This window comes from Pempheris klunzingeri, chromosome 8, assembly GCF_042242105.1.
Source record: "Pempheris klunzingeri isolate RE-2024b chromosome 8, fPemKlu1.hap1, whole genome shotgun sequence".
Taxonomy (NCBI): domain Eukaryota; kingdom Metazoa; phylum Chordata; class Actinopteri; order Acropomatiformes; family Pempheridae; genus Pempheris; species Pempheris klunzingeri.
In genome coordinates, this window is record NC_092019.1 from 13,253,646 (window position 1) to 13,536,472 (window position 282,827).

The 282,827-nt window shown below is 41.2% G+C and overlaps 24 protein-coding genes across 32 annotated transcripts; 13 read left to right on the forward strand and 11 right to left on the reverse strand.

Annotated features, from left to right (window-relative positions):
- The first annotated feature begins 7,178 nt into the window (after window positions 1–7,178).
- On the forward strand, window positions 7,179–13,822 carry LOC139204705 (maternal B9.15 protein). 3 transcript variants are annotated; one of them, XM_070834666.1, is made up of 5 exons: window positions 7,179–7,340; window positions 10,905–11,082; window positions 11,203–11,340; window positions 11,557–11,893; window positions 12,648–13,822. In XM_070834666.1, the coding sequence occupies exons 2-5, from the start codon at window positions 10,910–10,912 to the stop codon at window positions 12,858–12,860; spliced, it is 861 nt and encodes a 286-aa protein (XP_070690767.1). In that variant the 5' UTR covers window positions 7,179–7,340; window positions 10,905–10,909; the 3' UTR covers window positions 12,861–13,822. The 3 variants fall into 3 exon arrangements, with proteins under 3 accessions (XP_070690767.1, XP_070690769.1, XP_070690768.1); XM_070834668.1 differs by having other exon boundaries at window positions 11,557–11,872; XM_070834667.1 differs by lacking the exon at window positions 7,179–7,340 and adding an exon at window positions 10,210–10,459.
- A 1,177-nt stretch (window positions 13,823–14,999) lies between these two features.
- On the forward strand, window positions 15,000–39,785 carry kcnn4 (potassium intermediate/small conductance calcium-activated channel, subfamily N, member 4). The gene is made up of 9 exons (XM_070834654.1): window positions 15,000–15,502; window positions 21,191–21,286; window positions 22,544–22,980; window positions 29,216–29,351; window positions 33,058–33,168; window positions 35,369–35,490; window positions 36,713–36,782; window positions 38,772–38,938; window positions 39,075–39,785. The coding sequence occupies exons 1-9, from the start codon at window positions 15,119–15,121 to the stop codon at window positions 39,076–39,078; spliced, it is 1,527 nt and encodes a 508-aa protein (XP_070690755.1). The 5' UTR covers window positions 15,000–15,118; the 3' UTR covers window positions 39,079–39,785.
- A 374-nt stretch (window positions 39,786–40,159) lies between these two features.
- On the reverse strand, window positions 40,160–43,968 carry LOC139204689 (zinc finger protein 62 homolog). Its single transcript, XM_070834646.1, has 2 exons — window positions 43,647–43,968; window positions 40,160–42,648 (listed from the first exon to the last, which is right to left on the reverse strand). Exon 2 carries the CDS (start codon window positions 42,615–42,617, stop codon window positions 40,668–40,670), a length of 1,950 nt encoding a protein of 649 aa, XP_070690747.1. The 5' UTR covers window positions 42,618–42,648; window positions 43,647–43,968; the 3' UTR covers window positions 40,160–40,667.
- Window positions 43,969–44,561: 593 nt separating this feature from the next.
- smg9 (SMG9 nonsense mediated mRNA decay factor) lies at window positions 44,562–51,827 on the forward strand. Its single transcript, XM_070834656.1, has 13 exons — window positions 44,562–44,947; window positions 45,051–45,125; window positions 45,722–45,956; window positions 46,089–46,186; window positions 46,300–46,412; window positions 47,668–47,779; window positions 47,876–47,971; window positions 48,163–48,248; window positions 49,896–50,002; window positions 50,101–50,208; window positions 50,337–50,462; window positions 50,548–50,692; window positions 51,189–51,827. Exons 1-13 carry the CDS (start codon window positions 44,810–44,812, stop codon window positions 51,265–51,267), a joined length of 1,518 nt encoding a protein of 505 aa, XP_070690757.1. The 5' UTR covers window positions 44,562–44,809; the 3' UTR covers window positions 51,268–51,827.
- Window positions 51,828–52,604: 777 nt separating this feature from the next.
- Window positions 52,605–55,018, forward strand: LOC139204714 (urokinase plasminogen activator surface receptor-like). Its single transcript, XM_070834678.1, has 5 exons — window positions 52,605–52,651; window positions 52,822–52,935; window positions 53,023–53,178; window positions 54,231–54,341; window positions 54,460–55,018. Exons 1-5 carry the CDS (start codon window positions 52,606–52,608, stop codon window positions 54,654–54,656), a joined length of 624 nt encoding a protein of 207 aa, XP_070690779.1. The 5' UTR covers window position 52,605; the 3' UTR covers window positions 54,657–55,018.
- A 5,086-nt stretch (window positions 55,019–60,104) lies between these two features.
- On the reverse strand, window positions 60,105–64,081 carry LOC139204715 (myelin-associated glycoprotein-like). Its single transcript, XM_070834679.1, has 11 exons — window positions 64,051–64,081; window positions 63,470–63,548; window positions 62,963–63,346; window positions 62,576–62,872; window positions 62,382–62,481; window positions 62,217–62,252; window positions 61,470–61,502; window positions 61,323–61,364; window positions 60,730–60,801; window positions 60,563–60,590; window positions 60,105–60,463 (listed from the first exon to the last, which is right to left on the reverse strand). Exons 2-11 carry the CDS (start codon window positions 63,513–63,515, stop codon window positions 60,407–60,409), a joined length of 1,095 nt encoding a protein of 364 aa, XP_070690780.1. The 5' UTR covers window positions 63,516–63,548; window positions 64,051–64,081; the 3' UTR covers window positions 60,105–60,406.
- An 897-nt stretch (window positions 64,082–64,978) lies between these two features.
- On the forward strand, window positions 64,979–67,878 carry LOC139204704 (myeloid cell surface antigen CD33-like). 2 transcript variants are annotated; one of them, XM_070834663.1, is made up of 9 exons: window positions 64,979–65,023; window positions 65,526–65,604; window positions 65,728–66,111; window positions 66,202–66,498; window positions 66,593–66,692; window positions 66,833–66,868; window positions 66,967–66,999; window positions 67,232–67,280; window positions 67,667–67,878. In XM_070834663.1, exons 2-8 carry the CDS (start codon window positions 65,559–65,561, stop codon window positions 67,242–67,244), a joined length of 909 nt encoding a protein of 302 aa, XP_070690764.1. In that variant the 5' UTR covers window positions 64,979–65,023; window positions 65,526–65,558; the 3' UTR covers window positions 67,245–67,280; window positions 67,667–67,878. The 2 variants fall into 2 exon arrangements, with proteins under 2 accessions (XP_070690764.1, XP_070690766.1); XM_070834665.1 differs by lacking the exon at window positions 67,232–67,280.
- Window positions 67,879–73,077: 5,199 nt separating this feature from the next.
- Window positions 73,078–76,493, forward strand: LOC139204700 (myelin-associated glycoprotein). 2 transcript variants are annotated; one of them, XM_070834660.1, is made up of 7 exons: window positions 73,078–74,173; window positions 74,514–74,765; window positions 74,871–75,131; window positions 75,232–75,322; window positions 75,873–75,962; window positions 76,096–76,168; window positions 76,249–76,493. In XM_070834660.1, exons 1-7 carry the CDS (start codon window positions 73,855–73,857, stop codon window positions 76,282–76,284), a joined length of 1,122 nt encoding a protein of 373 aa, XP_070690761.1. In that variant the 5' UTR covers window positions 73,078–73,854; the 3' UTR covers window positions 76,285–76,493. The 2 variants fall into 2 exon arrangements, with proteins under 2 accessions (XP_070690761.1, XP_070690760.1); XM_070834659.1 differs by having other exon boundaries at window positions 73,080–74,173; window positions 75,870–75,962.
- A 1,224-nt stretch (window positions 76,494–77,717) lies between these two features.
- LOC139204713 (myelin-associated glycoprotein-like) lies at window positions 77,718–79,369 on the reverse strand. Its single transcript, XM_070834676.1, has 4 exons — window positions 79,326–79,369; window positions 79,176–79,217; window positions 78,713–79,090; window positions 77,718–78,601 (listed from the first exon to the last, which is right to left on the reverse strand). The coding sequence occupies exons 2-4, from the start codon at window positions 79,213–79,215 to the stop codon at window positions 78,324–78,326; spliced, it is 696 nt and encodes a 231-aa protein (XP_070690777.1). The 5' UTR covers window positions 79,216–79,217; window positions 79,326–79,369; the 3' UTR covers window positions 77,718–78,323.
- Window positions 79,370–81,473: 2,104 nt separating this feature from the next.
- On the reverse strand, window positions 81,474–85,071 carry LOC139204706 (myelin-associated glycoprotein-like). Its single transcript, XM_070834670.1, has 9 exons — window positions 85,004–85,071; window positions 84,797–84,851; window positions 84,124–84,492; window positions 83,986–84,018; window positions 83,792–83,833; window positions 83,578–83,686; window positions 83,186–83,260; window positions 82,951–83,032; window positions 81,474–82,645 (listed from the first exon to the last, which is right to left on the reverse strand). The coding sequence occupies exons 2-9, from the start codon at window positions 84,849–84,851 to the stop codon at window positions 82,580–82,582; spliced, it is 831 nt and encodes a 276-aa protein (XP_070690771.1). The 5' UTR covers window positions 85,004–85,071; the 3' UTR covers window positions 81,474–82,579.
- Window positions 85,072–86,600: 1,529 nt separating this feature from the next.
- Window positions 86,601–92,880, forward strand: LOC139204698 (TBC1 domain family member 15). The gene is made up of 10 exons (XM_070834657.1): window positions 86,601–87,090; window positions 88,426–88,611; window positions 88,749–88,867; window positions 89,355–89,458; window positions 90,706–90,773; window positions 90,879–91,025; window positions 91,387–91,477; window positions 91,569–91,717; window positions 91,832–91,973; window positions 92,072–92,880. Exons 1-10 carry the CDS (start codon window positions 86,889–86,891, stop codon window positions 92,238–92,240), a joined length of 1,377 nt encoding a protein of 458 aa, XP_070690758.1. The 5' UTR covers window positions 86,601–86,888; the 3' UTR covers window positions 92,241–92,880.
- A 967-nt stretch (window positions 92,881–93,847) lies between these two features.
- On the forward strand, window positions 93,848–98,569 carry hsc70 (heat shock cognate 70). The gene is made up of 9 exons (XM_070834647.1): window positions 93,848–93,962; window positions 95,365–95,569; window positions 95,724–95,929; window positions 96,217–96,369; window positions 96,444–96,999; window positions 97,153–97,355; window positions 97,461–97,659; window positions 97,808–98,040; window positions 98,211–98,569. Exons 2-9 carry the CDS (start codon window positions 95,365–95,367, stop codon window positions 98,391–98,393), a joined length of 1,938 nt encoding a protein of 645 aa, XP_070690748.1. The 5' UTR covers window positions 93,848–93,962; the 3' UTR covers window positions 98,394–98,569.
- A 571-nt stretch (window positions 98,570–99,140) lies between these two features.
- On the forward strand, window positions 99,141–101,360 carry LOC139204707 (chymotrypsin-like protease CTRL-1). Its single transcript, XM_070834671.1, has 7 exons — window positions 99,141–99,230; window positions 99,453–99,556; window positions 99,670–99,749; window positions 99,843–99,924; window positions 100,040–100,220; window positions 100,401–100,531; window positions 101,191–101,360. Exons 1-7 carry the CDS (start codon window positions 99,179–99,181, stop codon window positions 101,350–101,352), a joined length of 792 nt encoding a protein of 263 aa, XP_070690772.1. The 5' UTR covers window positions 99,141–99,178; the 3' UTR covers window positions 101,353–101,360.
- Window positions 101,361–101,840: 480 nt separating this feature from the next.
- Window positions 101,841–103,932, forward strand: LOC139204703 (chemerin-like receptor 1). The gene is made up of 2 exons (XM_070834662.1): window positions 101,841–101,875; window positions 102,301–103,932. Exons 1-2 carry the CDS (start codon window positions 101,866–101,868, stop codon window positions 103,386–103,388), a joined length of 1,098 nt encoding a protein of 365 aa, XP_070690763.1. The 5' UTR covers window positions 101,841–101,865; the 3' UTR covers window positions 103,389–103,932.
- A 1,140-nt stretch (window positions 103,933–105,072) lies between these two features.
- Window positions 105,073–108,210, reverse strand: lin37 (lin-37 DREAM MuvB core complex component). The gene is made up of 9 exons (XM_070834675.1): window positions 107,888–108,210; window positions 107,595–107,670; window positions 107,455–107,505; window positions 107,268–107,297; window positions 106,960–107,045; window positions 106,679–106,839; window positions 106,026–106,160; window positions 105,805–105,878; window positions 105,073–105,357 (listed from the first exon to the last, which is right to left on the reverse strand). Exons 1-9 carry the CDS (start codon window positions 107,919–107,921, stop codon window positions 105,270–105,272), a joined length of 735 nt encoding a protein of 244 aa, XP_070690776.1. The 5' UTR covers window positions 107,922–108,210; the 3' UTR covers window positions 105,073–105,269.
- A 1-nt stretch (window position 108,211) lies between these two features.
- Window positions 108,212–113,866, forward strand: proser3 (proline and serine rich 3). Of its 2 annotated transcripts, none has more exons than XM_070834644.1 (13): window positions 108,212–108,860; window positions 108,935–109,043; window positions 109,138–109,412; window positions 109,650–109,774; window positions 109,909–110,024; window positions 110,564–110,661; window positions 110,739–110,872; window positions 111,065–111,303; window positions 111,410–111,951; window positions 112,083–112,275; window positions 113,041–113,212; window positions 113,493–113,574; window positions 113,706–113,866. In XM_070834644.1, exons 1-13 carry the CDS (start codon window positions 108,850–108,852, stop codon window positions 113,743–113,745), a joined length of 2,136 nt encoding a protein of 711 aa, XP_070690745.1. In that variant the 5' UTR covers window positions 108,212–108,849; the 3' UTR covers window positions 113,746–113,866. The 2 variants fall into 2 exon arrangements, with proteins under 2 accessions (XP_070690745.1, XP_070690746.1); XM_070834645.1 differs by having other exon boundaries at window positions 109,909–110,012.
- hspb6 (heat shock protein, alpha-crystallin-related, b6) lies at window positions 113,810–115,421 on the reverse strand. 3 transcript variants are annotated; one of them, XM_070834684.1, is made up of 4 exons: window positions 115,276–115,421; window positions 115,013–115,170; window positions 114,469–114,591; window positions 113,810–114,377 (listed from the first exon to the last, which is right to left on the reverse strand). In XM_070834684.1, the coding sequence occupies exons 2-4, from the start codon at window positions 115,166–115,168 to the stop codon at window positions 114,222–114,224; spliced, it is 435 nt and encodes a 144-aa protein (XP_070690785.1). In that variant the 5' UTR covers window positions 115,169–115,170; window positions 115,276–115,421; the 3' UTR covers window positions 113,810–114,221. The 3 variants fall into 3 exon arrangements, with proteins under 3 accessions (XP_070690785.1, XP_070690784.1, XP_070690783.1); XM_070834682.1 differs by having other exon boundaries at window positions 113,813–114,380; XM_070834683.1 differs by lacking the exon at window positions 115,276–115,421 and having other exon boundaries at window positions 113,812–114,380; window positions 115,013–115,249.
- A 1,446-nt stretch (window positions 115,422–116,867) lies between these two features.
- psenen (presenilin enhancer, gamma-secretase subunit) lies at window positions 116,868–119,258 on the reverse strand. The gene is made up of 4 exons (XM_070834685.1): window positions 119,159–119,258; window positions 118,674–118,755; window positions 118,318–118,422; window positions 116,868–117,477 (listed from the first exon to the last, which is right to left on the reverse strand). The coding sequence occupies exons 2-4, from the start codon at window positions 118,732–118,734 to the stop codon at window positions 117,338–117,340; spliced, it is 306 nt and encodes a 101-aa protein (XP_070690786.1). The 5' UTR covers window positions 118,735–118,755; window positions 119,159–119,258; the 3' UTR covers window positions 116,868–117,337.
- Window positions 119,259–120,168: 910 nt separating this feature from the next.
- Window positions 120,169–144,901, forward strand: kmt2bb (lysine (K)-specific methyltransferase 2Bb). Of its 2 annotated transcripts, none has more exons than XM_070834637.1 (36): window positions 120,169–120,586; window positions 122,131–122,206; window positions 122,374–125,919; window positions 126,029–126,210; window positions 126,378–126,497; window positions 126,713–126,899; window positions 127,533–127,764; window positions 127,863–127,930; window positions 128,020–128,277; window positions 128,490–128,596; window positions 129,904–130,014; window positions 130,499–130,612; window positions 130,802–130,951; window positions 131,050–131,142; window positions 131,255–131,372; window positions 131,485–131,598; window positions 131,976–132,160; window positions 132,329–132,430; window positions 132,963–133,073; window positions 133,233–133,309; window positions 133,660–133,883; window positions 133,980–134,083; window positions 134,185–134,322; window positions 134,489–134,647; window positions 134,754–134,871; window positions 134,966–135,044; window positions 135,140–135,300; window positions 135,404–135,571; window positions 135,685–138,868; window positions 139,224–139,324; window positions 139,526–139,663; window positions 139,803–140,055; window positions 140,414–140,521; window positions 140,645–140,728; window positions 142,309–142,438; window positions 142,566–144,901. In XM_070834637.1, the coding sequence occupies exons 1-36, from the start codon at window positions 120,257–120,259 to the stop codon at window positions 142,839–142,841; spliced, it is 11,706 nt and encodes a 3,901-aa protein (XP_070690738.1). In that variant the 5' UTR covers window positions 120,169–120,256; the 3' UTR covers window positions 142,842–144,901. The 2 variants fall into 2 exon arrangements, with proteins under 2 accessions (XP_070690738.1, XP_070690739.1); XM_070834638.1 differs by having other exon boundaries at window positions 120,169–120,562.
- Window positions 144,902–145,459: 558 nt separating this feature from the next.
- On the reverse strand, window positions 145,460–148,441 carry igflr1 (IGF-like family receptor 1). The gene is made up of 7 exons (XM_070834840.1): window positions 148,357–148,441; window positions 148,078–148,270; window positions 147,822–147,898; window positions 147,364–147,420; window positions 147,187–147,267; window positions 146,850–146,954; window positions 145,460–146,538 (listed from the first exon to the last, which is right to left on the reverse strand). The coding sequence occupies exons 1-7, from the start codon at window positions 148,439–148,441 to the stop codon at window positions 146,213–146,215; spliced, it is 924 nt and encodes a 307-aa protein (XP_070690941.1). The 3' UTR covers window positions 145,460–146,212.
- A 4,965-nt stretch (window positions 148,442–153,406) lies between these two features.
- zbtb32 (zinc finger and BTB domain containing 32) lies at window positions 153,407–162,297 on the reverse strand. Its single transcript, XM_070834655.1, has 5 exons — window positions 162,243–162,297; window positions 158,624–159,670; window positions 157,581–157,690; window positions 155,777–155,944; window positions 153,407–154,777 (listed from the first exon to the last, which is right to left on the reverse strand). Exons 2-5 carry the CDS (start codon window positions 159,637–159,639, stop codon window positions 154,548–154,550), a joined length of 1,524 nt encoding a protein of 507 aa, XP_070690756.1. The 5' UTR covers window positions 159,640–159,670; window positions 162,243–162,297; the 3' UTR covers window positions 153,407–154,547.
- A 6,541-nt stretch (window positions 162,298–168,838) lies between these two features.
- aplp1 (amyloid beta (A4) precursor-like protein 1) lies at window positions 168,839–201,302 on the reverse strand. Its single transcript, XM_070834643.1, has 17 exons — window positions 201,051–201,302; window positions 181,617–181,796; window positions 180,425–180,554; window positions 178,824–178,936; window positions 178,184–178,377; window positions 177,792–178,096; window positions 176,618–176,745; window positions 175,385–175,459; window positions 175,104–175,262; window positions 174,822–174,950; window positions 174,315–174,414; window positions 174,025–174,192; window positions 173,863–173,883; window positions 173,676–173,743; window positions 173,490–173,555; window positions 172,586–172,729; window positions 168,839–171,865 (listed from the first exon to the last, which is right to left on the reverse strand). Exons 1-17 carry the CDS (start codon window positions 201,180–201,182, stop codon window positions 171,764–171,766), a joined length of 2,214 nt encoding a protein of 737 aa, XP_070690744.1. The 5' UTR covers window positions 201,183–201,302; the 3' UTR covers window positions 168,839–171,763.
- A 2,020-nt stretch (window positions 201,303–203,322) lies between these two features.
- st14 (ST14 transmembrane serine protease matriptase) lies at window positions 203,323–223,549 on the forward strand. The gene is made up of 19 exons (XM_070834642.1): window positions 203,323–203,566; window positions 209,385–209,532; window positions 210,126–210,286; window positions 211,458–211,528; window positions 211,650–211,822; window positions 212,523–212,558; window positions 213,092–213,320; window positions 214,663–214,802; window positions 215,196–215,299; window positions 215,703–215,812; window positions 216,547–216,677; window positions 217,148–217,252; window positions 217,788–217,895; window positions 218,247–218,360; window positions 218,901–219,020; window positions 219,519–219,699; window positions 220,591–220,859; window positions 221,406–221,542; window positions 221,669–223,549. Exons 1-19 carry the CDS (start codon window positions 203,540–203,542, stop codon window positions 221,828–221,830), a joined length of 2,526 nt encoding a protein of 841 aa, XP_070690743.1. The 5' UTR covers window positions 203,323–203,539; the 3' UTR covers window positions 221,831–223,549.
- Window positions 223,550–224,128: 579 nt separating this feature from the next.
- Window positions 224,129–261,974, reverse strand: kirrel3l (kirre like nephrin family adhesion molecule 3, like). The gene is made up of 15 exons (XM_070835024.1): window positions 261,524–261,974; window positions 235,969–236,124; window positions 235,181–235,330; window positions 233,061–233,218; window positions 231,460–231,610; window positions 231,119–231,224; window positions 230,638–230,786; window positions 230,376–230,503; window positions 229,056–229,182; window positions 228,805–228,905; window positions 227,900–228,098; window positions 226,993–227,112; window positions 226,685–226,794; window positions 226,443–226,532; window positions 224,129–226,327 (listed from the first exon to the last, which is right to left on the reverse strand). Exons 1-15 carry the CDS (start codon window positions 261,561–261,563, stop codon window positions 225,836–225,838), a joined length of 2,277 nt encoding a protein of 758 aa, XP_070691125.1. The 5' UTR covers window positions 261,564–261,974; the 3' UTR covers window positions 224,129–225,835.
- Between the last annotated feature and the right edge of the window lie 20,853 nt (window positions 261,975–282,827).

A 282,827-nucleotide genomic window follows, 5' to 3' on the forward strand; every position in this document is an offset into this window, starting at 1 on the left:
ATGAAAACGTACAATGGAGAAAGTGCAAGGTTAAGGTCAGCACATTAAGCAGAGCCTCACATATCTGCACAAAATCTCCATGGCAACTGCTGACATACAGGTGAAATGTTTCATAATAAGACAAGTCGTTTGTGTTGTGGGTCATGAAGTGGACTGTTAAACAAGCTTATGCTTTTATCTGTTTGTCTATTTTTCATTTTAAAAAAAGAAAGAAGGAGAGTGGGCCGTTCATTCACCTTGACTGATTTAATTGTTGAGACAGCAGAGGGGGAGCAGAGGGGAGTCAGGAGCTCTGGCAGGATTCGATCGCAGGCCAGCGGGGGCACACGGTAAACTTAACCACCCGACGCCTCTCACAGCACAGACCTGCATATGGTAAATTGTTCTATGTTATACAAGTAGTCCCTGAGCATTTACTTATGAAGTGCTAGAGTTTGCACAGTGGACTTTAGGTTCATAAACACGTCTTATATGAAAGACATTTTATTACTTTTAAGCAGAAGAAAAAAAATAAAACAATAGAAACATAGAGGTTAAGGAAGGCATTCGAAAGCATCCTAATAAATCTACAGAAGGAAAAGAATAAACTCAAAAGGTCTTCAAGCATTCTTAGCTGTGCCTTCATAAAGCTACAAGGGTTCATAATTGTAGAATAATTTCCAAAAAATCTATTGCAACAAACTATACAAGTTGTTATCAATCACAGCAAAAATAGGCAGAGGCAGCGCTCAATTTAATTTATTATATGTGAAATTTGTCTACAGGCAAACACACAATATACACAAATGGTAGTGGGCATTGACTGGGACCATAACAATATTTCATTAGTTTTAGTAAATTCTTATCTTCTCTACATGTATTACCAAATCACATTGTTCTTTCCAGGTAGCGTCTTAGAAAATTCTTAAAAGTAAGGCATTGTGAGGTTATAGAGAGATAATATAAACAAGATAGTGCTGGCAAATCCCAGAGTTTTCCAGCTCACGCCTCATATTTTGAAATGCAACCATGGGCTGGGAGGTTCACATTCATATTTGAGTCTCACAACATGAGCAGTGAGCTGAGAGGAAATTCAAGGGATTCGAGCAAGTGAAAGTATTTTGAAAAACCAGGAAAGGGTATTTGCTTTTTGAATACAAAGCAGTCGTTTGGTACAAGCAGGAAATCACTTGAAATGTAGTGCACTTGGAGTATGTTGAATTAATATTTATTCAACATTTCCAGATTTATTGCTTACATAATGATTTATATTCATTACTTACACTATTCTTTGTTCTTTTCCGTATCGCATTGGTTATTCTTATTGCATGTAGAAGATGATCAGAGCTGTAATGCATGCTGTGTTTAGACTGCAGCCATGTGAACCATGGACAGGCACTGAAATATAGGCAATTAAGAAGTCACCAACCAAATTAAATCTCTTGAGAAATGACTTTCTTGTTGACTTAATCCTTTCTAAGCCTTAGATCATGAAGATATAAGGGTGGATGTAAGGCTGCCTCTCTATCTACAGAGAAAACATGAGTGGAGGGAAAATGTCAACATGACATGCACATACAGCATTTGAACCCTTACAGAGGAGGGCTGTTTGCAAAACTGAAGTAAGGCTGGGGGATCTTTTTCTATACCATTTTTGAAGAGAAAATTTTTGTTTGGTTAACGATCCTTTATTATCCTTGTCACAGGTTGCATATGTCTGTGTGTGAACTCTGGATGATTCAACTGAGGATTGATGGTCCCTTGCCAGATTGTTTTGTTAGTTAGTTTACACTGAAAAGTCTCCAGATTCCCAAGATAAAAGAACAATCTCATCACATTTCTTTACAATTGTCATAGAATGGTGGATGTTCAAATTTACACTTCTTCTGAGCACTATAATAAATATTATTTTCAGTATTATCAAAGGGTCAAATGATTACTTGTAAATGAACGGTGTCTGCAGTTTCCCCCTCAGCTGGGCCCTTTCAAGTATCTTCCTGCCTTCTGTTTCGGCTATTTGAGCAGCAAATCTACTCTTTCAACTCTGCTCTGATCTGCAGTATTCACAGCAGGCATCTGTTGTCAGATATTAAGGTCTAAAAACCCTCTGCACTTCACTGCCTGCTCAGTACAGACAGCAAACAGACAAGATTTACTAACTGTTGAACATAGTGCAGCATTTAGCTGCTCAAGAGACAGGTGGCCCCCTCAGGAGTTGGTGGAGACCAAAAGCAAAGCTAAAAGAGAGTGACTAATCAACTTGCAATTATCACAAGTCCAGAAACACGACTCCAAATAAATGATAACGTTGCTACGTAACTGCTGGATGTATAAATGAGCAGAGACAGGGTCAGATGTTATTTGGATCGCCACATACATTTCCAAAATTTCTTCCAATTTCTTTAAGATTTATTTCTGAAGTGCTCTTCTGGGCCATATAAGAGAGTTTGTTGGTATTTCTACTAACGTCTGCATATGAGTGCCTGTTATCCCTGCCTAAATAGATGAATTTGGTCTCATTTATAAAGTCTTTAACATGTGTTTATGTTTCCAATAACACATGCATAAAACCAAGTTGCGATTTATCAAATGTATATCTCTTTGAAATGGCCTATTCAAGATAATATACGGTGGCACGGAAATGGCAGTAAAAACGGTAAGGAATGTTCATTTATGCACAAATTTGCTCTTCTCGTGATTTATAGATTAGGCCCATTGTGAATAGGGTCACGATGCTTTGTCATTTTTAAAAAGTGGGTCCCCAGAAGAATGTTAAGTGAACTTGAGTGTAACTTTTTTTTCTCCTTCTTCCTCGTCTTATTACTCATCTCATTAGCCCTCCAATTTTTCTTGTGACCTCTCAGAGGGTTCAGACCCCCAGGTTAAAAACCGCTCCGAAGCTCATGCAGCAGGTGAAGGGCTGTTGCTATGGTTCTACAATAAACATGGAGACCATTTCAGTTGGCTTGGATTGGGGGGGTCTCAGATAATTTCTCTACATCTTTAATTGAGTATCATAATAATAATAATGTCTGCTTTGTTTTTAAGAGCTAGACGTGATTATGCGCCCCTCAAAATGCCTAAAAAATATAAGAAAAAGGTAGAAAATGGTTATAACAAGCTTCTACCTGGTGTGATTTGCCTGCAAGGCGCAAAACTGAGAAAAGCGAACTTTTTCAATCTAAAAAGAGGGCACTGGTCTAATGCATTGCAAATACAAATAGGTATCGACCCACTGAGAGGTGGAGAGGAGGAGGAGAAGGAGAGGGGGGAATGGGCAGATGATAAAGGTCAAAGGAGGTGTGTGCTGCATTCGCTCATACCTTTTGTCAAAGAGGCAAATACTTAACCACATTACTGGGGACCAGAGAGGACGGAGAGGAACTGGATGCCACGAGAAACACTTCTCTCTCTTAATGCAGACAAACTGTTCTCCCAGCCCAAGGACAGTCATTACCTGAGGGGAAAGAGGCCGCATGTGTGTTAGGGGAAGAGATGCTTATACTGGCGCTGATCTTGAAAGGGCCTGGCCGATCGATCGCATTAAGCTCCCCGTGAAAGAAAGAAATCAATATGTTTTTAAAGGCGAAGCAGGCTGCATGTGGTGTATGCGTGTGGGCTTCATTGATACCGCCAGACGTGTTCAGAGAGAAGCTGTTCCTGAAAAAGAACGATCACATTTCGAGGTCAAGTGGTTTCATTTCCAATACCCATCTACAAACTCATGACACTTGTGAGAAATATGCACATTAAACGCATGTGTGTGTTTGTATGAAGCGTCCCAGCTTGGGTTCCCGTTATCACAGCAGAATACCGGCCAGTGTTTGAGCAGCACAAATGACACACTGACAGAAAAATCAATTGTTTTCAGATAGAGAAAGTTGTGCAGAGGCTGTCTGAGAGGTCTGAGAAGCTATATCGGGATTGAAGAAAGAAGCTGGACGACCTGTGACTCTGTGAGAAAATTAATTGCTTGTTTAAAGGCATTGTAATGCAATCAGTCTTATAGTTAACAGCAGGGATTGCCTACAGAGGTTCACCACAAGGAGATGGAGTGGGAAGGAGGTCAACAACAGCAAAAGAGTGAGAAAGAGAGACGGGAGGGAAGCAAAGACAGAGAAGGCAATTTAATTTCCATCAGTCGTCAAAACAATGCCAATCAATAGCAAACACGCCCACTCTTCAACTCTTTCTATCTCTCTTATCCCTCTTATGTCTCTCTTTCTGTCTCTCCACCTATTCCTATCTCTCTCGCAAACGCTCACAGCAATAATTCACTCTTGAGTTGGCATCTGGGACGAGGAGTGTGATCCGGTAGAGGCAGGAGGGAAGATAAATCCACAGAGATCTGACACACTGTCCTCAGCGTACCTGCACGGACACTAACACACACCAGTGTAACCGAGAGGAGAAAGAAAGACAGAGAGAGAGAAATCTCAATGGACAAACAAAGAAACCAAATGATTGATGAATAAATGAGCACAACACAGAAAAGGAAAGAAGCATACAAGACGTACAAAAGTCCTGCAAGGAGAGTTGATGTTTGACTATGTAGAAATGAAGATAGGGAAGGAAAATTCTGCTTTGTTTTAGTGCAACGTGCCTCAGAAACATGCAGCACTTTTAACTGGATGAAATTTGTGAAAAGAAACCAGCATGCCCCCTAGTGGTCACCAGGAGAGATCAACACCGTATGATCAGGAGTGAAACGTGACACACCGATCAATAAAAAAGCAGTGGTGGAAATGAATAAAGTATTTACTTAAGCACTGCACGTAAGTAGAGTTTTGAGGCTCTTGTATTTTATTAGAATATTTCCATTTTATGACACTTGATGATATTTCTTTTCATGCTATCGTTACTCTGCAGATTCAGATACAAAAGACATGATTAGCTTATAAAATATGATATTAATATCAGTATGGTACTGTACTGATCTAATTACCCAGCAATTATCAATTCTAATAATTGCACATGAGAAGATTAGTAAGCATAGAAAATATATATTTCTATACATATATTATGTAACGCTGAAAGATGTAATGCTGCACAATGAATATTTTTACTTTTGATGCTCTAAGTACATTTAGCTTATAATACTCTATAATAATATACTTTTACTTAAGTAAAATTGAAAACCTGTATTTTAGTAGGCTACATATTAAATTGTTGTATTTCTACATAATTTAAGAAAAGGGTCAAAATACTCAAATACCACACCTCCTAAAAAGTGAATGGCTCCATCACAGCAGAAACATTTTTAGAGACTGTACAGCACTATCTTGTTAATATTATATGAGCCTGCACTGTGTGATACAGAGCTGCAGCCTCTCAGTCTGTGTTGCTGTGAACTGCTGGTATTTATGGGTGCTGTATTGATCTTAAACATACAGACTTACAGCTCGTTATGGCTGGAGCTCTGTGGTCAAAAGAGCACTGGGTGCGTAAGAGAGAACTACAGTAAATGGGATGTTTCGTAGAAAACAAGCCCAGATTAAGTAAAAGTGAAGTAGATTATCTCCAGTTGAACATTAAAGTGGATCAAACTATAATATATAAAATTCTGTATAATGAGTACTTATACCAGTATGTATTTGTGAAAAGACTTTCACCTGAAATTACATTTTGAAATCAGGACTTTTGCTTGTAGTGGAGTACTTTGACATTGTGGTATTCAAACTGATGAACTCATTTGACCACTGAGGAAAACCACTCAAAATCATGACAAGATAGTAAAATACAAAATCAGGATACCACCTTCTATTAAGACACCCATGAAAACATTTTAGAGTATTATTGGTGGTTCATAAATAATTCAGTAGTGCTTTATCAGTAACATGCCATTAAGAAAAACAGCCTTTGGGTTGCCAGGTTGTGAAAAACATGTTTTCTTTTTAGTTAGCTCTTTAGGTCATCTGGAAAACCCGCCAGTGGACAAGATTCAAGATGTCATACAAGTACGCTGGTGGAAAATTCTTGGCTGGGATCTCCGTTACAGAAAAATGTGTATAAAGAAAAAAATAATACACACACACACACATATATGTAAGAAAACAGAATATGAGGTATGACAACATAAATGCAATATAGATATACCAACATTTATAACTGCAGTATTGCTAAATTGTAGTAATGAAAAGTAACTAATTAATATTAGGGGGACATTGCACTTATTACTGCATTTATTTGGACTTTTAATTGTAACTGAGAGGATTTATAAAATCTTTTAGTGTATTTAATGTGTCATGACTCAGTTTATGCATAATTCCTTGTATTATTTCAGATTTTCTTGGTCTACATGTCCAATGTTAGATTTACTTTGTGTCTTTAGTTGTTTTCTGTTCCACATCCAACACCAGCCACAGAAATGTTCCCACTGATGTGAGGAGTATTTTTTTTTTCTCTTTCTGCTACCTTGTAGTTCTCTTCCATCACATTTCATGGTACTTTTTACTCCACTCATTTTATCTGACAGCTGTATTACTGTATACTTTACAGCCTCAGATTAAAGAGAAAACTAGGGATATTTTTAAAAATGTCTTATTACGACACATTGCTGTAGATTTAAAAATGTCACTTAACTGTTATTCAGCAATAGTGACCACGTATAATAAACAGCATGATATCACAGATAATGGCCGATCTGCTGCATAATGAGTATTTAGATACTTCAAACACTTTTAGCTGATAACACTAACATACTCTGGTTTATGTAAGGGGTTTAATGCAGAATGTTCATTGCAACAGAGTAGTTTCACATTATGGTATTGCTACTTGTACATAAATAAAGGATCTGAGTATTATTCCACCACCCCTGTTTTCCACAACCTGGCAACCAAAAATGTCTTTTTGATCATCCTACAACTGATGAACATTATAAGGCATACATGAATAATCTAAAAAGCATCATCAAGGAAGTAACTACACATAACTTTCTCACAATAGGCGCATTGTTAGAAAGTGAAACTAATTTAGAACATTGTGGCCATCTATAACCTATAAAAACCCCCATAGTATTACACTGAATGTCATCATAGGGATTGTAAACTTACTGTAAGGAGGGACAGCACACTCACACACACTCACACACTCAGCTGATTACCTTGCTGCCCATATTTGGTCCGGGCTGGGCGGGGTGTCGCAGGGAGCCAGTCAGCTCTTGCTCACGCCGCTGGGTGAAGGAAGTGAGTCACGCTGACGGTAACGTTACGTCTCTGTTGCAGCAGCTGCACCGAGAGCGGAGAACAAGGAAGCAACATGTGCTGCTGACCATAATAACTCCAACACATCAGCACACACGGGACGAGAGAGACGGGGAGCCGAGCACACTTACCGACTGGACAGGCACTTTTTTTTTTATCGTGAGTAACTCTCTGCTTTTGTTGTTTTTAACTTTCTTGCGTCGTCTTAATTTGTTAAAACGTGTTTTGTTACATGTAGCTATTGGTTAGTGTGTCGCTGTTGTGGTTGTTACATTGTCTTAATTTTGTTATCTGTGGCGTTTATGCTTCGTTGGGTTTATTTCTAGTTTCTTTAAAAAAAAAAAAGTTATTTTAATGTTGTTTCTATTCAGAAGGATAACGTGTTTGAGCCTCAGCGAAAACTTTTTCTAACTACTCCACATCTATCATTCACAAGCTAGGGCTATTTTAACTTAGACGCCATTTAGGTTGCACTAAATATTTAGTTTGTTAAATGAAGGGAACTCGATAATGTGTTTCTTCTCAGTCGAAACCACAACCTGTTTCAGCTCATTTCCACCGGGGGGTTTCCGCACTGTCAGAAAACCCAAATGCGTTATTTCCAGTTTGTAGCCTGAGCAGAAAGGCTTTGTCACAGCAGAAAGAAGCAGGCTGACTTTTTTCTTTTCTATTCTAATGCCCCCCCCCCCCAACACCCTGTTAGATGAGCTCTAGCACCCGTTCATAGACGCCACCCGTCATGATACAAATGCGACCCTTTAAACTGGAGGGTATTTCAGCCATTTATCCATTACTTTTAGCTGACTGGTTTGATTTATCAAGTAGTTTTCAGAGTCTGTCAGTAACAACATCTGTCAGACTGAGTATGTAGACATATATGTTTCTCTTCTTCTTTTTTTTTTTTTTAATGAACTGTCGTTTCTTTTAGTGATAGATATTCCTGAGCAGCCACTCAAACACGTGTCCCCTCCTTGGATTACACACACACACACACACACACACACACACACACACACACACACACACACTGGTGTCTTACTGCTTTTGTTGAGTTCTCCTTTGTTTCACGCAGACGCAAAAACAACTTTCTTGTCACACAAAGTGAATCTCGACGAAACCAGATAAACGTCCTCACCTGCAGGCTACCTGTCGGTCAGTCACATCTGCCAATCAAACCCCAGTTCAGTCCTGTCCACACTGACTGTAAAGTGAAGCACACACACACTGTATGAAGCTGTGGCATTCACACACACACACACACACACACACACCAGAAATGATCCAGCCTCTCCTCCCTCAAAGCACCAACAAGTGTCTGCAAATGGGTCAAGCTGCTGTCTTGGCATGCACAATCAAAACAGTATCAGCAGAGTCCACATAATGGCAGTAGGTCAGTGGTCAGTAAACACGCTGTGCAGATGGAGTGCTGGTCATTTGTGGGAGCTTTTTTTTTTTTTTTTTAAGGCCGCCACTGAATCTCTGATTAGATCAAAGAAAAGACGGGAGGAGGGGAAGTAATCAGAGAAAATAAACACCTCCAGTGATGTGATTGCCTTTCACAAGACTCAACAAACCCTCATCGTTAATTTGGTGTGTCAAAAGCCGGTTGATGACATGACTCATCTCGGCTGCCTGTCGTAGGGTACGTTATACTGGTTCAGTGCTGCTACGTGGGATGTTGCATGTAGTCTGGGCCAGAAATTATGTCATGAGAATCAGAAGAAATTCAATTCAATTCTAATGCCCCCCCAACACCCTGTTAGATGAGCTCTAGCACCCGTTCATAGACACCACCCGTCATGATACAAATGCGACCCTTTAAACTGGAGGGTATTTCAGCCATTTATCCATTACTTTTAGCTGACTGGTTTGATTTATCAAGTAGTTTTCAGAGTCTGTCAGTCACAACATCGGTCAGACTGAGTATGTAGACATATATGTTTCTCTGCATTTAATCAGAACCAGGAAAAAAATCTTGGGTTTAAGGAATTGTCATTTTTGTTTAATCCCTAACTTTCTTTAGACCAAACAATTAAGCAATTAATCAAGAACATAACGGTCAGGTTAATCAACGATCAATGCAAATGCGCATTTATTGCAGTCCAGGTGAAGTTTATCTGAGAAAATCCGAATCACCAAATCTGAAGATGCATGGCTAAATAACTCAAACATGAATATTATGTGATGTTGTCACAGTGACATATATTGCAGGATACTATAACATAAAATGACGCTCTCAGAGTATTTCTTAACACCGTATTTTCTGAAAAATTTTAAGTAGAATTTGTCTTTTATCCCTGACTTGGATCATCTCGGTGTGAATCCTGTTAACCCTTTTTTGCCCATCACAAAATGATTCTGTTTAAACACATAAACATTGAATATTACAGATCAAGAGGAAGGAAAATGCAGTAGACTTGAATTCAGTGCTACCTTATCGAGCTTTAGTGTCCTCTAAACTCAAAACGCTTTGAGACCTCTACTAAAACCTCTCAGCTAAAACGGCTGGTCTGTATTGAATTCCTGTGGCCTCTTTTTTTTAAAAATGGTATTTGGAAGAATTCAAGCACATGGCCACATTCTTCAGAGTCATGGCAGGAATTTGAAACTGGAAAACCAACCAGAAAGACCTGTGTTTGTATGTTTGTGTCAGAAAAAGAGACACCCTGCAGGTCAGCATGTCACATTTATAACATTTTGCTGGTGGAGACTGTCGTGAGTGATGGAAAGCTAAACAGAGTTATATAAGTGAGGAAGCAGCAACAACAACAACCTGAGGAATACATGCAATTTGACCCAGTTTACCTCACAGACTAATAACTGACTGGAATATCAAAGCTGCTGATTGGACATCTAATCATAAGGCTGATAACACACAGATGCTCTCATAGTCCAGGTAATGGCAAAACATATTTGTCAGGGATTTAAAGTTAGTACTACTCTTGCTTGTTGTGTCACAGGCTCATCACCTCTCTGGAGTGGAGGCTGTGGGCATGTCTACCAAGGCAAATAGTAATTTTCTCTCACAACACATTACCCAGGCTAAAGCAACAGTGGTGTGCTTTTAGCCACAATAACAAATTACTGTCTGCACCTCAAAGTTCAAGGAACGACTTTCTCGTCAAGGACATCAGCAGGATGTTGGGATGCTGTGCGCACGTCAGGACGGCTATGAAGTTTGAATTGCCTTGGCCTTCATTGAACGCGCTCTTCTCTCTGGTCAGGCTGACATTGGCACCCAACCCAAACAGACCCACTATCAGAGGATAAACAACACAGTGAGCTCATTGGATTTGCATGTCGTAATACTTGTGTCAACACGGCAGTGCTGGTTTGCATCTTGTTTGCCTCCAAGCCTTTTGTCAATGCAGAGCTGTGTCCGTAGCTGTAAAATGCCTTGCACTCTTTAAACAAGCTTGACACAGAGCTCCCCTGGAGCTAATAAAAATAAAAGGCTCAGGGGGCGACTGCTCGGGGAAGTGCTGTTATCGCTACAACTGAAGTTCCTGCTCCCTCACATGTCATTGAAGGGAAGTCATCGTCTGATACAAGAACTCAAATCACGTTACTTCTTTGCACTTTGGTTTGTCAAAAACAAAAAATGTGTGTTTGGCATGTGACTACAGAGCCTCATACTCGCATGCACTGACGCATGCAGATGTATTTGTAGGTGACAAATTTTAACTGTAACAGTAATTTTAGATATATTTTCTGTCTCTACAGACACCATGAAAAGAGAGGTGAAGGCTGGAGTCAACTTCCTCAAACGTTTGGTTTTGGCACGTGGCAAGCTTGATGAAGCCAAAGCAGAACTGTTTGCTGAGAAGCTGCAGAAACTTTTATTCGACAAATATGATGACCACTGGTACCCTGAGTGCCCCAGCAAAGGCCAGGCTTACAGGTAATTTCCAATGTGAAAAATTACACAATCGTCACAAGGATCATAGAACTATATCCCTATTGTTGGCAGAGACCCCTGTATAATAGAGGAAGAAAACAGTTATTGTTTTATCCTTCACAGATGTATTCGGATAAATAACGGAGTAACCTGCGATGAAGTGGTCCTGAAGGCATGTGAGGAGAGCAAGCTCACACCCAGTGAGCTGGGCCTTCCGCGTGAGATCACACTGTGGATCGACCCGCTGGAGGTGTGTGCAAGGTGAGTCACTGGCTGGCCTGCTGAGGCAGAGGCGAAGAATGACACATACATTCACTCCTCAACAACAAAGAGGCATTTGTCAGTCTAGCCAGGGATTATGACTGTGTTCAAGTCATGATGCATTCGGTGAAACGATGAATAAAAATGTGGGTAGTAAAAAGTGGGAATGTGGGTGACTGTTAAATTAAAGATGACTTGTGTGTGTGGTTTAAACAGATCTGGAGAGAACAGCAGGCCCTTCACAATAGCCTCTTTCGAAAAGGAGGACGAGAAGGTTGCGCAGGAACAGCAGGGTGACTCCTCGGTGGACTCGATAAACCTGGACACGTCGGATTACCACTCTGCCACCTCTTCAGATTGTGGTTCTGCTGCGTCGAGTGACACGGAGGAGGAGGCAAAAGATGGCGAGACGGAGGGAGAGCTTGAAAAAGCAGAGAAGGAGGCTGAAAAGAAGGAGGCAGCAGAAAGCGACGCCTACACCGTAGTAATGGTGCCCAGGATTCGGAAGCGCCATGGAGATGGAGCAAATAAGGTCAAATACGTCAGAAATATGGTAATTATTTTCTGTCTCTTTTAGGACCATCTGTTGGTACCTCAAAATGATTTTCTATGTTACTTTTTACTGTCAAGAAACCCCAAGAAAAGAGAGAAAGCATGCATTGTGCCTACTAACACATATTCTCTGTGTAGCTAAAGCTTATTGTAGCTACCTAGCGCTTTATTGTTCACTAAAAGCTATTACATCAATAAGCCACACCTGTTTAGTGGATGACATGGTCCTTCATTACCATGAACACAGGCACTATTGCGTCAGTCCCACATGCACCATCCTGCTGCTCTAAATACACACTAGAGCGCCCAGTGTGTCGTAATAAAAAGAACCAAAGCTGAAAATAGTCCCCAAGAAATGCATTAATTACTCCTGTTTGAGTAATGTTTGTTAAAACTACAGTTCCCAGCTTTAGGATATCACTGAGCCTTTTTTTTAAAAAGAACAAACAATAAAATGTAATATTTGTGACCAGCTTTTAAAGGTTGATGTCTTCTTTAGGCACAGATGGGCTGGTGCCACACACCGGGTAGGGTAGTCTGAAAGCAGTGAGAGACAGACTAAGGGATTGTTGGCTTTTGGTCTTTTTATGGGGGTTGTTGACATTGTGATAAAGTTTCAGTAGTGCACGTTCTAGAAAGGAAAGTACCATTGATTCCTCCCATAGGGACAAAGTGTGTTTAACACCCATGCTGGAAACTCTCCAACGCTCCCCTTCTAATCTCTTGTCCTCCCTCCAATCTTTCTCTTTGTTCAGATCCCTGCCAGCCTCCAGTACTTCTACCACCCTACACCAGTTTGGCCTCAGTACAAGAAGGGCACTCCAGTGTTTCTGAACACAGTGTGCGTGCCTCCAACACCTCCACCCCCACACCAGCAGGTATTTGGCTACTACATCTTGCCGCAGCCGTCTCCGCAGTTCATTCTGCCTCAGGCCACTCTGCAGCCGTGGGGAGCTGTGAAGGGTTAGACCGTCCAGGAAGTGTGGGGTGAAGGTGGATAGAGCGTCACAAGCTCCTTCAACTGAGCCACGTTGTGTCAGGTCTGAGGTCAGCAACATTTTTAACTGTATAGCTGAAAGTTATTCCTTGCACAACCTGTAATAAGTCCTCTTTTCTTTTCATTTCCGGTGACATGTAATTTATGGCTTGTTCTCAGCACAGAAATACTGAATTTAAGTCGGAACAGTTTTTAATCTGTAAGGTCTGCACTGCAAAAAAATTTTTTACACACTGTACACTTTAAGAATGACTTCAGTCAATGGGTGCTTGGATTAACTCAGGACGTCTCAGCAATAATTCTTAATGCCAAATAATTGTCTTTTCAGGAGTCTTATTTGTTATAATGTCAATCTCTTTGTCAGTGTATACAACACTGTTAATCAATGTAAAATGTGATTCAGGGGTTTAACCTATTGTAGCTGGAGTAGAATATCTGTATATTAAGAATATTTTTACGAAACTGCTTGTAAATAATACAGAACTTGGATACCACATGGCTGATGCACACTTTCTAACCTCACTGTCAATTGTTGTAATTTATTTGGCCACCACTGGATGGCGCTCAAGTCACAGCTAGTACATGAAACTGTATATTTTTTATTAACAGTGGCTGTTGTATTTTGCAAATCTGACTTCGCTGAACATGATCTCCCTGCTGCTGGTAAACTGCATAATTCTCCTTATTCAGGTTTATCTGGTTTATGGTCTGCTTAAAGCTGTGTTTTTGTTGTAAATAATTTTCCTTGTAAACAAAAATGTGCTGCAGCTATATTTAATCCTGAATATGTTTCTTATGTATTGTGATTATTTAATCACACTCATGCATATTTAATTAATATCCATGCAGCTCTGAGGCTTATCTGTGTGCTTAAGGATTGTTTTGCTTGCACCTTTTGCATCAACTCTCCACTTTTTTATTAAAATGGATTAAATCAAGTCATACCTGAAATTGTAAGTTGTTCTGCGACTTATTCCTATAATTAATATTTTTAATCCAGAGTTTGGAGATGTGGGCTGTGTTTTCTATTATGAAAATGTTTTGACATGACCTAGAAAACACCTGTTAATCTGAACCCTCCACTTAAAGTCATCCTGTCACCCAGAGCCTTGAGGGTCACTACAGGTCAGTATGGGCTTCAGCACAAGTAGCAGGATGCTGCAGCGGAAGGACTCCTGTGTGCTGGGTGCGTCATTTAGCCCAAGGCCATGACGCTGTTCCTCTTTAAACAGGCCCAGTAAAGAGTTTGAAGGCAGAGTGTGTGCATCACTTCTTGTTTGGCCTGTGGAGGGCTTGCAGGAAATGAAAGGGCATCTTTGGGAACTCAGAATATTAAAATATGTTAGCGGATGAGGCGTAAGTTAGTCCAAGAGAAAAAAGTGTCACAGTTAATCAGCTGGGACGAATGGGAAGGCGCGCCAATGAATAATAAAATTACATATTTACATAAATAGTCTACCAGAGGCTAAAGAGAGAGAGAGAGAGAGAGAGAGAGAAAGCCGTAGAAGAAAATGCCTCAAAAATCTTAAAATCTTAAAATGGGTGCTTGTGGAGTGAAGGCCAGTACAGCCACTGTTTAATAACCTTGTCTGATGTTTTAAATAAGCAGCAACAAATCAGAGGATGAACGTCCTCAACCACGAGATGTCACCCTGTAGCTGTAGTGGAAGTCACGTTCCCTGCCGTCGCAGTGCATCGCCAATAAATAAATAAAAACACGCGTTTCCTTGCACTTTACTTTTATAGCTTTTATAGTCTTAGTCATTTTCATTTTGTCCAGAAAATGAAACCAGATCTTCACGTCTCGTTCCCTAATTAGCATATAGAGCCTTTTTTTGTAACATCTTGTCCAAACGAGTTTTTCCACCAAATTTGCATATGGAAATCTAATAAAGAAAAATCCAAATCAAACAAACATTTTATTACACATTTCTTAACCATCCACGACCGAGATGACCCCCCCTCCCACACACACACACACACACACACACACAGAATCCATTTGTGGCAGACTGACGCACACTCTTTAAATAATAGGCCTACCCATGTAAACAGGAGTACATAGCCAACTGCAGCGTGCGAATGGCACCAGTGCGCGTAACCACGCCGCGCCGGCTGGTAGGAGTGTTGATGTGAGGGTGTGTTGGAGGCCACGGGTTTTGGTAAGCTCACCACTTCGATGAGCGTCAAACGAGAGAAGGGTCTGGCTCACAGTGCGCCCATCGGACTATGCCTTCCCCAGCTCGGGGGGGAAGCCAGAGGGAGACCGGACAGGCAGACGACGCAGCAGAGCGCGGCAGCAGGGAGAGAGGGACGGGCGGCCGTCTCCTGTGCGCTTTGGAGATGGAGATGACGAACTCCAAAGTGGACTGTGTAAATTGCGATGGCTTGATCAATCGAAACGGCGGGGACTCGGCTGAAGTGTCCGTGCCGCTGTCACTTTCCGGGAAGCGGATTTCTCCCATGGAGGGAGACGAACTCTACAGACTGCGAGACAGAAAGTTTTTATTAGAGGATAAAAAGCGGCTTTGCGCGTTGGCTTTGGGCACTGCTCTGCTTGGGATAGTGCTGATGATAATCCACGCCGAGATATGTCCCCGCTATTATCAACCGGTAGGTTTAAGAAATTGACTACATTCATGTCTAAGGCAATGCAATTTTGACCAAAGCTGACCTCAAAGTGTAAGAGTTGACATTGGCATAACCAAATCAAATAGCGAGACTGGAAATGTTTGAAATGTGACGCTTTTTGGTTTTTGTTGACATTTGACCGCAAAGCTGTACATCTCAACAAATTCCCCATCTCTGTCAGCACTGCACTTCTCGTCATACCTCCTGCAAATACATTTCAGTCTTACAAGTCTAATCAAAACTGGAGCTAACGTGAACTATTGCGCTTCTGCACGAACTGCAAAGGGTTCAGTTTATAGCGAACATCCACAGCGTTGGAGTAAGAGCATGTGCGCCGCAGTGCGTGCTCTGTGCAGCAGCCAAACCACTAACGTCAACATTCCCTACACTGACTTCGTGTTGTACCTGTATATTTTAGTGATGGCACTTGAACTCATCATCGGATGATGAAATAATTGACAAAAACATCATACTTTTGCTTTCAGCATCATTCACTGGCACTAAAGCTTATAGCTGATTGCTCTGCTGGTGTGACAGCATCTTTACTCTTCTTTAACTCCTTATTTAGCTGCTACAAGTGCTCAAAATAGCTTTGTCATTCAGATTACAACAGAACTGATACAAACAAGTTAATAGCTTCACATTGAACCATGCTATTTTTTATTCATTATACCATAATTGGTACAGAAAAAAACAAAACACCTAACACAACTGGCTCTGTTTGTGGTCATAACAACTTCTTAGCAGACAGATTAGCAGACAGTCTAAGCCCCATGCAGCTCCACAGCAGAACCTGCACCTGGGCTTTGAACCTCCCTGACCTACTGATTAGTTAGTCCATTTCCAGACACACTATTTGGTAGCACAGCCTCATGACATTAACATGCAGATCTCAGTGGATAACAATGCCAGGCCACACAATCAACAAATTATTAACTCCCCCTGACTTCCTACAGCACATGCCAGATCCACATGTGGAAAAAAGTTCTCATGCAATGCCGCTAAACATCAGACCACCTCCATGCTGTGAAGTCAGTGATTGATTACAGTGTCAAAGAGTCCCACATTTCTAACTCACATCAGCTACAATCTTTTGAGAAACCTATGGAAATACGGCCTGACCTGCAAAAATATGCCTGATGCGCTCAGAAAGTTGGACCAGGAGTAACGTGGTCGTGAAATTAACGGCGCTGGCACAAAGATGACATTACTATTCCAGTTTACTAATACGAACCAAGAACAGGTGTTGTCTATCCATTCCTAACAACAGGCATCAGCTTCGGCACCATGGAAATGCTGATGCACTGGAAAAGAGTTCTCTGCCGCAGTTAAAGCATATTATTTTGGAGAGGCTGCATTGCTGATTTAACCATAGCTTATATAACCATTTTCAGCACTCATCTTTAGTGTGACACCCCCCCCCGACTGACGTGACTTATGGTCACATAGAGGCCACCTTATCAAAATATAACATCTTTTGCATTGACGCCATTGGTTTTTATCTTTGAAGTCATTTTTAGGTATACTACAGGATATTGCACTTTAGGCCTATTGAAGTTAATGCCAGTCTGCAAAGTTATATTTTAAGCTCACCTTTTCATGTTTATGCACGAAAAAACAGGGCTATTTATGGAACGTTTTTCCACATTTCACCTCTTCCCCTGCAGCGAGATTGCTCACAGTACCTCAGGCTATCTTTCCACATCATTTAGTGTATAATTAGAGCGTTTGCATGGCCAGTCTACAAGTCTCTATGCCTTGAATGTGGCTGTGCGGGGGCCAGGAGTGTGCACTTTGACGTGGATGCAACCTCACGCCCTCTTTACTGCAACTGTTTTACAACTTTCCTGGAATGACTTTACTATCCAAAATAATATCCTCATATTGACACATGCATGACCAGTGTTCAGAAGAATATTCCTTTATGTTTAAACAGTGGGTGAATAAGATTTATTTTTGTAGGCATGCCTATACATACATAACATAACGGACTGTCTAGAACCTACAGTCTACAACAATTACAATGAATACATTGGGTATCATTGTAATATTCTTCCTAGATATGTTTTTTTGGAAAAATCTTATTAAACATTAAATTTTTTTTAAATGTATTAACACTACCAGCACATTCATAATTCAGAGAAATATTGAGGAACATCTTTTGGTCAGACAGTGATTACAGCTCTATCCCATGAATATATGATACAGCTTATTCCTTGCTTATTCCTCTGCATATAATCTTAAAACTTAGCATCCAACCAACTAAACCTGTTATCATACCCAGTCACTGCATGCTTACCTTGGCTGCCGTTTTCTGTCTGTGTTTGTCTGACATGTGCCATGTCTTTTTCATCCTGCTGTCTTGATGGGTCTAACTGCGTCCTCTTTAGCTTAATCAGAAATGAGATTATACACTGTGTTGTCACTCTTTAACTGTTTTATCTGACAGGCAGTTTAACATGTTTTGGTTTTGCATTAATTGTGTGCATCGTACATTTTCGACTCATTTGCCTTTCCTTTTCCAGATTTCTCCTGTTTTAAAAAGTTTTCAGCCTGCACCTGAACTGCTGCAACTATCTAAAACAAATTTGCAACAAAAACATATTTTCATTTACATTTCTTTTTACATTTTTAAGTTTCAAAAATATTATGATGGAAATTTAACACTGGATCACAATAAAGTAATAGCTATAAGCCCACAATACTCTGTACTCTGCACCTGTCAATGCAGTAATACAGTCTTATTGTTTGTCAAAATAAAATGTTCCAAACATCAATATGAAGCTACATGCAAATGAGCAAAACTGTACCTGTCGTGTATGCAACACATAGCTGCTCACCTCAAAATCAGCATTCATTCCTTTAACTAAACTACACATCCAAAAACTGCCTTGTTACATATAGGCCAGCTGTGGGTCGTATATTTCCCCATGTTAGAGCAACAGATCCTCATGAGTTCATTTCTGCAGTTGACCAATGTGTGAGAAAGGCTAGTGAGAAAGAAAATCAGCAGTTCTAAAAGTCCCAACAACCAGGATGGAGAGCCCGGTCAACAGGGTGCAATGAAGTGAAGTATCCAGCTCACTTGTAATGTTTGAGGCCGAGTAATCTGCAGGTTTTTATTCATCTCTGACAGCTAATCAGCCACTCCTGACTTGTATAGTGTGTGCCTAACTCTGGTAACTCTCTCCACCAACACTGTTTGATGTTTCCCGCAAACCCTCTAGGGTTACAGTGTTACAGATAATGGGTGATAATGTCTGATGTTTGCTGGTGAATGACCGATATGGAGGATCACTCTTAGCATAATATTCTTACAGCATATCCATGTGTATGCTGTAGATGTCCGTTACACCCAGCAGTGATCGTGTAGTACCTCTAATCATAGAATGTGTCACCAGGTAACTTTCCCTGCTGTAATGTCTCCTATGATTGTCCCACTACATCTATATAATATTTTGTAAACGTACCCTTATGTTTATTACAGGATACCTCTAGTTCCATGTGTGACCTAGGTAGGTCACTACATGAAAGCTAATGAAACAACGCTGACTAACGAACCAAATTGGAAAGCTAAAGTCAGATGCATGTGTTATGTATTTTTAAGCATTTATTTACTTCAGTACATATAAACCAGGCCACATTCACCTTTTTCATTGGATTCAGTGTTGCTATACCTTGGGTGGCCTGTCCTGGTGACGTTGGCTGGTTGTCCTTCCAAGGCTATGAGAAACAATCCGTGTTAAGGTTAACCCAAATTAGGTTCACCGGGCTTGAAATGGCTGTTTCCAACAGGGAAACGTTACAAAGACAAATTTAGAAGCTCGGCAAGAAACATGTTGTTGAACTCTCTGTTATAGACTGTGGTGAAATGTTGAGCTTTTGTGGGGTCTTCTAATTAGCCCTGGATGGAACACAGACATGATGTGGATGCTACGGGAGAAACTGGAAAATGGCGTACCTTGCCAACAGACGTCACACAATACCACCTACACGCTCAAGTTTCCTCAAGTTTGAAAGTTTGTAATTATCTTTGTAACTGTAAACCACATTAAACTGCACCTCCCGTTAAAAACTTCCAACGGTGTTGCATCGGTAGCGCTGAGATGGCTGAATTAGGGGTATAGGTGCTCTTAAACCTGCTGAGACCAGGATGGTATGCCAGAGGTCTGCGCTTACTTCTTTCAGTTCGGTTTGTGAGAACATTTCAGACAATGATTGGCAAACCACGATACTGTGTGTATCTTAGTGTCTAGCTGTCAGTTCTGTGGAATGGAAAGTATTTAATTACAAGCACTCCCGTTACTGCAATTGAGTGGCTTGAGTACATTATAGACTCAGTAATTTCACTTTCATTAGGCCTAAGTACTGTAAATTTCTAATGAAGCTCCTTTTGGAAAGTCAAGAATTACACAGTAGCCTACAGTTATCCTGTTATAACACATATTCCACTTAAATTAGCTCTAAATGATCTTTTATGTAAAGGAAATCTATGACACAACTGTTTTTATAGAGAAAAGATGGTTAACACACTTCATCACAGATTGGAGAGGGAATGATTGGTGTTTTCAGTGGTATAAAACTGTGAAAAGTAGCTGATGCTCAAAATAGTGAATGCTGGCAATTTTGTTAACAAATCATAAACAATCAATTGATTGTTGAGTTGGAGTCATTTTTTCAACTTATCAAGTTGTTTCAATTCTATAAAGTAGTTTTAATTACCAAACCAAGTTTTATCTGTTTTATCTTGTAATTTGAAATAAGGGGACATTACTTAAGTCAGCTGAGGCTGCACATTGACTATGGAGTCTGCATAGTGCAGATGAAAAAATGACCTCTGTTTATTTGGAAGAGCTGGCAGCATAATTGTTAGGTGGGAAGTTGTTGAAGGGCCAAGTCCTTCTTGCAGTAGTTTGTTGTTCAGTCCACATTGTCCCATTGCCCATTCCAAACTGTGAGAAAACAAAACAAAACCCAAAAGTTAATACAGATTTTTTTTGTATTCTGGTCAATGGTCAATATAATTTTAAACATTGAAAATACACAAAGACTTGACCAAGACTCAATGAATTATGACTTGTGAAATATTTAAGCGATCTACTTCCTGTTGTTGTGTAGCATTTCTTTTTTTCTCCTACAATTCAGTGGCCAGTGTGTTTGAAATTCTGCACATAAACACATGAAACACATGGAAGGCCCTTTGATTTTGTCTGCCTATGTATTATTTGAAGATGCCTTACATCCTTTTTTAATGTCAAGTGACTAAATTCACAACACAAAAAACTGACTAACTAGCTAACTAACTATGTAATATGTAAGTACACAGAGTACTTGAATAGAAAACTGCCCCAGGGACAACTCTTTGTACTGCAGTTAGGAGGCCACATTGGCCTGTAGTGACCATATGTTGCCAAACTGTCTGTTTTGAACTTTTATTTCAGTAATTTTCTTTCAAAGTAATCTTACCTCTCTATAAGCACTTAAGTTGGATATTTTGGTTCTCTTTCCGACCCTGTCATTACCACAGTGGGCACAAGAACCTGTTCAGTTTAGGAGCTATTTTGTAAAACCCTGATAATGCAGCATTTTAATGGAAAGATACACATTTTCAGCAGTTGAAGAGAGTCTTTCTTTTATGCCTTATCTCCCTTGTCTTAATTTCCTCCCCAGGACATGGAGATTCCCTTAATCATCAACTGTTCCATCAGCCTCTCCACTGGGTGTCTCCTGGTCCTCATTATAACTTTCCATTATAAGGACATCAGGGTGAGTTTGCCTTTTCCCCTTTTTTTCCAACAGTCTGGATGCCCTCATTGTGATGTGGTGCGTGCCCGAGTGAGAGCCTGCGTATGTGCATGCATAGGTACACTGCTGATCGTCAGGGGTCCACTTGCCTTATTTTGTGCATTGGGTTTTACATCAGGGATGTTTGTTCCAAATTAGCTTGGTCAGAATGACACTTTGTTAAACGTACTTGGGGGCAAATGTTTCAGAGGGAGCTTTCGGTCTGTGTTATATTTGCTGTATGCCTAAAAAAACACCCACATGCCCACACATGCATGCACAACACTGCAGCTGCAATATTTTTACATTTTTGTTGTTGTGTGTGAATTCAACATGCATGAAAGGATTTGGCTGAAATTAATTTGCCCTCATACAGTCACAGCATTCATATTCAAGAGCCGTACGAACAACAAGTGCAGAAAGCGCTGTGTATATGCACAGTAGTAATGAATACACTCAACTACTTTTCAGGACTCAAGATGTCTTTTACTGTTTGTGGTCAGGCTGCTGGGATTATACTCTCACCTACAGTATTTTCAGTTTGGTTGCTAGTCCTGTGTGTCTGATATAAGTGGGGTCCATGCAAGTGCAAAAGGGAGATAAGGGAGGCCAGGTTTAGGGTGGAGGCTAACACACAGGCAGTGCTCAGTGATACGTAATGTGACTTTAATTCCTGTGACAAACTAAATCAAGCCAAGAACATCAAGATGCTTTGAGTCTCAATTAGCAGAGCAACTAGAAAGACAGTTCTGAGGAATCATATCCTTTTATTTTCTTCAACAAACTGAGGCTCACTAAAGCTTTATATTAAGGGGATATGAGAACCAAGCATTCAAACTAGAAAACTAGAGAAAACAAACTAGAGAACTGTGTATTTTTTGCTTGTGATGCAAAATACACAAATATGCATATCCCCGTAAGGCACATATTGGGATTAGTTTTTGTGTGACTCAGATGAAACGCTGGATTTGATTTTCAACATTCAGGAGTGGTTGATTTTTCAACAAATAAATTGAAAGGCATCCTTGTTTTTGGTTCTACAGAACTATTATATTTGTTTATTTCAAGGTTTAAGCAGTCATCTCACGAAGATTGCATATCAACTGGTGCAACAAAACAGGCAGCCCCTTGCTTTAATGTCATCAACTAGTGATGTAGGATAATGAGAAGTGAAATTACAGCCATATCAAATGTTTCCTATGTGAGTTTCAAGTTTCAACTATACTGTCCATCTTTCAGCTGTTCGTCATCGACCACAACCAGGTGGACTGGCGTATTGCCATGACCAGCCACAGGGTTCTTGTGATCACTCTTGAGCTGTTAGTCTGTGTCATCCATCCTGTTGAGACATACTGGGGTGCTGGCCCCCCAGGCAACTCCTCATCCTCAGCTCCACTCTGTGTTTCCAACCTTCACGGCGAGGCCCTGATGGACATTGAGCTGCTGCTATCAGTTCTGATGTTCCTCCGCCTGTACTTGGTGCACAGAGCCATCTTGCTCCACAGCAAAGTGCTGCTGAGCGCCTCCTACAGGAGCATCGGCTCCCTCAACAACATCAACTTCACCTTCCGCTTTGTTCTCAAAGTACTGATGAACAAATACCCGGCGCGTACGCTGCTGGTCTTCATCCTCTCCTTCTGGCTCACTGCGTCGTGGATGCTTACTCAGTGTGAAAGGTATGTGTGTAATCAATACAAATGGACTGATCATAAAGTTGTGGCGTTACAAGTTACAAGTCTAACGACCAGAGAATGCATGGCGTCACTTTCACCAACTTTGGAGACTGACTGTTTATATTGTTACAGCCCCGTTCTAAGACTGGGGAAAAAACAAGAGACATACAAATAAACCAAACAGAACCAAACTAATGAACAAAATAATTTATTTACAACAAAACAAGTCAAAATCAGCAAACAAAATAGATAGGACGAATCTGTTAAGTCAGTACTGGAAGAAGTGGATGAATGAAAATGTTGAAAGTGCTGTCAGGATGATCAAAGCCCAAAAGCTACATGGAAAGATGTGTAGTGAGAGAAGATCTGCCCAAGAGCAGAGTGATCCAAGCAGAAAGGCAGTCACAAGGAGGGACCTCCATCACAAATTGTTTCAAATGGGAAAGCTTTCGATTAATAATCTACCCTTAAATACTGTAATGCATAAATGGTACTGATATGATTTGCAGTAGCAAATAAAAGTAGTAAGTAAAAATAGAAGAAATGAAGAAACGAGAGGTGGGTGAGAAGATTAATATGTTTACCAATGTTACTAATATGTTACTCTTGGCAACAAATCAATTATGTTCCAAATTCACTCAATATATTCAAATTCAGTATAAGGAATATATTCTGTGCTTGGTTGTTTCTCGTTTTCTGAAAGAACCGATCCTGCTTAACAAATATTGACTAGACTTAACGCATAGAAACAATAAAAATATGCCCCTTGTTTGCTTTCCACAATAATTAAGAACGTGAATATTCACTACACTCAGATATCACAGATTGAGCAAATAAATGGTTGCCCAAGGAACATTTCCAAATGAATCCAAGTAGAATCCAATGAGGTCAACAAACTTTAAGTTTTTTATGTATCTTTCAATGGCAGATTTTGTGAAGATTACAGTTATCTGAGGCTTTTATGCAAAATACTGAATAGAGCTTTTAAAACCTTTAATCAAACATGCTTCTGAGTGGTAATGCCCTGCCCACACACACAGCTTTGCACAACTGTGCTTATCAGGACATTACATTGACTTCCTTTCATTGTGGACAGACGATCCCTAACCCTAACCTTAACCTAACCTCAGTTCACACCTTACCCCTAACTTTAACCAGGACCTCAGAAATTACGTTTTGCCTCATGAGGACCAAACTTTGGTCCCCTGGTCCAAACAAGGTTGTTGCTTATATCAGAATCAGCCCCATTAAGGGTAGACAACACATACACTCTTGTCTTGTCACAGTTGTGAGGACACTGATTGATGCAATGCATTCCCTAGCCCTTCACCCCAACCTTAACCTAATCCTAATTCTAGCCTGAACCTTAAAACCAAGTCTTAACCCTGAAATGGCCCTTTGAAGTTGTGAGGACCAGGCTAAATGTCCTCACAATGCAGGAATGTCCTCAAAACAATGGTTTAAAACCAAACATTGCACTTACAACTCTACAAAGACATGAGCACACACACACACACACACACACACACACACACACACACACACACACACACTCTGTCTGTTACTATCGACTGCCAAACTTCTGCACTCCGTCACACACATGCACATTAAAATAACAAAATGCTTGGTAGTTTAACATTCCTTCTCAAACCTTGATGGTCAATTTGACTTCCCCATTCAGAATGGATTTCTAATAAGTGATTTGATAATCATGATATTCTGTTTAGTTACTCCAACAAATTGCTCCTTAACGTGAGCCAACTAAACGTCAACCTTATCCTCTGCAGTCTGTTTGGGCTGTTTGAACAATGTGAGGTCATTTGTTCATTTGAACCCTAATGGGAGGTTTTGCCTTCAGTTTCACGTGTCTCAGTCTTGTATGTTTAGATTTGTCCAAAGTAATAAAAGAGCTTGTGATTGATAGCTGATAAGACCGCCAATCCTTTTAACACTGCTACAGCAGCCATTTTTTTATTAGTTGATTACCACATGCAGGAGGCAAATGAACACTCACCCACTGTATGGCCTCTTTGTGTGGCTTTGTGTACATTGGACTCGTGCTTTATGATGTTTTACAAGTTAACACTGGTACCCATTTCCTTTCTTCCCAACTACTATAGAGCATCAGCACTGATAAAACAGTTTGCTTAACAGAGCACACCTTTATCAACCTCAAATGACTCATTGTACACAGGAAAATGGGTGTTTAATTTATTTCTGGTTTAGGTGTAAAAAGCCAGTGTGGCTATTTTCACCCAGATCTATGTTGGAAAGAGTATATTTTGTGTTTTGTGTGTACCCTGTCTTTTATATTTATATTTGACTCATTATTTTGACCCAAACCATGATCTTTTCCTAAACCTAACCAAGTGGTTCAGGTGCTTAAGCCTAACCAAACTATGACTGAAAACTGACTGAAAGTTGTTGTGGAAATTTCTAGGAGATGATATCTGCTGCATGGAGTTCTTGTGCACATTTATTTTTGCAAAAAGGAACAGCTGTTACAGAGACAGTCACGCAGTATAACAGTTCTGAGCAGTGCCCACCTCTTGGTGGTCTGGTTGGGACACACCCTGGTGGATCAAACTGTGAATTTACATTTCTTTGTCTTCTGACATGCAAATTCCCATCATAATTCCTCCCTTTTGATTATACATTAATCACAATATTGACATCAAGAATATTACATCAAACAAAAACTATCTCAGGTAGATTTAAGGTTTGTCATCATAAAGTATTCATGAGAAAATAATGCTGACTTTCTGGGGTATGGGCACATTTTGCAAAGAGTTGGGGGTGTGATGAAGTTCATGCAGCCTAGGCTGTTCACACAAATTCCATCGGAGTCCACGTCCGCGCTCCACCGTTGTCCAACGTGGGCAGATCAAATCTACTCGTGTATGTGTATTCTCTGGATTGTGTATGTGCATTATGTGTTTCACCGGTGCAATGCTAAGCGGCGCTTGGCTCGCACTTAGTGTTGGGAAGAATCAACGCAGCCTCGTCTCGTGCAAGAGCGAGTGTTCACTCCTGTGCGTTCTCTTGTGGAGGAGAGATGTCCTCAGGTGGAGTTGGGACCTTTCTGCAGTGGCTAGTGTGGATCCAGGTGACTCTTTTGGCGATCTTTATGGCCATGTGTGTGGTTAGGAGAATCTGGAACAGACCTTGCCAACGTTAGTGGCGTTGTTGGAAGTTCTTGATGACCACCCAGTCTCCAGGCTTGAAATGATGCAGCGTGTGACCAGCAGGTTGGGGCAGGGCTGTCTTCACCTGCTGTGAGATCTCAGACCATATTTCTTTCCCTCTGCTGGTGTGCGTTCAATGTGGTCCATCATGATGTGTTCAAAAGGGCCATCAGGTGGAGGATGTGCAGCCTGTGGAATTGGTTTTGTACGGCCTGTGTTGTGAGTGGCACAGGTCATACATTTTTCACAAAATTTCTGAGCTGCAACTGAAAATCCTTTAGTAAACCAAGACTGTAATTTGATCCAACATCCCCCCTTTTTGACATGGTCAGAACCATGTGTCAAACGGGCATAATGTGGAAAGAAATATTTAGCTAGGTATGCCTTGCTGTCAGGGCCGATTCATACACCTGTGGGGGAAACATAAGCATTGCATTTGCGCCACAATGCCTTTTCATCCCCAGTGGCAAACTGCTGTATGGAGAGAAGTGGATCATCAGTCAAGAGGGAGAGAAACAAAAAATGTCGGAAGGTGAGATGGAGGGGAAACTTCCACTGTTCTTTGCAGCAACTTTAGCAGCTGCATCTGCACGAGCGTTGCCTGTGGAAATAGGGTCAGAGTTGCTGGTGTGAGCAGCACACTTGCAGACAGCAATAGAGGAAGGCAAAAGAATGGCTTTGAGAAGGTCAGACACTTGTTGAGCATTGGAAATAGGTGTGCCTGAGGAGGTAATGAAGTCCCTTTGTTTCCAGAGGGCACCAAAATCATGAACAACTCCAAAGGCATACCTGGAATCTGTATGTATAGTAACAGATTTCCCTTTTGCAATTTTACAGGTTTCAGTGAGCGCTACAAGTTCAGTTTTTGGGGGGTTTTTTTGAGCAGAGAAATGAGAGGGGAAAGAACCTGAAGCAAGAGATTCAGTTTGAGAGCACACAGCAAAATCCACACGCTTTTGTCCTGTAGTGGGGTCCCGGGAAGCTGAGCCATCTACAAAAAGAATCAAGTCAGGATTAGTTAGAGGTTCATAGGACAGATCTGTACGAGGGGTACAGAGTTGTTGGACTGCAGCAACGCAGTCATGTGGCTCGCCATCATCTGGAAGAGGGAGGAGAGTAGCTGGATTGAGAGAGACATATCGTTTGATGGTGATGTTTGGTAATCTCAAGGAGCAGAGCCATCGAGCAGCAGAGAGGTGAGATGTTTTCTGCTCGAGGAGGAGTTTACATACAGTGTGAGGAACAGACAGGGTGAGAGCATAAAACACGATATCCTGTGATGCCAGCGCAGCTGCTGCAACAGCACAAAGACAATGAGGGAGTGCTGCAGCCACAGGGTCAAGTTTCGCAGAGAAATACGCCACAGGGCGCAGTTTCCCTCCATGGTCCTGCAAAAGCACAGAAGTCATGCAATCTTGTCGTTCGTCTACAGTCTGTATGAAGGGTAGAGTCGAGTCAAGCAAGACTAGAGTAGTCGGCTGTCGGCTTTGTCAGTCCAGGTCAGGGGCGCATGCGCATGGGGAAGGCCTATTGTGAGCTCACGGAGTGGTTTATCCATAATGGCAAAGTTTGGAATGAATGTGCGACAGTAACAACACATTCCCAGTAAGGACATCATTTGCTTTTTTAGTCTGTGGTTTGGGAAGCCTGCGAATGGCTTCAGTTCTTTTTTGAGAGAGAGATTTGCCCTGTGGAGAGATAACGTGTCCTAGAAATGTTACTTCACAAATTGAAGTTTTGATTGGCTAGCTTTGTGGTCTCTTTCAGCTAGGTGTTTCAACAGTGTAGCAGTGTCACATTCACATTGTTCAGCAGAGGGTCCACCTATCATTAGCTTAGCAGAGCATCAGCTTTCAAAACACTATATGCGGCACCCGAGTCGACTAAAAAGGAGAGAATCATGTCCAGAAATGGTTAATGTTTACATCGGCTTTCTGTAACATGTCTCCTTATTGTACTTTGTATATGTGTCTATAGGAGGTGTTGTCTAAGATGTTACATAGCAGAAGCAGGTTTTCCATTGCAACGCAGTGTGTGTGTGTGTGTGTGTGTGTGTGATCTATGTGTGTGTGTGTGACCTGTGTGTGTGTGTCCTGTGTGTGTGTGACCTGTGTGTGTGACCTGTGTGTGCGTGTGACCTGTGTGTGTGTGACCTGTGTGTGTGTGTCCTGTGTGTGTGTGACCTGTGAACAAAGTCTGACACCTAAACCAGCATTTATACTGTGTGACTGGACCGGGTGTAAATCGCCAAATTGCAGCTGTATGGCTATTTTCGTTACTCCGTTACTTTAATCCACTTACTTGCAAGTGTTACTGAATGAATCCTTAAGCCAGTGCAGAGTAGGTCAGTTGAACATGCAAAAATGTGAAACTTTGTCTACAGGCACTCAACACATGGAAAGGGATGGAGCAATATCACAATGAAAAGTTCTTGTCATATAGTTTTTGGTTGCTTTATATTGCTTGTTATATTAGGTCATTGTGGGCATTGTTGTTTTGCAGCGAGCAGGACTATTTCATGGCAAATTTGGATTCTTACAGGATATTTGCATCCGTGTAATGAGATACTTTGAGTTGTTAGGTATTTCACTGTATGGATTAACAATTCTCATCTGGTTATTTAGTCCATAAACAGTTCATGAATGTTAATCAATCAATTGATTTTCCAGAAAAATTACAATACATTACATATAAAATTACATACACCACCATGGCATATTGTATCTGCAACACCCACTTGTATATGTATGGAGAATATAGTTACATATAAATCTAATGAATTAATAATGAATTAATATTTAATTTGGTTTAAGAGGTTCTTTCATGTTGATGCCTCTGGAAATCGACAATTGCTTATGCAGGAAAATGTGACCGGCATCTGATTAAAAATGGTAAAGCTAATGTTTAAGTAAAACATTATATATACAGAAGTTGAAAATGGTCATGAATGCTTACATTCAAGATAGTTGGAGTTAAATAATATTTCATCCATAAGAATGCATTTAAGAATTTTCTTTATGACACAGTCTCAGTCGTCTTTCTCTCCCTTGCAGGAAGACCCAACAATCGACAGGCAATATGGACATGGCTCTGTGGCTCATAGCCATCACCTTCCTCACAGTGGGCTACGGGGATGTGGCGCCCAACACCAGCTGTGGCAAAGCAGTGTGTCTCTTCACTGGAGTCATGGTAAATAGGTTGGGTGGAAATTAGTTATAAAAAATAATTCAATGTCACCGTTTATCTCATCTCTCTCTCACACACTCACTCACACACACACACACACACACACACACACACACACACACACACACACACATATATGAAAATGGTTATACCATCATAATGCACATGATATGCATGATACTCGGTTAGGTCACATGTCTCCCAGTTTGAAATACTACTCCAGTGGTGTCCAAACTTTTTTCACTGAGCGCCACATACAGAAAAACATACAAAGGATCTGGGCCACTCACTAGAAGTGAGCTATATTGCTAACTTTAATTCACTAGAGGTGATGCATATCACCTCACCTCTAGTGGATTAAAGTTGGCAAAATCAATCAAATGTAGGTAAATTCTACTTGATAACTGAATATGATTCAAGAAAAAAACAGCCTTTCCATTAGTGGGCTTTCAGTTATTAATTGTACAGTGTGTTAAGATGATCCACTAAAAATGCCAACCAGAGAGGGTCACTGAGCTCATGAAGAGGTCGGTCCTTCTCTCTTCAAAACTGGTCGATTTCTGATCTCAGGGAATAAAACCGCTGCAGCACAGAGCCACGACTTAGCCAGCGCACATGAGAATGGTAGAGCACCCCCCCCAGCACCAGCATCAGCATCAGAGAGGGAAGCTTGAAATAGTCTGTGCTAGAGCCCTGGTGCTTGAATTAACAGCCTTACCTCCATTTTCTTGCCCCTCGGCGGACACCGTAGATTCCTTTGCACTCACCTGTCCCAGCTGGAGCCCCATCCGTCATACCTCCACACAGCTCGTCCCATTTAAATCCCATCATGCCAACTGCACCTGGCACAGCTTCAAAAACATCCTCACCCGTCGTGGTGCTCTTTAGACTGCTAACATCAAGCAGCTCCTCCGTAATGCAAAAGTGATCGTCATTAGTTATTAGCTGTGCTCTCATCTCACACCGCGTCTGAAACGTTCTGCACTCACTTGCTCTCTTTCGTTTCCTTAATTCCGCCATTTTGGGTCACCTGTAGCAAATTTCTTCTTCAATTACTCAGTTTATAGAGAAGCTGCCTCATTCAAGACAGTTACTCCCCCTAGCGGTGAGAATAAGAACTACGATACAGTCCAGCGCAGGTTCCATGTGTGGGCTGTATTACAATATATTTTTAGAATTTCCTGCGGGCCAATGAAAATTGGACCACGGGCCACAGTTGGCCCGCGGGCTGTAGTTTGGACACCCCTGCACTATTCTGTCACTAATCTGGCATTGTATTGTGTTTTATTTTAAGTAGTTATGTTTGGTTTCTCCGGCTCCTTATCAGAAAATTACTTTGCCAGCATAGCAGTTGTGGTTTGAACACAAAAGACTTTTAAAGTTCAGTTCAATAAGCACAAAGAATGGAGACGTCTTATCTTTGTTTGACTATATTTGTTCTTAACCAAACCACCTGACATTTTTCTGCATGGACTACCAGCTTGATAAGGCACAAAAACAAGATGTTCTGTAGCTTTTAATTTTCATTTCATTTTTGTTTTGCCTCTGCACAGGTTAGTTTCCCTTTACCTTCATTTTTATTAAATTTTAGTCTCTCCGTCTAGTTTCTCTTAGTAATTTGCTCCATTTCATTATATTCTCTTCTGATTTCTTTTATTTTATTGCCCTCTCTTCTGTTCCATATCATCCCCTCCTGGTTTGTTTCATTCCCTTCCGTTTCTCTTCTGTTCCATTGCAGCAACTCTTTCCCCATTTTCCCCATTTAGTTTTCCCAATGCATATCAGGTCAGTTCAGTTGGGTTCACTTCCCTCCTGCACCTTCTGCATTCTCTCCTTGCCTATTCTGCACTATCCCACTAGTTATCTTGGACACATTAGACCCTTTTTGCCCGGCCGCACACCCTAGCGGTGCTGACAGACCTGAATGCCTTCATTCCCTTGTGTGTGTGATTTAGAACACAGCTGTAAATTCATGGACGGTGCCTCTGCAGGACCTTGGCGGTACCAGGCACTCACACGAAAAGACTGAGGGAGGGAAACTGTCAGCATACAGTGAGAGCAAAACATCTGTATAAAGCGTGGTGTTTCTGCTGAGTGATGACATTGTTTTGCTGCGCTTGCTAACTTTCCTCCTTGTCATACCTCGTGGAGATATTTTAAAATACGTTATTTTGCTTAATTGTTTATCTCACTATGGAATAAAATAAATAAAGTAGTCTAGAGAGAAAGTAAAGAAAGCATTGCAGTCAGCTTAGATTATTTGATTACAGGTCTGTCTGTTTTCTATTACAGCAATTAGATATTACATTTTTATGGAAATGCAAATGAGTGGCAAGGTTAAGACTAAAATTTAAATTTAAATTTAAAAAAAAGGTGGAAGGGAGGGTCAGGGATAGAGATGTAGGGTTAAAGGGACGTGGAAATGATATTTGAGATAAAACACAAAGAGTTACAGATAGGTAAAATAAACAGTAAGCCACCAAGAATGAGGAGTGGCTGTGTGCTGGAATAGGCAAGACTTTGGTTGCCTGCCTGACATCTGCTGCCTTGAATTCTGGTACAAGCAGATAAGAGTCACCACTGTGGTTCTGGATGTGGGCACGAGTCCGGTTCAGACACCTCTGTGACAGAGTGGAAAACAATCTTTTCCCTCCCTCTTTCTCCATCTGCCTTGTTTTTATAAGCTTCCCCCCTTATAAGGGGAAACTTTCCACCATATCCATTTTTAGGTGGTTTATTGCCTTTGGCACCACTACAACAGGAGGGCGTGCCAACCTGTGCCCGTGATTTGGAAAAAAATTAATTTCCTACTCCCATCAGGGTAGTTCTGGGAGCCAGTCACTGGGGCTCTCACACCTGTAATATGGCTGAAAGCCTCCATGGTCAGCATGTCTGCTTGACTCCAGCCATAACTCAATTTGCAGCTGTGTTCGGGGGTTGACAACACTGTTTGCATCCCATCACTGTGTGTGGATGGATCCAAGGAAACAGTTTGTACCTCCCAGGCTTCACAGACGGTGCAATGATAGATACTTTATGGCTGTAGGAGTCAAGTATAAATACATCTTTTAAAACTCTGGGTTGTGCTTTTTTATGCTCAAGTTTGATCTGTCCTTCTTTCTCTCTTTCTCCAATGCAATCGAAAAAGAGGAACAGGTAAAGACTGGTTATCTTTTATCATTACCCATGGTGGACATGAAATCAGTGCAATATTTTGTCTGTGTTTCCTATGATGTGTCTATTTGTGTGACTATATGGATGTGATTTCGATCTGCACCCCATCTGAATCTTTGCCATCATTCTGTAGTTCCCTGTCCAGCAATAGCACAAAGCTATTCTCAGAGGAAACCAGCACTATAGCTGTGCCACAGAGGCCAGTGTGTAACCATTGAACCCTCTGTGTAAATATAACTTTGATTTATTGGATAAAACCATATGAGGTATGAAGATCAACATTCGGTTTTCTGAAGAAGTGCTTTCCCTTGAGGAGAATGGTGGAGCAAAACACACAAGAGCCACAGCTGAGGATTTAGAGGACAAATTTAGGCTTAAAATCAGGCTGTGCAATCAGTTTTCTGCCTTGCTGATGCCACTACAGTATCAGGATCGATCTGCAATGATTACATGATTATCTAGAAACTGTTGAGAAGAGAAGCTGATGGTAAATATATCAGTAACCATGCCAACATGTGTGTGTGTTGGGTTTTAGGGTGTAGCCTGCACTGCCATGCTGGTGGCAGTCGTTACCAAGATGCTGGCGTTGAACAAAGGAGAGAAACATGTGCACTTCTTCATGCTGGACATCCAGATCTCTAAAAGGGTAAGAGCAAAATCAGTTATTCATCAAACATAATTGCAATATAATAATATTAAAGTTTACGTTACGAAAAAACTGTGATACAATATAAGGAAACATACCAACACACCGGTTTGTGATGTATTCTTTGCAACAGTTTGACAGTTTTCTTCATCAGAAATATGGCATTTGGATGTACATGTGTTGATGTTTCTTATCCTTTGCACCAATCTGAAATGCTTGGGTTACTGTTGTGAGTGTTACCTCAAAGATGATACCAGTAATTTTTGATGTTTTGGCCAATTTACTACAAATCATGCATATTTACTTAATGTGCTGCAATGTTTTAGATTTTTGAATGTACCTTCTCTTTAATTTCTGTATGAAATCCTGCTCTTGAAACTTGTTTAAGTTAGGTAATCCATCACAGTGAACACCATGTCTGTGTTTGTTGTTGTCAGAGTCACTGGAACATTGCCTGGTAATGCAGCTGTAATTGCAGAATGATTTGAAGTCAATAACATAACTCAATAAAAAAACCCACATTGGCATCTTTTGGAAAATGCTTGGCAGTTATGTAAAATGTGTTATTTGTATTAAGTGGGCCAAAACATGTACAACTCTAGTTGTTTAAAATTGGGTTTGTATATATAATTATTGACACGTTAACAGCTGAATGTAGATATAGCCAGATAATTGACTCTTAACCCAGAAGATCATCTCAGCTATGACAATCTTAACTAATGACGTACAGATCTAAATCAAAATGTCCAGAATAATCAGGTGTAACAAATGGGGGTTGTTGAGTGTGATTTTTACATTTGAACCTAAAAACAGTGGCTCCTAATTTGCTGATAATATTCCATGACAATATTTATCTCATAATCAAATAATCTTGCCAATATAAACATTTAGTAAACAGTCAACCGCCCTCTCTTACATCAGAGGTAAATGCAGGGTAGAAATTCAAACGAAATGAAAAATGTTAAAGCGGACGGAACCATCAGGGTGGCAGCGTTACAACTTTCCATGTCGCATGCATGTTTTGGTTTTTGAGTCTTATTATAATAATCTTTTCCCCCGAGGACAAGATAGTGTGGGAAAAGAGGAGGGAGATGAGGCCTGCCAAACACTTTATAGCATTTTCAAGGCGTCAAACAGAGGAAATCATCTTATCTCTGTCAGGAAAGAAACTTGTGTCAGTTCAGGACGGTGCAGTGACGGGCAGGAAACTGGCCCAGCTTACGTGTGTGTTTGTGAGCGTGTGTGGAAGTGGCTTGCAGAGGAGTTATGCTGTTTGCAGACTGGGACAGGATTCAAGTGTTTGCTTATTGATCAGAAGAAAGAGGTGTCTGATTAATAAAAGCTTACAAGGAAGCATTGTCAAAGCCTGAAATGTGTCTCAGGAGTATGCACAAAGATGCAATGATTGATAGAGTTCCTACTGCTGTTTCAGCTGGTGCTTTGTGTGCGGTGCTACAGCTCTCACCAAACTGTGAGAAACTGTAGTGTCTGACTGCAATGCAACCATTTCCTTTCTCCCGGTGGCTGCATCCTGTCACTAGGTGCATCTTTATGCCTTACGTTTGGTTGTTCTGGTTTGTGTGTGTGTGGGTTTGTGTGGGTTTGTGTGTGTGTGCATGTGTGTGTGTGTGCGTGCATTCTTCTGAGCTATCTGGCGCAGTCCAGATTTACACTGATGGGAACAAGGGAAGACATCTGGATGCAGACACTGACAGCCTCTATTAATAACCCTCACAACAGGGCCAGAGTGACATCATCACGGGGCAGTTACAGTGATTTGTGCAGGAAGACAAACAGACATGAATAGAATCAAAGAGAAAAGTGCAAAAAGGTGATCGTGGAGAAATCCTGCAATGTTTAAACCTCAGCTATAGACTGTTTGGTCCATTCTTTTATGTAAGTATCTTTGTGCAAATAAGACCTTCATAGTTCTGTTTTATCTGAAATCAGCTTCATAGAGCAAAAAAAAAACTATCTGGATTTAATCAGCTGGTGTGATGACTCATGTTTTTACCTCCTGTACTAAAATGATTGATCTGAACCAGATTCTGTCTACAAAGTCAGATAAGCGCAGTGTGTTTTTGTGAGTCAAGCTTGTAAGCTTGATTGACTTTATCTTGATGGTCTTAGGACCCCGTTTCTGCTCCTGGAACTTCAATGTTTGATCAGTCAATCCGTATGTTTCTGTCTTTTTGACCAGATCCGCCACGCTGCTGCTAATGTGCTAAGGGAATGCTGGCTTCTGCACCGCGCAAACCTGACAAAGGGCAACCGCGGTGAGCACCGAAGACACCAGAGATGCCTTCTGGAAGCCATCAGAGTGTGAGTGGTTATTGTATCGCAAAATAATACCTTCAGGCAAGATGTCTGTATGTTTGTGTCTGGGAGAGGGATGTAAGTGGGTGGTGGTTTGTGTGCCTTACATGTGTATTTTACGGGTCATTAACTTTGTGTCAACATGCTTAACCACGGGGTCACAGTTTTTAATGGCTAATTTAGATTACTAATTAGACTTGTTTGCCTCTTTTATGTGGGCAGGGCATGTGTGAGCAAGGGTCCATGCTTTTATTATACAGAACTCAAAGCAAAGCCCTTAGACATGCTGGCAAATAACTAATTAAATGACCTTTTTTTCTTACTATTTACAGTATAATTTGACAGTAATACACAACATATTGTACATCTTCTTCTGAGATACTCTGCAAGAAAAAGAACATGGAAACCATTACGTTTTCCATTTGAGCTGTGTCTTCTTGTTACTGAGCCCTAACTCCTTTTCTAAGAACAAGTGGTTTGCAGAAGTCAGGAAGTCCTGAAGTGTGATTGTGTGCTTCATTATCCCGACAACAGGATTATGTGTCTGAGTGTGTGTATGCCTGCTGGAAGGGTTGTGCTTCCTGCTCTACATCAGGCAGAACCACTATAAATAAATATACTGTGGAAAGTATGGGTGGGAATCACCTCCACACCTTTGGATTTACAGTAGAACAATATACTGTCATGAGACCATCACTCAATCACGCTAATATCGTCAGAGACTGTCTGCTTGATTGCAATATTATTTTCCATGTTTCTTTTATGGTGGTGATTCTGGTTTCATCCACCTAAGGTACTAAATTTAGCCCTTTTCCACCTTTATACGTCAAAAAACTTCTAGCAAAGTTTTATAGCTATTTAACAAACACAGCATGACTCCTACATGTTGAGTAGTGGAAGACTGTCAGCATACCCCTCCACAAATCAAGGGATCTATATTGTGCCAGGACTATCGTATCTATCCAAAACTGGGACCTTAGGACCTTCAGAGCTCCTATTGGAGCATTTAAACCCTGAATTCTACACATAATAACATCACATGGCCTTTCAAAAAATTGTCTTGCATAAGATTGCTTTAAACTGATTCCCTTTTTCTCTCATTGCAACATTTATATATAATAATGTAACTGAATAATGTAATGAAAATGCAGTTATGTTTGAAATATGGTTGCAAGACGAATACTAATTCCACATGACTGAGATCTATCAAATCTTTTTTTCTGCACAGATTTCGACATTTACGCCTCAAACAAAGAAAATTAAGAGATTACGTCAGTGAGATGGTGGACCTCCCTAAGGTAAATGATGGCTGTCACTGCAATATTTAGTGCATGTTTCATTGGAGAGGCTAATGCCAAATTAGATGATAAAGATCCTCCTAAAAACACTCACTACTTACATAGACTATTACGCAGTGTTTTACAGGCTGCTATTTATCGCTAGGTGTTCACACACATTAAATGCTAGTTAAAAGATCTCTATAAAATGTCTAAGGATTCATTTGTTCAGGAATTCATAGGCCCAGATAAGTTTTCCATGTGGAATTACCCCAAGATTGAAAGACATAACCCAGTGAGAGCCACTAATGTATAATTTGCGCATTTTAAAATGCCTTTTCTGAGTTGATTTACATGGAAAACAAGCTTAACCTCCAGATTGCAAGTGTAGCCCCTTAGTAAGATGCTAAAAGTCAACCATACCATGGTCACCTGGCAATAAGTTAGTTACAGTCTGCCGTGCTTGCAGCAAACTGAACATGCTGTTCTCTCTTACTGACTGAATGCATCCAAACTGAGCATAGAAGACTAAAAATGTAAACGGATTTGTTGCCGTTGGCTTTTTTTCCCCTTTTTTTCTTAAAAAAAAAAAAAAAAGACACTGAGGTGATTTTGAGTCTGCCCCTGTGAATTGGCTTGAAACTGTCACACATGTACAACGAAACAGTTTGTCCATCAGGCAGACAGAGACATCGACTCTCCAAACATTACTGTGAATCTGCAACTTACAGTACCGGGCAGGAGCTTTAGGCAGGCGTGAGCAAATGCTGTGAAGTAAGAATGCTCTCAAAATGTTTTTATTGTTTATCTTTAGCAATTTACAGAATGCAAAGTGAGCAAACAGAATAAAAATCTAAATCAAATCCATATTTGGTGTGACCACCTTTTGCCTTCAAAACTGCATAAATTCTTTTTGGTACACTTGCACACAATTTTTGAAAGAACTCAGCAGGTAGGTTGTTCCAAACATCTTGGAGAACTAACCACAGATGTTCTGTGGATGTCAGTTGCCTTAAATCCTTCTGTCCCTTCATGTGATCCCAGACAGACTCGATGATGTTGAGCTCAGGGCTCTGTGGGGGCCAAACCATAACTTCCAGGACGCCTTGTTCCTCTTTATGCTGAAGATAGTTCCTGATGACATTGGCTGTATGTTTGGGGTCGTTGTCCTGCTGCAGAATAAATTTGGGGCCAATCAGACGCCTCCCTGTGAATGATGTATATCTGCATTTCTCAGCAGTGAGGACACCATTAATCCTGACTCCATTTGCAGAGATGCACTCACTATTGTACTGCTCTGCAGCCCTTCAGTGAACAAACTGCCTTCTGCTACAGCCAAATATTTCAAATTTTGACTCATCAGTCCAGAGCAACTGCTGCCATTTTTCTGCACCACAGTTCATATGTTTTCAAAACATATGCGCTTGGCCATGTTTCCATGTCCGAGGTTTGGCTTTTTGGCCATAAATCTTCCATGAGGACCACTTTTGGCCAGGTTTCTCCAGACAGTGGATGGGTGTGCAGTATGACCTGTGACATGAAACTGTCTTTCACAACCTCACTTTGGTAGCAGAGTTTGGCTGTTCCTCACCCAGTTTTAATCCTCCTACACAGATGTTTCTGTTTGAGTTAATGATGATGATCATTAGCACCTGTTTTGTATAATTGGCTGATCACACACCTGACTATCATCCTTCAAAATCTCTGACTTTGTGCAAGTGTACCTAGAAGAATTGATACGGTTTTGAAGGCAAATGGTCGTCACACCAAATATTGATTTGCATTTTGCAAATCTATAATAAACAATAACATTTTATTTTTTTGAAAGCATTCTTTACAGCATTTCCTCACACCTGCCTGAGACTTTTGCAAAGTACTGTACATTTAAAATATGTCTGCCCTGTATTCAGTAATATTAGACAGGTTTATGGTCGTAGGTTGACCCCCCAGCGGTTTCCCCTTGTAAATACACCAGTCTTTGCATTCACATTGTGTGGCTGACTTCAACAGATGCAGATGATCATGTGCGACCTCAGTGCCAACTGGAATAACTCTTATCGGGAAATGGAGCAGCGTATTCTCTCTATGGAGCAGAAGCTGGACGAGCTGAGTCGCTGCTTCCAACAAACCTCTGAGCTGCTGGCTCAGGTCCTGCGTCACCGCAAATCAGAAATCAGGTACACTAACTGTACAGCTGCCAGCAACATTGCACAGATCTGATAACACAGTGCAGGATGTGGTGTCTAAGCTGAACTGGAACATGCTTGCTAAGCAAAATAAATCATTTTTTGTTGTTGTTTTTTTTTTTTGCAGGTGACATGGCTACATACACTTATGGAGAAAGTCTTCAGTGTTTTCATCTACAGTGTTCATGAAAGTGAGATGGTAAATCTCTCCACAGAGAGCAGCTCCAGACCCTTAACATGCTGAACCACTTGGAGGACTGGCATACCTACTAAAGATCTCATCTTCTGGCCCTGTGCTGAGTGCACTGCACAATGACTCATAACTGTAAAATTATACAGCTAAAATAAGACTGCCATTCTCTGTGGGAGAATCAGAGTACATTTTGAGAAATTTGTGGTGTTTTCAGAAGTCGTATTTCTGACAGTGCACCAAGAACTGAATTAATCTCAAACAAGGACTGCAGGGAACCTTGCAATTCACACCGTCAAAGACTCTAGGGCTTTCTCTCTCAACTGCTTTGTAAGGTTTGACTGATGGACTCCGTCGCTGCCTTATTCCTGTGGAATAAGATATATATTTTTACATGTTAAGTTTATTCCAAATTTCTTGCAGTATTTTACATTGTTAGCCTAATCAGTTTTATAAAAATTTTTTTTAAAAAAAACCCTTGCAAATCCTTTTTTTCCCCCCATTAGCACAGTTTAACGGTTACCAACTGATTGTTGATTGCAAACAAGCTTATTGATAATAATAATACAATTTCTAACAATTCCTCATTGTTCTGCTGTCCTAACCCGTGCAACGAATTGTGAATGAAACTATGTTACAATGCTGAACCAAAAAAAGAAACTTAACTTCAATTCAAATATTGTGAGGACAAACCTTTATTTGAAATTGTAAGTCCTTGGGATTTTAAGGGATGCCAACAAAAACTCATAGGGTAATGTCTTCGTTTAAGGTTGTAATCATCTGATGCAGGAAAAGCACCGAATAGTTTACACCTGTTCGAAGAACAATGAAACGTGACTTGTCAACTTGTCTTTTTTGCAACCCATCAGCTCCATCTAGTGGACATGAATTAAGTAAACTACATAACACTGCGGAGAATAAAAAATCATAAAGATTATATAACAGCCATAAAAAAAGTCATATGCTATTTTCAACCTGAATATCAAGATCTCTACAATGTCTCACAGGAGTGTACTGTAGTGAAAACAAATCTAAAAAACAGATGGGAAGAAGACTAGGAAACTCCCCTACAAACCTTACTGTTAAGAATGCACTTTGTGTGGAAAAAAAAAAAGGAAAAACTGGATTAACTCTTTCTCTGGAGGATAAACTGGAGTTTTTATGTGTTTTAACTTAATCCAATAGTGAAAAAAAGTTCCTTGTGGGTTAATTTCTCCTCTGGTATGTTGTCCAAAATAACTTATGAGGAACTTGTTTTAACCCTGATTGCGATGTATCGTTTGCACATGATGAAAACATGTAAACCATCCAGGACATGCTTATAATTAAAAGCCATTAAGAATGAATGTGTATGCGTTTTTGCTTTGATTTTGTCACCTGATACTACAAAAATAAACAAAATAGTGACAATCCAATGACACGTGTGTAAGATCCCTTTTGGTTTAACACCTCGTCTTTAAAAGTGTTGCACAAAGCTGGAGAAGAGTACCTGCAAACCTATGAATAAACCAGAGATGTGTTGGTGCTTTGTCATTTCAGGGACTTCAATTGTTTTGTTTTCGTCCGGTTTTTAAGTTGGTGCCATATGTAAGCCGAGGGCCTAAAAAAGAGTTGTCCACAGTCACAGGCAAAGGGCATTCTGCAATTTCTCTTTACTGTATGTTTCCACGTACGTCCAGAGCGGGTTTTTTTCCGTGACTTGCCCTTCATGTGCTCAGCTAAGAGTTTTGCTCCTGTGAAAGTGTCCCCACAGCTGACACAGATGTAGCTCACGGTCTCTGCATGCTGAACACAATGTCGCAGGAGGTGCAGCTGGTGCTTAAAAGCCCGGCCGCACTGGCACTGGTGTGATCGGTGGCCTCGGTGGAGGTAGCGGTGGCTGATGATGAGGGAGGGCTGCCGCAGTATGGCACCACACTGCCTGCAGGGGAAAGGGGCCTTGGAGCGCCAGCCGGTGTTCATACGTTTCATCAAAGCCACATTGTGGCTGCCATTCTCAAACAAGGCCAAAATAGTCGGTGCGGAGGCAGGGTCAGGGGTGGCAGTGTCTGGACCTGTGTCACCTGCGTTGGGTCGGACAAATAAAGGTGGAGAAAGATGGTTTAAAGGCTGGTTGTTTGACTGGTCTGGGGCACCGTCTTTCCCTAATCTAACGGGTGCAGCAGAAGATGGCATGCAATTGACAGCAGGAGGTCTGCCTGGGTGGGAGGAGGACATCGAGAGAGAGGAAGGACTGGATTTCACAACAGTGGACAGTGACCCTGCATAGTTTTGGCCAACATGGAGCTTCCCATTTATGACCTGGTTGACATTTGACTGGGCTGCTGTTCCACGGAGCCCTGGTGACACCTTTTTGTCAGTCAGCGCTGATGGATTGGTAATGATGCACACCTTGGTGCTGACCACTGACGTGTGAACTCTGGTGACGTGGTTCAGCAAAGTTTTCTCAGAGGTGAAAAACGATTTGCATATGTTACATGCATGCGGCATTGATTCAGAACAAAAGAGGACCAAAGGTGATCTGCTTCCTTTGGGACACTGGTGGTGATGATAGGCGTTCTCATGAGAGAAAACTTGGCCACAGATGTCACAGGAGTACAAAGGCATGTAGTGTTCATTTAGAGACGTCTCACTAACAAAGAGCTCCTTGCACAGTGAACACTGATATTTCACCCTTATACCACTACAGTGCAGCAAATGGAGCTTTATTGACCTAAATGGTCCCCTACCACATGAAGCACATATTGAACTATTAGTACTAGGAAGGATTGCAGGGGTTTTCTTGGAGTTTGGACTGTTAGACGAGTCACTGGAACAATCAGTTGAACTGGAGTTCGAGCCGCCATCCGATTCTGGATCATCAGGCTTAGAGCGTGTTTTATCCTCATCATCGGATTCAGAGCTTGTTGAATCATCTGCCTTCTCGCAATCACTTTCCACGTCGATATCGTTATCATCTTCACCCACTATATACTCCACACTGTTTTCAGACGTCTCAGGTCTCTCAGGCTTCATCTCAGTTCTTTGTGGAGCTCTCAGCTCTGACAGCGGGTCACACAGGACTGAATTTGTGCTTTGCTGTGCAGTCACTTCATTAGAAACGGCTTGACTGTTCGGACTCTGACGCATGACAGCGGAAATCAAAGAGGGAGCTTCTTGAAAGGAAGCCGAGCCCAAGCAATGCGTCTCCACATGCGTGTTCAGCTCCCACACGTTACTGAAAGACTGCTGGCACTTCTTGCAGAGCGGTGGCGAGTGTACGTTATCCAGGTGCGTGGAAAGCGACGTCAGGCGTCGGAAAGTAACTTTGCAGATGTGGCAAGTAGCTTTGATATTGTGGCTTTTGTAATGCGACATCAAGGTTGTGATTTTGCTGAATTTTTTCCCACATTCCCAGCATTTCGCATCTAGGTGGGCATTATCCAAATGCCTTATTGTGGATAGACTCCATTCTTCATCGCTGCTCGAGTCTTCAGACATAAGGAGCAGGTCAGGGCAACCTCTGGGTGGTCTGAAATTTAAAGCAGAATCACTTAAAATATGTTTGTGAATAAATCCATGTTGCAGGTTTCATACTAAGCATCACAGCAGCCAGTTTCGACAGTAATTGTATGTGTGGTTCAGAGCTGAGACAGTTACACTAAAACGGATTAACTGACTGACCAGACCAGACATTTTCTAGAATACGTCACCAACTTTTAGACAGATTGCTCGCCATTTTGCACAGACATTCGTGGTCCCCTGAGGATAACGCTGACTGACTTCAGCGATCCCGTGACTTTTCCTCCAGCGCCACCATGAGGTTCACATGTGTAGCTTTGTGCAAAAGCCCCTCAGCTATTTCTCAGATTGCTATCAAAGTTGGCACACACATTCATGTCCCACTCAGGATGGACTGACAAAACTTTGGGTGAGGCCTTAACTTTATATCCAGAGCCACCATCAGGTCAAGATTTCAATGTATCCAGAACTTTGGTTTATTACTTAAATACCTGCAAACTCACATTACCATCAGCCTCAGCTGTACTTTGTGTGTGGTGCTAATTAGCAAACGTTAGCAAGCGAGCACGCTAAGTTAAGGTGGTGATCATGGTATAGATGCTGAACAGCATGTTAGCATTGTAATTATGAGCATATTAGCATTTAGCTTCAAGAATCCATGTGCCTAAACAAAGCCTCACATAGCTCCCAGTCTCATCCTCTTACGTAATTTTAAAGTAACATTTTGTCCTATTCTATTGATATATTCAAATGTATATCTATGAGCTTTAGACAAAATAAGCAATTTGAAGAAGCCACCATAAGCTCTGTGATCTGTGATCAGATTTATAGACTAACCGGTTAATCTATTAACTTTTGTGTCTTCACAATACTTCACTCTTGGCGCTGCTTTAAAACAGATTTGTACTCGTAGCTGGCGGTTTTGTGTAAGAGGGCAGCATGGGAAGACGTACCACTGGAGACCTCAATGTAACACATTTACATCTGCACAGCGAAACTGTTACTTACCTCTGCACACAAGCACTGGACCAATACACTGCTGCTAAAGACCTCAGGTGAAACAATGCGATGTCTCTAGACTAGACGGTGATGGTTCATCTAAGTCACTTACTGAGCGTTACTTAAAAAATACAAATAGCTAACGTTAGCGTTAACTTGTCTGTGCCGATCTGAGCAAACTAACAGCCTCCATTCAGGATTTGTGTCTGTAGCTCACCCATGTGTGCGGGTGGCGACAACACAGATACAAACCAGCCCATCACAAAGACAAAAACTCATCAAATTTAACATTTGAAGACACCGTCATGTTGTTGATGGCGTCCACACATAGCTCTCCTCCATATCCGTTCTAGACCGGAAGACGGGCGCCTACATCTCCCAGAATGCATCGGAATGTTTCATTCAACTTCCATGGCTAAAGGAAGTTTCATATTTCTCTAAACTTCGTTGAAAACTCGTGTTTGATATACTTGCAAATTAATTCAATTTTGATAGCAGTTCATTTCATGAGGGTTTAAATTACAAGGATAGCTATAACATATCAGGAAGATCACATTTTCTCTTCACTAGAACCACATATTGTATAAAAGAATCATATGCTGCACTGTGTATTTTTTATGATTAATTAATTTTGAATTTTTCAAAAATGAGTGCTAACAATCTGAACTTTATGATGAAGGCAAAAAAAATCGGCGTAAGACTTCACGCCGAAATGTGGCGCCTTTAACTGGCGGAACTACTCAAATCAATACGATGTTTCAGAACGACTTCATTTAGCAGACGAACGAGATGCGTTTGATTGAGAACCAAGCGAATTTCAGGCGGGCGGAGTTTCATCTAACGCGTTGATAATCGTCAACCGCCTCAATGTCGTGTGAAAAACGGTTAACGCCTAACAATAAAACAAATGCACAAGCGGAAATCTTTAGCGTTATTTACGTCTACAGACATACGTTTTGGGTTGAAACTAAACCGATATCGCTATTTAATACCCCTAAATGTTAACGATAGTAATGGCCACGGGGCTGTTAACTAAGAGCAGACTTCTAATTTCAAAGATATCCCTGTGAGATCAACATTATCTTTATCTCACCGCTGCTCGGAAGCGGGTCGCGTCGTTAGCTAGCTTTCTATTGACAGCGGTTGTTGAAGTGAATTAGGTGAGTATCGACATGTCAGAGTCCGGACACAGCCAGCCGGGGATGTACGGGCAGGGCCGCAGGAGGAGGAGACGCCGGGGAGACAGAGATGCTGGACAAAATCTGTCCGGTCCCAGTCGGGATCGTGAATACCAACCGAGGGAACGCAGGGTAATACAAACACCCAGTCACATTGGTAGAGTCTGGGTTGTTTTCAGTGTTGGTGTATCTTTTATACTTCAGAGTAATGACTCCGTTTCATTTGTCTGTTAAGGATGGGAGCGAGGATCCACCAGGCCCTCTCATTCAGAAGACCCCCATCATTCTTGCAAAACCTCCAGGGGAAAGGGTATATCAGCTTGTGTCAGACATTAAGCTCCTCTTTATCGACCACAAACAATACAGGAGAGCATTTTGATTTGTTTACGTAGTACTTTGCTTGCAGGATATAGTCAGGTTGACCTCAAAAACTACACATTAGTGCAGTGTGTGAAATCAAGCATCATGTCAAGAAAGTTTGGCAGCAATTACATTTAAATGAATTCATTTGGCAGATACTTTTGTCCAGGGCACTTGTACATTCACATAATTCTTTCCAGAATTCACAACGACCTCACATGCCAAAACAAATGAGTCACAGTTTTTGAACGATCCTTACAGACCAGATTAAAAATCAACTGTAGCCCAGATTAGGGCAAATTCTGGTTTATTCGATTCATTCATGGTTGTTGTGCGGCATTGCTATGGCTTGCTTGTGGCGTAGATCTGTGCAAACCGGAGCGGACCACCCACGTGCCACAATGCCATGTGGTATGTAGGCCAGATGAACGTGTAGGGTGTGAGCTGGTTTTGGGCCACAGCAGCTTTTCTATCTGGGGAAAGTTCTGTTCATATCTATTAAGATCTCCCCCCTCTCAGTTTATGTGATCTCTTGTGTTTTACCAGGCCAAGACATCACAGAATGCACCTGTCAGTGGAGCTCCAGTCCTGGAGAAGCCCATCATGCTAATGAAAGCCAGGGACGATGGAGGGAAGCCAGGGACCCCTCCAGAAGCTGCAGCGCAACCCTCTGGTCCAGGGCCCTCCAAGATGGAGAAGGAAGGGCAGCGACCCACCCAGCCCGTATACCAGATTCAGAACAGAGGAATGGGTGCTTCTGCATCGAGCAGCGCTGTGGACCGTGAGTTACTGTAGATTTCACAAAAAGAACTGTTACGGTGATGTTAAGAAATACTTTGATGCACTCCTTAAGGCCAAATTACACTTACAGAGAAGAGAAAAAATCAATGTTGAATCCTGTCATGACTTCCAGCTATGCTCGGCCAGTCTAAACTCCTCCCTCCAGAGAAGATGAAGCACAGCATTAAGCTAGTGGATGATCAGATGAACTGGTGTGACAGTGCCATGGAGGTGAGTTAAGGTTTAGTTGATTGTGGAGCCATTGTATTCAGTGATTTAACATGTTTTAAACGTACTGCGCTGTATCTAGTCTAGACGTTGTGTTTTGTTGTGATGTGTCGCAGTATCTGAGGGACCAGACAGACATGTTGGTGGTGGGAGTCATCGGCCTGCAGGGAACTGGGAAATCTACGATCATGTCGCTGTTATCTGCCAACACACCTGAGGAAGATCAAAGGTAAGTTTGGTCGAAACACCAACTGTAACCTCACGCTTGTAAACAATTACGTTATGTGTAAGCTATGTATACATTTTATTGATTAATAGCACACTATTGAAATACATTGTTGCACTTTACAAAAGTGTTAAAAAGAGGAAAATAGGAGAGCATCTAAAATCCTATTTGAACCATGAAGAAAACTGCAGTAAAAAGTGTAGATGGGGGCTTTTCTATGATGACAGAAAATGTCTAGAGGAATTTAAAACAACAAAATAATGTTCCTGTTACCAGTTAAGTGTATGAGGAGGTCAGTTGAAACTAAACGCAGAAGGACTGAAATTTTAAGTAAGTATTGTGAAAATCAGTCAGTGAAAGTTCCTGTTAGACTTACAGTGGTGTAAGTACACTATTAGACCATGTGGTACTACTGATTGGCCTAAGCATTGTTACACTAGTGATAGTACCAGTAAAACAAATCAAAAGAAAAAGTATTATAATGCTGTGATCAGGGGTAGAGTAGTCCTCTAAAAAGCAGAATATAACAATATAAGAGAAGAGTGCGATTAATATTGAATACTGTCAAACATCTCCTGTTACTATAGGTAATTATAGAGAGGATGTATCTTTTGGGTTTAATATAAATGTAATAGTATAAGTTAAGAGTGTACTGTCAGCTCTAATTTGTTTTTCTGTCAATTTTGTATCCATATTGCTCAGGTGGAATAAAAGTAGGGTTGCAAAAGCAGCTCACGCTCACTCTTACAACAACACAGATAACACAAAACAATACAAAGTTTCTATATACGTTTATTCCTCCCATCAACACTTTGTATTTTCAAGCTGCACTTAAAAAGTGACAGTCCTCTTTCTGAACACAGAGGGGCGATATAAACCCATCTAATGGAGTTAATCATACATTAGTCTAACAGTTCACACTCCGTTTAAAATCAGTTTAATTGTGTGACACATCGGAAAGCCTTATAATCAATGCTATTTCTTTAGAGAAAATTAGAACCACTAAGTAAAATGCTGATGTAGACCTTCACACTCAAACTATGCACTTCTTAAATGCAGTTGAAATACATCATTTTCTTTTAGCTCAGCCAGTGCAGTCACTTTAGCTGATGCAACATATCTTTTGGAAAACCAAGAAAAATTCTCATTCCCAGGTTTTAGCTTCTGAGTTGCAGGAAGAGACGGGCTAATTGGAAGAACACGAGATGGAAGTGTTGTGTCCCTTGTTTGGAATAAACCTGCGTGTTTGTTTGCACAGGGGTTATGTATTCAGAACCCAGACACAAGAAATCAAAGAAAGAGGAGGAAACCAGAGCACAGGCATTGATTTCTTCATCACTCAAGAGAGAGTCATCTTCTTGGATACACAGGTAAGAATGAAGTTTGGCAGATACAGCGACCGTTGCACTCTTGCTCTTTCTGTAGTATTTTCAGTTTGTGATCAATTCCCTTATTTGTTTCTTCAGCCAATGCTGAGCCCATCAGTGCTCGATCACCTCATCAACAACGATCGGAAGTTGCCTCCAGAGTACAACCTCCCCCACACATATGTTGAGATGCAGGTGAGTGGCTGGCCTTCAGATGGCTGTGGGTGAAAACACAACTTTATTTACGTTTATGTGAACGCTGGTGCATTATCCCTAGCGACCAGTACATACCCGTAGTCTTCTGATTCACCGTTCAATGACAATTTATACAGGTCATTTTCATTCTTCTGTACACACTGTAAACACTTTGTATAATCTGTCATCAGTCTCTTCAGATCGCAGCCTTCCTGTTTACAGTTTGCCATGTGGTCATTGTGGTTCAAGATTGGTTCACTGACTTAAACCTGTACAGGTAGGTACTTATTCATATGCAATGGATCTGTGTTGCACTTACCCAGGTTCACAGGGTAAAACGAGAGAAAGCTCTCAGGAAGGCACTGGCAACAATTTGAAAGTCCCCTCCTCCTACAGGAATGTTGAGCATTTCATTTTATATCTTGAGAGGATATTTGTTTTCTGCTGTTTCATAAGCTCAATAATGTTTTTCTTCAAATTTGTCTTGTAGTCAACAGATATGGGCAAAGCTACACCTGTGTCAAATATATACTGGCACAATTAAACACAATTATCTGATACCCACATGAACAGAAAACTGCAGGGAGTCATTTGAATAACCTAGCCTTATGATGAGACACTTCCCTTGTGTATATTTATCTTAGCTGAAGCTGACAACATTGTCATCCAAAGTGAGTTTTTACTCACTTGACTTTCACACAGCTGTAAAATATGATTCTGGTTGAAAGCCATCAGTCTGGTGGTAGGTAAAAGGTAGATTACTCTGGCCAGGAAGGGACAGAGCTGCATGGACACCAAATGTAACAATGTACATGTTGTGGAAAGTTTAGGAACAAAATGATGTTTATTCATGTTTCACATGTTTGCTGCCTGCGATTGTTCCATCTGTCCACAATGACGGCGAAGAGATCTCTTCTTGGAGCAATTTAAATGACGGGACAAAATTCAGCATGAGAAAAAACACTGTAGCTTCGGAGGATCCCTTTTCCATCCATCCATTATCTTCCACTTAATCCGAAGTCGGGTCGCGGTGGCAACAGATTGAGCAGGGCACTCCAGGCGCCCTTCTCCCGAGCAACGCTTTCCTGCTCCCCCTGGGGGATCCCAAGGAGTTCCCAGGCCAGCCGGGAGATGCAATCCCTCCAGCAGGTTCTGGGTCAGCCCCGGGGTCTCCTCCCAGAGGGACATGCCCGGAGAACCTCTAAGGGGAGGCGCCCAGGAGGCATCCTGACAGTGGTGCTAAACTCGGTTCATTTTATGGACTCGGGTTTATCTGAGTCACTCACTAAAGTGATCCGGTTCACTTGAGTCAGTGTTGTGCCCCCCTCCAAAAAAACAAAAACAAACAAAAAAACACTGTCGCTGTGAATTCACCCATTGATCCACATACATATTATTATAATATGCTGCCAGTACTACTGATAATAGTAATACTAATAATCATCATCATAGCATGTGCATAAAACATATCAGCCATATAACGAACACCAGTGTGTTTAACCACTTGTTTATTGCAATATTTAACTTATTACTTAGATTCACTGACTGGAGTGAAGTCAGTGAACAGAATCACCTGAGTCCGGACACGCCTGTGTACTTAGAGGCAGTAGCCAGAGGACTCTTAGGATCCGGGTCAATGGAGACCACGGACTCGTGTTTTATCAATGCTCTATTATGACTTGCTGCTTGCACCTTATTTCCATTATTGTTTTATTTGTTGTTTCACTTTTAGTCTGTTAAAACATCTAGCCAGGGACTACAGATGAACACTAGCCCTTTGGCTAATTCTGCCATATTTACAGCAATGTTCATTGAGATGCACTGTCTCTGTCAAAAAATTAATAGATAAAATAAAGATAGATATTGCTTCATGGACACGGACGTTGGTAGCACACAGAAAGTTTAATGCCTTGCTTCTGGATAGGTTTCTTCAGACTGCTGAGATGCTGAAACCGTCCACTCCATCTGCAAGCCATGACAGCACTGGCTCTTCAGGCAGTGACGATGGAGCAGAATACTATCCTCATATAGGTGACTCTCTGATCCAGAAAGACACAATGTCGCACAACAACCAGGTTTAATTATATCAAAGTTCAAGTGTCTCCTCTTCACATTCATCCCTCATTCAGTGTTCCTCCAGAATAAGGCCAGACGGGATGATTTCTGCCCAAGGAATCTGAAGAACATGCATATGGTGGTGGACAAATTAATGGCCCACTCTCATCTCAAATACAAAGGTTCAAAACTACAAGAATATTCTCTTTTAGATGATGATAATTCCATGAATATGGTTAGTATTTTGTCTAGAGAGAAGCTTCATCATCCCACACTTTCACTTATTCTATAATATCTGGTTTGTTTAAAGGTACATTGTCCATGGTGGACTGCAGTATCTTCCCTGGCTTGGGGCAGGACTATCTGGCTACTGAAGTCAACATGTTCCTCCTTCCTGTGCAGGAAAATGACGGGGAGGATAATCTAACTAAAGCAGGTTAATTTATCTCCAGGTTAGGCAAAACTAAACTGGCCTTCTGTATATTGTGTAAGATGTGAGTTAATCTTTGTACCATGTTTAGGGTCTGGAACATATCCACTCTTCTCTCTGCTCCCGGGCTACAGAGGACACCCTGCCTTCTCCACCATGGTTTCAAAACTCCGGAGCCAAGTATTGGCCATGCCCCGCTGTCAGCTGTCACATACCATCCTCACAGAGAAGAACTGGTAAACATCACATTCTTCTTCATTCACTTTCATTTATAATAATAAGCACTTCATTCATACACCGTTAATCAAAAACAGAGCACTTTACCGGACAAGAACAATGTAAGACAGCAAAACTTGACAATAGAAATGTTATAACAGTAAGGATGTCATTCCCACATAAAAAACTTTGAATTAACTCCCCACTTTACAAAATCCTTTCACTGTCACTCTCACTTTTGTAGTCTCATTGATTTTCTCCCCAAATATAAGAGAAGATCTGAATTCATAACAACATTGATACTCATTCAAGTTGCCTCTGTGCTGTCCTTCTCCCACCCGCCTAATTAACCTTGTAATGTAAAGAATCCGGTTTCGAATTCCTGTAAATGTGATCATTTGAGATAACAAAGAAGTTCGAAAGTGGGTGTGGTCCGAGCAGGTGTAGTAGGGTGGTAGGAAATAGGATACCCACTGAATGCCGCTGGTTTCCTGTAAATGTGAATGTGTTTTACAGGTTTCACTACGCAGCTCGTATTTGGGATGGGGTGAAAAAGTCCTCGGCCCTCTCTGAATACAGCCGCCTGCTCTGCTAACACCTTGGCTGAACTGCTTTTATGTACAATAACAGCGGAAGCTTTGATGTCCGATAATCGAGTCACATAAAGTGAAAGGAGGCCCTGAAAATGGGGACTGTCGTAGGAACCCTACAGAAGGGACAAGTGAAACGGGAAGGGCGCTCATTGTGAAGAGTTGGATATAAAACGGGATGACACCAGCTTCAACGTAAAGACTTTGGTGGGAATGAAAACCTACTGGAGCGCGATGCTTCATATCATAACATTGCCTGTGCCTGACCTCAGGAAAATTAATGTTCCGCAAACATTGTCCTACCCTGTACATGTTTAAGCAGGATGTTATAATGTATGTGTGTTTTGTAACTGCAGCTTTGGTGTACACATGTTTGCTTCGAATAATTAATTTTTCTTTTTAAATTTCCTTTAAAACGTCAATTAAAAGATTGTCAGTTACTCAGAAACAAAACTGCATGCTGCTCTTCATTGCACAGTGTCTTGTGCAGGGCGTGTAACCTTGTTGCATTCTTTCACAAGAAATGATACCTACATCAGGACTGTAAGGGCTAACAGAAACTGAAACATCCCCCATGCAAGTAACTTTCATTTTCCCTAAATGAATTATTATGCTCACTGGTTGTGAACTTCCTTTTTCTTGGCCTTGGCACATCAATCTTGTTGTCCCAAAGTACTGCAATCTTAACTCAATGAAAACCTTCAAAGGCTGTAAAATTTTTCCATGCTGCTACTGAATGATACTGTGTTATATTCAAATGCTTTTGCAAACTGAGCAGCACTTCGTTATTCATTATTGTCAATATACGTGTTTTGTTACTTTGAGTTGCTCAATAGGCTAAATAATTTAGTGTGCAGCGCGTAATAAAAAAGCTTAATAAGCAACCAAAAGCTTGCAAACAAAGATATGATGATGCTCTGGAAAAATACGCCTTGAAAACAAGTTTGCAGGGAATTGTGTACTGTAGTGGAAAGGGCATCACACTTGACTGCTCAGCACAAGATGTCTTATCCTCAGTTTGTAAATTTACTTAATGTAAAACCCAAGTGAAACTGTTGATTTTGCTTTTCATTGATCCTGCAGTAAGTCAGTCTTTTTATGTATGAACCTATGTATGTATATTTTGATCTTTCTGTCTATCTCTGTGTTGTGTCTCTAATAGCTGTGACACACCTCAATTTAATATTGCGGAAATCTACAAGGCACTTTTAGGTTTCACTTTATTTTTTTGTCAAAAGAGGAATGAAGGTGTGGTCTGAGGATGAAGACAACCCCTTTTCAGGATACCTATTTATATCTGCTACAGATGACGCTAAAACTCACTTGTACCCTACGGTCACAAAATGCATCTCCTGATGCTGATCTTGGGGATTGTGCTTCTCCCAAAAGGCAAGTTTTGTTCTGTTATCTTATTTCTTATGTCATTTTGTGCTGTAATTATCAACTACTACATTTGCCGTTACAAATTACTTGAGTAATTTAAGGTTACATGCCAAATAACAGTATACGTGCCGTTGGTTACTTTTACTCATCACTGCTATTCCTTTTTGTTTTATTAGTGCACACGTTGTCATGCTTTTCGTGTAATATAAACAACACAACCTGCGTGAACACACCAGTAAACTGCACGGCGGGCAGTCAGTGTAGTGCAATGAGGCTGACTCAGTATGCAGGTATGGTATTCTGTGTTACATTGTTTATTTTTTTCCTAAACCAGGTTTGCTCTGGCCCAGTTTTCAATGGCTCCCCTTTTGTTGCAGGTGATTCAAAAACAGTTGATATTAGCAGCAAAGGTTGTCATCTGCCTGAAGATGTACTCTCTTGTGGTGAGAACTCCTTGAACTTTGGAATCTACAGAAATGTAATTACCAAGGAGTGTTGCGCCTCCAACCTCTGCAATGACCAGCCTGCCCCAGGTAACTTGTAATAACTAATATTGTCTCTTGGTATTTTGATACTTCTTTGCACTGAGATTTGTTTTTGTTGAAAGTAAGTATTTAGTTGCATGAGCAAAAAGTAAAGAATCTGAATACTACTCCCATCCAATTACTGCCTTAAAGTTAGTGTTATTTACATTTCTCATGGTTTAAATGTTAAGATAATGTGCCATATCGTCATTGTCAGTGTACATATTATGGATTGATGATCTGTGTCTGTGTAGGAGTAGGTTTGGACATTGCATTTTGTTGTAGAAACAAGACTCAAATTCCAAGAGAAGCCAGTATGAGGAAAATTACTTTTCCTTCAGTCACCATCTGTTATGCAGGAGCCCAAGGGTATCATACCCCCAACTGCCACAGTAGAGCTGGACATAACACATAGCTGTGTGTGTGTGTGTGTGTGTGTGTGTGTGTGTGTGTGTGTGTGTGTGTGTGTGTGTGTGTGTGTGTGTGTGTGTGTGTGTGTGTGTGTGTGTCTGTGTGTGTGTGTCTGTGTGTGTGTGTGTGTGTGTGTGTGTGTGTGTGTGTCTGTGTGTCTGTGTCACAACTGTGCGAAATGAAGTCACGGAATTTTACAGGTGTGCATTTGAGATCACAAAGAAATTCAAAAGTGGGTGTGGTCCAAGCAGGTGTAGTAGGGCGGTAAGAAATAGGGTGCCCACTTAATGCTGCTGGTCCACATTCGTGTTAAGTCACTGTAACATAGTTTTGATTAATCATACCTGTCTACTGATCCAGTGCAATCTAGATAACATTCAATTTTCAGTACAACTCAGAACAGCAATTATCAAAAAAGTGATACATTTTACAACACACATGGGTTGAAATTGCCGCAAAGTTTCCCAAAGCACTGCCCACCTCCTTTTTGGTGCCATAGGTAACTAATAGGATTGTTCACACAAGCACTGCGGCGTGGAGCACTGCGGCCGGCTCATCAATCTGTCCATGCTAAATAGACATTAAAAAGTGAATTTTGCAAAATATGGGACCTTTTAATTTGTCACCTGTCTGTATGTTCTGTGTTACAGAGCCCAGCGGATTCAGTCCCAATGGTAAAAGGTGCTTTTTTTGCAACGGACAAACATGTGGCGCAACTCTAAACTGCCTTGGGAATGAAGACCGCTGCGTCTCAGCTTCAGGTAGGAGGCCTACAGCCTTCAACATCTAACTCTCTTCCACATGTTTCCTCTGCTTAGAGGTATGTTTAGTGATTGTGGCAGATGTAAACTCACACACGACATTCTTTCATTCTCTCAGTGGGCAATGGGCTGACGACCATGAAGGGCTGTGCCTCAAGTCTGTTGTGCTCAGAAGTACTTGAGATTCCAAATGGCTTTGGAGTCAATGTTAAGTGCTGTCAGGGTGACTTCTGCAATGGCGCAAGTGCTGCACGCGCTGGCCTCCTGCTCCTGGTGGCCCCACTGGTCTCTTTGGTCATGTGCGCTGCGTCATAGTGCTGTGATACTTATCCTTTCAACAGATGAGTGAGAAATTTGAAAAGTTTAGCAAGCAAAGATAAGATATTACTTTATTGGTCCCTCGATGGGGAAATGTACAGTGCTGGATGAGCATACAATTTAATAAAGATTTCCCTGCCTCATATTTTCTAACCTGCTTATTTAGTTTTTGCATGTTGCCCATAATGATAGTAGTGAATGTCTTGCATAGAACAATTGTTTGTTTTTTTTAAAGTTAAACAAAGAGAATGTAAAAAAACAGAACTGTTGTTAACCTGAGACCTATCTTTATTTGGCGTTATCAGAAATGTTTCGATGTTACTTGTGACAAGCGAAATGGATAAATTTGTTAAAATTCTGCTAGAGCCTGTTTCTTTGAGTATTTTTTCTACACTTTTCTCAGTTTCATTTAAATATTAAACATGGACCTGTGTCTGGGGATTCTTTCAATACAACTGAGTACAAGGGAGCATTTTAAAGACAGAATGTCATGATAATAAACGTATTTGTAAGGATGGCCAGATTACATTTTAAAAGTTGAAGGGAAATTCTCCATTGCTAGATCCCTCCGGTAACACTCCCACATGATTATTTCATGTTTTATTTGAATATATGTATATTTTGTCAGTAGTGGACCTATGTGGTATGCGTAGCACTAGGAGCCATGCAGGTGGAAGTAGCCATTCAGGTGAAAGCCACAAGCTTTAAGCAGGCTCATATGGAGCAAGTGTGGGGACTGACTCACACTCAGAGTATGCTGCTCTGAGTGTAAGACTGTTCTGGACACTTGACGCGTAAATGCATCTTGTGATTTTTAACGGTATTAAATTAATTTTAGTATTTTTACTGTCTGTGTCACAACTTTGCAAGGTGTAGTAATGGAATTTTACAGGTGTGCATTTGAGATCACAAAGAAGTTCGAAAGTGGGTGTGGTCCGAGCAGGTGTCACTGTAACATAGTTTTAATTAATCATACCTGTCTACTGACTCCACGGAATTTTACAGGTGTGCATTAGTATTTTTATTGTTAAGGATGCTTGCACTCCCTTTTACCTGTTGACCTGGTGCTTCTAGATACTCCACCGCCTGAGTGAGTGAGAACTACAAAAAGACCCACTGTGACAAGAAGAACACCAGCTGTGGTTGTAACATTACTCTGTTCATGAAGTAAAACTTGTTTTATACAAATAAGGTGAATATTCTTTAAAAATGTGGTGGGATTATTAGTTGAGTGTCACTGGCAAAAGTCTTTTCATTCTTTTGTGTCTTTTTAAAACAGATTTGGGAATTATCACTCACAGCACTACTAATCTCTGAGTGAGGTCATCTACAATTACTGGCAGAGAATTAATGTTCAACTAAATGAAACACAATCGTATGCCATTTAAAAGAGTAAGGACAGCTCATCCCTTTGGGGATGTAAAGTGTTTGGAGATTTGAATTTAATACTTTACAGTGGTGTTGTTTCTATAGGCGGAGGAGAGAATCACATAATATCAGTTTTTTTGCTAAACTGTTGGGGCCATGTGATGTAATAGAGGAATCCTCTTCTGTATTTGTGCAAGACATTTTTCCAGCCTTAGAGACCTCTCCCTACTGTCAGGGTGTCTCCTGGATATTTCACAAAGCTTACCTTAATAATCAGTTCCACTGTGTTGTTGTGCACTGGATGGAGCGAGTTTAGTTATTGGCAGTATTATCAATAAGATTTAGCGCTTATCAGTGTACTTATCAATATCAGTAAAAATTTGTTATTAATTAATAACTAATTAATAATATCGGGGCACCACCGTCTCAAAATGGATATTCACTTCAAAATGTTGATATTTAAATCACTATCTTACATTTATAAGAGTGAATAAAAAGGGGACTCACTTAAAAATGTCGATATTTAAATTACTATCTTACATTTATAAAGTGAGTGGAAAGGCATGAATCCGAGCACTGACTATCTCAACCAGCTGTTACCACAACATATATATGCACAGTAATCACAAACAACTACTCTTTAAATGCATAACAGAGTTTATTCAACAAAGCACAATGATTTGTAATCAATCATACTAGTTCAAATAAACATCTGCTATTCAACTATCTAAAAGCAGCTATTGGTACAAATTGTTAACACTCAAAACAAGATATATATATACAAGCATCCAGCATGTGTGTATGTGTATCTGTGCGTGAGGGAGAGTGTGTGTGTGTGTGTGTGTGTGTGAAGGGAAAAGGCGGGGGGGCAAGGAGTAGGCCGCAGAGTGGTGACGCAGTCACGTGCGTGAATACGTCACCCCAATATGGCGGACGAGCTCGCGATATGTGACTAGAGGGAACGAGAGTACAGTGGAGACTGAAATCCCTTCCCTGAGCACTAGAGGCAGGGCACTACTAAGTGTGTAATAGCTACTGTAATTACCGGCCTTAACACTAGGGGCAGGCTGCTAAAAGTGTAATGGCGGCTGTAATTACAAGTCTGAACTCTAGAGTTAGACTGTAATGGCGCCGACCGTGCCTGTAAGGGACGGTATGAACGCGTGTATGTATGTGGATGGAATGTGGGTTAGTAGGAAGAAAGAGGAAAGGAAAGCATTCAACACAAAACACTGCAAATATGGTTTTTAACCGTCACAGGAGCGCACAATAACCGTATGTCTATCACTCAGCGGCTCGATCAGCAAACTCTGTTTACCGATGGTGGCGCTGGTCCTTTAACTGATAGACTCACGTTTACTGACTCTCCACGTGTTGGTTATAAACACAACAAAGTCCCTGCGTGGGCTTACGCACAAAACAACGCAGGAGACAAAACAACAGCAGCAAACACACAGTTGTAACACGGGACACGGCGGTCCGGCACTTTAGCTTATAAGCAAAGGTAGCACACTTAAATCCTATCTGTCTCTTCCCAGACACAATGCCTCTTACTTGAAATCGCTTCGCGAGCGATTAGTGTGTGCAAATCCTGCACGCCTGGCGGGTTTCGGTCCGGCTCGGGTGGCGGCGAGGAAAGGGTCCGTTGAGTCGCTGTGTTAGCGGGGAACGGCGCGCTGGTCCGCGTGTGGCAGCGGGAGTCGACTTAGAGGGAGAAGAAGGTTCGTGATCTTTCCCTGGAGAGGACAGCGTACTGTCTCTCCCTTCTGCAGGTAAAAATTGAGGGAAAAGCCGCGGGTTGCTCGGCGTTTCTCCTCAGGATCCTAACGAGTCCGGTGAAGGACACAAAAACGAAACTGAAACCAAAAAACAAAACGGGGCGAAAACAGCCGGTTGCTCGTCCAGCGAGTGTGGGGAAGGCTCGTTACCTAGGTTAAAAGGGGAAAGACGTCCAAACAGAAAACACCCCCTGTAGTAACTTTACGTTACAGTGGAAAGGCGGTGTGTCTTAGGTGTTCACTGCTTATAAACGTTTAGTGATGTCATGGCCGTACCGGGAGTTCCTTGTGGATTTGGGGAGTTTTCCCCCAATGAGAACTCCTGGTGTTGGATCCTGGCCACGCCCCCTACCTGGGTTTATTGGAGGCAACGCCGACAAGTTTTGGCGCCCGTTTATTTTATGGCCCTTTGTTCCTTTGTTAGGCTTTTCCAGGTACATGTAGGCCGCTCTTGTCTGGCCATGCGGCAAGGGCCAACAGTGTGAATGTTTACATTGCCGATATTCACATTGCATATTCGATGGAAACGGAAGGGTGAAAATGAACCTAGGATACAAATTGTAAATCTTGCACATTTTAGGCTGGCATAAAAGAAAAACTGTATATACAATCTGCATTTAAAGTTTTAGGGGCTCTTGCAGTGAGGCTGTCAGTGTCCGATTGAGCACTCCACAGTTTGGTGGTCTCTTATTCTAATGTGGTCCTCAAGGTAGTTTTGGATGTGACATGGAGCTATGAGTAACACTTTGGCTTTGCAGTGCGATGTTGAGACTTAAGAGTGGCAGGCTTCGTAATAAACAGTGCATTGCACTGTCACAGACACTACATGTTTCTAGAGACCATAATATCCAGTTTATCTGCCTTTATAAAGTGAATGTAAAGAATTATTGATGAAAATGAATATGCATCCATCTAAAAATGTATTTCACAAAGCTCACACTGATAGCTTTTCAATAGTAATTCAATTGTTACAGTTGTATCAAAGAATCAATGGGTGCTTTTTCCATGCCCTGGACCTACCCAGGAGTAAATCTTTGCTCTGTGGTGAGACGACTCCACTGGGTACATTTTAAGACTGCTTTTCTTGCCATATGTAGAAGTAAATAAGATTGTTCTTCCTTTGAGTGTGTCGATGACATAATTTGGGTACCAGTTGTCATAAATCTGTGGCTGACATACTGGTGACCAGTGTTGGTCAAGTTACTTGGAAATAGTAATATAGTTACTGATTACTGATTACTTCTCCAAGAAAGTAATCCAGTTACTTTACTGATTACTTACTTTTAAAAGTAATTAGGTACTTTAATTACTTTACTTAGTTACTTTTCAAAAACATGATGCACAACCTGAATACACTATAAAGCAATAGACCTTTCAGCCTAATTCTATTCTTTCTGCATATTCCATTATAGAAAATTGAATTAAATGAAACTGTCTTTTTTAAAACTTGTTTTATCAGTTTCAGTCTTTTAACTTTATGCACATAAACTTATGCACATTGCATCACTAAGTCCTGTCGCTCTCAAGTCTATTTTCACCTGTTTAGCAGGAGAGGGGCCCTCGAAGTTTCGCCCGGTGGAACTGGATGTGGTAGCCGCAGCGGGCATGTCGGTGGGGGGAACCGGGGGTTTGACATTCCCGTGCCGGCTAGCTAGGTGCTAGGTTAAATTTGAGGTGGAATTTTTTGATGTGGATAAAGGTTTTCTTCCCACGCACAGTGTACAGCGGACGCTAATATTTTTGTCACCTTTTACCGAGTCAAACTCAAAGTAATGCCGGTACTTCCAACCATTAAACGCGGTATGTTCCTGCTCTCTCCCGCGCTCCATGTTGTCTCTTGTTCTTCACTTCACCTGTCTGTTGTTTACCACTGACGTCGCGCCGCTAATACGTCATTGTCACGAGACAGTCTCACAAAACAAAATCACGATTTAGTAACGCAGTAGCGCAGCCTGAAAGTAACAGTAATCTAATTACTGTTTTTGCAATTGTAATCCCTTACTTTACTCGTTACTTGAAAAAAGTAATTAGATTACAGTAACACGTTACTTCTAACGCGTTACTGCCCATCAGTGCTGGTGACAAATCACACTGTCTGGCCTGTGAGGTGACTGTGTGATTTGTCACCAGTATGTCAGCTATTGATAATAGTCAAAACTTCATTTTCAATAAAAATTATAAATGTAAAAAAATGGCAATATTCGGTCGTCTAAAAAATATGTGAAATGAGCATCTTAGTATTAGGCAAAAAAATCATAGGCAATTTATTATATCCGGAGTTCCTTCTTATTTACTGGTATCAACTTATTTAATTCAAGCTCATTATGGAATATTGGTTATATTTCAGGGCCTACAATGGTGACACAAATATATTGATTGAGCAAAGTTGCACACTTAGTATTACACAGAAGTCATTATAGTGGCAGACATTTAAAATGCATTTTACTTGCCCTAAAATATATCAACAGAATTAAACATATATTTTGCTTTATAGTAGAGATCAGCACAGTAGTCATATGTAATGAAACTGCAATCATCAGGCACACAAATGATCATTATGAGCGATTTTGATCATAAACTCTTTTGTAAGGTAATTTTTTTTCACAGGTTTCCATAGATCTCCGCAGTGTTCATGTAATCGTCACTGTCATCAAGGCCCTGTGGGAGATTAAAAGGTCATTATTATCGCAGGTGATGATTGTGCCACTGTACATGTATGTAATTCTTGGTAGTAAATTATTGCTGATTTAATAATACCTCTTTGTAATTGCAGGATTTGGGCTGGCTGAGTCCATTAACAACAACATCAACAACAAGAAGACAGAGAAAAAGAATGACATAAGACAATGCTATGCAATAGTTTATAATATTAACAATAATATTTGTTATTAACTGGTCAGGTTCAAGAGGAGTGAGACAAGTACCTTTTCGGAGATGGGAAACGAGGTTTGGAGATTTTCTGATCTGCACATGATTTTGAATTCACATTATTGGGCCTGAGGATTAAAATTCATGTCACTATAGCCAGGAAAACAACAATTAGCTTCTTGATTTCTTACAGTTAACACACTTATGTATGACCCCAATCCAACATGTCCTCTTTAGGCCTTCTGTTATAGAAAGAAATATATAATATAATATAAATCAAAATCGAAATATGCTAATTGGGACTATTAAATGAATATCTTAGTTTATCTTAGTTTCATTATAACAAAAATGGATTCTCAAGGATTATATTTAGTTTAACTTTGAAAATAATCAAGTAATGAAAAACTATAGTGAAACTAATCAGTAGAGGCTAGAATCATCATTGATATTACTCATGTCTTGCCGAGAAAATCTGCTCCAAATAGACCATCTGCACAAAAAAGAGGAACTTAAACTATACAAATGTTGTGAGGCATATAGATAAACACATATTTGTACACATGCAAATATAAGTGGGGCCACGCAAGTCACCAAAATTATTTTCAGCATTTGAAGACAAAGACAAAAGACCAAAAGAAATGGCTCTTGCCTTAGGTCAGAACGAGATGGTCGTGGTCCATCAGAAAAAATCCTGAAAAAACATCAATACAATTAAGAGTAAGATAACAGTTTTCACACCAACTTTCCAGGAAGAGAAAGGAAAAATAATCAGAAACAACTTTTTTTTCATCCTCACCTGCGAGACAGCCTGGAAAGCCGGTTCCACATTCTTAACGGTACAGAAAAATAAAATCATGACAATAAAGGAAAATGTTTGAAGGCAAGATAATACAGGTGAAGAAGGTAAACATTTTACCTAATAGAGATCACCATGAAACTTCCCCGATTGACTACTTACATTAAGACAATACCTTTTTGCATTACAAGTTTGACTAAATGTTATACGTAAATATGCAAATTAGCCATACTTGTATTTAATATGAGCTAATTAGCATACACTTCCAGAAAATAAATTTAACCACTGGATAAAACCAGGTTCAAAATTTTTGTTTTTTTGATATATCAAAACCAAAAGTTTTTACGGTGGACATATTGGATGTCTTTTTTTAATCACTCCATCAGCCAGAAAATATAGTCAACAGCCATAAAAAAGCAATTTACATTATGTTTTTAGTAATAAAATGTTATTGGCTATAAATCAGGCTATGAATGATGAACAAACCGCTCTGCAAGAACCTTCAAAATATAGACAGAAACTAATTTTATTAAAGCGGCCTTTACAGACATGAATTTCGGAGACATCAGATACTCATGTAGTGTAATAAACACCAAACACCAAATTTTGTATTTTGAAGTTTTCTTTCCATTAGTCTGATAGATGACATGGAAGCAAAGTCCCCCAAAATGTCAATTTTGACCAGTGCATGAAAAAAATGATATCATTGTTGCACTATGACCTAAATCTGCTCTACAGCGTTTTTACCTGCCATCCTGATTTTGGAGCTCTGCAATGCGTGTCCTTGAGCAAGCAGAGAACATTGTTATTTTACTGAAGAGCACATACTACACACAGACGTGGGAAAAATGTGTAACATGCAAAAAAACGATTTTTTTGCAGTTAATGTCAGTGCATTGCTGCATTACTCACTTGTATTTTTTCACCATGATAATGCAGAAGACTCCAAAGATCACAGCAGTACCAATCCCCACCACTGTGGGAATGATGATGTGGTTATAGTCTTCTTTACCTGCAAACAGACAGAATTTATATATGAGCCAGTCTTTGTTTAAATGGCACAAATGTCAGTAAGAGAAATCAAAGGACATCCTAAAAGATCTCACGTTTTACATAGAGTGTCAGTGTTGCAGAGGACGTCTTCGACCCATGAAAGTGTGATGTGCAGGTGACCTCGCTGTGGTCATCCTTTTCTTCAGGAATGAACGTTAGGGTGGACTGTACCTCCCAGTAGCCAAGATGACGTTCTCTGTGGACCTCAATGATCCCATCTGCGCTGCCCCTACTCCATGTGAGTTTGGGCATATGGGTGGAACAGGTATGGGTGACTGAACAGGTGACGGTGTAGGGATGATCTTGAATTGCTGTCTTTGGGTGAATCAGCTCAGGTACCACAGGATCATCTACGAATGAAAACGGGCAGAGACAACGTTAAAGGCAAATTGTTGGAACAAAACAAAATTGTATGAAATTTTGGAAAGTTGGTGACATACGTAGCATCCTCAGCTCGACACAATCTTCAACAAAGGAGAACTTGTTACTGCTGGATGTGGCCAATAATTCAATCCGGAAACAGAAAGGGCCGTTGTCCCAATCGTTGATGCTAGTAATTTCTAAGGTGCAGTTGCTACGACCAAGATCTCCCAAAAACCTTGTGCGGCCCTTGAAGCTGTCCAAGACCTGTGTGTCGTCGTTGTGATAGATGCACTGATCTCGATCATTTAAAAGATGCCAGATCCCTCTGAGCCTGGACATGGGCACGTTCCCCTCAGGATGGGTGAATGAACAAGGTATCACAACACAGGAAGAAACCAGGGCGTCAAGGCTTTTCACAACAGTGGCCGACCATATTTGGGTAAACACAGGGCAGCTCATAGCTGAAACAGATATGGAGGTGACAAAGAAATAAATAACTTCTAGGAGGTCTCTTTGATTGATTTGTTTAAGTGGGGTGATTTTTAGAATGAGATTGGAAACAAAGAGGTGACTAATTATGTTACCTGCCAAGAGCAGACAGAATATCACCATTTTTCCCTCTTTGTCCATACTTCTCTGAGGTTTTGTTGGTGTTATGCAATACTGTGGGATGTTTACAGGAAACAAATAAAAGGCAGAGGGAGACAAATCACATGCAAGACCATATGCAAATAACAATTCAATTGTAATAAAGAGGAAAAGTGGAACTTTGGCACTAATCTTCACATTCATAGCCTTTTGGTTATACAGCAAATACATAAATGTAGTAAATAAATGACATTGTTAATGTCCTCATACAGGATATCTGAACATCTGAAACAACATATAATACATCATTTACATTTACAGAATTGCCTGCACTCTCTTTTCTGTTCATTCTTATTACTTTTCAACAAGGAAATAACTTATCATTCAGACAAACCATGATGATAAATGTATGAACCAGAATATTCAGAACAGCTAAACTGCAGTATTCCTGGGCCCGGCAATACATTTACAACAAACTTTCAAAATGAAATATTCAAAGGAAGTGAAGAGAACTAACACTCATTAGGTAGTCTGTTCTGTTCATTCATTCATCGTAAGCAAGTTAACAGACTCTTACCTGCTGAAGCTGCTGTCTGGCTGATCGGAGCTGTCTGCTTCTACCAAAAACACCTAACTGAGAATGTGCTGTGCTATTCTTCAATTAACAAAGATATGAACTCTACAGGCAGCAGAAAGAATTGCAGGCCAAATCAGGAAACAGCGTCTTTTCCTGTCTTTGTGTGGAGAATGTAAAAGCAGTAGTAGCAAGTAGTAGGCAGTAGCAATAGCATTAATAGTGTTGAAAGTAAGAAATCTTAAAACCTATCTATGTGCTGAAGCAACAGATAAAACGTCACGTAAAATATGATGAGGATGCAGTGAAACAGTTTAAAGTAGCAGCGCAGAACGGTGACATATTTTGTTGCATTGGCTCCCCACTGCAGCACACTGGATTTTAAGTGAAACAGTGACTATGACTATTAAGTGATGACTCTAATCTTAAAGGAAAACTCTGGTATTTTAAAACTTGTGCCCTATTTTGTATATTTTTTGGGGTTTGAAATGAGTAGTCGGTGCAAACATTTCAGCTGAGAAGGGTGATGAATGAGCTATAGCTGTAATGTAATCCTTTGGGGCAATCGCACCAAGTACTGCTAATAGTGCCAGTGCCAGTGCCAGTGTGCTGCAGTGGGGAGCCAATGCAACAAAATATGTCACCGTTCTGCGCTGCTACTTTAAACTGTTTCACTGCATCCTCATCATATTTTACGTGACGTTTTATCTGTTGCTTCAGCACATAGATAGGTTTTAAGATTTCTTACTTTCTACACTATTAATGCTATTGCTACTGCCTACTACTTGCTACTACTGCTTTTACATTCTCCACACAAAGACAGGAAAAGACGCTGTTTTCTGATTTGGCCTGCAATTCTTTCTGCTGCCTGTAGAGTTCATATCTTTGTTAATTGAAGAATAGCACAGCACATTCTCAGTTAGGTGTTTTTGGTAGAAGCAGACAGCTCCGATCAGCCAGACAGCAGCTTCAGCAGGTAAGAGTCTGTTAACTTGCTTACGATGAATGAATGAACAGAACAGACTACCTAATGAGTGTTAGTTCACTTCACTTCCTTTGAATATTTCATTTTGAAAGTTTGTTGTAAATGTATTGCCGGGCCCAGGAATACTGCAGTTTAGCTGTTCTGAATATTCTGGTTCATACATTTATCATCATGGTTTGTCTGAATGATAAGTTATTTCCTTGTTGAAAAGTAATAAGAATGAACAGAAAAGAGAGTGCAGGCAATTCTGTAAATGTAAATGATGTATTATGTGTTGTTTCAGATGTTCAGATATCCTGTATGAGGACATTAACAATGTCATTTATTTACTACATTTATGTATTTGCTGTATAACCAAAAGGCTATGAATGTGAAGATTAGTGCCAAAGTTCCACTTTTCCTCTTTATTACAATTGAATTGTTATTTGCATATGGTCTTGCATGTGATTTGTCTCCCTCTGCCTTTTATTTGTTTCCTGTAAACATCCCACAGTATTGCATAACACCAACAAAACCTCAGAGAAGTATGGACAAAGAGGGAAAAATGGTGATATTCTGTCTGCTCTTGGCAGGTAACATAATTAGTCACCTCTTTGTTTCCAATCTCATTCTAAAAATCACCCCACTTAAACAAATCAATCAAAGAGACCTCCTAGAAGTTATTTCTTTCTTTGTCACCTCCATATCTGTTTCAGCTATGAGCTGCCCTGTGTTTACCCAAATATGGTCGGCCACTGTTGTGAAAAGCCTTGACGCCCTGGTTTCTTCCTGTGTTGTGATACCTTGTTCATTCACCCATCCTGAGGGGAACGTGCCCATGTCCAGGCTCAGAGGGATCTGGCATCTTTTAAATGATCGAGATCAGCGCATCTATCACAACGACGACACACAGGTCTTGGACAGCTTCAAGGGCCGCACAAGGTTTTTGGGAGATCTTGGTCGGAGCAACTGCACCTTAGAAATTACTAGCATCAACGATCGGGACAACGGCCCTTTCTGTTTCCGGATTGAATTATTGGCCACATCCAACAGTGACAAGTTCTCCTTTGTTGAAGATTGTGTCGAGCTGAGGATGCTACGTATGTCACCAACTTTCCAAAATTTCATACAATTTTGTTTTGTTCCAACAATTTGCCTTTAACGTTGTCTCTGCCCGTTTTCATTCGTAGATGATCCTGTGGTACCTGAGCTGATTCACCCAAAGACAGCAATTCAAGATCATCCCTACACCGTCACCTGTTCAGTCACCCATACCTGTTCCACCCATATGCCTAAACTCACATGGAGTAGGGGCAGCGCAGATGGGATCATTGAGGTCCACAGAGAACGTCATCTTGGCTACTGGGAGGTACAGTCCACCCTAACGTTCATTCCTGAAGAAAAGGATGACCACAGCGAGGTCACCTGCACATCACACTTTCATGGGTCGAAGACGTCCTCTGCAACACTGACACTCTATGTAAAACGTGAGATCTTTTAGGATGTCCTTTGATTTCTCTTACTGACATTTGTGCCATTTAAACAAAGACGGGCTCATATATAAATTCTGTCTGTTTGCAGGTAAAGAAGACTATAACCACATCATCATTCCCACAGTGGTGGGGATTGGTACTGCTGTGATCTTTGGAGTCTTCTGCATCATCATGGTGAAAAAATACAAGTGAGTTCATTGCAGACTTACATTACAAAGAACAAAATGATCAGTTATTTACAAAGACAGACTGTGTTTCCTCTCACCATGTCTAACTCTGCTTGAGTGTTTTGCTGCTCAATAAAATGACTTTTATCTGTCTCCTTAAGGACACGTATTACAGAGCTCCAAAACCGCGAAGGAAGGTGAGTAGAAAAATATTAGTGTATATTAATATATCAGAATCAGTTTGTAGTGCTACACTAACACTATTATTATTTTTTTCAAATTTTGTCAAATTTAGTGTGCTGAACCGGCTCTCCAGACTGTCTCGCAGGTGAGAGAATAGTGATTTTCTTTGAGATGGTTAATAAGACTTAACACACAGATGCACAAAATGTGCGAAGAGTAGAGGTGTATAGGTAGTCAAACATCAAACTTTCCATCACTGGTCTCACAGTCATTTATTTCACTTATCTCTGCACCAGTGACTTTATTTTGATTGTCTGATAAGATCTATGCTTCTATTTATAGTGATCTCTGTTCTCCTTCCTCTATGGTCTAATCAGGGGCAGAATTTGAATATGAGAAGTGAAACGGAGAACTTCATTCAAATATGTGAGACCATACAGTTTTTGTCCTTGGGTCCTCGCAGTTACATGAAAATTAAAAAATTTTGCATGGTTTTTAAGAATGTGTAAAGCTGAATTAATACACTTGTTGCCACAAGAGGGCTGAGCGCAAGCTTGTCCATTATTCAGTTTCTTTGGATGCTATTCACACTTATAATTAACATGTGAGCTGTATATGTTATTAACAACTCAAAGGAAAGGTCAAAGGAAATAATGCTGTAGTTTGAAGTTTAATATTTCAAATTACTGAGGTATTTTCACACTTTCACTTCCTCATCTCAAAGGCAATCGCTTTTTTTGTTTGGGTGGGTGTTTTGTGAGATGCTTAACACAACATCTGTGGTTAACACAAACTTTTTCTTGGTCTTTCAGATAATCAAGTAAGAAGGAAAGGAAGAAGTCCACTGTCTATCCCTCTTTTCTAATGCTAACACTGTAGGGACATCAGAAATTTTCAAATCCCAGGTGTCTTTAAAGTTTGATAGTGCCTGAAAGTTTTATTTTCAGGAGGCATGTTTTCATGTTATTCACATACTAGCTTCAGATAAATTGCTTTACTGTAATACATGCAAAAGCTTGAAAAAATAAAGCACACACCAAATGCTGCATTTACTTTGGTTTCTTTCATCAACCAAGTTTAGTTCATGAGTATAACATAAAAGTTTTACTTGATACATTTTTACCAGGTACCCTTTATTCACCATCTACTGGCATGAGATACTACAGACTATTTGCTTTTCTCAGTTGATAACTATAGCCAGCGATGACAAAGTGTGCTGTCTTGTGTCATTTCTGCTAATAATATCAACTTTTATACTTGCTTTTGTAAACCTTAGCATCAAACCTAAAATTGATTTAATCTACAGTAGATTTGAAAAGAAATGTGTTATAACTGTTTCTCTATCTCATCTCATTTTCTATACCGCTTATCCGTCAGGGTCGCGGGGGAGCTGGAGCCTATCCCAGCTGCCCTTGTTACTGTTACTATCACTATTACTATTACTGTTACTATGTTATCTAAAAACCATAAAACAAATATATCAGTAATATTAAATTTTTTTCTTTGGTTTGTGCTGAGTATGTTGTGATTGCTTGATTGGTAATGCCATTGTCCTCCACAGTGGGGAGTCTTCATTTGGACAAGTGTTTTTTCTGTCTGCCGTGGATGTGTTTCTTATGAACTGGAGGCCAGATGGTGGCACTTCAAGACAACTTAACTTCAATGAAGTCATTGAAGGGTGGAAGTGAAACAGAGAGTGAAAACAAACTGGATTAAGTGAAGAGTGTGATGAGAAGTGTTGATTATGCATCTTTTAGTGGTTTTAGAGTAAGAGAGCTTATGATTAAATTTCCACGGCTGATACAGCCAAATCAGTAACAATGATGCAAAGTTCAACTAACAAAAGTTAATCTTGTGATGTAACTGTGCCACATAAGTGATTTCTCCACAACAATGACTTTACATCTTAATTTGGAGAAGTTCACAAGTAACAAAATGAGTGAACAGTAAGTTTTAAATTGGGAGTTTCAGGAGATGAGGCCTAAAATAGTTTATTAGCACTGTTTTAACATGATCGATTAGAACACTTAAGGATGCAGTACAAACATTATGGGGGGCATTATGGGGTAGGATAGTGGCAGAGAAGGAGGGGGCAATATGTATTTTTTTCTTTTTGCTGAAGTGAGGGTACTTTTGAGTTTATGGTCCCCTACAAAACAACTAGGCTAACAGGATCAGTAAATCAGTTCTGATCAATAGGACAGATTAGGAGGCTCTGTTGTTGATGATTGAACATTATGTCTCCAGATAGCACCGTTTTTCCACTTTTAGCTCCTACATCCGGTTAATCTCGACAGGAAGAAGAACTACAATGGCATAGTAGTTCAGTGTGTCCAGAAAATGTTAATTCTAAGTGTCATATAAAGCGACAGCGACAACTCTTGGTTCAAGAATTAAACAGATGCTCCATTTTATCACGTGTTCCATAATCTTGGAGATCGGTAATTTTGCTTAAATTCTGTTGTTTGATTTGGGTGCAATTAGGAAAATAGTATTCCATCAAGGTTTTAATTTCCATCTTAAATTCTTTGACCAACAATTTCCACACTGTCTCAAATTACAAAGCAATCCAGCCAGTTCAAAAAAGTATTTAAATGCTGCATAGAGGCACTAAAGTGACAGAGGAATCTACTGTTAACAAATGCAACAACGACAAGTGAGAAGTGACTAAAAAATTATTTCAACTAAACTAATCATAGTTTAAAATACCTTTAGAAGAATGACAGTGTAACTGTGAAACAGAATTATGTTTAATTATTTATGTCTTGCTCTTATTTTAGTTTCATTATGTACTCTTTCTTGCAGGCTTCCCTTTAGTGGACACAAAATTTATACTTAATTTTATGCTCTTTTATATTCTACTTAATACACCAACAGCACAGAACATGAAACCTGAAACCAACAAAATTAAATTGACCTTCCTCTAAGGTTACAACAAATACATACCACTACAAATTCTAACAAGACAAATTGTATAAACTCTTTTGCTTGTGAGTGGAGGAATTTCACAGTGATTGATTAACTAAAGACCAAACGATGCATTGATCAGCAGTGATGAACTTGTATTGATACTGCTCTGTTTAATCTAATCCAAAGATATACAATTAATTGTTCCTTTGATGACAGATGAGGCCAGGCCTCTAATCTGCCCTGCAGGACTGTCTTTAAAATAGACGAGCCTGACCACGTCTCATTTAATGTTGGAACTTAAGCAGATAAACTGGCGGTGAGGTGGGATCTGCTCTTTTAACCAGGTAAAAAATATTTGTGTGGATTCTGCAGTTTATGTGCACACTTGCAGTGTAATTGATAACACACATTCATTTTGGAACATCTTCAGTTTCTTGGATTCACAGATTTGCAGACTTCCAATTTAAGCACCTTTCCTGTTATGGGTAACTCAGCATCCACCGGCTTCATGACTCCTAGGAGACTTTCCTGGGGGCGCCAGAAAGAGGACACAGTCAAGCTGGAGGACTTCTTGACACAATGCGAAGACGATCTCTGGAGAGTAAAAGGAAAGAAACTTTCATCTGTGAAAAAGGTCCACTGCACTCGCAGCATCTGTTATGTTGACCTAGCTGTCCAAGAGAACCACGGTTTTTACCCAAACATGGGCGAATTTCTGAACCCTGCTTTTGTTGGAGATCAGTCTCCATGAATGATTCATTTCACTGTGGACAGTTAAATCTACACAGCAACTCAGCAGGAAGATCCTCTGAGTTGTGATGTTTGAATGGGTGACAAATAGCCCCTGTGATACTACTGCAACATGACAGGTTGTTAGATAGAGAGTCTCTGCTAAGACTCAACACAACAGGACCACAAGTGTAAACAGGAAGTGTAAAATTAAAATGAGCCACATCCCTTTTTCTTTGAAATGGAAGAAAAAGTGTTGCTTGAAGTTTTGCAGTCAGTGTGTCACCAACAATTTCCATAATAGTGTTCAGATATGTTATGAAGGAATCAGACAAGACGTCTCATCATGTGACTTTGTTAGCTGCAAGTGTCAACTGAACAAAGAAAATCCTGTCTTCACATCTCTGCACCTGTGATGCACACAGTGTAAGGTACAGTCAGTATGATTTTCCAGTTACAAGGTAACTTAATATCTTGCTGAACTTCTCAAATAAGAGTTGGTTGAGATAAATGTATTTGCATTAAAAGTTGACCATTGCTTTCATACGGCTTGTGTGCTGTTCAGGAAACTGTTGCATCTTTGTATAACATAAATCTTATATCCCTGTAATAAATCTTTGTCAAGTCTTAACAGGCAAGCCAGCTCGTTGCACAGATCCATTTACTGTCTCCTGCTGATTCTGTTTTGCTCTGCTGATTTGATTTTAATGCAAAAGATGAGTCATTGTGCTGCACGTTTTTGGTCTTCTTCGAGGTGAGGTCACTGCTTTTTATTCTTGTCTTTGCTCAGCTGAAAGAGCAAACAAACTCACACAAAGCCTGTGTGAATAATAAACTAGAACATTTAAGCAAATGACACCAACATTTTTTTATCATTAAGAAATAATTTGAAAAGGTGATATTCCCACAGATGCAAATCACTGTAGTGTGTAAGCCAGTGCTTCTTTGTGAGGTTATTAGTTGTCCAAATCAAAGAGTGTGCTGAAGGATTTGGCTGGTGGTGGTGCTTTGGGAGTCTACGTTTCATGAAATGATTAATATGCCTTACAAAAATAAAATTGGAGAAGTCACTATTACTGAAATAAATTCCTGAATATCCGAAGAAGGAACTGAGACATTGTGTTAATGTCGAGGGATGCTAACAGAGATAAAAGACCTTAGACCTTTTTCCCCTTTTTTGTATTAGTTTATGACAGCAAACCTGAAACATATTCAATTTAGGTGAGAACAGATGAGAACATGAAACATGGTTAAAAAGAATTCTTAAAAAATTAGTGATGATTAATACAATAGACTTCCCCAATGTAACCACTATACATCTGATGAGACAAAAATCAGACTTTGTGTCGAACATAGTGGCTGTGTGTTGCATTAAAAGTGGAATGGAAACTAGATCAGCCATTACTCACCATGGGGAAATGACAGCTACATGGCAGAAGCCTGAAAATATCACTTCATGTGCAGGTCTGATCCAGAGAGGATGAGATGGATCCCTTAAAATGGCCACTGTTTCTTTTGTGTCTTTGCTCTAAAGGTATGTTACGTTCTCTACACTGTATATCCAGCAATACTCATTTAATGCTCACAAGAAATACAATTAAACAGTCGCATTTTTTTGTTCAGACTTTAGAATTTAATTTTCCAAATTTATATTTTATTTTGTGTAAGCAGACTCTACTTCTCACTGCAGGCTTTTTGATGCTCCTCTGATTCATTTAATCACATTTCCTCTGCATTTTAAAACAGTAATTCACACTGAAGCCTCACCTTGGACAATTAAGGTGCCATCTTCAGTTGAAGGTCTCCCGGGATCCTGTGTGGTGATTCCCTGCTCATTTAGCTACCCACATCCAGAAACGACGGTCACTGAATTCACTGGCATGTGGATGGATGCGACAAGTCAGCTCATCTACCACCCAGTTGGGTCTAAAGTCATGCAGAAGTATCGTAATCGGACGGAGCTGCTGGGAGACGTCAGCAAGAAGAACTGTTCACTGGAGATTGATCCCCTTCAACAAAGCGACCAAGGGCCTTTTTATTTCAGGATTGAAATGGCAGATTATGAAAAGTTTTCTTACAAACAGAACACAGTCTCCATCACAATGAGTAAGTAATATCAACAACTTTCAAAAAACATCTTTAAAAGTCAAGGTAATGCCTGCATTTTGATAATTTCATTCCAGTGTTAATCCTGTCATGTTTTCCTTTTAATATTCTGCATTCTGATCACTAGTCAGAAATACAGAACCTTAATAAATCAGTCCTGACAACAGTCATTTGAAAAGATCAGTAAACACAGAGTCAGGCAAATTAGCATTTAGGTGAATTTCCTCATGTTATTGACTTATTTTCTACTTTAGATGAGATATTACATTTGCACAAACAGCCAAGAGTCCAACAAAATCATAATGACTGTTTTACCCATATAGCAGTGTTTACCTCTATGGTTTATTTCAACTGTCTTATCTTTAGAAGTTGAGTTTGTAACTATAACCATGAACAAAGTTTTCTCACAATGCAACTGAGCGATAATTTAGGGTCTAACCAACTAACCAATTCACAGTTCCTTATTTGTGTTGTTGTGTTCCTCTCACTTTAAATAGATTTGGCCATAAGTTTCATTTCTCAAGAGACAGATGTTGACAGATATCTGCTTTTCTGTATGAAGTTTCCATGCTCTCCCTGTGCTTGTGTGGGTTCGCTGCAGGTACTCTGGCTCCCTCCCACAGTCCAAAGACATGCAGGTTAGGTTAATTGGTCACTCTAAATAGTCCATATGACCATGTGAGCGTGAACGCTTGTCTGCCTCACAGTATCAGCCCTGTGATTGACTGGTGACCAGTCCAGGGTGTCCCCCACTTCTCGTCCAAAGTCCCCCCCTGCGACCCTTAAGGATAAGTTGTATCAATAATGAAACAAAAGTTTAGGCAACATTTCTATCTGTCCTAAAGCTTGAAATCAGACTACAGACCTTTGAATTTGTGCTATGACTATGATGTGAAGCTGAGTTTAATTCGGAGGAATTACCTTTGTGGAGACAAAGTAAGTGAATAAAGTTTCCATTATTTGTTGTATTTTTTTGTATTTTCACAGAATGGGACCAATAAGTGAGATAGATGGAGTAAAAAATAACATTAAAAGATAACACACAAAGCACATGACATAAACACCACCTGAATAAAACAGGAAATATTGTTCTTTCTATACCTTTACCCTGCATTCCTCTGTTCACCCAATTCTTTTTTTATTTCTTTGGTATGAACAAAATCCTTTAATATCAAAACAAACGAGGCCAGAACACAAAGGTGCCTTAGTTTTGCTTTAAACAGCCCAGTAGAGTAAGTTCTCTCCCTTACTTGCAATGGCCATGACCTTTCTTATTGGTACAGGTGAACCAAGTCCCATCAGTTTCTCTATGAAAGAGGAGGCAATGGAGGGTGAGGCCGTGTCTGCGTCCTGCTCTGTGTCTCACTCCTGTCCCACCTCTCCTCCTGTCTTCACCTGGAGTCACTCTGGAGGGGAACATTTCCAACAACAGCGACTCGACAATGGCCAGTGGAAAGCAACATCTGCTCTGACTTTTCACCCTACCGGTGCTGCTCACCACAAGGTTTTACAATGCACTGTAACATACAAGGGAGGGCAGCACCATCATACATCCCAGGTCCTCAAAATTAAATGTAAGTGTATATGGCAAGGGTGGTAATTAATGCTGATGCTTTAAACACTCTATAGTAAGTATATTTAATTGGACTTTTCCAAATGAAACATGATGGATTCCAAAGATGGAAACATAAACATGGTAAACATTATACCTGCTTAGGATCAGCATGCAGGCATCGTCATTGAGAGCATATTGCAATGTAAGAATTGGGATCGACTGGCTCAAATCACTGCTGTTCTTTTGAGTCTCACAGAGCTGTAGCATGGCTGTAGTAAAAGAGAAATATGTGAATATAAACATAAGTCTGTGAGGATCACCATGGTATCATTAACAGTTAATTGTATTTTTCCATGCAGATGCCCCAGTGAATGTGATGGTTGGCCACAGGTCAGATATAAAGGAGGGAGACGCAGTGAAGCTGAATTGCTCCAGTGACGCTAACCCCCCTGCCAGCAGCTATGAGTGGCATAGTGAATCTGGTGCTCGGCTGCATCAGGGAAATGTCTACATGTTGCCAAATGTCTCCAGACACACAGGAGCTCTGTACTGTACTGCCATTAATACGATAGGACGGGGCAAGTCGAGCCCTGCGCAGCTCAATGTGTTATGTAAGAAAACCATAAAAGAAATGTAATGAAAATGGGTAGAATTTTTATCTAAATATGCATAATAAAAATACAGCAAACTCATTACTACATTCCTTGTCCTAACAGATGCCCCTGAGATCAAGACCGTCTCCTCCTGCTCCTTAGAGACAGATATGGTAATGTGTATGTGCATTGCGGAGTCCAAGCCACCCAGCATGGTCTATTTTGTGCTTTCTGACAGCGTCCTGCCAAGCACTAAGGTGGAGAAACATGGCTTTGTTACCATCGGGACTCTGCAGGCAGATTTGGGATCTTCTAAGCTGGTCTACTGTCTGGCAAACAACACACAGGGAAATTCCACCCTCAGATTCATTTTACCTGTTAACAGTAAGGAAGTTTGTACAATTTCCAGAATGCATGACATATGCTTATAGACTGTGAGCTTCTTGAGTAAGAGAAAAATGACACATGGTTTCTGTTTGAACAGATAAAATGCAGAATCTTTACATTGTCATTGCCATTGGAGCAGTCTTGATCTTGATGATAGTTTTATTCGTGGTGGGAGTTGTTAAAAAACGGTAAGTTGGTGTAGAAAATATTTTTTCCATTGGAAACAAAAACAAAAATTTGTCTGTTTCTTTTTTTATTTACTTTACTTTACTTCTCTTTTAATTTACTTTATTTTTTTAACAATTGCATTCAAATTAGAGCGCTATAAGACAAGGTTTTTATAAATATAGAGTGAAAATGTGTCTTATAATAGACCAAATCAGGGTTCGCTTGCATTTTCATCATAGATTAAGTTCAAATTCAAAAAAACTTTATTTGTCCCCAGGGGGCAATTACAAGGCACATAGAGCAGGCAGTGCAACAATGACAAAAAATTATAGCAGCAGACAAGACAACAGGCAGTACAGCTGTAGCACAAAAAGTATATAAGTGGAAAATAAAGGTAATGAATAAAAAAAAAGGTAAAGTAAATAAATAGAAAATAAATAAAATAGAAATAAGGCAAACTCAAAACTTAAATAAAGTAATGTTTGCACTGTTAGATCTTTGAGGTTGTGAGAACTGTCAAAAGTTTATTTTTTCAGTGTCCTATATTAAAAGCTATTATTTTGTCAGTAGGGGGAGATCTCGGGATTCAGCAACATCTCAAATGAGCACCATGACGGCAAACAAAGATGTGGTGCTACCTCAGTATGCTGCAACAAAAAGGTTAGATATTCATTTCAGCTTAAACCAAAGTAACTTCATGATGTAAAATGTCATGAGAAAGCTAATCTTGCACAGTTTTGTATGCATTTATGTCATAAATTGGTTAGAAACCATGTTTGCATTCTGTCCTCAGAAACGAAAAGACCTATGATGATGCACATTGCCCTAGCATTTATGGCAATGATCACATATATGGCAACATGGAGGTATGTAAGGTTTTTCTTCATTCATTCATTATTTCCATGCATGAAAAAAACTGAATGAGTTAATCTTGTTTCCTATACAGACTGACTGGGATGATGCAATATATGCCAATATGTAACATAGTTGGATTCCCTGGAATAACAGCTGGTGTCCCTCCACATGTTGTCTAACTGATGTGGGTCAAGAGATCCGCAAAACATTTTAATATGCTATTTTTCTGTATTACATAAGTATTATTTTTCTGTCTTTCTGTAATTCAAATATATGAAAGAAATGTTCATATCTAAAAAGAACTTTACAGTGAATACACTTGTGTTTGCAATTATAGTTTCTCTCATTCATAACTTTGTATCAACACTTTTCTGGTCATAAGTAAGTGTGTTGTGAAAACCACCGTTAAACTATTATTTTATTCACAAATATGTTTCATAAATTGTCCTTTTTATACAGTTTCAGTCATCCAACAACAACACATACTGATTAAATTACACTAAAGTGTGGCTTTTGAATTTCCTCTTTAGCAGGAACCATTGCTTTATCAGAGTGACAGAGTTTTGAAATGCTTATTTCCTGCTGAATAGCAAATGAAGTGCAGCTAGTTTAGACCTTTTTGTGCACTACTGTAAAAGAAACATGGTCACAACATGTTATGTGCACTTGCCTCACAAGATGGTTGTAGTATCGTAAAGTAAAAACATTCGAAGGTATTTGTATGTATGAACACATGACAGAAGTCTGTACAGTTTATGCACCTTCACAGACTGTATTCATACATTAGTCAATGTAATGTAAAAGTAATGTGAAAGTAATATGAACATTTGTGTGTGCTCAGGTCAGTGCGGAAAAACCCTTGTGTGGTTTGAACTAGTGTTAATGGTAAATTTACAGGAAGACAAAGGGGAAGCTCATCACCACCTTTGCTGATAGATAAGAGTAAAATGTGTGAAACTGTCACACATTTTAAACACAACCACACCAAACATCAACCAATTCTCACCTCGGTCGATCTGATCTGTACACCACATTTATATGTGTTCAACACCCCTCAGTATAACGGGTTGCAATTCAACAGCACATTAAAGTGCCTCCTTCAAAGACCTAACATTATTATAATTATTGCAAGACTGTTTTATTAGTAGTTTTGGTTGGATGTGCCTAGTAAACTAAGCGTGAAAAGGAACATTTAATCACAGAATGTAAATACTTTAGAAAAAAGGAAGAAAAATATCAAAATCTAAGGAATTCCTGAAAATTCAAGAAAATACAATAACCATGATATAATGAGCAGCATATCACTTTCACTAGAGCGATCGTAGAGCAGGTGTCCCTAACCTGGTCTACATCACTGCCATTGAGAATCAAAGAATCAAAACATGATTTTAAAATTGAAAATTGAAATTGAGATTCCTTGAAAGTTTAACCTCAATTGCCATGACATTCAAATTTTGAAAATATCTTTATTTTATTATAAATTCTGAACAATTAAAAACTAAATTCACTTATGCTAACCATGAAAATCATACAATCAGCAAGCTTATTTTTTGGATTACTACATGCATTCAAAATTACTACAGATTCTGAACTTTGCTGGTTTATACACAATCATAATGAAATCATTTCAAACACCACACACTTTCTCAGAAAAAAACACAGCTCTGTGAAAAGGAGGGGGGGTCATCTCACCCATAAAGTTACATAATATCTAATGTTAATAAGACACAACCATGTTGGCTGTGAAGCTCAAAAGAAGCCTTAAACACAAAGTATTTCTGAAGTAAATCTATTCTGATCATCAGTAGCTCAGCAGATATGAGGTGTTCTGATCATGATCAACTGATCATGAAAGTGATTAAAGAGACATTTCTGGTCTTTCATATGACATGTTCTGTATTTCTTAACTGATTATGTTTCTTAATTCACAATTTATAATGGCACGTACTTAATGCTCTGTCAATTCAGCTTTGGTCCAACAGTATTTCTCTGTCATCATACCACAGCAAGGTGATGGTTCTTATTCAGCTATCAACATCTGTGTGGTGAATACATTTGCACCAGTAGCAGCTGTAAGACACCAAACTATAGATTTCTTGACACACAGGACATGAATTAATTTACCCTGAGGTATTGGATTTTATAGGATATTTACTGTGGGCCACATCACATCCTGAGAATGGTGGAGCTCTTCACCTGCTTCCCTCCTCTGTACTGCACTGTGCAGTTTAAAGGCTTGTTGCAGTCACTGGCTAGAGGGTTAAAGGTCAGGGTTGAGACTGTTTCCCACTTCCATTCATTCAGCCTCTTTGATCGGCGTGTGGTGACTCCAGAGCGGCTCCAGGAGATTTGAGGGGGAAAAGAAGGGCAGGAGTGAGACACGGAGCAGGAGGCAGTCACTTTACCATTCACCTTCACAGACAGAGATGGAGGCTGTGGATTGCCTGCAGGGTTTGAATATCATATCAATATGGCTCATCATACAGTGAATACAGTATTATTAATAAAAACTGTTCCAACGTTGCTTTAAAAAAGATAATCTATATGGTACTCACGTATAACATCAATGGACACTGCGTTGTTTGTGTAGGAGAAGCTTTTGTACTGTGGCATTTCAATCCTGAAGTAGAAAGGGCCAACATCAGCCTTCCTGACCCCATCCAGCAGAAAAGTGCAGTTGCGCCTTTGCAGGTCTCCCAAAAACAGGGTTCGTTTTTTGTACTCCTTAGATACTTTCAATTTGCGGAGATTAGTTGAGATGATCTGTTTTCCTTTCTTCCAGAATCCTCTCCACCTGTTCAGGGTCCCTTTGGAGACGGGCTTGGGGTAAGTGTGCATGCAGGGAATAACCACACAGGAGCCGTGCACGGCAGGAATACTCTTTGGTACATTTGCTGTCCATTGGGCGTTAGAGGACTGGACATCATGGATCACTAAAAACAAGAAAAAAGGTTGATTTGTCATCTTACATGTTTAAGCTGAAGATCTTAAGTCTTTTATGCGACAGTCAAGACTCACCGTGCAACAACAAAAAGGAAAGCCACAACTTCAGGTCCATCACTGATGAGGAGGAGAAAATACAAATTACAAAAAAAGCACAAGGGTAATGAAAAACATATACACCTATGTGTTATTGTATATTTGCACACTTCCTAGTAATTCACTCACCTCTGAGTCTTTTTAACAGCTCAGTGAATATGCTTTCACTCAGACTGCTTGTGATGTCATATTTTATAGTCAAGGTTTGCCCTTCAAAACTGCAAGTGTTATCAAAGGTTTTGAAAAGCATTCAAAAGTCTTGTGAGTTAATGCTGTTGCTTGCTGTTTGACCTCTGTGTAACATTTGACTTTTGTTACTTTTTACATAGACAAACAGATACAGAAAGAAAGTCCACAGAACACCGAGTCCCAGTAATGAGCAGAAGAAACAGTTTGCCTCACTGCAGATGAAACAAACATGAGATTAATGAAAAAGATGAGTCAACAAAGGAGCGTTGTGTGGCAAAAACCATCACATGATGCTAAGACAAGCATTTCTTATTCTAAACTAAAGGCTATCATTGAGGGCAAATGCAGTATGCAATGGACTGCATTTGCATTACCACATTAAAATGTTGTTTTTTTCAGGCTATTTTTTAAGGGTAATACCACAGTTAACCAAATTTCCTGTGGAGGAAAGCAACATTGGGGAAATTTGATGTTTTGCAATGTGCTTGTTCAGGCATATTGCAAGTCACATCGGGCCCATTCAATTAGATCAGATCAGATTCAGTATTTTTAATGCACTACTCACAAAAAGTTAGGGATATTCGGCTTTCGGGTGAAATTTCAGGATGAACCTAAAATGCATTCTAACCTTTCCAGGTGAACTTAATGTGACCTTCTCTAAACCTTTGAATGCACATGTCCAACTGTTCAGTGTTTCAGTACTTTTTGCACAAGTTGCTGTTCTCTAACAAGAAGCTTAACAGCAAAATTCACAACAGGTTTGATCCATGAATCAACCAATACATTTCCTGCTTCAGTTAGAATTGGTATTTAAACAGTCCTCCTCATCAAGCTGTTCACATTCTGACATCATGAGACCGAGACGACACCTAACAGTTGATCAGCAGCACCTCAACACTGGAGGCTTCAAACAGGAAGTCCTCAGATGGAAGTTTTCACTGAGTTTAGAGGGTCACAGAGTGTCACAGAGGTTGTAACAGTGATACAGAGACTGGAAGAGTCACAGAAAGGAGAGGAGTGGACGATCTTTGGCCACATCCCAATTTATTGAGACACTAAAATTTTTTTGTTGTGGTATACCCACCACTGTTGTTAGCTTTTCTTCAAATACATTGTTTAAGATGAAGAAACTACCATTGCATGCTACTACTTAAATGCCCTACTTTCATGATATAATATCACTGTAGCATTAACTTTTTACATTTTCCATATATTTCACCTGAAAGCCGAATATCACTAACTTTTTGTAAGTAGTGTAGCTGCTGAATCCATTGCTGGTATTTTAGTTACAAATCTAACAAGTATGATGTTTGTGAACTGACAAAATGACCGAAATTTACTTCTATGGGTAAAGTTCACCTATGTCAGTTTTCTGGTAACATTCAGATAGGCTAAACAGAAGTTCTAGGAGACATGGATGCAATTATTACAACAATGGCCTCAATGGAGCAGTAGACGGTAGTGTAATATATTGTTTTGAAGTACAGACTAAGCATTTCTTTGGTTGAGTTTGTCAAATAGAAAGAATTACAGAGTATGAAAAAGTAACTCCACACTTGTAAATAAACCCAGAGAAGACAGCGGTCTCTCAGCTACAACGATAAGCTGATTCCAAGTAAGCTGGACATAGATACAACCAAGGTTGAGAAAGTCTTATTTCTCAGCACAATCTTGTCCGCTGTCTTTGTTTGGTGTAAATGAGCTTCTAAAGCCTGCTTGAAATATCAGTGTTTGGATTTAGTTTCTTTCAATACAGATGAAATATTTACATTTCTTACCATAAGATTATGAGGAGAAACTAAAAATGCAGAACTGCCTCTTGTTAAAATTGTACAGCATGAGTCTGAAAGTGCCCTAGGAAGCACATTGAATAGACCTTTGTGACCATTGCTCACCAAAATGAAAACAGAAAACAGTGGCAACATTAACAGCTTTATGAACTTGCCCTTTATTTATCACAGGGATTTACAGAGCTGGCCACTATTGTTTCAATTACTGTACATCACTGGGGACAAGCAATGACTTTTAACTCTAAACCTTAAATTACATATCACAGTACAAGTAATAACTTAACCACTACATAGGAGACTGAATCAGAAAAGAAAACAGAAGTTTAAGCTTCAGCAACGGTGCTGGACACACAGGAAGTGCTTTGGCAGAAATATTGAGAAAGACCAGAAAAAAACATAGTGAGTATTTCACTAGACCCAAAATGTGTCAACCTTTTGACTAGATAAGAAGATTACACATTCAGTTCCACAGAAAACAGAACTCCAGTCATCAAATGTTACAAACAGCTTGCAAAACTAATATGCACATGCTTGATATACTTTCCTGTATTCCTGCATCAATGTAAACATATAAACAGCAAAAACCAACCATATTTCATGTTAGGCAATAGGCTTTAATGGAAATTCTTTTTTTTTTTACATGCTGTGTTATATTTGAATAGGTTTGCTAGCATCCCTATTGGTTATGACACTGCGATGCTCACATGAGGAGAGACTGATTTTTATGTGGGCCATGAAGCAGGTAAATTGCACTGGCGGCTGTTAGCCCAACGCAATAATTTTTGTCTTTATGTTCAGTGTCAGTGTGTAGAAATTCTTGCTTTCCACAATATATAAAACATTTAGCAGTCATGGAAAGAGTAAGGAAAGATCAGGGTTATATTGTATTGTATTGTATATAGCTATTGTTAGATAACTAAAATACTTGGTTATGGTTAGGGAAAGATAAAAGTGATTGAAAGTGAAAGTGAATGAAAAGGTGGATATTGATTGCAGGTCAGTGAGGGCACATAGACTCTGGTCTCCTGCATGAATGTGAGACATGAGACATGCTACATGCCCAGCCACCATCCCAGCTGACCCGACACCTTGGCACTGAACAATGACATTGGATGTATCATGAGGTGCTGATTCATCCATGGGAGCAAGACTGAAGACTGACTTGACTGTGCCGTTCTTTGTTTGGCAATGACATTTAATCATGCAGACGTAGTATTTGATAAAAGTCACAAAAAAGTGTGCATCATTTTTTCTCAAGAAAAGATAATCCTGTTGTGATGTATCCTACAAATATTCGCACATCGACATCAACATTTGCACAAAACAATGCAGAACACAGACATAGCTTTAAGATGAAGCTTAAGTCCAAATAGATTTTGAGATTTGTGAGATGCACCTTTTTCCTTATTTTGAATGATCCACATTTGCATATATACCCTCCATACTTTCATCCATCTGTCCTGGAGGAGCCTGCAAATATAGAAATATAGAAATTGAATTGTATGAAAGGTTCCCTGTGGAGTTTTCCCTGGGTTTTATTTTGAGTAACTTTCAAATGTAACTGGACGTTGGATATCTATTATTGGTGACTGTGGAATGAGAACGAGTAGTTTTGACTCTAATGTGAGGGAAGTGCTTTTGCCAGGTTTGTTAAACCTTGAAATGTGTTTTGGTGAGAATCACTGGATGTAACCTTAACTTTTGCTTGTTTCCAAGAAAACTCCACAGGGTGCCTTCAAGGTTAGCATCAGTTGTTAAAATGCTGAGAGTTGTACCTCCATGTTGATGTAGACAGGTTCATCAATGGCCTTCAGTGCAGGAAGCTTATTGTTGTCTTGTTTTATGCAAGATGCTTCTCTGAAAAGACAAAAGTTTGGGTTCTGATTTGAGGAACAGGAATTCATGTCTGAAATTCACATGCACACACATACAGTGCTTATACATATACATAATGATGAAAAATAATATCTCTGCTCTAAATTTATGTAATTATTGTATCATGAAACAAACCTTTCAGCTTGGTTTGATGATGGTCTGCTAAAATTTGCGTAATATCCAGATTCTTCCCTGATAAATGACTGTGACCTGTAAAAATAGGTTATTGCCATGAGGCATGTTACTGGAAGTGATTATGAGTCACAGTTCATTAAAAATTATTTAAATCACATTGATTCCTTCTTTTCAGCATAACATATATGGCTCCTAAACAAGCTGAGATGTCACACACTTGTTATCATATGTACATGTCTTGAACTGAAATTAAAGGTGAGCACAGAGAAATTTATGTGAAAGCGTGCCAAACTCTGCACCTTCATCATTCTGCATTCTTCCATGTGTGCACATGGTTAATATAAGGAAAACACAAGTATCAGCATGAAACAAATACTTTTTCTGCTCATTACCGTTTGTATTTTTTGCAAAATACAATTCCAGCAACAAGGAGAATGATCAGAAGGGCAGCAATTGGTACAAAGATATACGTTGATGTTAAAATCCTCTCAGGCATAACCGCTGTAAAGAAAATTATGATAATAATGACTTTTTTTTTTGATAAAGGAAATTGAATTACAGATTTTAACATATTAAATGTTAGAGAAACAAACTGTGCAAACTTACTTGTTATTGTTTCAGAGTTGTTAAATTGGGTGCCCGCAAAGTCTAAAAAAGAGATTTGTTTGTGTCAAAGTTTAAGCTGAGGTACGTCTTGTTTTAATTATTTGGGAAATATTGTACCACCTAATAGCAAATTGATGAGTACAGAAACAAATGATATAAACGTGGAGAGTATCATAAAAAATGAAAGGCCGTACCATTATAAGGGGTTGGAGATACTGGGATACCACCTGGCCATGTGGGAGTGAAGAGTGAAGTATTAATTTAATCTCCCTTTACTCAACCACATCAATATGAATAAAATCATGATTAAAATGTTTTACTGAAATTCTCACCAGACACACTAATGGAGACAGAGTGATTTTTGAAACTGTAGTTGTCACAGTCTAGCTTAACTCTCACATAGATATTTGGTTCATTCTCCGTGATGTTTTGGATCTTGAGGGTGCAATTAGTTTTATTTCCAATGAGCTTGGTCTTTCCTCTGTACTTCTCAAGCACAAAGTTTGGATTATTGTGATAAACAAATGGATTTCTGTCATTGTCTTCGATTTTTAAGTCATTTTTCCCTGCCTTTTTCCAGTAAACTTCTTTTACTGTAGTGCACTGTTTGTGCTCTGGATAGCTAAACATGCATGGTATGATCACATCTGAGCCATATGGTGTATGAATGCTTCTCATGACCTGAATATCCCAGTTGTGACCTGTGTTGAAAACAAAAGCAGATTTATAGAGATAAGATAATATTGTTACAGCAACAGAGGAGACAGAAAAGGTGCAGAAGTGTTAGTAACAACAAACAGAAATAAATACAAATACAAAAATATTATATATATATATACACAGACACACACACACATACATTTACATATACATATATACATAAGTGTGTGTGTGTGTGTGTGTGTGTGTGTGTGTGTGTGTGTGATACATGTGGTATATACATTAAAGTGCACACTTCATAAAATAAAATTCAAAACAAACACATCAGCTCAATATCGCACCCACCTACAGAGACCAGAGTCAATATGAGGCTAAGATCAATCAGGCCTGGCAGCTTCATCTGATTTAAGGAAAACATTCTGGGGTTAACAAACATAATCCTAAAATGTTCATTCATTTGGTGTTAGGTCACATCTGGTAGCCTACATACAACAAAGGTGTGGAATTAAACAGCTAGTATCCTTACATTTACAGCTTAAACTAAATACTCACTGTGAGAGGGATCCAGAAGAGGTTGTGGGGCTTTGTAGTGCTTTGTCTGCAAGTATTCGATCTTAACATTGATGTGAAGTTTTTGGGTGTGTTTCCTGTTATTTGACAGTGTTGAATTGGCAAAAAGGGAAGTTGAGACAGTGAACACAGACCACAGTAACTTACTCATTGAGCTTGAGGGCAAATGTCATATACGAATCTTGAGGGAAAACTTATGGTCTGTGCCGGTCATGTCAGTTTAAAAATACAAGACTGAAACATACACTGAAAGTGTGCAAGATAGAAAGGATGATATTCACTTGAATGTTTGGTGGCATTGGTAGCATTATTGGTGACATTATTGGTGACTAAAATCCACAATCCCCGTGTGCAAAAATAGTTTTAATAGTCTAAAAAGTTTACTTGAAACTACAGTCCCTGACAAAAGTCAAGTCGCTTACCGAAGTTGTTGGAACAACATATAATAACTTGACTTGTAGTTGATCAATTGGAATCTGAAATGGTTTATATGAAAGGCAAAGGCCTCTGGATTATGTGTATTGTACCAAAATAAGGTTTTGTATCATTCATTGAGTTTTATCATTTAATTAGAACAGAAAGGTCAGATTTGGCTTGGACAAAAGTCTTGTCGCATACAAAAAAAATGTACGGTAGAAATTATATTTTATTTTGCAGCACTCAAGCTTCATATTAGCATCAGCCAAACTTTAGAACATACTTTTGCTCAGATCAGTGACTGTGTCTTATGTCCCCATCACTTCCATTTACGTCGCCTTAGGAAGGGAACATTTTAATGCCAGTGCCAACACAAGAAGCAATCACAGTGATCACCAACCCTTATAAAATAGAAGAAATGTGAGCCTGTCTTTTAAAACCTTCCACACAGTATTTTTAATGCACGCTGTGTCCTGCTGCTGAGAATGACACTGATCTTCCATACAGAAGAATTTCTTTGCAGACAACTGCTCCACGGCATTAGCTGCACCCATGACATTTAAAAATGAAAAACTTCAACTTGAACTAGTAGAGATTATGGATCGTGGTAGTTAGAAATGGTCGATATCAAAAGGTCAACAACTTAGTCAACTCAAGCATATTTAAAATCACAAATTTGCCTGAAAAGTTTTCAGTCTGTATGACACCTTCTATCATTAGGGAGGCCATGAACTGTTTGGTCACAGATTAATTATCTACCCTTTTCAGTTGCTTATATAGGTACAGTATATCCATATTTTAGTCCCTGTTGTACTCCTCAAAAGTCATGTCTTTGAGGAAACCAGTGCTGCTGGGTTTTTCTTGTTTTGTTCATTCTTGTTTACACAACCAAAAGCAAGCAAGTGAACTTTAGGCTAATTGTTCCCACATTTACCTCCAAGGGAAACACAAGCAACAAACATGTCCACAAACAAGGGTTTAGGGATTAGCAGCTGGGGAAAGCAACAGGTAAGTCTGATATTAACATATTTATTCAAGCATAATCTAAAGTAATTACTCCATAACGCCATAAAATAAATAAATAAAACCACTAGGTGGCGTGAGACACGCTCGCCCTGAGGTCCGGACTCCACCTGGAATGTGGGCCAAACACGGATCCCAAGGTGCAGTCATATGACTCCCAGATGGCTGGATGAGAGGCAACAGGGCAGGGAAATGGTTTAAATGGATTTGTGAAACTCATTCACTCTGTTTTTGTGATCTTGAACGACGAGGGGGAGAAAAAAAAGAAGGAAATCAGTCCTGGAAGGTTTCGGCTCCCAGATGGGAAGCAAAGGAGCAAAGTCTGTGGGAGGATGACAGAGTGTTGTTGTCCGCTCGGGCTCCGTGGATGCGGCGCGTCAGACGAGCTCTTCCTCACCTGCTGTGACCGCAAACACTTCGGGCACAGATGGAAGATCTGAATAATGTTGGGTCAGGACGGACAGCAGGAGAGGAGGCGACCGGTCACCGGCCATATGTCCGCCACCAGAGGAGGGTGGCAGCGGTCAGCTCTCCTGCTCTGTCCGCCGCGCGTCTCACCTTACCTGGAGTCATGGACGCCGAGGGGAGGGTCGACGAGTCAAGACTGAGGATGCATATTTTCAAAAACGGTAGATCTATCTATCTATCTATCTATCTATCTATCTATCTGGAAGATAAGGTGTTTGACTTTATCTTTATCCATATGCACTAACTGCAGTGTGCAACATAAGTATTTGTCATTGAGTATTAAGTTAATGCAATTGGAACTAATGATTCTGAAGTCATAATAGGTCAAGCAGAAATAATAGATAATCCCACAATGTCCATTTGGAAGTATAACGTCTTTACTAATCCAGTGAAATCCATGTTTTAAAGATTATTCGTACATTTCTGTGGCAGCACGGTATTACATGGAAGTGCTTGGCGTGATGCTGCATAAACTACTAACCAGTTCATTTATCACAGTGTAAGATGGTTTTTCACAGAGAACGCTGTCTTTGTGAGGTTTCTGAACAAAACAGAAAAGGCTGAAAGGATTGCAGATGGTGATTTCTGTTTGTCTGAAAATATGTTACTTTACAAATTTGTCTAATTCAATAAAGGCAGTTAATATTTCCATACAATTTGATAATAAACTTGACTTCAGTGTCCAGAAACATACAATTAAGGCCATACATGCAGCATTTTGCTGCAGTAAAATATTCCAGTAGGAATATTTATGATCAAGTGTATCCAGATGAACTAGATCTGCACTGTTACCATTAATACAGACCAAGAGGCAGTCAAGTGATGTTTTGCTGCAGGAGCTCTCAAAAATCATTTCATTGTGCATGAGACTCCCTTGAGCAAAGAACTCCAGCGTGACTGTTGTGATAAAACAACAGATGCCATTTAGTGAGTTGGTAAGATTCATAAGAGGCAGAATAAAGTCACATGAGATTCAACAGTTAGACGAAAACATCCAGCGAAGTGTGTGGAGCTATGAGAAATGGGGATATCTCTGGAGTAGTGCCTCCAGTTCAAATTTTTGAGGTTTCAGCAGCACAGAACAATGGACATCAACACAAAGGAGTTCTCATGGGGTAAAAACATCACACTAAATCAGTCATCTGTGAGCAGGAATGTGAAAGCTCACCCTGTTTTTTCTGTGGCCTTTAGACCTTTATGCACATTCCATCCCTCCAAACACGGAAACCAAAGATTAAAGAACTAAACATTACATAAGACATCTGAAATCCTCGTCTCAAAGCAGGGTAAAGTTCACCAAATTTTAGATCAGTGATTGTTTCCTAAAGATTGCTTCTTTTCTCAGCTGCAACACAATGTGATCCAGTCAGAGTTTGTTTTGGCCTGGTGGTGACTGGCTTGACTGAATGATAATAGCTGAAATGTCCATGAGAACACTGCTGAGTCACTTATATTGACCACCATAAATGACTGAAAGGTTTTCAATCCCTGTCCAGGTGGCGTGTATCCCTCTGAGCGTGGCCTGGTGTGGCGTTTCTTGTTTGGGATGTACCCGTGTAGCTCCACAGCTTTAGAGCGCTCTCTGCTGCAGGAGCAGCTGGCCGTACGCTATCAGGTCATGAAGAGAAAGTGGCAGCAGTTCCTTCCTTCAGCTGTGCAGATGCATCTCAACGGCACTGATGGTAAAAGCCCAAACATGCATGATGCACCACAATGAAAGGATTGCATCGTCATTCTTGTTTTTCTCTTTTTCTTCTGTCACTGCCGAACCCTCTCTTTTTAAAATTGCTGAGGCCATGTGATTCTATCTCCATTTCAGCTGAGTTGGTAGCAGCAGTCAGGTACTTTGACCAGAGGCAGGCACAGGCCCAGCAACAGACCCAGGACCAGTCTGAGGAGGTCAGGGACAGACTGGCTTTCTTGGAGCTTCAGGCACAGGTTAGCTTATAAATATATGTTTATCTTTTCTATTTCATATGCACTTCAGTGTTTCTATTCATGTATTTCTGCTTTGGTTGTGTTTTTTTTTTGTTTGGTAGAAAAGAAAAGATGAACTGCTTTAAGTGGGAGAAGTGACAAGTATGTTTAGGGAAATTATACAACAGGATCTAATTATGTTGAACAAACTGTGTACCATGTACCTCCTTGCTCTAGCTGTGTTTAGTAATTCTGTCCAGAGAGTGTGTGCACAGGAAGAGCTGATAGCTGGTTTGTGCATTCAGATAGTGACACTTTAACAGAATGACACTCTCAGGAAGCTACTGACTCTAGTTTACTACCCACATATTGTTATTTCCACTTCTCGTGCAAGAAGAAGAAGAATGAAGTGTAGTAAAATGTGTGGTCTCCACTATAGCGATCAACACTGAGATGACAATCAATAGTGGTCAAACGTTTGTTTGTCTCTACATTTCCTTCCCACCAGATATTGTTTGAGCGGGTCACATTTGATCAACATGAGCTGCGAGAAGCCACGCGAATCATTGACAAGGATGTGCCCAGAACTAACAGAGACCTGAGCTACTTCCAGTGAGTGATTTAGAGCCATTGTTGTATTTTTTTAGCTATAGATCTGAGTCAACAGATAGACAGGTGAAGTTTGTGGGAGTGAACATCCAGGCACTTAGTTTTAAGCAGCCAAAAGGGAACGTTCGGTCTCCGCTCACCTCAGTTGACCAAGAAAGGAAAACAAAAAGCAACAGACTGTGGTAAGTCTGGTTTAATTCATCATCATGACAGTGTGTTAAGGCCAAAACACCTTTTTCATGGCACAATGCAGCTGTATTTATACAGCACATTTCATACACAAAGACAATTGAAAGTGCTTTAAATAGGCAAAGAAAAACATTAGAATGACATTCAGAACAATATGAAATGCAAAGAAATAAAAAACTAATAAGATAAAGATAAATAAATAAATGAAAATGTAATAGAATACATTTCAATAAATAAATACATACATAAATAAAATAAAAACAAGCACACAAAGGCACAGGAGAACAGCTATATCTTTAATGTAGAGCTGAAAGCAGCTTGGGTAGAGGCACATTTGAGATCACATGGAAGTTGGTTCTGTGTGCGTGCAGCATAGTGGCTAAAAGCAGCTTCCTGTGTTTTGTTCAGACTTGAGGTTCTACCAGTTGACTGCCTCCAAAGGTCTTTTTGGTAAGATCAGATAAGAGAGGCGTAGAACAGCCCACCCTGCTGGAAATGAAGGCATGAATGTATTTCTCTAAGTGTTGCGTGGACATGAGATTCTTGGTATTTGTTTGAGATGTTAAAATGCTGAAGCTCAAATTTGAGTTTGTTAAAACACTGAGATTGTGGTTGTATCTTGGTTTTTCATCTTCTAATCTAAACAGGTTGCTCATATTTTGCTGTTGGATTAGACTGAAAAGATTGAAATTATGCAAATCCTCAACTGAAGTTTATTTCTGTTTTTAAATAATTTACAACCAGCTAGCAAGATATCATAATTTTCTGCTGGTTAATAGACAGACTTTCTGTATTTTATTCAAAGGTTAATTCTTGTGAATATCCAGAATGTCTTGGAACTACCAAGATATTTTGTCTCCTGCTCCTCTGGCCTCCAGAACCAGTCTGACTGCATCTTCTAATCAAACGCATGTTGGCACAATGTGAAAAAATAAATAAATAAAAATACTTCATGGAGAGCTTAATTCAAAATGTTGTATCTGCAAATGTGTATGGTTGTCTGTATATGTATGTATATATTACACATCAATGTGTTTCAGTTATTCTGCTTGTGTCTACAGGGGGGAAGGCTCCGGTAATCTGTTAGTGTTGAGAGACATCCTGATCACTTATGCTGCTTTTCATCCAGGTAAACAACAAGAAAGAGTCCATCTAAGGTTCAGTGATACTCACTAAATGATTAAGTTAAAGGCACTAACTGTTTCTGCACCACTTATCTTGATTGTTGATCCAGAGGTCAGTTATGCCCAAGGAATGAATGACCTGTGCAGCCGGTTCCTGGAGGTTCTTGACTCTGAGGTCGACACGTTCTGGAGTTTCTGCTGCTACATGGAGAAATTCTCCAAGGACTTCAGGGCTGATGGTCTGCACAGAAAAATAGGTCGGATTACCAAAAAGAAATGCAGCTTTATGTATAATAAATGTCATGTTTGTGTGTGTGTGTATGTGTGCTGAAACCTATACTGAAAATCTTCAGAAAAATAATTCCACTACGTCATCACCTGTGATATTATATATTAAAATGTTAGAGTATTTGTATTTTATTTAATTAGTAGTTCAGTATTAGAGATATACAAATTTCTGAATCTGTCAAATCTTTATTTTTCTAGTCAGGTGAAGTTTGATGCCAGTTCAGGCATTCAGACAAAAAACATGAATATGATCACTAACATATAACACTGGACCAAAAATAAATAAATGAATAAATAAATAAAATTAACAGTGCGTTTAATGTCTTCCAGAGTTGGAGGCAGCCCTGTTGAAGGAACTTGATCCTCTGCTTTATACTCATTTGGTCACGGACAGCATGGAGAGCTTTACTTTCTGCCACAGGTAGATCTGTGGTACCATGCTGTGATTTAATCCTCTATATCTGAAAATGTGTTTGTATTTAAGTGCGTGCATGTGTTGTCCCTTCTTCAAGGTGGCTGCTGCTGGGTTTCCAGAGGGAGTTTGAACACAGTGAGGCATTACGTTTGTTCGAGATCCTGAGTTGTGACCACCTGGAGCTTATCTCCCAACAAGTTGACAGAGCCCGTTATCAGGAAAGGCTGACACGAAAATACATCACAGGTGAAATGCAGAATCTAAGTTGGCAGAATAAATAATACAGAACATGGGGGTATAGTTACCTCTGTGAAATGTCTGACCTTAATATAGTGATATTTGCTTTTTTAATGTTTGCAGAGGACAATTCAGAGTCAAAGCTGCAGGCCATTAACACTGACTTTACCTTTGAGCTCTTCATCTGCGCAGCCATCCTGTTAGAGAACAGAGAGTCTCTGCTGCGGTGCCGCGATGATGTGCAACTCATCCAGTTTACTAACAGGTTAGTATGCATGCTAAGACATGAAAATGTCATCACAAAAAAAGGGATTCTGTATTTGTTCATGAATATGTCAGGCAAACCTTTGCCTTTTTTTGCAGCCTTCAGGGAACGCTGGAACTGAACAGCACGCTGAAGAAGGCAGAGCACCATTTGTACAACTACTGCAAGCGCTGTGCTTGGGACTATATGAATGGACGCTGCAGAACACACAAGAGCAGAGAGGAGGACTTTCTTTATCAACTCCGTAGTTTACTTGTTTTAAAATGACAGCTCCTATTTAAATACATGAGGTTCGAGACTGTTGTGAAACTGTAATTTGTAACAAGGGACATGGAATCCCTAATCTGAGAGTTTTGTTGGCACATATTCTTTATCTTAGTTTTTATTTCTGAGGGAAACAGTGATGTACAGATGGCTGCTTACCTTAAGTCTGATCACTTACTGCTGTTTAATATAGATGCACAGTATTTATTGTATGAAATTTGACCAACACTAACTGTGAGTCATTTTTGCTCCCCCTCTGAGCTTCCATGAATATAAAAAGTTTAAGATTATTATCTTAGTACCTCAAAATCAAAGCTCAAAAGAATTGTTTTTGCAGGTTATGCAATATTCAACTGCTAGAAGAAACCAACTGCTTGTCAGAATGTGTGTGAATACTAAGATGTGGTGTGTCGCAACAGGTGGTGTCAGTAACGGACTGCAGTTATATTTAATGCCAGATGGCCTATGTGTCAGAGAGGCCTATGTAACAAGAATAGATGTCTAGTTTTTGCGCTCTGGGAGAAGGACTATGCAGTAAAGGGAAGGAAAACTTACTGCACAATTGTGTCTTAAATAGAGAAGAAAAGACATATAGATAATATAAATAATTACAATTATACCTCAATAAAACTACTGCAGATTGTTTACTGTGTGATGTTGGCAACGTTTATGTCGAGTTTTGTATATGATAGAGGAGATAAGCATTGACTTTGTTATATATTAATTATTAAGTATTGTCCATACTTTGAATTAAAAACCACTTGTCTTACCACCCATTGCCTGCAGGTAGTAAATAAAGTGGAACAGAAAAGTAAGACACTGAATTTGAAGTGTAGGAATGCAAAAGAATAAAGTTCCCTCGAGAGACTCTACCTCAAAAACGTACAAAAGTATCATCAGTGTAAATTGACTGCATTTATACTGTATCTTTAACAGACAAAGTGCTTTACAATGTTTACCTTCCATTCATCCATTCACACACACACACACACACACACACACACACACACACACACACACACACACAAACACACACACCGATGACAGCAGAGTCTGCCCTTCAGGTTAACTTGCTCATGGACATCACAAAACACATCACTGCTAACAATTTGTATCTCTAAAGTGAGCCGGTGATGTCAGCTGTCTATTACAGCTGTTTTACTGCAAATTATATGAACATGTGATTGAGACTTGAGGCTTTTTATGATGACTCGTGCTTAAGATTAAGTGCATGCTGACCGACTGTCTGTGTGATTTCATAATGGTTTAGTATTTTGAAAAATGTAACACTGTGTACTGTCCCAGCAATGTGGGTAACATCAACATGTGAACAACATTATCCATGTTCCAGAAATACTTTTTCAGAACTGAGCAATGCTCACTTAATAATGAAAACATGTTTGGTTTAGATGCCAAATCAAAGCCCTGTCATTTGACATTCTTCTAGCAGAAGGCTACAGAGGTTACAACAGCAAGCTGTCTTTCAAGGAAGTCCAGTGAGCAGAAACATGGGCCTAGAACTTTCCTTGGTGGAGTCACCTGACACCCTAATGAGCTCTCCCTGCACCGTCCTCTATATACACTGTGGAGCACTGACACTCGTCCTTTTAGTCCGCCTGCCAGGAGAGGGAAGGGAGTGCTGGAGAGGAGTGTTGTGTGCCAGGCAAAAAAAAACACCGCTTTAATTCAGTAAACTCTCAAGTCTTGAACATCTGACAGCACAAGGTAACCCCTTCGATATGAAGCATTGCACTCAGCCTGGCTTCATAGTCTATCTTGCTTGCTGTTTTGAAAGCTTAACAGCCAAACATGAGCTGTATTAGCAAATAAGCGAGGCTTGCATGGTTTCTGTTAGACAATGGCATGACATTCAAAAACCACACAGTTCACACAGTTTGTTTCATTTCCATTTCCAGTTCATTTATTCAGCAGCATCAGTCGGATGTGATATTGACTCTTCCCCAGGGGAGACTAGGGAATCGCACTAACTATACAGCAGGGCTAAGACAGAATCAAATACAAACCTCCTTTATATATGTAGTGTTTAGTCACAGGTCACAGTGTTGTTATTATCATGTTCACATGTATGTTCTTATGAACTGCACATGGCAAGTTTCAGATATGGGCGTAGGACAGGCAGTGAAGCAACAGCACTATGTCAGCATTTTCCACTCTGTGTTACACAACTGGATAACAAGCGATAATTCAATAGTCTGTAGTTGAAGCAGTTCTGGGACATTTAAGGAACAAAGTACCTATTTTCACCCATTAGGCCATACAGAGGAAAAATGTTCATCTAAACTTCTTCACACTCAAATCAAGGCAGTTTTGTACTCTGTGATTTGGTGGAGTATTTTACTGAGTTTGCAATTTTCTCTACCTCTAAAGAAGTTTTATCTCCTTTCACACCCCCTTGTAACACTAGGCCTCTGTTAAATTCTTCAGTAATTAAATATGCTTGTTTCTACACCTCAGCGCTATAGTTTTCTGTGTCTATTTTTGTTTTTAAGCCCTCTATTTTTATGCCAACTAGTCAATGATTAATAAACACCTTCCATTCATTGCCATGTGGATACACTGATACTTATTATAGTAACTGTGAGCTATTTAGAGTCAGCTGTCGGAAAATAGACACACTGATCGCTGTTCCAAGATCAGTACATCACATTTCACAGCCTGACTGATGCACTATAGTGTTATGTTGCTGTGGGAGGAGTGGAGAGAGAAGCGGTGCAGAGGGCATATTAAAGAGCAGGGTGACATGGGCCATAGACATTTCATCTCAAGTGTCAGGAGGTGGTTTAAGCCACTATGCCATGGACGCCACTCCACCATTAGGCAAGCCTCACATGGACATGCATCTGAATTTATGTATATTACAGGGACAGATGCACCTCCTTAGATACACCCATAATAGGTATATGTGGATGGACAAAGTTAGCAGGCACATATTCATGTTGGAATTATACTACAAGACAGCACATCTTTAAATTACAATCATAAACATCAGAATGAATATAAATCCTTTATTCAGTGATGATGAATACATGCAGTAATCTGGGCTTACTGTTAAAGATAAAAAGCTACAATTACTCACGTTTCTTATATTTTTTTGCTTTTATCTAAGATGTCTAAAGGACCAGCAGTAGGCATTGATCTGGGCACCACATACTCCTGTGTGGGCATCTTCCAACATGGCAAAGTAGAGATCATTGCCAATGACCAAGGAAACAGGACCACGCCCAGCTATGTGGCCTTCACAGACACTGAGAGACTCATTGGAGACGCTGCCAAGAACCAGGTGGCCATGAACCCAACTAACACCGTATTTGGTAAGAACTGCATGATCGAAAATAAACAGGCTCCAAAACAGTGATCCAAAATCAACATTATCATTCTCCTCACTGTGTTGACAACCAATCATTTGAAATACACTGTGAATGTAAGATATCACTTACAGTGTTTTGTTTTTTCACTAAAATCTAGATGCTAAACGACTGATTGGTCGTAAGTTTGACGATGCTGTGGTGCAGTCAGACATGAAGCACTGGCCTTTCAAGGTTGTGAATGACTCATCCAAACCCAAAGTGGAGGTTGAATACAAGGGTGAGATCAAGACCTTCTACGCTGAAGAGATTTCCTCAATGGTTCTCACCAAGATGAAAGAGATCTCTGAAGCTTACCTGGGCAAGGTAGACGACAATAATGCTGTGCTCAAAATGATAGCAGGATAGTTTGGTTTTTATGCAGACAAAGAGGTCACAATGACAAGCTGCAAATGTCAGGAGATAGTACCAAGTGTGACACCTGCTACACTTAACAGAAAACCTCATTTAAAATGAAAGACATAGTGAGAAAGAATCTCACAAGTGCCTTGTGGTCTCTAACCACAGTTATCAATGTTTGCAATGTGACAGAAGAGGAATAGTGTGAATACACAAATGCAATTTACTGATTTACGGTCTTACTGTGTTTACAGCCTGTGACCAATGCAGTTATCACAGTTCCTGCTTACTTCAATGACTCCCAGCGTCAAGCCACCAAGGATGCTGGAACCATCTCTGGGCTTAATGTGCTGCGTATCATCAATGAGCCCACTGCTGCAGCCATTGCTTATGGACTTGACAAAAAGGTTACTAACTTATAAAATGCAAACCTTGACCAAATATATGTTCTACTATTAGTAATTATTGACATTTATTTTAGGTTGGCTGTGAACGGAATGTCCTTATCTTTGACCTTGGAGGGGGTACTTTTGATGTGTCAATCCTGACTATTGAGGATGGCATCTTTGAGGTGAAGTCCACAGCCGGTGACACTCACTTGGGTGGTGAGGACTTCGACAACCGCATGGTCAACCATTTCATTGGTGAATTCAAGCGCAAGTTCAAAAAGGAAATCACAAGCAACAAGCGAGCGGTGCGTCGTCTGCGCACAGCCTGTGAGCGTGCCAAGCGAACCCTCTCCAGCAGCACCCAGGCCAGCATTGAGATCGATTCACTCTACGAAGGAACAGATTTCTACACCTCCATCACCAGGGCCCGTTTTGAAGAGCTCAATGCAGACCTGTTCCGTGGAACCCTGGAGCCTGTGGAGAAGGCCCTGAGGGACGCCAAGATGGATAAGTCCCAGATCCATGACATTGTCCTTGTGGGTGGATCCACACGTATCCCCAAGATTCAAAAGCTGCTGCAAGACCTCTTTAATGGCCGTGACCTCAATAAGAGCATCAACCCTGATGAGGCTGTGGCCTATGGTGCAGGTGGGTATCTCTGCAGCGTTTAGGTTTATACTTGTTGTCTAGTGATACTACTATTTTAGTATTCAAGCTGTTGTTCAAAAACAATTAAGTGGTTTATATAAAAGCTGTTTTGTCATAATGGCATTAGTTTTAACATTTGGAAACTCTTCACAGCTGTGCAGGCAGCAATCTTAGCTGGTGATAAGTCTGAGAATGTACAGGACCTGCTTCTGCTGGATGTTACGCCGCTGTCCCTGGGAATTGAGACTGCTGGAGGAGTAATGACTGTCCTTATCAAAAGGAACACCACCATCCCCACCAAGCAAACCCAGACCTTTACCACATATTCAGACAACCAACCTGGTGTGCTCATTCAGGTAAAGAAACCTTGAAGTAAAGTTGAACACAAAAAGCACTTCACACTCCCTTGCCCCAGTGTATTACAATATTCACTGGTTATTCAGTTTGAATAATTGTTTCAGGTTTATGAGGGTGAGAGAGCCATGACCAAAGACAATAATATCCTGGGCAAGTTTGAGCTGACCGGTATTCCACCTGCACCCAGAGGTGTCCCTCAGATTGAGGTGACCTTTGACATTGATGCCAATGGCATTCTCAATGTGTCTGCGGTGGACAAAAGCACTGGAAAGGAGAACAAGATCACCATCACCAATGACAAAGGTACATGATCATGTTAAATTCTTCTTCAATTAGGAGCATTCAAACACTGACTTAGCTCAAAAGCTGAAAGCATGCTGAACATGTACAGAAAATAAAAGGATAAATATTGCACATGAGGTACAGTGCTTTGTATTTGATCTTCTCATAGGGCGGCTGAGCAAGGAGGACATTGAGAACATGGTGCGGGAAGCAGAGCAGTTCAGGACTGAGGATGAGGCCCAGCGAGACAAGGTCACAGCCAAGAACTCCCTTGAGTCTCTGGCCTTCAACATGAAGAGCACCGTGGAGGACGACAACCTCAAAGACAAGATCAGCCCAGAGGACAAAAAGACTATAGTAGACAAGTGCAACGAAGTCATTGCCTGGCTGGACAGGAACCAGGTAAAACTCCACTGACTGAACCATTAGTCTTGACAACAGACAGGCAGTCCTCTTTGGCTCACATTGTGAAAGCAGAAATGCAGCCTACTGTGTGTTCATATCATATCGCGTAAACAATGTGAGGCAATTCCCTTACTTCCCTGTCTAAATGAATTCTTTGTGTTTACCAGATGGCAGAGAAGGATGAGTATGATCACCAGCAAAAGGAACTAGAGAAAGTGTGCAACCCCATCATCTCCAAGCTGTACCAGGGGGGTATGCCAGGAGGAATGCCAGGAGGTATGCCAGGAGGAATGCCTGGTGGAGCTGGAGGTGGATCCTCCTCTGGCCCAACTATTGAAGAGGTCGACTGAGCACTCTGCTGGCAGTATCTTTATCTCAGATCTCAACATACACTAAAGATATAGATTTAGAATACACACCCATTAAACATCAGATCATGGGCTTCTTTTAACTTCAATTCTTGTCATCTCTTTTTATCTGTGATTTGTAAACATAAAATCAATAAAGATCAACAATGGGAATCTGATTTGCAAAATACATCGTCTGTTTCTTTTTGCAGCTGTTGAATTTTTGCTGAAAACAGACCACAGATGTCTTGACTGGTGTGCAAGCAAGTGTTGCACACAGGAAACTTTGTTAGGTTGAAAAAATACATGATAAGGATCAACTGTTGAAATGAGTTGGGGAGTTGCTCTACATTATTTGCTGCATCTTGTTTCTGCTGATGTGTAAGTGATGAAACACGGATGTAAGCAAGGGTGCATATAGCTAAACACATTAAATGTGGTTATTTTTTTCTTATATCAAGGGGCGGTGTTGTTGCTTATTACCACTGGAATGATTACACAACAATTTGTTTGCAAAAAGCCATGACCTCCATGCACAAGAACAGGACAAACACCAGCGTAAGACTAAGTGGATGAATGTTTCACTTAGAAGTCATCTCGTGAGCTTATCACCATATGTTCTCTTCCCAGACCTATCACAGCCACTGGTGTGTGTGTGTGTGTGTGTGTGTGGGTACCTGCAGTATGGAGTACTACACATGGAACACAGGGTCAAGTGTGTGTAATACACATATAAAAGCCAGTGTCCTACACAGCAGAGACTCAGGGAAGTGAATCACGATCGAGACATGGCCATGTTCTTGCTTGTCAGTTGTTTAGCTCTTGTGGCCTCCACACTGGGTGAGTGACGTGCAGTTTACAACTAGATGAGCCATTTATTTGAACAAAATGTTTCTGTGACATTCTGATCACAAAATAGTAGGTCATCACTGGTAATGTGTCTGCTTTCACATTGATAAGATTGTAGATATAAGAATACAAACAACAATTTTGGTATATATGACATATGACATATGTACTGTGAGAAGCAGATCATTTTTCAGTTGTGTGATTTGGCCTCAGGGTGTGGAGTACCTTCTATCAAGCCTGAAGTGAGTGGATACAACAAGATTGTAAATGGGCAGACTGCTGTGTCTGGGTCCTGGCCCTGGCAGGTTTCGCTTCAGGTAGTAATGCACCCTAAACACACATTGCAGTTTTGCTACAGTTTCAACCCCTTGTGCTATTTGGGTGAAAAACTTAAGCGATGAAAAACATAATTACATCCTCTCATTCCTAGGATGGTAGAGGATTCCATTTCTGTGGAGGATCACTGATCAACCAGTACTGGGTTGTCACTGCTGCTCACTGCCGTGTGTCGTAAGTAATTTTGACACGTCCTTCATCCACATGAGAAAAATGACAACCTTGCCATCTTTAAAGTCACTCCTGTCTGTTTCTAAATATCTCCAGACCCAGAAACCACCGTGTTATCCTGGGAGAACATGATCGTCAGTACAACAGCGAGCAAATCCAGGTCAAGTCAATTTCCAGGGTAAGCTACACCATAACAGATGAATGGAAATCTCCTTGGCTGATTTGCCATTGAACTGCAGCAATGCAAAATGGCATTATATTTGCTAATGATTTACATTCCCGTCTCCATCCAGGCCATCACTCACCCCTACTACAATACCCAGAACTTCAATAATGACATCACTCTTCTGAGGCTGTCGTCCCCGGTACAGATGACATCCCGTGTGTCTCCTGTGTGCCTGGCCTCCTCCAGCACCAGCATCCCCTCTGGAACCAAATGTGTCACCACTGGGTGGGGCAAGACCGGCCAAACCTGTGAGTGAGCTATTGCTTTTTGTCTATTGCGCATGCAAATCAACTCTAGATATGAACAGTTCCATTTCCACAAAGGAAAAATGCAAAGGCACTGCTAAATATCCACCAGACGTCCCAAAGAACAATGTAAACGATTTATTTGTGCGGCTGGCCTCATCTCTATTTCTTGTCTGCGGGCAGCGAGCCCCCGCTACCTCCAGCAGACTGCCCTGCCTCTGCTCTCCCCTGCTCAGTGCAAGCAGTACTGGGGCCAAAACAGAATCACTGATGCCATGATCTGTGCTGGTGCATCTGGAGTGTCCTCCTGTCAGGTAACAACCGTTTCAAAGCCTGAAATACAGATTCATAAAAAAAGTAAATTATTTTTCAGCTTAGCTGGTGATAACAACTAATTGTTCACAATGAACTAATGTTTACATTTTATATTTGTACAAATGTAGGTAATATTTACGCACTAGTTAAAACTGCATAAAAAAATTACTGAAATTTGTAAATTATAATTTGTTAATAATTAATAATAATAATAATAAACTGGTAGAGGTGAATATCAACAAATAATTTGTAAATTAATAATGACTTTGTATTATTAGTAGTAGTAGTATTGTTAGCTATAGTGAGTGTTATTACATAATACCCACACTGATAGTTGAGAGTTCAACATTCAAAGAATACATAAACACAGTCTATACAAACAACCAGTACCATTTGATAAATTCATCATTAGCTCATGGGTAGTAAATGACGTGATTATGACAGTGTTACTTAAAAAGGTTCAATCTTCTTCCTCAGCAATGATGTTTTTGCTGCATATCTGTTTTCCTGTTTTTGGCTTTAAATTAGGGAATCCCACGTTCCCTGTTAAGCTGCATACAACATTACGCCACCATCGAGCAATATGAACAGCTTGAGCCATGGTTTTATTGTAATATATGACCCCATGCATTAGGTAAACATATTTGTCTCATTTCAGGGTGACTCTGGTGGCCCTCTGGTCTGTGAAAATAGTGGAGTGTGGTCCCTTGTGGGTATTGTGTCCTGGGGCACCTCTAACTGCAACGTACGCGCCCCTGCCGTGTACGCCCGTGTGTCCTACCTGCGCAGATGGATTGACCAGACAGTTGCTTCCAACTAACATGCAAACACACACACGCAAAAAAAATCTGCAATACACGTGTTTACATGTTTCCCCATGCGCTATCATCCTCACTGTGATCAGTGAGTGAGTTCTAGACAGCATCAATGGTTGGTGCACTTGTGAGAAATCATGCACTAAAAACAAAAATAAAATACATAACTCTTACAAACACTAGTGTTGGATTTCATGTTTTACATTCATGCAAGCCTGGCTAGAGTGGGACAATAACAGTCTGTTTGTAGCGTGTGCACGTGTGTGTGTTTGCGCGTGTTCAGCACAAATCAAGCGTGTTGATTGAAGATGAAAATACAAATGAAAAGAAGTTTGGCAGCAAATGATGCAAATGAAAAGCAGCTGGGTTGCAGCAGAATTATTGTCTTATTGGTGGCTGCTTGAAGGAGGGGAAATTAGAGAGAGAGAGAGAGAGAGAGAGAAAGAGAGAGAGAGAAAGAGAGAATCAGGCAGGCAGAAACAGATGAGATCAACCTAGATTCAGACCGCACCAGAAAAATGAGCACTGGTAAGATACTTTCAACGAATAATTGCATTGCTTTTAAATTGCATTAACTGAAAGATGGTCTACAATAATTTCTTGCTAAACTGACCTGATAGGTATGCATAAAAGCTTTTTTTTAGTTAATAGGTGGTATTCTCTGATAATAGCAGAAACTGAGTGAAATAAGTGGAAAAGTTGCTATTAAGTACAAAGCAGTCTGTGACTACTTTATCCAGTCTTGTACTATATCAGGGAGCCAGTGTTATAGAGAACTTGTGCCAGGACAGGAGCATTTAAAAAATACAACAATACAATAGGAAGTAAAACTCAGTTCATTAAAAAAAATCATTGATGTTATAAAAGTAATCAAATTCTCTGTTTCCTCTGTGCATATTGCAGAATGTGTTAAAATCACTCATGTTTGTAATAACACAGCTTTTTGTTAATAGCTAACCAAACCATCAATTCCACTGGAGGTCAAACGGCTGGGATGAGCGGGGCCCACAGAAAGCTGCATGTAGCCTGCCTGGTCATCTACTGTTTGATATTAATTGTTGGGACTCTGGGAAACAGTCTGGTCATCTACGTGACAGGCTTCAAGATGAAGAAAACAGTTAACTCGGTTTTGTTTCTCAACTTGGCACTGGCTGACTTCCTCTTCACGGCCTTCCTGATTTTCTCAATAATTTCACTCTATCAGGGGCAGCAGTGGCATTTTGGACGTTTGATGTGCAAGCTCAACAATTTAGTGAATCTGGTCAACATGTTTGCCAGTGTCTTTCTTCTGACAGCCATAGCTCTGGATCGTTGCCTGACAATCTGGGTGGTGGTGTGGGCACATAACAAGCGCACAGTCCGCAAAGCTCAAATCGCAAGTGCTGTTATCTGGTTGGCCGCTCTGGTCTGCAGCATCCCTTATGCCAATTTTCGTGAGATTATGGTGAGACCGGGGAAGATATTCTGCAGTTATTCTGCATCCAGGGAACAACTGTGGATCCTGGGTATTTTTCGCTTTGCTTTGGGCTTCCTCATCCCATTCCTGATAATATGCGTCTCTTATGCGGCCATAAGTGTTCGTGCAGGGCGCCTGAGGAAAACCAGGAAACATAGACCTCGCAAAGTCATTCTCTCTGTCATTCTTGCATTCTTCATCTGCTGGATGCCCTTCCATGTTTTGCATTTCATAGAATTGGCCAATAGGAACCCAGATATCAGGAATATTATTAGGATTGTAGGTCCTCTGGCTTTGAATCTGGCTTTCATGAACAGCTGCCTGAACCCCATCCTCTACGTCTTCATGTGTGAGGAGTTCCAGAAGAAGCTCAAGCGGTCCGTATGCTTCGTCTTAGAGAGTGCCCTTGCAGAGGACCATTTGTCATTTGTGTCCTCTCGGTCCTTGTCCTCACACTTATCCCGAATTTCCCGGAAATCCGACCCCGCTACTCCTTTGGACAAGAAAGGCACAGACACTATCTTTAACTTCAAAGACAGCAAAGTGGTCATTGCTGAGGAGAGAGTGACACTGAGTACTGAATAAGATGAATGCAAATATGGTCATGTAAATATGCTGGATTTTTAAAAAAAAAAAAAAGCTTGTAATGAATAATTAGAAAAGAGGGGCACAAACTGAAGATGTCACGGTAGATTGATTTGCACTGCCTCTGTGCACAGAAAGAAATTAGTAAGATTCTTATGATTTTAATGTTTTTTTATGTTAAAGCACCTACTCACAAACATGTGTTTTCAATAATGGCTGATAGGAACCCTAGCCCCTGGATAGTTATGTTGCACCTGTTAAAAGATGGTGCTTTCTTCACAAATAAACTAATGTATGGCAGCAATCTTGCAGTCTGCAATACTCCAAAATATATGAAAACACTTGTGTGGGTGTGTGCTGCTGGTTTAAGTTGTAAATAATGTTTTGTGCAACAATGAATGTAAATACACATCTGATACAGATTTGCTATTGATTTTATATTGGGACCAGTTTTATGATTTTTAATCAATTATTAATTAATTAATTGTCCATATCAGCATCCTTGATACTGTAATCAAGACTTTAATAATTGAGCTTTTCAGTACTGAATAAAAACATATTGTTGATGAGCTGTTCTCTTCCTTCTACATGACAACCACAAGTACACACTGTTCACCGGATGGTGTTTAATCTTACAGGATATCAGAAAGGTATATGAATGTGTGACTGATTTATTGCATTTGCAAAAGGAAACATAGTGACTTAAAAGCAGACCTTAAGTCAAAAATATTAGCTTAAAATAAAGAAATGAAAGAGAAAATCCCTCTATGTGAAACACACACACACACACACACACACACACACACACACACACACACACACACACACACACACACACACACACACACACACACACACACACACACACACACACACACACACACACACACACACACACACACACACACACACACACCCAAAATAAAGGGGCATTTCCTGTTATTTACTATCTTGTTGCACGCTGATTAATTTGTATGGTTTACGTGGCATTTTAAAGGTTCTGGTATCACAACTGAACTGACTTCCTCTCTTGCGCACTCTAAATTAAAAACAGTAGGTCCTAATAAAAGTAGTCTTTGCAACTTTCCAGTTTCACATTTCTGATATCAAAATTCTATCATCTGAAATGCGCAATACAAAAAGTCTAAATGTGGCCAAACGAACATTCAGCTGAAGCAACATCAGCAGCAACAGTAGTTGCTGCTCCAGAGTCGGCACTATCAGACTGGTATTCCACTAGTGCTGCAGTACAAAGGATGAATGTGTCTCTGTTCTGACATTTGCTGACTGCAACTGGTTCCTGTGACTGCTTTCAGCAACATTACGACAGGGGAGGAACGTGTTTAAGATTGTGTTCATGACCTGACATCTGTTATGTTTTCAGTTACAGGTGCTTCACCTCTGGCTTGGGTAGTTGATAAAGCTACCAGTATGCATGTCAAAAGAATGAGTCATGGTGATTATCAAATGTCATCTACAGGCTACTCTTACAGACTATTCAAATACTCTAAAACAAACCTGTTTTAGTTTCTTAGTTGCTGTGTTCTCGACTACTTGTGCTGAAGTTAAGAAAGCAAATCTAAAAGTGGAAAAAACCACAATGGACATTAATCAATCTGGTTAATACTGAAGATGTACAAAACAAATATTACTTATGAACAAATGAATTTTTTCAGACTCCTACCAAGAATTTATATGAATAAAAACAGTCCCATATCTCCCACAAAAATTGCAACGAACTTAAACGGTCTTCAAAATATTTTTCTTTAATGCTTAGGACATGTGTTCTATTTAAGGCTCTAGGTTTTGTTCATGCTGTCCTATGAGTCTGAGTAGATTGCCACTGTATTCAAACACTGACTGCTGCTCCATGGCTCCCAGTTAGCGATCATAGAACTCCTTCATCTCTTTAAGGATCTTGATACTCTCGCTGTATCTTAACTGGTTCTTGTTAGAGCATTCCTTCCATCTGGAGAAAAAAAAAAAACACACAATATGGGTCAGCTCAACTCATTCCAAACTTTTCCAAACTAAGGAATTAGTAAAATAATTAAATTTCAGCATGGGCCCGCTTATAGCATGCATCCCATGTATGTATCATAGAACAGCAATTTAGTATTTATACTTAAGTATAAGTATTTTGTTATACACAAGGAAATTAAATTTGACAACCACTAAAGAGGACAAATACAGAAAGGTGTTGAAATGTAAGAAGAATGACTTCAAAATTCAGTTTTTGTTGCTCAACAGAACAATTAGAAAGTCATTTTGTTTTCACGTCTTTGGTAAATTGTTACAAATTTTTTTACACAGCATACATGTATGACCCTTAAGCACCACGTGACACACACAAAAAAAACATAGGTGTAACCCTGAGAGGTCAATGAAAATGTGAATAACTGTATGAAGAACATACTTGTGCCTTATCTTTTTCCAACGTTCCATGTGATCACATACGAAAGAACCTGGCACAGGAACTGAATCTGTTAGCTGTGCAAAGAGAAAATGTTCAGACTTTGTTATAGTTCATCACAAATTTTTAACTAATGAATTCAACGTAATAACAGATGAGTGACATTTAATAGCACTGTGAAGGTACAAAAAAAAAAAAGAATAATTTTAATGCAAATATCATACAGCCTTTGTAACAGTGGGTTTTTCGATCTGTGGGATCCTGAGATTGATGGGTTCACCAGAGGTGCTGACTGGACAGGAGGTTGGCGGAGGGAGTCTGTACACATCCTGACCTTTACCATTGATCATGTCTGTAATCTGACAAAAGAAAGAAACAAAGGGAGTGCAGTTGAACAATCATTCCTTGTATTATGTTTACTTAGGACCATGGCCTAATGCCATCTTTAGAGCTAAGAAATGTCTAATACTTGATACTCTTAATACTCTGTGGTCCAAACAGACGACAGTCCCTGACTTCTGCAGTAGGGCTTTCTCAGTATACCAAACTTACTATACTGTGGAGAGACATGCTGATAGTGACAACAGAGCTAAAGTTTTCAGAGGGCACTATGAACACAGCACAATGCCCTCCTTCATTAACAGTTGTACATTGCTTAGCCACAAGGGAGCGCCCTTATGCTGGTCAGACAGACGAGGAGTGGTGCTCATAGTTTGCCAGGGCAAACTTTTAAAAGCCACCACTCTCGTCTACACACTGAAGCAGATTCTCAGTGAGGAGTAACTTTAACGCCATGCAGGACGTATTTTTGTACTTTTTGGTGAGGTTTGCATATTTTGAAAACAATTATTATCCAACATAACCATAGGGGCCTCACCTCTTCCTCTACCATGCTGTAGGGGGGGCTTGGGGAAGCAGCTGGCTCTCGAACAGAAGGATTGTTTCTCATCCATGCACGGCAGATAGGATAAAGTGGGGTGCTGGTGTTGAACTGAGCCAGATCAACACTGCGATCAAACAGCTTAATAATGTAAGAATCTAGCAAACAGAGAAAGAGAAAATGTCGAGATAATTAAATGTAAGAAATTGTACAATTAAGTAAAAAGCAAATTGAGGAATTTCTTGCTGAATTATTTTCAATGTTTGCAATAAAATTACTTTGTTTATGCTGATTGCTTTCTGGCATTCCCTCATCCATCTCTTTTCGCTTCTTCCTCCGGTGCTGTGGAAATCGAGCAGAGGGCCTGGAAAAATCAAAACAAGGATGGGAACTTTAGAGCACTGTGGTCGTACCCAGTCAATGATGATGATGATTACACATTGGCCAATTGTATTCTGCCAACCATAACAGATTTGAAAAACGACCACAATGAGATGCGTTCTCCGGCCACTATGGTAGACAAAAAAATTGGTTATGTGTATGTTTTTGAGTTACTGTCAGCTCTTGTTGAAAAATATGCACTTACCTTTTTCCAGCAGATGATGGGGACAAATCCCTAGAGATAACATGTGGAACATGAAAACAAGATTTTACACAGTATATTTAATGATAAAATAATCTAACAGATGCTCACTAACTTCACCAGCTAGTGTATATAATGCATTCTACGACATTGAATAAATGAATTTGAAATCAAAATCATTGATCCATACTTGTTTAAAGAGTCCACTGATATTTTCCCGGTATCCCCTTCATTTTGCTCCCTGTTCAAAACACAACAGTACTTTAGATTGACTGGAAAGTGATCACCATATTTAGACACCTTTGTTATATTAATAATGATTTTACTGACCTTTCATTTTCGCTCCTCTCTACCAGTCCCTTTAACACAGCATCCAATCTGCTGCGGGCACCAGTCCCTTCTAAATCTGCAGAAGTAGTAAGAACAGTTGTATACAGTGGTAGCTTTATTGAAACAATAAATACTACCTTTACATATACAATCGGGAATTAATATTGAATGTATGTGACATTATATACTTTTATTACAATGTGCTGGGTCAGGAGGTCTTTTAAGTCATATTAACTTCAGTGTGAAACATTTAACGTTAGTAATAATGGGTGCTTTGGGTAGCCACTTCTCACCTGGTCTTTCAGTCTTGATCTTGACGTGATGCATTATCTCCTCCTTCCTCTTGCTATGTTCCGTACGGTAATTGGGGGGGGAGACCCGGAGTTTTACAACCACACGTTCACTGTCGGTATCCGAAATGCAGCGTATTTAACTAGTGCGACTTTAACACTATCGTAGGACTGCTAACAGGTTAGCGAAAGCTAAGCTAGCAAGCAGCGGTTGGGTTTAGAGCGTTTACATTCAGCTAGCTAGCTAGTAACCACTGAATAACGCTTAAGCTAGCTCGCAAACCCAACTTTAAATGCGTTTACTTATTGTAACGATCAGCTGGCTAGCTGGTACCACTCACGGCTTCCCTACAGTTACTAGAACCCGTTTTGTTACTGAATCGGGACCGTGGAGCTGACTATGACATATCACCGTTGCTAACTTAACCTAGCTTGTTTTTCACTAACGTTTAGCCTTTGCAGACTTTCCTCTTCCGCGCGCTGCCGGTTTCCTATTAACTGATTGGCTGTTGCGTATAAAGGACCTTCTACCTGATTGGTTAAATCTTATGTCCATCATATTAAACTCGCTCCTTATTGGCTGTACGGCGAGAGTAAATAACGACGAGCAGAAGCAGTGACGCTTTCTTCTGGTTTCATCGATAATTTTTGTCAAAAAGAGAAAAGTAATTATGGTTTGTTGTTTAAAAGTTAGACAAGTTGGATGAACAGGCCCTGTAGTAGCTTAATTTGCTGTTTTATGCACAGTTCGTATCGTGCTAGCGTGTGATTCCATGGTAACTTTCTTTTGTGGACATGTTAAGTCAACTCGGAAGGCCTGCGGATACAGTGGTATTGGTTGTAGCTGTAATTTCTAGTTTATAGAAGCTATGTTAGGATCAGGCATAAATCAAAAACCCGCCTATACTGCGCATCCTGTCCTGTTTGCTGCCATGACTCATCACCTGTGATATACTAAAGCTGTAATGAAATCCAGGTAAGATCCAGCGATAACATTTTTATAGTATCCTAAATAGTTGTTACAGTTGGTCATAAGTGTTGTTTTTACAGTGGGCCTGTGTTCACAAGGCAGAATCCCTTCCAGTCAACATCCAGAGTGGGGAAATCGCACTACCACCCATCCTGCACTAAGTCCCTGTCAAACAAAAAGAAAAACACTGTAAGTTTGAAAGTAAACTTTACATACACATCTGCCTGTCATTTCACTTTTCTAAGCCATCACAAATGCCTTTCACTTTTTTGTTCTTTTGCAGACTTTGAGTCCTGTACGTTCAAACCAGCGACCCAGTCCACAGTTGCACACGCTGAGCCCAGAGAGCCAACAGCTGTTTGAGAAACACGACCACCTATTTGCCGCCCCGGATGGACAACCTGTTTTTGCTGAGTCCTGGCCCTCCACTGACTGTGGATCTTCTCCAGCCAGCGCTACAACCTCATCAGACATGGAGGCACCCAAACCATCTGCAAGAGGAGGAAAAGCCACAGTTTCATCAGAGCTAGAAGATCAGCAGGATTCAGTGCTTGCAAAGTATGCTTCAGTTTGATAAAGTCGAGATCATACCCTCAGACATAACAGTGCCTGTGCCCTAAGTTTAAACAACACAACTTTTTTTGCAATGAAAAGTGGCAATATGTAAGGAATGACATGCTACTAAAACTGGTCATGGTGATATGAGGACTTGAAGATGTAGAAACTGGTCAGTTGTTCTTTTATGTTACTATTTGAATCACAATTTATAACTGGCACTGACCTTTACCCTCCCAGGTACGTAGAACGCTTTCGCCATGGGCGACCCCAGAGTCGAGAGGACCGTCAGCAGCTGCCTTTCTGGTGGATGTCACCATCATCTTTACCCCCAAGTTCAACACCAACTAAAGCAACAGACAAAGGTACATTCTCACTTTATGCAACTTCACTGTTTTGTTTTTTAATGTGTGAGTTAACTGTTACCAGTTCCTGAATTTCAAAGAAGAAAGTAACATTTCTGGTAAAATCCTTCTGTGGAATCCCTTCCTCTAAACAGATGTTATCCAACCTCTGAAAGATGACCATGGACCTGCTGTTTTCAGTCCAGCTGGACAGCGTCAGCGTGACAGATCCCTTTCCCCCTGTAGAGGATCCCTTAGTGTGAGCGCATCTGTGAGTTAACTGGGAATGGGCTACAACTTCCTCTAATAAATAGAAATTGTTTGTAGGAAATTTCTAAACTTACCACCAAAAACACTAGATACTATTCCATCTTCTTTATTGTTCTTTGTGTATACTATTCTTTCGTATTGGGTGTGCACCCCACCTGGTTTATGCCAGGTTCGTCTTAGTGCTCAGGAGGCAAAGTGTCTGCAGGAGAGACAACTTCCAACTAAGTGTGCATATAAATATTTGCATTTCAACGCCACATGTCCATTTGGAGACCTCTGTTTACTAAACCCTTGGGAGGCCATTGTTTTTATAGCCATGTTTCATACATTTATGGCTGGTTCAGTCTGCTTGTGTCAAACTCACACTCACAAAATTATAGAAGAACCTCGCCATATTTGTCAGCAATATAAAGTAAAACCAGGTAATTCGGCTGATTGATAGAATTTATTTACTATTCATTTATAGAATATTGTCAGTTTTTCATATTAAAATATCAAGAACAGAATTGTGGCTTATTGAGTGTTCTGCTTCTTTCTCAGTTTTTCTCAGACACCTCACAGGGGGAGTTCGATGACACAGAGATACTGCACCTTCAGGAAAGGGCCAACAGACTTCTGCTGAGAGAGCGTGACAACTAGTGAGTAACACTGAAGGTACTTTTGTTTTTTAAATTGCATTAATTCCTTGAATTCTAAGTGACTGTCTTTCTAACAGTGAATATACTGCGAGCGATGGATCTTTCCCTGTCAGCTCAGACGGCGTGGGGTGCTCAGATTTCTCCTCTCCAGTCAGTGTAGATGAGCCAATGCGAAGACCTTTGATTCCCAGTGTAATAAAATCTGCTACTGGTAAGGCAAACCGTGTGGAGTAACTTTTGAGACAGATTCATTTTTTTTTTTTCAAATAATACAATATAAAGTCCTCTCTGCTGTTCCTTTTATATGCAACTTATTTTAGATTCCTTTGTTTTTAATGCTTGATATTTTAAACTGTACTTCTGTGTGAGTGTTATTGTGCAATGTGTTTATTAACATTTACAGTGAAGGCCAGTTCAGACTCAGTTCAGGCTGCGTCCTGCCAAAACTCATCTGTCATTCCTGCTTTGGCCCCCCCCACATACCCGGAAGAGGACATCTTATTCCAGTGGCGTTTAAGTAGAAAGATGGAGCAGGCAAGGAAGGGGCCCCACACCCTGCAACACTCCGGTCTTTATGGTGCTACATTTAGCTGGCAGGCCCGCAGTTTAAACCATCCCTCAGCCAGTGGCCAGGTTTACAAGGTTGGAGTCAGTGTCTGATATTTACTCCATGTTTTTGGGGTTTTTTTCATAATCATTCCAGATTTACAGAATCATTTTTAATTTCCTCTGTCTTCATCATCTATAGCAACAGCAGAGCGCTCAACCTCCTGAACTGTCACAAAAAGGTACACATCCACACATCACAGCTCCCCAGCCAGAAACCAAAGAAGCCCACGGATCGAGTTTTACAGTTTCTGGCCCACCTCCCTTCCCTGCCTTTGTCGTCTCTGGCTCCTCAGTCTCTCAACCGCAAACTATTGCCCATGTTCCTGCCCACATGCATTTACTCTGTGATGTCTTGCCCTGTCCCATCCAGTCATCTCATGCTAGCACGCAACCAAATATTTCACAAAGTGTAGGTGAGTCTTACACCAAAGTTGTCTGTAAAACAATCCAAGTCCCTGGAGACTCGATGAATACATTCACCGATGAGCCTAATCGTGCACATATGCCATCCCCACCACTGGCTTCATCTGGAGCTTTTGAAGGCGAGGGGCCTCGTCACCACAAGAGATCTGACAGGAAAGAAAGAAAGAAAGGAGAGAAAGAGAAAGCCCAGACAAAAGAGTTGGAGAAGACTGAGAAGAAGATGGCAACATCCGTCAGAAAGCAGAAGAAATCAGCAAGGTCAAGTATTGAAACATGCACATGCACAGTCTACAAATTTCAAGCCTGAATGCTTAATATGTTTATATATTAACATATTAAGCATTCAGGCTTAATATATATATATATTTTTTCATTTATATATCTTGCAGATATGCTGTAGATAGGGAACATGCTGGTGGCCCGGGCTCTACAAACAGGAGTCCTTCACATCAAAGACTTCCCAAAAAGGTCATGTCATGGGCAGAGCAGCAGCAACAGGGGGGAAGCCAGGAGTTTTCCAGTGAGAGCTGTACGGCCGATCATGTACCCCCACCTTCTCCAATCCACAGTGCCTTAGGACAGGTCAGCACATGCACAAACTGCACCACTCCATCAGTTCTAAACTTAGTTTCTTTAATGCTCTCTGTTGTTTTAATTAACACAAGCACCCTATGAAGCCTGGGAGGCCGTCTGCACATTTTGTCCAAATGTTTTTCCTGCTGTCTTATGAGCCTGCTAACTTTCCAGCAGTATATGTAATGAACTGAATGATGGCAGTGTGTTGCTGCTCAAAGTACAGTGAGCTATTGTGGAAAATGGTCCTTCCAAGTTGTCTTCAGGAGATGGACATTATATCATTTTAGATGAAAGATCATTTAGGGTGTTCATTTCTAACTATGTTAGAATAGCATGAAAAAAACAGCTATTTTCTTTAAATATACTCCATTAACCACAGATCTTGAATGGTGCTGCTATCACACCTTTTTTATTTTTTAAATGTCATACGCCATCATCTGATGTTAAGGTACAATGACATTATGGTAACGCCAAGTGTATCATATTTGATACATACACCTCTCCATCATCAGTGTGATATTTTTTGTATTTTATCTGTGTTTTATATGTTTTGTTTGTTTAAGATAAACAAACTGTGAGCAATATATTGCACAAAAATGCCAAAGGTAGCAAAAATCATACAATGATGTACATACTTTTAGAACTTTTTTTTTTGTTGTAATTTGTCAGAAGGTTCAATAAACACTCCAGTTTCAAAAAATTCGAATTTTCTGGTAATTATTTCATGGTTCAGGCATTAACCAAGAGGGTGTTCTCATTGGGCCATGACAGGTTGTTTCAGAGGTATTGTTCCCTGCGGTGGATTCATCTCCTGCGCAAAAGACACCTGCCTCGTCACTTTCTCCTCCTTGCACCACCTCTGCACCTCCACAGTCCTCAGGTCCTCCGTGCAACGAACAGAACTCTGTGGAGGTCATTTCCCAGCTGCTACAAGACGCTGAGGGTGAGTTGAACCATGACCCTGTAGTTAAGTGTGTAGAATATATTCTGACTCATGAATAGCTTCAACAATACAAACCCATTAGGTCAAAATCTTTTTTTGTGCATGCTGTTTGAAAGTGGAGCTGTTAACATTTGTCATCAACGTTGACTTTTAGTCATAACTACATACTGCCTTTGGGGGATTAGATAATGAGACAGTAACTTACATTCTTGGTGATATTCTATTATTAACCATAGCTGCTTATTACCTTCAATGGTACTGTTTTGTTTTTGTTTTTCAGATTCAGATGAGAAAGAGTTTGAAGATGATCCTTTATTACAAGTCCTTCGCAAACAGAGGAAATGGATAAAGGAGCAGATCAGGTAAAATAATAACCTATAAGTAAAATTTCTCAACTAGTTAAACTGATTATTGCTCTTATAATGTTATTAGAACCATCTAAACATAGCACCCCAAAATAAAGAAAAATAACCTACTGTATTTTTCCTTTCAGTGAAATGGACTCTATCCTGGAAGAACAACGAGTTACTTGAACATTTACAAGAGGCACCTGCTGTAGTTGCTTATTTTTATTTTTTTTTTATTTTTATAAAGAAATAAAGTTTATTTGTGCTTTTTAGAAGAAATCTTTCCACATTAAAGAGTTTGGAGATATGTCTGTGTGCATCATTGATCACAATCGCAATACAGAACAATACAGTGCATTTTACAAAAGTTGCCCAAAAAAAAACTGAACACAGAATATTTACAAAGACTCGTTCCTTGAAACATTATGTAAGGTTGGCGAGTAATAGCAGAGCAGTATATACAAACCTCAGAGAGCAGGGAATATTAGAGTAGTGCCAGGAACAGAACAAATGAGTGTTTTGGCACACGCTTAGTGTTGCTATGACCAGAGAAGCCTGAAGTTATTTTTCTGTTTACGCCTGTGTGTTCAAAAAGGTTGCTGTTGCATTTGTTTTCATACACGGTGAAGAAAGCAGAAATGTGAGCGTTTGTATTCGCGTGATTAGTTCAGGATCCTGGAGTTCTCGGTTTGCAACATCGGCGCAGATATGACAAGGATGCCGTCTGGAGAGACTGCTGACTCCAAAGCCATGGTGTGCACTCCCTTTGGGATTCGGTAGCGGCGGTTGAACTGCCGTGTTGTAAACCCTGGACCATCCTTCTAACAAAATACAGAAATAAATTTGAGGATAACACAAATCAGTAAATAAACCAAAAAGATACAGCCATGTTCCTCCCAGAATACCAACCTTTTTTTCTTCATGCTTTCCTTGTACTTCAACAAAGTCTCCTATCACTTTCACCATTAGATCCTCTGGTTTGAAGTCCCTCACATCAACTTGAATAGTAAAACTGTTGTCATCACAGCTCACCTGCCAACATGAGTGGAAATACTGTGTATTGTATAGAAATAAAATACCTCACGTAACATGTAGCCCATAAGCCTTACTTGCCATATTGCACTTAATAGATACCCTTAACAAAAGCATGAAAGTTCATTATTTACATTGAATAGAATAGTTTGACAAAAATATACTTCTTACTAGCTTTTGGGGGCTTTCGACTGCATCTCAGGGTTTTCATTTGCTGAAGAAGACTGTAAGATGCAGTTGAAAGCTCTGGAAAAAAGTTTCTAAGTGGGCCTTAAGTAAGTATCTTTTTAATATCATTCTTTTTACCATTCTAAATGGCTGTTTGATATCGCTGAATATTTTGTGTTTCTGCTGAGCCAAAATAAATGCAATCAATCTTTTTACATATTTGCAATACCTTACCATACTTGACATGACCTACCTCTGCAGAGCTGGTGTTGTCAGTCTCTGGAATGAGTAATTTCGGGGACCATTTATATAGTCCATAAGTCCCATTCAGCCGAGGAATAAGAGGTGGCAAAACCTTCTCCCATGGGATACCACCAGCTGGCAGGGTGGGTGGCAAGATGAAGTCCATTTCTAAATGGTAGAACAATTTTTTTTTAAAAAGGAGAAAAGACTTGACGAGAGTTGATGATACAACATGAGAAGACTACAGAGCATAAAACGCTGGCCACCACTCACCTCTTCCTAAATTCCTTGACCAAATGAGTGCGCAAACGGGAGAGGACAGCCCCTGTTTAACCGCTTGTGTTCAGTCCTAAATGAGCTACAGAGGGTACCAATGATGATCCAGTGCGGAGTCTGTCTGCCTCAGAGCCCCTCAGCTTTTGGCGTGACTGTGTGTTATGATGTGTGTGTGTGTGTGTTTTATACTGGTGTTGCATAATGAGCTGGGAATGCATAGTGGGGCACCTTGCTTCTGTTATGCTCTGGACTAATGTGTACCCTTGGGTGTTCAGGCATGGCCATATAGGATAAGAGTGCATTGTTTTGGGAGTGGTGCAGCTGTTGCGGGCTTATTGGCAATTAATGTGTTTATTGGCTTTACAGTCTATGGCTGTTACTGCAGCACACAGTTTATTCCTAATGTTCATCAGACTGTTGGGTTATAAGACCTGTTACAAGCTGTATGCTTAAGAGCGGTTGTCAAGGAGGGTCCAGCCAAAAATAAGTTCAAAAGACGGTGTTGTTGACCCTCGTGAGCTGATGCCGGACAGACAGTGACAGCAGGGACGTCAGACACATGCCAGAGCACGTGTGCTGCCAATAAGCCTCTTCCCCCATCACAGTGGAAACACTACTCAGATCATTTACTCCAGTAAAAGTAGCATTACCTCAGCATTTAAGTACTCTGTTACAGGAAAAAGTCCTGCTGTCAATATCTAGGTATAGATGGCTTAGCAGCTAAATGTATTCCTATAGTATGAAAAATGACTCATAATGCAGAAAAGTTGATCCTGTTGGATATCCTATCAGGGTTTTCATCATTGCTGGCACTTTAATGAGTAATTAAGATTTTAACGTGGTAACTGGCCTAGGTGGAGATGTTTTTAACAACTTCATATTTTGTGGTTAGTCAGTAACAACACATCTAAATTTCTAGGCTGGTTAAATGTTTTAAAGATAAAATCTTTAGCAGTAAAGGAGCTTGCTGTCAAATAAATATGGTGACGTTAGTGAAATATAAAGTAACATGAACTGGAAGTGCCTTAAAAATCACACTTAGGTACCTGAGTAAATGTGTTTACTTTCCACCACTTCACTCAGTACATATGTATTAAATACAATAATACAATAAGAAACAATGTCCATAAAAGGGTTCTTTTTAATTTACTCCTCATAAATCTGTTTTATTAAGTGACTCCCTGTGTCATAGAAAGTACTGATCGTGCTGATACTTCTGACTTGTTCTTGGCACGCTCTTGTGCAATGAGCAGTGGGCACATGTTCTCCCTGTTAGTAATGTCACTCCAGCTTTGACTGGAGTGACTAAAAATGGCACTGATTATGTTATGACTCATATAGGATGATAGGGAAGTGGGGACATTTGGAGGGATTAAGTTATTGGGTTTCACAACAGGCGCCAGTCACTGTCCGGACTTCAGGAGACCTCTGTAACAATGCAAAACATTAGGAGTATAGATGGAGACCATAGTTTGCAGATGAGTCATCACACAAAAAGTCCATACTGGATCGCAGAGGGTTATTCTAACATAACAAGTATGAAATTCTGACTCCCCATGGGAAATACAGTACACAGAATAAAGACGAAGCATTATGGATTTTTTTTTTTATTCGTCATTCATACGCAAGTAAAAATTGTTTTGGGTGCACAATCACACAAATATTAAATTTAAAAGAAAAAAAAACAAACAATTTGTTGAATCTATTGATCAATGTCCCGGACAAACCTGAACACACAACCAGCATGATCATGACATACTGTTAGATACTGTTATTACAGTTAACATTGTCTGCTATACAAGATTATTTAGCCAATTCAAAAAAAAAAACTTTATCAAAGGCCATGGCAAGCACATAAAACATGAATTTTCAAATCCTACAGCATTTATCTTTCAAAGACATGAGGGATTACTCTGTTAACATTATTCAGCCATTGAATTTAGCTCCAGAGACAACACAGATCACCCAGGTCTTTCACTGTATTTAAAGAAAGAAAATTCTTTGGTCCATTATAGTGGATCCTTAGTTATTTTCAAAAAACCTGTCATCAAAAAGTGTCTCAAGGAATGCCCAGTGGAATTGTAAAGGAGAGGTAGTCTCCCACCTCGCCCCATTCTGCTCTGAAGTGCTGGAAAATAATTATCCATGTGGTGAGTACTGCCACCCAGAGCAGTAACCCCAGTGCTGACCGCTTCACATCTAGATGAAAAACACACAACAGACAATTGCTTAGCATTAAAACAATAGACATGCTCACTGGTATATATTTCAAGCTCTATCTTTACTTAAAACTACTTTTTAAAAAAAGTTTCAGTAATGGAAGAAATATATATGGGAGACAACGGCATTCACTCTCTTAATTGCTGATTTGAGCAAAGCTCAGGTGAAATATCTGTTGATGTCAGCTAGGCTGAAATATTTGATACATATTTAATCATACTTCAGGCATAAGAGTAGGAAATATTGACCAAAATAATTTTATGACATTACATTTTTATTTAGCAATAAGTCAACACTATATGTTAATGTATTCAAAATCACTTATTGAGTCAAATAGTTTTTATTGTTTTCCTAGAGAAAAAAATGTGTTATTAGGTATTTTAGATCTCATTTATATAGATATAAGAATTCTATCTAAAAATACCACTATATTAAAGATCTATAATTAACAACATTTAATCATCATCCACCACAACTGAAGGACCAGTCAATCAACTTTCTTTAACTTAAAAGGACATCATATGTCGTCCAGGATATAAGAAAAGTGAAGAGATATTCTAACTTCATCCCAGAAGTTTGACTACAGTTGAGCAAAAATACACACATATTCTCCACAGTGTGTGTGTGCAGCACTGCTGCATCTAAATTGTACAGCCCTGCTAAACCTTAGGGTAAGATTTTGACCAAATTAAAAACGTATCCACAGCATGCTGTAACTACTGAAGGAGATTAGATATGTACAAATATTTATTTAAGTTAAACAGGTGCAGTAATGGTTTGTAGAATCTTTGGTATTAAAGTTGCAGTTATGACACTTACAAGTTTTTATCTGGAGCTGTTCAGTGTAAGCTGGTTTTACAAAGGCCTCTCGAAAAAACCAAACAACATTGACCAGCCACAGGAATGGCAGAAAAGCGAAGCCACCTGAGAGAAAAAGATGGGGGAAAAAAACATCATTAATGACAATACCACAGGATTTATGCTCATATACTCAAGATTGTTCATCTTTTCCTTTACAAAATGCTTAAAGGTCCCTTAAAAGGACTACATCAGATCATTTTCATATAAATACAGAAATTACTTGGATGTACACAACCTTTACAAACCAAATGAGAAAAAGGTAAGATTGAATGTTTGTACGGGTACTTGCCATGACTCATTTTAAGTACTCTTACCTAGATAATATTTCCTGCAGAGGCTGAGTTTCTCCTCATTTGGCAGTCGTTCCAGATTCATCCCTGCTTTGTTTGTATCCTGCTACATAAAGAAAAGTGGGTTACAGCACAGCAGCAACTCGACAGCCACCTAAAGACATGAAACTTTTGTGACATGTGTGATGCTGATTATTTCTATGTTTAAGACTCGATCGTCTGTTGGGCCTGAATATTACTTAAACAAGGTAATCTTCTGAAAACTGTGTAAAATCCAAGCAATAAAGCTCCCTGCTGGTGCTTGCTGACCTGGTTTGCATTGTCAGATGACTCGAAATTCACCTCAGGCTAACGTTAGCATTTCGTTAGCTTAGCAATATAAGATTGGGTTGTTCGGACTGCTACAAACAGCTATAGCGTTAGCTTACACGGGTATCCACATACTGGGCGAAGTGGTTTTATAATGTTTCTCAGGGGCTAGTATACTATACATTTATGTGATAATTTACCTGATATTTTCACGCCCAGAAAGTCTCAATCGTCACAAATGAACAAAACAGAAAAAAAACAGATACTTCCTCCTCCTTCTTCTTCTGAACCGAGTTCTTCTTCGTCTTTCCTTTGTGTTTGTACGGCAGCCAAACGCTAACCTGCACCGCATACCGCCACCTACCGCACCGACTGTGAGCGACATGAGTCAATGCTTTTATAATCCCTTTATAAGAGACTTAATACTTTAAGGATGGTCCTGTATCGTCCCTCTTCCCCTTATCTGCCGCCATCTTTATCTTTAAAAATCCTTTAATACTCAACTCCCTTCCAATCCAAGCCTTGTCACTTCTCACATGTTTTACATCCAGAGGGACAAAATAATCTCTATTACATCAACTTCAGAGTTTTAATTATACTGTTTCTGCTCACTTGTTCTCTTGCAGTACACTTGAGTCTTGTATACTTGACAAACAAATTAGGAAATGAATGATATAGGCCTACGCTAAGCTTCGTGATAAATCTTACCTTCATGAAAGTTGTATCAGTTTTGTTGAAACTGTTTTACAGTGGTGCTGATAAAACGTTATGATCAATTTGGTTTGGTCAGTTTAGTTTTATATGGTGTTACTGAGAGGTGATGCATTATGACAATACTTTACATTACATTACATTATAATGCATGCCTCGAAAGTCTTGCAATATTTAACTTACCAACATTTACGTTTTTAAGAACATTTTTAAACAGCACTATGGGCAGCCTTGGAACTTTAAGTAGGATACACCAAAACAGAATCACAAATAATCAACAGAATTAAGATTCATGCAATCAATAATACATAATAAATAGCTGGACACATCTATGTAGCTAAATAGCATAACCTGGTGTGCACTGTGTTATTTATCAATTTAATGTAATGTTATTTTATTTTTTCTAATGTGTAGTATGCATACATTTCTGGATGGAGATGTGACGCACAGTCTCCACCAGCGACCGGCCACCAAAAAAAAAAAACTCACTTTCCCTTGCAGCATTGCGGCTCCCCCCTCCCATCTCGCGCCTTCCCTCTTGTCTCTCCTCGAGCTGCTAGCCGTCGGTGTGTGTTGTTGTTGAAGCAATGATGGCGGCAGCGGGATGCGGATCAGCAACCGCGGCTGCCGTAGGAGGCCAAGGTGGAACCGCTACGGCCAGAGGTCGTTTCCCCGGTCGGCCTTGGTCGTCACGCAGTCGTTTGCGCTCTGAGAAGAGATGGCAACTCGGACGATCAGGCTTAGAGGCTGATGATGTGACTAACGGAGGGCCAAGGCCCGCAAACCTGGTCCTATCGTTAAACGAAGACCAGTCTCACTTGCGCTTACTTGGGATAGAGGCGAGCCACAAGATCCTTGGCCAGGCTGGATACAGCTCTAGTGGGAGTGAAGAGGTGAGGTCCCAAACCGACCCAGGAGTTAGTATCTTTATTTCATCTTCTCACATTTTGTGTGATCGTTAAATGTGTAAGAATGAGTGCTGTCCACAGCAGTGTGACTGGTTAGTGCCATGGAGAAATGTCAACATCCCTTCGCTAGGCTAACGTTAACTTTAGCTTCAACCTCGGTGGGCTAGCATCTAATGCTAACTACGGTTAGCACGGGGCAGCTTTCCATGACATTTAATGGACAGTCGCAACACAAAACACCGCTCTAACAGAGCAGCGTAGCACTTTAAGTTAACGTTAGCACTGTTTCCGCTATTTCTCTCATTTAGGTTAAAATATAAGCGTGTGAAAACACGAGTAGAAGACGTTTTTAAAAAGCCAAAGAGTGAGTACGTCAATTTGTAAACAGGGATCGCAATTATTTCATGTATGGCCCGCTCGTAATAGGGCCACAGTAGCAGCTAGCTAATAGTAGCGAACACAAAGAACGGGAAGGCTAGCGCCTCTGTGTCCTGCACAGCGGCTAGCTGCTCTGTTTTCAATCGCTGTCCAGATGCGGGCAGAGAGTTGTCTGCTTAACTACTTGAAATAGGACAGCACACGCACATCTCTTAGAGCTATACTTATTAGCTTAAGCTAGCATTAGCACTGTGATAACTGAAGTTTTAATTTTAGCTAGGTTAGCTAGCTTTTCTGCAGGCAGAAGTGAGCTTCAATGCTCACGGCTAACGGCAGGCTAATGTTACCATGCACGGCAGGTTTAAATGGTGGTGCAGAAGTGTGCCGAAGCCAGTTGCACCCTTGTTGCTTGAAGTGAAAGCTCCCTACGAGTGCACATATTAGCCAGTCGTTAATGTCTGATCCTGATTCATAACAGTGGAGCTGTTTGTGGGTTCTCGGGTCACAGCTGCAAGCATGAGGAGGATGTACAGTGCTTGGAGGGAATCGTAATTACTGACCCACCTTTCCCTGCAGTTTTTTTTTTTTTTTTTTTTTTATCGCTTGTGTAGGTGTTCCTTCTTACTGTTCAAGTGTGATTCATTCAAAAGTTGTAGGATCCGGAGCTTGATGAGGTAGTAAATAAAACTAGATTACATGTAACTGTATCATGAAAAGTTCAGAAAGAGTGCCCATAAAAAAAACTAAATGCGTTTTTGCTTCTTCAAATGCAGTCTCTATCCATGGTTAATGTATTATAACACAGATGAGTTGAATGAAGGTTTGGTTTGAATGTGGAAAACTGAAATCAACTGTCCATTGTCTGTCATTGATATTTTTGCCTTGAAGAACCATTTTTTATTATTTGACATTGTTGTTGCTACGATAAATATACATTGTTTTGTTAAGAGTACGGATAAAATCATCATTATCATCATCATGCTGGACATGAAACCAGACTTCACAATGAACATTCAGACAAATGTTCTGTGCTCCTCCATCTACTTTTCCTGAATTCAAAACAAATGTGATAATTTAAACATTGTACTCATTGTTTTTGTTGATGGTTTGGCAGCTGCCAGCAGGGTGGTGTTACAGTGCTTCAAATGTTAATTACTTTTAAAATCTTTTTCAAGGGAGATGACTTCAGAGGATTTGAAGCAGAGAAAAAAGGTTCCAAAGGACCGTGGTCGCGACAAAACACTTCCAAAGGTAAAGAACAATATATTACTGCACAACAAGACCTATTTGGATTACGAACAACGCTCAAGTTAAAGTTTGAGTTAAGCATGCAATACAATAAAAAAAAGATTTAGAAGTTTTACATTCAGTGGAGCAGCCATGGATTTTGTAATATTTCATATCTTCTTGTTTTGTAGGTGATGCTGTCAACACAAAATCTAAACGACAAAGTGAGAAGCTCCCGCCTAAAATGCCAACAGCGGAGGCAGCTAATACCCCACCTGATCCCGTAAAAGATGTAAAATCTTTGGAGGAAATACACAGCTTATCTCCCGCAGCAGAGACTGCAAAGGATTGCAGGAAGGGTACAAAAGGAAAAAACACTATGGATCGACAGTCCACTAAAAGCGGAGCCTCATCAGCAGCACCAAGGATTACGATAAAGTTGGTGGCCAAAAAGAAAATGAAAACCGTAAAGGAGCCTCATAAAAAATCTGCGAAGAAGTTGAAGATAAAAGGAATTCAGGATCAGCCTAAGGCCAAGGACATTCAGGGCGACCAGATATCAAGTGCGCACGTCAAATTAAAAACTGAACCACGTGAGGATAAACAAGGCACAGAAGATAAGGGAGGAGGGACTGTACCTGCGAGAAGGCGTGGGAGATCTGCTTCAAAGACAACAGAGCCTGTCTGCCAGACCAGCGCCAAAGTTATGGTTGATGACCAAAAATCAAAACTGAAAAAATCTACCGATCAATCTGACACTGTAAAGGAGCTGGGGACTGTTGAGCCAAAAACGGATGCAAAGAAAGTAAAGCATAAGGAAATTGTGGCAGAGGAAGGTTCTGCAGTTAATCAGCTTGTGACTCGTAGGAGCAATCGAGTCACAAACCCACTCTCTAAAAGAGTCTCGGACCGAACAGCTGAACCAGAAAGTCTGAGTACAAGTGATGCAGCTCTGGCGGAGTCAAAGCCTGAAGTTTCTAGAACAGTGGAGGCCAAACCATCATCGAGAAGTGACAGACGAAGGCAAAGCAAGAGGCTGAATAAGGATGTTACGGTGCCAGAAAACCATGGTCCATCATCCACAGAGACTGATAATTTAGCTGCACAATCCAGTGACAGTTTGCCTTTGAAAAATGACGAAAGTAGGGTCCCAAGTTTAAAGTTGATAAAGATCAAAAACCCAAAATATGATGCGCAGGTCAGTGGGAAGAACTCAACCAGGAAGAAAAAAAAGAAAAAATATATGTGGACATTAACAATAGTGAAGGGAGAAAGTCAGACAAAGGGTGCTGAAAACACTGTCAAAGTAACAGAGAAGACTGTGAGTGAAGTGGATCAGTCCACTTTTTGCGACACAGATGTCAAAAAGAGTTTAGAGGGGACAGATAAAAAATCAAAACTGGATAACTCAGCCCCACAAGAGAGTGAAAGCGTTGAAAATAATGAGAATGGTTTCCAAAACAAGGCTGACGTGCCATTTGAAGAAAAGTCTGCCTCACAGGTGGAAGTTGTGGAACACGAGGAACATGTAAATGAAACGCCGCCACAAGAAATTACTAAAATGGAATTTGGGAAAGTTGTGCCACCTCTCCAGATCAAAAAAGTCTCCTCTCCTGGTAAACATAAAAGCTCAAAGCCATCCTTCCTGATCCAGCAAGTTAGTCCTGTGCCTGAAAAGAAAGAGGATGCCCTGAAAGATCTAAGCGAGGTCAACGAGGATGCATCATCATGTGTGGATGCTGAAGCCACACCAGCGAGGAGACTAAGGAGGAGGACATCAAGCGTTGATTCACCACAGACAAAGTCAGCCGGTCAAAAGCCAGTGACCCCTCAGAAACGGAGGCCCAGAACGAGTCCACGGGATGAAGATACTCCACAGGTGAATGTTGAAGATTCTTCTCAGGCTTCAGCTGAAGATTCCAGCGCACATGGGCTTCCTAAAAACTTGGATGAGGATCCCTCACTCGTGATAAATGCAACCCCCTCTGAAGTTCCTGATATGGATTCCTCAAAGGTCGCTGATGAGCTCTCACAGGTGCCAGGTGAAGTTCCTCCACCGACAGTGGAGAATGAGGTAGAACCACAGATCACAGAGGCCAAACCAATGCCTGTGCCTTCTAAACCTAAAAGATGTAGAAATAATAAATTGGGGAAAAAGAGGTCTGTTCAAAGGAAGAAGGCTGTTGTCTCTCCGGTAACTGCTGTCAACACAGAGTTGGCTACAGTTGAAGCCACTATCACTGAGCCTCTGCTAAAGGAAGATACTCAGCCTTTAGTAACAGAGGTAAGTCAGTTGGAAACAAAAGACTGCACCCAGCCTGAGGCAAAGCAGGACACTGTGTCAGTGGCAGAGAAGCAGATACAGCCACCGGTAAAAGAGGAAACAGACATTCAGTTGATAGATAGTCAGCAATCTGTGGTGTCCGAAAGTCAAGTGAATGATCCCAAAACATTGTGCCTACAAAAGAAATCTCTCAAAAAAGTGAAAAAGAAGCGTAAAAGTTTAATTGGGCAGCGTCAGAAACACAGGCACAGGGGCAGAGATGGGAAATTTGCTCCACTCCGATTACCTGAAAATAGTCCGAAAATTGTCGAGGGGGACGGTGACATCTCCACCCCTTTGGCAACTACCACACTGATCCCAAGCTCCAAACTTATTGGTATACATAAAAAGTACAAGAAGAGACAGTCAGGCCTTCAATTTATTGGGTCTAAAAGGCCAAAACCACAAGCTAAAATGATTTCTAAACTGATAGAAATGGAGCTTGACAAAGAGACTTTGAAGCAGGAAGAAACTGACACATTAGTCGATGGGGGACAAGCAGATGTTGCAGATGCCCAGCCTGGTAAATCAAAGTTTGTTAAGAACATCAAGCACTTCATCATGCCTGTTGTAAGTGCCAGATCCTCACGAGTGATCAAGACCCCGCAGAGATTTATGGATGATGCTGGAATGTCTGTATTGCCTCGAAGAAACTCCCCAAAGAAGGGCTTACAACTGGGCTTGCAAATGCGTCCAGTAAAGAGGCGAGACGAAGGGACAGGCAGAGCAATATCCCCTATTCTGCCAGTTGACGAGGAGGATATATTGAGTGAAGCCCAGTTGGATGTCGATCTGTTTACAGCTCAGGACCTAGATGACAACATTGATCTTGCTGACAGCCTGTTTTCTGAGAGAAAAAGTGGCAAAATTGAAAAGAAGAGGTCTCTTCTAAAGAACTCTAGTTTCAAGTGGCATGTGCCTGAAGAGTCTAGGGAAGAAGTGTATACACTGGACAAAACTCCAGAGGACAAATGTGAGGATCTGTTTTTATCTACACCAGTTGATATACCCACAGAACTATCTACTGATCTCTTGGATGCACAGAAAAAGAAAAGTTCCCCTAAGTTTAATAAGCAAATGGCTCACCTCAAGATTTATCAAAGGCTAAAGAAGGCGCACATGGGACTTCCGAAAAGCAAAAACACAACAGAGATAGATACTGTTAGTAAACCTTCGCAGCCTCCAGTTGATTTAGCAGAAGGACTCGATGATGAGGCCATGAGCATCAGCCTCAGGCAACGGAATACAAACACAGAGAAGGACAAACCCAAGCTCAAGATAGAAGACCTTGATTCCCCTGGAGTGGTGAGAAAAGTTTCGGTGTGCGTTAAAAGTACAAACTCCAAGTCCCTGGCATTTCATCCCGGGAAAGAGGAGGATTTGGGAGGGAAAGACACTGTCCAACCTCACTCAGGTAAGCAAAATGATTAAAAATTATCAGACTATTTAATGCTAAACAAACAACATTTGCCTTTTTACTTATAATGGAACAGAAATTGGCACATATTCCTTCATATCCGCAGGAGAGCTGCAGTCACAAAACAACTCAGGCGCAAGTGAAGGCGACTATGTGGGATCTGTGGAGAAGGGAGCTTCACAAAGAGCGCGCCTCACTGGTGCGAATAAAAGAATGTTCAATCTCCTCAGGAAAGCCAAGGTCCAGCTCATTAAGATTGACCAGCAGAAACAGCTTAAGTCCTCTGGGGTAAGTCATGATCACAAGCATGTTCTGCCACTTGGGACTTTAACTGTTCAATATATAATGTAATAGTGTCATAGATGAGGAAAACACAAATAATTTGAATAGTACAGGGTGATTTATTTTTCATGCTTGTACTGATCTCTTGTTTTTGATTGATATTAACCCCGTAGCTGTTATCTGGCCCAACTGGTGCAAGGTCTCGAGATGTGACCTCTAAGAGACAAAGGAGGAAACAGAGGGCTCAGCTTGATGCTGATGTCCCTGTCAAGACAGAGCCCCCTCAAGGACAAGTAAGTGTACACATCAATAGGCCCAAGGTGCAAACCGATCCAACTAAAAATCTTGTATCTGTCTTTGCTTTTAGAAACACTTATTTACCATGCCTTTATCATGCCTCGTTCGGTGTACCGCACTGAAATGTTTGACCAATGAGTCAGATTGAATTTTTTCTTATTCATATTTATATTTTCCATATTTTTATTTGTATTTATTCATATTTTTCCAGCCACAGCTCATCTCCCCGCTGTGCCAGGAGTTCCGTAGAGCAGGAGGTCCACGTATCAAGCATGTGTGTCGTGCTGCATCTGTGGTGCTGGGGCAGCCTCGAGCCTTGGTACCTGATGACATTCCCAGACTTAGCGCCTTGCCTCTGCATGAAAGGTCTGGTATTTCTCCCTCAGACGTCTCTAAAGGTAGGTGTAAACTGATTGGCGGATGTATCAGGATTGGCTTTCTGTACACGTGTTCATAAAATTTCTCCTAATCTGAATGCGATGACTTGATGGCTGCAGCAGCAGTACAAATGGTGATCTTACTAGTTTCAGCTTCTCAATCCTGGCAGAGGATGAAGTAGTAGAGAAATCTGAGTCACATTAGTTTATGATTAATGCAGCAGTGTAATATCTCAATTGTTCCTACTCTGTAGGTATTTGTGTCCAACAGCTTATCATTTTGACATTTCTGAATTGACATTTTTATCTATCTGTAGAATGCAAACAAATGAACTGCACAAATAAAAATTGAGCCGAATGTCAGAAGTATTTACATTAATCTTTTGTCATCATGACTAAATGCTCTAATTTACGGTAGGCTTATTGATAAAACTCTCCTCCTCTAAATCCTACTGTTACAGAGATTTGATGTATCATTAGCCATTGTGATTCTATTTGATCGTGTATTCATTAATTTTTTACTAGACAAGATATTACTGAGTGCAAGTCAATGTCCAAACCAAATTTAGTGCCACCAGATTTTTTTTTTTTCTTCTGCATCCTGAAAGGTGAATGATGAACCACTTAACTGATAAATGTCTGTTGTTGTTGCAGACATTGGGTCTCCCTCAGAATCAGACAGTCCCGGGCTGTCGGATCCAAAGGTCACCAAGGTCAAGAAGCCGCCGAATTTTGTGAAACGGAAAGGACTTGGGCCATTTGGGTATCGCTCTCGGAGGTGTGGAGTATGCAAAGGCTGCAACCACGAGGATGATTGTGGCAAGTGCATGAACTGCCTTGACAAGCCCAAGTTTGGAGGTCCCAATACTAAACGGCAGTGTTGTGTGTAAGTTGACCTATACTTTCTTTTTAGTTGTAGTGGAGGGCATCACTGTTTTTAGGAATGATAAAGAATTATGTTTTGTTTTTTTTTTCTACCACAAGGTACAAGAGATGTGATCAAATCGAGGAGAGAAAAGCACGCAGGCTAAGTGGAAGAACAGCACCTAAAGGTAATTTTTCACCTGAGCATGTTGTGTAAGCTTCATGATGCTGTGTTACTTCCATAAAATTCAGCTTTTCATCTGCATTTTTTTCGTAGGTTCCTCGAAACGACGACGGTCCTCTTTCAGCGGAGGTCATTCAAGTAATGACGAAGGTATCGAGGGTGCTGCGGACTCGCCATCTGGTCTACAGGGTGACAGCCACAGTCCGTCAGTAAGGAAGCAGCCGAAGCGCGTTGTGAAACCCCGTGTCTACTTTGATCTGGTGGACTACGACTCTGATCTAGATGACAAAGCTCTCCATAGCTCTGCCTCACCAGCCCGGAGGAGGGGCACCGGATCCCGTTTCAGTCAAGGTAAACTAACATTCAGAGGCCAGCTGAGGGAGATGCTTCACTCATGATCTAGTTGAGGATTTATATTCTCAACACCAAAGGTAATAAATACCTGTTTACTTGTAGCGTGGAGCTGTAATCCCTTTCCTAATTCATATGATTTTTTTGGGAGTATCAATCCTTGTGATGTGCATCTTAAAAATAAATGTCCTTTTTTTCCCTGTCATCTAAAGACTTTGTGTCACTGGATGGATTCCTTGGCGACATTTCAGATGATGAAGTCAGGCATCGAAAGTCCAGCTCACACCGAGTACCAACTGGTCGACGTAAGCCTGAGAAGGTAAGATAGTGTTTATAAGTGCTTACACCATTGATGGCCTCCACCACAAAGTTTTGTGTTTTGTTTGATATGCTTCATCACACAAGTGTCACGGCTGTGAACAGATTTCAAAAGGGTCTGTTGGCCTTCATTGACACAATACGTTGATCGATTCAAATTAAAAGCATATTGTCACAATCCAGCTCGACTCAAACCTGCCAATTCTGCCCTTCATTCACATCTCTTCATTTTTGCAAAACCAGGACGTGATTCTTCCAAAATAAATGTCCACTGCTGGTAGCAGGTAGTTCCAGTTCTTTTTCAAACACTTCTCAACTAAGGTGGTAACATACTGTGGTACCTTCCATATAATTTCAGTCTAAAGTGCAACACACGTGTGATACATCCATCTAGTGTTGCATTAGTGCCATCAACAGGTAAACTGTAAATCAAAAAAATATTCCTGAAGTATTTGCAGTGTTCCGTTAACCCCTCGCAAATGGACACAAAATCGTGTAAGGTGACACGAGTGATGCAAAAAAGTTGAAAATATTCAACTTGAGTGAAGAATTTGCCTGTCGGATAGCTTCGGTTTCACACAGAAACAACTTCAGCCAGTTGGCTGTCAGGACATCCTATCAGCATTTCAATGCTGATAGGATGTCCTGGCGTTCTGACGTTGTGACATTCAATCAAACATGGAGATACTGTAGCTAAGCTCTATGATACCACGCTACACACATCCAGAGACTGGACAAAAGAGGAAAGAGCTTGGAGAAAAGTCAGCAAGGAAGTTGGACTGTTATGTCTGTTACTTGATTCTAGCTTTAGGTTGTGCTTGACTATGAAGCAAGTTAGCACAAGCATTAGCTCCACTAAGCACACCAGCTGGCTCTACCGTCATTATGTTTACTTGCACGAGTAATGCAACTGAACACAAAAAAATCAAGCTTTAATTTGAAGGAAACACACCTTAAGACTTTGAGGATTACAAAGTATATCCAATAGGCAGCAGATGAGTGCAAAATAATCCCTGCATCGGAACATACCGTCCTTGAGAACTACCAGTATTTGCACAATGTAAACTTAACTGCACATGGTGACATGTGAGGGGCTTACTTTTGTTAATGAGCAAGTGGCAGACACAGCATGAGCTTTGACAAAAGTCACCTGCTAAGCTTACCTCACGTCCTGAATCACTGGCCCCATCGTTCATGTTCTAAATTGCTTCTTGTGGATATGCCACTTCTCACAGGGTATGTCCATGAGAATGTGTAGTTAAAAGCAAGTATATAAGCAGTTTAAGTAATGTTATGGTTGTTTCTCAGGGTCCTTTGGAGCAGACTCCTCCCAGTGTCCTGGCTGCCCTGGCCCATGGATTTGAGCAGAGAGACGTGGAGTGTTCTAAACCCACTCACAAAATCAGGGTGGACTTCAAGGTAGGTCACATGTTACAGTACATCATGTACTGTATGTTGCAATATAAACACTTCTTGCAAGTTGAGAAGCCTTTTCCAAATGTTACTCATTCTATAGGAAATATATCTCAAAGTGCTACATTGCAGAGTCACATGTCTGGTACATAAAAGCTATTGTAATTTTCTGGTTCAGGTAACATTTTAATTTTTGTCCACTAGAGGTCATGTTTCTCTTCTTAATTCTGAAATGATTATACTGCATGACTCTTGAAGTGCTTCATGAGAAGTATGATTCAGCTGACACATTGTAACCTTAGTACATAATGCTTACATGTATTAAAAAAATGTACTGATGACAGTACTTCTTCTCGGGAAAACTTATGTGAACACACTCATCACATAGTCACCCCACTGTTCTAGCACAACTGAAACAACAACATGATGTAAAAATTTCATATATTCTCAGCTATTAATTATGGTGTCTGCGCGGCCTCTTTGTTTTCAGGAGGACTGTACTTTGGAGAATGTCTGGAATATGGGTGGTTTAAGTATATTGACTTCTGCGCCACTCATGCCACCCTATGTCTGCTTCCTATGTGCCAGCAAAGGGCAACATGAGGTAACTACTTCATACATTTTGCTCCATTTCAATGAGAATAGTAGATCTGTTTCTTTGCCCCTCTTGTCATCTTACATTTGTGTTAAAACTAGTGGCTGGTTGTAGAAAAAATGAACACCAAATGACGTTGATGTTGAGGGCAATTTTTAAATTCAAAGTGTCCTTTTTATTTTTGTGAATTTCTTTTAGCAAATGCTATATTGCCAAGTATGCTGTGAGCCCTTCCACCAGTTTTGCCTTGAACCAGCGGATCGGCCCTCTGAGGAGAACAAGGAAAACTGGTGCTGTCGTCGCTGTAAATTTTGCCATGTGTGCGGCAGGAAAAACAAGCACTCAAAAGTACAGTCTGCTAATTTGACTTGTTCTACTTATATTTTACTTCTTAGTATCAATGTAGTTCAGTCAGTAACAATTACACTTTTCATGTCCTCCCTCAGCCATTGTTGGAGTGTGAACGATGCCAGAACTGTTATCATGCTTCCTGTCTGGGGCCCAACTATCCAAAACAAAACAAGAAGAGGAAAGCTTGGGTAGGTTCATGTTTCTTGAAGATGCACAACGTCAAGTACTGTTTGTCTACTACAAACCTGCTGAGGTCAGAATGCACTGATTGCTGGTCCTAATATGATGGTTTCTGTGCAGGTTTGTATGACATGCATCAGGTGTAAAAGTTGTGGCGTCACACCAGGGAAGAGTTGGGACACTGACTGGAACCACGACAAAGGACTCTGTCCAGACTGTTCAAAACTCTATGAACTGGGTGAGGGGAGAATGAAACCTTCAGACCATTCGGTGATCAGTCAGCTTCTTTATTATCCACCTACATTGTCGATCTATGTTAAAGTTAATCTTTTCTGAATTTCTCTCACAAGGTAACTACTGTCCAATCTGCTTCAAGTGCTATGAGGACAATGACTATGACAGTCAGATGATGCAGTGTGGCACCTGTAACCACTGGGTCCATGCCAAGTGCGAGGATCTAACAGGTAATTTTTATTCTTTATGTTTCTGAGGATGAAAGTCAGCGATGGCGTGAAACATCTGTTTAGTTGTCAGGAGGTTTGAGATTTGTTTGCATACGTTAACACAAAGTTCATCAGAATAACAGAATGTAGTGAGCGGTGAGAAGAAAACAGGGATATCTAATACTTGTTATTACCCGTTATTTGCTGAGTGTACATCCAAAGCCCTACTTCACACACATGTATTGGGTGCATGTGATCTTGAGTAGAAATATTCTCTATTGTGAGTTCCTCTTCAAAATGCAGAAAACTGCTGTAGGCAAGTGAGCAGATTTTGGTTAGAAATGCATCTCACTAAACCTCCACTGCTGTATTCCTGTCCCCTGTGAAAATGATTTCAGACGAGCTGTATGAGATCCTGTCCAGCTTGCCAGAGAGTGTTGTGTATTCATGTCGGCCATGCAGTGTGACGCAGCCCAGCGCCTGGAGAGAGCTGCTCTACATTGAGCTCAGGGCTGGGGTGGAAAAGGTGCTGGCTTGCTTGCTGTCGTCCACTCTCACCCAGCACCTTGTTACATGCTCGCAGGTAGGAGACTCTGCTTTTTTTTCTGCGAATCAAATTTACCATTTAACAAATACGTTTTGAATTGAATTGATTGTAGTTACTAGAATGCCTTACTATTGATTGGAATGTATGTCTCTTTTGTTTTAGCACTGATGTAACATGTCAAATATGTTTTTGTCTTTGCCGCAGTGTGAGAAGTTGGTTGATCCTGACAGTGGAATAGAAGGAGTGCCAGCCTGTGACCTCCGAGCTGTAGGCAAGAAGTTTGACAAAGGCCTTTATACAACACTCGTGAGTACACAACCTCTTATTCAGTGTCTGGACATTCTTAATGTCACTAAGAACAGAGAGATAGACGAGAAAGCTCTCCATAGACGCAAGACACCAGAAAATACCCAGAATATTACACGGACATTGTTCCTCAGCAAACACAGTGAGTAGGCCCACTTGTTGTTAAAGGGTCTTTGTGTAAACTACTGTAAAATACTGTCTGTACACATTAGGAAACATGTTTTAACACAGAAACCCCAGCAAACTATTGTTTGCTTCTACTCACTTCAATGACAATGTTTTGCTTATCATATTTTAAAAAAAGTGTATTTATTTATATATTATTATATTATTTATTTATTTTTAAATCACAGCAGGAGTCACACATAGAGACTAGAAAGCTCAGACAGTAAAAGCCAGTGACAATCAAAGTTCAAAAATAAAATGCACAGCTTAAAACTTTCGCCACTCCTCCCAGTGTACAGTGGTAGGGGAAACTGAGATATGCAACTTTATGGATTCTAAGAAATGTTTTTATTTCTCTAATATGTAGAAAATGTTCCATGAAGATGTGGTTCAGGTGGTACGAAAGAGGCTCGAGCAAGAGGAGGATCTTCCAGAGGAGCAGAGACCAACCGCCCTGGCACGCAGTTACTACTTAAAGGTGCTGTATGACCCAAAAGTAGTGCAGAGATCTCTGAGAATTGTATATAAACAAATTATTTTACTATCTTGCTAAGGGGGAGTATGAGAAACTGAGAGGCCATGTAATAGTCTCAATAGTCTCTTTCATCTTGCTAACTTGACTGTTTGTTCTCTTTAGCTCCTTGAGGAGGTATTTAATTGGTTCAACAGCCAAGACCCAAAGGTGTGGAACCCTTGTACCAAAGACTTGCCAATGTGAGTAATGGTTTGTGTACAATCAATCAATACATCAAGCATTCAGTTTTTATTTATATGTGCCAATTTGTAAGGTTATCTCAGGACACTTTTCATATAGATCAGGCAAAGACCATGCTCTTGAATTTTCAGTGATCTATACTACTATAATACTACTCTCACTACTCACTACTCTTTGCATACATGGCTCATGCCAAAAATGATAAAGTACATACATTTTTGACACTAGATGTTTGAAAAGTTCTATGTGGAGACAATCCGTCACAAGTATGTTTAGTCTATTGCATACTGCATATTAATGCATACTGCATTAAGCAGCTATTGAACACTTGAACTGCTTTCTGAAATAGGGGGATGCTGCCCCATGCTGTTCATCCTCCTACAACGGAGCATGTTTACGCCCAGTGGAAGGAGAGGGGGGAGCTCTCGTCTGTGACGCCAACAGGGCTCCTGCAGGAGGACAGTGAACAAAGCTTAGAAGTAAAGGAAGAAGAGGCCGTTTCTCCACTGTCTGGGGAGCCAACAAGCAGGAACCACTTCAAAACCAGCAGGGCTGTCAGGCTGAAATTCAAAGGTAATGCCGTCAATTCAGGAGAGATGATAATAAAAGTGGCAATTTGTAATTTTGCGCAGTGTTTGGTGATCTAAGTACTTTTGTACATTTATATAGGGAAAAGAGGACGGCTTTCAAAAGCTGATTTAGACACCGGATGGTCTAAGGATGATGAGAGACAGTGCTCTTTGTGCCAAAAATATGGAGATCTCAAACCCAATGTAAGAAAATACCCAACATAGAGAGTAAACTGTTTATGACTTCTTATATTTACTGGTCACTCAAGTGGATTCACGGATTTGTTTGTGTTGTTGTTATATAGGAAGCAGGCAGGTTGCTGTATTTGGGCCAGAATGAGTGGGCACATGTCAACTGCTGTCTGTGGTCAGCGGAGGTGTTTGAAGAGGAGAATGGATCTCTACTACATGTGCACAGTGCGGTCACGAGGGGCCGCTTGATGGTTGGTTGTTAACCTACCATATTAATTGATTTACCTATATTGATATTTGAGAGTGAAAAAATCTTATTACAATAGATCAGTTAGGCTCCATTCTCAAAAATTGCAGTTCCCTAATTGCTCTTTTCATTTCATCCTTTACCACCACCAACTTCCAAACCTCTCTTAGCGATGTGAACGCTGTAACCAGACTGGTGCCACGGTTGGCTGCTGCCTGACATCTTGTCAAAGCAACTATCACTTCATGTGTGCCCGTTCCCGTCACTGTGTGTTCCAGGATGATAAGAAGGTCTACTGCTACAAACACCGACATCTCATCAGTGGCGGGGTAAATTCTGCTGTTCTTGTCTCTTACCGTATAAACTTAAAGGTTTGAAATTTGATTCTGGGTTGTATAAACCTCAACATTATGCATATTTTCTTTTGTTGTATAGATGATAACTGGTCAAGAATTTGAAGTAAACCGCAGGGTGTATGTAGATTTTGAGGGCATCAGCCTCCGCAGAAAGTACTTGACTGGACTGGAACCAGAATTAATCAACGTGATGATTGGTAAGGGCCTTTGTTTCACCTATTCACTCATTGGCATTTACTTAATATGATCTTATGTTTAACTAAGAATTCTATCCGCATTGTCACTGCACAGGTTCCTTACAGATAGACAGACTGGGTGTGCTGACAGAACTTTCTGCTAGCAAAGGAAAACTGTGTCCTGTGGGGTTTCAGTAAGTTGCAGCTTTTCAAACTTTATTATACCAATAAATTATGACTGCAACATGGGATGAGAAGCACTTTTAAAACTTTGTTTGTCCTTCCTAAGGTGTTCTCGTTGGTACTGGAGTACAATTAATCCATTGCGCCGGTGCAGATATACATGTACAGTGCGGGAGGTCCGGCCCATTGTGCCTGAGAAGCCTGTTGAGGAGATGCCTGACCAAGGAGACAATCACACCATTGCTCACAGCCCCTGTCCACTACCTGGTGTGTGTTTTACCACTGAAAAACTGAACTACATTATGAAGTGATTTACAGTAAACTGATAAAGATGCTAATAGTTCCTCCAACTGTTTTTGTGAATCTTCAGAATCCAAAGCCCAAGAGACTGCTCTAACAGAATCCCAAACCCCAACAGAGGAAACCTTTGTCCTAGGACATCCCCTCAAGTCAGATCACGGTGCAAGGCCAAAGATTCCCAGCTATCCGCAAACCAGGAGACCAGCTGGAGGAATGTCCCGACCTCTGCCATCCCCAGGTAAAATATGTTTTTTGTTAGTGAATTTAAGTAATTCCTATCAAAGAAAAATGTATGTTGATTCAATCAAGAGGACACAAGTCTCAAGCTGATTCATTCTGATTTCTTCGTAGGATTAGCCCAGCTGAAACCCCACCACATATTAACCATAAGTGATCTGGAGGAGACCCGAAGGGTTCGTCGCCACAGCCCACACTCACAGACAACAGGCTCCCGCGGTCACATGTCGCCCCCACCTCTGGGCCTTCTGCCTGGACCGATCACCCTCCGTACTGGAAAATCTTCCCTTCCCACTTCACCAGTGTTCCCACTCGGTGCCCCAGATAACCTGATAAATTCTCCATCATCCCGCCCAGTCGGAGGTAGAAGTGCTTCCTCAGTGCGGTGCCCTGGGAATACAATGACCCACTGTACCTCATCCTTCTTTCCTCAGTCTCCTTGGCAGGACAGTGCGGGAAGCTTTCCCTCTCCAAGTCTGTCTCTCTCTTCATCCATACAACATCTTCCCAGAACTCGATTGTCATTTGATCTGAGCCAGTCAGACTCAGTTGAGGTACCACACAACTTTTTAGCGTCACCAGAACCTGAAGATGTCTCTCCAGCAAATGGTACATCACCCCAGGGGGACTTAGACACACAGAAGAGTGAAGAGGAATTTCCCTACAGTTCATTCCACAAGGATCCCAGCATGAGCCTGGGCCAAGAGATGAGGACAGAACTGGAGATTGAGGAGACACTCCTGAATGAAGGTGTGGCAATGAACTGTGGGGGGCAAATAGTGGTGGAGGGTGATGATCAAGAGGAATTCTGGGGACGAGCCCAAGAGGTACATAAGAGGAAAACTCTTGTTGCCAACCTGCCACGCTCTGCAGCGTCAGCCAGGGATGACTTAGGCAACACCTCCTCCGATGATGATATGGAGCGCTATTTTGACTTCTCTCGGACAATAGTCAGCTGTCCTGGATCAAAAGATCATTCCAAGTCACCCTCTTCCCCTTCCTCCCGGCCTATGGCTCAGCTGGATGGAGTAGATGACGGTACAGAGAGTGATGCAAGTATAGCACCCAACGATGATGCTCAGAAAGTTGCCGGTTCGAGTCGAGCTCAGATACAAGCTAGAAACCAAAATAATAAAAATGGCCCTGAATCAGAAACTTCCAACGGCAAACAAGCTGCTCAGAGTCTGTTCCCCGAATCATCATCCAATGATAAGCACACAGATTCAGTCACTATCTCAATTGTCAGCAAAAGACCTACAGGTAGTTCACCTCAAGATCCGTCTAAATCCCATGATGCCAGTCGGTCAAAGGAGGACAACGTGGGATTTGTGTCTCCAAAAATATCCAGAAACTCTCCACTCAGAGAACAAACCTCTGACACTCCTTTAGTAAATCAGGAGACTGTGCTTCCTACTCCAGTTAATGATGCTCCGCCTAACTTATTCACAAAGGTGCCTGAGACCTCCTATTCAGAGGAGTTATTCCAGGGATCCAGTATAGGGTTTGCCTCAGGAACTCCTCTTGTTCTTGAGAGATGTGACACTAGTCCACATCTAACTGAGATGGTTCCTTTGCTAGAAGGCACACCGCATGAAAAATCTGAAACATGTAAACCTCTGCATTCAGAGCCTGGCAGCAGCCACTTTGTATCATCAACTGAGGGGCCTGCTGTGTTAATGAACCACTTAGCGACTAATGCAGTGGAACCCTTATTAACTGATTCTGCTGACAACAGCCAGGGTGCCCTGCTGGATCTTCTTCAGCCCTCCCCTTTAATGTCTGCAGATGTACAAAACCCCTCTCAAGGCCTTGTAGACTCTCTGCAGATGTATTCCTGCTTACCAGGTTTCAGTCAGCCTCCTCTAACAAGCATTACACTTCAGCCAGTAGTATCCTCTCAAGACTCAACAACCTTCCCATCCATGGAGACGTCTGCTAAACTAACCACCCTCAGTCCCGTCGGAGACGTGACACAAACACTGCTAAATGTTGCCCCTCAAAATCACCCAGTGTTATCAGCTACGTCAGGCACGTGTCCCATACCAGGAACTTGTGGAACTGTCTCTCTTCCTGTCTACTCCACACAAGCACAGGCATTGGGTTCTACAGCTGTAACCATCATTTCTTCTTCTGCATCAATATCGACTCTGTCTGGATTGACAACACAGTGTCCTGCTGCTCCGCCAACGGTCCAAACCACCTCAGCCCCTGTGATCTTAAATGGTTACAGCTCTCCATCTGTGCAGAAAGAAGCTACATCTGGTCACACAATCTCCATCAACTTTTCTACACCCAGGCCAGCTTTAGAACCTCAACAGCCCGTAGTTCCACAGGCTTTACCTGGACATGCTATTCTTACTGTGAAGGAGGTGGGAGGTCCAAATGTGGATCCCACACCACATGTCCTACTGGTGAACCGCCTTGGGCAGATCTTCGTGAAGAACCCTGAGAGCAACACTTTCCAGCTGCCCACTCCCAACTCCCCTTCCTACAACTGTGTCACTCAGATTGCCAGCCTTTTGCAAAGCAATGCACTGTCAGCCACACTAGCAGCAGCTGGTAATATGACTGTGCCACCACCCAGCGTCAACGTGGCAACAGCAGCAGTTCCTCTGTCGGTTACACCTACGGTTCAGAATCCAACCACAATTACACAGCTGCTTACTCACAATAACAACGGTGCTGTGTCGTCAGTTAATGTGAAGAAGTCAAGAAAGAATACAAAAACATCAAAAGGTGAAACTGTTCCAGAACTGAAAAAAACAAAGAAAAAGAAGGAGTCTAGTGCATCCAGAAAATCCAAGTCCTCCAAGACCTCAGGGCAGCCTGCTCAATCAGCTGAGAATCCTCCTATGACCCCTGCTGAAAGTGCTCAAGCAATTATTAATCAAGCAATGGCGAGTAATTACACCCCCAAGTGGAGTGGGCTTCGAACACTAAGCCCTTCCTCACTGGTTTTGCCACCTGGCCTGTTGGTTGAACCAGAGCATCCAGCATCGGTTCTCTCTCCAACACCAACACCAAAGCAAGCACCGACACCAGCTCCTGCGCCCCGCCCTCGCACCCACGTCCGCATGAAGAGAGTGTCTTCGCTTTCAGATCGTATTGTCACAAAGAAGTCCAAAGTGGACTTCCTACAACCAGAGCCCATTAGTGAGGACGAAGAGTGCCGCAGACCTACCTTTCCAAGCATCTCCAGCAGAGCTTCAGGAGTCCGCATCAAGACCCCAACAGTGAAAGGAGTTCTGAACCTTGACGAGTTGAAAGAGGAGCATATAAGTGATTCTGATAGCTCAGGGTAAGATTTTACATACCTTAAATAGGTCTGCATGTAATATGATTAGATGTAACCTGTTTGTTTGAAATTGAACGAGTACAAGATCATTTGCATCATTTGTTATTTTTTGGCACCATTGACAAATCATTCTTATAATCATTTTTTTCAGTCATTTCAATTAAACTGCCGTAAAGTTAATTTGCTCTGTTAATAGCATGTTTAGGATTTGCTAATCCAGTATTCCATCAGTGTTCCCAACGTGGGTTTTGGAAACAGTAGCAGGACTGTTTTCTGTTGAGTGCATTTGGTTATCAATATATGAATATAATGTATAAAGGTTTGTGTTTGAAAATGTCTGTACTCTTATCCCTCTCAGATCAGAGCCTTGGGATCATGTGTCTCGAGGTGAACAAGGCAAACCACACGCTTGGGAACCAGTGGGACACAGCACCCTGACTGACTGGAAGAAATACTCTGGTACTCTTGAGTGTTAACTGCATAATCTCATGATTTCTGTGAACTGGAAAAAATATTCTTGAGTTTAGCAATAACTACATATGATATGACACTAACCAATGGATGAGACTTCAAGCACTTCTGTGCTCTTAAACCTTGCTAAAATTGTGGCCACAACATTTATGAATAGCATGAAAAACTGTATAACTTGTGTTTTGTCAGGTGCTGCTTCCTCCTCAGATGATGAACCACCACTATCTGACGATGATGAGCAATGTCCAACTAACAGGGACCAGCCACACTTAAGATTTGAGATAACCAGCGATGACGGTTTCAGTGTGGAGGCAGACAGTATTGAGGGTAAGGCTCATGCATAAGAAATATTTCCTTTCAAAATCCTTGAAAACATCTGACATGCTCTCAGAAGAGTACAAATAATTACCTGATATGTTACCTGTTATATTCACTTTATGGCCCTAATTCTCAACTCTCCTTTCAGTGGCTTGGAAAGCAGTGATAGATGGGGTGCAGGAGGCACGAGCTCTTACGAGGTTGAGACCTCTGACCTTTCAGAGGATCACTGGTGCCCATATGCTGGGTCTGGTCCATGATGCAGTGGTGTTCCTGTTGGAACAACTTCAAGGAGCCCACCGCTGTCAACGCCATACCTTCCGTTTCTTCAAACAATTCAGCCAGGAAGACGACCTCCCTGTCAATCCCAGTGGCTGTGCCCGCTCCGAGCTGCACCTCAGGTATGTCGACCAGTGACTTAGTGTGCACAAGCAAACAACAGCACAGTAATGAACCGTAAGCTTATTTTGTTCTAGCCAACCTCTTCAGTGTTGTTGGTGATTAATAGTAGTGCAATAAACATCATGATTCCTAATAACTACACAAATGACACCAGTTGGGATGGGCACCAAAATCATTGTTAGCAATTTCTCTCATCAGTTCTGCTTATTGATCTTATGAAACTATTCTCTAATTCTTTTTTCTAAAGTTTGGTGGAAAAAGAGTACAGGTGATAGAGTAGTACAAATGATTAATAGTGTGATGTTTTACCAAGTATTTTACTTTTTGATTTCACTCTCTCTCTTTTCTCTTTAACAGGAAGTCCACGTTTGACATATTTAACTTCCTAGCTTCTCAGCATAGACAGCTTCCTGACATTGGGCCTTATGATGATGAAGAAGATGAGGTTCTTTTGAAGTCCACAAGGTAAGGATTTCTCTCTCTTTTTTTTTTTTTTTTTTTTTGCTAAGATTAAAACTTACTTTTGATTTATTTTCATAAATATAAAATATGGATGTTTTTGTAATTACTGTCTGCTGTACCTCTTAGACGGGCGACTAGTTTGGAATTGCCCATGGCCATGCGCTTCAGACATCTGGAAAGGACATCCAAGGAGGCTGTAGGCGTGTACAGGTCAGCACAGAAGTACATTTACAAAATAATCAGAGTTCTGTATAATGCTTACAAAATATTTTGTATTATCATCTTTGAGACCACCTGGGAACAACAATGTTGGATTTTAAGATTTTAGGTGGGAATAATTGTCAAGCAAATTGAGAAATTTTTAAACAAACTCCATGTGAACGTAGTGGCCAGAGTGTCTCAAATAAATTGCTATCATTGTTGTTGTGTCAATACTTACACAATCTGTGGTAACAAGAAGTTTTGTCAAAGAAAGGAGAAAATGGGGGTTTAGCACATTTTGCTTTCTTCAGGAGTAAAGCGAGCTATTATCTGACTGACGTATAGTGTATAAGATGTGTTTCAAATCACTGAGTTCACAGAGCAATCAAAATAAACGTGGAAAAAGAAATCACGGTAAGGCAATTCAGATCCAAAACAGACATCCGACTTCAACATGTCTACATTCCACTAACGGGCAGATACAAACTAAAATGCAGAGCAGAAGATCATCAGTAATTCTCACGAGAATATAAATATAGATTTGAATTACAAATACAACGTTTAGGGTCAAGTAACACAGCAATGTCACCATAAGTAAACATATTTAAAACACGGCAAAATAACAGTCAGCATCCCTGCCACCATAAATGTAATATACCAGAAATTCACATGCAAACAATTTTGAAAGCAAGCAACAAAAGGACAGGAATGTTTGTCACCTTTATAATCGGAGTAAATGGACAGAACAAACTGCACTGAAACCTGTCGATTGTGAGTGAGAACAGAGAACCAAAAAGGCTATAAATGTCTGAGGAAATGATACATAACACATGGCAGGAGTCATGCCGGTCATGATTTACATTTTCCCCAGTGACTTGTGGAACATTTTAAGTGAGACAGACTAATTACCAATGCCCTGTGTGCATTGAAATTTAGGAAGTAGCTATAGTACCATCTACAGGTGAATTTCTATAGAATTCAGCAAAATCTGTCACAGCCGTGGCATCTAACTGTAAATGCAATCTTAGTGCGCTCAAGGCGGTTTATGTCAAATGTGGTATTCCTGCAAGAAAAATCTTTCAAGGGGTTTATTCAAATGTGGATACAAAAACTATTGGGGGAATATTGGATACAATTTGTAGTTGGAGTGGCTATTAAAATGTATTGCAAAAAATGTAAGATCATACAATATATGCTGGTTGTGTGGCGATCTGGATAGTCAAACCAAGGAATCCTACTGAAGCAATACTCAAACAAGGGAGAACTGACTCCCTCGTCTGAATCATTCATCCTTGTTTGTAACCAGTCAAAGTAATGGGTACAGCAAGGCAACGCTGTTAGGAAATACAGACTTTGATGGCCTCCGACATACAAGAGCGGTTACTCAGATGTGCCATCAGTTGCAGTTTTATGAAAGTCAGATGAAGACAAAGCTACAGTTTGAACAACTAAAACAACCACATCTCGTCCTGACCTTCAGAGGAGTTAGACTGTGACTCACTGACTCTGACTCACAGCAGACTCCTTGACACCGTTCACTCTTGCTTGTCTGTCCTACCCAGTTGTGACCTTTTTTGCATCTGTTGCAGGTCTGCTATCCATGGCCGTGGTCTTTTCTGCAAGAGGAACATCGAAGCAGGAGAGATGGTTATTGAATATGCAGGCATCGTCATTCGCTCAGTGCTCACTGACAAAAGGGAAAAGTACTACGACGGCAAGGTTTGTCGGGTTTCTGTTCCTTTCATCCGTTTCATTCTAATGTAGGTCAGTCAGCTACAATAGATTGAGGCTTAAAGTTGAGAAAGGTCAGAGTACGTATCAATTGGTTTCATTTTTGCCTCCGCAGGGCATCGGCTGCTACATGTTCCGCATTGATGACTTTGATGTGGTGGATGCAACCATGCATGGCAACGCAGCGAGATTCATCAACCATTCCTGTGAGCCCAACTGCTACTCGCGAGTCATCAATGTGGAGGGCCGTAAGCATATCGTCATCTTTGCTCTAAGGAAGATCTACAGAGGGGAGGAGCTCACCTATGACTACAAGTTTCCCATTGAAGACGCCAGCAACAAACTCGGCTGTAACTGTGGGGCCCGGCGATGTCGGCGTTTCCTCAACTGAGACATCCCCTCGTATGACAAGGAGAGGATCCTGTTTATTAGTAAGCCTTAAATTAAGGTGGCACTGGATTGGGCTTGGGTGGCGGTGGGCAGTCCGCACAGCAGGGGAATTAGCCACTATGAGACTGGTCTGGAATAATTGGCGGCTCAAGAGGTGAAATGTGGACATTTTATGGATTTGGGTAGAAGAAGAGGTGGAGAACCTGCACAGAAAATGCATAAACTTTTTAAAAGTCTTTTGCTTTATGTGTTCACAAGGTACTTCTGCCTGTGAGGAGTTCAGATGTACAGCTGGTGCAGCGGTTAATGTTGTGGAAAAAAGTGGTTTTGTTCTTTATGACAACAGGACGTTTAAACCGGATATTTAAAATGTAGGGGGTTCCTGGCTCATAATGAATAACTCAAAGAGAATTTCTTTGATACACACGTCAAGCCTTATCTGTTTGAATCATTGCTGAAAACCTATAGCTAGACTTTGAGAGATTCCTCATATGTTTTATTCATTTCTCGGGGGATGGTTAGTATTTCTGTCCATAGTACACTTGTAATCATGATTGCTCCATCCTCCAGTGATGGGAACATTATAGCCCCATCTGTGCAGTGGTGAAGTCAGTTCTTGAGCCATACATTCACCCAAACCTTTATTTTGTGTGTTTTATCTTCATTTAAAACTTCTCGCGTTGTTGATATGTTTTCGTTTTAGACTGTTTTTTTTTCTTTTTTTCTTTTTGCGAATAACAGAACAACCATGGTGCTAAGCTTTGAAAAGTCTTTAGTCGGACTAACATGTCCTGCAAATCAGGAATTATTTAACTGTTTATTCACCCTGCTGAGACCATTTATGTTAAATTTATGCACTCAAGCAGTACTCTCATCACCATTGGAATATAAAGTGTCTGCTAAGTTTCACACTTTAGATTATAGTTCTTCTATTTTCCACCTACTCTCTTCCTGTGTTGAGTTTAAAATAGATTGTTGCCACGTAACAGTTTCAGTTAATACCATAGTGTCATATTTATAAAGACAGAAGCGTGTCTTTAAGACACTTCTTTTTCTTGATATACAGTGTATGTAGCAAACACTACCCAAGCCAAAAGTTGAAGAGTTGTGGTGAATATCAGTTTTTTAAATATATATTTTATTACTCTCATGGCAGATGCTCAATACCTATTGCAATAAGACTTTGCTGCCCTACAGTTGCACATAAATAAACATCAAACATACAAAATTATCTTCATCTGTGTGAAACCTGCTACAGTTTATCTCTTAATCAGGGAGAGCACTGGTATAAAGCGTCGCCACTGAGTGTGTTGTGTGTTCAGCCTCTGCACCAGGCTTGTTGAGAGCACAGACTTTCTAGATGTTGCTGTTGCAGAAAACATTCAGCCTAAAATGGAGCTGAGGGGATGCACTCAGCACCTTAAAATAATGTTAAATGTTGTTCTTAGTCGATGTTCAGTGCCGTCATTGATGAGGCTAATCTAATTCACACACTGTTCAAATTGAAAGTTATATTTATTCATGTTTTGATTTATATTTTTAATGGTAAAAGTTTGTGCTTTGTATAAACGGTGGTGGTCTGGTGTATTAGATCTCCCCCTTTTTCTATCTTTTTTTTTTTTTCTGTTTACAGATGATGTCCTTTGTTTCGCTAATTTACTTGAATTTTCTTTTGGGGCAGTTGTGTCATGCATTTAAGCCTTTATGACAGAAATTGTTCTGAAGCAGGTATTTTTAAAGAATAATTTTTGTTTCCTTTTTTTGTTATGGTAGATTTCTGACGTTCTTAGAATCAGCCACAGGAGTTCAGTGAGCACTGTTTGCCACCCCAAGCCCATGATCATCTTTTTTTCCCCCCACCCTAATCTTGTCAAACTTACTAGAGCAAATTTCCATGACGATTTTTGTCTTGATCTTAATCCCCTTCCTTTCTTGCATGTCCAATCACTGGGATGGAGCCCAGGTTAACTTGTCAATCACCTAGCTGACAACAAGAGCAGAGTCACTCCCAACTCCTTGCAAGGATTCTACCTCAGCTGTTTACACAGATGTTTGGGAATACTGATGCAAAAAGAGAGGATGATAATTTAAGAGTAGCTTGGTTTTAATGTCCTGCAGAGCGTGTGAGTGTGTGTGTGTGTGTGTGTGTGAGTGAGTCAGTGCACGGGTGCAAGTGTGTATGTGAGTGTCTGTCATTTTGTGTGTTTGCGATGAAGGATGCAAAGCACTAGTCAAAAACTTAAGTTATCATGACCATCTCTCCCAGAATCTGTTAAGAAAGCTGTATGTTATATATACACACATATATAAATATATATATATATAAATATATATATATATATAGTAGGGTTATTTTAAAGTAAGTGTAAAAGACATAAAAATGAGAAAATATGTGATCTTTAAATTTACGTCTTTGTTACCATGTACAAATAAACCTTGAGTTTGTAAATATTTGTATACATATTTCTAAACCTGTTTAATTTTTCTATGCACTTTTTTATTTATAATGTTATTTGCTTAATAAAGATGTTAAGATGTTTGAACAATTCCATTTTTTATTATAAAACCGTGAGAAAAGATAATCCACTTCTAATAGGAAGCAATAATTGTTAACTGGAATATTATTGGAGGCTTTTGTAAAATTAACATTTATTGATTAATCATCCATCAGATAGATAGATAGATAGATAGATAGAAATACTTTATTGATTATTGCAACATTATTGTTGCATTCTAACAGTTTCATTAATAATATCAACGGAGAGGGTAAATAAATGTAACAAAGATTGAAATATAGAAGCTGGCTGGAATCTTCAGTTGCAGGACAAGAAATAAAATAACGAGTAGCAGTTCAACAGACAAGTCCAAAATTTTCATCAGCTCAATTTGTGCACAAATGCAGGCACAAAAAAGGCTGTGCTGGCAGCTACTCGTGTCAGAGACATGTTGCAATGCAAAGTAGGTGCCAGTTATATCCTCCTTTGTTACTCCTGTGAGTTAGTATTGCACATTTCTAAACTGTTGGGGAGTCTCCAAAGAGACAAATGAAAAAAATAATGGTCAGAGGCTGAGATATCCTGATTCAAAGTTCAAGGGTCAAGCTCCAAAAACACTCGATCCTACACTTCCCATAATACAACTTTATAGCATCTTTCATCTCTGTACAATACATGCCTATGGCTGTGTCTGATATCACTCCCTATTTATTATAATGCCATTTGGTTCACTAAATTTCCCGAGTGCCATTTTATAGGAGTGTCCGAATTCTCTGTGTTTTTGTCTCAAACGTTGGAGCACAGACATCCTACAGCTGTTATCACAAGTTGAACATTTGAAGTTAAAGGCTTTTGGCAGATACAGGTAGAGGGAATTCTACACAGGCATCTCATTCTGCCCGAGCTTGGTGAGAATAACCACAGCATCATTGCGCTCCATTTGTCTGAGCAGCTTAGCCAGGTGCCCCACGGTCCAGTCAGGGTGCCTGCTGGTGACCCCCTCCAACACGGCTTTCAGAGGACTCTTACTGTCCTTCATAGAGTAGGTGTAAGTAATCCAGGTGGAAGGGAAGGAGCAGTGAGATGCCAGATGTTTGGTATTCTTTACTCCGTGGCTTTCTGGATCCAACAAAACCACCAACTCCTCCAAAACATCAAGGTTGTCCAGCACAGACTGCAAAGGCGCTGACAGGATGTTGGGACCTGCAGAAAAAAATGTGGCTTCCATCCATGTAACTGGACCAAACATACAATCATTTGTGCAGTGAATACACTGAACAGCTGCCAGTATATACTGGCTGTCTCCACTGGTGACGTTGTGGTCTGTCAAAGATAACATTACAGACTAAAAGCAGAACCAGAAAATCAACTGGTCCTTAAAAGGTCTACAGACGTTACGAGCATTAACAAGAAGGTATAAAACTGTGCCTACCCATTACTGATATCTCTGGATTTTAACAATGTCACAGGACATAACGTATAAGCTGAACATACAAAGAGTGATTTCTACTTACTCAGAGTGTCACCCAGATCACTGGTACTAGGTGGAGCAGGGAGAGGAGAGAACCCTGCATTTGTGTATATTGATCTTCTGTTATAACCCATCGCTGTAAGCTGACCTGCATTTAACAGGAACATAAGCGACACACACACACACACACACACACACACACGTATTTGTAATCAGAGCCACCACATAAACACTGCTGTAAAATTACATTCCAGGATGGTAACACTTTACTCTATAAAAAAAAAGAGGCAGCAGCCCAGCTTTTGTGCAGTTCCCCACCCAAAGAACATGTCCTTGACTGTGATCTTATCTGTTTAAAGCTTTACTCTCAACATGCAAACCTCTTTTCCGCCTCCTGTACATTACACAAGCAGGTAACAGAAGAATTATGATGGAAATTAGGAGGACCAATGGGACAGCCCCTGCAGAAATAAAAGGAAAAAAGTCAAGGATAAATTTTTGACTGTAAATAAATGTGTTTGTTCCATAATCAAGTGTCTGCTTAACTAACATAGTACCGCAGGAGGATCTGTGGTGGCACTTGGTGTAATTGTTCCTTGGTATTCTTTGCTTGTCTGTGTCACCAAAAAAGAAAGAAAGGACAAAACCACAGTTAACCATTGATTTTAGAAAGTGCTTAAAATGATTTCGATCATGTTTTTAACTTTTATATGCTTGCAGGTAATTGCGCAGCTACACATGATATCATATCATATATCATATCATATAAGCTATGATGTGCTATGATAAATTCAATGACTGTGAAACTGGGACATTTTACTCGTGGGTTGATTTCCCCCTCTGTAATAAACCATGACGTACAAACGCCTGTGTGCATCAGTACAGGCAGAAGTAGAGGTGATTGACCTATTCTCTTGAAACGATCACAGATGGGAGAACCGTGGATGCCCTGCTGTAGAAAGCTGAAACATTCCGACACGTAAAGAGGAAGAGCCTGTAAGCGACCCTACGCTACAATGCATGGGAACAGCGGGTGGAGACTGAAAAGAGAGAGTGAGTACCACTGGGACAGGAACTGTGGTCGTGTTGCTTCTGCAGAAAAACCAGGAGAGAGAGAGAGAGAGAGAGAGAGAGAGAGAGAGAGAGAAAAAAGAGAGGTTACTGCAGGCTACGGGCTTTTTCTTCTGCACTCAAAGCTCCACTGTTTCTGCACTGGTGCATGTCAGGGCACAATTTGGTGTTTGTGGCACCTCTACTGGAGGCTTTCCTACCTCGGTCCTTGGCACTTGGTGTCAGCAGTCGAGGTGCAGCTGCTCACAGTGGAGTACCCGGGCGGGCACAGGGTGCAGGGCTGACAGTATACCCCGCTGCCATCATTAAAAGTACCGGCTTTGCACTTTTTGGTGGGGGGCTCGTGTTTCCCTCCGTGATCATCTCGGCCACAATTTGGAGTAATTCCATATCCTATATATTGTTGAAAACAAGAGCACAAGTCAACACAACACACCATAGCATAACGGAACATGACGTTAATGGTTAAAATGACCGACCTGGCTTTACAGCGCACGGCAAACATTTTGAAGCATTTCTGTCCCAGTAGGTTTTCGGATCGTGACATCTCTCCGAGTACGACATCCTCAATAGACGATACTGGAGGGTAAAATGTTCAATAGACCACTGTAGCACCTCCCATGTGCCACATCCCTCAGTTTGAGCAAGCACAACCCAAGTAAAAGCTCTGAGCTCGTCGGGTATCTTCTAATAATCTTTTCTTTTCTATTATTCAGCAGACAATACTATTATGTAGACATTGTTTTATATAAGGGACAATGTTTATCATTATTGCAAAAGAACCAAGACAGGATGAAGCAGGACCCCATTATCCCGGGGCTTCGTACCAAAGAAGTCATTAATTTGAGTCTAAATGTTGATCTAAAAAATTATTTTATTGATTTCAAAACGATTTTATTAGTTTTAAAGAATGATTTAATTACTGCGTCCATGGCAACGGTCGGCTACACAATAATGACGTAACGCAGAATGACGTATGTCGACCAATCAGAATCGAGTAATCAATAGTCATCTTAAGGGTCTGTTTAGGCAACCTAATGGTGAAATTAAAACCACAACTTCAGAGGATGGGAACAATCCCTCCAACATTTGAACTGAGGAGTATAGGGAAAACACTGGATCCCGTGTTTCCCATAATGCAACGCTAAAAGCCTTCTAAATGTCCACTTCTGTCTCAGTCTGCTCCACAGTCCCTCTCTTCAGCCACACTCTTTCACCCCCAGCCCTCAGCTCAGTCCTCAGCTCTCTCTTCCTCTCTGCAGCCCCTGCTCGCTCCTCCCGGGCCGTAGACTGTCCTCCAACTCCCCAGACACAACATCCTCAAGCTGTCTCCAGCTGGTTTGTTAACATATCTTATACCAGCTGTGTCGGCTCTGTTTTGCAGAACACTGGAATTACTGCACTCAGGATAATGAAGCTGTAAAAGGAACTATTTAGTGTCTTGTGAGTAATGATGGGATGCATCTGCACTACCCCCTGGCTTTTGTTCTAAAAGTGACTCATTATTTGCAATCAACATTTTTTTTTTTACTAGATGAAACTTTTAGAACATTTTTCTTTTGCTGATCATTTGTATGGTATGACAATGTTGTCTTTGCCAAGATGTCTTCTCAGTGCGCCAAGCAACTGAAGCCGTAAAACTGAAAATGAACTGTTCCTGACGAATCAAAAACAACAAATTTTCCCACATGGTCAGTGTAAAGTGGTATTTCCTGAGCATAGTGATTACTTCTTATCCAAGTTGACTTGTAAATAAATGAAGGTTCATTGAGGTCTCCCTTCGTTCTTCCAGGCTGACGCCCCTCTTCTGGACCTCATACCATATCCTGTGATAGCGACAGCCAAGGCTGCTGCCAATGTCCACACGCACACAGAGACAGCATGCCTTCTTGCGCTGTTGCTCACTGAGAGACCAACACTGTTTCACACTACTCTCACCATACCCTCAGTGTGCCTAACATGGGCAGCACTAGTCTGGTCATTTCAGATTTGATCTATAAGCCTATAGTTCTAAATTTGACCTCTCTTACATGACCGGGCAAAGCCGTCTACTTTCTACAATATCTTTTTCACTCTGAGAACTGTTACACGTTAACCAAACAGCCAACCAACCAAACAGTCAGTGTGTGTGTGCATTTAATAGGGTTTGATAGAGAAAAAAAAGGGAGTCTTTACATCCAATATGTGGCCCACTAACAAACAAATTGTGTAACACATGGCAACAGCCATTTTTTTACTGGATCCCTTTGATTTTACATGAATTACCTAATGGTTGATTATGATTGAAATGACAGGTCCAACATGTTAGATAGAGCAGGCTTAAACATTATCATTAATGTTCTATCTAAGCCCGTAGTCTTGGCATGGATGAGGAGGACAAATAGTCCCCCCCCATCCCACCCCCACCCCCCCTCTGTTCTGGCAACAGACTTTGGTTATGAGGCTGCGTCAGTCTTACTGATGTCTCAAGTCATTCGGCACAATATTGACGCAAAACAGGGCAATATGGGAAGTGGGTGCTGACAACCTTGGCCTAGTTGTGGTAGTCATTGTCATGGAGGAACTTGTGAGTAATCAACAGTGGTAGTAATCTAAAAGAAATTTAGAGGCAGATGTAAAGCAACATACTTTCTAACTTTACCCCAGCGGTATATAGCTGCACAAATACAAAGTCATCTATCTATCTAAAAAAAGGCATCTACACTTATATCAGCCTTGTTTGCACTTACACAGAAACTGATTGCTTTGTTCCGATGAAATTTCATGTGTAAATTTCTGTGGGAAATTACAAGGGAAATTTCCAAAAGGTTATAAATGCTTTAAGGCTGAAATCAGAAACCCCCCCAAAACTGCTGTTCAGCCAGTTGGCAGGATTTCCTTTATCCTGTTTTGTTACCAACGCTTCTGAGCAGACCATGGGTTAGAGAGGCCCTGTGAAGCAAAGCTGAATATTGGACAGGAGCCTTTTCAGAGTCACCATCTCACATTACATGGATAATTTGTTATGGGTCCTAAAAAAGTCAAGGAAAGCTTTTGAAACACGTGTGGGAACCTATAGATGACAAGATTGTTGTCACTCTCATGCCTGCATTGTATGAAACTGCAGCCAGCAGTCCATTAGTTCTGATCTAACAAACAAAATCTGTTTAGACGCACCTCTGAAACTCTAATAACACATTGTATCATTGGACGTAGTTTTGTTTTCGGAAGTGGGGGACACAATGAAATAAGATAAACGTTTACATATACAGCAAATTGCTGCATTTACTTATGACCCTTCTTCCCGAAGAAGGAGGGTCATAAAGGGCAGGTGATGCCTCGGACAGATCCACCGGACTGATCCTTTGGCCTCATCGACTGCTGGACTCTTTATTAGGTTGTTTGTTCGCTTACACTTGTTTATTTCAGTGAACTTTGTAAAGCACTGTGAGACACTCTGTTGTGATATTGGGCTATACAAATAAAATCGAATTGAATTGAAATTGAATTGAACTTACATTTGAATGGATCTATCAATAGCAGATTAAGAAAAGCAGTCTGATGGTGAACTGTGACATATTTGGGCTGCACTTTGCGCGACTATCTTGCAACTTAAGACAACTTTGACTCTGCAACATGTGCGCAGGCTGGCAGGTATATAGGTAGACAGGCAAGTCGGCTGGCAAGTCTGTCACAGACCTGTAATAAACTCATCCAATCATTTTGTTCTGACCGGATGAAATGATTGGACAGGGTTATTATAGGTCTCTGACAATTATAAACACCAGATTTGTTTTGTCAAACTATTTCATTTATTGATTGAGAGTTTTAACAAATATAACCAAAATGCTTGTAACATGACTTTAGCTAAAGGTTAATATAGGGTAGCCCTTTCTCATAGCTTCTATTCTATTACTGTTTGGCCAGTTAAAAAAGGAAACATAATTGCTCCCTGGTATTGCAAGAGGAAATGAAACGTATATCATACAATGTGCAATTTGGTACATTTCCTCATTTCCATACCTAATACACCACATCTCTTCTGAAACCAAGTATGCAGATGGAATTTGTGGGAGACAGGGTTGTATAGAGACAATACAGGCATTTTTCATAGTTTACCAGCAGAGTACGAAGGAGGAAACTAAACTTTTCAAAAGTATAACAGCACTACAGTACAGTGCTTAAATTTTACGTGTTCACAGTGAATCATTTTACGTATCCCTTTTTGCACAGAAGACATGTAATTGCAGCAAAAACACAGATGTAAATAATAAAATTAATGGCTTGATTCTAATTAGCTGCTTCAGTTTCAGTGTCCTGGTATTGTGCATGCTATCACACTGTCTTAGCTTACTAAGACAGTTATATAGATGCTAATATTATTATTATGCTGTGAATAGTATGAATAGTTGTCTGTTGTGAATAGGCCTATTATGTTCACCCCCTTGAGCAGTGCTCAACTATTTAAAATCTGAAGATTCAAACACGATGAATGCATGTTGATGCATTTCAAATATTTGACAGAATCAATAGTGACAGCCATCAGTCATTGTATATGCAGGCTTGATGTATCAAGCCAAAGCATCCAGCGGAGATTGAGTTGGGCCAGTGGTTAAGGGAAGATTCACTATTCATGGAGGAGAGAGTGTTCAAAGGCAGTGAAAGTGAATTGAACACGGAAAAAAAGCTTGCCATAACAGAAACTGATACAAGAAGTCTATACAAGGATTAAATGTGGTCTATTTGGACATGTACTCATGTACAGCGGATGATGTATCAATATGAAACTTGTCGATAGGGCTTTTTCACAGAAGACATATTGACATGTCACTGTAGACACAGAGGTGTAAATAGGAGGGCTTAAGATGATGATGAGTATGGGACTGCTGCATACAATGCAGCTTCATTTTCTGGGTCTTGGTATCTGTGCAGTGTGGCTCAATTGGACGCAAGAACATAGAACAGATCATTGATGTTATTAGTGACACCCATGCTTTTCCCACTATGACAAGTCAAAATGTCTGTTATGAAAAATGCTCCTTAAATCATCAGCTGTGCTACATTAATGCCTAAAGTCTGTCAAAGTGGATTATCAGCGTCTGTGAGATGTCATGTACTATAACTGTGTAGACACAGGGACTTGGGAAAAACCTTGATCACAATATTTGCTGCTGGGCCAATGCAATGAAAAGGACTCTTGAGGGATATCACTACCTCAGTCTGTAAGAAAAGGTTTTTAAAATATTAAACGCAAAATGCATTTGCACTTTATCTTCTTCACACTGTCCACTTCAAGCTGTATAGTTCTTTTTGTTGACGGTGAGAGTACTCAGAGTGTAAAGGAAGTTAGAATTTGTTTAAAGAAAATTATATTGTAATATATTGCAATAAAATAAAAAGGTCATGGTCAGCTGGGCCCTGTTTCCCCTTTGCTTCCTTTAACATCTACATGTCTTTTATTATCTTTACAAACTGCAAAGAATTGGCAACATAGGAGTTGTGTAAGCTTGTTTATTTGATGCATTCCTAGTCTAAAACATACATGCCTATACATGAAAAATGAGTTACACATTTATTTACTTATTTTCCTTCCCATACACATAATAACACAAATAATGCTTAACAAATCAACAAGTAACAGGTGTGGAAACAGGCCAAATAGCTCCATCTAGGAAGAAATGTGCATTATTACGCTCTACATGCATGCACATAAGGACTTCAGGGATAACTTTACAGTCATTGCGTGGTGTTTCCAGGGAGGTATGGAGGCAGTTGTTAAACACCACTTGTTAAACACTACTACTAGCCAGTAGTACCAGTGAGTTAGACAGTGACTAAAAATGCAAAAAATCCACTAATGAAAAAATAAAAACCAAGAAAATACCACAACTATTGTTTGTCACCAGCTAGACAGACATTAAGTGCCTGCAAAAGCCCTCTTATTTTCATCTCAATGAACCAGAGCAGATTTATAAGCTGTTTTCAGTCACCCATTACATTCCTTTTTGTGTTACGTCATTTTAATGTCACCATATATGGGCTTTGGCTGCCTTTTATGCCACAAGCAGTGCCACAGTTCAACATCATGTTGACTGACACTGGAAAAACTCTTCCACCCTTCTCTTTCCACTTTACTCAGAGAGTAAAATAACACAAGACCAGAACAAAGTCACTATTGTGAAGGATGAAATACATACAGTCAGACCGATTCTGGCTCCATCTGGATCAATGGATGTTACAGCACTTAATAAAATTCCATCTTTTGTCCAGCTCAGCCACTGGTCCCATTTTAACACAGTGATGCATTTGTGAACACCACTACAGAATTAAAAAACTTTACAGTGGTTGCCCTCACGAGGGCGCTATAAACCTTGTTCAAACCTACAACATGTATTAAATAAGTGATAGGGAAGACGTTTGCGTCAGGATGACCTGTTGATGTGGCTTTAATGCACCTTCATGACTTTATGTGAAAGTATCTTTTCAGACATGTCATTGGAAATTAATGCGGTTCTATAGATGTGAATGTGAATACTGAACAGGTTATGTAGAAGTTATTGAAACATTTAGCCCCAGTTTGTTTTTTCATCTGGCATTTCTCTTTCAGAAAAACAGCTCTGTGACTCAAATGTAATGATTAAACACTTGCTAGCTTTGTGTAGAAAGAGGTGTCTGGGTCGTGAGGAGTGACTCAGATGTGTGAGGTGTATAGGTAGGTGCTGTTGATGCTCCAGTCAGGGGGGAAGTCCTGCACTGGATGGCCCTTGACATGTCTCTGCATGGCAACTAGGCTGCTGCAGAACTCCATGCACACGGTGCACTGGTAAGGCCTGGCCCCGCCGTGAGTCCGCAGGTGCTTGATCATGGCTGAGTAGTCCCGTGAACGCTGACCGCAGCGAAGACACTCGAAGGGTTTCTCTCCTTAAAGCAGAGAGAAGCAGGGGAAAGAGAGGTGTGTTTACTTGAGAGAGGGTCTTGTACTTTTAGGCATTGAAAAGTGTTCTCTTTGCTACCTTTTGTCAGTTTTATATATATATATTGCTATTACTTGACTGCATTTATACAGTCTATTTTTTTCCTCAATAAGGGGGCCACCATCAAGCCATCATCTTGATCTTCATCGAAACAGTTATGCAGAACTTACATGAATGTCCTGTTAAGCCTATTTTGTCTGTGTTTTAGCGTGTTTACAACAAACTATCCTCTATGCTTTATATTGCTTTATATTTACATATGTTTTGGCCACTTGTGTCCATTACTTTACTCCAGCATCCAATTTGCAGAGAAGATTGCTTGACAAATCGATAATCCATTGCCTGATGGTACTGTTTTCAAAGCCATTATTGCATACATTGAATTGCACACTTTGAATCGCATTACCGCACAGAAATAATGAAGCTTTAAAAGCTGTTAAAGCAGACATGTTCACCGTTCATGGATGGATTTTCTATCTCACAGAAGTTTCAAGTCTGCAACTCTGCAAGTTTCTGCAAGGTAAGTTTCATAGTATTAAGAGTAGAAACTGTCAACTGCCTGGAACATGCTCAGAAATCACACAACACAACAGTCTGCTTTATAGCAAACAGTCTGAAACATGGAAAAGTGCTGGCAGAGTCGTGTAAACAATTAGTCTAGACAAGCACACAACTTTACTTTGTAATGGGATTTTGGACAAAAAGAAATATACTGAATATTGAAATGGATATTATTTGTAGTTTTCACTCTAATGCCCCACAAAGTAAAAGATCCTAACATGTGTAATGTGAGTACTCAGCAGCATCATTAGTCCCAGAATTGAAGTTTATAAATAAATACGTGTAAATGCTACGTACAGTTATTTCTGACAAACTATGAATAATCTGAGAGACGAGACTCACAAAGGACTTTTGTCTTGCACTGCAGATTAAACAATGTGCTTACCAGTGTGAACTCGGTGGTGTGTGTCCAGCTGATGTTTCAAACTAAACTTCTTGGGACAGTGTTGGCACTGGTGGGGTTTTTCTCCTCTTTGCTCTTGTCGATGGGACTGTGGTCCACGTTGCATCACACCTCCTCTTCCACAGAACTGACACCCTGCAAAGGCTTCACCTGTGCAAACATCAAGATGGGAAAGACGGTAGGTTTGCAATGGCCTGTGGCTTGACTTTTCACACAATTTCAATTTCAATACAATTTAATAGTTATGTGGTTCTATTCCAGGAACAGTCGAAAGTCTGGAAAAAGCGCTATAGGCTGATATATGGAACCCCCACCATGTTTTCTACTATTGAACACAGTAATAAATGTGCATTTATGAAATATTTTCTGGCTATATGCCTTTTTCTAAGAACAAAGGGCAAGAGCAAAAATCTACTGGCCATCAAAATGAGGAATTACTTGCAATAAAGTGAACTAAATTCATTTTAGAGCTGCAATAATTAATCAAATGATAAACTAGTTGTTGAAAATAAATTCAAAGCTAATACATTCAATCAATAATTTAAGATAGATAGATAGATGAATAATGATAGTATGAATAAAAAAAATATATAAAAATAAAAAATGAAATATATATATATATACATATATATATATAGGTGTGTGTGTGTATTCAAATGTACATAATTTTAATCACCTTTCACCAATACACAAGCCTATTTTATGTCAGCATCCTGTTAGTACAGGGTTGGTACAAACATACTTTTCTCTCATTCTGGCACTCATGTCTCGTCTGCACCTACACATGTTCGTGAGTCTTTTAAAATGACAAAGGTGTGATTGTGAGGTTTCAGTGCCTTATGTTTTTTAGAGTTTCTAAAGTGAGACCTTGGGCCTCATAGTACAGACAGGATGCTGAAATAAGGGGGACGGGGCTGTAGTAGGGGAAATTGAGAGAATGAGAATAAACCACAACAATTGAACACTCGCCACCCTAAACACAACCTACTGAGACCTTTTATCATAAGTTTCCTGTCCAACATTTTTTCAGTTTTTACTTTAAATTATATTTTCATTGCCCCTCAAGCAAAAGCAAAGGATAATAATGAAATGTGATAAAGCGCTAGAGAAGGCAGGTGCTTAAGTACCATTATTATGTACTTGTACTTATACTAATAGTTGCTCTAAGTTATAACACTTTTAACTGCACTGAAGTCTCTTGCAAAGCAGAGTTTTAGCGTAGCCTGATCTCTTGAAGCATGGACATAATGTTCCATTGAGCAGAGATATTAAACATCAGATAAACCATGTTTATCAGCTTGATTGTACAAGGCGAACTATCATACTCGCATATGATGTACACACATACATGCACATGCACACACACGTACACGCAGACTGTTGTTTTAGCTGTGTTTTTTTGTATTATTGCAATGGTTTACATTTATATCGGTAATTCAACAAATTAATATGTATGATTTTCTTTGGCATAGGACAAACCACTGTTTCCATGCAGTACATACTGTACTGCATGTATCTAGCTGTATCTAGTAACCACACGACTGCTCCTGCTGCACCATGCTCTGAAAACCACAACTCTCTTGATCACTTTCCATTGCGTAGCTACGTAGTTGGAGTCTGTTGAAGTTAGAGGTCATGATGAGAACTGTCTATCATGTTAAACTGATTCTACACAGGATAACTACAGCTACTGCTTTCAGCTTATTGTACAGTAATAACTGTAGATTCACTGTGTTGTGATCATTAAAAAAGGCAAGCGTTCCGTTTGTTGTAATCAGATCATTACCTGATGGTGTGGGGGCTGACTCCTGCAGCACTGGATCACCAAGGAGGCTTGCACTGCAGTGTTGGCAGTGTTTAACTCTCTCTGTGCTGGTCTTGGATATGCCATGGTAACTGTAGAAAATACATTTTTTAAAGCAACAGTTGCAAAAAAATTACACTAATTGCACCTTAAACAATAATAAAGAAAAACTGCTTTTATTTGTGCTACAAAGAGATACTTTAGTAGAGAAATATGCAAGAGTCTCACATGAAAGATTTCTCAGTCTTCACTATATTATGTGCTATCACAGATTACATCCTTAAACACCCTTTCCTTCCTCTCTATCCCCGACCACAACATATTTATAGCACGCGTTCAGAGCAAAAGCTTGTTTAACCTTCATATTAAGTACTGAGAGTGGAAGAAACAGGATAACGAGGTGACACGAACATGACACTATCTATAGCTATTTTTTCCAAAAAATGTTTTGAACAATTTCTTGTGGTGCAGATGAGGCCAGTCTAAATAGTGAAACTGTGTTTCAGTGGGTGGAAAATGTTGAATTCTGCAAAGGAGGGGAGAAATTTAGGGGGCTCCCCTTTACACACTGTTCCCCTTTACACACTGTTTACACACAAAATCAAGTGGGTTTCACACTATCAACTATCACCTAAGGACAGTGGCAATTAGAATTAGAACAAAATACTGTTTGTTTTAACATAACACAAATGTCATATTTAGATTAATTGTAAAATCAACTTATATGTATTTTGCTCTTTTGTGCTGTGCTAATGGGTGAAAACTAGGATTACATTCTATCAGAGAAACGCTTGACTGTCTAGGACTGGCAGGGAAGGGTTAACAGGTGAAACCTCTGTAGCTGGAAAGTGCAGGAGGCCCGATCGCACACATCTAACCGAACAGTGAGTCAAGTACTGTAGCTGTCGTAAGGGAACAACTGAGCAAATTAAGAGAATCTAAATGACTCTGTGAGAGGAAAAATAGGGAGACAATGACTGAAAATAAAAAAACGCACTTTTCAAAATGTCCGAGTGCTGACTTACCTCGGCGCACTGGTTTGAACGGTCCCATTAAATGCTCTCTGGCTGGGTTTTTTTCCTTTTAACAGATTACGCTTGATTATGCTTTCCATCCTGGCCGATCCCTCGTAAATGTTTTGTGTGTAATGTGGATGAAAGCCTGAGTAGCTCATTACTGAGTTTTGAAAATGGGGGCCAAGTAGTGGGAACATATGGGGTGTAGATAGGGAGAACGGATATGCTACATAGGACCGGTTTGGGGGCTGAAGGGGGTGAGCTGCAACCAAGTTTGAATAGTTCTCTGCTATCTGCCTCAGGGTGCTCACAGAGTTCAATACGTTTGGAAAAGTCCAGGAAGAGGAGAAAGAAGAGCTGCTGCTGGCAGGCCTGGTAATAACACTGTCTCTGTTATAGGGTGTTGTAGGGGCAGAGGTCAATCTGTGCCTCTTTCTAGGGGATGGCGGATGGTTATAGTTCTTAGTAGGATCAGAGGTTGGAAGGTTTTCCATGACAATGCTGTTGCTTGGCTTCTCCACTGGGAGAGAAGCCTCTCTGAGTTTCCCCTCTCGGACTGGACCTCCGTTTTGCTTTTTATCCATCTCCTCTGCACTTTCTATTTCTTCTTTGACATTGGTAATTTCTCTTCCTTTGCTCTCCTCTCTGGCTCTGTAGCTGTGGAGACTGTCCAGCTGCTTCCGGCACTGGTCCTCCAGGGGCTGCATCTCCAACAGCTGAGCAGCTCTCAGCAGCAGGTGCAGGTCATCCACAGACACGTCAAGAGTCTGTGTATAGGTGAAGTCCAGAACCTGCTCGAAGGTGTGGGGCGAGAAATAATCCAGGGTGCAATGGACAGGACTGTCTGTGTCCCCTTGGGCTAGATGCTGTGCTAGTCTCCTGCTAGCACAAGCCAGTACTAGCCGATGAGCCTTGAAAGTTTGACTCTTTACTGAGATTATAGCATCACAGAGCGACCCTGAGCGTCGTAAGGCATCTGCCTTCTGCAGGAAGTGGAAGTATTGCGTGTTGTTGATTCGGATCATTTCTGATGCTTGTAGAAATATAATCAAAAGTCTGAGAAGAGAAAGTCAAAAGGACAAAAACGTCAGAGAGGGATCACATCAGATTATGCCCACATTCTTTTGAAATAAATTCAATCTATTTGTGTTACCAGGTATGTGACATTTCAAGAAATGCTAAATTGCAAGTAGGAAAATCACTTTGCAAATCAACTGCAGGGATTGGCTACTGATTAACAGACAATGTATTTCTCTGTGGTTTGTACTGGGTTTTTTTTTCATCCTTTCCAGACAGCAAACCTATAGTGAGAGTTGAGGGGGCAGAATGTACCCAAGCTGTTGTCATTTAATTTCACTTAATTTTAACTTATATATCTACAATTAATTTGTGTAACAGGTTATAACACTTTGTTATAGTTCACACAATTTCTTTTTAATAGACCCTCAAATATGCAGAAAAACTTCAATCACAACCGTGTATGATATTGTGCCTGATTGTTATGCAGACCCATGGAAATGTACTCAGTTTTGTAAAAGCTTTGATATTCGGTGTTCACAGACACTCTAAAGCCACAAAGCCCTAACAGTATATGAAACCATGACTAATGACTGTACACACGAGTAAACATGAGTAAAGTTTGAACATCAACAACAATAACACTGTATTTAGACAAGATAAACATCAAATGCAAGAGTATGGGGGGGGGGGGGGGGGGTATGTAAATATGTAAGTATATTACAGAAATACTTGGAATTGTATAACTAAGATTGAGAATACATGGATGAAAACGCTGTGTCGACACTACCGGATGCCTGAGACGTTGTCATCTTCACACAGAACATTGAACATTTATGATTATACAGTGTGTGGTTGGTTTCTGCAGCCGAGGTCACAAGTACTGTGAGTTATTACAGAATTGTTTTTTCTTTTTTTCCTTTTTTGCGCAATCGCAACCCCATTCGGCCCTCTGATGGTGACTGTAAATGGAAAGTAGATGTGAAACGAAATGACATTTAGTTGTCTCATTACTGGAATTCTTTTTAAAAAGTGCATGCATATTTGCTTGCTCGCTAAATCTCTCTTTCCCTCTGTAATTAATCAACTTAAGTCATTGAGTCATTTATTTATCATTTAAACTAAACCACTAGCAGCATTGAGAATGAAAGTAACAGTGGAGCAGGACCAGTATCAGAAGTATTAGGTCACTTTTCAGACATCAAGCTTAAGATTTTAGTTTAGTATTTATCTGTTTTTAAAAGTCATCATCACGGTTAGAAAATGTGTAATGTTGAATCCACAATGTTGACAACACTTAAATTGAAATTACCATGCAAATCAAGCATGCATCAGTTGAGTGAGGCCTATTGTCTGCGTATATGAATATGAAGCAGTTGACCGATTTTGTCATTCCTGTCAAAAGCTGCCTGATCAAACTTGTTATATTATGCCTATAAATTACATCATTTAACTTATGTCAGTCTTGCAGATTTTTCATGTGATGTATTTTTTTTTACATCCAATAAAAATGACGTCTGTACAATACACGTTTGCGTATTTTGTACAGTAGTTATTTCACATGACAATAATAATAATAATAATAATAATAACAGTAATAACAACAATAATAATAATAACAGTAATAACAACAACAATAACAATAATAATAATAATAGTGCTATTCATATATTGTGGTGTTAGTGTGTTAGTAGTCATAGGAGCGGTACAATGACAATAGTAATACAACACGCGGATTCATGTATTTTAGGATAAATACTTTAAACAAAATACTTTAATCAAATACTGTAGTATTTTTGGTTAACAGTGGCTTCATTTATGTGCAAGGAGATTCTGCAGAAGTTTAAAAGTAGCGCTAGCGCCCTCATCGTGATGTTCTCTTTTCATTTGAGGACACAGATCAGAAATGTTGCCGTCTGTCAGTTGCAAGTGTAGCGCCAATCCATGAATTTTTGTTTCAATGGTTTATTAGGCTGCATATCCAAATACTGCAGCTGTATCCTACTCACATTGATGTAAAGCACCTGGCAGATGCTGTATAATTTTCAGTTATATATTGGAGTAAGGCATATCGTGGTGCCCTCCTGAGGATGTTGGCCTTTTATAAATAATTTTGCTCTTGTATTGTATTGTGTTTTATAATCGTTTAAAAGTCCGTACAAGTCTTTCATATCTTTAGAATACATTTGATTTTGTAATAAACAGACAACAATCAAGTCCCCTGATGCTGCTCAAATCTACAATGCACTCTTGCAAGTTGTGACATAGTAAACAGGTCTTCGCTCCTTGCAGTCACAGTGCTATCTCAATAGTTACACAGGGGAAAACCGTGCATGCATATGTCAGATTTACACATCCTTTGACAGGACATGAACTTACAGTCTGCTTCCCCACAGCTCACACATAAAGGACTGGAGTCACAAGAGAGAAACCTGAACTTTAAGTCATCTTGGACAACAGAAGATCAATAGTGGCATGTTATGTTGTGTTACAGTGGATCAAAGAAAATTACTAACTAAAAAGACCAAAGATGAGCAATGTTAAAGTGGTATGAGCTTGTGGTTTTAAGCTACGGAAATCTAAAAAGTAGAAAGTTGTGCGAGACACTTACCCAGTGTTTAGTAAATATTCTTCCTTGCAAATGAAGAGTTACCTCGCATCATGACTGTGAAGTGGCTTCTGAAGTGACATGTCTGTCTGGGTAAAGGTTTTGGTGTGGGGCAGCGTGGTTTCCTCATTTGTCTTTACAGTCCCTCCTCTTCAACTTATCTCTCCCTTATTGGTTCATTGATTATGGTGCTGAATGGTTTATTCTTTTGTGATAAAACGTGGTGACGTTCTACTAAGTAAACTAGTTCTTTTCATTTTTTGTTTTATTTATTAACTCAAAGCATGGATGCCATTTTACAATTTAATGTTCTCCAATTGTTGTACAATATAGACAACTAATATTGATATGTATGAAAATCCCAAACTAAACAGAATTCCAATATAAGTAGTGGATTTTCTGAAATTAAAAAAGTGTGTGTGTGTGTGTGTGTGTGTGTGTGTGTGTGTGTGTGTGTGTGTGTGTGTGTTTAGGTGTAGGTGTGTGTGAGTCTGACTGAGAAAGAGGGAGAGAAATGGGGACAGTGGTGAGAGGGATATATGCGTGCGCTACAGATGCTGTATACCTGTACATGCTGTACATGATTTCCTCCCCTCCAGCATCACTTGATGGTCACTACATTTATAGGACGTTCTGTGTCAAGACAAAACCACTTCAAAGAAACTGATCTGTGACAGGAAGCGTAAAGACAAAAGGCCCAGTGGTACCAATATGTAGGGCTAGGCTTCACTGAAACCTGCACCCTTGAAATAGAAATATCTGCTTCACCCGGTCGATATGTCAGACCTCAGTGTGAAAACCTGTAAAAATAGGCCAAGTGTAGAGAGCCGCTCAGTTCAGCAGACCTCGATAATTTAATCTATTATGACTCCTTTTTTTAGTTTTTTTTTAGTAATGATCAAGCTGAGAACTGCATATTTTTAAACATGCTTTGATTAGAAGCCCATTTATTGTTGTACTCTACAGTCTTACAGAACTTTTAATCATGTTCAAAGCACTTTTTTGTTGATTTTGTTATCTTATTTTTTCCATTTTTTTGTTCAAATTGAAAATGCCCAATTCTCTGTGCACTGCAAAAACTGCTGCTGGACTTTGGATCACTACCAACAGACGTGTGCTATGTCAGTTTTACATGAATTCATCAGTTAACAGAAGAGCCATCATAGGTTTCCAGGTTAAGTCTAAAGCACCACTGTCAAGAAATGATCTGTTTCTCAGAGACAGTGGGCAGTTGGTTGTTGGTAGAATGGTAAAATGTTTAAATATGAAAAAGTGTTGTTATTGTATACTTTGTTTGACATTCTCAAAAATGGTATTAATATGATAGAATTTGATACAATATGTGGATATTTATACAAAACTTGCCAGCTATATTTGTGTAATCCAGCTGGTGGAGACCAAAACAGAGCTAAAAGGAGGGTGAACATTGATCTTACATTCATCAGGCCTCCAGAAACACAACTCCAAATGTGTGCTGGATTTGCAAGTGTTGGCTAGAGTCTGTGTTATGCAGTTTGCTGTAGAGAATATGTAAAAAGTCCAAAGGATACCCAAATAGAAAGAAGACACAAACATGACAAGAACTCACGAAGAATAACAAACTGAAACAAAAACTAAGTAGCAAACACAGTTAGCAAACACAAAGTGCTCTCTGCACTTTCCTTTTTGAGTAACTGGGATAGATTGTTGCTGGTAAATTGCTGTTGGAGAGCAGATGGCAGTATTTCTGACGCAATGCAATCTAATTAATAGGAGACTGTATAAGCCCATGTAATATCACATGACAAAAGCCCTTTGAAGTCACATCTGGTATAAATCGGAGAGCAGCAGAAGGAAGATAGAATGGTGTTATGAGGTAAAATGTTATTGTCATAGTCAAGACTCCGAGAGCAGCTTTTCTTTATATAAAATTTTATTAATGTTACCTTCAGACAATAAAAACGTTTCAGAGTTTGCTGTTGATTACCCTGTTTACTTTCACTGACATGGTGAATATAATCAAATACATTTTTGATTATGTCTTTGGTATTTAAGCAGCATCTCTGTCTTTAGATTGAGCAACAATAATGTTTTTGACTATTGTTTAATTTCAGGTATGTGATCATTTAAATAATATATTTATAGAGCTGAATGTCATCAGCATAGCTGTTAAAATGAATACAAAATTTACAGATGTTATCTCAGAAATGCAAAGTAGATTTCAAATATGCAGTGAGAGCAAAACAAAGCAGTATGATGCACCAAAGCTAACTATATAATACTTTGAGTCTGTGTCGTTTTGGAGAATACAATTACAGATAGGACTAAAAAAAACTCCCACCCATGACTACAAATGTTGTCATGGGTGGGAGTTTATCAGGGTCGATCTCGTCTCTGCCAAGGCTGACTGAAATAAAAGTGGTCCTCAAGTCAGCCAGACTGATTAGTGAGGAAGGTAAGTGTACTTTAAGAGAAATTAAATGCGGTTAAAACACGTTACCAGACAGTTAACACTCTTTCAAGTATGCTGGTATGAATGGGAGTGATACTTGACGCATACTATTAATTTTACTCCCATGGAAACAATGGCCTTTTTATACATGTTATATAGTTTCCAGGTGTTTTTGGTTTTGAGGGAAAGGTTTTTAATGCCCTTGTAGAACTAATGGGAGTACAATTACAAATGGACCCTGCTGTACATCTTCTAAGTGATGATTTCAACGTTTCCCTTATGGAAAAAAGGCACAGCCTGTAACAACTGGGAAACCACAAGCGGGAGCGGTCAAAAACACAACTCGAGACAACAGGTAGTTAAAGTAAAAGTCTTTACTTGCAGTTTGGTACAAACAAACAAATCCAGGAAGGGCAGGGCAGAGGCAGAGGCAGAGTCAGAGTCGAAGGCAAAAACAGGAATCAAAAACCAGGAACATAACACACGAGGAAACTACTGGAACACTTGGCAGACGGACTGGCACAGAGGACAGGGGAGACACAGACTAATAAATACACTGGGTCAGGCAGGTAACGAGACCCAGGTGGAAGGGGTTGAGACACAATCAGTGGTGGTGGGAAAACACCCAATGGGAGGCAGTGAATCTACCTGAAACGAGGGGAAAGGGTAAGAAACCAAAAATAAAACAGGAAATAATGAAATATGAAGGACAAACAGCTAAAACCAAGAATGGGTCATGACAGAGTCTGACAGCCATTGGAAACGTGTTCATTGGAAAAAGTGTTCATTGGCTTTAGAGCATTTTTGACATTTCTTGAATGGAACTATCATCAGCAAGGGTGAGTGATGCACAAACAAACACATTTTTAATGTGAACAAGTTCAATATATAACTTCTATCTAAATAAAGATGCTCTGTCTAAACAGATTATTATTATCCTGGTAGCCATTGGACAGAATCCTAAATGGGACGATATAAGGATGGTACTGATATTTTACGTTTTACAACTAACACCAACTATACACGCAATCAGGCCACTAATTAGTATTGTGCCAAAAAATTATCTAAAATTGACATGGCTTGTCTTCAGAGGTTGCTTACATTTTGAATTACATCTGCAACATCATGTGTCGGTCTCATTGCAGTTACTATAGGTTTATGTGATTCATTTTTGGCAGTGATAAGTGTACTAGGTAAGACATGACCTTGACTTGCATGTTTTTATATAAAATCTATATGTTCTATATACACTACTCACAAAAAGTTAGGGATATTTCGGGTGAAATTTCAGGATGAACCTAAAATGCATTCTAACCTTTCCAGGTGAACTTAATGTGACCTTCTCTAAACCTTTGAATGCACATGTCCAACTGTTCAGTGTTTCAGTACTTTTTGCACAAGGTGATTAACAGCAAAATTCACAACAGGTTTGATCCATGAATCGACCAATACATTTCCTGGTTCAGTTAGAATTGGTATTTAAACAGTCCTCCTCATCATGCTGTTCACATTCTGACATCATGAGACCAAGACGACACCTAACAATTGATCAGCAGCACCTCGCCATTGCGAGGCTTCAAACAGGAAGTCCTCAGATGGAAGTTTTCACTGAGTTTAGAGGGTCACAGAGTGTCACAGAGGTTGTAACAGTGATACAGAGTGACTGGAAGAGTCACAGAAAGGAGAGGAGTGGACGTCCTTTGGTCACATCCCAATTTATTGAGACACTGAAAATTTTTTGTTGTGGTATACCTACCACTGTTGTTAGCTTTTCTTTCAATAAATTGTTTAAAATGAAGAAACTACCATTGCATGCTTCTACTTAAATGCCCTACTTTCATGATATAATATCACTGTAGCATTAACTTTTTACATTTTCCATAAATTTCACCTGAAAGTCAAATACCCCTAACTTTTTGTGAGTAGTGTATGAATATGAATATGTATATATAGTCAAACATATTGGAAAAAATCTTTAAAAAATCCTCTAACCAAGAACTATTTTCCAAATAAATAGTATTCAAACCCTCGTTGTGTTCTTTACACTTTCACATACATGGTAATGGAACATGCATGTAGTTAAACACATTTTGGTTTCCTTGCAATTCATGTGATCAAAGGATGATGTATTAGGAGAACAACAACCGTAACCTTTCCAAGTTATTATTCCATTTTCAGTTTAAGTGCTTTTTTCCCCTGCTATGCATTACTTCTTGCAATGCTGACCATCTATGCGAACTTAATCTGTGTGTTTGTGAGTGTATGCATGTGTATGTGCATAGGTATATGCTGAACTTTGAGGCTACTGTGCATCAGAACAGTTATAATCAAGTATTGTTCAAACCACTGGACAGTCTGATCTCATCTATTCCTCTCATAGAAATTAGCATTACACCAACACGTAAATGTCAACTTGTGCTATAAGGGAAGGAGACAGCCAGAGCTGATGCAGAGGGCTTTACCTACCAGTAATATCAAGACTGTCAGTCCCCCACATGACACTCCTAAGCACCTGCTATCCCCTCATTGTCAGTTTAACATCTGACACTCTAACCAGCATCAATGCTGACTCACTATGGTGTTGAACTGTGTGGGGTATTTGAAGTAAATGCTCATCTGTGCACATTCTGCATTAGTGTGACCTTACACACCCACACATCTCGTATGATGTTAATGATAATTTATCAAGCGCGCATCACATGTGATAACATCTTTGATGTACCTGCCAAGGTTTTTAATCTCTGCATACTAATGGGTTTCATATTGCTGTTTTGTTGAATGAATCAAAGTGTCACTGAACTAAACAAAACGCACACTAAGACTGCGATGTGATAAAAGTCTGGGTTAATATGAGTCGTCTTATGTTACCACAGTGGCGGTATTTGAGCAGTTGACTTCAGAGGAACCACTAACAAGATGACTGATGTGCGCTGGAGGCATCAATGACGAACTGTCACTGTACAGCCACAGAGCCTTTTCACAGTAATCTGGGTAAGCAGGACTACCCGTCAGTATTGTGGTTTGGAAGAAGTGAACCTTGCAGGGCTAGGGGCTGGGGCTTCTCACTTCTTTGTAACTTGTGGGTGAAGGCAGTGTGGGGCCTACCCACGCTAGTGTCAGGCCTGGCAGTCCCAGGTGAATTAGTGCTTGGGAACTGTGTCATGGCAGCTTATTTGTTGGTTTTACAGAGGGTCTGGTGTTAATTAATGCTTATCATGACATGTAGTACAGGACTGTAATTTGATTAAAGCAGTCATTTGCTTAGAGATAAAAAAGAAATGAACAAACACACACACACCACAGCTCAAGTATATCATGACTCATTGCACTACAGAAAGTTCAAAGAAAAATTCTCATCAGTTACCAACAATGTTACACTAACTTGGAGATTATCATGGCTAATTAGAAGTATACTGTCCTGTACTGTCTCTTGTGTTGGATTTCTCTGTACCATTTTTTTTTAGAGTTTCAATGTGCGTAAATATGTGTTTTATCTCTGGTAGCTATATTACACAACTCAATATGGGCATTGAAACTGAACGAATTTGCTTAATTGATTTCACTGAGGTTAAGGAGGTGATATGTGTCAACATGTAGCTTTTCCTGACATAGGAAACGAACTGCAATTTTGGTCGCACAGAAACGACACTGTGGCTTAAGGAGACTGAAACTCCATACTGAGAACTGAGAGAAACCCTTATCTGCCACCATACCTTCACCTTGGTAGACTTTTATCTCGTAGAGACTGTACTATCAAATGCATTATATTACATCAACTTCTGATACGTGAATGTGCAGGATTTTTGACTTGAATTTCAGGCCTTAACATCGTTATTGCTGTCAAATCACATCTTGCGCACCCAGGTAAACTTTTTTAGGCATTCAGTGATTAAACTAATTGTAATTTATATTGTAATTAAAGGAAAGCAAATGTCCTTTAAGTGTACCTTAGGTTTCTTTTTCCAAAGAAATTCAACTGACAAGATGCAAGTGGAGGTAAACCTAATTTTCCAGTATGAATGAGTCTTAGAGTTTCCCTGTCTTGTCTGTGGCTTTTACATCATACGGTTCATTACATCATGTGACCATAGTGTCAGTCTAAACCAAGAGAGAAAATCTGAAAATGTAGAAGTGAATCAATGCACACAGACGCAGTATTTTATGGGTCATTCATTTTTATTACACTATTAATTAGCTTGACCAGTTTTAATTTCTCAGATTGCTTGCAAATACAGTTACACAACAGAGAACATTTTGCCAAATTCAGGAATATCTGTCTGCTAATTTGTGGAGCGTGTCTTTGGTTAAAAGTCTGAATGAAAATGAAGAACAGCTCTCTCAATGAATGCTATCAACATCCCTAGAATCAATGCAGTATATTTGAAACAGACAGACAGAATCAATGTCTAACATTTAGCAACCTGTACACAAATTGAGTCATTTGGGTCTACTTGTGCTTAGTGCCACTCCTTGTCAATCAGGCAGAGGCCATATGTCTGTCTCTATTTCACATTTCTGAATGTTATAAACTTGTCAGTGTTTTCTCAAACACGCCTCTAAAATTACATTACAAGTGAAAAGCATGACCCTTGATCCAACCGATTATTACATAGAAATAAAAAATACAGAATAATTACATCCAAAACACAGCATTGTAAAAGGCAATAATGCAGCAATTAAAATCTCAATAACATTGTTTATATTTTGTTGGGAAGTAGGGGGACAGACCAACAAAGAAGTCTAGAGTTTGACAGAGGACGTACGTACAAATGTGATTTGAGTAACTACAGTATACACCATTCTACGTCTGCTAAATGCTGGTAGGAAACCTTCAGTGGTTTGGGAAACACAGGCAAGCTTATTCTCATCTATGGTTTCAGTAGTATCATTACAAGATCAACTGACTTAAACTGTGAACATACAACGTTTTCATTCACTAACGTAGCTGTACAAATTATACAAGGGCTATGACTTCTCTTCACCTGTCATAACGCAACCGCAACCTGCAATTAACCTGCCTAACGAGAAAAACAGAAGAATAATGCCAAATCATAATTTTGATAGTCAAACTCTTTTGCTTATTTTAAAGCAAACTTTACAAAAAAAAAAAGAAAAAAGTTATGAGTAAATGACTTCCTCTGAATGGACAAATGCAGGTTTTTAAAGAAAACGTATGTAAATAATTAAAATACGCACTGATTTTGGTATGGATTATCTATACTATAGCATATAGATGAAGACTGTTGAACAAAAAGCAACATCCCACAATGTGACCTTCCTTAATCAAGATGGTCTGATGATAGAATTAAGTTGCTAATGGAAATCAACCTGACACACTAAGCAGATAACAATCAGCCAGAAAAAAGGGGCAATCCCTTTTTTACTTACCTATACAGGGTACTATGTTGATCATAAATATGACAAACTACAATGAGTCATTCAGTGAAAAGCTATTTATGAAGAAAGGAACTTAAATAGAGCATCTATAGAGTACTAACATTCAATGTTGAGTCCAAATTTGTCAAACTGGCAGCTTCAAAGACATACAGCATGTTTTACAACTATCATGCCTGAGTGTGGTCTGGTTTTAGGGCTTACTACACACACTGACACCTCACATTACTATAGCTGTAGCCTCTGTACACTTCAGCCGCTCTGTAAAGTATAGCACACCAAGTGCACACCAAGTCCTTCTGTTCTAACACACACCTGCCAAATGTGAGAATGAACAGGCTGCTACAGGAAGTGTCGAGAAGAGTATCAGGCATGTAGTCTGTCTGTTGGATGTGTTGAGCTTTACTACTTGTTCTACTAGGGGGATGATGCATTACTGAAAAGAAGATGGAATCTCAACGTCTACCTTAAATACATTCAGAAAGAAGTTACTGTGTCGTTGTCTTGTGCTGGTTTTTACAACAGTCCGTTTTCAATCAGCCATGTTAGGAAAATGTTTCTCCTTCTCGCAACAGCACAATGTATTTTTATGTAGTATTCCATTACACCAATGCAAATTAATCATAGAAATGTCTACATCTAGTAGTATGTATTTCTTACGTTATTTACAGTGTCCATTTTGAACGGTGACATTTCCGACTTTTCAAAAGCAATGACGAGAACAACACAAATAAATACAGCAGCATCACACACCAAGTTGTCATGCTTTCATTAAAATAATGGACTTCTAATTATTCCGTTTTAGAGTTCTTTAGGTAGCAGTACAAATAAAATAAACTAATTTACAGAGTAAATTAGCTAAATGGAATATTTGGTATATTTTGCCAAATAAATAATAATATCTAGGGCGGATCCTTAAAGTCAAAAACATGATGTTTTGTGTACCACAAGCACATACCCCTGTATCGACTAGTGTGGTCTTTTTGGCCTTCTATGTTTAAGCTAAAGCCTAAATGTCTCACACATTCAAAGTAAACACCTCCACATTCCTCACTCAATGTTTATGTCTTAATATTAGAGGTACTGTCCAATGTTACAGTAGCTCATGGAGGTAAGTTTAGTTTGACAATTAGCTTGGTACTGTAATTGCCCTTTTATCACTGAATGGGTTTTAAATTTAGAATTACAGCATAATTTAACTAGCCTGTCACTCACACTCATCTACACAGATACATTATATCTAACTGTGGTACAATTTGAACAAAGAGAGTACTACTGAAAAATAAATACTATAAAGCATTATGCACCGTTCAACTTCAGTTTCTAGTGAGGGGCAGTGGGTCAAGTCATGCCACTGGGATGGTTTTCCTGCCTATAAGGTGAATGTTTTCAGGATTATGAAATGCTGTGGCACCACTAATGGAAAGAACAACCCTCAGACTCTAACCCAGAGGAGTATGGGATTACAATCGGTGATGTGAGTTTGTATCATATCTCATTATTCACTTTCTGGTAATGATGATGGGTTGCTGTTGGTCATTTACAATGGGTTTGGGACGTACCCCGTACTTATTCAGTTACTTTATGTTTGCAACACATCTTAAATCCATCAAAGGGAGTGTAGCTGGGACACCACTGTAAGGAAGAGTGGGGAGACAAAACAAGTGGTCAGGCATGACTTGTCGGCAGCCCCGATACCTCAGTTCATCTGTTCAAAGAATTTGTAGGTAGGGTTTTCATAGCCGTGGTTTTGCATTTTGTTGAGCTGTCGTTCTTCTGGTGTCAGCATGGGGTCAACCTGCTGCAAGACACACAAAAGCTCCAATTATTACACACTAAAGACAAAATCAAGGACCACGCCATGAACTGAGATGTGAATATGGAATCAATGAGTAGTGACTGTTAGCTTGGGATGGCTGGAAGGCCATAATTTTGATTAAGTGATCTGGGTCTCTTTGGCAGGTCCTACAGATGACAGTCAGTGTAAGGAGGCGAGCTAAAGTTTTCTGGTGGTATTTTAAGTTTGTTGCAGAAACACTACTGCGGGTGAATTGGATACTATGATACTAGAAGGACAGAAAATGAGAAGAAACAAGCATGCAGGGTAGGCTTAACTTAGCTTAGCTTAGCATTAATACTGGAAACATGGAGAAAGAGCTAACAAAGCCAACAAAATCTGCCCACCAGCACCTCTAAAGCTCACTAATTAACATGCTATATCAGGTTTGTTTAGTCCATGGAAAAATAGAAGTATAAAAACATCAAATTAAATCTTTATTCACAAATCTTTAGACTGACTTCATCCATCTAAGCAGCCACTGGTTTATTAATTACACCACAATATGAAATAAATGGAAGCCAATGGATACTTTGAAGGGAGGAAATGTATCTAAAAACTGTGGGTGATAATGTAATATGTACACATAACTTCTTAGTTAAACTAGAAAGTGTAAGGCGACAGACCTTTAAGAGGCCTTTAAGGCTGATATTGGCTTAAATGAAAGGCTATCAGGGGCCGTACCTCTACGATGCCATGACTGATGGTGCCGTATGGCTTTCTGCGCACCAGGAGCAGGCTGATTACCATCACCATGGCAATTGCCACGGTCACCACCAGCAACCCCACCATGGCGCCACGGTTAAACGTCTCCAAGGCATCAGGTTGCTATGAAAAGAAAGAAATGTCAAGTGAGACATTAAGCAAGGGAGCCGTGCAGGGACAAAATGAATTTGTGCTTATATCTTCACTTGTTTCTTAAAGGTACTGTATGTAGGATTTAGTGGGATCTTTAGGCAGAAATGGAAAATCCATCCATCCATCCATCCATCGTCTATGCTGCTTATCCTTAAGGGTCGCGGGGGGACTGGAGCCAATCCCAGCTGACTTTGGGCGAGAGGTGGTTTACACCCTGGACTGGTTGCCAGTCAATCACAGGGCCAACACATACAGAAAATTCACATTCACGTTAACACCAAGGGGCAATTTAGAGTCACAAATGAACTTAACCTGCATGTCTTTGGACTGTGGGAAGAAGCTGGAGTACCCGGAGAAAACCCACACAAACACAGAGACGTCCCACATTCAAACCGCAAACTTGCCGTTCGGTGGATTCAAACCTTTTTGCATTTTTACGTTTTAGTGGAGGCTTAATTTGGTGGCAAGAATACACTGATTGGTATGGAGGACAACGTCGAGGAAGGAGGTGAATATGTGGTAGCTGAGCTGGTGTTGGCAAAGCATTTTGTGTTGTCAGAAGTTTGAAAACTCAAATTTTGACAAATGGAGGATTGTGCTTATTATTTACAAAGGCCAAAGTAGGTTGCCAGATGCCATTAAATCCTTTACACTCTCTGCGGCCAGGTATTGCTTCAGAACGTTCAATGCAAGATCACGGACTGTTATGATGCTTATACTCGGCCCTTACCAGTTCATCTCTCTCGATCTCAGGAGACTTGTTGACTACCTGCTTGAGCTCTACAGAAGTGTTGATCTGAGAGGAGAGGAAATGTGTAAGAATAAGGAATGGGAAATATTGGGACGCAGAAACAATGAAAAGATAAAACACACTCCACAAAGCACATTTTCCTGTGTTTCAGCATCATTAACCCACCTTTTCCTCATATTCATAAGTAGGGCCTCTCTCAGATGTGGTATAATCATATTCGTCGACTGCAGATACTATGGATGGACACAAAAATGGAATACAATATTTCACTGTGAGCAAACAAAAGCAAAAACACTACAGTCATTGTTAACAGTGAAATTCCATGATTTAATGACACTGAATATCAGCTTACCTTTCTTATTAGACTGCAGTTCTTTAGAGAAAAAAGAGAAAATAGCATCATTAACAAACAGCAGCCGAAAAGTAGTTAATCATTTTATATGACATTTAGCACAGACTAAAGAATGTTGGATTTGTGTGTGTGTGTATTTCTGAGTAATACGTGCTTATGTACCAATGCGGGGAGGATAAGGCCTGTTCTGGAAGGCTCTCTCCTCTTCCTCTTCATCGTCTTTCTCCTCCTCGCTCTCAGCCGGCAGAAGCTCCTCAGTGGTGCGGGTCTCAGAGAAGGAGGTGGTCATGAGCTCACTGATGTCTCCTCTTTCTGCCTTGACCAGCTCCTCTACAGGTGAAATAAACAGGGGTCATCAAGATGGATATCTGACAACATTAATTAGTATAAAAAATACAAAAACTGTAAGGGTAAAAAAAGGTCACAGGCAGGGGGCTGCAAATCTAGCTTACGGATATCATTTGCCAGCTCCTCAGCCAAGGTAGGATCCTTGTACAGCAGTGCAAGACTCTGGTTCATCCTCTCCTCAATTACATGGAGATGTGTGTACACCTGCAAAATATAAAAATCAATTTTTTTTACAACAGAGCAGCCAACTAAGCTCTAATAACGAGTCTCTGTGTTAAACTGGTCTTAGTAGTGAAAAAAAGGAGTGAATTAGTTCCTTAAACCCAGATAGTCCAGATAGATTTTTTTATGGAGCCAAGTGTCTAAAGTTGCGTTTGAAGTCAGCAACGACTGGCTTTGATCTAAGTTTAATGGAAATAAGACTGCGAGCCGGTTCACCTCTGTGAGTTCAGTGTTTTTTTTATCTTATCTGTGGCACGTACTAACTCTTCAGCACCCAATGTTCTGCATGTGTCACAGTCAGCAGAAACGAGCCTCGCATTTCAAAAGCACAGGTGTGTGCGAAAAAAGCATCTCAGAGGCAAATCCCAAACACACTCTCAGACACACACCTGGAACTTCATCTGCTCAGCCTTCTGGGGGTCGACAGCGACGATATGCTGGTAATGCCTGAGTGTGTGTCTGCGGTCCTTCTGCTCTGCGGCCATGTATCGCTTCAGAGCCTGCAGCACGCGCTCTGGCTGGAAGACAAAGTCGAGGACGGAGTCAGTAAATGTCAGACAGTGAGATGACCTCAGCTCATACTCTGCCTATCACAGAGAAATGATCTAAACCAGATCTGTGATTGTTGTCATTTTTAGCTGTTTTCCTCGCATCCTCCATGATGGACTTACCTGAGGGGGATCAGACTGTACGGCAGTCAGGTAGTTCTCCAGGGCCAGGCGACGGTTGTTGTTGAGTATGGCCTCCACTCTGGCAAGATGAGTCTCCACCAGCCTCTGCCTCTCTCCGGCGACCTGTTCCTCCAGCGTTTGCAGCACAGACTGGAAGTGCTGGTAGAGGAAAAACGACGGAGTAGATAGGAGAAAAGACGAGTGAAGCTTGTTCTACATTGCCACATGAGAATTTAAACTATAATAAAGCCAATAAAGCTGGGTGACAAATGTCTGCTCACCTCATTCAGTGCTTGTCGCTCTGACTTTGGTAGATTCTTTGACTGGTTATCTGCCTCTGCCCATTCCTTCATGATCTAAGGAAGGAAAGAAACATGGTATCATATTTTTGGTATCACGATATTGATGTGGCTGCACTGTTTGTATCACTATAGGATGTGTGTATGTGAATAGCTCTGCTCTGCTTACTGGTGCACCTGTTATCACAGTGTCACTGACCTTCATTCATGGTTTGATTTTTAAAACTTAGATGTTTGACTTAAAGAATGGTTCAACATTTTGTAAATTACATTTATTTCACCTCTAACATGTTACATCTTGTATGTTCAATCCATAAAAAATGCATGTAAAATGTAAAAATGACAAGTCATGTGTTTTACGAGGATTATGTGCTGAGACTATTCTTCACTGGGTGAAATGACTTCCTAGAAAATAAAAATGATGACATCCCAACGAAATCAGCAAGAAAGCACATGGGGGTATTTCCCAAAATGTTGAATCATGCCTATTTTTAGGCAATAGTTGTCCCAACAAAATCTTTTATTACCTCAAAACAAAATATGTTGACAGTTATGAGGAATGTTTGGTGTAGAAAGAAAAACCATGCTGCTGAAACCACTTTCTAACTTCCTGAGCTTTTTTAGAAGGCTGACAGAGCACTAAACACAGAAAAACTGTGCATCTTTAAAGACATGTGCCCAACAAAAACTGTTAAGCAATATGGCCTGTTGCCAATGCCCCATTTGTTGTTTGTGATACCACAGCAAAACCTACAGCAAAAAGACAGCCTTGAAGATGTACAGCAGCTATCTTGAGATTGTGAGAACAGATACAGAAACATGTGAACATAATCAGATGTGCCGTGTGATGCACTCTTCACTTCCATAATGTATGAAACTCCACAACTATATATACTAATAGTTTATTGATAATAACTTTAGTCGTGGAAATAATTGGTTATTATTCCAGTCTTGAGCTACATTATAATCACATTCTATTAAAATAGTTCAGGCATTAATTTACACAAAGGAATAAATACCATCCACTGTCGATGATATCAACTTTAGGTCATACCACCCTACTCACATATATGCATATATGAAATTTCCATTATGTTGTTTCTTTATCTGCTTCTCTGAATGGTAAAACATTAGGGAATCTCATTCCAGAAGTATCCAAAGTCCGACCCGCCGGCCAAAAAACCATTAGCTTGTCCGTAGCCCTGTGAAAGTCACCTTATTGATGCGCTTCATTCTGCGCTCCTCCAGGTCTGTTTTGGCTCGCAGGAAGTTGGCATGCTCAGTGCCATCTACTGGCTTCTCAAAATAAACATCAACGCCATCTGTGGGCCGAGGTGTAGTCACTAGATAGGATTGACAGAAAACAGAGGTTATTACTGTCGCGCAGACTACAAGAGCCAGAGAGCAATTACCCTGTAATTAAAAGAACAACACAGGTCAAAATGTGACAGCGTGTGCACTGAGAAAGTAAGAGAGAGGGAAGGTTATTTCAGAGAGAATTTGGATGACAAATGAAAATAATTCTTTATAATCCCTGAAGAATACTAGAAATATACATCAATAAGTAACACACAGCATTAATCATCACTATAGGTTCTCTAGCTTTCAATTAATCCCAAATATTGCAAAGAAATTAAGATAATTTTTGAAAAAAATGTTAAAATTACTGATCCCATTCTGCTTTGACATATTGTATCTGAGTTAGAGACGGCATACTCTTCACAGTTTTGAAAATAAACACATTCCAATGGTTGAAGATTAGTTAAAGGTAATTCATCATATTTTTGTGATGAAGAAATTCTCATTTACTTGGAGACTTGGTCTAGTCAGTCTGAAAGCTGCTGGGAGGCCTGAACTGAGTATGTGAAACCATTTGAGTTAGACTTTCAGTAAATGCAGTGGAATGCATGTATACATGTAATGATTGTGCAAATATATTAAAAACTAAAATAAAATAAAATAAAATAAACCCCTTACTAGTAGTGCAAGGACTTGACTAGTACTTTGAATTTATCAATAACTGATTCACAACCTACTGAAACATTATTAACAGGCTCTGGGTTTTCTTTGAACTGCTTTCCAACACAGAGTGAACACTGGGACCCATGGTTTCCCATCCTCATTCTGTGGTCAACTGTCCTATTTACAGAGCACACTAGCATGAACCCTGCTGAGGCCTGGAGGTTGCTGTGCATGTAGATGTTTAATATGCACCAGATCTTCCTGACAGTATAGACTGATGGGAGGCAACTGAATTATGCACCAAAAACAGCTCCCATATACTGTATATTTAGATAGAGACACTTGTATGCATGCCAGTGGCACGGCTACTAAACAAGTAATTTTAGAAACACTGGAAGGATTAACAGAGAATATTAGGGACACTCACAGCTGTCTCCCTTCATCAGAGGTGCAGAGGTGGTGGGTTTGTGGCTTTTCTCGTAGTAAAAGGAGTCCAGATAGTCTGATGTCTGGTAGGGACCTGAGTCAATGGGATATTCATACTCCTCTGGATCTTTCACAGCAATTGCCTCCTCTTCCTCATCTTCATCTACCTCCTCCTCATCAACTTCCTCCTCCTCCTCCTCCTCTTCCTCCTCTTCCTCCACCACTTCATCATCCTCCTCTTCCATGTCGGCCTCGTCCACATCCGTGTCAGGAGAGGGGCTCGGAGTGGGGGCTGTCACTTTAGTGCTGTGGGAAAGTGGAACAGTCATTACTCTGATGACCACAAACACAAATCCTCCTACATCTGTAGGTGGTCAAGCTGAATCATCTTACACAGAATTGAGTTTTCCACTGCTCTGGGATGTGAGAGTCTGAAGACCAGCAGGGACGTCTCTTTCCTCTGCCTCTCCTTTGCCGCTGGAACTCCCTCTGCCTGGGCAGCACACATACTCAACCCCCCGGAAATGGTCGCCACATGGCAACAGCATCCCGTAGCTGTGGAGCTCCAGATTGTCTGCAGCGCATTCCTAAGAGGAAGGAGATCCACAAAGTTAAAAACACAATGTATGATGAGGTTGAAATCAGTATTTTCAAAATAAAAATCACATAAGATTCTGTAAACTGAAAAGATAAGAAGGAGTGTTGCAGCTTGAACTTTGCAACTTTCTGCTTTGTAACAAACACTTATGGTAGGTGTACTGATGAAGTATGACGTGATAAAGAAAGCACCACGGTGCAGACTTGTCTAGTGTGCTCTGCCACAGCTGTTATGGCTGGCTAAAAAATAGGCTTCAAATTTGCACTGGAAAGTTCATTGTGTACATGAAAAGTTAAACATTTACAAAATGCACTAATGGAAAGTAAACATCACCCATCTGCTTAAACATGGCTGAAAACCTCTTTTTTCCTTATTCATAGCCCTTCTTTCAGCAATTTCAAACATCTAAAACTGCCATTTATATGCCTTTCTCACCTCCTTTGCAATGTTGTGCCAGTAAACGTAGCTCTCACAAGCATCCATCTGCTCCTGGTGGAGGAAACGGCATCGGTCGGGCACCAGCAGGGCCTCGCTCACATACTCACCCTCTGCAGCAGGATTGAAGAAAATGATCAATGTAAGTTGAGTTCAAGTGGTGGAAGAATTTTAACAGTCAAGCTTTGGATTTAAGTAGATCTTAGTTCCGTGTTTGAACATGGAACATCAAACATGAACGTGCTTTAATAAAGACAGAAGGAGTGTATATGAATGAACACAAGCTATGCAATATGTAGAATACATAAAACAAAAGTACGGTAGCGAACTAGATTCGTTAGATGGGGATGGGGTGCATAAATTAGGACTGACAGAAAGCATAATGTGCAAGAAGTCTGAACAGACAGACAAACTGCAGCTACAGCAGCGAGACAAGGTCATACAGTAAAAATGTGCTTTGCTTAATATGAAACATTTTTACAGAGATCATAAAGGCAGCCGACAACTTTGCTTTATGCAATACACCATGCAGAAATGAAGAAGTAGTTTTATATTCTATATTTTAGTATCACTCAACCTGTTCTTCATACCGCTCTACTAATGCACGCTGCTCTTTAGGGATCATGCATAAAGGAAAGTGTTCACCCAGACAACTGGCAGTATAGTAGTTATTAAACAAGCTAGAGCCAGTTCTACAGTGCTGTGCATAACAATCAAAGTGCTTCATGAATCCAGGGTGACTTAGTGTTCATTACTCATTCATTCATTTGATCATCCATCATTATGGCACTTACAAAATGTTGAACCATTCTTTAAGTCAAACATCTAAGTTTTTAAAAGCAAAGGAGTAGTTCAACATCTTAGGAAATATGATTATTGGCTTTCTTGCTGAGAGCTAGATAAGAAGATCAATACCACAAAAAAAAACAGATGTCAGTAAGTGTTATTATTTGTTACGAATGCTGTAATGTAAAAATGGCAAGTTTCAATCAGTGCGCCTTAGAGGTGCTGTTAGGTGGATTATGTTATCTTTAGACAGAGCCAAACTAGCTGTTTCCCCTTTTTTCCATCTTTGTGCTGAGCTAAGCTGCTGCCTGTAGCTTCATACTTAGCAGACAGACATGAGAGTGGTATAGATCTTTTCATCTAATACTCTGAAAACCAACGAATAAGCTGTTTCCCCAGATGTTCGCATAGGAGTGTTATGTTCCCCTAGTGGTCAACGATGCAAAACTGCAATGTCCCTTGACTCTTGCCCCACATTTCCTTTCACTTTCCACTGTCCACTATCATGAATCTTAATGTTATGACATATGTGTCATGACCTCGAGCACACAGTCAATCTAAAAATATTAAAAAATGCTTCTTTATGTTTTTCTAACCAACCAAACTGAGAAGGTATGTTCTCTGCAAGGCCACACAGGACATGTAAACCTATTGTAGGTACTATCCACAACTTTTGCAAATGGAAAAAAAAAAAAGGGGTTCCAGGCGAGTAGACTTTAGTCAAGTCAGACTGAGCCATAATATTAAGTGGAACAGAGGCATAAGTATTCTTGACAGTGTAATTATCTAATGACAGTGAGGTGTGTTGTTCTTACCTAGACAGCGGTAGGGCAGGACTATGAAGGGGTGTGTCTGGCAGTGGCCCCAGCCTTTCTTACACCAGGAAGGGATGGTGACAGGTCTTTTTGACTCCTCTATATGGGAAATCGGAAGTTCTGGGTACATCTGGACGCACAGGTACATGCAGAGACGGCCGAGACACAGAAACAGGTAGATGGATGGATAGAACAGAGGAAAAGGAGACAAAAGGAGCAGTGGACAGGGAAAAATTGGTTAGAGTAGATGTTCAGGGATTGGTTGGGAATGATGTAATAAAAGTAGCAGGATCAGGGAAGAAGGGGGGAGGGGGGGACACAATCAGTGGGGAAAGGACTAACAAGGGAAAGAGTCATGCAACATATTCTCAAACTACTTACACAGAGCTGTGTAAGGCCTTTGTCTGAAGCCACGTTCAACATGGCATACTGAAGTTATCATTTCAATGAACATTCTTGTCTTTCACTATTTCCAATTTCACATCTGACTACTTTCATTTAAAATCTAGGCCACTAATTTAAGCCACGAACTCATAATGAGGTTTAATAGTAGCAGAAATGTAGCTAGCCCAGAATCTGAATGCACACTAAAATGATTTCCTCAAAAATACCAAGGAAAAAAAAGGGAGGCATTTGTGTAAAAGCCATCACAGATGCATAATGTCTTAGCTAATCGCATTACAGTCCATTCAGGCTCATGGCTGCTGCTCTCAGTAGCAGCTATAACTACTTTGACCTCCAGATGGCGCCTGGTTGCCTTTACTGCAAATAAATATTTCTGAAGAGTGTGTGGAGAATATGTGTACCATTGATTACCTCACAGTAGATGTTTAAGAGTACACATATCAGGTAACAAGAGGAGGAAAAGTGGATGGTGGCACAGGGGAAATATCAAAAATATTCCAACACGCCACCATCACTTCACTATATATGGATAAATATATAGTTTTATAAGACAGATGTTGGACAAACCAAAAAAAGAATATATAATTTTACTTTTCGATTTTCCTACTTCGTCTATTGTGTCTTGTTGATTTCATGCTAAATTCTTTCAAAACCAGCTCCGGACCACTTTGCCATTAAGGGTGATTCTAATTTTAACAATGCTGCTGTTAGAGGTATTGATCCAGACTGCTGTTCATTACAGCTGTTTATGTTTAATTTATTTCCTTTACAAGGTTCAGGATCGTACCTCTTGACAGTAGGACAGGATTTCGCTGGGCTCTTTGAAGCAGCCTTGGCGGCCCTGAGGATCCGGCTCCCACTGGCCAGTCTGTAGATTCATGTGCAGGAGCTGGCGGCCACAGAACATGGCAATCTGTGGCTCTGTCACCTGGGGGCCTGGCCCGTTCACCTCGGTCATGGCCAGAGCCTAGAGAGCACAGGAAAAGTGGGGAGAGAGACACATGCAAGGTGAGGAGGAGTCGATACAAGCTCAGTGGCACATAATACTGTGTTTGAATCCAATCCAGGCCGGGTAGACCACAGATAATTCCTAAATGCACTCCAGCACTATCCAACATTAAACCAAGAGTGTAAGGGTGCAAGACTGAGAGCGAGAGACTGATCGAAAGAGAGGAAGGAAAAGGGATGTAATGCACAGGAGAATTGAGTGTATCCTGCAAGCTTGGACAGAATATTGGGAAACCTAAAATTCAGGCAAGATCCAAAGAAGTGTGTTGAAATAACCATGAAGTGAATAACAGAGAAAAAGAGCCAATAAAAAGACTGATTTATCAGCTGGCGGCCGATGTTTCCTGTTTGCTGACAGCTGACAAAAGAAGGAATGGGTGATGGATGAAAAAGAAGGTGTATAGCAAATATACAAGAGAATGTAAAACACTGCCCCCCCTTTCATTTCCCTCCTCCAGTGGCCTTCTAGGATGTTGTTATTGATCACGGGATATGGTGCCTCTGCCTGGGGGAGGGCCCAGGGGACCCCACATAGAGGAACAAACAGCAGCTAGGGCTTGGAGTCAGGTGTTAATACAAGCTCATTGACCGATGGGCCACTTCACTACATTAACACACAGCACAGAGACGGAGAGAGCCCAGGGAGGAATAAAGGAGGGGAGGGGTTAGATAGGGAGGAAAACGCTCTATAAACAGCACAGACAAGGTCTTCATCTACCTCAACAAACAAATCAGATAGAAGAAAACAAGACAGCAGTGAGCCCTCAAGAATCATAAGAAAGTACAAAAGTTTCATGTTCCACTGAATGTCTGAGTCATCTCTGGTGCAAAAACTGAGTTGTTTACAAAAGACATGCACACAGACTCCTGCAGGTCAGTAAAAGATGCTGGTTTCTCAGTGCACCATTTGACAGTAACATTCATGGCAGAGAGCATGCGATAATGTTTACTGTCCAACCCTGAAACTCATCAAAAAGGCATCCCGCACCCTGGAGCCTATGTACAGCTCATATCCTTTCATCTGCACTGACAGACAGAGAGATAGAGCTTCTGACGACAGACAAGACGAGCGACGCTGAGCCAATTAGAAGGAAGTTGCCCAAAGGGAAGAAATGGAGGAGAATAAATATGGAGAGTGACGCCTGATCAAAGGGAAGCCCTGCTTTGACCGACCAGAGCTTGAGTGTTTGAAGTCCTAATTAAAATTCATACAGAATAAAATAAATATGTAAAACCCTTTGAGTAAATGTACAATAAATATAATAAGCCCTGAGCAGTCTTTGCATTATAATTATGCTAAGAGGAGTTTGTGTTTCTGCATGTCCTAGCAGATTTTGTTACAAATTACGGATCTACTTTTCATTATTGCTGACCACTTCCCAAAGCACAGTTTTTTTAAGATTTATGAATGTTGTTCTCCTTACCAATAGGCCACGGTTTTAATTTATTATTTATTTATTTCCAAGACACTTTCACTGTAAATATAATTCTTAGTTTTACATGTTTTCTACAGTTATTATCATAATATGATAGCCGTAGTTTAAATTCTGTGTAGATAAAAGAAATTCCTCTCTCTGCTTTGAACATAACTTATTCCTTATTCTAATTGCCACAAAATTGTAGTCTAACACTGAACCTCTTAGTTCATTTTCGACAGGCCAAAATGCTTCCGGATGCAATTCGACGGACCTACAACCAAAATGTGTGATGTTATCAAATCCTCTTGGAAGTATGGCACACTTCTTTTAGAGACTGACCAGTTCAGATAGTGGATTCAACAGAACGTTTCGAACCTAGATGACTGCTCCTCTGTCAGTCATTGTATCAAACCCACCCCACAGTAGATAAATGGTTGTGATCTAGGCCAGGTTTGCTGGATAACTGGCCAGACATATCTGCCAGAACAAATAAAACAGCTGGCAGATTAAGATGGTTCTCGGGCTAACAAAATTGATTTTCTTGTCGTACAAATTTCCCACTGTTTGTGTTCTGATTTTTTTTTTCTAAAACAATGCTGTTTTGCAGCCAGTTCTGAAACTTTGGCTGTCAGCACTTGCTGACATCTTCACTGAGATGAGTCCCCAAGGGAATTATCTCAGGGAAGTTTCAAGTCCCTGCAAGTTAATGATCTCCCCACAGGTAAAAAACAATGGAAACAATGGCTGCTCAGAAGGTATGATAAATACATATTTTTTTACACCTAAAATAACTACAGTATGCTCTCAAAAAATATTGAGATGATTTGTACTAACAGTCAGACAAAAATGTTTAACTTCATTTTTTTGTTTCTAGTTTCACAGTAATAATTATAGTTATATTCTTTTAAATGAATATTGAATGACTGATGAGCTGAGCTTTTCATTGGTTAAATGTATTGTTGGATAAGCACAAGAAAACACTGCTGAAACAGCCTTTCTAGAGCAGCTGCTGAGCTAATGTCTAAATAGAAATATCTCTTTTGACTCAGGGAAGGTCAGTGGCACAAAGAAAAAAAAAAAAACTTCCGGATATTTGAGAAGATAACCTGGCAGATCCCCTTGGTCCGGCTCTCTCATTCTGCCTGCTCTCCACTACTGCACTTGCAGAAAATCAATGCTGAGCGACTGCAACTGTATCGCCACGTTCCACCCAATCAATAGTAGTCCATCAGGAGCCTAAGGCCCTGACCTCCAGCACGGCAAGGCTGCACACCCAATCTCCAGCCTGATCTGGGACCAGATTAGATCTCCCTCTTGTGATAACCTCAATAAGAAATACTGTTTTATGATGTACGCTTCCTCCACGGAAGCACGGCATCTGCTTGTTTTTGACCCACTTTGGAGTATGATCTCCTTCCCCACACACTGGTCGCCACTACAGACAGACAGAGTGACAGCATCAGATAAACATCACTCAAGAACTGACGTCACACGGACTCTGTTCCGCTGTGTGAATGCCACACAGTGCCTTTGTAGGTGTTTCATTGTACTGTGTCATTGTATTCTCACAGCAATAACAGAGACCGTCATCGGTATGAATCAGTCCTTTTTATTTCTACCCAAAATAGTGAGAACAATGGCATCAGATGCTGGATAGAAATGTATTTTGTGGTGTATTTGACATCTTTACTTATGAAGTGCTTCATGTAAACTGGAGGTGGACCTCTTTTTCATAAAAACACACGCTGATGTGGGAGATCAGTTAATGCAACACTAAGGAGTCTGGGAAACATCCGGCAAGACGATAGAGGCCCGATTTCATTCCAGTGAATGTTATTGTTGACTGTACTTATTTAAAGTACCATACTGTTTTCATTTCCTTTGTTTATTTGATCTTGTTTACTCAAAAGGAACCTTGATTACTGTATTACACTAAATTATATATCTTTTACAATATAATGTACATTTTGCTCACTTCAAATAAAGGCAATGTGTCCATCATTCGTAAGGCCAAGATCACATATCTTTAGTAATACTGTAAAATCAACTCCAATATCCAACCTGCCCAGCCAGGACAGAACTGCACAAGATCTGCCAAGTTGCTAATCTTGTTTAAATGGCAAATTGGTCAGTCAACCAAGAGTAGAGTCTACCTGATAAAGACGGTCAAGTGGAAAAGAGGTTGCAGAAGACAGAGGGAGAGAAACAGAGCAGAGAAGTTAATGTGTAGCTTGCTGGCTATGGTATATCTATCCAAATGTCTGCACACTTACTTCTGTTGCACACACCTACTTTATTTCCTAAGCTTTGGGTCACACAGACCAAACACAGGCACAACAAATTCTCTCCTATATCTATTACCAATAAGTGCAACCTCACTGAAAAGGTAATATTAAATAATACATTTAACCATACAACAGTGTCCATCTATTGGTCCACCACTTTGGTTAAGCCTAAAATATCTAAATCACTATATATTGTGGCATTCATGGATCCCAAAGAGTGCATTGTAATTTTCCTAATACTTTAATTTTTTGAATTCCTAATTTGTCCTATACTTTGGTTTATGACCAAATATCTGCAAAAAGTACGACATTATCAGCCTCAGCTGAACTTGTTCTTTAGTGCTAATTAGTGAATGTTAGCATGCTAACACTCCAAACTAAAATGTTGAAAACAGTAAACATTATACCTGTTTAACACGCTAACTGCATGCTAACGTCGTCACTGTGAGCATGGTGTTGTTCTAGTGGGGCGACCCGATAGCCAAGCGCTTAGGAAACCACATTGGTGCAAATACCCTGAGCAGCTACAAAGGTAGGCAATGTACAAAAATTCAAAAAATAAAATATGGACAATACAATGCTTTTAGTCTTTAGTAGACACTTTTCTGTTCATTTGATACAGATTAAATAGACACAGACAACAGTCCTCTGTGCGAAGGATTAGGCTTTCATTTACTGCTAAAAATAGCTTTTGCTACAGTGAATGAATTGCATTCTTGTGCCATGATTAAGCTGTTTTGTCCATGTTTAATACTCAAAAATTTATAGCTATAATTCCCTTTGGACTGCCTGAAAGATTCTCAGTGTCTTGGTGGTACACAATTTCCATTTTGATGCCAATTAGACTCAGTTAAAACTCTTGGTGTGAGCACGGAAGTGGAAGATTCTGAACATTTCCAATCTCCATCAGGAGCTGAGGCTCGCTGATCCAGTTGGCTTCACAATAATGCTTTACAATCTGTCAACAATTATGCTTCTTTTACAGTAAAAGGCTGCAAAACTGCTCTCTGTGTCTTAGAAAATACGGTAGTGTACTGAAGCATCTTAATACAGTACGGTCTGCAAGCATGGAGGGGGCGAGGGATTCAAGGTTGGTTAAGTGGTGCTGTTCAACCATCCTGAGTCCCACATATCATGTCCTGGTGCTGATGAGGCTGAACAGGCAGACGGCCCAGAAGCCTGACAGCTCCTCACTGCAGAGAACGCTGTATCATTAATAACGACCCAGTGATATTAAGCGATTGGCTTTCTGCCGTTTCACCAGGTTCTTTGCGTCTGTTAGCTCCCCTGATATTCTGTATTTCTCAGCTCTTCTTCTCCATTATCTGCTGCATACGGACTGTGCTGCTTCACTTTGTAATCACAGGTGCACCTCCACAGTTGCCCACTGCAGGGAAAACTGAGTAGGAAACTAAGTGATCCCACAGAGATGAGAAAACTGTGCACTGGACCAGAAGTTGTGGAACATCTGATGCAGATGTAATAATGGGTTATCATATTTTCACAGGTATCTGTATAGCAGAGGAAATTATGCTGCAGCAACCAAAAATGAGAGCAGATATGATCTCGCAACAAATACTTCTGTCAGTCAGAGCTGAGTTAGGGCCTGGGCAGTACATTAGCATGTTCCCCTAGCATCTTCCACCCTGTTCTAATTAAATTTTTAGCACCTGTTCCGCCCTTATGTTGCCGGATGACTTCATCCTCTGTAATGATGCAATCTTCTGGCCCTGGCAGGCAAGCCAGAGCAGTAGAGGTGGAGAGGAGGAGCCCACCCATCATTTGTCACATTTTACAAGTTCTGCAGGCTGTACATTGGAGAGCCATGACATAAATGCATCAAAGGCTTCGAGGAGATGCAGAGTCTTTTAGTGCTGCTGTGCAGGAAGCAACATTTCATGTTATGTGTTTAACCACAGTCACCTCGCCTTTATATCACTCACACATTTTCACTCCCTTGCATACATTGCGTCTCTTATTCTACTGTATCCTTTAATGTTTCTTTGAGCTTCATTTTTCTATAATTCATTTGTTCTATATGTCCTGTTATCTTACATACTCTAAATTATCTATCTATAAGTTCATGTCCTGTGCACATGTATTTGTGTTAATGCAACATGTGCAGATGTGTGAAGTGCTTTAGTGCACACTTATTTTGTTTTTAGCTTGTCAAGCTTGCTTGACACCTGCTGATTAACTACAGACATCAGACCCCTGAGGAGCTAATCCCTGTTTAGCAACAGGGTTCTGGGATATCCCATCTACCCAAATACACCATGCATTGACAATGTAATCAAACTACCATACATCAAGTCAAAACAGGTTGTAAAATTCCAGGATGAGTTTGTTTATCAGGGTTTTGCTTTGACAACTGTCTTTGTATTATGACAATCTAACTGCGTTAAACACATAAAATAGGTCTTAGCTAACAGGCATGAAAGAGTTACGAAATTACAGCAGGAGTTCTGGCACACCTTCACCTACTTGAAAAGTGCATGGAAAAGGGAAGCAGTCATGAAGTATCAAACCTCCAGGCAGCAGCACTCTATACTGCAAGTGTTGAATTTACATACTTCAAGTCATACATTATATTATGTTGGTGATACATGCAAGTGAAAAACAATTAGTTTCTATTAAACCTCCAGAGATCTCTATACTGTGCAAATTGGTTAGTGTAACATTGTGGACGGGCCTCTTGTGTAGGGAACACACCCACATACAAATAGGCCTCCTCAATGCATTACCCATGCACGTGTGGAACACACAGACACACACACACAGACACACACAGGCCTTCCTGAACATGTCTTTGTGCTTCTCTGAGTCTGCAGCACAGATGGCTGAATAGTGGGTGTCTTCCTGTTCTCGGGGCCCCTCCCTCTCTCTCTCTCTTTATATTCCGCTCTTTCCGCTCCCTCCACCTCCTCTCAAGGCTGAGCTTGATCCACCCCAGCCGCCCTATCCTTGATATCCCTCTTGTCTCCGTCTCCCTCCCTTTCACACAATGCTTGACACTCTGCTGTTTGGCCTCCCTCCCTAGGCCAGTGCTAAATGGCCAGATAGATTTGGGAGCATTCATCATTGCAATCATGTCGGTTAATTATTCATGGGCTCCATCAGGCCTCTTCCTGGTGTGGCGTGTACTTATTAGAGTGTAGCAACATTAGTCTGCCAGGCTCTCATGGTGCAAAGGAGGGGACAAAGGAGGATAGAGCAGGTTAGCTCTGCACACTGACACTCATTATTATACATCTCTGACTAATGGCTAATTGAAGCCATTAATTTTCTATTCAGAAGAGACTGACGAGCAGAGTGGAAAATATTGCATTGTGTTTTATATTTTCTTCCTACTGCAAACCACATATAGCTGTAAAGGTACTTATTGAATACTAAACAGAATACCTAATTTCAGTACTTATTATGACAGAGGCTTTTGGTTGCAAAGATGTGCAAACATCATAGCCTACTCTAAGTCAGGCTACATCAGTCCAGATTACAGCGGTCCAGCCTCCAGCTGAGCACACTGGGAGCAGATGGCCCCATAATCACCAGGGTTCATCTAGGTCTGAAAGAGCAGACACAGCCAGTTCCCAATATTTGATTTGATTTCAAGTATAGCTTAAAATACAGGACATGTCAGATGGCATCACTGCAAGAGACTCCATAGATCTGGATGCAGTGCCACCCATTTTATGATTGTGGCTATTTAGGGATATGTTTGCTCAGAGCTTTGCCCACTGAGGTCTGTATACATAGCCCTGTGTGCCCTGCTCTTCCTTTAGTTTTTAGCCTATGTCTTTCCAACTAGCAGTCCACAAGCTGCTGCAGCTGGGGAATAGGAAAGACACTGATTTCTCTCCTCTGTAAAGGTCGCCAACTCCTCCTGAAAATCACATGACCTTAGTTAGATACAGATTTCCCTGATGTATGATAGCACCATGGGACTCGACAGAAGCCCCATACCGACCAGAACAGAGATTTCTCCTGTGTTGGATGGGACTCACATGACCCATAATAATTATCATGCTCACACACATCCAGCCTCTCTCTTTCTCATACACTAATGCACCTGAATTTTACTTCCATCGTGCAGGCAATGTTGTTATAGCAATGTTTCCTGTGAGATTTTTTTTTTTAAAGCATCCTGCCTTTCAGCTGCATCCGTGTTAACTTGTCAGAAAAGTCCAATGTAATCAAAAGAAGAAAACAGGAAACTCCCACAGACACAAAATTGATTGCATGCGTGGTGTTCCCAGTTCTATGGAAAGGGTGTATTAGGCAATATTCCGAATAAGACAAGTGATTGTGAAACTTGTGTTGCATAGAGTAGGCTGAACTCTTCCTCTCTATTCCACCCACATTTCAACAAATGCTACTTCTGAGTCACGCACTATAATGACGCCACACTGCGCATGTTTTCTCTCCAGAAAAGACAAAAACATAAAGCATCGTTTGTCATTTTCACATTCCCCTACATGCCACCGCCTCCTGCAGATCTGTGGGAGACAACAACAACTGCGTCAGAGTGTCCGAAAACATGAGACGCCTGTGAGAACCAGATTTTTCCACATAGACCGACTAAAAAGATTTTGTAGTCTGGTAGCATTGTTTATGCATTTCTGCTGTTACGTAACACTGCTGAACCTCCTTCACAGTTAAGCAACACAGCATGGGAATGCCAACATGTTAATGCCAAACACTGTGTGCCTGCAGATATGATTTCAAGCTGAAGAGCTACCTCGGGGGATTGAAGGAATCAAAGGCTTAGTGGATATTTGAGCACTGCAGGTCCATCTGAAATATCCTAATGTCAACACAATTGCCACTGAATGAGGGATTTTCTGCAGTTAGATTGAGACTGACACAATGCAAACAAGCTCTCCAAATCTGTATTTATATGGTAAAACCATTCAAAAGACTTGAGTCACATCTGCGACTGAAAGGTTCAAATTTCTATTAGCAAGTGCATTTCCTGTATTGTCACAGCTGAAATATATTAAACACTAAGACAATTATTTTCTGTAAACTATCATGTCCTTTTCTCCCACATAATTCAGAACCTCTTGGTTCTGATAACGGAAACAGCATATTTCAATGATACAAAATGCATAAATACATAAAATCATCACATTATCATATTTATTTTTTTTTTTGTTGCTTGTTTTGAGTGAATAAGCACCCAACATTTAAATGGCTTTGAGCTGGATCTCTAAAATTTTTAATCCACCCTGGAACCAAATCCTGAATTTAGCAGGTTAATGGAGATTATGCAGTAACATGATTTTCAATACTTTCATACTGAGGACATATATAAAGATAGCAACTTTATTTTACAGCGGAGTGAGGTTAAGTGTGTATTTTGTTCAGGGGGAGATGAGACTGGAGGTCTTAAAGCAACAACATAATGCCCTTGAGCAAGTTTTAAATAGATTACGGCAATCTCAGAGCCTAAATGAGGGCATGTTTAGGTTAAAAGACTGGAATAATTGATCCACTTAAGGACAGAATGTCTTTCTATGGTCTCCCTGACAAACAGCAGGCAGCCAGCATCAATAAGATCTGACGCTTCTCCTTGCTTCCTTCTTATCTCACACTCTGAGCCATTCCTGCCTCTCAAGCCCTCACTCTGCGTTTGACTCTGTTGTCTTTGCAGCCGATATGTACTGAAGCCTTTCTTCCTGGGTATTCTCCTTTGGATCCGCATGTCATATCTTCCCGCAGTTCTCCTTTTACTTTGCTGTCACTTCATGCACTTTTTGAGTATTTCACATTGTCGGTATGTGTATCCTCTACAGATCTGTCTACACTGCATCGTGTTTTTCTTGAAACTAACAGCATCTTGAAGCACACGGATTTGCATTGGAACTGAAAAACTCAGTTCTTTTTTTCTGTCAAGTTCATATTCTTTTCAGGCGTCCTTTAGGACACATAACATATGACCTCTATTTACAATTATGTAAATGTTAATCTCTTTCTCTTCGGCTGTATTCTATATCTTGCTTTTTACTATTGTAATTAATTGAGTCTTTTAAATTGACAAATGAATAAAACTTTGCTAGACTGAATGTACATGTGTAGCGACAGAGCGATAAAACAAGACTTTAAGCTGAAGATAGAGTAACATCCTGTATAAGCAGAGTGGGGGTGACAGAGGAGGGGGAGTATGGAGCAGGAATAGGGGTTAAAACATTCATATATCTCTTTCTTTCCGTCTGTTGCTTATGCATATATACAATCCTGATCACATCGTGCCAGCTCTCCTGGGAGCCTGTCTAGCAGAAGCATCTTATGGAAATGAGGTTTTGAGGTTACACAGTATGTATGCTGTTTTAGCCTCATGAAGAGAACGTAAGGTAGGGGCAGAGTGGTGTGTGGCTGCGTGCATTTATTAATATTATTATTATTCCTACATGTATTTGTTGAGGTGGGCGTGTGACCAGAAAATTAAAAGCAATAACTTGTTTTTTAATTTGTGGCGGATACCTTACCACATACCGTTCATTATGCACCGCATTAAGCATAATGGCATGTATATAATACATAACTCAACTTTACAACATGTCGGTTTATTGCTTTAATTCAGACGCATGTGGCATCACCACAGTGGGAACAAACTGGTCTTTAACTCCCAGTGAGGGGTCAAAATGTACACCACTGGTGATAAAAGAGCCCAGCATGGTCAGTTTTAGTCCAACAAACTGCAAAGACATATTGAAGGGATAACCTTTTCCCAGAGAGAGAGTGTCAGAGAGTATGCTGCTCTGCACAGCCTACTGTTCATGGTAATGAGGTGCTCTGTTAATGAACAGCAGAATAAACAGCTAATGCTTGGTCTGCTGGGACGGGCTTGCCACTTGTACAAAGCAAAGACAAAACAACCAAGATTCTGCGAAAGACAAACGTGATGAAACAGTGCGCGGCACGGCTGGTGTCGCCCTCCTGCATTTAGCATCAGCTTCCGCTCGCTTGCCGTCCTCTTCATCTGTCTCACTTGTTCCCATCGAACCCGTAAACACACATTTTTTTAAGCTCCTCTACGTTCTCCCTCTCAGCATCACTTGGCCACTGAGGGTGGTTGCCGTGGTAACGCCACCCACAGGAGCCGGCTACCTTCCCTGTTACCGTAGCAACTAGTTCCCTACAGAATTTCAAGCATCTCTCTCTCTCTCTCTCTCTCTCTCTCTGATTGCTGACTTAATGGTTAGGGTTAGCTTTCCACATTGCTGTCTGTTGGTTGTTTACACACCACTTAAATTACTTATGCATTGCCGGGCTTGTTGTATCTCTTCAGAACAAGCAAAAACTTCTCATAAAATGTTTGAAATATTTCTACTATGCCAGTAATGTCTAATTATAAAGAAGTAGAAACAACAGTTAATTCAATGAATAATTATTTCATCTGGATATAAATAACGATGGCAACAACGATGACCTGGTGGCATTTGACCTTCAACCTTAATTAAGAGACAGTATAGGTGAGTTTACATGAGAGAGAAGCAAAGAGGGAGACTAGGTCACCCCAGCAAGGTGTTCAAATCCAACACAGTCAGTGCAAAGATGAACCAAAAGCGGCCCCAAGTGTGGCTACGCTTATCAAAACTTGAAGCGGACAATGCTCGCTGCATTTTGTGTGGCATGTAAAAAATGTTCTAAACAAAGAACAATGTTGAAATAGAAAAGTTTAGATTTATATTTTACAACTGAAAGAAAGATGAAAGTACAGAGAAAGCAAAGTGCTGAAAAAAGGTTCTGCTGGGTTCTAGTATGGGTACCAGTATCAGTTCAAATGTGAACGGTGCCAAACTCTATTATCTGCTAAGCAAAATGGAAAAAAAACTTCTCAAATGTGATGATTTGCTACTTTTGTGAATAATGAATACAAATTAACTCTTTGGGTTGGTTGGTCGGGCAAATCAAAATATTTTAAATGGATAACTTGGGATCTGGGACATTTTTCCCTTATAGATTCCTTCATAGATTTTTCAAACAATGTGAAGATTCATCAATGAATATATTAATAAAGTATAATATAATCAATGGCACTAACAATATGTATACAGTTGATACAATATACCACATTAAAAAATGTAGTATTGACTTCTATTAGACTAATACTATTAACAGCATTGTATCCTTATTCTTTCTGATGATCTCATTCTTGCTCGTTCGCTGCCCTCGGTAAACCTCAGTATGGTGAATCAGTAGCTGACTTAATGATTCGTCACGTCCCTCTGATTCCTCTGGTACAGGGCCACAGCCTACATGTTACAACACAGCTGATTATCTTTCAATTTTGCTTGTCTGTACTTCCTTGACTTCAAGTACGCTCATACTAACTGCTAACTTTGATTCATTTGTTGATTCAAGACGTACATGATAAATCACTTAACTTCAGTAGCAGGGTGTTGCTGTTCTAGCCAGTGTTTTAACAAATACTCATCTTGAAGGAACTGTAGTACTTATCATAAAACAATAAATAATTATTCATCACCGTCCTTTGTGTCTGTATACGTCACATTTAACAGAAGCACTTGACATTTCCAGAAGCACTAGAAAGCACAGTTTGACAAATCCACCGACAAAAAATAATAATGGTAACTGAGATTGTGTCAGGCTGACATGTCCTGTCTTGCTTTAGCCGTCTCAGTGTTATTTTAGACCAGGCCACTCTGGTGAGATAATGTGTGCTGGCTGTGCAGTCTGCCAGTCTGTGCTGCAAAATCACTCAGTAGATTAAATATTAGTGTTATCTCATTTCCTCAGGCCATGAAGTCTCCACAGACTGTCCAACTGAAAGGAAAATGGTTTAATCATTGAGACAATCTCTACAAAAGACCCCTCACCGGGGCCTGGAACCTCCATTTGTGCTTTGTACTTTTATTACATTCTTTCTCCAAACCACCGCTAGACTCAAGTGCAGTATCCAATTTGTCAGCCAAGCTTGGGTGAGTATTGGCCGTTAACTGGCACAGCTTGGCCTTGGCGAGCACAATGGCCCTAAGATGGGGACAGAATGAAATACTATTTGTCTCTCCCCATCACTGGCTGAATCGTATTGTTGATGATTAACAGCAGCCACAGCAGCACCTGAGTCTATCTATCATCTATACCTGTTTGTTTGTTGTGGGCACAACATCTGTGTGTACTGTATAAAATAGAGGCAGAGTCAATTGCAGGCAGCCTTTGGAGAATCTGTGCCGGGGTTGCTGTACACTGAGCAGCGAGTCAATTGCTGTGGGAACATTTTGTCTCAGGGGAAGGGTGGGTATGTTTGAAGCTCCTTTGCTGGAAGTGTACAATCCTCTACACATTAACACTGGTAAATAAACAACTGCTGGCTGTGGTTTTGGTTGCCATACTTGGGAAAATCAAATCTCATTTTCAAAAATAGAACAAAGAAAATGTCTCGCAATACGTTGTTGTGCTTAAACTTAGAGACCTTACAGTATTAACAAGCTAACTTTACTGCTTAAGCATACACCTCACTGTTGAATGCAACATCTTCGCACCAGCTGTCTGGGCATTGTCTAAAGGCATTCTGGGAAATGCAATTAATCGGCTACAATCAACAGGCGAATTAGAACACAAAATTCACAAAATATCTGATGGTAAAACATTTGCAGAAGTTCATTAGTAAAGTGCAGTAAAGATAGAGAACCAGCAGATGCAAATAAAGACTAATACTCTGAAAATACCAAGAATGCAGAAAAAAATAACAAAACGAAGGTTTGGAGCATGAATTATTCAAGAACAATCATAAGGAAAGTGAAAAGATGTCACTGGCCACTGAAAGCTGCTGAGGCAGATGGAGGAGCAGTGTCTGGGGGAGTGGGTAGGGGAGGGGTAATGAGTGCCTCTGGGATGTGGCAGGGGAGAACAGAAGAGACTGGGGCTGAGACAGAGAGGAGGGATGAGGGGGGCCGAGGCAAGGAGGAGACGTGGGGCGTGGGGATTTTCTTTTGTGTTTGTGTCTCTGTGGAGTGGGGCTAGGGAGTGGACCTGGAGGGTAGGGAAGTGGGGAGGGGGTACGCAAAAACCAGGTAGCATGAAGAGAAAAAAAAACAGCATTGGAGCGTTGAGAGAGTGCGTGACAAGTGCCAAAGCCCCGTCGACAAGCGAGAGCCCAGACCTTTCCACGGCCTTCAATAATTGATGCAGACTCTGCAGCATGCCATCTTTATAAAGCAGCAAGTGTGTGGTGAATGTGTGCGTCTGTGTGTGTACTTCTGAGTTATCTGTGTATGTGTGTGACCTAATTGTGCGTCTGTGAATGATTTCTACCCACCGATACCAGTGTACCTTTGTTACCTCTGGATTCATCTGTTGGTGAAAAAAAAAGAATAGAGCTGTGTGTTTTCTAGCCAATGTTGTGCAAATAATGGCGAACCGAAAGTCACCTGCAAAAAAATTACTTCAGTTTCTTTGCATAACAGCTTCCAATGTTCTTCTGTAGAATATTAATATTGGCCTGATCAGTCTCAGTGGACGCAACAAGCTCAAATTCACTCAAACCCTGCAGCCAAGGCCGTTAACGAAATTAGATTTTGCAGTCCTGCTTTCATACAACTCAGTGCTCCACTCTGGCCACAGGGTTTTTCTTGCCTCTGTCCCCCTCTTGTCTAATTTCAAGGCCACCTGTGAATACATGTACATGACAGAGATGGATCTCTATGCTCTCGCAGCCGCCCAAGCTGAGTAGCAATAGGGCTGGGTTCCTCCATTAGCATGCACTCCATCCTGCAACCCACATAACATTCTACATGCTCTACATCACTAACACTCTCTCTCTCTCTCTCCTCCTTCACCCTCACGCTCTCCATTTCTCAAATCATCCGCTGTGCCAGGGCAATCCCCTCTCTCTCCACCAGCCCTCAATCTCTTTCACCGCACTCTCCCTTTTTCCTCCTGAACATGGAGGACAAGTGTTATCGCCACACTGCAGATGTTTTCGAGGGGGGCTCCTCTGAAGCCTCCCACTGGCTGCGGCAGGACTAAACATCTCGCTTCGCCCTGGCATTAAATTTTTCAGCAGCAATCCAACCCATTAGGCTTACTCATATCTCGACCCCACAAGACTCTTGAGGGGAGCCACAGCTGGATGTGATCAGGATGGCTATTCTAGTATCTCTATCCCTCTAGGTGACCCTGGACAAACTTAGGACATCTGAAAAACACACAGAGAAGACACTTGCACACATCTGAATCACAGTTCCATCCAAAGCTTGAAATCGCCCCATGAATTTACATATATCTACATGTGTCAGTAACTTGATGAAAGGGAAAGTAATCTTTGAGAAACCTAAAGCAGCTTTAATCTAAATTCTTTTTTATGGTGTTCCTTGATTATATGTAACCTAGAAATGGTCCTGCAGTCTGAGAAGCCAAAGAAATTAACTCATCAAATGCAGCACATCAGGTTATGCATGATAGATTACAGTGATGACATAAAGTGATGAGCCTTGCAAGCAAACATTATTAAACTCTGGAGTGGGAATTACTCCCTTTCCAACTGAGATGCATAATTTCAAACATTTCAGAAAGGCCGGAAGACAAGATTGAATCATTGAGATCAGGATTTGGCAGAGCCTCCCTGAACCTATCGGGAGCATGCTGTGCAAATGTGCAATTAATGTCAATTTATTTTCAACAGAAAATCTGGATGATCTTCATGCCTGGAGACACAAACACAATGTATACTTTCTTCAGACTGAGAATAGAACTGAAAACCCCCTGAATAACCCTCTGAACCACAGCACACATGCACTGTTTCAATGCCGTGGAGTGCAGGAAAGGCCGAAGGGGTGAGCTTATGTCACTCATTAGTTTGCCACCTCTGGTAACAGCTCGATTGCAAAGGCACGTTTACAGCACTCCTGTCCTCCGGTATAGCTCTCATTTCACAATGACTCTGCAGGATTTAATCCAGGTCCTGTGCATGTGCTGCACTCAAAACCATGGAAAGGAAGCAAGATTAAGGAGAACAGGGGGGAAAACATGTCATACAATAAAATGGTACGTTTTATGCCCACTGGCACACGGATATAGTAGAGAACAGCAAGCACACGGGAATCCATTAGTGGAACCCGATTATCTCTTGGCTCTAAAATTAATTAAGTGAGTGTAGGGCAGTGTGTGTGTGTGTGTTTGTGTTTGAGAGAGATCTGGTTGTCCTTATCTTTTTTTTTTTTTTCAAACAAATCCTCTTGTGTTACTGCATTGAAGGGCAGATGGGGTGGGAGGTGCATGGATCTGTATGGCTGTATTCCAGCACAAGGCCTGAAATTGCTGTTTGTAGGGATGCAGTGCTGGTGAGAGGGGAAGGGGGTCGGAAGGGTGGACATTGTGACTCACCATTTTCATTTAATCTTCAGCCATACTAAAATGTGCTTCCTATCCTTCCACCCTTTCCCTCCCATTCCTTCCTTCGCACATTCCCTGACTGCTTGTATTTCCTGAAACATGTATGTACAGCAGGTTTGTTTCGGGGTCTGCCACTACTGTTCTTCTGCAGCCTCTCTGAACCGGAGTGCCCAGGCTCTGGTTCACACTGCATCATTTATCTTGATAAATACAGAACCGGTTGACTAAAGTCAAACATACCTGTAGTCCCTAGCTGCCCTTTTATCAAATATGGCTACATACAAGCACAATGATTACTTTCTTAAATCAGATTTTCCTGTGTGGAGCTTTTGCTATATCTCAGTAGCTCACTATCTGCAGTCTGTCTTTATTCTTTGTTGATAAGTGAGTATTTACAATTTCATTGTGACTGAAAGAGCAGGCCTGAGTGGTATGACAAATTATACCACGGGATGACGTAAATTTGTCAACTGTTTTTGGATTTGTTACATTATCTAATTTCCTGGATCAGCCAAGATAAGACATGGCTGTCTGGTCATTGTATCCATTACCAGTTTCTCCAATGAGACACCATAATAGTGTGCAGTAGGGATAGAATCCTCTATAATGGCATATATGCAATTTCATATCATAATGAGAGCTGAAAAAAATTGGTCCATTATCAAGTTGTTAATCAACAAAGAAATAATTGGCAACCACTTTGATCAAACAGTCACTTAAGTAACTTTTTTAGGCAAAACACTAAAAAAAGAGTGGTTCCACCTTACAGAATGCGAATATTTGCTGGTTTTCCTATGATTTTCAAAACAAGCTGCCTGAATATGTCAGCTTGGGCTTTAGGAGATTGTGATGGCCATTTTTCACTATTTCCTGGCATTTTTTAGACCAGCCGATTGATTAAATAATTAACAAAATAATAGTCAAATATCAATATTAATTGATGCTGAACTGATCGACTATCATACCTGACAAATCAAAGTGCTTCATCACATTCATGTAAAAATCATTTTTAAAAAAATCTAATGCTGCCATAAAGCAGTCCTACTCTGTGATTTACAAGAATGACCTGTTAGGCCCCAAAATGCTAAAGGAAGAGCTAAAATGGTATAAATGGTACAGCAAAATCTCTGACTGCATGATATAAACATACAGGCTGCCCATGATGGTGGTCTATCATGTCTTCACACATGACCTTTGCATCAGGATGTGGACTGCTCAGTGTCGATTAGCCAATTAGCTAAATGCTTGAGGTGCAGCCAGTGCTATAACAGCCAATATACCTGGGAAGCCATTACTGGACTTGGCACATGAGACAACCTGTTATCAGTGTGTCAGTCCATTCATAACAACAGCGCAGGATGATGCTGAATTTGAATTTCAGCTTAAAATGATTGAGGCTCTACTAATCCAGAACACTGTCTGGAAATTAAATTTGAGTGTAAAAGTGTGATTATACTCTGAATTTGTTGCATTGCATTGGGATAACGTCTAATCAAATATTACACTATGAAAGAGAGATCAAAACAAATTTGTCCAATTCACACATTTCGGCTGAATGAATGTTGAGTAAATTAAGGGAAGCTGACAGTTTTATTAGGACTAATACCACAGTGTAATCCAGCCAGCCAACCCTCTCACAGTGTAATCTTCAGCGTAAACCTTCATGGGCAGGTCTCCTTATATGAGGCTAAAGCCTGTTCCTCAGCTAGCAGTAATCCCACTAAGGCTCTTAGAGAAGTGAAATTATTTCAGAATGAAAGGAGAGGCTTCATGACTGTTACACTCTCACTGTGGAAGATGGCTAATAAATAAACATCTCTGAAATCCTCTTAGGAACTCAGGGAGACCCTGAACCAGCAGCTGAGATGCTCCGCAGCCGAACTCAGCTGCTGCATCGCTCGCTCTTCGCTTCCTGGTGGAAAAGTACATTTGACCTGAAGCACATCTCCAACTGGGACATTATGACTCATCCTCCCCTCCTCCCCCTCCACGTTCACACGCACCTCCAACACCACCCTGCTGCTACACACTAGTGCCAATGCTCCAACCTGAATTCACGCCTCGGTTATATCACCGGCGGGGGATGATGAATGAGTGAAAAGTTATTGAGAAGAAAAGGTCGAGTCCATCAAACTGTGGGTCTGCTGCTGTAAGTCGTGATGAAATAGGAGGGGAGGTGGGAGCAGCTGGTGGCTCATTGATCTGTCGCCTCTGTACAAGAGACTTTCACTATCTACTCTCTACCTATTGATGGAGACAGATGCCAATAGGCGGACCCCACAGCTCTCATCAGTATCCTCTAGATCACACTCACATAGTGCACGTCTAATGATTTCTCAAAGTCATCCCCTTTTGGATGAACAGAATATTAGAAACACATCATGTTAAGATAGAGAGGCATGTGAAGGGGAAAATGATCCTCTGGAAATCTCGCAATGACTCATCCGCCACACAGGCTCAAATCCGTGATTCTCACTGTGAGATTAAATGGAGACTTTTCTAATCTATTCAGCGTTCCTTCATGAGGACCCAATGTAACACAGAACAGCTATTGAATATGCATGACTCCATCCTGCTCAAGAGCTGCACCACTCCTCTAAAAAGGACGGATGCGAGCTGAATTCTTCATCTGACGAGGCCAGATGAGACGAGATGTGATCTCCATCCTTCCACGGAGCAAAAAGGCCTCTGTCACATTTTTCACGTCCGATTACAGGCCCGGACTTGACGCAGCGAGCCAAATATACTGCACACCACATCTCCACGAAGCCTCCTATATACGCGTGGGCTTCCATTTATACCTTACAGCAGTGTACGCGTTTCAAAATATCCTTTCACTATGGCTGCGTTTTTTTTGTTTTTTTTTGCGGACGTTGTGTGTCATCACTCTTGTTGACACAGGACGGTGCTGGAGGATGCATTTACAAATTAGACCTGCCCCAGATAAGGATGCGTGTCAGCAATATGAAGATAGAAGCAGTTTGAATGCGTGGCTGGCACAATGTCGACATGAAGTAAAAAAAAAAAGAAACAACAACAAAAAAAAAAAACAGCATTATCTACCAAGAGTCACATCGACAACCGGCTTAACAGAGAGCAAAATGACAGTGCGCCATCGTTACATTATGATCCAGATTGCGCTGCTCTTACCTCGATGTTTTCCCACACGCAGCAGGACAATACAGCCATCAATATAGGTATTGCGGTATGTCCCATTTTCTCGCCTTCTTTTGCGTCTTTTTCTCGAGAAGTTGCTGTTGTAAATGAACTGACTCCAAACATACGCTGTCTGGTTACATCAGCTGAAGTGCCGGACACTGCGATCGTCGGCGCCTTCCTGCGATATCTCCTGCGTCTGCGTCCCGTCCGCTCTTGCCAGCGGGCTCTCCAATGGCAGCCTGGGATTTTCTGTGGATGAAGTCTGACAGAACCAAGCCCTGTTTCTGCGGGTGTTTATCGCACACTTTACTCGTGGCGTCCTCGCTGTGGCTTAGGGAGGAGAGACATCTGGTGGCCGTGGACTGAGAATGCACGGCTGGGTGACTCTGCGTCTGTTTTAAAGGGAGAATCCACCCGGAAAAAAAAAAAAAAAAAAGTAAAAAAAAAGTACAACTGACGCCACTTAACAGCTTGTGAATTTTAAATAGATTTGCCAAAAGGTCAGTTCTTTATTCGTTATTCCTGGTTTATTTGAATCCCAATTCTCCCTGGGGTCCACACAAAGAAAAAGCATGCAAAAGAAGACAAATGACACGTGCAGATAGACACATAGATAGATAGATAGAATACAACAACTATATATAATAATATAATAATAACTAATATAAATAATCTCAATCAAAACAAGTACCAGTCCAGTAGAAAAGAAAAACAAACAAAACAACACATCACAATATGTCAAACTGCATTCAGTCATAGTTGTGCTGATTGAATAATTATCCCTGAGATTACTGTTTGTTGTGTTTTTTAGTTGCTGTTTTAAACTTGCCTCTCTGGGTGCCACTTCCACTTTGTAATGGCTCTGTACATTACAGATCTGCACAGTGCATCTGTTGATGGGTGTTTGCTTTAGTAGATAACCCCTAGTCGCCTGCCTGGTGGTGTGACAATGTTGATCGCTCACATAATTTGTTTGCAAGAACATACAATTTGGTTGTTTGACAGATAGTCCTACAGAAACCATACCAACTTGTCCTCCACTCGAAGCCATGAAAGAGTGACGTGTATTTTCTCAGTGCAAGTGCACTGGTAGCTTCAGGTTTTCACATCACACTATTTTAACCAAGATTAGCAACCAGAATAGATGTCAGGTCTCAAAAATATAAATTTCATTAAGGTGGGAGGTATTGCAGGGCTGTTGTGTTAACTACACTAGTTTTAGATGTGTGTACCTAATAAACTGGCAAATGACTGTATATTTATTCATCTTGCCTTTTGTCTCATTTCTGTTTTTTTTTCTTCTCATGAAACATTGAATACTTCAAATCTTGAATGAATGAATCCTTCAATCGGAGGATCGGGAAGAAGAATTGGGTTTTTGGTTGAACTGCTGACAATTAACTTCTTCGTGGTATCTCACATAGTGACCAAAAACAGAGACACCTGTTCTTCTGCGATCAGAAGCTGAGGCTGTAGTTTAGGCTGTTGTAGTGTGTGACCATTTATGTGAGTGGAATTGTTGTAAAACAAATCAGACTTGCACACAGATACAACAGATATCCATTATTGTGGACTAAATGAATCCACAACTGTGCACCCTAATCTGATCATTAGAGCACCGAGTAACAAATAAGCACAACTCAGTCAATAGATAAATACGAATATGGCATACAAAAATACTGAGGAGCGGCACTGTAAACGAAGCGTAAAGCATCAGGAAATTTACTTCATTACTTTATGTCAAAACCTCGCTGTAATATGTTGCAGATGCAGTACAACTAATCTTACTGTGTTGTCCATATTTTGGAATATTTGCAATTCAAGCTTATAATTCGGCACAAATAAAGGTAATATTTTAATTTAGTGAGGGGCTATCTCACAATTTTTTTTCCCCATTTACCTAAATGCTACCCTTTAAAGCTATAACAGGCCCATGTGGTAGGAAAAACATTTTCATTGAGGAGTTCTTGGCAGCAACATCCGCAAATGATCAGCAGGGGGAACACACGCTATGAAAATAAAGAAAGTTCCTCTTAACTCCTACCTCCAGATGAACAGATGAGCAGCAAGTGGTTGAATAAAGGGTTTACCCTTCACCTTTTACATGTCAGTGGGGTCATTTGTCTTTGTCCTACAGTTCAGTGCAGGGCAGCCTGATGGGAAGCATGGTGTCACCCAGTGCTACTACTCTGCAGGTGCAGCAGGTAGTTTGGGCGGGGTTTGAGGCATAGGTGTGTGAGGTCACTTTCAGGTGTTACGGCATTCTCGGCCCTCGACGACACCGGAAGAGCTGCACACATTTGGATTTATCTTAAACGACTGCAAATATCCTATTTCACTGTTTTTAAACGGTGCACGTTCAGGATTAATAACCGCAACGCTCTTTTTTTTTTTTTTTTTTTTTAATTCTTGGAGAGGGGGACTAAGCACCAAGGCACCAACAGGGAGTTCTCTGGGATCCTGTTGGGCGTTTTTAGGAGATGCATTCCGTAAGATACGAGTACGACGTAAGTTTGGGCAACTTTCACGTTTCTTAACATCATCCTTGATATCAACGACAGTGCGTGTTGTTTGAACCTCCAATGAGACAAAGTCCTACACTTTTGCTACGTACCTGAAGTGTGTTTGCTCAGGACCGAGATCTGCTACTGACAACCTGCGTCTGTGTCTGTCTTTGGGCCTACAGTCGCAGACATTGCAAAGCCGCTCCCATGTATGATCGTTGATATGTTTGTGGGTTTTATCTCTATTTTGGGTGTTTGAATGAAATATTAGACTAGGACCACTTTAAAATGAGTCCTCTGGGGTTCATTTATATCTACACTGCCACATAAAGGACTCCCAATATCCCAATAAAAGAATACACTTATTTAGATATTAAATCTAGTGTCGCAACAATCACATGTCAGTAAATCACATGAAGTCAAATAAAATGGAGGATAAGATCATGGGACTATTTGCTCACTAGCTTCTAAATTATAATTGTTAGTTTGAAGTTGGGTTTCTTCATTTCTAGAGAGGTTTTGTTTTTATTACCTACCACACATCATGTCTTTAGCTGTGATTTGAATCAGCCTTAAGAGGGAGAGAGGCCTAGAAAACATACTCTTTCAGTACTAATTGTGCATCTACAGGTATATTTCTTTGGTGAAACGCATTGAATTATCATTGCTTGAAAAATAATTGTAATGAGCATAATGGTATCTAATTGTTTTAGGCTATAAAGGCCATGAACAATTTGCTACGATTGTTTTATATCAACCAAGACAGCCTCTAAACTGTTTTAAATTCACCATAAACCACAACTTTTTGTATTGTAGCATTTAAGCAGGCAAGTGTTTTAAGCAGTAATAGGATGTGAAAACTGCCAACAGCTTATTTTGCCTAACCTATAGGTCAAATTCCCCTGCAGCATGCATGCATTATGTAAATATCCATCAAACAGTTCTTGTTAGTACATAATTCAGTCTTTTTCGAGATGACTGATATACCAGTAGAGGATGTGGGCAGAAAATGGTGTGAGATGGCCAAAGGTGAACTTCACTCTGCAAAGGAATTCATTAATGGTTACAAGGCTTTGGTCAGTGCTGCTGAAATGTACCATCTCTCTACCACCTTTATTTGACAGCTTCATGAAAACAGTCTTAATCCTTGGGGAAATACCCACTGCGGTGTACCAGTATGTGAGCAAACACTAACAGGATTCAGGCAAAAATAAACTTATTTTTCTTAATATGGTGTGACATTAACAAGGATTCAAAAACAGCAGCTTGTTATCAAAATATCTGTATCTATAAATGCCGGGTTGCAGCATTGAGATGAGGGGAGGATGTCTACATTGAAAGGTACATGAGACACAAGAGAATTGCAAGCATGTTGTTACTTGACCCCCCCCCCCCCCCCCGTGCTTCAGTGAAAACATAGCAAATAAAAAAAAAAAAAACATGTACAACTTTTTCCTTTTTTCAAAATTATGAAGGTTATTCTAAAAAATTGTGGGATTTCCCCAGAAAAGGATGAGCTGCATATTGGCACAAATTAAAATCCAGCAAAAGGGTTGTCTTTTGTATAAAAATAGGTGGCGCAATTATCAACTTTGTGAGGTAGGCCTCAGTGCTGTGTGATATAGTATATGTGGACAAAACAATAACTCAGCATGTATTGTGATTGTTTCAGCAAACCGCCTTTTGCAAAGTGAATTACAGCATGTATTAATCAGGGTTAAGATATAATTTCTTACACACGTCATATCTGTGAGATGGATTGAGAGCTACACAACTGCCATAAGTCAGTTCTGTCTCATCACATAGAGCACTAGTTTATTAACAACTCATGCTTCTATTTATATATTCATGTACCACAAAAGTTGAATTGCTTTTACATTTTTTCTTTGGTAGATATTAATAAAGTACTTGACATAAGTAACTCGTGAAGAAAAATGACAGATGTGTATACTCTAGGACAGAACTGTGATATGATATGGATAGATATGTTATACACTGCAAAAATACACAAAGGTTACATTTGAATGTAACTAAAGAACCCTCAGACCACTTTTTGATAATTAAGCCTGCAGCGATCCTTGTTTTGAATTGTGTTTATTTGCTTGTTAGTTTGTTTGACAGGGACAGTGCAGAGCTGTACCAACTGTAACATCTGTAGTCTCTGGGCAGGAAACAGAGAACATCTGTTAAGAAAATTAGGACTTATAAAGAATATCGGAAACACAATTACAAGACAGTACAACAGCACAACATCAACAACAAGATTTCACCATGTAAAGACACAGTGTTTGTGGCATGACATGAGCGAAACTGGACATTTATTCCTTTTCTTCATATTTGCTCACTCGCATAGAGTGAGACAGTCATAGATACTAACTGGATCAAATGGGAATACTATAAGTAATGTTGTCAGTCTGTTCCCTGTTTGTGACTCAGCTGAATAAACAAAGAATGAATTCAGTCATGTTGAAAATGAGCAAACAAAGTGGAATGTGGTCTTAATATTATGTGTCTCATCAATGACTCCACTTGGTGATGCATTCAAATGTACTCTTGACAAAACTGGGGACAAGTTTAATCTTTAACAGTGTCTCACAATGTTCAGTCATACTGAGTTTCAGCTTTCCAGCTTTGGCTAGACGATCTATGTGCACTGTCTGATGGAGGCTGCTTCCAGTTATTGGCAGTGGATTTGTTCTTCATACAGTCTTCATCAATTCTGTAGGAAAGAAGACACTGTGAGGGAGGATCGTGTCCATTTGCTTACAAACTAGCTCCAATTTGAGCAGCATGGTGGTGGGATGCCACAAGGCTGCAGCACCAAACTTCCTCACTCAGCCGCCTGGCTGATGCTGCAGTATAAGAGACTAACTGCTGAATGTTTGCTTGGAGCTGCTGTCAGGTTAGAGATGGTTCTAGTGTTCACTTGAAGTAAATATGTGCCCACTGAAGCTGAAACTGCATTGATTTGATTGACCGTGTTGGCTGCAGTGTCTGCATTGTTTGTTTGGATGGGACAATGCTGGTGAGGGTTAAGAAGGCATATGAGGGCTTTTTAAAGGGAAGCTCCACAAATTTACATATCAAAGTCTTCTGCATATGTGGAAAAAAGTTATATAGAGGCTTCTGTGGCTCCACAGGAAGCTGAGCAAAATCTGATAAAGTGCCTTAAGTGATGTCGCTTGAGGCAACGTATGATGGGGCTGAAGGCTACAAGTCTGAAAATGAAGAAAAAAAAAAAAACTTGGGTGTGCGGAGTCAGAGAGAAGTGAGCTTACCAGACGTCTGTAGATCCACTCCTCATCTAAGCTCGAGGCCAGTGACTATGTTAGTTGCTTCTAGCATAACACACCCACATCTCCGAACTGTCAGCGGTCAAGTTGCATTGTGGGTAATATTTGCGGCAGGTTTTGACATGAAAAAAAGAAGTATGTGGAATAAAAGAGATGATTTATCCGGTTCTGTTGTATCAATTTTGATATTTTCTTTCAAATCAAGTCTATTGTGAGTCTGATAATGTTATGGGGTGCTCTGACTGATCTCACTCTTTGCCCCCTGATAGAGTGTCACTGTGACCCTTCAAAATGTTCAAAGTTTGCTAACACACTTGAGTGAGTGCAGCACCAGGAAATACGCAGTGAAACCACAAATGCACATTAAACATTAACTATAGTGGCACAGAAATGTTTGCCTCCATAAACATTTATAAATGTTTGGGCCGCAGTTGTCACTGTATCTTGGCCTTGAATGACTTAAAAGTATCACTGTCACATGTTTATATCAAATCTTTTTATACTGATACAAAATAGGTGTTGTCAACTTGTCAGAGTAAGAATATTGGGCTGCACCTGTGTGAACAGATGAGGTTTGGAAAAATGTTTGCACATTGCTTTTGTGATGTTCACAAGACTAGGGATTAGAGAGTCAAGTGTGATGTTGCTGCTGCCCTTAAATTAATTAATTATGCAAAATATAAAAATATATACAGAAATAATCACGTTTAGTGCCAGTCCCTCAAAGGTGTAGCTAACTACCGTCATTACTATACATGCCATCTCTGCTTTATATGCTGACACCAGGTCTGGATTGGTAAATTGAGGAACACTGTCCTTAATAACGAAGATTTATTTATACAATTGAAACTCTGCTTTATATCCTGACACCAGGTCTGGATTGGTAAATTTAGGAACACTGTCCTTAATAACGAAGATTTATTTATACAATTGAAACTCTGCTTTGGGGCAAGCTTGTTTTTTTCTTAAACCACACCTCACAGCAGTATTAACTTGTTTCCCTTTACACAAACCGGTTTGACCACTTAGAAATGCTCTGCAGCAACTGACATCCCTCACTCTTCGTGTCTACTAGCACTCCTGACTATACCAGCCTGTGTGTTTCATTTCATTTTTTTTTTTGCATCAGCGTCTTGTGGTTTTTCTTCATAATTCAGTGTTGAGAGACAGACAGCACTGCTTCCTGTTTAATAATGGCACATCACACTGAGCTGGTATTTAAGAAAATGCTACATATAGTTAAAAAATGGGATAGTATTTCTTTGTTGGAGTGAAGAATGGGCTATGATGAAGAGCATGTAATGGTTTTATTAGGCTGTGATCAGGGTGACTGAGACCCTGGAGCACTTGCTGACCCCATCTCTAATGATTCGCTTCATTCTGGCCCATGATTGCTGTTAGAGATTCCAATTAGAAAGCATGTGTGGAAGCCCGAGCCGGGTAAGAATAGGCCTTAATTGCCGTGGGTTATCATCTAGACTCATGTAATTGAGCCCCCATCTTAAGGGGCAGCACATCTGACAAATTGATTTAATACTAAAGTGATTCTCCATCCCTAATGGCACTCGGGCTTCTTCACTCATAGGCTACAGGCACTGAATTCATTGTGTGTTGATTACTAAGCGACCTGAAACCTTTTTCTTAGTCCACCCACTTGAGAGAGTTCAACGACAGACATGCATACAGTATTGACAGACATGCACACACAGTTTAAAGTACCATGCCCTTAATCTTTACTGGGTATCTCTTAGTTATCATGTAATTTCTAAATGTATATATGAGTGTGGGAGCTCTGTCACAATTACTAGACTGGTTTTGCCAGTTTTTCACACATTCAGTATGCAAACTGCCTGTTTGAACCTGTCAAGTTGTTAAAGACGTTTCACATCGTTATTTTTCCAATATTGTGTAATAGTTCAACTGTTAATCTATTGCTTCAATGTTGAAATAAAACTATTGTAATGTGATTTGTATGTTTATTTTTTTGCAAATCTTTCCTCAGGTGCCAATTTTCTCAGCCCGTCTCCCTCGTTTAGAATGAGTTGTTTTCTTTGTTAGTCTGTTAAAGGCAACCGGTCAAGACTGTTTTCCTACTCAAATTTTAACAAGTGTAGAAAGTGGTCACATTTTCAGTAAGAGTTATGTATTTTATCATTTTAATTAGTGTGTTTAGTGTGTTGTTTCTCTAACTGCCGTTATAGAAAATCCAAAATTCTGTATAAATGCTCAGTGAGGACCTCGTCTGGTTAAAAAGAAGACAATGACGTGTAGCTGAAATCATTATTCAGTCATTTGAAGCAAATTAATTAATTTGATATTTGTAGAGTTTTGAGTTTCCCAACTACCATTGTTTATCTGCAAGGAAGGAGGAGACAGTTTGATTTGTTCAGTCAAAAACACTCATTTGGGGATCTATTTTAAGGTTTGGGCGAAGGCAGAGGTTAATGTTCACAGTGTACTCAAAGTATATTTTTATGTCGATGTATGCTTGGTATGCTTGACAATGTTTTGCTCTCTTTCTGCATCAGGGCCATAATGGCCGTCACGAGCGGATTGACTTCTTAACCAGCAAAGAGAAGTCATCATCAAAGCGGAGCACAGGCATCGTGATCGGGGTTGTTGTGGCGCTTCTCATCCTTGCGGCTGTTGCAGCGTTCCTCATTTGGCTGTTTGTTTGTGAGTACAGTTGGAAGCTTTCCTCCTACACCCAGGGTAGAGACTTCAAGTATGCTGCTGTATTATATATTTTTTGGCAAATTTAAGATGAAGAAAATCATGAGATGTTGGGCATTGTCTGGATGTGTGTGTAAGGTTATTCCTGATAGTAGTTACATTCCTGACATCAGTTACGGCCCATATAGGCACATGAAAGTGTAAAGTGGATCATTTCAACTAGCTGTCAAGGCTAAGCTCTCTGATACAAGAGTGCTTGTTTGGACTTTATAATTTCCTATTAGCGTTAGCCTGTTGACAGTTCTGACTTTCTCCTTTAATAATGCAGAGGAGAAAAATGAGAGTCCCTGACATAGCTTCCTTGTCATTTACACATACATCTGATAAAAAGCCTCTGAAGTCTTGATAAACAGCCTCTTGATTCAACTGGCTGGTTTTAATTGCTTTGAGAGCCAAACTGTCTTCTTGATATGTACTCCACAGCTTTAAAGGCCTGTTTAAAACCCCCAAGTCTCCTCTTTCATCAAAGGCAGATATCTTAAAGCATTTTGTTGATCAAACACTGAACTCCCATCTCTCTCTCTCTCATCTCCAAGTTAAAGATGCTGATTCAGAAGCCACCCTTAGTAAGCAGCACAGTCCATCAGCACAGGTCTTCAGTGGGCATATGACGTTGGATAATGTACCATATGACCAGAAGCTGGAGAATACCAAAAGCAAGGAATTCAAAGATTTGGGGGTCAAGCTGGAGGCAATTGTGAGTGTGACACAAGATTACTTTCCTATTTTTATTCCTTTTCTGTCGCCTACATTGTTTATTGTGAACTATTCTGAGCAGAGTGTTACACTCACTTCCCTCCTCTCACTAAGGATTAGTTGTGGATGTTGTTTGGCATTGTGAAAATGCTTTTTTAAAAATGCCCCTCCCATCGCACAAAAACTGCTGAAGGCACAATTGCGTGGGTGGAATAAAACGCTGTACATTCCCTTAGTGATTCCCTCAACAGCATCTCCTATTATTGGAAGCAGTGGAGATGTTTGTAGCACCACTTAAGAGTATGCTGATAGCAAAAAAAAAAGAAAAAAACCCACCTCGCTTAAACCCCATCACGAGCATACTTTCTCAGTAAAAGCTAGAGAAGTGATTGTGTTAGGATTAGAGTGGAAGTCGCTGACTGGAATATTAGATGATTGGGGAAGGTAAGCTTTATGATGTACAAGGTTTGCACAACAGAAAGACTTTTGAGGAATAGTTTCATATCTATGGTTTACACAGACATGTACAACTTGTGCTGTGTGGCTTAAAGTGAACAGTGCTGGACTGAAGCACCTCGCAGATGGAGGCGACACTAGCACCTCCTGTCTGTGGCGTCACCATAATTGTCTAATTGTATTTTATCTCCTCTATGTCTCCTAGATGGGTTTAGAAAAATGGCACTGGGTTCATATTTGATTTAAACTTTTGAAATTGTCACTTTGAAACTGCTTCTGATGTTTTATTTTATGATATTTGACCGCTTTGTCCCATGAACATTCCTTTTCCTCTCCATCAATGTCATTTTCTGCTTTCATCACTAACCATACAAATGAAATATGCTCATCCTCTGCAGCCAGTTCTTTTGCCTTTTTGATTTTACCTTTTCTCAACAAGCACTTGCTCTGAGGACAGATAGCACTGTACATGCATAAAATATGTCAGTGACCTGCCTTTAAGAGCACAAAGTAGACTGCAGCCTTGTCTGATACAGTTCACAGCTCACTGCAGCTGAAGGCAAGCCATTTAATTGAGAATCCCATTGTTGTGTGCTTTTCTTGGAAGGCAGTTTTTATGTTAACATGCTAATTTGTACTTTGTCTTCAGGCAGACAAGCAGAAATCTTGTTCATGTTCTTTTCAGTAAAAAAAAAAAAAACATTTTCTCTACACAGCTGGAGGAAAACTACAAGAAAGATCCATTCCTCGCAAAATATTACACTACATCTGTGGTCACTGCATTCAGGTAAAGCTAAGATCTTGAGCTTCTCTAACATTTTTTGTACTTCAGAACACCTTCATGTAAACACGTTTTGGTCTCCATTCCCACCCTCCATCTATTTCTCTCTTATTTCTGCTTGCACCAGTGAGGGTGTGATCGCCTACTACTGGTCCCAGTTTGATATTCCAGTCGAAGACCTGGAGATCTTGCCCGAGTTGTCAGAGGAGAGGGTGCTGGAGGCACTGGAGAACGGCATTAAGCAGCAACGCATCTTGGCGAGCCGCAAGGATATCAAAATCAGCGAAATCACTGCCTCATGTAGGTACACCAGGGCCAGGTCGGTGGGTCACAACAAGGAGCGGAAAGATGGTGACAACTTCATGTTTGCTGCAGCTGTCTCCAGAATATGACATTTAACAATCAGCAAAGATAAAGCACAGTGAATATAGATCTGAATGAGGTTATTGTCATTTCCTATCAGCATTGGTATTCTGTATGCTCTCTATCTGTATTATTGGAGCTTGCTCTGAGTTGTGCTGATAAGATGATAACAGATAAGCTAGACCACTCTGCTTGTGCTGCATCTGAGATTGCACATTTTATGCTGTTTGGATCCTCTAATGATATTAGCTGGGGCTTGGCCTGGCTTGAGACAGCCATTTTTCTTCCTTCTGTCTTCTCAGCATTCACATTGCATTCGTCCACATCCTGGCCACCAGCCAAGTGCTGGCCCTGTGACTCAGTGGTTTTGGTCCTCTTTAAAATGATTTCTGTGGGTATGATTTGATGTTGCTGTCCCAGATAGTTGGACAGAGATGTATGGGTTGCTGCTGTAGGGCAAGGTGAGATGGAGCAGAAAGAGCTACACACCCTTAACCGCAGGGAAATGGAACAGAAAATGTGCAACCCAAATATTTTAGGCTCATGCATCAAATTCTATCAGCCTCCCAATGTAAGTGACCCATTCTTACCTTTCCTCCTGTCTCTCTGCCATCCCCCCCCCCCCCTCTGTCTCCAGTCACAGATCCTCGCATGGCCAGGAACCCCAGAGCCAGTGAGTACAGCATGTCCCATTTCAATCACTCGCAGTTGTAATTTTCCAGCTGGCTAGATGCTCACCTTCCTGCCAGTCTATAACGAATGCCTGGCTGGGCCTGTACTGTACATGTGCTGCTCTAGTCAGAGATTGAGAACCCTGTATCAGGCCAGAGCGAGTTAGTCACTATGCCTGACACTTTTCTTTGACACTGTCTGGTGATTTATAACCCTGGGATGATTACACTACATTACATTACCATAGTAGCTGTACTATCCTGACATTAATCGTTTTTAAATATATCTATAGCATAAAGGATGGAAGAACTCATGATTACTTGGTGATCAAATGTGTAATTCATAATGCAAAGTAATTGCTTTGCATAATTAAAAACCGACTCCAAGGAAAACCAGAAAAGATACAATCTTTGTTGTCATGAGCAGAAGATGCAGAACAAGATGTTCAGATTTGAATTTACAAGCTATAAACTACTGTTGCCAAGTTGCATGTCCATGCTCAATGTATGATATAACCAATGCTGTTATTCTCAGAGGAGTGTTTCTATTGTCTGGAGGCTGAAGAAACGGCAAAGAATTTTTCGTCACCTGGGTACCCCAGAGGCTACCCCCCCAGGTCTCGGTGTCAATGGCAGATCCGAGCTTCAGAGAACAATGCCATATTTGTCAGTTTCCCTTTTTTCCACATCGAGGATGACTGCTCTGATGACTTTGTCTCCATCTATGACTCTCTCAGTCCAGATGATTCTCAGGCCATTACAGAGTAAGTCAGGACTGTGAATGTCCAGAGGGTTTGGGCAACATGTTATTTCATAGTTCAAGCTCATACTGGTGCTCTTTTAAAGTTAAATCGTCATGGATAGATCAGGTTTAGCTGCCATACTATTTTCTAGCAGCATTCTGTGTGTGTGTGTGTGTGTCCCAAGAGGAATTTTATTTAAAAGAAACCTGTAAATTGACTCATTTTTGCTCCTACAGTACATCAAATTGTGACTCAAATTACATTCTCATTTTGCCTTAAACCTTGGAAGCAGGTTTTGTTTGATAGGGCTCAACCAACATTTGTCTCATTTATTTAGCCTTGACGATCAGAGAGAGGGGAAATATAGTTCTACATAATTCCCAGAGGACAGCCACTAGGAATCACTTTGTATTTGACTGAAATGTTGCAGAGGGATTTAAGAGTAAAAGCTGTTTTGATGTGGGTGGAAAAACATGTTCCACTTCATTCCTTTCACTGGATTTGTGATTACAACTTTTTTTTTTTTTTTAGCCCTGAAGCCTTTAGAGCTGCATGTCCCATTTTATTGTTAACTTTTGAGACCTCAGTGAGATTGAGTTGGCTCAAAAAGACCTCTCCTTTCAAATCTGTGATGGGTGCCAACCTGAATCCTGCTACACCACTGTGTGTAATTGCACTTTGTCTACGGGGGAGGGCGGTGATTGTGAGTGTACAGACTCCTGAATGCAACATCAGTTGTAGCTACAGGCAATTTGAAACTCAGAATCCATTGCCAAACAAATATGCGTTACCAAGTAATGCATAAATTTTTTATAAAGCTATTGAGCGATCAGCTTTATCCAAGGTGACATGGGGTTTATGAGAGCCATAATATAATACTCTATAATGACATTATTCTACTGGGGGTAGATGTATTGCTGCTCTTGCAGCGCCACTCACACCTCCATTGCTCTGCCACCAGCAGTGCTGAAACTTTTTGCTAATGTACCTAATGTTTGACTTTGAAACTCCTCCTAAGCAATTTCTATCTAGTGCTGGCACATCTCTACTTATTTATCTCTTTCTCTACCTCTCTCTGCTTATCTATTGATTTCTTTTCAAATTATTTTTTCTCTTCAAGCATTTTAAACTTGTTTGCTGAATTGATGTTTTACTGCTTCTTACTAAAAAGAATTACAGCTTTATTTGAGCTCCCTAAGTGTTGCACATCCTAAGGAAAAACAAAGCACCATTCAGGAAATGCAACAGATGTTTCGCTTGCACTTCATGGTTGTGTTAATTACAACTACAATTCTTTTTCTGATGCTATAATCATACCTGATTTCTGTACCATCTTGCTTGACTACTCATACTTCTCTCACAGGAAGTGTGGTCAAAGGCCCCCCTCCAACCCTCTGGAGGTGGTGTCATCCGGCAACATCATGCTGATTAACTTGATTACTGACAGTGTTGTCCAGAGGTCCGGCTTCATTGCCGTATTTAAGGCAATCCCAAAATCTCAAGGTAATTAAGACATTCATGGCACTTAGCAGCATCCTTTTTTTCAGCAGCGCTCTGCACTATACACACAGTTTACAATTTACCTAGATTTGTTTAGTTCCGTTTATACCTTAAGCCATCATGAACCATGAGGTAAGGGATAATGTACAGTGAGCCGGACATTATTGCTAAACAAACCCCAACAGGGGTGATGCTCATACTAAAGAAATCAATAATTTCACATAAAATATTGATTTTAAAAATGATTCTATTACTTCTGTTATCAGAACTGTGACCAAAGCAACGGTCTGCTATACAGAAATAACAGATCGTAGAATGCCAAAATTGACTGAATTAAATCAGAATGTATTCAACAAAGCTGTGCAATATTATGAATATATGACATGCTCTTTTCAGTTAAAACCTGCGGTGGTGTCCTTTCGAACAATGAAGGAATTTTCACCTCCCCACTTCATCCCAGCTTCTATCCTCCTGCCATGGACTGCAAGTGGACCATCAAGGTTTGTAACACTGCTCCTCTCTCTGGCCCCCCCTCCTCTACCTGAAACCTCTCTACCCACCGCCTCCTCCTCCTCCTGTATCCTTAGCCTGCCATGAGCAGAATGCTGAGGCAGCACGATAGAAGCCAAGCTGTTCAGTACCTCTTCTATCTTCATCTGTCAGATTGCTGTTGCTGCTGCAGCTCTAGCTGAGCTGCAGTGTTTTGTGTGTTGGTTTTTTTTGTTCGCCTGTGTGTGTGTGTGTGTGTGTGAGTGTGTGCCCACGTCCTGTTTGGGTGTGTTGCAGCTACTCTGCTTACATTTACATGGGATACAGATACACATCTTCGTGTGTAGGTGGAGGAGTGACATGCATGGTAAATAGGGTTGTTATGATCCAATCACCGCTTCCTCTGTGCTGCAGGTCCCTACTGGGAAGAAGGTGCGGGTGAAGTTCACCGTGTTCCGCATGAAAGAGCCTGGGGTGGACATCCGTGTGTGTCACAAAGACTATGTGGAGGTTATGGGCACCAAGTAAGACTCATTTAAATGCCACCCTAAGCAATAGACTAAAACGTCAGCCATAAACACTCATCACAGTATAAAGACTTCCTTGAAGTTCTCTCACTTTTGATTTTTACATCAAAATACGATCTTTAGATGATCTAACTTTTTTTTTTTCCAAATAAATTATGAGCCTCTAACCACCAATCATGATGTTTATATTCAGGATGATTCCTCTCATTCAGACAAATATTCTGCTAGCGATAGTTCGAACTCTGAAAATGACAGTATGTAAAATGTATATGCTTGTCTGATGTTCACTTTTATGATTAATGAATAATCAAAAGGGAGAAGTGTGATGGGAAAATCCCTCTTTAACCTTGTCCTTGTACAACTCTCCACACTGTATTGTCTTCTCTGTCTGCTATGTAACTATACACATTCCTTGACTGGAAGGTATCCTGTTATTGCGTGGGAGCAGTCACCTCTGCTCCCAGAGATCCTCCTTTCTGTATCACATAAAAACTCACGTGTTACAATAAGATGCACTCTGTCGGATTGTCTGACCTTTTTTGCAAAGAATAAACCTCAGAAAGACATCCTCTTCCAAAGTCTTATTTCAGTTCTCGCCAATAGAAGAATTACCACAACACCAGTCTTAGCAATTACTTGAGTGAGCACATCATAACCACTGCAGCGACAAAAATCAAATCCAAGTCACAAAGTACTTGAATGTTCCTTTAAACATTGGTCTTGTGTCCCAGGTATTGCGGAGAAATGTCCTCTTTGGCGCTGACCAGCAGCACCAATGTTTTGGAAGTGACCTTCCACTCCGACGAGTCCTACACCGACAAAGGCTTCAGAGCCGAGTATAGAGCCTACGATCCTTCAAACCGTGAGTTAAAAGTCATGTCTCGCACCCACATTTACACTACACTTGGAGAGATGGGTGAAATGTTGCGACGTGACAGTGACACTCATAGCCTGCCATTACAGAGCGAGACATGGGGAGTAACCGTGTAGACCGAGAGACTACAAGACGGCAGCTGACTGACACTCAAATAGAGCTGTTTAGTGATGGAGGCTTAGAAACTGCGGCTGTTAAACTCAAGAGCTAGAGTAATCACCAGAGAGTTTGTTTATTGGGTCCATTTTATTTGCCACTGTCAGTCAGAAGTACTCCACTTTCAATACCCTCTGCTCTTTATGTTGTCTCCCAGTTTGACCGAAATGGATTTATAATTGCTCTGATCAACAGGGACAGCTGGATGCTGGAAACATACACTGTCACTCCCTCTCATTCAATTTGTCATCATCGTCTTTTTTTTCTGTATTCCCTCCCTCTTTTCTCTGTTTCGTGAGCAGCCTGCCCCGGCAAGTTTGCCTGTGCTTCTGGCATCTGCGTCGGGAAAGAACTGAAGTGTGATGGCTGGAACGACTGTGGCGACATGAGCGACGAGATGAAGTGTCGTGAGTTCCCCCTCGACCCAACTGCACTGTTTCTGTCCCCTGCTCATTTTTTTTTTATCCTCTTTCCTATATCCTCACCTCTGGTCCTTTTTAAAGGAATAGTTTGGCATCTTGGCAAATACCCTCATTTGCCTTCTTGCCAAGAAGTGGATGTGTAGATCGATATCACTCTCATAACTGCCCGTTAAATCTAAGACTACAGCCAGCAGCCGGTTAGCTTAGCATGATGGCTTGGGGAAATGGCTACCCGCCTCGTTGCAAAGGTAACAAAATCTGAAGAGTAAAAACAACTAGTTGTGATTTTTGGGGGAGTAATGTATGCGAGTAGTTTTTGGCCGGGCGCAGTAATTTCCTGGAGTCTCAACTTTGAAAATCATTTTGTAAAGCATCTTTTTTACTCACTGCAAGAAACAGCCCCACACAACCTCTTGTTAAAACAGTCCTTCAGACACACATCCCCTTCCCAAATAACTACATATCTTCTCATATCTTCCTCAGTTGCATTGTTTAATACATGGCATTTGTATTCCCCCAGAGTGCGACAATGACCAGTTTGCTTGTGAGAATGGCTTGTGCAAGCCGCGACTCTGGGTGTGTGATCGTGTCAACGACTGTGGAGACGGGAGCGATGAAAAAAAATGCAGTAAGTATTCTCGTCATATAGCGCTCTTTAGGGGACGCAAGCCCTGTCTAATGCTATGCTAATTGTGCTAACATTAAAGGCACATCACTGCTAATGCTCTGGTCACTGACTCCTGGGCTGCATGCAGTCATTATTTTATCAGTAATGGAGTTTGTTTGAAGCCTGGCCTAATTTGCTCAGCATCCGTCAAGGCGCTTAAGCATGTGTGGTATAGAATGGAGATGGATGCTAATGTCCGCTGTGGCTGCACCACTAATTTACCTCTTAAACATATTGGCTTGTTTTCTCCGTATTGAATGTTTCATTTTTATTTTATTTCAATTCCTCATCAACATGTTTCATTGCCTCCAGGTTGTGAAGACAATGAGTGGCGCTGTGGTAACGGGGTTTGTCTGCCTCAGGATGTTGTGTGTGACAACAAGAAAGACTGTGAAGATGGAAGCGACGAGGCCTCTTGTAAAACCTGTAAGCGCCAGCACTTGTCCTATTCCCAGCCAGTTACACATTTGAAAAAAATCCCCTCTGGAGTGATTTATAAGCATGCTGCTGATACCATTTAGCAATTAACCTTCATCCACAGCTCAATAAAGCTTTAAGCTTTGCGAAGATGCTGCACTGAAGACTTCATTCTTCATTCAAAGTATTTCTTGCTGTTCACATTCTTTTAGTTCTTTCTCTTGTTTCCACCTACTCTCTCGTTCACTCTTTATCAATTTCCCTTTCACTTACTCACTCGGTCACACACACACACAGAGGGCACTCTTGCATTTCCTTTTGATTTTCACTTCTGTGAATAAAGAAGGATATTAGACCTCAACCCCAATCAATACCTCCAATCAATGCAATGCTCCTCAATCACTTTGCATTGTGCATTCAAGCCTCACTTTGAAGCCTCCCTGATTGCATAGTATTTTACTGGTTAAACTTAGCTGTGCTCTAAAGCTTTGATTGAAATACGCTATGTGTTTTGATTTTTGATTGATTTTCTTTCCTACCCCACTGTAGCTCCGGGTATCTGCTCTGACTTCAGCTTCAAGTGTGAGAACAATGAATGCGTCAACAAGGTGAATGCCGAATGTGACCGCGTCAACGACTGCTCTGATGACTCAGACGAGGCCGGCTGTAGTAAGAAATGTTTTCTTTCTGCCATACAAAATTCTACTTTTTTTTTAAATGTTTAAAACAGCTGAAAGTGGATCTAATCTCTTCAGTGTCATTCAGATAGATTATAGAAGAGCTGGTTGAGTTGTGTGTTGGCTGTCTGTTAGAAAAGAGCCCCAGGCGTTGACTGCTTTATTTATTTCATTCTTCTTTGAAAGCAGCTCTTGTCATCTGTGAAGTTTTTGTTTTTTCCCCCATTTAAGCCTCAGGGTGAGTGTGTATGTGTGTGTGTGTGTGTGTTTTATTTTATTTTTTATTTTTTTGATCAGCTAATATGCCAGTTTGCTTTATTAGGACTGCAAAGAGTCACAGTAGCATTCACAGCCAAGGCCAGCATCATGATGGCATCAAGTCAACTAAATCTAATTATCTGGTTTTACCCTCTGATCATTCATGCCAGTCTCACCTAGTATTTTTCACTCAACCATCCAACCTGTCATTATATTCTCTGTTAAATGGCAGATTGTGGCACCAGGCCCTATAAGCTGAACCGTATCGTAGGAGGGCAGAACGCTGAGCTGGGCGAATGGCCCTGGCAGGTCAGCCTTCACTTCCAGACCTATGGCCACGTTTGTGGTGCTTCAATCATATCTGAGAGGTGGCTTCTTTCAGCGGCCCACTGCTTTGTCACCAGCGATCCAATGTGAGACACAGCTTGAACATCCATTGCACTCATACACATGTCCAGAGCAGGACTGTACCGTGTATAACACGTAACAAATTCTCTGTCATATGTTTTGGTTTATAAACTGTTATTATTTCTTATCACATCACATTATTTAACATTTCATTCGATCTCATTATGCAACATTCTCATATTAAGCATTCTGTTGGAAAAAAAAAGTATAACTGTGCATAACAGAGGAACATTTATATACAATTTGCAGAGTAAGAAAATTAGCCCCAGATGATGCAGTTAGTATAGAAAAAACATTGTGGCGGTGTGGGTGGGGGGGTACATTACAAGCATGGGGCTGTATTCCTCCGAGTGCCCTGTAGGTGGAGCACTAACCATGCTATTAGACCTGAGCCACCTCTATTGTTATAAAGGGGGGAATGTGTTCATTTTCATAGATTCACAGTTGCTGTTGACATTTGCTTTACACAATGCTGATATTTAATTTGTAAGCACTTTCCAGATTACTTATTCAACCCACTGCAAAGGTTTTCTTTACAGTCATACATCATCATGAGTAGTATGTAATTTTGCATGTTTTTGTTTAGGGGTGGCGGTAATATCACGAAAATTAATACAGTCTAATACAATAAATACTACTTTTGTAGCGTATAATCAGTTTTTGTCAAGACTGTTAGAGAGGTTGTAGTTTGTGCTGGTGTGGAATTGCTTTATGTTAGAAGCTGCTCTTCTCATTTTGTTGAGCTGACGCCCTCCTTACCTTACAATAGCATATGCTGCAGGTCTATTGTGTTGGATTGTATCAGATTGCATGCGTGTTTGTGATGTTGCGTCCACCCATCCTGGTTCACACAGAAACATAACCTCTGCCCTGTGATGCTGTACGTGTTACCACAGGAACCATGTTGCTTCCAACTGGCAAACCTACAGTGGTATGCAGGACCAGTACAAGCAGGATGGCGTACAGCGCAGCCCAGTGAAGAGGATCATCTCCCACCCGGATTACAACCAGATGACCTTTGACTATGACATTGCACTGTTAGAGCTCAGCGAGCCGCTGACGTTCACCAACACCATCCAACCCATCTGCCTACCCTCTTCCACCCACGTCTTCCCTGCAGGCATGTCCTGCTGGGTCACAGGCTGGGGCGCGCTCCGAGAAGGAGGTATTATGCAGGAAATTGATGATTCTTGGTAGAACTGTAGTCATTTTTGTACTAATTTTGAATATTTATAGTGCTATTCCTCAATAATGGGTGACCCACTCTACAATTGTTTTCCTTTTTGCATATCCAACTTGCATCAAAATTAAGACATCCTACTCCTCCCCCATCCTTCTAACAACTAGCTATTCATCTCTGTCCTTCATCTTCTTTCCCTGCCTGCTTCCTCCTTCTTCCCTTCATCTCTTTCTCATTTCATCCTGTTTTATTCCGTTCCTTTAATGTCCCTCCCATTTCTTTATCTCTCCCATCATGGCATACTTCTTTTCTGCTCAACCCTCCCTCCTTTTTCTCTCATCTTTTTCTAATCTGCTCTATTCCATTAAGCCTTCTTTCATATCCATATATCAAGACAGACGTCGGCTCTCCTGGGAAGCCTCTTAAACCTTCATTAGCTAACACTAATCCAGCCCATTAACACCTTTGATGTTAGTGACGAACACAGAGGTCACGTGACAGAGCGCTGACCCCTTTGTCCCGCTCTTACAGGTCAAAAGGCACAGCTGCTGCAGAAGGCGTCGGTGAAAATCATCAACGACACCGTGTGTAATACAGTCACGGAGGGCCAGGTCACCTCCAGGATGCTCTGCTGTGGGTTCTTGGCTGGAGGAGTTGACGCATGCCAGGTGAGACCGTGTAACATGTTCTCAAGCCGAAGGGCTGATATAGATAGGTTTTCACACCCATATAATTATCACGCTCTCACATCCAAACCCATTCTAATAACCGTTCTCCCCTGACCGCCTCACCAGGGAGACTCTGGAGGCCCCCTGGCGTGTTTTGAGGAGAGTGGAAAGTGGTTCCAGGCCGGCATCGTGAGCTGGGGTGAGGGCTGTGCTCGTCGGAACAAGCCCGGTGTATACACGCGTGTCACCAAGCTGAGAGAGTGGATCAAAAAGGAAACAGGCGTTTGATGATGATGTGAGAAACAGGGAGGGATGCTGAGCGGGGAACAATGTCGGTGTGCTAAAATATAATGGAGACAGAACATTTGAGTCTGATTCAAGACCGGTCTCTCCAAGATTTATTCATTTAGCAGCAGACTGAGGATACTGTTGCATGGACCCAGCTGCCACATGAATTACTTTAAGCACTTTATTTGGTTGCCAACCCTCCTCTTCCTACTCACTCTCAAAAGCACACTGTCTTACACATTAACCAAACCAACTCCAATTTTATATAGTTTTTAAAGGTGTAAATCAGCGATGTGTCTTTTACCCCCGTTTCATGACGAATTGACCCTTACTACAAATAATGAAATATGCATATTCTGGGAATTACTTTCCCAGTATTTGTCCAATGCAGAACATTTTACATTTTTTTTTTGAAGGTATTTCTGAGTGTATGATCCCTCCATAAAAAAAGTAATTGTGTTTTTATGCCTCAGTGCTGTGTATTTCTAAAAAGGTGAGATGCCTTCATCCTCTTGGGCTGCAGTGAATGTTGCACTTTGCCAGTGGGCTTGTGGTGTAGAAGGCTATAAATGTAGGGTTTTGTATATCTTCATGACATTGTTTTTAGTGTACTTGCTAAAAAAACACCCATACATTACTGATGACCATTTACCAAAGTATAGCAAGTTTTTAGATTGATTAAAGCATTTTTATCTACCTATCTGCCAGGCAGCCATCAGTCTAATTTGTTTTTATCAGTAAACTACAAACATCAACTTGTACAGACATCTGCATTACCATGTGATGTGATAACAGTTAAGACAAACAACAAGGGAAAAATAACTGAAATCCAATTTCAAAATCCATGCCAGGGCATTGTCACATCTTACTAAAGTGAATGAAAAAAAAAAAAGAGGCTGCCTGGAAGGAAGAAAATGCTTTAATCAATCTAAAAGCTCATGGTTTGGAAAATGGCAGTGTTTGTTGTATATCAGGTTCGTAGGCAGTGGACTAAAACAAGTAAAGCATGGTCCCTGAAGGATGTCAATCTGAGACTGGAGCAATGCCGAAGTTGTTTTATGTTGTTGATCTGAACAAGGGTCCTAGATCAGTGTTTCTATTACATATTTACAGAGGCTCACTGGCATTGCCTGCTCTATGAATAATTTGCCAAATGTGGAGGATTAGATCCAGTTGACTCTTGCTCAGGTCTCTAGTTCAGGGTGGTTGGGGTCTTCAATTACACATTTGACAGCCAAAGCAGACCAATGGAGTGTTCACTAGTTGCCAAAACAAGTAATGATTTCTTATCCCCATGAGAGTTTCCTCTCTTTGGACACAACCAACTCAGTCAACTTTTAAATCTAAGATTTGGCTGGATTATAGTATTTCACTTTATGTCAGACTTATGCTGCAAATATTCTATCCTCGATGAGCAAACCAAAGATTTGCACAAGTATTATCTATTGACGGGGGGGAGGGGATTAAGAGGAAGAATTTTTGAGGATATTGCTCAGTGGACCTTTGTTGTTAATTCCACGGAGGTTTACAGTTTAACTATGCAAGTGAAAATGTGTATTTTCCAGAGAAAAAGGTGAAGCCACAACTTTTGGGTAGTAGAGCATTGTACACTGTGATTGTGATTTGGCTAATGGACATACTTTCCAACCTGTCTTTGTTTGTGTCGTTTTTTTATGTTTTTGTATGAAAGAATTATGATAATAAACATCTTTTATCTGATTACTCTGTGCCTAATTGCAGTACCTGTATTATTTGTCTTTTGACAAGGTCTCGTTTTGTATTATGTTGCACATAATAAATGCGTGTCTTGTGAGACCTTGTCCCTTCTCACAGTAGAATTGTAATGAGCATGTACCTCTCCTCCCCGTCGTGAGCAGCATGCCTACCTGGGGAACAGAGGTGACAAGACGAGCTCATATTGTCAAATAATACCTACCTCTGTCACAGCTCTATCCTATTACCCTACGAGATGGGCATGTTGACGTCGGGAGGTGGATACACATACAGTGGGGGGTTCTACTGTCTCATCTGTCTTCATTAAAGGCAGTGTACCACTGGGGGAATAGGAAAATCAACATAGACAGTGCTGCTAATTTATGTATTCATCATTGTTGCTACATGGGAAGCTTTGTTTGTGGCTGTTCCCCATGCCCAATGAAGCTACGCACCAGGCTGATAAACTCTCAGGATTCACACCAGCCAGTTCTTTATCGGAAATGGTTTTATTTAAATATAAATATGTGTACAAAGGTACAAGCAACGATAGCTCATTTTTAGCAAATAAAGTTCTTAATACATTATTAAAAGAATGAACAAACAAATGGCAATTAGTTGTGTTCCAAAAAAGCATAATAACTGCATTCAATGATTGATGAACAACTTAAATGAAGAAAATCTGTGGACCCAAATAGATCAACCGAGATAGATACATATGTATATAAAGATATTTACAATAGAGCAGCTTACACGCTGTACATTAAGGCTTATATAAAATATAAAAATAAAGACAAGCGATGATGTTTGCCTCCTCACTTTAAGTGACATTTGTTCTCTCATCAGGCTGCCTGGTAACAGCTTTTTAGACAAATGGCAGTACAGGCGTCAATACCGAAACATCCAGAAATAGGAATGCAACTGGGCCAGGTGCAGAAACCAATGTCTCAAACATGAAATGGACATGAATATAAACGCTGAAGAGTTTCACTAGACACATCATTTGCATGCAACAAAGAGAAAGTATGAGCTCAACCATTTGTACAGATACTTAGTGTTTCAGGGTAGTACTGTTTCTTGTAAACATATTGAGACAATTTGATTGAGTTGTAAAACTTGAGTGTGTGGTCCACATTAAGACTGCCTTACACGTCATTCCCCACCTGAGCCCGCTGAAGTTGACGATGCATTCAAGTTTATTTCAAGTTCAAGATTGCCACCATTTTCCAAACCACCACTTTTGATTGTTCTGGTAAAATCCTACTCTTCATTTTACAATCAGAGAACACAGCTGAAAACAGTACCGGGGGTAGGACAGTAGTAATCAGCCTCAGCCCCTGCTTTCCCCCTTTAAAATTATCCCCGTCTTTGGGTTTTCATGGCCTTATCTTGTCCATCTTGGTACAACACACAGTTAACATACAGTCCTCCAATACAATGAAGGCTAAAATACACATTCTCTTCATATCTCCTTCGTCTATCCACCAGTAAACAACACTGCCATCCAACATGTAAGGGTTATGATCAGAAGAGGCTCCAGGAATACAGCTCAGGCCAGAAGTATTCCACCGCTGATTAGACTCTCCATACAGTACAGTGCCTGTAGCACTTGTTGGTCAGTAGAGCTAGCCTGTTGTGCAGAGTAGTTTATGCCTGTCTCTGTGGATAGCTCAGTCTTTTGTTGATGATAGAGACACAAATGTGCTTAAAATTCCTTTCGCATGCCAACAAAACACAGTCAATGACAGTCAACAATAGGTTGTTCATATCTGTTTTTTTCCTCAAATGTCTTAGCTTGTCATATTTTCTTTGAAAGTATTTTATAGATCATGTTTGACATTTAGTGTTGACACAAAGTAAACTCCGGAAGGCAGGTAAACAGCTACCCCAGTCATTTTGGCCACCCAAATTCAGGAGATGCATTTGATTTATTTTCTAGCAGGCCCTTGCACTGACAGAATATCTCCACAGGTTTGGGTGGTCATCATGTAGAGATAACCTGGTGAGGTATCACACTGTAATCATAAGTTTGACTTGAACATCACAATCTGCTGAATTATTCAGCTCAGGAGCTCTACAGTTAGCATTATTGTAGATCCCGCCAACCATCACAACAAATAAAGGTTGGTTATCCCATAACCTAAATCACACGACTCCCTCCTTATACTGTCCAAACATGTCTTCAGTAAAGAAAGTCTCTGTTCATGTTAGTCCAGCCACACATGTATGTGGAGGTGACAATGGTTATCTACTCACTGCTCCTGCACTCTTTTTCCAATTTTTTTTGTCCAATCAGACATGCGTCTGCATACGCTGTGAGGGCCGTCCATAGTCAGACTGCTGGGAGGACACTTGTGAGGAGGCATAAGAGAAGCGGGACGAGCTGGACACCTTGCTGGCCTGATCTGATTGGTCGTATGCATCCACCTTCTCATAGGAAGCGGGTTTGACGTAACTGGTGAAGGCGCGGCCATATGTAGCAGGTAGGTAAGCAGAGCCGCTGTAGACGGGATCAGTGGGATAAATGCTGGCTGGCTGGGCGGGCTGCTGCTGGGCAGCTTGCTGTTGTTCGTATGCGGTTCTGCCTGCTGTGGTGGTTGCATATCGTTGGGAGAAGTCATAGATACGAGGCTGGGTGCCATGCTGACCATATATAGGGCTGGGGGAGGGCAGCTGTGATGGAGTGTAGACTGGCCGAGAGTTGGGCACATATTCAGAGAAGCCACTGCTGCGGATATGGCGGTCTTCATGGCCTCGGACATTGTAGTAGCCATTGGTGGGGTCCTATTAAAAAGATAGAGAAAAAAAAAATGAAACATGACCTTTACATAGTACAGTGTTATGCATAATGGATGAAAATTTTGGGAGTGTTTCTTCAAGTAACTATTTTCAGCTTTACCTTGATGTCCGATCTCTCATCCTCCTCCTCTTCTAGGAGGTCACTGTGTTCTGTGCGCGATGTCCCAGGAGACTCACTGCTGTTCGGAGCCTGAGGGGAGACCAAGTGTTTTTGAAGAATTACCAGGATGAACAAGACCTCACTTGAATAAGAAGTATGAGTGTTGCATTACAGTGAGAATTTCCCTTAACCATCACAATAGAGATATCTGGCACACAGAGACCATCAACAAAGAAATTTACCATGGGCTCTTTGACATCCTCCTCGTCGTCATTACCACGTGTAGCATTGTGATCGCTGTGAACAATCTGAACTCTGATGTCACTCTTGGAGAGGCGGGTGCATCTTTTACCTATGGCGATTGAAAAAAGAGGAGCTTTACTTGACATTACCAGGCAGACTTGTGCATCAAAATGCACATTGAAAAATCTATTTAAACACAGAGTGTGAGGGCACAAAAATTGAACAAAAAGTTCAATTTTCAGCTCACAAATGAAAAAGAAGTGTTTGATCTGAAGAATTGGCTGTTGACCCTCTTGCCCATACTAACCATTGAGCTCACCTTTGCCTGTGTGCCTGCAGCAGAGGGAGACCAGAGTGATGACGCAGATGAGCAGGACACAGCCTCCACCTACTGCTCCACCAACAATTATCAACATAGGCAGGGCTTCTGTATCACGTACAGTAACAGAAGAAAAGTGTAGCATAGGGGGTGGGGGTAGATGGTTGTCAAGAGAGGGGGAGAGATGAAATGAGAGATAGTAGAGCGTAAGTGTCTGTGTCAAGAATGTGCAGATCAGAGCCAAAGAAAGAAAGAGATCCATTCATTTGTCTTGCTAATCCCAGAAATGTCAGTGCCTATATAAATTCTTCTGCAGTAAGCCCTGGCCTGTTCACAGCTAGCGTATGCTCATGAGGGCGATCCAGCAACCCACAGCCTGGCTATTGTCTCTAATCTCTCTGAAAGAAGGGTAACAAGGCCTGACATGCAATGAAGCAACAGACAGTAATCTAATTAGAGATTCCAGGAGATACCGCCGCCCATTTCTCTGGAGACCCCACTCTGCTACGATGATGTAAATTACTGGTGAGGACCTTATTTTTGGTGTCTCCTGCAACAAAAACTTCCGCAAGCATCAGTGTAGTAGCACTACTGCCTACTTCTAAGATGACTAAAGGGGCTGCAGCCTGAGATGCTGAGCTTGGCTGTAAGACAGTGATAGAGAATATGAGTCCAACCACAAACACATGTGGCTTCCTCTAATTGACTTTTGTCCCCAATCAATATCTATGTTATGGGGCAAACATATTCATTAAAGGAACCATCTGCTGATTAAATCATATCGATTAGAGGAGTATAATTAAGATAAGCACAAGACAGGAGCACTGCTTTCACCTAATCTAGCCCTCTTCACGGCACGGATTAAGAGTATCACTATAACGTCTGCAGTGTGTACCTTGCTCCTTCAGTGTGACCAAGGCAGTGTCGGTGCCGAAGCGGTTCCAGGCAGTGCAGTTGTAGCGCAGTTGGAAATCCTGTGTCAGAGTCTCTGACAGCACCAGAGAGGACAGGACTCCATGGTCGCTGGTTACCGTCTGCACTGAGTAACGACCGGAGGAACCAGACGACAGGCTCATGTCTCCAAAGGTCCACACCTGAGGAGGGAAGCAAGAGAAGAGACAATAGGGAGTGAGCCATTTCTCTAGGAGGAATTTCTCACTGGTGAGCAAATCAGAGGCCTGCACGGCTGTTTATGCTTAGATCCCAACCTGCAGCTGACTTAACGCCAGCTTCTCTCTCTGTTCTGCTTTCTCTCTGCTGACCTCTAAGGTGCTCTGTGGCTGACACAGCTCACAGGCTCATGTTTAAGCTGCCTCCCACGTCTGCCCTGCAGGTGAGGCCTAAGGAGGGTTAGGTAGCTGCACTATGAAATGAGGCTCCTCTCTGCCGTCTCTAGCACAAGGCCAGCAGGGCACCTGTCTCTCACTCCTCACACCCTAATTATCCTCTCTCAGCCCAGCGTACTTTCAGCAGTTCAACAGGGTCAGCTGAGTGATGCCTCTTGGGCCGCTAATTGAATGTGGTTTGGCTGAAACCTGCAGGAAGCCAGTCTCCCACAGCTCCCCCAACTCCACTCTCTCTCCAGTCAATGTCGGTGCAATTATAGTTGTGAATATGTTGTGTATGTATTTGTTAGCGTGTGAGTTGGAGATGTGTTGGTGTAAAGGTGTGAAGGTGAGGTCAGGGGTAAAGCTACACTGAGTGATCCATCTTGTGTGGGTGTGGCAAAGAGGAACATGGAGTATGTAAGCTCCTAAATACAAGTGAATGATGCATAACACAAATAAGAGGCTCACTTACAATCTTATCAGGTGGTGGGCTGCTTCCCACCCGGCACTCCAGCTTGCCCTTGGAGTGCTTGACAGCATGCTGCGTTGCTTCCGCTGTGATGATAGGCGGGCCTGGTGTGAGAAAGAAAGAAAGACAAAGAGAAGAGCATAGAAGATTTAGAAATATTGGCCAGTTTCAGTTTGTCAGATATCAATTTTAATGCTACTTATTTAACAGTTCGGCTCGAACATAACAAGCAATCCTGAAAAGAAGCCGCTCACCATTTACAGTCAGAGTGACATCTCTTTCTGCAACTCCAATCCGGGGGACGATGGCCTTGCAGGTGTATGTTCCAGCATCCTCCTGGGTTACAGCCTTCAGCTGCAAGGTGTTACCATTACTGAGCACCTAGTGAGAAATCCAGAGAGACAAGTGAGAAGCGTGAGAGCGAGAAAAGGGGAGACGGCGGCGGGGAGAGAAGGCAGACAAAGGCGACTGGGACCTTTATCAGGGGCCCACTCATTGTGGAGGCAGCACAGAGGTGGGCTGACCATTGTAACAAATGCTGGTGGTTTGAGTTTAATTTCATTGTGAAGAGCTTTAATCACAGCATTAAGCACTCCAGCCACCGCTGAGTGACCGTGCTGCTGAGGAGATTGTTGTAATTAAACAGTGGGGACAGAAGGGAGCATACTATGGTGTGAGTGGGCCCTAGCCTTTAGAGCTGCTACACTCACTCACTCCTTAGCTCATTGATCCTGTCATTCCATCATGCTGTGATTAATCCATTTACCCCCACTCCATCCTCCTCCTTCCCTCCTTCCCTCTCTACACCCACCGCCCCCACTTCCCACTCTCTCCAATTTTTTATTTCAACACACTTATGGAGTAACCCAATTAATCCATTACTCATGGCTCGTGGCTGTGTGAGGGACAGTGGCAGTGGGTGGATTAGAAAAATGCCTGCGCTTTTCCCTCAGAGGCGCTGAAAGTGTTCACTCTTTGAGATGACAGCATCGTTTATGCCGTCCTGCAGAATTCTTTACTGGGGGTGTTTTCTTCAGCATCACCTCAGAAATTATATTAGTTACCAGGGGAGAAGCTCCTATGGGATGTTGGTACTGATGGTGTGTGCGCTGAAAGACCAGGATGATGTAAAGTGAAGGTGGAAATGTCCCATTTGTTCCACCTATGAAATTGACTTTGAGGAAATGGATACTCAAGAGCAATCAGGGCTTTTTAATGTCTAAAAGGCAGAGATATTGTTCTAAAAGTTACAGCACATGTTGTAATTCTGTTGGCTGACTGATTGACTGATCGATTGATTGAGTTATGGCAGTATGTCATGTGCCCTGATGATGCTGTATGAATTTGTCAGTGGACAGACAGTTTTCTGCCAGAGGCTTTAGCCCTCAGGGAGCATGGAGAGAGGAGGTGTTGAAGATTCAGCATGAAAAAGAATGTGTGGGGGGAAAGTGTGAGGGATTCGTGCCTCAAGGCCATGTGTGAATGTTTCACTCTGGAGGTATGCTGTTGAGGGATGGTGTTGAAGTTTCACCAGTCCACCAAGATAAGGTGGTGACTAATGTTTGTTGCCTTACCACGCTGGAGCCGTGCTTAGTCCAGGCCAGGGTCAGGGGAGGGTTTCCAGTCCATGCACAAGTAAAGGCTGCATCCATCCCTATATCCACCGTCACTGGCTTAGGCTCCGACAGCAGTCTGGGGCCAACTAGGGTGAAGCAACACAGACAGCCAGTTACAATCAATAAGAGACTGCTTTTAAAATAACACATACCTCAAGAAAATCTCAAAACACACAATTTAGCTACAGCGTATAGAGTGCTTGCCTAAAGTTAAACTCACATTGGACATCGACCAGGGTGCTGACATTGGTGCTGCCCACAGAGTTGGACACTTCACAGGAGACAGGATCTGTGAAGTAGGAGTAGTCCACTGTCACCTCGAGGCTGTCCCCATTTGCCTCAGAGATGGGATCTCCTCCTTTTGACCACCTGGGACAGATGAATAATCACATTATACAGTCGCATTAGCTCAGGGAAGGTACTTAGCCATGCGTATCAAAGTGGCCATTAGCAGATTCATGGCTTGTGCCAATCACAATCAAACACTGCCAATCAAGCTGCAAGCTTAGCCCTAAGATTTCACTGACCACTTGCATGCTTGTATGGCTCGTTTTTGGAAGATACCTTTACTCTGGTTGCCATGTTGGCAGCATGTAATGTCTTGAAATAGTTGTTTGATTGTACTGTGTTGTTATCTTAAGGCTTCTGGATGTGTTCGCATGGTGGGAGGATCAGAGTGAACAACTGAGATGGATGCATACCTGTATCCAGTGATTTCAGGATTGGCCGAAGCAGAGCAGATGAAGAGGACCTTGGCTCCCTCAGTCACAGTCTGGGGCTGGACTGATAAAGTCACTGAAGGAGGGTCTGTGAGAAGGAAAAACCCTCATGTTACTGATATGAGTGTATGATGAGACTTCATTGGATTTATTACAATTTAACTTAACTTATTGGTACAATGGACTTTTTAGCAGTGCAACACAATTATATTATCTAACTGAATTACAGAATTGAATTAATAATGCTTTTTAGCCAACTGTACAAAGCATCCACTCTGCTACAGTGTGATATTTTGGAGGAAAGCTGATGTTGGGACACTCACGCTGGACATTAATAGTGACCGATGTCTGTCGTCCAGCAGGAGCAGCTGGGTTAAGAACCCTGCAGGTGTAGGTGCGTCCAGAGTCACTATCCTCAGGGACGATTGGAAGCATACTGACAGCCGCCTCCCTCTTTCCATCCTCCATCAGCACCTGTGGAGTTGCACAGCAAAGCAGAGTAACTGTTAGATGCAGCAAGAGGTCTGAGCAACAGTTTACAAACTATACTTTTAAAATGAGACTCCAATAAAGGAGAACTGAACATCAGCTCAATGTGGCACAAGCAAGTCACTTGCCATTTGTGATCACACCACTTAGGAATATCTCTATGACACTGCAGGTCTTATTTTTTCTTGCGAGGCATTAAAATTGCCATCCTGTTCTTTGGCATGGCAGTTAAATCATATATTTTATGATGCAGCAGGGGATATTGTGCTGTTCCCACATTTCTGAGAGTGTTCCCCGTCAGCGCTCCTTGTTTGTCATCATCTTTTAAATCTATTTACTGCTCACAGAAATCAATACGCCTAAGTGAGGAAAGGTGTAGATTCTGAGGATATGGCTCACTGCTCTTTCACTTTCTCCCCCTCTTCCTCATACACACACACATGAAAAAAGAAAACCTGTGATGGCCAAGGTGCCTGTGTGTCTGTTTTTTTGGGTGGCTGACAGTGAGAAAGAAGTGTCACACATCTTTGGAAAAGAGCAAGGGCAAGTCGAGCTTTTTCCCTGGACAGCCAAATCAATGGACGCAGGCTTTCACTTCCTCAGCCAGACACAAAAAGCATTTTATGCTAGATCAAATCACATCACTCCCTGTCACCACCCCTCACTCGGACAAAGCTTTCTCTTCCCCCAGTCTCACTTTTTAATGTTGAAAATTCTCTGTTTTTCACAAAGCTATCTCACTAGATAACTCTGTGTTCTTTTCCCCCATATTCCCTCCATTCCTCTCCTCTCCCCCCTCCCCCCCTCCTCCCTCCTCCCTCCAATCCTCTTCCCTCCCTTCTCACTGCAGGCTCTCGCCTCCTCAAATGTGGCGTTTAGCGTCGTTTAGCGTGGTCAGAGAGCATGAAAAATGTGACACTTTCCCAGCCGTGGCTGGCTTACGCTCCGGCGCATCCCCATTGTGTTTCTGCATTGTTGTGGGTGATTTCTTCTCTGCCGAAACTCTACTGTATGAAACACTCATGCCTGTCTGAGCTTTGGCATGCTCCAGTTATGCTGTAGTGTCGCTGCATTAGCGAGCAAGGGGGGTGGAGGGGGGTTAGTGAGTGAGGGGGGAGGCAGAGGAGGAAGAAGTGGGGTGGGAGGGGAGTGGTGGGTGGGGGGTCAGGCATGAGTGAAAATGGGAGGGGGACTGCAGAGAGTGAGCGAACAAATCGTGCGAGAGAAGGGTGGCAATAGAAAGAAAACTGTGAGACCACATAGGAAAATAAAAAGAGAAATGGAAGAAAAAGAGCAGGAGCGTTATAACCTAAGAGAAAATATGTCTGTTTTGAATAGCTTTGCATTTATTTCTGCCTGCCGTTACATTTTGTAATGCTGTGTGGGTGTCACTGATTGAATGATAATGTTAGGCAAAGATATGTTCTCACTCTACCTTGGAATAAATTGCAGACTCCATGACCTCTCCATCTCTGTACCAGGTGATCTCAGCAGCAGGTTTGGCTCCTGAGGCCCTACAGGTAAGGTTGTGTGCTGTGTGGGCCTTAAGACGTACAACTGGGCCGCCCTCCACCATAGGGTCTGAAGGAGGAACTGTAAAGCAGAGCAAACATACCACTCAAAACAAAAAAACTCATTACAGCTTGAGGCGAGCACAGAGCCACAAAGAAGTCCTACTGATATTGAGCTTGCTGTTGCTCTTAGCTCAGCATCAATATATATCGCAACAGCGAAAAAAGCCAAACAACATCATCTTATGGCCATGTGTCTGTTTAACAAGGTATAGTTTCAGGCAGGAGAAAAGACCAAGTACAGTTGTCATTTAGAAAAAAAACACACACTCAACCTTATTTATTTCCTTTCTTGGGACTAGCATTATTACTCTATTTGCTCTTACTGTTGCAGAGTGATGTTTCAACTGAATTGCTTATTTGTTCATTTATTTGCATGGTTTCGCACGCACCACTGGCAAGCCAAGCGTGCCACCCCTGATGAAGGCGTCTATCTCCCCAACCAATAAGAGAAGGCGTAAACATGGGGTTTGTGCTGGCCTTTCTCGCTCCCTCCACCGAACCAATTTCACTGTGTGTATCTGAATTGTCAGAGGTCCTTCCGCTGCCGCGGCACGGACACTAATGGAATCCGAGTGCTAGGTGATTTTAATTTCCATGCCGATTCCCCTGACTGCACTCCCGCCGTTGACTCCTTTGACTGTGCAGGATTGCTTTGGTCTCATCTGGCCACATTGGTTTACACACTCACACATATACAGGCATGTGCACACACATACACATGCATAGAAAAAGCCCCATTCTCTCTTGAACACTCCTGATGTCCACACATAAACATAAAACACAGGTTCCTAAGTGATGCACCTGATGTTTATTAAATGCATATGATGCTCATGAACTGCCTGGTCAGAGTGCATTTAATGTAGAAAAGCAGTTTTATTAACTTCCTTCGCTGCCTCCACGTGGGCATCTTTACGGCTGTGTGTGGGCATGTTTTGACCACACTGCTTTGTGCTGCTCTGTGCAGCTTTGGCAGTGACACTACGAGACACAGAAAGGTGAGCTCTCTGAATCTATTCATTTACTTGAAATGATCCTACATACCGCTTGTGATCTCAATCTGCTTGCCTTTCCATGGTAGCTGTATTTGTGACACCAGCCGTTTTACTTCAATGAACACAAAATACAAACCTTAATGGCAACAGATAGATTCAAGGACAACAGGCTCTGTGGTGAAAGCTTTGCATTATGCTTTGGCATAAGATTCAGCCTTATGCCCGTCTAATTGTTCCCTCTGTGTTTCCCCATTGCTTTGTATAATACTAGATTGTGGGCAAGTATAGGGACAATTGACAGGACTAATTAATGAGTGATGTTCCTTTGCATGCCACCAGATGCCAGCAGTGCTTTGCTGATTCCAATTCCCACAGGACCTGGCCCTCCTCCTCCTCACCAACCCCCAACCCCCCTCCCTCCACCTCTGAATGTCTGTGTGAAGAAGTAGATCACTCACATCATGTTAATATAAAAACCGCCTTGTGGTTGAAATGTTGTGGCTCACTGTAAAATGTGCTAACTGTGCAGACCCTGACTTGCAAGCGACTACGCAAGTCATTTGTGACTGCAGCAATCACATTATCCTAGATGTCCACAGTCTTGATTACCGCCACTGAGAGCAAAGGAGTTTCCTCCTTCTCTTGCTGAATCTCTTGGCTGAGCATTTCTTAGTTTGAATTATACTGCCAGGACATGATTTTTTAACCAGGAAGCTACATTTACAATGGAGTTATCTTTGAGTGGTGATAGGAGATTGTTTTATGAATTTCAATTCACTTGAAGAGTGTTTTGATATATTTCTCATTCGTCTATGATAAGTTGGGTTTTGTATGTGATTTTCTTGTGTATTCTATATGTGTTATTTATATATGTGTCTACATGTGTTTTGTGATGAAGACACTCCCTTGATTGTTCCCAAGCGCTGCCAGCCTGCAGGCCTTGGCACGAGGGCTGGCTGTGAGGATCATGCATGAGCTGTGTATCTTACCTAGTACAGTGAGCTTGGCACGGTGTGAGCGCAGTGCCGCCTGTGTAGCCTGACACTCATACACCGCGTCATCCGCCAACTCTGCCGAATTGATCAGCAAGCTGTGCTCGCCTGATAGCGGGTCGCCCATTAAGGAATAGCGCGTCCAGCCTGCGTGAAGCCAGCACAGAGAATAGAGTCAGAGACAAACAATTCAACCAACAACAAACACATAATAAAAGGACTATAAAATGAACAGACTTGTGCCTTGAACAAAGCGGAGAGAAACGTGGCAAGGCTCTGTAAGACACAAATGAAAGCGAGCAGCACCTCACTGGGCCAGGAATTGAGCCGTTGTGTTCGCAGAGCAGCATGAGGCTGGAAATGCAACACGTGAGAGGGCTGCTGCATGAGGAGTCTGTCCTTTAAGCACAGACACAATAAAGATGGGGTGGCTAAGGTCAAGAGAAAACCTCTCCACCTTCTCTCTAGTCTGCCACACATTTAAATGTCAGTGCGTGACAAAAGCCAATTGATTATCTACCTTCCTACAAGACCGTTAAAATGCTAAGCAACAAATTAAAGTTTGGTGTGCAGCAGTAGCTAACCTCTCTGCAGTACATTGGTCTCTAAACATTAATTTTGCGTAAAACTCCAATGTTAGACAGGGAGAGACTTGGTCTCTAATGAGACCTGGCATTGATTGTGGCAAGACAGACAGAGACAGAGACAGCAATGAACATGCAGACAGCGGTGGAGAAATGAAAGAAGGAGACAGACAGACAGAAATTAGAGGTCAGTGATTTTACCTGGCAGGTCTCTCTCTCCACCCAGTGCCAGGCCATCTTTGGTCCATTGTACCATTCCCCGATAACCCACAATGACGCAAGGTAGAGTCACTGACTGACCGGATACAACCACCTGGTCCTGGGGCTGCTGGGAGAAGTAGGCTGCTTGGGTGGCTGCTGAGAGAAAAGAGAGAAAACATGATGTGAATATAAGATCTCTTGAAATTCACATTTTCATGGCTGTGGATAGGTAATTCACTCTGAAAAATTCACAAAATAGCTATAAAACGCATAGGTACACAGAATACTGTTAATGGCATTTCAGATAATGTAATGGTGAGTATGTTTCTGCAGTGCCAGCAGAGATGTAGCATGAGAAAAGTGAAACCTGCACTGTAAGGGGTGTGAAAAAGTTAAGACTGAAAGAAAGCCGGCTGCCATGAAGTGGTCTGCTCACTCTTTTGTTTTCATGGCACTTGCTGAGAGAATGGACAAGGCTGACATGTGAAAATATTTTTTTCCCCTATAAATGTGGCTTCTGAGAGGAAGAGTCAGCTGCGCCTCATAACTTATTTAACTCTTTCCCAAGACCATATGGTTATATGCTCGCTGACATGAAGCAAACACACTTCTGGGGAGAAAAATCTGCCACTCTTTCAGTGTGCTTTTTGTAAAAATGGATGTTAAACAATCAAAACTCCATTAAAGTTCCCCGGGGACCCATCCGTTTGAGCTTGCTGAAAGTCAGCAGAGACACCTGCCGCTGTTCCGCTGCTGTGTTTAAGTATGGCACACAGTCTCTCTGGATTGGCTGGCCTGCCTTCACACGCATACAGAAACAGAGCGTGAATGTGGATCCACGATTCCAACTGTTTGTGCCACTATGCTAAAGATTTCGTATTACAAACCCTACTGGCAGGGGAAGATGGCAAGACTCCAGAGGTAACTAATCTGTAGGGGAAGGTAGGAGTAGAGGGAGAAAGGCGGTTGGTTATCTAAGTAGGGTGTCTGTGTGAGTCGGGAAGAGGACTTGAAAAAAAGCTTCCTTCATTCTTCTTCTCTCTTTCTTTGTTGCTCAGTGGAGAATGGAAGGGAAGGGGGACAGAGGAAGATAAAGAGGGTTCTATTCAGGCAGTGCTAAGCCCCCCCTGAACTGCTTCTCTTGGTGGGAGCGCTTAAACAGACAGCGTTGCCCCCCCTTCCAGCAAAGAAAGCCGCTGAAAGGAGGGCAACATACGGCGGCCAGAGACGCGCTATTGTCCCCTTGTCCCTCTCTTTTAATAGGCCTCTTCATTTCCAATCAATCCTGCTAAATGCAAGTTTAATAGCTTTTCAATAGCAGCTTTTCCCCCCAGAGGGTAGCTGGGATTTTCTCTCTCTCTCTCACCCCTTTTCTCTTTCCCCTTCTCTTCCCCCCCCCCCTCTCTCACTCCACTCTCCATTTTCTAGTTTTTCTTTCTTTTTGAAAGGGGGGCTTCCGAGGTTGTTGGCAGTGTTTATTCCGCACTCAATTATCCACTTCATCTCGGGGTGCACCGTGGACTGAACCCTGCCCCTTGCCTCCCACCTCCCTTTGCACCCCCCTGCCTCTGTCACCTAACAGCACAATTAAAGCCGCCCAGCAGTGAGTTCATCAGGAACGTGAGTCCTCCGTGGCTCAGACCGTTGTCTCAAAACCCGTTTTCACACTCTCCATCTGGGCCAGAGGAGATGTTAATAGACAGCTGAACAGAAAAAAGATCAGAGAACAATGCATGTGCGCTCAAGTGTTTGAAAAGCTTATTGAGCTGTGGATGCAAACAGGTAGGCTGTATGTGTGTCACGCACCGTGGATCAAAAGAGGCCAATTTGAGAGCGTCAATGAGAAGTGAAACATCTTCTGGCTCAGGCTATTAGGCGTTTAGCGAAGGCTGGCATTTTCCCATCATACCTTCAAAAATGCAGTTTTTACAGTCTGCCTGCCTGTCCCTAGCATTCTGCCTTTATGAGCTATTGAGCGTTTTCATATGCCCCTCCTCTTTGTACTTGCAACAGTACAAACATTGATTGCAATTAAGTATCTTGCCCAGAGTATCTAAATGTTTACAATGGGTAATAATTCACTGTATTGGTTGATTGTTCAGGTGGATTACACGCACTGAATTGTTTCTCTTTACCTCACCCACATACAATTTCTCATGCTCACATATGGCAATTACGCCACACGCGTACACACATACAATTGCAGGCAAACAAATATAGAGTACAGAGTATGTGCTGTAGCGAATGTCTTCATACCATATGAGTGATTCATTGCTCTCCAGATCCCTTATTGAAAATGCTCAACAGAACATCTCGACTGGCTAATGACTCATGCCAGATTCCTTTAATTCCTCCTTGCTGAATTAGACAATTCTTTGACGGTGTATTAGCAGCTTAATTACATGAATACATTTCTGATGGGGAGAGAGGGAGGAACAGAACCAAAGAAACAGTGGAGGAGAGGCAGTCAGAAGAAGTAGGGAGCTGTGGGTGTAAAGAGGCTTGTTCTGTGCTTCAGTGTCATGTACACACATGCATGTACACAAGTACCACACCATAGCTTTCAGCGTTTTCACCAGACTCAAAATGAGAAGCTTGTCTATTGGCTGCAATTGAATCACTTTCGAAAAGAAAGACGTGAATCCCCTTGAAATCCCAACATTCTGCAGTAGATGTTGTTTTATTTAGCATGTCGTCTTGAATGTTACGCAGGTAAATATGTACACTGTAGATTAGTTTTACCACGTGGTGTGCTTGATGTTACTTTAAAGGCAGTTAAAATTTAGATTTACAAGTGTGCATGCTAAAAATGCATCATTTACTCTATTTCTTACCTTGTGTGTGTGTGTGTGTGTGTGTGTGTGTGTGTGTGTGTGTGTGTATGCTTTTCCATGCCCCAGTAACAAGGTCAAAACACATTTGGCCTGATACATTTTAATCCGGATTTCTCAAAATGGAATATCATTTCACGCCACTGGATGCACATGGGGCTAAGTTTATGTGTGTGTGCATTTCTTCCCTGACTGTGTGAGCTCAGTGTGTGTGTGTGTGTGTGTGTTTGCCTGTCTAAAAATGTGCCACGTATGTTTATGTCTGTGTGTGCGCGTATGCATCTGAATGTGTGAATGAGTGTGGAGGGTGGGGCAGTGTTAATAGGGAAAGCAACTTGTCAGGCACCGGAGGGCACATTTAGCAGTTACTTTGACACAGTGACTTTGCTGTATATGTCACATGGTCAGAGTTAAGTGCAAAACAGCCTCTCCGACTTGGACACAACCTATTAAAGAGCTTTGTGTCGACCCTGGCACTGGCTGCACTCTCTCTCCTTGATCTGAACTGATAGGGATACGTTCACATCAGGACGGATCAGGAAGAGATGGACAGATGTCAGCAATGATCCGTCCACCACTGGACATCTGCCTTTATAGAATTAGATTGAACCAGTCGCTGTGTGTGTGGGTGTGTGTGTGTGTGGGTGTGTGTGTGTGTGGGTGTGTGGGTGTGCCTGTGTGTGTGTGTGTAAGCGTCGGCCATGATGCTAAAGACTGAGAAAGATAATGGCACTGCAGCTGACCTTTAGATGAAATGTTGGTCTAACACACACAGTACAGTGCATTTACTACCAAGCCACCACAGTCATAATCTGCTACACCATTTAGGTAATCTGAGAGCAGCAGGCCGTAAAGCAATTTAACCCAGCATTGAAAAAGTCAGTCCTTCAAATACAGCATAAAATAACATCTGACTCTCTTGTTTGAAACAGCTCAGGCAATGCACTTTGTCCATTTCCCTGTGTTTTTACAATGACACTCAACTGCATATGTTCATTCACTCTAAGAGGCTCCGAGAGAGTCCCTTGCAGAGAGTCCCTATTTTAGTCTTGATTTTATTCCATGTCCTCATTCCCATCCAGTGCAAAGAGTACAACATCCAGTCCTGTGGGGTCTATAAATATAAGTGCTCTCAACTTGACTGGACAATTTGGTCCATGCAGTAATAATTCAAAATGTTAAAAAATAGCGCCTGATATCTGCTCGCATTTTTGCCCCAGTGGTGGAGGCAGCATCCTTCGCCTAGCTGGTGTGAGTTTTCCTCAATAAGAGCCAGAGAGTAGAAAATGAGGAGAAAAGCAGACAAAAAAAAAAAAAAAAACGCAGCACAAAACAAGGCAATTGGCAAAAAAGTGTCAAGCTTGGAATAAACAACCCCTTTCCCCAAATGCCATCCATTGTGCCTTGTCTAGATAAGGCTTCTAAATCGGGCTGGAAAATGCAAGCTCCATTTCTCTCTGTATGGAATTATTATCCCTTTGTTTTGAGTCAGGCTCTTTTGTCTTCTCCTTCCTGTGTGTGTGTGAGCTTACAGTATGTGTGTATGTGTACAAACAGACAGTAGTGCTGAGGTAGTTGAACCAAAGAGTATGTCCCAAAGGGGACCCTGCACCCATCTCATGTTTGATCTGGCTACTAAGCTCATTACCATGACTCCTACAGAACTTCTGAGGGCTTGAAGGGGGCTAACAACAGATACCACCCACCAACTCGTGGCAGGATGGAACCCAACACATGCACTGCATGTGTGAGCAACACTGTGTTTTTCTTTGACTTGGACTGTTGCAAACAGCTTCAGCTTGTGCCTTTGCAGATGGCCTCTCTCACACCTTAATGCATGCCGGCCTCTCTTCAATCCTCCTCTCCCACGTTGCATTCCAGCTGCACTCCCACCCACCCACTCTCACTATCTATTCTCCCATTCTGCGTTTTTGTGCCTAAATTGCAGTCTAACAGCTTTTTAAGAGCTGTTTTGCTGGAGTTTAATCCTCCTAGCCTCCCCTTTCAGCCTTTATTCCATTGTGAAAATCTTGGCTCAGACCTAGACCCTTTTTAGAAAGTGGACCCGCTCATCCACCCAGCCCCCTGCTGCTGCTCTGCTGATACCCCCACCCAGGGCATTCTCTTCTATTGCTGTATCCCTCTACAATCCAGCCTCCATCCATGCTCTCGTTCCTCTGTTTATCACTCATACGTCTACAGTCAGTGAGCCATGATCCCTGAAATCAATGCCTAGCAGGCCCTCTTTGAGAGTTATATAAGGTGTTACTAATTGTTGATTTGCTTTCTCCATGGCTCTTTCTGCCATCACTCCTCTTTTCCAGACTCCGTGTCAGCTGTCATCTCTTGCCAGCCTCTCTCTTGCACTTTCTCTTTCCATCTCTTCCTCTCCCCTATCCTGTATCCCCTGTCCCTTCCTCTCGCACTCTGCATCCCTGGTGTGAAAATCACAGGGGTTTGTGTCAGCTTGTCAACACAACACTCAAGAAAGCAGGGTAGCGGGAACAACAGAAAAAAAAGAGCCACTACATGTTAGAAAGACCGGAAAAACTGAGGAAAGGTAAAAATGGAAAAAGTGGGCTCCTGTCAGCTTCCAATTGCAAAGAAGCGGGCCTGAGAGGGGATTGATGGAACGCTGTAATCAGTCTGTCTCCAAGGCTGTCACCAGGAGCTTTTTCTCTGCTGGAATAGGGCATTGCACACATCAGGACAGCAGTGAGGCTGATCGCATTGTTGAATTAGAATTTAATATGACCATAGAATGTTTCAGGCCTTCTCAAATAAAGTTACTCTCTCCTCATGAGAGTGAACAGAATATGTCAATCTGACCTCCACAGACGTGGCTTCTCCTGTATCGTTTTGTTAAGAAGATAGACAGAATGTACCAGACGGACCTTGATTGTAATAATTTTGTTGTGCTAATCATATTCTAAAGTTATGATTAGAGATACACGCCTACGCAAACAACATCCACAAGTGTTTGAATATTATATGACCACACCAGGGATGCACTATCTGTGACGCACACACCGAAATGGCCAGTTAGAGACAGTCATGTATAGTACTCGGTCCAGCCAACCCTTTAAAAAGCATATGCATGAAAGAGTCGGGGCTCACTGCCAGAGGTCCATGAGGCCTCTGTCACTCCGAGCCCAGCGCTGTATGTACTTTACCTGTGACTTCTGTGACTTGAATAAAACTGCTATTGGGAACTGCAGAACTCTCCGGCTGAAATCCTCGGACTGTCAATAAAAGAACCGGGGGAATCTAACAATTGGTGCCGTGACCCGGATTGGCAAACTCCGAGACGTGTCCCGTTGAGGAACCCCGGAGTGAGTGGAGGAAAACTTTTTCAGACAACTTCAAGGCGCGCCTGAGTAAGGGTAAGCAGAAAACCTTTTTGAGATAGAATTTCTGCACATTGGCCATACTCAAATCAAAGTTGTCTGAATAATGTTGTTCCTACATTCGCTAAAACGTAAACCAAAATAGTATAGTATAACTAAACCACATTGAAATGTTGTAGTCACATGTAAAGTACAGAACCACATAGTCACAGTTGAGGGAAAAGAAAATAAGTGTCCAAGGACAGCTAATTTGGCCTGATAAGGGACAGAACTCACTGGGTAAATAACCACTGAGAGTTGTCTTCCAAATTTTAGGGCAGGACATTTTGCTTTCCTCCATACTGTACACTATTGTATATATTTTCCGGGTAGCTAACCGATGCCGCAAGGGCGATGCCGCTAAGGAGCGATGCCACTGATGAGAGTGATGCCGCGATGCCACTGTTGAGAGTGATGCCACTGTTGAGAGTGATGCCACTGTTGAGAGTGATGCCACTGATGAGAGTGATGCCACTGTTGAGAGTGATGCCACTGATGAGAGTGATGCCACTGTTGAGAGTGATGCCACTGATGAGAGTGATGGTTTTTTAAAAAAATAAAATAAAATTTAAAAAATAAATAAAAAATAAAAATAAACAAATAAGTAAATAAAATGAAAATAATAAACAAACAAGGACACAGGGACAAGTTTGTTATTTTCCATGACAATGTGGGCAGTTTCCTGCCTGAATGATATTGCAACTGAATAATGGGACACATAAACTAAGGTGTTTTGGAGTCACTGTGAATTAAAACGAGTGATAAGACTGGGAGAACCCCCAGCAAACAAGCGCACAGATTAATAGAATCTGTGTAGAAGCTTCTTGTTTGGGTCCTCACTCGGGCAATCACAGACTCTGTGAAAGCACGTATACAACTTTTTCACCATGTCACACAAAGCTGTCAGATATGGCAGCAAGGACAACAGCAGGGTACAACCCCTACAAAAAAATGATCCACATAACCCCTGCGGACAAACCACAGAGGGAATTGTGTGTGCAGAACATTAAAGAACTACAGAGTAACTCTCTCCTCTGTTGCTGTACTCCCTGCTTGGATGATGTTTTAACTGAATGAGGTGTTTGGCATTGATCAGTCACTACTGATTGGGGATCCCAACACCTGATCCAGGTCAACGAGCAGCTCTGTCGGGGCAATGGATTACTAAGGGGACAATTCGGCTTGGGCGTTTCAGAATCACTGTGAATTAAAACGAGTGGTGAGACTGGGGGAAACCCTACCGATCAAGCACTAAGACTGATAAGAGTCTGTGTGGAAGCTTCTTGATTAGGTCCACACTTGGGCACGGGGCACTGTGCCATTCACTGATTCTGTACAGATACGCATACAATATTTCACTATGTTAAAACAAATGAATAAAGGAAAAAAACAAGTATGGAGAGATAAAGGACTGGACTACTAAACATGTTGTGCCAAGAAGCTCACAGTGGAGGCCACTGTGCTAGCTCTAAGGTTACAGCACTCATCTAAGGGCAGCATACCACCCAGCCTCACAAGGACTGGTTGAAGGAGCAAACAGAACTATCAAAAAGGACTAGCGAAAGTCTGTGCAGACACAAACTTCCACCGTGAATGTTAGTCCACATGAGATACTGACAGGAAGAAAAATGCCCTGTCCATTTACCACTGATATGCCACCATTACTCTTACAGTATGAAAGTACACATGAATATGTCAAAGTTGAAAAACACTGTGATGAGTATTTCCCAACAGGTAACGGAAATACTCACAAAGGAACAAAGCCACGACAACTCTCCTGTAGAAACGGGAGACTGGACCTTAAGAGAGGTCAACAAGCTCAATTGGTTCCCACCCCTTTGGGAGGGACCCCACATGGTAGCAAAGGCTGCCTCACACTAAAGAGAGGACTGACAGACAAACTGAATGACTGGATCCATGAGACTCACTGTTCCCTGACACAAGGCCTAAAAAGACAGGACGTTGACTGAGGTTCACACTGACTTAAGAACCTCTACACCTGACCTAAGACTCTACTACTGACCCTGATCCTGGGGACGACCTCCCACCACCACTATCACACCCAAAGAAGTACATTTAACCTTTACTATAACTCACACACCCACATAGATGCAATTGACATTCTCAGAGGTGTGCCTGATGAATATAAATTAGCCGACATGTTAGCCACTGGTTTTGAATAATTTCTCTACTGATGGGTCACTATAAGCAAAAAATGTGGACATGATTAACTAAGTCCACTCTGATATACTACAAAAATGACCCTGGATTTTCTTTTAGCAGAAAGAGGTGGTGTTTGTACTTTATTTTGATAAAACATTTGGCACATGAAAAACACTGATTAGCTCTATCTTTATCTAGTCTAGTCTGTGGTTGCAGTAACTCTTTCAGTAACTCTGTGGTTGTTGCTGTACTCCTTGCATCAGGCACCTCTAAAATGTATTACAGCTTCCATCAATGATAAATTTCCACCACCTCTTTATTAATTACTCCACTATTCTAATGAAGTTCTTCCACAGATTTCTCTCTCAGGATGAAGAGGATCCCGCCCTTGGGAAAGAAGACCGTTATTTGTATCCCTGAACGTATCTGTACACACCCTAAACTGCTAACGTTTAATACATACCCATATATAGCTATCCACACACTTAGAGGCGTGATACTTATAGATGTTGTTGCTTATTGTGCTTTTAATCATATGGTTTAATCACTTTGTTTAGAAATTTCCACATGCACTGTGCAAGGAAGACTGCTTGCTGCTATTAACTGCAATTGAAGACCAGCTTACACATATTTGCCCACATATAGGTCACATTAATCTGCACTGCCTTTCCTACATATTGTATATTGATGTAGTAAAGGTATACCAAAAAGGGACGCCGACAAGTCTCCCATGTAATTGTGCTGCTTTCTGATGTGGTTGGTTGTTTGCAGATTGGGGCCCTGCTAGACGACTCGCTGCTGAAGAATACAGCACAATACACACAACATTCCTACTTCTTATTGGATTGACATGATAAAATCATGTCAAAAGGGGAATTGTTGAATTAGAATTTAATATGACCATAGAATGTTTCAGGCCTTCTCAAATAAAGTTACTCTCTCCTCATGAGAGTGAACAGAATATGTCAATCTGACCTCCACAGACGTGGCTTCTCCTGTATCGTTTTGTTAAGAAGATAGACAGAATGTACCAGACGGACCTTGATTGTAATAATTTTGTTGTGCTAATCATATTCTAAAGTTATGATTAGAGATACACGCCTACGCAAACAACATCCACAAGTGTTTGAATATTATATGACCACACCAGGGATGCACTATCTGTGACGCACACACCGAAATGGCCAGTTAGAGACAGTCATGTATAGTACTCGGTCCAGCCAACCCTTTAAAAAGCATATGCATGAAAGAGTCGGGGCTCACTGCCAGAGGTCCATGAGGCCTCTGTCACTCCGAGCCCAGCGCTGTATGTACTTTACCTGTGACTTCTGTGACTTGAATAAAACTGCTATTGGGAACTGCAGAACTCTCCGGCTGAAATCCTCGGACTGTCAATAAAAGAACCGGGGGAATCTAACAGCATGGGCGAGCAGTGGCAGAGTTTCTCCCTGGGTACCTGCAACAGCAGATGCGGTGGATAGAGTAATAGAGTGGTATGCATACAAGGAGGGGAAGAAGGAGGGGAAAAAAGGAGGAGGCCGGGGTGTGGGGGGGGGGGACAAGAGTGCTGATGTGACATAGTCACTGTGCGAGTGTATGTGAATGGTTCACGCAGTCACTGTGCTGCAGTGCCCGTGCAATGTGCCATTAATACACTCATTCTTATACTGTCTTCTCACACACACACACACACACATGCACTCATAGATGCACACTCACTGTCACAGTCCCATATCTTTAGGGTTTCTAGTGGGCAGAAGCATCTCTCGGAGTTGAATTCTAGCACAGCTTTTAAACAGCTCCCCCTCTCTGAAGCCAAGAGCCAAAGAGCTGAGAGCTGACTCCATGCAGACAGATAGCAAGTGACTGGCTGGCTGGCAGGAGGACAGGAAATAAAAAGCCATATAAAAAAGAGAGAAAAGGGGAGGGAGTCAGTAGTGGCGGTATGAAATTGTCTGTACACATCAGCCAGCAGTGTTGACAAGATGTTGATTGAGCTAGTCTTGTCATTTCGTGTCATTCCTGCTTACCCCCTGGTGTTTTCACTGCAAGACAGCTGCTGGCTGGATCTGTGTCACAGTTCCAGCCCTTTTCTGTCCCCCCTGCTTCTCTCCCTCTTGCGATTTCTTTCTGTCTCTGTATCCCAATTTCCCTCTCTGGCTCCCTCCCCCACTTTCACCAGTGTTTGGATGGAAGGGCTTTCAGTATAATTTACTGTGCTTTTAAATCATTAACTTCTTGTGCTGTTTGCAAAAGCCCTGGTTTAGTGTGTGCATAACAGCTGACATGCTGGATAAAACAGCAATGGTATGCAACATGTGACGGAAAGGCTTCTCAAAGATGGCACGGGAATGAAAAAATGTAAATCTTTTTATTCCCTGCAGTAAATGAAACAAATAAATATATAAATAAATAATAGATTAGGAATCTATAAAACAATGAAGAGATCATGTTAAAATTGCCTCCATCTCTTGCTTTTTCTAAAAGGCAGTGGAAATGAAAACAAAGGAATCCTCTACATAGATTCTGTACTGGGACTCTGGGCCTAATGCCCTGGGGTGTCAATTAATTTAGTCTAGGGATTTGCGGCCTACTCTTCCTAATTGAGCCCAGTGGAGACCCCCTTGGCTCTTCACGATAGGAAGTAGTGCGTTTCATAATTAATACTTTTTTTTCCCTTTATTATTATTATTTTTTAATGAGGGTGGTAATGTTGTAAATGTATGCATCTCATTAGAGTAAAAGGGCCATCTACACTATTGTTCACTTCTGCAGTGTTTGCTGCCGGTGAGATGAATAAGAGAGACAACCTCATTCAGAAGCAGCAATGCCACACTGAAGTCAAAGCTGTGCTTTTGTGTGTGTTTGAATATAAAACAGAGCAGCTCAATGAGAGTCTCATTAGTGTTGCTTAATATGTGTGCTTTTTAAAGCTTAGAGGTTAATGCCCGACTTGCCTCCATTTCACTGGAGCTCTCTTTAATTTGATGCATAATTCTTTTTTGTCAGCAGCTGACAAGAGCCCCTTCAGAGAAAGCAGCTGAGCTGTGTTCTGAACCATGCATCCAACAGGAACACAAAGGCACAAAAACACTTCTAATTAAACCTGTTTAAAATGTTTCTCCTCACTTTCCTTCTCACGCTCACTCCACATTACAGAATATATTTCTGAACTATCCTATCTCCCCATCTCTCTGTCCAGAGAACATAACTCCTAGCGATTAAACAAATTACCTCTTCTCCCAGGAGAGCCATGGATCCAGTGGAAACAATAAGTGTGTGATTCACAATGCTGCCACTTCTCTGTTCGTACAACGGCCTTCAAATTGCCATTTATTAATCAATGTCTGCGGTTAGTCTGAACTTCTGTTCTCTTTTCATCTAGCGGCGGATAAAAGTTTAAACATCACATTTTTATTCCGTTCATCAGATTGCCTGTAACTTGAATCATTCCTTTAAAATTACTGATGACTAAGGAAGAAGACTAACTTCCAGAACGCAAGAAAGGGAGGGAAAAAATTTTACCTGCCGACCTCAATACATCCTGCTTTGTGTTGAGAAAAAGAAGGGAAGGGGAAAACTAATTTCCTGAAACTCCATTTCTTAAGCGTTGATTAGTAAAGGAGCATAATTAGAGTGAAATGTGAAGTCAGGGTTTTTTCGGATTGCGCCGCTTCCTCTAGAAAAATCAGGCCATGATTAATGAATAAATGATTAATGAGCGAACTAATTAATCAATTAATTATTAAGCAAGCACTCTGAACAAGAAATGGGTAGGATGACGGAGAACAGTGGATATAAGAGATGGTTAGGTTGTGTGTTAGAGAAAAAAGGATTTAAGATAATCTGCCTGTTTGTTCTGTCAGTTTGTTTTGTCTTTCGTTCCTGGGGAGGATGATGAAGAAGGTGGATGGGAGCAGATGGAAAGCTCAGCCCTCGTCTTGAGCTTCCTGAGTCTTGTGTGAGAGCACTGACCTCAAAATGCTGCATTTGCAAGCTCCCCCGTATATGTTGGGGTCAGATCTTGAGGTTACGCAGTGGTGAAGCCTGGCATAACATTTTCAAACTACAGTAATGATGTTTGCGCTGGGCTGTAAAAGGCCACATAACCCACAGTCAACACCTCTGAAAAGGCAGAGAGTAACACAAAGTTCCCTTCTCTAACCAGCCATCTCTCCTCCCCCTGTCTTTAACTAGGACACCCCATCAATCTTTGATAATGTGCAGTGTGGGTCTCTCCTGTGCGACCAGGCTGATGAGACATCACAGCAGGGATTGATGTATGAAATACAGGCACCGAATGTAACTGTGATATACTGGACCGTTTCAAGTCAAGTTTGACCTTTTTTTCCCGGATATTAATCGCTGCAGTGAAAGAATATATGTGTGATATATCCCTCCCCCAGGAACTCAGCACACTTTATTCTTTGGCATGGGCTTCTTCTATACCTTTAGCTTAGTGAAGGTGGGGGCTTTTTCATGTCTGCCAAAAGTCCCCAGAGCTGCTGAAGAACAGGATATGGGACACAAAATATTATTTTATAAGCGGATGGGTTTATTGTGTCTATTAAAATGCAGCATTACTCTATAAAGCTGCATTTTCCCCACCTCCCCTTGACACCCGGAAACACATCCTCAAAGCGAGAACATGAGAGAAGGATCTTTCATCCCTGCATATCTTTCCTGGCGTTTACTGCTGGCCTTATTAACAGACTTGTGAGTGACAGAGGCAGAGCGTGCTGGGAGAATCTCTGGGGGCTTTGATGGAGGCAAGTGATGGAGCTGCAGCGGGCTGAGGGCAAGATCATGCTTATGTTTATCCGCTCAAATGTGCTTTGTAAAGTTCTTTGTCTGTGTACCCTTTTCTAAATCACTGCTTTTACTTCTCCGTGTCTACTAGTCTATTGTTTTCCTCTAACAGCCACTGGTTGGACTAGTGCTGCATTCTGTCCTAATCATACCATGGCATGGCAGATTTCCTCGGAGTCAACTGGGTGTGAATAGGTCTTTGTCATGCTGGGTGGGTTGGCTCATTGACTGTGAAACCCTGGACATATGGTGGCAGTGTGTTGGGATGTATCATAGCAGAGAATGCCGTGGGTTGGGCTCTTGACCCTTGACTGGCCTTTAACACCTTACCGGCTGCACAGAAGAACAAGCTTGATGAACTTAAACACTTTATTGTGCGGCTCTTTGGGGTTTTACTCCGGATGAAGACTGTACGGTTTGCAGTGGTCGCAGATGTGTGCTATGTGACTGTTTTACTAAACACTTAACACGCGCCTTTTCTTGCTTGGCTTGGGCTTTTCTTGGACACACACAGATGGACACACACTTTCTGTGAGACATTGTCTGCACAGTAGAAGTAAAGCAATGCCGGATGGTAACAGTGTTGATGGCCAGAACTCTACAGATAAATCGCCTTTTGCCCTGGTGCAATAAGACTGTTAATTAAGTGTCTAACAGAAATGTGTAAAGCTTCCACTATGGTGGCATTGCCACCTAAATAGAACCATGTTACACAGTTCAGCTTCTATCCACGTGTCTGGTGAAACTACTACGACAGCAAAAACAAACTTACATTTTTTGAAACACATTTCTTAAACTCTTTTCTCTCTTTCATGCATTCCATCTGTCTGTCTGCAAAACAAGACTTTCTTTGCAGGTCACATCTACTGAGAATCCTCAGGTTTGGGGCTTTGATAAACAAGTAGAGCGTTACATGCTCTTAAAGCCATCTGGTGAGATGATCGATCATTAGAGTGTGGAGATAACTCCCTCAGCTTGCCTGCTGGCTACCACTGATCCCATATCAACCTCGCAGGATATGGTATGAATCACAGGAAGTTGAGATCGATCTATATAGATTGTGCCGCTTGATTACAAATGAAAAAAATCCCATTTGGCTTAGCCTCTTGAATGCCTCAGAGTCTGGCTGTGTTTGTGTGAATTTGTGGGTGTGTGCAGCGTGCACATCTCACGTCTGTGTGTGTAAAATAATAGCTTTTTAACTTTCTCCTTTTACTGATTTCTGATATTTGTTGAGCTCTCTCTTCATTCTGTCCTACCTTCATTCGTTTACTTTGCTCAGTCCATCCTGCTCTTAAATCTTCTTTCTTGAGGGAGTCGTCTTTTAAATCTTAATTAAAACAGACTCGAAAACCCCCCACCCTCCCAGGGGCTGGCTGAAAGCAGCTTAGAACAATCAAGAGGACGGATTAGAAGTGAGAAGAAAAGAAGAGAAGAGGAGACGTACGAGGGAGGGGGAAAAAAACAACAACGAGAATGGAACAGTAAGGGAAAATATGGAGAGAAGGGAGAGAGAAATGACCCCTTTCCTTCATCCCCTTGATCCTCTCTCTTTCCCCCTTCACTCTGTCTCTCCCTCTCTCTCAGGGCTCTGGAGTCTTGGCCTGACCTATTGACATTCAGCTTCTCGGCAGATTAAGCAGCGAATGGAGCCTCTGGAAAGGGTAAACACACTGGAGGAACAATGACCAACAGGCGGCAACCTTATTGGATTCTAATTAACTGCCAGGAGAGATGGCTAGGGGCATGTTAAGTGCTGTGGGACACAAGTTAGAGCCCCAGACCTAAGTACCACAACTCACATCACCTAAACCCCTTTCACACACGCACAGCAACCCTGAACTTATCTAGACATTACCCAGAGGTGATGTATGTGAGGATGCAAATGTCCAAATCAGTTGCATCGAACATTAACTAGACTTTCCAGGAACAAAGTCTGTGTACTGTCCCATACACGAGTGTCTATAATATGGGTGTGTTGATAACGTCGCACTAAGTGGAGCTGCTTTTGACTCGTTTCTGCCTGTCTGTATATTGCTTTTCACGCTTTCGTTGATATTGTTGGATATGTCCAAATGCATGTAGTATTGATATCGACAATCATCATCACAGCTGACATTCCCCCTCCTCCTACCAGTCTACCATAGTGTTACCTCTTACCTAAACCAGAGTATTTCCAGTAGGTGACAATGCATCTGGCACGGACTACCTGCTGGAAGACCCGGGACAATGTCTAGACCTGATTCTTTGCACATTGTCTGGAGTTTATATGTGAAAACTGCTTTGTACTCCTCTCCTTTCTTATAGTCTGTCTTCCTTTATCTTCGTCTGTATCTCTCTATTCATACTGTTCTTCTCTCTTTCACTCTATTTGCCCACTGTTTCACATATGGCCCATGAGAATGGCAAACAGAGGCTATTAAAACACTCCTCAGAGAGTTATTTGCCATCCCTCTTTCCTGGGCTACCTCTTTTTTTCTTCCTCCCCCTCTTTTTTTAACAAGGTGGAACGAGGCTCATCCCCCAGAGGTAGCTGTTTGAGCGATAAGGTTAAGATAGGCTGAAAAATTGGGAGAGATTATTTGATATTGAACAGATTGAATTATCTGGAGTGAGTGAGAGGGATGAAGGAGAGCAAAATCATTTTTCTGCATCGCCCTCGGGAGGAACACTACCAGAGGGAGTGAGGGAGCTAAACGGGAAGGAGCTAAAAGCTGAACCTAAGTGGTCACATATCTGAAAATACAATCAGTTCTTTTCTTTTTTTTTGTAGTCCTATTCCAATTAACCGTAACGTTAATTTGAGAGAGAGTCCAAGCAGGTCTTCCTGTATGTGTGAACTTTCTCACTGGTGCAGTGGGTCCTCTGTCTTTGAGTGGTACCCTGATTAGGCCCAGTCACAATAGTTCTGTGGTTTCCGGGGCCCCCTGTATGGAACCACAAGCACTAATTAGACTGGTCTCATTAATGTGTTAGTGTGAGAGAGGGTCCTGGCCATCAAGGGTAGAGGCTGACACAGAAGAGAAAAAAAGCAATGCCCTGCTGGAGACAGGCCATCGTCACCTCAGCAGGCATATAAAGCAATTCATTAATTGGTGTGAAAACACACACACACATAAAGCCACACATGTGCAAACACACACACATACTCTCACACCTCAGCACGAATACACATACTAATGTTATGGGTATTCCATGAACTTGTTGCTTGTTAACACATTACCTGGGATCAAAGAGGCAAAGGCTAGAGGGAGAGAGAACTAGAAGAGTCATTATTTGTCGAGGAAAATTGCAGTCCAGTGTTAAGTTTGTCCTTCGGCAAACCTGGCAGAATAGACGTCTCATCCGTTTCACAAAACGGAAGGATCTCTTTCCTCGTCACCATCATGTGAGACTCTTTGAAATCCGCAGAGCACTTTTTTTTAATCAAAGCTGGGAGGAAATGAATCGAAGCTTCAGTTGTGATCCAAGCCTGGAGGTATAAAAGGGATCCACATGACCACTGTCCATTTCCACACCATTACAGCAACAGTCATGGCTGTAATAGGTTGAATTGGTCCATTGATTTCTCTCATGCACCCTCTCTTTCACCCAAAAAACTAGTCAGTGCCAGTTCTGAGATACATCACATGCTCACAGACAGCTCACACAAAACCTAAACCTTAGCCCAACAAAAGAGCACACACACTCACACACACAACCAATACAATATGTCCCAGCTGGAGTTCCTGGGAAGTTAAACAAAGGACTGAGTTTAAATTAGCTTTTAAAGAACTCCCCAGAACAATCAGGGAGTTGACTTGAGCCACTATAGTGTGTCAGAGGACTGTTTAGAGAAAGAATGGTAGTTAGGCCAAGGTTTGTAGTGCAGTGAATGGCTAATCTTAAGTGTGACGGCTCAAGAGCTTCCCTCCACCGGCTTCAATAGGCCTCCAATCAGGCCCGACTGCCCCTCAATCTCCGATCAGCTGTTTTAACTTGCTAGTGATTGAGTGGCTTCATTAAGAGCCTATTTATCTTCCCCTGTATCACAGTCCTGAAAGACTGGTGACATGCTTAACACAACCGCGCTCCGCCTACACATGAACCTGAGCAGATGCACAACTGCATTAGCACATGCAGAACATTCAGTAACACAACATCCACTAGGTAAGAAAATGGTCCTTTTCAGTTAGTTGAAAAATCTCCTTATTTTTTTCTAAAGCACGATGGTCTTAACAAACTTTCAACTGTACAATATTAAGAAAGTATAAGGATAAGCTCATACCATATCCAGATAATGATACATATCCCAATATAGTACATTTTCTGTAAATTGAATGAATAAATAGTTTACATAAACTGACCACGTGGAAATGTTGTGAATGGAATGTTTGACTTTGAATCCCTATGTCTGACTCAAACCAAATACAAAACTTGGCCAGCGAAAACAAAACCAAGTCATCCATCAGAGCACCAGAAACACCGGAGTACCTCCATAATCTGGCGGCTACCCGCTCCTGGGAATAGACGCCCAAGAGGTGGGCGGTCTGCTGGTGGATTTACAGAGTGGAGAATGAAGTTGTTGGAGGGTAAAGCCACAAACAACAGACTTTTTGTCCTAACCCTAACGGTTGTCAATCTTAGGATGGACTGTGCCACAGGCACCCCCCCACCCCCACCCACCCACCCCTGTGATTTCCAACACTATGACATACACTGTAGAGCATAATATGACATGATAGATGTTCTTCTATTGCCACGTATTATTTATCGTCATATCATACGGCCCTACTTTCAACTTCTCTTTCTCTTTTACTAGAAAACCCAAATCTTCTCTACTTTCCTGGAAATTCACCACTTCAGAGCCACCAGTTTTCTCTAGAAAACTGTCTCAGGTCCTGTAGCCTGTGATACCTTTGAGGGTTTGTCATGTGGCTGTGTTGAGGTGTAATGCCGCCTGAACAAAATAGCAGGCCAGGTCAAACCGTGGCCTCACGCAAACAGAGACCCTCCCAAACAAGCCACAACAAACAGCTTTCTGTAGCCACTCTCTGCCTTTGATCTGAAGAAGCAGCGATGGGATCTGTCTCCTCTTTCCTCCCTCCTCTTTTGCCCTTTTCTCTTTTTCTTTACGACATCTCCTTATATCTCTCTTTTCCCTCCTGCTGAGCAGGTGTATTAAATGAGGTGACTATTCCAGCAGCATTGGGCCGCACCTCAAAGTGCAGCCTGTGAAGGAGGCTTTTCTCCCCTTCCCTCTTATCTTTTATCCCTTCCATCACCCCATCTCCTTTACTCACCCTTTTCCTTTCCCTTTATCCCTCTCCATCCCCTTCACTTCTTTTAACATGTTCCCTCGCACTCTTGAATGTGAAATAGAGAGGGCTGTGCCTCTCATCTATTTGAATTCATCTACACCTCTCTGTCTATCTCCCTCTGTGCATCTCTCTCTCAGCCTTTTGTCTATTTAGCTATACGTCTAATTATGCTGTCTCACTTATGTAATTAGCGCAAAAATAAATGGCTGCCGTAGCTTTGTCTCTCCCCTTCACCCCTCCCTTGCAGGCTCTGAGAAAACAAATTATGGAGAACAATAGGTACAAATGGCTTCTGCACCAAACCACATGATGGATGCAGCCTGGGTTCCCTGCATCTCATCCCTTCCTTTTTCCCTTCCTCACTTACTCTCTTTACTCTCCCTCCCTTCTCCATTATCTCCAGCTCTATATGTCTCTGTTTAGAAACAGGGGAGGACTTGAGCACTCTCTCACCAAACTACCCTATCATTGTATGGCTGTATCATCTGTCTTCCCTTCTTGGCACTGACACTATATTCACACTGACATCATATTAGGCAAGGTCCTTTTTCTATTCCTTTCTTTTTCTTTCTCTCTGTTCCCCTTTTCCTTTCCCCTGCTGTTGTCTCCACTGGCACTCTCTTCTCCCCTATCCCCCAGAGCATTCTATACACCACGACTGCAAAGCAAACGCCTGGGACTTTCTAAAGCAAACAGCCAGCATCCTGTGCTGTAGCCCCATCTGTGGATAGTCTGAGCAGGGAACAATCAGTCCCTCTCCTCCACTGCCTCGTTCTTTTTCTGGCCCCCTGGGATCAGCACAGCACTAGGATGCCTCAGTCAGACGGGTGCAATGTGCTGGAACAATGGTTGGGCTGCTTCCTCCAGGAGGGGTGTTAGGCTCACCTCAGCCAGCTTGGGAAGCACTTAGCCATGTGTTCTTGCCCTCCTTGCTGCAGCCTCACAGGAATGTGGCAGAAGCAGAATAGCCTCCCAATATACACCTTCCTCACCTCACCCTCGTACACCCCCTATCCACAACTCTACGCTCACACACTGACACATGCATGCATGCACGCACACAACCACTTTCTGCATGTCCAAGTGTACACCTGAGATCTTATGTTTAGCCTGAGGTGTTGAAATATCAACTTTCTATTAATCCCCCTCAGACTTGCAGTCAGTTACACCTTTGTTGTTTTTTCTCTCCTCTGCTATGCTAGAAGAAAAACAGCAGGTTTGGTTTACACCATTACAAGCATATCCATTACCTGAAATGCTGGGCTCCTGGCAGTAAATCCCTTTGACCCCCCTGCTTTCTTTTTCTTTCTTTTCTCCCACCCTCCCTCATTCTCATGCTGAGCCCTTTGCCATCCCTGCATCGCCTTTCTTTGGCCAAATAGACGGCAGGAAAGAGACACACCTTACTCTTCTACCGGTCCAACTGCCACCCACCTCAGCCACCCACACACTTCATCGTTCCTCACGTCTCCACACAGCTCAATAACATTAACATGTTTTGCCATTGAGGGAGCCGCAGTTAAAAGCCCAATCGATAAGCTTTGACTGACACTCCTCAGTTGATAGCAAATTGGCTGCCTTCTCCCACAGACCTCCCAGGGTGAGCTTCTCAGCACTGTCCGAAATGGAAAAATTGAAAAAAAAGATCTTGCTACACTTTCTCCAGCCACTCACCCAGCCTCCTACAACAGCACAGAGCAGTATTCTATTGTGCAGGGGAAGAAGAGACTAAGCCGCAGCCAACCCACTATTTTTGTTAATGGTTGAGTCACTAACACCATATTAGCCCTGGTGTTTCAGGCGGTTTGAACTGACTGGAAGAAGAGATGAAAAGAAAAATTAAGAAGGGGGGCTGGACTTCAAGGAACGAGTAGTTGGAGTATTTAGTCCCACAAGGCCATGCACTATTTCCATCACTAATAAAGTGAGCAGCAGGCAGGCAGGCAGTCTCTTGGTTCTGTGAATGTGTTTTTACCCCTAGTTGGTTAAGGAGATGACATGTCCTGAGAGCTGGAGCATCATTAATTAGACAGTTGGACTTTGACTAATCGCTCCAGAAAGGGCACACAGGCCTGAAGATGCCAAACACTCATCTCAGCTTATCATCCTCTGCCCTTGTGTGTGCCCTTGACCTCTGTGTGTGTGTGTGTGTGTTAAGGGTGTTGCTTCCATGGGCTCCTTGTGAGTCATTTATGAATGATGCGCACATAAGCCATAAGCCTTGGTACACCCAGCAAAATATTTCAGATTCTTTTTTTATTAAGCACCACTGACAATCAAATTTCACATAAGGGGAGTTAAAAGAGAAGTTAAATAATTGAGCATCTAGTATTAAATAAATGCTGTCTGTTAGAAATTCCTAACTGAACTTTTCTGTTTCCCGAGCCCCTTCACAGCTGCCAAAATCCTTCTCCAACAGAGCTATCTTTAATATAAGGTTAAGGAACACGGCTGGTGAAGATAACACAGGAACAGATATTGCTGCAACGCAGAAGATAAATTTCAATTTGCTGTTGGTTTCTGTGTCTCGGCAGGAGATATGAAATTCTTGTCTTGCAGGGCAGGAATTGATTGGAAAATAAAAATGAATGTGTGGTCTAGTATGTCTGCGATTTTTCTGTTGTATGTTGGTTTCTGGGCTTAGGGTCTTTTGAAATGGTGATACATCTCTCTAGAAGGAAGTGACACTAGCATTTTAGGGGGAGATAAATGCAATCCAAGTCTTTCTTAAAATAGCTGCTACTGTATAAACGTGACTGTTTCCCTTGGGGGGCTGTTTTAATGACATGCACAGAATCCCAGTTTCTCCCTCTCTCTATTCTTTCCATTACTGTGTTTGTACAGAAGAATTAAAGAGTAAACAAGTTTGCGCTGTCCCCACCAGTCTGTATGCTGATGTTACAGCCTGAAGTGCTGTAACTGGGGAAGATGACTCCAGGCAACGGCAGGAAGCTGACACGGCCCCTCCATTGTCCTATTCCCTGTCATTTCCTCCCCAGATCCTCCAACTGCCCCAGAGGAAGACAAGGTGAGGATGTGCGGAGACAGACACAAGGAGAAAGCGAAGACAAAAAGAGGATGGGCGGGAAGGGTAAAAATAATACTGGAAGAGGCCAAGTGCCATCCGCAGTTTGCTACCTGGCCACTTTGGCTTCCTGTGTTGAGCCATACTAGTGTACACATCCAGTTAAGTTGCTAACAGCTGATAACAAAGCCTCAGGACACACTGCCAAGTTCTTTATCTGTGTTTACCCGCATGGCAAAGCTGATTAGAGACAGGCAACATTATGAAGCCCCATTGTTTCCTTTCTCCTTCCAGTTTCTTCTTCCGTACACGTAGCAAGTGCGTGTGCAGGAAGGGGGAATGTGAGGATCTGTTCATGAAGAGCAGCAGAGAGACAATGGCATGTGCGCACGACACACGACCTCAGGATGAGTAGGAAAAAAAGGCCATAGTTTAAGATCTTGGTCATTCGGTCATCCGTTTGTGTGTGCCTGTGTGCGTGTCTGCATGACTAAGTGATTTGTGAAACTGAAAATCTAAATGCTTTCTTCATGAAGTTTTCGATAAGAAAATTCAAACATTGACTTTTTAGTTGCTGCCGAGGAGAACAAAAATACAAAATCATATAGTTTAATATTTAGCTATAACTACAACAACTCTACAACAAATCTTAACATTTGATTTGTGGCCGCAAGTGAATCTAGAAAATTCAGACAATGTTCAATACAACACCCCAGCAGCAAAACCATTACCCAGAGCTCACATAGACAGGAAATCAAAGTAGGCCAAAATTCATCTATATCTTTGCCATGACTATGTCTCCTAAATAATGCAAGACACTTCTGTTCAAGACTCAGCTGTGTTTGGATTCTGCTGCGTCTGCACTATTGTACACTAGTATCTAACACTCCTCATCGGCTGGCTGGGGCTCTTGCCGCCAAACTCTCTCGCACTTACTTTATCCCCAATCTCTTTGTATCACAGAGGCATCCGAGGACTGAAAATGATAGAGGGAGAGAAATGGAAGACTAAAAGGAGAGATGCAAGAGCACGAGTACAGTATGTTTGTGTGTGAGTGTGTGAGACAGAGACAGAGACAGAGACAAGAGTAACAAGATGGAGAAAAGGTTAACGATGCTCAGCGTCTTCCTCAGTGTTTCCCCGCTGCTTGTCAGCTTAATCATCAAGACACCGGTGACACATCTGCGACTCATCCCTGCAAAAAAATTCCCCTCCCACCATCCTCCATCCCCCTCCTCATCTTAAACTCTGTTTCCCTCTGCCCATTTGGACTCCCTCCACAAGAATTCAAAAAACAGCAGAATGGCAGTTCATAAAATATGCACAGTTCCCTAAAACCAACCTCTTGGGCCATACTGCCACTGCGTCCACAAGCGTATCTGCACTGCATGAGGAAAAGACAAATCTCTGGTAATGGGAAAGGGAAGGATGATGTGGTAGGGAGGAAAGGGCTTGGTCAGGGCTTATCACTCCCTCGGCTTAATATCAGTCCTCTGTTTGCTTCTGTGTGTGCTTGTATGAAGTATGTGTGTGAACCGGCCTTTCAGCCTCTGGTGAAAGTCTGCCAGCCAACCCCCAGCCCATTAAGCAGATACGCTCTCATGTCCTCCTGTCCCGTAGTCACACATTCGGCAACCAGGCAAAAGAGTTGTGAGAAGAAGCAAGGTGGAAAATTTCCACGGCGCAACACTATAGTGAGACATGACAGGCAACAAGACTTAAGAGGAAGGGAGAGAAACTTGTAATCTCAGCTCACAGCCTTTGAACTTGGCCCGATGAGACGCAAGCGACCCAAAGCAAAAGGTTCCAAAGAAGAGCTCACTGAAGATTACTCAGAATACTGATGCAGTGTGGAATCCAATTCCTCTGGGAGCCCAAGGGACTTTCTGAGAAAGTAAATTATTGGTGTTGAACAAGCCTACATACATACAAACGTATTCTATATGCCATATACTAATTTCAAAGTGAAGCCATGTGCTGTGGCCAGATTTTTGTACTGTGTAAGACTGGCGCAATAAATGAGGTCTAGGGTCTCTTAGGTTCTAATTAGGGCAGCTGTTACCATTTTCATTATTTGTGTGTGTGAGAGAGGGAGTTGTGTGTGCACGTGTGTGTGTGTGTGTGTTGGGGTTGAGGTCGGGGGAAATATGCCGCTGTCTGGCTACTGACCCCTCTCATCCAGCTGTTGCTAGTCTGTCAGGAGTCTACTGGTGTCATGTCCCTCCCCCGAGCTTTGAATAATGGCAAAACCATGTGGAACCGGGGCTGAAGGTAAAGACGTATTCACAACTAATGGCTGCTAAGCACGCTTTGCCATTTGTGATCTTGAAAGCTGATGGAGTTGCATGTGATTCAGGCTGGAAGCTACAAACCCTGGTTGAAGCTGAATTATTATTATTTTTTTTAAAAAAAAAGCAGCCTAAAAGGGTTTTGATTTCATTCTTCCATCTTTTGTACCTCCCACAAGAAGATTTGTAACAGTGTGATACTGTTGTGTATTCTCTCACATTTAAATATAACTATTTTCCATCATATTGTTAATACCATGCACTGGGCTAGTTTATCAGCTCTGAAAAATGCTGATAAGTCAGCAGTTGCTAAGTGTTAATTGCTGAAAACATTTTTTTTTTTTTTTGTTGCAACAAGACATTTACAGCACTAAATTATTAGGGTGCATTTTACCAGCTGCTCAGAGAGCCTGCTTGTTCATAATGATTATATTTACACTGAAACATAGATGTTCTGTTCTGTGTCTCATTCTGCGCTGATTCCATTACAGGATCATTTTAATAGTAAAATAGATACGGTGATGCATAGATTACACATAAAGCCGTAAATCTGGAAAAACATCTCTTTAAGCCAAAAATGCATCAAATTAAACACAAAAAACAATAAATCTTTGTTATTCCCCACAAAACTCATTGACATTGCTACTGAATAGTTTGAGGACATTTTTTGAACTGAGGAGTCATAAACAAACTACTGATGTCAACTCAATTCTGCCAATAAAAGCAGCAGGGGGTGGTGGTGTGTGTAGGGGGGCAGACAGGTGCGTTGTGTCTGCCTGTCTCCAGAAAAAACAAATGCCCCCCTTCCCTGTGTCACTCACTCTCTCTGTCCTTTTCTTACTCACTCTCTCCCCCCTCTTGACTCTCTCTATCTCTCTCTCTATCTGCCTTGCTCCATCCCAAACGCATATGCCCGCGACGCTACGCTCCCCCACATGATAGACCATGCACCCTCTTTATCTGTTACGCATCGTTCATAGTGACTACGATTTTTGTTGGATTACGACTCCCGGAGAAAAACTTCAGACCCAACCATAACAGCTCCGGGGGAAACATAATTCCCTCATCATCCCACCACGCGGAACCTCTCGCTTTAGTTTTTTTTTTTTTTTTAATGGAAATCAGTCTGGGGACAGCTGACTAACTTCGGGGGAAACGGGATGCAGAGCTCCGCACGGCGCCTTGTCATTCATCGGCGTTTTAGTTGCATTCCCCTCAGCTGTTTATACACATCCAAGCATAACACCTTCATATCAAGAGAGAATACATCGTCAGTGGACACACAGGAGTACACGCATGCACACACGTTGCAGTCCGGAGAAACGAATCCCCTGGGTGAAGAAAAAAAAAAAAAATCTTTGCCAATTAAACTTTCCGTCCGTGCGCCATGCATTCACGATTTTCACGCCGATCCACTAAAACAGAGATCATCTCTCTCGCACATCCGAAAACTGAACCAGAGCAGAAACAATCACAGCTACCCCGATTTACGCAGTGCCATTATTCGCTGGTGCTCCGGGTCGGCTCGCACACAGTGAAGCCTCCTGATGTAATCACTCTCTCAAAACTAATTAAACATTTACCGGCAATTAACAGCAGTGAATTGTAGCACTGCAGCAGATCGGTTGTCCCTCTGTAACAGCGCGCTGGATGGCTTGACGCAGCGCGCCAGTACGGAGCGCGGTCCATCTACCCCATCAATGAAGACCCGCATGCTTAATGACAAAAAACAAAACAAAAAAACACGTCTTACCTGTGACCATAAGGCAAAAGATGAGGTATAACGCTGTCATTTTAGAGGCTCTGGCGCTGATTGTGTTGCGTGGAAGGATTCACTTGTTCCGTTCCGTCTATGCGACTGAGCTGGTTATGGTCCACCGTGGCACCGGAATATCACCGGACGGACGAGCTCACTGGGATTGGTCTATTATAGCATCCAGTTTAAAGAAATGACTCTGAATGGTCCGAACAGTTCGTAAACTCTCAGTTAACAGCGCATCTCCATAGTTGGTAACTTTCCCCTCTGCATCAGCTTCTTTCTCCAGCGTCCGTCCGTCAGTCCGCTGTCACGCTGGCACAGCCTTTAACCTCTCAGCGCGCTCTCTAACAGTCCATTAGTGAATCGGACGTTTCAATCAGTAGGTTCGTCCACAGTCCACTTTTTGACCAACTTGAGCATGCTGTGCTAGAAAGCGATCTCTCCTCCTTGACAGTGCGCAGTGGTAAACGCCGCTGAAGTTGCCTCTCGCCCCCTCCGCTGGAGTCTCTCACTCTGTTCTCACTGAGACACACTCACTCCTTCTCTCTCACACACACTCTCTTCCCCCGCCGGTCTCCTCTGTTTACTTCTCACTCCCTCTTGCCAATGGGAAATGCGCACTGACAGTCATCTGATGGTGGTGGTGGGAGGGGGGTACACCAAATCTGGCAGTAGCTGCGTCGGAGGAGCCCCTCTGCCTCAGATGCTTGCCAGGGGGGGTCCAGCGGCCCCCGCCCCCAGAGTCCCGCTATTGGCTGAGCGGGCGTGTCGGGAGGGTATTTAAAACCCTTGTACCGAGGTAAATGACTGCCCTAACATTTTGGGGTGGAGGTAGCCCACATGGAGATTTGTAAATAATGATGGACGTGCAATGTGATCCATGTTTTGTAGGATTGTGCACATGGGACCTGTTGTTGTAATCTAAAGAGAGCCACATAACCTGTGCTGTACTATAGGGACGCTACAGTACTGTGATGCCATTCATGGTAACTGTGTTTCTTAGTTTCACTTAATAACCACAACTTTGTGATTTAATCATGCTGAGGATTAACAGTATGAGTTGAAGTAATGCTCTGCACATAAACTTCATGCTGAGCTTTAAGAACTATTATTAACAAACTTCCCAGTGTGCAATTACATTTGTTCTAACTACACAGAAACCTTTTGTTCTTCTGAATAAAGTTACTGAACTAACCCTTAGCGTTTGTCAATCATGGCTCAATTTCTGATTAAAAGGAAACTTAACTACTGAAAATTAGTATCCAGTTCAATGCCTTCCCTCCATTACCCAACAGAGTTGGGAATTAATTAAGGTGAATTATGTGCAAGTAGTTGCATTAGAGCAGAATCAGCTGCAGATGTTTTGCCAAATGGTGGAACGATTACTTGACTCTAAAACCTCAATACTTCAATTACTTAATTACTGGGTCAAACCAGTAAAACTATCAGCAAATTTGCCGATGAACTTGTTGTCGTTGTTTACTCGGCTTCACCCGAACAACTAATGTTCTTTAACTTATGTATGGCTATTTCGATTAACTCATGGATCACAGAGGAGAGTTTTTAAATCTTAATAGTTTGTGCAGTATAAGTTCATAGACTAGTATTTTTCAATAATTATTTTCTTTGAACCTGGCTCAAAACACACTTTTTTCAGGTGCAGTTTGATCTAAAATGAGCCCATTGTTCACTGTTGTACAGTGGGCGCTAAAACGAACAGAAGAGAACAGAATCATTATCATATTTCAACAAAAGCTAAGGCTTTTATAAAGAGATGAAAACACTGCAGTCTATCACTTGCCTGTGGCTGTTTATAGGCGTGCTCTTTGATGTTGTTCATTAGTTATTCAAGGATCTATTGATTAACCAAAATAATAGGCCTTGCAGTCATCTGGTTAATCAGTCTTTCACTTGTATGTGTATTGTACCAAACAACGATTTAATTTAATGTTAACACATCCCCCATTCACACACACACACAAAGACACACACACATACAAAGACACACACACGCACACACACACACACACACACACACACATGTGTCCTGTTAATTCAACCAGCTGGTTAGTGCTCCATAAGACTGTGAAAAATTCATCAAAGTGTGTAAATTTGGACACTGAGGACTTGCGTATGTGTGGATTCATGAAAACATCCACCAAAATAGAAGTCTTTCTTTTTGACATTTCACGCCGCATTTAATTAAAGGCTGAACCACACAATGATTAGGGCTCATTGCTTATGAGGAATCCCCCCAAACAGTAGTTTTCAAACCCCGGGGCTGGCCTTCCTGTTTATTGCCTCCCTGTAATGCAAACATAAGGGTCCCCTGCCAGTAAACACATGTTGATGGAAGAAACAGCTTGCACAGCTGGGAAGCCAACCCAGGTTAGTGTGAGTGAACACATGGGTAAATGAGCGTGTCTGAATGTGTGTGTGCATGTGTGCAGAAATAGCTACATGTTTGTTGTTTCTGTATATGTCTGAGAGGGATTTAGGTTGTGTGTAGGTGCTTGGATGTGAGGGACAGCGAGTGATACGAAGAAATATTTGGTTTTTCTGTGTGTTTGTAGGCCATAAAGTGCATGTGTGAAGTCATCAATGAGTGACTGAAGGTGGGGGCTCGAGTGAGTGGTAAAACAGCAGGGTTCCTCCACCAGTTGTGCTGTGATAATAAAATCAACATCCATTGTGTAAAGTCTGTCACCAGGCATGATGCTGTGATTGAAATGTATGAACTCCTATGGGTCGCACAGATGGACAGATAGATGAGGGCAAAACAGATGATACACGCACTAACATCAGTTTGAGCCAGTAGTCTTAATTATGCTGGCCTCCGTGGCTTCAAATGGAGGGCGCCCATACTCCCCAAGCTTTTGAGTCTGTGAATAATTTATAAATAAAAAGGGGGTTTTCAGCTGTGGGTTTATTAATAATAAATATGGTTTGATATTTACTAAACTGTTCAGAGGGAGAAAGGGGTGACAGTTAAGACGTCGTTTGCATGGTAATTGTACGGAGATAATAAATAAGGCATGAAATGGAGATATATGGAAATGTGATTCGCAGGGAAATGAGAATAATTTAACAAAATATTATCCCAGTCCCTATTTGACCTGGGGTCAATTAAAAAAGAGATGTCAGTCGTGGTGAACGGCATGCTGGGTCTTAAAATTACAATCGCTTGCTTTCTCTTTTGTCTGGCAGGAAAGCGGATCTAACGTTCAAGTGGAGGAAAATGTATTCGCGCTGACACAAACCATGTGTTTAGTTTGAATGAATATTAAACTGAATAAAATCAACCTCATTATCTACCGCAGGAAAAGAAGACATTTTTCTATCAAAAGTAAACTCGGTAAAACACGAGCTGGAAGTTGAGGAATGTGAGTTTTGTTTTGTTTCAAAATTTTCCGGGAAAGCTCCACATAGTTTTCTATGAAAACACATATTGCCCATACATTATGAAACATTTTACAGAAGCTCATGAAATAATCATATTGTATTGTTGAAACACACACTAATCACCCCCCCTAATTTAATCTATATCATAATTAATAGGCTTAATCTTGGCATTTGAAATACAGCTCGGTACATCGATGAATATTAACATCGTGCTCTTTATATCGTAGTGTTCGTGAATGTTGGAGTGTTTGGCTCCTCTAGGGGTCTAAGGTTTATGCTGCTATCCATATGAGAAACATTACACCAGCTTTTACTGTAATTGTGATATTGAATGTTGAGCTGATCTGTGTCAACCATAACTCTAAATGCCGCTACAAGCTCATAACTCATAAGGACATATACCTTTGCTAGGCAGTGGTATCCATCTGCCCAGCTTGCGAGCAATTCAAAACCTGTCTCCTCTCGCCCATTCCAATAATATGACGTCAGACCACTGCGCTGGTTTGAAATCTGCAATTAAGCATTTTCTTTATGTGTGATTGACGAGTAGAGGGAGGGCTATTAAAGCTCAACATGAACCTGGGGCTCACTCTGCAGTCTATAGGACTATTTCCAGCCTCATATCAAATCCATGTCCTCTGCCCTAATATCAGAATATGACTCTGGCCACCCATGGATTTTGTTTTTGTCTGTAATGAAAGTCTCTCTGGGGATGTGGTTCAGGGATTCTTTTCCTCAGGGGTCAAGGAGAGGTTGAGGCTTCTGGTTCAAGCTGCGCTTAGAAAAGGGTGTGGATTACAGGAATGTGGCTGTTGAACTCAGTTTCTACGGATGTACAGAAAAGATCTGCAGTCTGACATTTCAGTAGTTATGACTTCAGTGTGTCTATGGTGTAGGCTGACATGATGATAAGGTCATCACAACAAAAAGGACATACATACTGTGGAGCTCTGATGCACAATTATTAGGATAAAAACCAAAGTTTTGACAAAAATTGTCAGGGTTTGAGCTCCATAGAAGACAGTTTTGTCATCACCAAATAATAATACATCACGATGGACAAATTTCCTCCTCTGCTTGTTTTTTGCACAGCAGCAATTCATCAACCATGCACGCATTTTCACCCACTACTTCACTAAAGTGATTACAACATCCCCAAAATTTAAGATCAGATTGACTGGGTCCTTGGCCAGCGTAGCCGTGTCTTTGCTGATAAGTACAGCAGTAAGCTGTCTAAAATATTCATGCACTGATGCAGAGTTGTTGTCCCTTGATGGGCCTCACCATGTGCAACATCTGTTCCTGATGTCATGCACGTTCCTGTGTGCCAGAAATGCCCTGATGGCGTCCGTGGCATCTCTGCTTTACTAAGCCATGTCCAGACACTCGCCGCTCCACTCAGCTACAATAAATATCCGAGACAACTGTAGTGATCCAGTCGCCTGGACAGAACTATTGAGCACTTCTGCTAATCCATACACATAGATTAGCCACTGCAGTCTCACACTGAGATCAGCAACTCTGCCACTGATGAATGTGTCACTTGATTGTTGGCTTTATCAACACTTCATGATTATTTGGTGAATATTACACTAGGACTCCTTACATAGTGTAGCAGTCTAATGTGTTAGTATGCAAAAAAAAAAGTACTTTAAGTAAGCTGGCAACGCACTAAACTGCCAATACATGAATGAATTAGCTCAAGAATGATGTGATGAGTATCATTATATTCCAATCCTTGTCATACTTAATGCAGCAGTCAGAGCCTCATCATACTATTAAAAATGCAAGTTAAGGGTGAGTAGCCACATTGTTTTGACCATTTCGCTGTTGACACTGACCTATCATGTCTATGACATGAAAGAGAGACAATGAGAGGGACAGAGGCAGAGTCAGCAGGAGTCAAGGTGAATCCTGTCCGGGGTACTAGGCCACAACTACAGTCTGAGCTTTCTTCACCACTGGGTTCGCCTCGCTGTCCGCTGACAATCACATGAATAGGCCACGACTGGCTGCTTGTTTTGTGCCATGATCCCTTGCTGCTCATGCTGCTGAAAAAATAAATAACCCAGCTCTGCACTACTATAAATAATGGATGACTCGTCCACTGTCACTTTTCATAGCATGTCAAGCCACGGCCTGGCCATTATTAGGGTCTGTCCTCTTCCCCTTTCTGCCTCTGACTCCAGTTTTGTTATTGTTCTGGTCGACTTGCCTGCACACCTCCTCAGTGGGTCGGCTGTCAGTCTTTCTCTGGGTTAGTGCAGTTGATGGTTGCCACAGAGAAGAAAGAGCTGCTTTGGGGGCCTGAAACAAGATGGGTGATACAACAAACCTCTGCTAGTATACAGGAGGAAATCTGCCTTGACCTGGAACAGGTAGCTAAGCATTTTTAGCTAAGATGCCATCCATCTGCTTGCATTAGATAACCTGTGCTAAAGCGCTGCCAGGGCTGTGTTTGGGGATTGACCTCATCATCTTGAGACAGACTTTCTGTCATACTCGGACCCAATGAAAAACTAACAGCGTTGCTTTAAAGTTGAAAACAGGTCTACACCCCTGGCGCAAAAAAAGGGACTGCTTACTTAAACAGACACACAATATGCCCCGATCCACCCATCCAGCAGGAGAAATCATGGATTATTTACACATGCAGCTGTGTCAAAGAAAAATGAATGAGCAACATCTGGCTGAAGAGGGGATACGAGAGAAAGATATGAGAAAGATTTAGTCATTGGCCCCTGTAACACAAACACAAGGGTGTGTTGAGGAGTCAGAGGAGGATGTTGTTTTAGGGGGAGACACTAAGAAAGTAAAAACTGTTTTCACCCCTTATCGGTTTCAGCTCTCTGTTTGTTCAAAATATGACTCGGTGCCACCAGGCCAGGCCTGAGGCAAGTATTGTCCACCAGCAGCTCTCTGCTCCCGCAGACTGAGCCAGTCCCTCCATCTGCAGAGTAATAGCATCAAATCAAGGCCTGCAGCAAACAAACCCTGACAGATACTCTCATTTGGGATTCACTTTGGGACAGCTGTGGTGCCATCCAAAAGGGGGGACGGAGAGGGGGAAGCCAGCAGTCAGTAATGTATGCAGAGTGTCTGCACGTCCTGGATGACAGCAACACGAGCGCTTGTCACAGGAGACATCAGTTCTACTTAGTCACAGCGCTGCGGGGCAATCCATATGACTGCAGTGCTGTGCGAACTCTATTAATAGTTATCTACCTTTCAGGAGTTATTATGCTGAGTAGGGGATGACAGAGGAATATAATGGATGAAGTCCCAAATGAGGGAAGGAAACAGGGTCTGTGGAGCATCTTTTGTGCCACTTGGCCCGTTACAACATAAGAATCCTCCTCCAATCCCCTTTCTCACCCTACTCCTGTTAGCCTGTGTGGCTGGGCAGTCTGGTGCCAGACCCACGGTTTATGTGAGAGGCATAATAAGGATTAGTTATGGGACAGGAAGGGGAGAGGGAAAAGAGGGGGAATGGAGGAAAAGATCAGCAGAGGTGGAGTGCAGAGGAGGGACTGAGAGCAAACGAGATAGATGGTAGAGAGGGAAAAAGGAGGGTGGGAAAAAGATAGGCGTGCTGGAGGAGACTTGTTTAAAAATCAAGATCCTGAGTTGGCCATGGTAAATTTTTCATCATACTCCTAAATTAAAAATGTGAAAAGTCATCACTTATTTGTCAAATTGTCTTAGCTCAAAACGTGGATGGCACATTGGGTTTGCAAAGGTCAGGGGAGCTAACCGGCGGGTAGGAAGAGAGTGGATCAAAGACTGCTGATCTCACCAAATGCCCGGCAAAACTACCTTGTTTAAGGGGCATTTACTCCAAATGGAGTTCCCGGACTGTTACACTAAGTGGAGATGACATGATTTAAAATGTAACATCTGGAATGGCTTTGGCATACTTATTTAACATACCTTCACGGTCCTACATGAATATAGCAAAGATATAAACAAAATATACCACAGCATACTTATATCCCCTACTTAAGTCTAAAAAGCCTGTAAGTTAATACCCATATGCTCTAAATCAATACCACATTCCTTTCAGTGTAAGCATAAATACTAAATGTATCTTACTTTTCCTGTGATTATCACAACCACTCACATTTGCAGTAATCATCTCATGGTGCTGCTCCATAAGCATGAATATTTAGATATACTATAATGTAAAGTGAATCTATTAGATTTCTGCAGATTATTAAACTGACTGCTGGTGTCCATAATTCCTCAGCTCCTCTGTCTTCTTGTTATTTTTGGTGCTCTTTGGGAAGGAAAAGCAGCATTTCTGAAGGAAAAGCCATGCAAATACACAGCTAGAATAATCAACCTCCCCTGGCGATGCTTAGTGTGCCTCATTTCCAAGATTTCCAAGATTAGAAAGAAGGAGAGGGGAAAAATGATAGACTGGTGTTGCTCCTACCTCTTCAAAATTGCAAATGTGTAGATCTATGGATGAGTGCTTAGCCCACAGCTGCTAGCCAAAGGAGAGAGAGACACAAAGGTCCCTTGTGTTCAGGGCTAAAGACTGGCCAAGAAAGGGAGCTAAAGATCTACTAGTGTACCTCAGCTGTCTTAAGGGTCAATAGATCCTTTCCATCCCACTAAATGAGCCTACAGCCCCACTGTTCTGCCGTAGACAGGTCAGCGTTGCTAAATCAATGTTATGAAAGACAACAGCAAGTAAAAAAAATTGGATTCCAGCTTCATCCCTTTGAAAATGTCAATTCTAACTTCAACTATTCAAAAACAGATACCGGGTCAGATTTTGTTATTTCCTTTATGAATAGGAAACAGCGGCACTAAAAGAAGACCGGGTGAGGCGAGAACTTGATCCCTGCCATTGAAAACATGGACTTTGTTTTGTTTTTACACATCTGGAGAACTGGTTCCCTTCACCCCATTAACTTTATTTCTTCTCAATAGGCTCAGAAGAAGTATTTATTACTGGTGACACCTTGGAAGATGGGGCAGCCTAATAGATTGTGTTTGAGGTTGAGGAAAAGGTTGTTTTGATTCAAAAAGGGGGTGTGACTTCCCACATAGGCTTTCTGTTGTAGAGAATTGTAGTTAGGATTGGAAAACTGTAAAACATCAATTTGCTTTTATTTGCCAAACATGACAAATATGGTTTTTGCAGAACCCAAACTGACATTTAATGTGCCTCTGATTATTTTTATGATGCAAAACTGAATTATTTGTTATATGAATCCTCTAATCTTGTTGTGGACTATTAAATTTGAAAAAAAAAAAAAATCTACAAAATGTAATAATAATACCAGTAATATTTCATTCGCATCTGCACATCTAGCTATTGGGGACTGCTAGAGTCGTGGAAATGATGAACTCATTTTCCTGCGAGACCAGATTTAAAGCAGTTAGTCTGCGTATTGTTTGGGTTACACTGCTCTCTTATCAGCTCTATTATTAGCTGGCCACTCGCTCTCTGCAGTTGCCTTCCTTCCAGTATTTCCTGATTGCATTTTTCATCCCTGTCTCAACTACGTCCCCACTTCTTGTGTGCTGTGTACTTTCTCTGGCAGTTCCTGCGAAAGGCCACGTCCTCACCATGATTAGAACAGTTTTTAGAAAATAGGATCTGAGAGGAAGTTCATCCTGCCCTTGCCACACCAAAGCAACATGCCCCAAACCTCCGTTGAGACGTGCCCCAATTACCTCTGTGATTTAATTATATTTCACACTTGAGGTTGTAAGCCAAAATTGTGCCTCGATGTCTGTCAAAAGCACAGCCAACGACACATGGATTACACGAATCGTCAATCGGTGTTCTCAGACCATTATACCTGGTAGAAAATGAAAGAGGTAGGAGGAATTGAGACCTTGTGTAAATATTAGTGTTATTATTTCATGGCTTGGCAAAGACTTTCATCCCAAGTGACTCACAAATTCTGGAACCCATTTGCAAAGCTGAGCTTTGCACCAGAGAAATGCAGGTAAAGTACATTGCTCAAGGGTACAACCGTTCCACATAATACGTGTTGTATTAAAACAGGTTGTGCTCAAATTAAGTGGACCCATGAATTGAAATGAAAAAGGGCCCCTTTTGAGAGGAAAATAGATTAGTTTTGCTGATAGATGATCACTTGAAAGCTCTGTGATGTGAATAAGTAAATTTTGACCAGTTGCAGTAAAGCTGATTTATATCAGTTAAGATGTTGTCCTGAGGCCCACTGCAGGAGTGTGGGGGATATGCCAATTTATCCATGAATACATCAAAGCCTTCTAAAGTGGCTTATTGCTACAGACATGCTTCTCATTGTTTACATTGTATAACCTAATTTAGTTTGCTGAGAGGAATTCCTAAACAGAGTTTTAGCTTTATGTTCTTGAGACTGTTAACGTCAAGTTAGTTACATAAAATGTTGTATGCATTTGCCAAACACTTCTCCCCATGCAAGTGTGGTGCAGTGCTGACCTTTTAACAAGAGTATAGTTAACAGAGATCCCTGTGGTACTATTCATTACTGTTGTAACACTAGCTCAAATACCTCAGTAGAAGCTAGAAATTGTGGTTCCCCTCAACCCAAACCTGCTCATTATTGTCCATGTGAACAGTTTGTCTGATTCATTAAGTGTTTCCCACACTATGTGCTCAAGAGACACAGAGAAAGCAAAGGAAGACAGAGCTGTAGGAGGGAGGGAGGATGATGGTAGGTTGTGGTTTAGCTGGAGCGTGCTTCAAGTGAAATATGATTGATTAGTGCATTCTTGGGTTGACATGCCCTCACTGCAGCTGAAACCTGTTAACTCAATGTGCACGGACTGGGCCGAATGAGGAGTCAAACCTGTTGTGACTGCCACATGGCAAATATCACGGTCTGCTGGCCAGGCCACAGCTCAAGAATGGTAGGAAGAGATATAAACAAACAGTCTACTATGGGATTGAGGTTGTGTGTGACACTGCATGCCCATGTTTGGCAGCATATGAATATATGCGCATGTGTTTGTATTCGTATGGATGAACGCGTGAAATGGCGGGCTGTATATTTCCTTGGCTGACATGAAACATAATACAATATGACAGAAGCTGAGTGTTTCTTAACATCTGTTTGCACGTTTTGAACAAACATGGCATTGTGCAAATCTGACCAGAGACAGACACAGCTACATCCTGTGGATTACCGAAGGAAGTGAACCAGAGGAACATTGTAGTACATGGAACATCACATTCAGTGTTAATGTTACCAGCGTGAGCCATCTTTGTTGGATCACTATAACAAATAGGTTCTTTACTACCCTCTTCATTAGTCCTAGAAGGGTTAATGTGGATTTAACACAGCTCTGGCAAAGGTCAGATTAAATCAATTCTTGGTAAAGCCACAGCTTGGTCCTAGTGAGGCTAGGAAAATACAATAAGAAGCAACGTGATGAGCGGGGTGTGAGCCTATCTGTCAGCAGCCATTAGCGGTCACATCAAAGCCTCAATGAAATCAGAGTCTTGCTGAGAGCTGTCATTATAGGGCTGTTTGAGAGTCTGCAGGGCCAGGTTCCAGATCTCCCTCAGTCCCACAGCGCTCTATGGGGACCGGTGCCTCTGCAGCAGCAACTTCCACTCAGTATTCATTCAACTGGGCCGAGTTCACACCGGTTTCTGACACTAATTAGTGAACAATAAGGTGTTTTGAATTCATGATGGTATCAAAGAGGTAATTTAAATCACTGCTCCACAGGTGCTTTTATCTATATAATGAAACTGGCATTAGCACATTTCCTCTCCTCAGCAGGACATCGTAATGATTTCTCACACAAAATGATGAGTAAAATATACCTTTCCCATAAAGCTGTTACTTAGACTTTGCTTTTTGTACAAACGTGGATGATATCAAGTGAACTACCACTATTCACTATGCATGGTCAAGTGGGCTTGAAATGTTAATTCATAAATACATGCTTGCATAATTCACCACAGGAGGGTCAGGTGTCACACAGCTTCACACGCTGATTCCAGAGAGTTCCTGTCCACATTATGCAGCCACAGACACAGGAATTTCAGCCATACCCAGCCAGTCTGTCTAAACATCTGTGTCTGCGGCTTCATGGGTGGTCTGTGCAGTGAGGACAATCATTGTAATCTTGACCATGGTAAGGGAAATAGTAGCTCACCAGGAGTTCAGCGTGGCTGTCACAGGAGTCCATGCTTGACAGGCTCGCACTTGAAAAGTCCCTGTGCTGTGAGCGACTGTCCTCTTCTTCCTGTCTACCCCTTATCTGCTCCCCTCAGCCCCTACAACACACACACACACACACTACTCTTCGCCCATCACACAATAGTCTGCTGCAACAACTGTCTCCCTCGGCCACCTCTGTTCCCTGCCCACTCAGGGAAGATGACATGTGTTTGATGGCCAAAATCACTGCACTGTCTACCTTCTCTGTCTCCTCAGCAGCAAGCACACCACAGCCTGAGGGAGGGTGGGTGGGTGGGCGGGTGGGGGGTTGTGGGAGTTTGAGTGAGTGGCATGTTTGTACTGCTCAGTGCCTTCAGAAGAGATTTAATGTAGCTGATATGTTGTTTTGTTTGTTGCTTTGTATGTCGCTCTTAATTAGCTCCATGGACAAACAGTTAGAATGTGCCCCCTCAAAGCCACTACAGCTAATCAGGAATGCTGAGGAGCCAGAGATGAAGAGCAGAATGACACTGACCTCAAAATGTCAGCTGGTGTTGCATTTCTTATTGTTTACTCTCACCATTCCATGCACTTGTGTGCATGATCATGCTTAAGGCTCTTTGCTTATTTGAACTCTGCTTTTTGTCCATAGTTATTTCTTAAGGAGTTAGCTGGGATGGGGAAGACATTTTTCAAAAATGGAAGAAAAAAGCCTGGCTTTTTGTTGAAAGGATGGAAACTCATTATGGGGAAGCAGACTGAATATTGGCCGCCCACGCCATTCATTTGGGGAGCCATGAGGCTCATTATCCTTTTGGAGAGACTACAGGTCAGGGCACCACAACCTGCCCTCTGCAATCTGCAAAGCAACAAGACCCACTCTGAGGTGACGATGGACAGCACATTACAGTCTTTTGCTGTTACCTTATTTGTTATTCAGCCAACGAGCCAAGAAGAGATGAGAGGGATTAAATGAGAAGAGGTGACAGCCGCCAGTCACTATGAGCTTGGGTGATTGATGGTGGTAATGCAGTTTGTTTAGGGACATCTGCATCAGTAGCTCTATTGTTCTAGAAAAGTTTTGCACTTGCAGGTTTACTTCAAATCCTCTAAAATAACATAAAATTAAAGTGAAAACAACATGACAGAAAAAAAAAGCTAGAATAGCTCTTTTGTCCTCAGACTTTAACTAATAAGTCAATGCAGATATGTCTTAACACACCACTAGAAGTTGGGTTAGAAATTCTCCCTATTCTCACTGTCCTTTTAGTCAGATAGGCTATGCACTATGTAAGGAAGAGTCCAAGCAAAGTTGCAAGAGACACATAAAGGAGCCAGACTCCAGCCGTCTTTACGGTTCTTACCTCCGTGGAGCTCTACTTTGTGAAAATGTTTATGACTGTAATGTGTGTGAGAGGTCTGATAATGCTCCCGAGAGTCTCACCCACACACTGAAGAACTTAATATTATGGCCATACAGATGATGAAAAGAATGTATTGGACAGGCTGCAAGGTCTTTATAATCTACCTGCCAAAGCACATTCTGAGTCTAACCATCACAATCATCCCTCCTCCTCCACTCCAAGTAAACTTTGTATGCCATGTGTCATAATAAGGAAGCAGCAGAGCTTTCATGCTCCTCTCATAGTAAAGTTAGTAAACTGACAGCTGACTGTTGCCAACTTTGCCCGTTACTCATGTTCAGTCCGCCCAGGAGCGCATGACTCTTGAAAGATCCTCATACTCTCACTGATAACACAAATACACAGGGTTTTTTTGAGTGGCACATACAATCAACACTACATAGTCAGTATTACTACAGTTTTTAAGAAAACTGAGGAAAAATATATTTATTATGATGAAAAATGACCCGTATTTTCCCGTTACTCTGGCAACACAGCTTTTTTTTATTTCACCTGTCTTCTGTCCTTGGGTTAAACAAATCAGTAGCAGAGTTCTGCCATGGGCACCAGCTGTTTTTATCTGCTTGTTGCTATTGGAAATGATGGCACTTAGACTCAAGGGCCCTTTCTTAGCCTTGATAGAGCTAGCAATCTTTTCGGAGCCTCTCGGCTCTTTCTATACACCTGCTAACAGTTTGGCCACAAGCTGCCCTTATCACTAACCCCAACATGGTACATGGCTCTCTGACAGGCTCAAGGGAAAGGGAGCCAGGGAAATGGTGGTTTGGATTATGTTTATGATTCCTGCTTGTGGTGCCCTTTCCCATTCCCCACCCTCCCATTCCCCGAATCCCATGGCTGACTGATAATGGAACAAAGCTGCTGTCCACTCATCTGTGCGTGTCACATGTCCTGCTCGAAGCCCCCCTCAGTTATGGTGAATCATCTGCGACAGAGTAACTGGAGCACACGGTCACTCTGCCCCCTGGCTCTGCCTTGCCAGTGCCAGTGCTGAATCCATCGCCTGCCCAGGGAGAGTAAGGAGAGGGCAAGCAAGACTCTGCTGAGATCTCCCCTCCCTCTCCCTTGAAGCTTACAGAGATCAAGCCTGCATGGGCGGCCCTGTCTGAGGCTGTTTGCTCTTAATTGAGTTGCTCACTCAGCCACTGGCCCTGGGGGACACCTCTATGTCACTTCCTATGATTAACCTAAATTTCATCCATCGTCCACGACTGCTGCCAGATCTGGTAACGCCAAGAAGTATGTGTTGAGACATCCACAATAAAAGAGCAAGGAGAGGAAAGGGAAAGGGGTGAGCAGAAGGCCAAGGTAAGATTTGATGATGGTAGCAGAATAAATCCACTCATTAATGCGCACATCTATACATAAAACAGATAAGTGAGGATAAAGATAATTAGGATACCTGGTAAAAGGTCCAACTTTCCTGCCTCAGCAAAAGCTAGACTGCATTGATGTCGCACAGTCTGTATTGAGCTGGTCAAGTGGATTTAAAAATGGCCTCTTGTCATACTGAGTTCCATTAAACAGCATTGGTGTGGACCAATTTGGGCTTTTTAGCTCTGGCCTAGCTCCAGGGGATAGGACGGTAATGTATGGGGCTCTCTGTGAGTTTGTCTTGGGATAGGTTGCTCATTTCCCCAGTAAGTAGCAGGAGATCAAAGGCAGTGAGTGAAGAGCCATTCTGTCCAGTTCTACACTGGGCCAATCAGACCTTTCATTTATTGGCACTCAAAGAAGCGGTATAAATCACGTCAACCAGCATCGACCAGAGCCTTAGTCATGAACAGTAGCTCACAACAACACATGGATTTGCTGCTGTCTTTGATAAATGTGAAGTTATTTAACAGCTTTGATGGGCGACCATCGGCGTGTACCATTGTTTTCCGTTTTGGTTTTCACAGCTTTTTCATGTGTTCACTCTCACTTGTTTTTTTTCTCACTTGCTTCCTTTTTCATGCCTATTTTGTTTTCCAAACACTTGTGTGCGTCGGCAGCCCTCTCCCTGCCAAGGCACTCATGGAGAAGTGATAGGCATGGGGAGTCTGTGGGCCAGCAACCATGAAATAAATATGGATGGTCATGAGTGAGATGAGCGAGGATCATCTGTTTTGCCATCTGCTTGTGCGAGAGCGTGGATGTAATGACTGTAGTCCTGCCTAGCCCAGTGAGCCCTCCGTTGCCGGGAAGGCGTTTGACAGACACACTCACTTTCTGGGCCCACAAAGTCACACACAGACACACACACCATGCACTTATGTGGCCGCATTCATTTATGCGTGCACACACACATACACAATAGCACAAAGAAACACCACTTATACTGTACACAGTCAGTTGTTCCCCCTAAAGGCTAGAGTGCACACCAGTGTCTACACACAGAGCCACATAGACACAACAGCACAGCAGTGGGCTTCCTACTAGGCTCAGGTACAAAGCCTGAGCTGCTGCGTGTGTTCATCTGCCCTGCCTATTCTGTGAGCATCTGGCCCACCGCGGCCATTAGAAATGACAGGTTGACAATTGCCAGGCAGAATTGGTGTTGGTGATTGTTCAGCTGGCAGTGTCCTACCATGTGACAGTCTGTTAGTGTCTCTGCATGAAGAACAACATGGGACTTGTGTTCGCAGCACTCTGGCATCGAGGGGAATAAAAACCTGCACCAATCCACCAACACCAGCAACTCCTCCATCACCCCTCCGCTCTGTCCCCCAAGCAGACAATCCTCTTTTTTCCTTGGATGGCTTCGTCGCTGAGGGCTGGTAATAGTATGAGTGTATGTTTATAGAAGAAAAAAAAAGAAAGGAAAAAAAAACAGGCTGTTGAATTATACATATTCCTTATGGAGGGTGACACAGTAGGAGCTCTCAGAATCAATCTTGACGCTTGGATGGAATCATAGAGCGCAGAGAAAATGGCAAACATTGCTGTGGCTCAATGGCCTGATGCTCTCATAAATATGTTTTTATGGCCCTGAATGAGTTGGGGCACAGAGATGTTTGGTGCTCATAAAGGTGTGTGTGTGTGTTAGATTGTACAGTATAATGCTTCATACTGGAGGTTGTAAGAAATTCCTAATTCAATTAGCTTATACAACATGAAAATCAAAAGCATGTCAATCATAGTTTAACGCGTTATACATCATAAGTCAGGAGTTCTGTGTAAGAAAAGGACTTGTTTGTGATGGTACTGTTTTGTTTCTCAGTGTGTCAAGCAGAGGATGCTGCTACTATATACTGTGTTGACCATTTGCACAATAAAGTTATAAATGCATCTAATGCAACACAACACTCCCAAATCACATCCCCTCTCATTTACCGGATCCTCAGTGGAGAAATTGAACATTCTGCTGCCTCTGATTTTTCATCCATCCTTTGGGTTAAGCGTTGTCTTGGGAACTCTGAGAAAGGCAGGCGGCTGGGGGTGGAGTGGGGTGAGGGAGACTGTTAAGAGGCTCTTGAACTATAGTCTACTGTCAGTGGAGAGTGCTGAATGAGAAAACTGTCCAAGAGGAGAAAAGAGAAGCAGAAGAAGCAACAGATTCATGGTGAGGATGATTTGTTTTGCTTGTCTACACCCCCTCAAGCTGCCAGCCTCCACTATCAATGAAATACCCTTGAGAAGAAAAAAAGTATAGCTCCACGCCATGTACAAAGTCATGGGAGTTAAAGCAGCTTTACCACTAGCCATGTAGCTTTTCTGCTCTCTGTGTTGTTTACAGTCTCTGTTCCTAAGTTCACTGTTTCTTTTTGTCTGATTAGGATTTCACAATGTTCTCTTTGGTAAAAAAAACTCTGTGTACAGAGAAACAACGAAGCAGCCATCCCTATTCAGCTGTGATGTTTTTCTCCCTCATTCAGTTTGAAGCTTCACCAACTGGCACATTCTACTGCTTTTTTCATGGTACCCTGGCATTTAAGCTACAGCGAAAGCACTCTTTGAAATCTGTGGCTCAAAAAAAAAAAAAAAGTTATATCCGTCCCCAATGATGTGTGGCATCTACAGGACACCACTATGTTTTGAACCTGTGTAATTTGGTGATTAATGTTGACCCTGTCTGCCCTATACCTTATTTATCTCCGGTTTTATTGAACCATAGGGAATCACAAAGACTGCAGAAACTCATACTCTAGATGCCAGTACTACGTGAGTATGATGCAAAGGGAGCCCCTTACCCCTTCCCAGGCCGTTCTTTTATGCCCTTTAGCTCTCTGATGATCCACCTGCCAATAATCAAACGCGCCTCACTTTCATGTCTTGTATGCTCCAATGAAGCTTAATAACAAGTTGGGGATTTAAATAGCACAGGCCAGACCCTGGCATCAGCTCTATCCCTCGTTCTACATAGGGCTAGAAATAGCCAAGATCTGGCCCAAAACGTCACAGGGAAATTGGGATTAAGTTCAGCTTGATGTCGCCCATCTCTCCACTGCCCAGATTTCCACTTGCACTTTCCCAGCAGCACTCTCACATCTTTGTGGGTCACATCACAGAATTCCTGTCATCAAGGGCGGCGGGTTTTAACGTCAGGGACTATGATATCTCCTCCCCTAACCCTTCCCTCTCCCTCTTCCCTTCAACCGATAACAGCTAATCCTTGCCTCACATTAAACTGTGACCAAGATCAATTAAAACCCTGCCTCACCCCGATAGCAATCTCCCTCCGCAGCAGCCAGTGGTGAGAGAAGTTTGTGTGTCTGTGTGTGTGTGTGTGTACAGTATGTGAGTACACATGTGGATTTGCCTGACTTTATGTGTGTGCGTGTGTGTGTGCGCTGAAGAGAAGAACTATAACAGAGAGCCATCTCCATCCTCTTCAGCGGGTTGCAGTCACTTGCCAAGCCGCAGGGAGAGCCTGCCATTGATTTTCATCGCCTCTTAACAGAGATGAAAGACAATAAAAAACAATAACAGTGATGATCACAACACTGCAGCGCATGTATGCATATAATGATTATCCATATCTTAATTAGTATTCTCTCCTTTGTTGTAATTATTTTTATTTGGCACTGGCCTTATCATTGTTAGGAATTCTATAATGAAAATGTGTTTGCGAGCAGCTATGCTAATGCATTACTGCGAAATGTGGATCTGCACAATATATTGTTCCTCCACTCCTCCTCTCATTTTTGGATCAGTCCTAAAGAGATCTCTAACACAAAGAGGATTCTCCCCACCTATCGTTTTTATTTATAAAGTTGAGTGTAAGTGGGCAGTATGTTCTGTTGCGTATGGTGTGCCAGTTTCATGGTGCGGAGTTGTTTCCAAAACCATTGGCATCATAGGGAGACTGGCTGGCAGAAATGGAAGGCTTGGTCCTGGGGTGCCAAATGTGCTTTGGCATGTGAGATGGAGGGTTGGGTAGTGGGAAGTGGGGGACGCCATGAAGGTAGAGGATAGGGAGGAGATGCTAGTGAGCACGGCAGGACAGGGCGGGCATAGAGGCGGAGTGGAGTCTCAAGCGTGCAGACGGGCTGCCAAGCCGACTGTCATGTTAGCCACTGGGATTGGCTGCTGTGGGCCTCAGGTTGTTTTGGTGTGTACATCAAAAGGACAGGCTGTGAACATGAAAACACAACTCATTTTCCCCCATCCATACCATCTTTCGCCTCTCCAACACTACTTTTTTTCTCTTGCTGTTAGGCTCTCTTTTCGACTTCTTTCCCACGAGAGGCACATCCAAGGTGCTGCAGAATCTTTGAGCTCAGGAGGAGAGACAGCGTGCCTGCAGGGTTGCCACGACAAAGTGCAGGAAAGACCCGGGAGAGGAGAGGAAAGGACAGAAGTGGAGAGGAGAGGTGGCCAGCAGTCTGAAAGACACAAGCCTGACTATTGTGTTATCAAAGATGACAGAGCAAATGTGTCCAAAATGATTTCAACACAACAGATGACCCAGGAAAACTAAACAAGCTTCTCACTGCATCACAAACCACAAGAAAAGTACCATCTGCTGCCATTTTCACCCTCCTTCAATTGAGACTGTGTTTCTTCTTTTGCACTGCTGACAGCACTGTTTCAATTACATCCTGCAGCTTATGTCTATAGTTGATTACATCGGCTTGGTGTTCATGTGTAAGGCTGTGGGTTTGTAGGCTATGCAAGGCTTTCTTCTTTTTTTGTCTAGTCCAAAGACAATGGTGTTCTTGGCCTGCGAGCTGTTTCCACCCCTTTTGCACCGCATGTAAGAATTAAGTTGTGAATGATCCAAATTCAGAACAAAGAGATCCAATTTTGATCCTTTAATGTTGTTGTTTTTGTTTTCTTCCCTTTTTGTACCACACTTTTTAGTTGGTGGGGATTTTTCTTCTCTAGATTGGCTCTGCTTAGTTGTGACCCAGTTTATTAAGGGGTGGGGGTGGGGGTGTGGGGGGGGTTGTCCAAGCCATGGGAATCAGGGGCAGATTAACTTTCTGTTAGTTCTCCAGCTCCATATGTCAAAGCCACTGCTGTGAAAGGAAAGGAAAAAAAAAAAAAAACGAATTGGAACGGAAGTCACTAAAAAAGTAAAAGAGTAAAATAACTTGTAGGGGTGAGATGCCCACTTGCATGAACAAGCTAAATGCTGAAATACACTCTTCCACTGTGGTGCTGCAGCAGTCAAAGTGTAGTTACAGGAGCAGCTATATGGGAGCTATATCTATTTAGATTTGAGCATATAATTTCAACTATTGACTGTGCCATCACAACACTAGATGATGTGTTGTGCATTATCAGGCAGTGTTGTGCTTCTTTATACACCTGAAGTAATCGTGTTTACAGTCTCTCACTCACATATTGATAGAAAATGACAAATGCAGCAAGGAGAAGTTCGAAGTTGGAAATGGCTTTGCTAGATAACAAAATAGGAATTTATCTAGCATTACTGCAAAAGAGAAAATTACTTAACCTTTCTTCAACCTGCTGCACGTTGTCTCCAACGTCAACTAACACCACTAGCAGTGGAGACGTGTGGTGGAAAACACAAAGTGGCTCATGAGGGTCAATCACAATTCCTTCGGTTTCCACACATCCCTGTAGCCCTGATGTGTACTGCAATTGCATTTCTGAAGAGGTGCACACCGCATCATGTACTTACCTCAACACCTCGAGGCAGTTTGTGCTCGCTGCTTAGTTTAGAAGTGAGTGGCTAGCAAAAAGCAAATGGAAATGGGTTGTATTGCTTTATTAAAACTAAATTGATTTACAGCTGGAAGTCTTTCAGCAGCAATCTCCACATTCCACTCACAGTAACTGTCAAAAACAAACAGTGTTTTGTGGTTTGCAGCTCATCACTGTTTTTGAGTGATGGGCTGAAAACATATTTGACCCATCTTGAGTCATCTGTCATCTGCCCTATATCTTCATTGTTTATCTGTCCTTGTGTTTTCGCCAGTTTAGTGTAAACAAATCCATGTTATCCACAGCCTTGCTTGTAATTAAGCATATTCAGGAGTGATAACCTCATTGAATCTTGAAGAATTTACAAGGTTATCCAACTGAAGTCGGCTTACAAAAGAAATCAGGGATCAGGAGTAAATGACAAGAGGATAAAGGGATAGGAGATAGGAGAGCACTGGGGAAGGGCATTCTGCTTCTTGTCTTACTTTACTGCAGTCAGAGGATGGAAACTAGTCATTATTTAGATGGCATTGAGCTAGAAAAGATCTTGAGGGTGTTAGTTTGAATTCTTTCTGTCTTTGATTTCTGTGTGGTTTTTAAATGCTGGCTCTCCCATATTATATCACAGGCTCATACTCATTACCCAGTAATACTGAAGCATCTTGATCTGGGCCCATCCCCAATAAGAGGCAAATCCCTCTGAGCCACACACATGGGAGTGCCCGGAGTTACTGGCATATACACTGGACCCAGGGTCAGACCAAAATCAGTTGAGGAGGAGTGACAATTACATTGGTTGAGCACTAAAAATCTATACTAATCAGAGTCTGACCCTCGTTTCAACCCTTCACACAGTTTACCAATGCATTTTAGGGCTCTAATCTGGTGTCACAGCAGTATTAGAAGGACAACATATGTGTGTGGCACACACAGCATGCCCTCATTTATCATCATGTCTTTACACTCATGCTCATGGCAAACAGTACAGTAACAACCAGAGGCAGGGTAATAAAAGCACTGCATTGGATATCTAAGGGAATAAATAAATGAGCTCTACTTCTACTGATATGGTCAATGATGGTGTGACATTAAATTCAAAGAAGATCCAAATTAGTTTACTGATTATGCAAACGCGCAATCCATTTGCATGGTGACACGGGATGCATAAGTGGTTACATCACGTGTAGAAGACACGCCGGATAAACACAATGTTCTCAAACAAAATGGTCCAGGCGC

Coding starts and splice junctions, on each gene's coding strand:
- LOC139204705 (XM_070834666.1), top strand. CDS start 10,910: ATGAAAAGAGAGGTGAAGGCTGGAGTCAACTTCCTCAAACGTTTGGTT. Junction 11,083..11,202: donor AGCAAAGGCCAGGCTTACAG/GTAATTTCCAAT, acceptor TATCCTTCACAG/ATGTATTCGGATAAATAACG. Junction 11,894..12,647: donor TCAAATACGTCAGAAATATG/GTAATTATTTTC, acceptor CTCTTTGTTCAG/ATCCCTGCCAGCCTCCAGTA.
- kcnn4 (XM_070834654.1), top strand. CDS start 15,119: ATGCCTTCCCCAGCTCGGGGGGGAAGCCAGAGGGAGACCGGACAGGCA. Junction 22,981..29,215: donor ATGCTTACTCAGTGTGAAAG/GTATGTGTGTAA, acceptor TCTCCCTTGCAG/GAAGACCCAACAATCGACAG. Junction 33,169..35,368: donor ACATCCAGATCTCTAAAAGG/GTAAGAGCAAAA, acceptor CTTTTTGACCAG/ATCCGCCACGCTGCTGCTAA.
- LOC139204689 (XM_070834646.1), bottom strand. CDS start 42,617: ATGTCTGAAGACTCGAGCAGCGATGAAGAATGGAGTCTATCCACAATA.
- smg9 (XM_070834656.1), top strand. CDS start 44,810: ATGTCAGAGTCCGGACACAGCCAGCCGGGGATGTACGGGCAGGGCCGC. Junction 47,780..47,875: donor TCATCTTCTTGGATACACAG/GTAAGAATGAAG, acceptor TTGTTTCTTCAG/CCAATGCTGAGCCCATCAGT. Junction 50,003..50,100: donor AGAATACTATCCTCATATAG/GTGACTCTCTGA, acceptor TCCCTCATTCAG/TGTTCCTCCAGAATAAGGCC.
- LOC139204714 (XM_070834678.1), top strand. CDS start 52,606: ATGCATCTCCTGATGCTGATCTTGGGGATTGTGCTTCTCCCAAAAG. Junction 52,652..52,821: donor GATTGTGCTTCTCCCAAAAG/GCAAGTTTTGTT, acceptor TTGTTTTATTAG/TGCACACGTTGTCATGCTTT. Junction 53,179..54,230: donor CAATGACCAGCCTGCCCCAG/GTAACTTGTAAT, acceptor TCTGTGTTACAG/AGCCCAGCGGATTCAGTCCC.
- LOC139204715 (XM_070834679.1), bottom strand. CDS start 63,515: ATGGACAAAGAGGGAAAAATGGTGATATTCTGTCTGCTCTTGGCAG. Junction 61,503..62,216: donor CTCCAAAATCAGGATGGCAG/GTAAAAACGCTG, acceptor TGTACCGTTAAG/AATGTGGAACCGGCTTTCCA. Junction 60,591..60,729: donor CGTTTCCCATCTCCGAAAAG/GTACTTGTCTCA, acceptor TAATGGACTCAG/CCAGCCCAAATCCTGCAATT.
- LOC139204704 (XM_070834663.1), top strand. CDS start 65,559: ATGGACAAAGAGGGAAAAATGGTGATATTCTGTCTGCTCTTGGCAG. Junction 66,112..66,201: donor TGTCGAGCTGAGGATGCTAC/GTATGTCACCAA, acceptor TTTCATTCGTAG/ATGATCCTGTGGTACCTGAG. Junction 66,499..66,592: donor ACTGACACTCTATGTAAAAC/GTGAGATCTTTT, acceptor GTCTGTTTGCAG/GTAAAGAAGACTATAACCAC.
- LOC139204700 (XM_070834659.1), top strand. CDS start 73,855: ATGGCCATGACCTTTCTTATTGGTACAGGTGAACCAAGTCCCATCAGT. Junction 74,766..74,870: donor TGCGCAGCTCAATGTGTTAT/GTAAGAAAACCA, acceptor TTGTCCTAACAG/ATGCCCCTGAGATCAAGACC. Junction 75,132..75,231: donor ATTCATTTTACCTGTTAACA/GTAAGGAAGTTT, acceptor CTGTTTGAACAG/ATAAAATGCAGAATCTTTAC.
- LOC139204713 (XM_070834676.1), bottom strand. CDS start 79,215: ATGGACCTGAAGTTGTGGCTTTCCTTTTTGTTGTTGCACG. Junction 79,091..79,175: donor TTCCTTTTTGTTGTTGCACG/GTGAGTCTTGAC, acceptor TCTTGTTTTTAG/TGATCCATGATGTCCAGTCC. Junction 78,602..78,712: donor AGTGTCCATTGATGTTATAC/GTGAGTACCATA, acceptor CAAACCCTGCAG/GCAATCCACAGCCTCCATCT.
- LOC139204706 (XM_070834670.1), bottom strand. CDS start 84,851: ATGAAGCTGCCAGGCCTGATTGATCTTAGCCTCATATTGACTCTGGTC. Junction 84,493..84,796: donor ATTGACTCTGGTCTCTGTAG/GTGGGTGCGATA, acceptor TTTTCAACACAG/GTCACAACTGGGATATTCAG. Junction 82,646..82,950: donor CTGTCTACATCAACATGGAG/GTACAACTCTCA, acceptor CTATATTTGCAG/GCTCCTCCAGGACAGATGGA.
- LOC139204698 (XM_070834657.1), top strand. CDS start 86,889: ATGGAAGATCTGAATAATGTTGGGTCAGGACGGACAGCAGGAGAGGAG. Junction 91,718..91,831: donor GACACGAAAATACATCACAG/GTGAAATGCAGA, acceptor TAATGTTTGCAG/AGGACAATTCAGAGTCAAAG. Junction 91,974..92,071: donor CTCATCCAGTTTACTAACAG/GTTAGTATGCAT, acceptor CTTTTTTTGCAG/CCTTCAGGGAACGCTGGAAC.
- hsc70 (XM_070834647.1), top strand. CDS start 95,365: ATGTCTAAAGGACCAGCAGTAGGCATTGATCTGGGCACCACATACTCC. Junction 97,000..97,152: donor GGCTGTGGCCTATGGTGCAG/GTGGGTATCTCT, acceptor AACTCTTCACAG/CTGTGCAGGCAGCAATCTTA. Junction 97,356..97,460: donor AACCTGGTGTGCTCATTCAG/GTAAAGAAACCT, acceptor TAATTGTTTCAG/GTTTATGAGGGTGAGAGAGC.
- LOC139204707 (XM_070834671.1), top strand. CDS start 99,179: ATGGCCATGTTCTTGCTTGTCAGTTGTTTAGCTCTTGTGGCCTCCACA. Junction 99,231..99,452: donor TCTTGTGGCCTCCACACTGG/GTGAGTGACGTG, acceptor ATTTGGCCTCAG/GGTGTGGAGTACCTTCTATC. Junction 99,750..99,842: donor GCTGCTCACTGCCGTGTGTC/GTAAGTAATTTT, acceptor AAATATCTCCAG/ACCCAGAAACCACCGTGTTA.
- lin37 (XM_070834675.1), bottom strand. CDS start 107,921: ATGCATCACGTCAAGATCAAGACTGAAAGACCAG. Junction 107,046..107,267: donor CCATCATCTGCTGGAAAAAG/GTAAGTGCATAT, acceptor TGATTTTTCCAG/GCCCTCTGCTCGATTTCCAC. Junction 106,161..106,678: donor ACAGCATGGTAGAGGAAGAG/GTGAGGCCCCTA, acceptor TTCTTTTGTCAG/ATTACAGACATGATCAATGG.
- proser3 (XM_070834644.1), top strand. Junction 110,662..110,738: donor CTGAGAGAGCGTGACAACTA/GTGAGTAACACT, acceptor TCTTTCTAACAG/TGAATATACTGCGAGCGATG. Junction 111,952..112,082: donor AAGCAGAAGAAATCAGCAAG/GTCAAGTATTGA, acceptor TATATCTTGCAG/ATATGCTGTAGATAGGGAAC.
- hspb6 (XM_070834683.1), bottom strand. CDS start 115,168: ATGGACTTCATCTTGCCACCCACCCTGCCAGCTGGTGGTATCCCATGG. Junction 114,592..115,012: donor ACAACACCAGCTCTGCAGAG/GTAGGTCATGTC, acceptor TCATGTTGGCAG/GTGAGCTGTGATGACAACAG. Junction 114,381..114,468: donor GAAAGCATGAAGAAAAAAAG/GTTGGTATTCTG, acceptor GTATTTTGTTAG/AAGGATGGTCCAGGGTTTAC.
- psenen (XM_070834685.1), bottom strand. CDS start 118,734: ATGAATCTGGAACGACTGCCAAATGAGGAGAAACTCAGCCTCTGCAGG. Junction 118,423..118,673: donor CTGCAGGAAATATTATCTAG/GTAAGAGTACTT, acceptor TTTTTCTCTCAG/GTGGCTTCGCTTTTCTGCCA. Junction 117,478..118,317: donor ACAGCTCCAGATAAAAACTT/GTAAGTGTCATA, acceptor TTTTTCATCTAG/ATGTGAAGCGGTCAGCACTG.
- kmt2bb (XM_070834637.1), top strand. CDS start 120,257: ATGATGGCGGCAGCGGGATGCGGATCAGCAACCGCGGCTGCCGTAGGA. Junction 125,920..126,028: donor CACTGTCCAACCTCACTCAG/GTAAGCAAAATG, acceptor TCATATCCGCAG/GAGAGCTGCAGTCACAAAAC. Junction 140,522..140,644: donor GTTCTTTTGAAGTCCACAAG/GTAAGGATTTCT, acceptor TGTACCTCTTAG/ACGGGCGACTAGTTTGGAAT.
- igflr1 (XM_070834840.1), bottom strand. CDS start 148,441: ATGTCGTACTCGGAGAGATGTCACGATCCGAAAACCTACTGGGACAGA. Junction 147,268..147,363: donor CCACCACAGATCCTCCTGCG/GTACTATGTTAG, acceptor TTATTTCTGCAG/GGGCTGTCCCATTGGTCCTC. Junction 146,955..147,186: donor GTACAGGAGGCGGAAAAGAG/GTTTGCATGTTG, acceptor TGTTAAATGCAG/GTCAGCTTACAGCGATGGGT.
- zbtb32 (XM_070834655.1), bottom strand. CDS start 159,639: ATGATCCGAATCAACAACACGCAATACTTCCACTTCCTGCAGAAGGCA. Junction 157,691..158,623: donor GTTCAAACCAGTGCGCCGAG/GTAAGTCAGCAC, acceptor TATTTTCTACAG/TTACCATGGCATATCCAAGA. Junction 155,945..157,580: donor GTCAGCCCCCACACCATCAG/GTAATGATCTGA, acceptor ATGTTTGCACAG/GTGAAGCCTTTGCAGGGTGT.
- aplp1 (XM_070834643.1), bottom strand. CDS start 201,182: ATGTTTGGAGTCAGTTCATTTACAACAGCAACTTCTCGAGAAAAAGAC. Junction 175,263..175,384: donor AGCGACAAGCACTGAATGAG/GTGAGCAGACAT, acceptor TTCCTCTACCAG/CACTTCCAGTCTGTGCTGCA. Junction 173,884..174,024: donor GCCTTATCCTCCCCGCATTG/GTACATAAGCAC, acceptor TTTTCTCTAAAG/AACTGCAGTCTAATAAGAAA.
- st14 (XM_070834642.1), top strand. CDS start 203,540: ATGCATTCCGTAAGATACGAGTACGAC. Junction 211,823..212,522: donor CAGCGAAATCACTGCCTCAT/GTAGGTACACCA, acceptor CTCTGTCTCCAG/TCACAGATCCTCGCATGGCC. Junction 215,300..215,702: donor ACTGCAAGTGGACCATCAAG/GTTTGTAACACT, acceptor TCTGTGCTGCAG/GTCCCTACTGGGAAGAAGGT.
- kirrel3l (XM_070835024.1), bottom strand. CDS start 261,563: ATGACAGCGTTATACCTCATCTTTTGCCTTATGGTCACAG. Junction 235,331..235,968: donor TGGAGAGAGAGACCTGCCAG/GTAAAATCACTG, acceptor GGCTTCACGCAG/GCTGGACGCGCTATTCCTTA. Junction 228,906..229,055: donor TGTCACTCTGACTGTAAATG/GTGAGCGGCTTC, acceptor TTCTCACACCAG/GCCCGCCTATCATCACAGCG.